At 33.1% G+C, this 265725-nt stretch overlaps 40 protein-coding genes and 2 long non-coding RNA genes across 76 annotated transcripts; 21 read left to right on the forward strand and 21 right to left on the reverse strand.

The window, feature by feature from the left end:
* The first annotated feature begins 1116 nt into the window (after positions 1-1116).
* LOC103493962 (protein NUCLEAR FUSION DEFECTIVE 4) lies at positions 1117-4103 on the forward strand. The gene is made up of 2 exons (XM_008454944.3): positions 1117-1772; positions 2700-4103. Exons 1-2 carry the CDS (start codon positions 1305-1307, stop codon positions 3861-3863), a joined length of 1632 nt encoding a protein of 543 aa, XP_008453166.1. The 5' UTR covers positions 1117-1304; the 3' UTR covers positions 3864-4103.
* Positions 4104-4306: 203 nt separating this feature from the next.
* Positions 4307-8413, forward strand: LOC103493961 (protein NUCLEAR FUSION DEFECTIVE 4-like). 4 transcript variants are annotated; one of them, XR_538544.3, is made up of 3 exons: positions 4307-5133; positions 5720-6914; positions 7844-8413. XR_538544.3 is itself a non-coding variant. In XM_008454943.3 (2 exons), exons 1-2 carry the CDS (start codon positions 4666-4668, stop codon positions 6845-6847), a joined length of 1596 nt encoding a protein of 531 aa, XP_008453165.1. In that variant the 5' UTR covers positions 4307-4665; the 3' UTR covers positions 6848-8413. The 4 variants fall into 4 exon arrangements, 1 of the variants encoding a protein (XP_008453165.1); XR_538545.3 differs by having other exon boundaries at positions 7865-8413; XR_538546.3 differs by having other exon boundaries at positions 7873-8413.
* Positions 8414-9520: 1107 nt separating this feature from the next.
* Positions 9521-18612, forward strand: LOC103493960 (DDT domain-containing protein DDR4). Of its 2 annotated transcripts, none has more exons than XM_008454942.3 (12): positions 9521-10604; positions 10694-10804; positions 12524-12610; positions 12720-12757; positions 12830-12911; positions 13737-13843; positions 13965-14121; positions 15420-15512; positions 15625-15748; positions 16991-17033; positions 17163-17354; positions 17437-18612. In XM_008454942.3, the coding sequence occupies exons 1-12, from the start codon at positions 10191-10193 to the stop codon at positions 18176-18178; spliced, it is 2190 nt and encodes a 729-aa protein (XP_008453164.1). In that variant the 5' UTR covers positions 9521-10190; the 3' UTR covers positions 18179-18612. The 2 variants fall into 2 exon arrangements, with proteins under 2 accessions (XP_008453164.1, XP_008453163.1); XM_008454941.3 differs by having other exon boundaries at positions 9528-10604; positions 17431-18612.
* Positions 18613-19805: 1193 nt separating this feature from the next.
* Positions 19806-21399, forward strand: LOC103493959 (transcription factor MYB35-like). Its single transcript, XM_008454940.2, has 3 exons — positions 19806-20037; positions 20133-20262; positions 20406-21399. The coding sequence occupies exons 1-3, from the start codon at positions 19905-19907 to the stop codon at positions 21250-21252; spliced, it is 1110 nt and encodes a 369-aa protein (XP_008453162.1). The 5' UTR covers positions 19806-19904; the 3' UTR covers positions 21253-21399.
* Positions 21400-22038: 639 nt separating this feature from the next.
* LOC103493958 (uncharacterized) lies at positions 22039-25013 on the forward strand. The gene is made up of 4 exons (XM_008454939.3): positions 22039-22804; positions 23341-23454; positions 23562-23849; positions 24463-25013. The coding sequence occupies exons 1-4, from the start codon at positions 22235-22237 to the stop codon at positions 24661-24663; spliced, it is 1173 nt and encodes a 390-aa protein (XP_008453161.1). The 5' UTR covers positions 22039-22234; the 3' UTR covers positions 24664-25013.
* Positions 25014-25346: 333 nt separating this feature from the next.
* Positions 25347-26459, forward strand: LOC103493957 (uncharacterized). The gene is made up of 2 exons (XM_008454938.3): positions 25347-26172; positions 26247-26459. The coding sequence occupies exons 1-2, from the start codon at positions 25588-25590 to the stop codon at positions 26400-26402; spliced, it is 741 nt and encodes a 246-aa protein (XP_008453160.1). The 5' UTR covers positions 25347-25587; the 3' UTR covers positions 26403-26459.
* A 4436-nt stretch (positions 26460-30895) lies between these two features.
* Positions 30896-34741, forward strand: LOC103493956 (transcription factor bHLH79). The gene is made up of 6 exons (XM_008454936.2): positions 30896-31683; positions 32077-32274; positions 32450-32515; positions 33427-33495; positions 33583-33660; positions 34327-34741. The coding sequence occupies exons 1-6, from the start codon at positions 31393-31395 to the stop codon at positions 34453-34455; spliced, it is 831 nt and encodes a 276-aa protein (XP_008453158.1). The 5' UTR covers positions 30896-31392; the 3' UTR covers positions 34456-34741.
* Positions 34742-36050: 1309 nt separating this feature from the next.
* LOC103494323 (germin-like protein subfamily T member 1) lies at positions 36051-36716 on the reverse strand. Its single transcript, XM_008455452.3, has one exon. It carries the CDS (start codon positions 36714-36716, stop codon positions 36051-36053), a length of 666 nt encoding a protein of 221 aa, XP_008453674.2.
* A 2318-nt stretch (positions 36717-39034) lies between these two features.
* Positions 39035-40655, reverse strand: LOC103493955 (germin-like protein subfamily T member 2). The gene has a single exon (XM_008454935.3). The coding sequence runs from the start codon at positions 39829-39831 to the stop codon at positions 39166-39168; it is 666 nt and encodes a 221-aa protein (XP_008453157.1). The 5' UTR covers positions 39832-40655; the 3' UTR covers positions 39035-39165.
* A 223-nt stretch (positions 40656-40878) lies between these two features.
* Positions 40879-43898, reverse strand: LOC103493953 (5-formyltetrahydrofolate cyclo-ligase, mitochondrial). Of its 3 annotated transcripts, XM_008454933.3 has the most exons (8): positions 43284-43898; positions 43009-43149; positions 42412-42567; positions 42121-42162; positions 41975-42020; positions 41664-41734; positions 41430-41556; positions 40879-41342 (listed from the first exon to the last, which is right to left on the reverse strand). In XM_008454933.3, the coding sequence occupies exons 1-8, from the start codon at positions 43699-43701 to the stop codon at positions 41330-41332; spliced, it is 1014 nt and encodes a 337-aa protein (XP_008453155.1). In that variant the 5' UTR covers positions 43702-43898; the 3' UTR covers positions 40879-41329. The 3 variants fall into 3 exon arrangements, 2 of the variants coding, with proteins under 2 accessions (XP_008453155.1, XP_008453156.1); XR_538542.3 differs by lacking the exon at positions 40879-41342 and having other exon boundaries at positions 41478-41556; positions 41947-42020; positions 43284-43807; XM_008454934.3 differs by lacking the exons at positions 40879-41342; positions 41430-41556; positions 41664-41734 and adding an exon at positions 41749-41817 and having other exon boundaries at positions 41947-42020; positions 43284-43807.
* A 2155-nt stretch (positions 43899-46053) lies between these two features.
* Positions 46054-59975, forward strand: LOC103493952 (transportin MOS14). Its single transcript, XM_008454932.3, has 27 exons — positions 46054-46362; positions 47532-47609; positions 47767-47829; positions 49066-49113; positions 49201-49347; positions 49997-50128; positions 50245-50285; positions 52405-52496; positions 53060-53187; positions 53818-53893; positions 53994-54114; positions 54225-54324; positions 54669-54750; positions 55034-55116; positions 55605-55724; positions 56063-56114; positions 56367-56522; positions 56999-57122; positions 57217-57298; positions 57373-57461; positions 57544-57618; positions 57703-57757; positions 58188-58307; positions 58396-58488; positions 58578-58723; positions 58895-59072; positions 59209-59975. The coding sequence occupies exons 1-27, from the start codon at positions 46240-46242 to the stop codon at positions 59485-59487; spliced, it is 2883 nt and encodes a 960-aa protein (XP_008453154.2). The 5' UTR covers positions 46054-46239; the 3' UTR covers positions 59488-59975.
* A 1497-nt stretch (positions 59976-61472) lies between these two features.
* On the forward strand, positions 61473-64575 carry LOC103493951 (serine/threonine-protein kinase AtPK2/AtPK19-like). The gene is made up of 6 exons (XM_008454931.2): positions 61473-62870; positions 63003-63085; positions 63184-63304; positions 63400-63573; positions 63814-63921; positions 64006-64575. The coding sequence occupies exons 1-6, from the start codon at positions 62202-62204 to the stop codon at positions 64291-64293; spliced, it is 1443 nt and encodes a 480-aa protein (XP_008453153.1). The 5' UTR covers positions 61473-62201; the 3' UTR covers positions 64294-64575.
* Positions 64576-66250: 1675 nt separating this feature from the next.
* LOC103493950 (transcription factor MYB1R1) lies at positions 66251-68441 on the reverse strand. The gene is made up of 3 exons (XM_008454930.3): positions 67945-68441; positions 67505-67713; positions 66251-67092 (listed from the first exon to the last, which is right to left on the reverse strand). The coding sequence occupies exons 1-3, from the start codon at positions 68243-68245 to the stop codon at positions 66682-66684; spliced, it is 921 nt and encodes a 306-aa protein (XP_008453152.2). The 5' UTR covers positions 68246-68441; the 3' UTR covers positions 66251-66681.
* Positions 68442-76840: 8399 nt separating this feature from the next.
* LOC103493948 (uncharacterized) lies at positions 76841-87128 on the forward strand. Of its 12 annotated transcripts, none has more exons than XR_538541.3 (8): positions 76841-76993; positions 77140-77318; positions 77798-78932; positions 79257-79379; positions 80998-81053; positions 81325-81473; positions 82437-82500; positions 86984-87128. It is a non-coding gene; the product is annotated as an uncharacterized LOC103493948 (long non-coding RNA). The 12 variants fall into 12 exon arrangements; XR_007818859.1 differs by lacking the exon at positions 86984-87128 and adding an exon at positions 86013-86805 and having other exon boundaries at positions 82415-82500; XR_007818858.1 differs by lacking the exon at positions 86984-87128 and adding an exon at positions 86013-86805.
* On the reverse strand, positions 85347-89014 carry LOC103493949 (TORTIFOLIA1-like protein 3). Its single transcript, XM_008454929.3, has 5 exons — positions 87883-89014; positions 87688-87796; positions 87006-87574; positions 85938-86382; positions 85347-85810 (listed from the first exon to the last, which is right to left on the reverse strand). Exons 1-4 carry the CDS (start codon positions 88672-88674, stop codon positions 85963-85965), a joined length of 1890 nt encoding a protein of 629 aa, XP_008453151.2. The 5' UTR covers positions 88675-89014; the 3' UTR covers positions 85347-85810; positions 85938-85962.
* A 13097-nt stretch (positions 89015-102111) lies between these two features.
* Positions 102112-103927, forward strand: LOC103493947 (uncharacterized). Its single transcript, XM_008454927.3, has 3 exons — positions 102112-102366; positions 102540-102603; positions 102714-103927. Exons 1-3 carry the CDS (start codon positions 102286-102288, stop codon positions 103616-103618), a joined length of 1050 nt encoding a protein of 349 aa, XP_008453149.1. The 5' UTR covers positions 102112-102285; the 3' UTR covers positions 103619-103927.
* Positions 103928-105385: 1458 nt separating this feature from the next.
* Positions 105386-109098, reverse strand: LOC103493946 (protein EDS1L-like). The gene is made up of 3 exons (XM_008454926.3): positions 108485-109098; positions 106613-107380; positions 105386-106252 (listed from the first exon to the last, which is right to left on the reverse strand). The coding sequence occupies exons 1-3, from the start codon at positions 108800-108802 to the stop codon at positions 105512-105514; spliced, it is 1827 nt and encodes a 608-aa protein (XP_008453148.2). The 5' UTR covers positions 108803-109098; the 3' UTR covers positions 105386-105511.
* A 644-nt stretch (positions 109099-109742) lies between these two features.
* LOC103493945 (type III polyketide synthase B) lies at positions 109743-111338 on the reverse strand. The gene is made up of 3 exons (XM_008454925.3): positions 111146-111338; positions 110571-110982; positions 109743-110491 (listed from the first exon to the last, which is right to left on the reverse strand). The coding sequence occupies exons 1-3, from the start codon at positions 111336-111338 to the stop codon at positions 109909-109911; spliced, it is 1188 nt and encodes a 395-aa protein (XP_008453147.2). The 3' UTR covers positions 109743-109908.
* On the forward strand, positions 109966-111103 carry LOC127148139 (uncharacterized). Its single transcript, XR_007818861.1, has 2 exons — positions 109966-110114; positions 110311-111103. It is a non-coding gene; the product is annotated as an uncharacterized LOC127148139 (long non-coding RNA).
* Positions 111339-112278: 940 nt separating the features above from the next.
* Positions 112279-114042, reverse strand: LOC103493944 (two-component response regulator ARR5-like). Its single transcript, XM_008454924.2, has 5 exons — positions 113603-114042; positions 113432-113511; positions 113249-113326; positions 112883-112953; positions 112279-112789 (listed from the first exon to the last, which is right to left on the reverse strand). Exons 1-5 carry the CDS (start codon positions 113769-113771, stop codon positions 112501-112503), a joined length of 687 nt encoding a protein of 228 aa, XP_008453146.2. The 5' UTR covers positions 113772-114042; the 3' UTR covers positions 112279-112500.
* A 2439-nt stretch (positions 114043-116481) lies between these two features.
* LOC103493942 (E2F transcription factor-like E2FE) lies at positions 116482-124332 on the forward strand. Of its 5 annotated transcripts, none has more exons than XM_051081103.1 (11): positions 119964-120250; positions 120341-120408; positions 120496-120548; positions 120636-120713; positions 120786-120839; positions 120944-121040; positions 121174-121241; positions 121333-121405; positions 121500-121561; positions 121682-122084; positions 124001-124332. In XM_051081103.1, exons 1-11 carry the CDS (start codon positions 120162-120164, stop codon positions 124024-124026), a joined length of 1071 nt encoding a protein of 356 aa, XP_050937060.1. In that variant the 5' UTR covers positions 119964-120161; the 3' UTR covers positions 124027-124332. The 5 variants fall into 5 exon arrangements, with proteins under 5 accessions (XP_008453140.2, XP_050937060.1, XP_050937058.1 ...); XM_051081101.1 differs by lacking the exon at positions 124001-124332 and adding an exon at positions 122184-122623; XM_051081102.1 differs by lacking the exon at positions 124001-124332 and adding an exon at positions 122359-122623.
* On the reverse strand, positions 122549-126268 carry LOC103493943 (uncharacterized). Its single transcript, XM_008454923.3, has 16 exons — positions 126081-126268; positions 125760-125892; positions 125422-125519; positions 125220-125320; positions 125042-125120; positions 124886-124946; positions 124718-124764; positions 124514-124606; positions 124326-124416; positions 124065-124116; positions 123810-123926; positions 123574-123721; positions 123317-123409; positions 123168-123236; positions 122996-123038; positions 122549-122852 (listed from the first exon to the last, which is right to left on the reverse strand). Exons 2-16 carry the CDS (start codon positions 125815-125817, stop codon positions 122752-122754), a joined length of 1251 nt encoding a protein of 416 aa, XP_008453145.2. The 5' UTR covers positions 125818-125892; positions 126081-126268; the 3' UTR covers positions 122549-122751.
* A 1527-nt stretch (positions 126269-127795) lies between these two features.
* On the reverse strand, positions 127796-132681 carry LOC103493941 (betaine aldehyde dehydrogenase 1, chloroplastic). The gene is given in 15 exon segments (NM_001297483.1): positions 127796-128163; positions 128629-128735; positions 128828-128888; positions 128957-129108; positions 129197-129274; positions 129594-129707; positions 129959-130035; positions 130159-130225; positions 130321-130386; positions 130469-130592; positions 130675-130767; positions 131399-131547; positions 131629-131709; positions 132242-132384; positions 132529-132681. Coding segments are annotated over 15 exon segments (1512 nt in total). The 5' UTR covers positions 132638-132681; the 3' UTR covers positions 127796-128072.
* Positions 132682-136474: 3793 nt separating this feature from the next.
* LOC103493940 (uncharacterized) lies at positions 136475-137072 on the reverse strand. Its single transcript, XM_008454912.3, has one exon. The coding sequence runs from the start codon at positions 136938-136940 to the stop codon at positions 136680-136682; it is 261 nt and encodes an 86-aa protein (XP_008453134.1). The 5' UTR covers positions 136941-137072; the 3' UTR covers positions 136475-136679.
* Positions 137073-139753: 2681 nt separating this feature from the next.
* On the reverse strand, positions 139754-148566 carry LOC103493939 (alpha-N-acetylglucosaminidase-like). The gene is made up of 19 exons (XM_051081104.1): positions 148158-148566; positions 147855-147931; positions 147417-147628; positions 147132-147253; positions 146533-146618; positions 146176-146270; positions 145826-145907; positions 144956-145062; positions 144819-144849; positions 144460-144577; positions 144165-144212; positions 143793-143903; positions 142948-143049; positions 142212-142310; positions 141214-141324; positions 140808-141034; positions 140450-140687; positions 140301-140379; positions 139754-140192 (listed from the first exon to the last, which is right to left on the reverse strand). Exons 1-19 carry the CDS (start codon positions 148380-148382, stop codon positions 139936-139938), a joined length of 2427 nt encoding a protein of 808 aa, XP_050937061.1. The 5' UTR covers positions 148383-148566; the 3' UTR covers positions 139754-139935.
* Positions 148567-150048: 1482 nt separating this feature from the next.
* LOC103493938 (U-box domain-containing protein 38) lies at positions 150049-152130 on the reverse strand. Its single transcript, XM_008454910.3, has one exon. It carries the CDS (start codon positions 151807-151809, stop codon positions 150196-150198), a length of 1614 nt encoding a protein of 537 aa, XP_008453132.2. The 5' UTR covers positions 151810-152130; the 3' UTR covers positions 150049-150195.
* Positions 152131-156692: 4562 nt separating this feature from the next.
* LOC103493936 (peroxidase 41-like) lies at positions 156693-158071 on the reverse strand. Its single transcript, XM_008454909.3, has one exon. It carries the CDS (start codon positions 157778-157780, stop codon positions 156797-156799), a length of 984 nt encoding a protein of 327 aa, XP_008453131.2. The 5' UTR covers positions 157781-158071; the 3' UTR covers positions 156693-156796.
* A 558-nt stretch (positions 158072-158629) lies between these two features.
* Positions 158630-164981, forward strand: LOC103493935 (alpha-mannosidase I MNS5). Its single transcript, XM_008454907.3, has 15 exons — positions 158630-158951; positions 160012-160054; positions 160135-160200; positions 160282-160343; positions 160421-160520; positions 160688-160870; positions 161462-161510; positions 161594-161773; positions 162039-162159; positions 162399-162480; positions 162558-162643; positions 162816-162916; positions 163317-163458; positions 163553-163703; positions 164331-164981. Exons 1-15 carry the CDS (start codon positions 158821-158823, stop codon positions 164559-164561), a joined length of 1728 nt encoding a protein of 575 aa, XP_008453129.2. The 5' UTR covers positions 158630-158820; the 3' UTR covers positions 164562-164981.
* A 2168-nt stretch (positions 164982-167149) lies between these two features.
* On the forward strand, positions 167150-173252 carry LOC103493934 (calmodulin-binding protein 60 A). Of its 4 annotated transcripts, none has more exons than XM_008454903.3 (7): positions 167150-167770; positions 168902-168968; positions 170353-170405; positions 170566-171062; positions 171723-171883; positions 171972-172178; positions 172273-173252. In XM_008454903.3, exons 1-7 carry the CDS (start codon positions 167601-167603, stop codon positions 172903-172905), a joined length of 1788 nt encoding a protein of 595 aa, XP_008453125.2. In that variant the 5' UTR covers positions 167150-167600; the 3' UTR covers positions 172906-173252. The 4 variants fall into 4 exon arrangements, with proteins under 4 accessions (XP_008453125.2, XP_008453127.2, XP_008453126.2 ...); XM_008454905.3 differs by having other exon boundaries at positions 171972-172141; XM_008454904.3 differs by having other exon boundaries at positions 171723-171859.
* Positions 173253-173774: 522 nt separating this feature from the next.
* Positions 173775-176799, reverse strand: LOC103493933 (uncharacterized protein At5g50100, chloroplastic). 2 transcript variants are annotated; one of them, XM_008454902.3, is made up of 8 exons: positions 176561-176799; positions 176084-176223; positions 175835-175942; positions 175365-175421; positions 174976-175041; positions 174799-174859; positions 174411-174457; positions 173775-174144 (listed from the first exon to the last, which is right to left on the reverse strand). In XM_008454902.3, exons 1-8 carry the CDS (start codon positions 176712-176714, stop codon positions 174106-174108), a joined length of 672 nt encoding a protein of 223 aa, XP_008453124.2. In that variant the 5' UTR covers positions 176715-176799; the 3' UTR covers positions 173775-174105. The 2 variants fall into 2 exon arrangements, with proteins under 2 accessions (XP_008453124.2, XP_050937062.1); XM_051081105.1 differs by lacking the exon at positions 175365-175421 and having other exon boundaries at positions 176561-176776.
* An 835-nt stretch (positions 176800-177634) lies between these two features.
* LOC103493932 (succinate dehydrogenase subunit 7B, mitochondrial-like) lies at positions 177635-182106 on the forward strand. Its single transcript, XM_008454901.3, has 4 exons — positions 177635-177801; positions 177873-177938; positions 178526-178628; positions 181729-182106. The coding sequence occupies exons 1-4, from the start codon at positions 177745-177747 to the stop codon at positions 181806-181808; spliced, it is 306 nt and encodes a 101-aa protein (XP_008453123.1). The 5' UTR covers positions 177635-177744; the 3' UTR covers positions 181809-182106.
* Positions 182107-183715: 1609 nt separating this feature from the next.
* Positions 183716-186706, forward strand: LOC103493931 (LIM domain-containing protein WLIM1-like). Its single transcript, XM_008454899.3, has 5 exons — positions 183716-184206; positions 185199-185295; positions 185375-185415; positions 185543-185632; positions 186269-186706. The coding sequence occupies exons 1-5, from the start codon at positions 184066-184068 to the stop codon at positions 186458-186460; spliced, it is 561 nt and encodes a 186-aa protein (XP_008453121.1). The 5' UTR covers positions 183716-184065; the 3' UTR covers positions 186461-186706.
* Positions 186707-191673: 4967 nt separating this feature from the next.
* LOC103493930 (uncharacterized) lies at positions 191674-193758 on the reverse strand. Of its 2 annotated transcripts, XM_051081106.1 has the most exons (4): positions 193075-193272; positions 192608-192911; positions 192319-192467; positions 191674-192188 (listed from the first exon to the last, which is right to left on the reverse strand). In XM_051081106.1, exons 2-4 carry the CDS (start codon positions 192897-192899, stop codon positions 192072-192074), a joined length of 558 nt encoding a protein of 185 aa, XP_050937063.1. In that variant the 5' UTR covers positions 192900-192911; positions 193075-193272; the 3' UTR covers positions 191674-192071. The 2 variants fall into 2 exon arrangements, with proteins under 2 accessions (XP_050937063.1, XP_008453120.1); XM_008454898.3 differs by having other exon boundaries at positions 192608-193758.
* A 7303-nt stretch (positions 193759-201061) lies between these two features.
* LOC103493928 (nucleobase-ascorbate transporter 6) lies at positions 201062-206847 on the reverse strand. 5 transcript variants are annotated; one of them, XM_051081107.1, is made up of 15 exons: positions 206657-206847; positions 205887-206063; positions 205218-205315; positions 204926-205102; positions 204596-204696; positions 204119-204194; positions 203909-203968; positions 203573-203757; positions 203290-203386; positions 202969-203055; positions 202255-202313; positions 202069-202160; positions 201890-201967; positions 201640-201800; positions 201062-201543 (listed from the first exon to the last, which is right to left on the reverse strand). In XM_051081107.1, the coding sequence occupies exons 2-15, from the start codon at positions 205987-205989 to the stop codon at positions 201325-201327; spliced, it is 1593 nt and encodes a 530-aa protein (XP_050937064.1). In that variant the 5' UTR covers positions 205990-206063; positions 206657-206847; the 3' UTR covers positions 201062-201324. The 5 variants fall into 5 exon arrangements, with proteins under 5 accessions (XP_050937064.1, XP_008453117.1, XP_008453115.1 ...); XM_008454895.3 differs by having other exon boundaries at positions 206661-206843; XM_008454893.3 differs by having other exon boundaries at positions 206402-206687.
* An 8931-nt stretch (positions 206848-215778) lies between these two features.
* On the forward strand, positions 215779-219199 carry LOC103493926 (uncharacterized). 2 transcript variants are annotated; one of them, XM_008454891.3, is made up of 4 exons: positions 215779-216132; positions 216798-216976; positions 218520-218677; positions 218834-219199. In XM_008454891.3, exons 2-4 carry the CDS (start codon positions 216811-216813, stop codon positions 218939-218941), a joined length of 432 nt encoding a protein of 143 aa, XP_008453113.1. In that variant the 5' UTR covers positions 215779-216132; positions 216798-216810; the 3' UTR covers positions 218942-219199. The 2 variants fall into 2 exon arrangements, with proteins under 2 accessions (XP_008453113.1, XP_050937067.1); XM_051081110.1 differs by having other exon boundaries at positions 215964-216132; positions 216781-216976.
* Positions 219200-220150: 951 nt separating this feature from the next.
* LOC103493927 (uncharacterized) lies at positions 220151-227136 on the forward strand. 3 transcript variants are annotated; one of them, XM_051081108.1, is made up of 6 exons: positions 220183-220417; positions 220558-220759; positions 221735-222106; positions 222200-225730; positions 225809-226571; positions 226778-227136. In XM_051081108.1, the coding sequence occupies exons 2-5, from the start codon at positions 220628-220630 to the stop codon at positions 226541-226543; spliced, it is 4770 nt and encodes a 1589-aa protein (XP_050937065.1). In that variant the 5' UTR covers positions 220183-220417; positions 220558-220627; the 3' UTR covers positions 226544-226571; positions 226778-227136. The 3 variants fall into 3 exon arrangements, with proteins under 3 accessions (XP_008453114.2, XP_050937065.1, XP_050937066.1); XM_008454892.3 differs by having other exon boundaries at positions 220151-220417; positions 222200-226571; XM_051081109.1 differs by lacking the exon at positions 220183-220417 and adding an exon at positions 221011-221079 and having other exon boundaries at positions 220612-220759; positions 222200-226571.
* A 699-nt stretch (positions 227137-227835) lies between these two features.
* LOC103493925 (rac-like GTP-binding protein ARAC8) lies at positions 227836-231054 on the reverse strand. Its single transcript, XM_017045905.2, has 9 exons — positions 230983-231054; positions 230498-230591; positions 230032-230119; positions 229799-229908; positions 229619-229682; positions 228630-228694; positions 228469-228534; positions 228169-228263; positions 227836-228087 (listed from the first exon to the last, which is right to left on the reverse strand). The coding sequence occupies exons 1-9, from the start codon at positions 231000-231002 to the stop codon at positions 228048-228050; spliced, it is 642 nt and encodes a 213-aa protein (XP_016901394.2). The 5' UTR covers positions 231003-231054; the 3' UTR covers positions 227836-228047.
* Positions 231055-234544: 3490 nt separating this feature from the next.
* LOC103493924 (uncharacterized) lies at positions 234545-236516 on the reverse strand. Its single transcript, XM_051081111.1, has one exon. The coding sequence runs from the start codon at positions 236137-236139 to the stop codon at positions 234790-234792; it is 1350 nt and encodes a 449-aa protein (XP_050937068.1). The 5' UTR covers positions 236140-236516; the 3' UTR covers positions 234545-234789.
* Positions 236517-237114: 598 nt separating this feature from the next.
* On the forward strand, positions 237115-241519 carry LOC103493923 (ubiquitin-conjugating enzyme E2 4-like). 2 transcript variants are annotated; one of them, XM_008454888.3, is made up of 7 exons: positions 237115-237617; positions 238745-238813; positions 239477-239556; positions 240160-240274; positions 240379-240431; positions 240689-240817; positions 241091-241519. In XM_008454888.3, the coding sequence occupies exons 2-7, from the start codon at positions 238770-238772 to the stop codon at positions 241231-241233; spliced, it is 564 nt and encodes a 187-aa protein (XP_008453110.1). In that variant the 5' UTR covers positions 237115-237617; positions 238745-238769; the 3' UTR covers positions 241234-241519. The 2 variants fall into 2 exon arrangements, with proteins under 2 accessions (XP_008453110.1, XP_050937069.1); XM_051081112.1 differs by having other exon boundaries at positions 237243-237617; positions 241139-241519.
* A 257-nt stretch (positions 241520-241776) lies between these two features.
* LOC103493922 (RNA-dependent RNA polymerase 2) lies at positions 241777-246846 on the forward strand. The gene is made up of 4 exons (XM_008454887.3): positions 241777-242589; positions 243002-244902; positions 245475-245625; positions 245722-246846. The coding sequence occupies exons 1-4, from the start codon at positions 242056-242058 to the stop codon at positions 246487-246489; spliced, it is 3354 nt and encodes a 1117-aa protein (XP_008453109.2). The 5' UTR covers positions 241777-242055; the 3' UTR covers positions 246490-246846.
* Positions 246847-246920: 74 nt separating this feature from the next.
* On the reverse strand, positions 246921-248273 carry LOC103493921 (uncharacterized). Its single transcript, XM_008454886.3, has one exon. The coding sequence runs from the start codon at positions 247865-247867 to the stop codon at positions 247340-247342; it is 528 nt and encodes a 175-aa protein (XP_008453108.2). The 5' UTR covers positions 247868-248273; the 3' UTR covers positions 246921-247339.
* Positions 248274-250319: 2046 nt separating this feature from the next.
* On the reverse strand, positions 250320-255081 carry LOC103493920 (probable alpha,alpha-trehalose-phosphate synthase [UDP-forming] 10). The gene is made up of 5 exons (XM_008454885.3): positions 254722-255081; positions 254531-254617; positions 251618-253709; positions 251240-251513; positions 250320-251134 (listed from the first exon to the last, which is right to left on the reverse strand). Exons 3-5 carry the CDS (start codon positions 253585-253587, stop codon positions 250811-250813), a joined length of 2568 nt encoding a protein of 855 aa, XP_008453107.2. The 5' UTR covers positions 253588-253709; positions 254531-254617; positions 254722-255081; the 3' UTR covers positions 250320-250810.
* Between the last annotated feature and the right edge of the window lie 10644 nt (positions 255082-265725).

The raw sequence follows: 265725 nt of genomic DNA on the forward strand, positions 1-265725 counted from the left end.
TCACATTTTTTTTTCCTCTCTTGCGGTCTTGCTCTCTCCCTACTGCACTTAATCTTACTCTACAAATCCAAATTAAAACGAGGAAGAGAAGACTCGTAAATCTAATAAAAAATGTAGACAAATGAAAAGGAGAAAAAAATTGAAAATCATTTTGTAAAATTAATGGATGATGATGTAATGCAAAGTTTTTTTTTTTTAAAAAAAAAAAAACTTAATTTTGAAAACGTGAATAAAAATACTTAAAAATGGGTCCTTTTAATATTGAGTTCAATTTAATGAAAAAAATTTATTTGCTATACATACATACATATATATATATATATACATATATATATATTTTGAAAATAACACTCCAAATCTTTCAATCGAATATTATTTGTGGCGTGTGTTATTAAGCTTGAGAAAGAAAAAAACACAATCCACTTGTGACCTCAAAAAAAATCTTCACAAACTTCTGTTTTCCTCCAATCTTAACGTAACAAATTCGCTGTCTAATGGACTAACGATTGAAATTAAGTTGTCCACCAACTCGTCTTCCCCATCAACCACACATTCTCTCTCTCAAATATCTTTCATTCATGTGGTTGATCTAATATTTTCTTTTTCTTTTTATTCACAAATCAAATAAAGTGTAATTTTTGAACTATTTTTAGAAAAATCGAGTGTAATAAGTTCTTATTTTTTAACAATTTTTGCCGTAAAGTGCAAATAGTTTGTATTTTTTTTTATTGTCCTTGAAATATCGGTAAATCAAATAATCTTTTAAAAAAATTATTATAAATAGTAAAACATGTGAAAATATTTACAAAATATAATATAAACTTAAAAAAAAAACTCTAAAAAACACTCAAACATCTGTGGTTCAAAGCTGATTTTCATAAAATTAAACAAATTTCAAACCAAATAATATAGATTAAAATAAAACAACAACATATTGAAAATAAATAAAAGATTGAGAAAATATTATATTTTATAATGCTTGAAAAGAAAATCCAATTAAAGAAGACTATGAAAGATGTAGATAACTTATTTAACTAACTAAGCTGAGTCAGACAATCCAAGAATAATGGATAAAATCAAATTCATCAACTTTTCCGAAAAAAGAATAAAACAAAAATTATTTATATTTTTTTATTTTTTTAAAAAAATAATAAAGAAAACAAAAACACTCAATCGGGAAATGCCAAATCTGGCCCACTCTGCCGAACCGATGCCATTACCTGTCCTCTTCTCCTTCAATACGGAATGATTCACATCCTTCTCCGACCAACAATCACGGCCAGAAAATTAAACCATCGTCGCCGATGGAAGCTTCTAACTTTATGCACAACAAATGGACTGCAACCGTCCTCGGAATTTGGATTCAATGCATCTGTGGCGCTTCCTACACCTTCAGCATCTATTCTTCCGCTCTCAAGTCCACCCAGTCCTACGATCAATCCACCCTCGACACCGTTTCCGTTTTCAAAGACATCGGCGCCAACGCCGGCATAATTTCCGGCTTTCTTTACTCCGCCGTCACTCCCCTTAACCCCCGTCGTGCCTTTGCCGGACCATGGATGGTCCACGCTGCGGGTGCGATTCAGTGGTTCCTTGGATATATTTTCATCTGGGCCGCTGTTTCTGGAGTGATCGATCGACCACCGGTGCCGGCGATGTGCTTCTTTATGTTTCTGGCTGCACATGCGCAAACGTTTTTTAATACGGCGAATGTGGTGACTGGTGTGCATAATTTTGCGAATTATAGTGGGACGATTGTGGGCATCATGAAGGTACCTACACAAACCCTTTATTGTTATTATGCAGATTGTTGGGACTATGGATTTTTCTGAACCCTGATTGTATTTTTCTGTGTGGGAGATTTGGTTATGGGGTACTATTTAGATCTATGTCCCTTGAGTGTTTAAGTGATGGAGATGAGCTTTGGTTAGATGGATTCATTCTTTACAAGAAATTTTATCTTGAAGCATAGAAATTGAAGAAGATGGTGGAACAACCAAACTAATTTGTCTTTCCTTATTGCTCTGTTCTTCTCTGCCATATTCTAATTTTGATCAAGAACGTGACCAAATCAAAACCCCAAGTAATTGTCTCACGGTGATCCTGGAAACAAGTGATCAAACATGTTATAGTTAGTTAAGTTGAACCAATAAACATAGTTGTTGTTAAAAATCAAATGGGTCTAGTTGATAAGGAAGTTGTTAGAATTAGTTTTGTGTACTAATTTCTAAACCCAGAAATTGATGGTGTTAAAGCTATATGGAAAAAGAAGATTAAATACTGTGCTGAACTATTTACTTTATAGGAGTCTAACGGTAACTTTCTTCTACTGATTCTCCTTTTTTCTGCGGAAAAGTGGGAATCAGTATCTGAATGGTTTCAAGGTTCTTATTTGACAAAGTGGGGCTCACTACTGCTTTCCTTTGGTGCAAAACTAAGTACATTTTTTTTTCTCACTTTAGCTTTTCTTATTTATTCTCCTATTGGAGGCTTTTCTTGTTGCAACTTTTTGGTTTTGGGTTTATTCTGTTATTTGTCTCGTCAATGGAATGTTTCTATTTAAAAAAAGGGTTTTATTTGACTACGCTGTAGTTGCCTTTGGTGAATCTAAGAGCAGATTCCAAAGATTTTCCCCAGATTTTGTGTCTTGAATGTGCTATTTGTGAGTTCATATCTTGTGTCTCCTTTTTCTTGGATAGGGATATCTTGGTCTCAGTGGAGCATTGCTAATCCAAGTATATAATACGACTTGCAATGCAGATCCAAGCAATTTTCTCCTCATGCTGGCGGTTTTGCCCACAGTTCTTTCCATCATGTTCATGTGGTTTGTTAGAATTGACAAAACAGAGTCAAAAAACGAGATGAAACATTTGAACTCATTGTCTGCACTTGCTGTGATAGTTGCTTTTTACCTCATGGTTGTCATCATCTTGAACAACGCTTTCTCCCTCTCCTCATGGACTCGTTACTTCACATTCTCCATACTCTTGATTCTCCTTGCTGCTCCGCTTGGAATTGCCATTAATGCTCAGAAGGAGGACTTTAGAGGGTCACCTCCATCGTTAATCACTGAAGAAAGTCACGTCGTTAACAAACCCGAGCCTATAGATGCAGAGGATTCTGTTGAATATCATGAGTTGCCCAGGGAAGAGGACCAGATAATGGTTGTTTCCAACTCTAGAGCCCCTCAACCCATGAATGTCTTGGAAGCTATACGAACTATAAATTTCTGGTTGTTGTTTCTAGCCATGGTGTGTGGAATGGGTTCTGGATTAGCCACAATAAACAACATGAGCCAACTTGGTCAGTCTCTTGGTTACACAGCAACAGAAACGAAGACATTTGTTTCCTTATGGAGTATATGGAACTTTCTTGGACGTTTTGGAGCTGGTTACACCTCAGATTTTCTTTTCCACACATACGGTTGGGCAAGGCCATTGTTAATGGCAATTACTCTACTTATAATGAGCGGAGGCCACATCGTGATCGCATCAGGTTTCTCTGGGAATCTGTACGTGGGTTCAATTCTTGTTGGCATATGCTACGGCTCACAATGGTCTTTGATGCCTACAATCACTTCAGAGATATTTGGGTTAGAGCATATGGGTACTATTTTCAACACCATAGCCATAGCCAGCCCTTTGGGATCTTACATTTTTTCTGTTCGAGTTATCGGTTACATTTACGACCGAGAAGCTGCCGGAGAACATGGCGCCTGCTCTGGCACACACTGTTTTGTGGTATCGTTTCTTGTTATGGCCATCGTGGCTTTCTTGGGATTTCTTGTTGCTGCTGCACTCTTCTTTCGAACCCGGAGATTTTATCGACTGGCTCTGCAAAGAAGAGTGGAATGTCTTAGTTAAAGGTGTAAGAGAGAATTAGGATAAGTATGATGATTGCTTTTATAAAATCATGGAAGGATTTTGATCAGTGTAAAGAAATTTGTTGTCTTGCTTTGTCGAAGTTTTATACTCTTAAACACCATATCAGAGTGAGATGGAGTTATATTTGTAAACTTTGTATTGTATCATAGCTGATCGAGAGAACGTATCATTTTTGGCACAAATGTTTCATTTTTTTGTTAATAAAAACTATGTTGGATAGTTTCGAAGTTCGTAGTTATCTTGGTAATGAAATGAGTACAATATGATCCACTCATGAATTAAAAAATTTTAATTGATAAAGTTATAAATAATATCTAATATTTTTTTCAAGTTGATAAGTTCAAATTTTAGTTTTATTTTTAAACGAAATCTCAAATCGAATAATGTCTACAATTTGATAACATATAGATTTGGAGTATATATCACTTTTTTCATTACTTAAAGAAAGAATATCTTAAAACAATTGGGTAAAAACATAAACAGAAGAGACAATATGATTCGACACTTCTCTTTGATTCCACCACCGCTTGAAATGACGATTCACCGTTCCGTTTGGCATAATAATTCGCGGGAAATCGCGATAGACCCCGCATTGGATCGAATCGGAAAATTCCCAATCGATTGGGACAATTATCCTCCGGCAAGTTTACCATTAGTAGATACTGAAGACAAGCGTCAGCAAGATCGAAGATGATCCATGCAGAATTTGAGAGAGGATCTATAAGCTTCACACGACGAACCGAGAGAGGGAAGAGGAAGAGGGCAAATCGAGTTTAATTCAATGGAATTGGAATCAGATACTTCCGGCTTAAACAACAAATGGGTATCAACAGTCGCTAGCGTATGGATTCAATGCACCAGTGGATCTCTTTACACTTTCTCCATCTACTCCCAAACCCTCAAATCAACTCAGGGATACGATCAATCCACTTTGGATATTGTTTCTGTTTTTAAAGACATCGGTGTCAATTGTGGTGTCCTTGCGGGATTTCTCTACTACTTTGCCACCACCCATGGTGGTCGTCCTGGTCCGTGGATTGTTCACTTCGCCGGTGCGATTCAGTGCTTCTTGGGGTACTTTTTTATCTGGGCTGCCGTTTATGGGGTCTTCCATCGGCCGCCGGTTCCCGTTATGTGCCTTTTCATGTTGGTGGCTGCTCATGCTCAGAGCTTCTTCAACACGGCTAACGTTGTCACTGGGGTTCGAAATTTCCCCCGTTATAGTGGGACGATTGTTGGAATCATGAAGGTAAATCTTCCTGTGTTTGAAATTCGATCAACATGATTATGGGTTTCGATAAATGTGGACACGACTTGGTTTATGTATCTTGAATATGTAATTAGGGCGTTCAGCCCTGGTTTATTGAGTTCATTTAGTCTAAAAATCATCCTGAAGAAGTTCAATTGTTGCGGAGTAGCGCTGGGAATGGAAATTTAGAACCATGTTTTCTCAAGAAAAATATTATTGGTTGTGACCAGATCACAGCTTCTCCCCTTTATACCGTTCACATGTATTCCATTCTCTCGAGGTCAGAGGTTCAATACTACAAAAATTTAGAACCATTACTTTGAACACGTGTAGTTGGTTGCTAGTTTGTTGACCTTCACTTCTTTCATTAAACCTCCCAAGAAGAAGAGGTGTATCATTGAGGTGACGTTCACAATATTTTCTAGCGAATGTTTTTTTTTTTTTTTCTCCTCTTATTCTTTTGACATATTGCATTCTCACATTTGAGAGAGTTTATAACTGGCATGGTATTTGATTATTGGGGATCTCAATCGATACTGGTTTGGATTTTATTTTGAACACTCAATATTGTTCATTTTGACGCCAGGGGTTTCTTGGTTTGAGTGGAGCAATATTGATTCAAATATACGAGACAATATTTAATGGACAACCTACTTCGTTTCTTCTAATGCTGGCGCTGCTACCAACCCTTAATTCCTTATTGTGTATGTGGTTCGTGAGAATTCACCATGTTGATGATGGAATTGAAAAAGAGCATCTGAATACCTTATCCATAATTACTCTGGTCATTGCTACTTACCTTATGATCAAGATAGTTCTAGAGCATATTTTCACCTTCCAATTCCCTCTACATGTCGCTACATTTATTCTACTTTTGATGTTGCTTGCATCTCCTCTATATATTGCAATTAGAGCCCAACAGAGAGAGTCCAGAAGGACTTTGCACCCTTCTTTCGCAGAGAGTGACCAGCTGATTGGTCGTCACAATCGAGAGACTTTGGATTTTGACCATGAACGGGGAAGGGAATCTGAAGAAAGCCTGACTCTCATTCAAGCTTTATACACAATAGACTTTTGGATATTGTTTTTTGCAACTGCTTGTGGCATGGGAACAGGGTTAGCTACAGTGAATAATATGAGTCAGATAGGGTTATCTCTCGGTTACACAAGCTCGGAGATAAACACTTTGGTTTCCTTGTGGAGCATTTGGAATTTTTTTGGTCGTTTTGGAGCTGGGTATGTGTCGGATTATTATCTGCATGCCAAAGGATGGGCTAGGCCATTGTTCATGTTCATCACTCTAACGACCATGAGCATTGGACATGTAGTGATTGCCTCGGGCCTGCCTGGTGCTCTCTTTGCTGGTTCAATAGTAGTGGGTGTTTGTTATGGGTCTCAGTGGTCACTAATGCCAACAATTACTTCTGAAATATTTGGTGTTCTACACATGGGTACTATATTCAATGCCATAACAGTAGCAAGCCCTGTTGGATCTTATTTATTTTCAGTAAGAGTTGTTGGGTATATATATGACAAGGAAGCATCAAGTGAAGGAGATGCTTGTATTGGAACTTACTGCTTCATGTTGTCATTTTTTATTATGGCTTTTGCCACTCTCTTGGGCTCTTTCGCAGCCCTTGGCTTATTTTTCTGGAGAAGAAGTTTCTACGATCAAGTTGTTATCAGAAGGCTGCAGCACCCATCAAATGGATAAAAAATAAATACCGCAATGGTATATACAAAGGGAATTTTGGAGGTTTTTCCTGGTTGCTGCTAATAAGGTAATTGCTTGATGTACCATCATTTTTCCTTTCTTAGATTGTTGTAGGTCGATTTATTATGTTGGGACTTTGGAGGAAAAACAATATCATGCGTTAGCATACCTGCAGAGGTAGGCATATGTGCACAATCATCTATACTTAAGTGTTTACTACAAATAAGAACACAAATTATTTAACATTCTTAGGGAAGAAATGATCGAATTAGAGTTCCCTTGTGGTGTGATTTGTCTGGCTGGTGATGAAACCGTTATTATATTAAATCTCATTGACAGTAGAAAATGAGAATAACAGGAATGTGAAGGTTCAAGAATTGAGCAAGTAATTTTACCTTGAAATCTGTTGTGAATTTTATCTTTTAATCCACTAATGGACGTGCAATTTTATTTGCCGGGGAAAATGATGGATTCGTTAAACTATACTTACAGGCAAGTTTTTGCTATTGGGGCTCACATTTGACCACACCGTCGACACTTCAATGGGTCCCATTTAAGGCAGCTTCATTCGGGAATGTGCCTAGTTATACATTACTCACCCATTAGTTCTTCGAAAACCTCGTGATATTTTTTGTCTATTGTTTTATACGTTAATAACCCCCATTAGTTTCTTCTTCCTCGTGTTAATTCCTTTTCCACTTTCATTTTGTCAGCGAGTGTCATTCTTTTTTCTTCATTATGTTCGTTTCTTTAGCAACTTTATATATAAGAAAGTTTACAGTCGGTCTTGTTTATATGCTTAAAAGCTACCTGTTGGAGAATATTATTTGACATTTTGTAGTATATTTTGCATTACATAAGCATAACCTGGCTTTCTGTGTGCTTTGCACCTTAAAAACGTGTTGTATAGAATAATGTTTTCTTGAATGTAATTCTTTTAACATTACCCAAGCAAGAACCGTTTAAACCAATTATGTTTCCACTTTTTGGATGAAGTCATTGTAGTTGAATCTCCAGTTTTTTAGGTCGGCATCCATCCAAGCTCGTAGGACTCATATGCATGCAACATATGTCGTGAAGCAAGAATCAGCCAGAATGGAGGACTCTTACATGGTTCTGTCAATAAAGCCTCTAGTTCACTTGATTGAGAACAGAGTTCAGGGTTGGCCAAGTGCAGGAGAAAGGAGTTTCATACTTTCAAAGCACGAACTAAAATGTAAACAGGGTATTCTTCTGGGATTCTTGCCAAAATTTGGAGCCATCCAGCTCGGACTCACTTTGCTTCTGTAGTTGGAAGTCCTTTACCATTACCATTTATTCATTGAGTTGTAAAGAAGTAAATAATCTATTAAGCTATGTCTGTAGTAGTAATCTGAGGAGGAAAGAATCTCTGCTGATCTTGTTTGCTGCTCGAGTCATTTACTGTCATGTAAATAGTTGGCTATTATATTGCCTGGTAGTGTGAAGAATTTGTCATCAGAAAAGCGTGTTTATAATGTGTAGGAATATGAATACACTAGGTGATGGGTAAATAAAGCAACAATTTACAAAAGTTGCACAATCAAATTCCATTTGATTTCTAGCGACAAGTTACATTATGATCATACATTATCCTTAAACAGACGAATGAAAAGAGTGAATGATTGACTGCCACAATAACTCTGAGCCACAAAAAAAGAAATAAAAAAGGGGAAAAAGAGAATAATTGTAAAAGAGCTGCTACCAACAGATGCGAAGATGTAAAAAAGTGAGAAACTTTGATTATATTCAATTGTTCAAGCCAAACTTCATAGGCATGGATTGATTGAATTGAAGCCAACGACAATTGATCCTAAAAATGGCTTTTCATTCACTTTGTAATTTAAGTTGCAATTCTATCCAGATTCTCAAACTTAAAATAACAATAAATATTAGACTCTTATATATTTTTTAGGATTCAATTTTAGTATTCACGTGAGTTTGAATATTCGGATTTCACAATTGAAAGTTTGAGAGAATTACAACTATCACAGTAGATTTTACGATTTGCTCAACTTATATTGGAACAAAGAAATAGAGGATAATCATATTTACATAACTTGATTTAAACTCATGGTTATGATGAGTTTTAAAAGCTCATCACAAGTTGGGATGCTTGGCTTCATCACTCTTGGGTGACGAAACTCAAATGAAAAAATTGTTTGATGACATACCTTTTAGAGAAGCTCCTATATTCAAGCAAATATAATTCTAGCATAGAAGGAAAGATTCTTCAAAGCAGATGCATATTAACTTGATCTTCCTTGAGTAAATCCAGATCCCATTTAGTTGTTTAATAAACTAGAGCCAAAATTTAGCAGAAAGTTGACTCATTTAGATCAGCTAATTTTTTGCTTAGAAGTGTTTATTAAGCACCTGGGCTCCTTAATTAGCAGTGTTAAGTCAACTTAATACTTCAAAAGAGAAAAAAAACCACAAAAGTATAAGGTAAATATAGAAAAACCCAATGATATATTGACCATTGAAATTGCTAATGATATTCAGTAATATCGAAGGGAAGAATAAAAAGGGTTTCTATTATTTATTTTTTTTAAAAGGGGAAAAATGAAAAGAAAAGCCAAAGACTTTAACTTTGTTGGATGAACAAGTTTCATGGGGTGAAGAAAGGACATTCAAACAGTAACCCACCAAAGGAATCATAAGACCCAAGGGGTGGGGAAGAGAAAAACCCTAAAATTATCTTATTTCCCCCTTTTCTTTTAGGTCCTTACAACAAACATAAATTGTTGGGTGAACATAAAAATTCAATCTTTATGTTAAATTTTATGAGAGGGGATTTGTTAGAAACACTGATTATGGGAAAAGGAAAAGAAATTTACTGAAAGGTTAAAAAAGGAATGAATTCAAAGGCTCTGAATCCCATTTCCAGGTAGTGTGTCCTTTGGTTTTTGGCTTTGGCCCTTCCATTTTTCTTCTCTTCTCATCTTCCTCCATTTCTGTTTCCTCTTCTTTCTACTTTCTGTTTCTTTCTCTTGTTAAAATTTCCCCCAATTTCTAGTTTAGTATAAAGTTGGGGGGAAAAGGGTAAGGAAGAAGAAAATAAATACGTTTAGCATTAGAAATACAAAAACCTAAAAAACTCTTTCCTTTTTTCTTTCTTGAATGATGGTTTGGACCTTTGGTCCTCCATCTTCTTCTTCTTCTTCGTTTTTGCTTTCTGGGTTTCTTTGTTAACAAATAAAAACTAACCCTTTTTGTTTTTACTAATTCATTCCTCTTTCAAATGCAAATATACCCAACTGGGGATCTTTTACATGTAATCTTCTTGCTTTAACTTGCTTTGTTGTTCGTGATCTCGTCGACTATGTCGCAAGATTCTTCTTCTTCTTCTCCTCCTCCGATCCCCTGTGACCGATCCTCCCCTGAGCCACTTTCCCACATCGAAAACCCCAACCCCAATACGGCCAACGACGACCTTATTGCTGAGAACGAGCCCACGACTACAACCACAACGACTAACAGTGAACAACCCACCACCAGAAGGAACCGACCCTCTCGGTCTTGTACTATTCGTGCTGCCGAGCGGCTCTTGGCTGCTCAGTCAGTGGTTGAGCGGAAGCCGAAGCCTAAAAAGGAGCAGCAAGAGGAGGAGTCGCCACAGCAGCAGCAATGCAGCAAGATCGTGACCCCTTTGGTTGAGGAGCCTTCGCCTTCCCAGTTGCCGCGTTGGAGCCTTCGGTCTAAGTGGGAACTGGCGTCTGTACTTAATTTCTTGCATGTAAGCTTTGGTGGGATTGTGTCTTCTTGTTTAAAATTTGCGTATTGCTGCGTTTGAGAGTTCGATTTTTTTTCTTTTGCGAGCTGCAGGTCTTTAGGCCACTACTGAATATTCATAATGAATTCACAGTTGAGGAGTTTGAGACCGCCTTGATTACACCCAACGACACTTTGAGTGACATACACATTCCATTACTAAAGGTTGGAACATGAATTTAAACTTCAAAGTTTTGCTGGGTCTATGATTTTGTGTTGGTTCTTTGATTGAGAAAAGCAATGGCCTTGTAGATAATGTGGTTCCATATCCACATTTTGTTAGTTGTTTTTAGCTTTGGGTGCTCATCGTTGTAGTTGAACTTACTTTTCAGTTGGCTCCACTCATTGTTATTTGAATCCTCTGTTTTAATCCGCCCATATCATCTTAAAGTTCTGATATTGTCTAACATCGGAAAAAAATCAGTAGTTCTGATAATTTGAGATTTGATGCGAGTTCTGAGTGACAGACACACTTAAGTGTTAGTTTCTCAAGTTATTTATTCTGGCTAAAGCACTACCATTTCAAGTGTCTATTTAAAAGAAGTTAACTGACTATATTCGTTTCTCATCTGAGTGGGACATTGAGTTTAGATTTGAAGATCAAGAAGTTGCATGGTTCTGTCATCAATAGTTAGTTATTCAATGGCACGTTCTCCTCTGCTAGAAAAATTATGCTTACTGCTTGAAAATGCTTCCCTTTCCTACTTTGAGTTGCTCTAAGAGCCTCTCCTCTTTAATTGGGCTTCTGTGTGAATTTTAAGTTTTCCAAGCATTGCAAAAAGGTTCATGCGCGTTGGTTGATTTTTTTTTTAACTAATCATGATGAAAGTTAGTCTTTTGCAAATGTAATTGTTTTTAGTTTGTGGGATGTTCTTAAGATTTTCACATTTTTCTTTTGGATGATCAATGTTTTGTTTTGATGATTTCGTATAAAAAAAAAATGTTTTGTTTGATTAAAACCAACTTTTAATTGTTATACATATACTGTCATTTCCTTCTATGTTAATGAATAGGGTTGTTTTGTAAAAAGTTCTCTTGTGCCTGCTAGATCTTTTAAACTTTCCAACTGTTGGGTGGCTATGTATTGTAGACGACCAGCCATCCCATTTTCTGTTGACAGCCTTCTGATGTCTTGGAGTACTAGAACTTCTCCAAGTTTTTGGTGATTGAAAAATTGGAGTATCAGATGGAAGCATTCATCTTTTATTTGTATATTTTTTTGTCTTATTGTTTTAAGGATTATCTTCCATGAATTGATAATGTAGTTTTTCCCTCCTTAAAATAATTAATGAAAGTAATTCCCCTGGGTGGTGAACAACGTCAATTTATAACTTGTTCGCAGTGGTTTTAATTTGAGAGGTTCTCTTCCCTTCTTGTTGGCTGCCAAAATGATATTTCAATTTTTAGCTTCCGTTCCTATAAAGTTTAGTAAGCTTTAGTCCAATGTTCAATTTCTAGGTTTTAGAAATGAACTTTAGTTGTTGAAGCAGAGTAGGGTTCATGTCCCATTAGCGTGCAGGCTTAAAACTGTTCTCTCAGATCATGTTTTCAAGTCCCCCATCATTCTTTACTAAGTGCCACGTTACTTCCATCTGAAAGTTTTACCTGTTCTATTTTTGCATTTTTCTTTTCTGTGGAAATCAACGGGAAACTTTATCCTTATACCAAGTTGCAACTGCACACCTCTCTTTTAACCTTGTTATGAAAACATCTAATGCAGATTTAAATATTTGCTAGTTCATTTGTATGTCCTTATATCTTCTCATTTTTTTCTCAATGAAAATTTGGTTATTCATTTAATGTTATATATTTAATGTTATATATTTAATGTTATATATTTAATGTAATAAGCTCCCTATAACTTTTGTTTTATGTGTTTTTCAGGCAATTCCTCCTATTACAAGAATGGCCCTTACTCGGGGTACGTGGGTGACTGTATTGTGCAGAAAATTGCGAGACTGGTGGCACTGGGTATCTACCCTATTTTTCATATCTAGCCCTAATTCCTGTCTCGTGGGTGTGGTAGGATCATGTATTTCCAGCTTCCAATCTAAAGGACAGTCCTTGGTTTTTTATGCAGGTTGCTGAAGGGGATTTGCCCATTGTTGCTTCACATGGGTGAGTACCTGCAGATTTCCTGTCCCATATTAAAAAAATCTCCTCATGTATCTAATCATTTTGAGTTTTCAGAGTTGAAATTGAAGTTTATAAAACTCTTGATCCTGGGATGCGAGTGGTCATCTTGAAAGCACTATGTGACATCCGAGTTGAGGTACTGTCTTCTTAATAAATACCATATATCCTGGTCAATATGCATTTGGCTTTGTGAAGTTGATAGTTTTTTACACAGTACGGCACCTTGAACTGAACAGCATTCTTTTTATTGGTTTAGAGTTATTTTATGTTGCGCTGGCATGAGGTTACATCCTACTGGAAACATGTTTGTTCCAGAGTGTGAGCTCTCTCGAGAACCTGTCAATGTTCTTTTCAATCCTTTCAGAGAAATTTTAGTAATGTAGCAGGATTCCTCGACTTCTCTAATAGATCAGGGCATCAAGGAACATCAAGTTTGAACGCACGCCGTTGCCCCTTCAAGTGATTAGGCTTAAGTATTGTTATTCTTTTTTTGCACTTTTGATTATTTGTCAGATATTGTTTGGTGACCCTACATCTCCTACCTCATAGCTTTGTACGCCATGTTGGGTGTTTATCCTATAGCCAGTTATTTTAGTATTGTTGAAGTTCGCCGATCAGGGAGTTCCTCCTCCATCCCTTTCACGACAAGGTTCGTTTTTTTTGGAGGGGGGAGGGGGCAATTGTGTGCAATATTTAGGGTAAAATAGAGCATTTAGAATGTTGGAAAGGGCCTAATGATGTTTGGTCCCCTGTTAGATTTCTTGTTTCACTCTAGGCTTCGATTCTGAAGTCTTTTTGTAATTACTCCATTGGGTCTATTTTGTATAGCTGAGAGCTTTCTTATTGTTGGACCATGCTTCTGTGGGCTTGGCTTTTTGTATGCCCCTGTAATTATTTATTTTTACTCAGTGAAAGCTGTGTTTAATAATAATAATAAAAAAAAAAAATTTGTTTGTTGCAGCAAGAAGATATCCGAAGCTACATTGAAAATTCACTAAAACATGGAGTTCAACTTTCAGCTTTTCGCAAAGAACGAATTGGTGGAGACTCCCATGGAACTTATTTCTGGTAATGTCGTTTTCTTTTAACCTGTTCATGTTGTGGCATTTTTTTCAAATGGTATAAAAGATCCTGACTTTTTAAATGTATTTATTTCCTGTACTGATCATGTGGGCAATTGTTATTGCAGGTATGAGGATGATCCCATAATTGGTCATCGTTTGTACCGTGAGATTAGGAAAGTTGAGTTAAAAAAAGCCAAGGCCAAAGGTTCACAGGTCCTTCCTTCTACAACATATCAGTGGGAAACAGTTGCAACCAATTTTGATGAATTTCAAGATGTATCGGTGAGTCGCTAAACTTTCATCCTTGCACATGCAACCCATGAAAAACATTTCAACCCCCTCCCTTCTCCCCAAGGTAAAAAAATTGTTAGTCTGTGGTTTCTGTCTTTTAACTGACTATTCTAAATTTGGGCGAAGTAGAATTTATTGGAGGTAAGGAGTTATAATGCAAGAATTTATTTATAGAAGATTCACCAAATTCAATCCAATTTGTTAAATTAAAGTGGGCAAGTACTTATTTGTTCTTCTTCAAATAATATTTAAATGTATCCTTGTCTACTGGTTTGCTTGCTTGCTTGATTCAACCGTGTGGTTATGAATAATCAAGAATGAGACTTTTATCACTTCATGCTAATTTGTTTTAATTCTTGCTCTTATTAAGATTACAACTTTATGTTGAAGAATCTGTTTTAATGCTTTAGCACTGGCTGAAAGAAAGCTCTAGTTTATAGGTTGGTTTTGTTATTTTTCCACCGTACAATTTTTTTTTTGGACTGTGGACCCTATGGGAAATGGATCACTGATAAAAAGGTCTGCAGAATTGGACAGTGATCTTTTGCCAATAGTAATCACTTTTATTTCCTTTTATAAAAAAAAACGTGTTTTCAAAGAACAGAATTGAAAACTTAGAAATTCTCCAGCAATTTCCTGTTTCTTTTGGTTACATTTAAGCTGTATGTTTGAATATTTTACATATACTAAGTCTTTGTCTAATAGTTAGTACTACTACTTCACTGTTACTTGGACTATTTATAAGGTCAAATTGATGATTAGTAGTATTTCAAGAAAAAGAAGCTTGGAATAATGTAATGACGAAAGGAGGGTAAAAAATTGTAAAACTATTACAGAATATGCCTGAACTTTTTTTAATTGAAAATCTACAAGTTGATGGTGTGCTTATCCATTACTAACTTGTGCTTTTCCCAATTTTTCACCCTCATTTATTTTTTTCTTAGAAAAAAGATCTTGTATATGGCTTTCCATTTTCTCTTGTTTCTCTCTTTTCATATGGCCCGAGTAATTTTGCAATTTTCTGTCCCCTGCTTCATAATGGATCTTTGAACTCTGTGATCCAATTCTCGCCGGGATTATTGATTTACCTTTTCTGCTCTCTTTTGTTGTAATCAAGGACATCCCCTCAAAGTACATAGTTTAATCTCTCTTGTTGCACCTTGATTGCACCATTGTACTTCCTATGAAAGGGCTCTCATTTTGTATCTTTTTGGATATTTTGTTCGTCAATGAAATCGCTTCTGATCCAAAAAAATTCCTTGTTAGAACTTCTTTCTATTATGCTGCAGGAAAAGCTCTTTACAAGTAAAAATCGAACAGAGGCTTCACTTGGGAAAAAGTTGAAGGTGGACATGCTTCCCGAGATTGAGAAGGTTCACAAGGTACTCATTTTTATCTTTATTGTCAGATCCCTGCTTAAGTGCTGCTCTTTAGGCCAATTATTGCATATGACGAACATCTTTGCTTAAGTGGTGCATTAACTTCTTTGAACAGAGAAAAGAAAGGTTGCTGAAAAAACAGCATAGACAAGCTCTTCTCTTGGATAGTTTTGCACTTGTAGATGGACTTGGTCCAGGACGCTCACTTCGTGATAGAAAGCCTGTCACTTATACATTTGGTATGCAGATATCAGTTTGGTCTTGTTCTTTTGGTTTCTTGAAGCTTTTATTTTTGTGTGAAGTTTTAACCATTTTAGTTGTGTTTTTTATTTTCAACTAAAAAAAATAAACTTGTGTGCATTGTCAACATTCAGTTTTAAAGAACTGAAGAAGCAATATCCAGTTTGATAACAGTTACCAAACGTTTGTTTTTCATTTCTTTGTCTTTTTTTTTTTTTTTTTTTTTGGGGGGGGGGGGGGGGGGGGTTATTGAGGAAGAATGTACAGCTATTGTTCTGGTAATGTCTGTCAAAAAGAGTGGTGAGGTGAAGAATCTATTCGTGAGAGATGATTTCATTGATAAATGAAATGGAGGATTAAAATTACAACAAGACTCCCAAAAGCCTCCATAATAATGGTCCACAATCGATAAGCAAACAAGCAATGCATAAAAAATGACACTGATTCTCTGCATCAGATTCACACATAACACACCACGAGGGCAAATTGATGCAAGGAACTCTTCTTTGAAGTCAAAATAAGATACTTTGTAGAGATCATGATTTTTTAATATGATTATGATCATGGATATGTTTTCTATAAACAAAAATGGAAAATAGGAGCAATCACATGAACTGATGTAGATAAGAATACCCCACACCTCGTCAAGGAATAACACACACAAGTCACTTTTTTTGTTTTTCCTGAGTTCATTGTTTTTTCAAGATTCATTCTCCATACTATTCAATACTGTTATCAGAAGGAACATTTTGGTTAGACAAACAAGCATTGTTGTCATCTGGATGGAGCCTTTTCAAATATCAGTTATATTTCCTGCATTTGTTACATATACAATGTAACATCTTGTAGCTGCTATCTACAGAAGGCTGTGTTATAAATGGCTTTCTTTGACATAAACCATTTTCTTTTACTAACATCTTGTCATTTGAATGCCTGGGATTACTTACTATGAGTGGCTTTTTATGTCAGAAACTACCATGAGTTCTTTATTGACCTGTAATTCTTACAAGTTTACTGCATATAATTTTCCAACTATCATCAACGTTAGCAGCATATCTACTTCTAAGAATCCATAAGTTTGAAACACCCCACCCCTTTTCATGTAATAATCCCATTATTATGTAACCATTTTTCTGAAGTAATTTCTGCCATCTTTCCTTGTGGGGAATGATCAACGTTGCTGATGCAATATCCCAGTATTATTTTGAACATTGTAATTGAATACTAAAATCATTTTGCAGATGATTATGATCGATCGATCAACGAGGCTATCAAAACAACCAAGTATGGATTTAATATCTAAATGATTATCTCTTTTTTATTATGATAGCATATCTTTTTTCTAGGCTATCTCTTCTTTACTATCTAGATGGTACCATTCGTTACATTACCTTATACCTACTATTATGTCAGGCGTAAGCCTCCATCTCCAGAACCTAATCATAGAAGAGAAACTGCTATAAAGCTTGAACCTTCTGCAAATGGAAAATGGAGTGGTCCATCATATCCACCTCAGAACTCCAATTTCAGTGCACTATCACCCAAGTCACCTGATTATGACGATGCCGATGAAGACGACCAACTGTCTGAACAGTTGGATCGCAGGTATAGAAAATGGGAACTATGTGTTTCTATTACCTTAATGTATTACCAGATTCTTATTTGTTGATTTAACATTTAGCAATAGACGAAGGCAAAGGCCACAGCGGTATTCAGAAAAGGATTATGTGGAAGCATTATCAGATAATGATGGAGATTTCGACAGTGATGATGATATAGTTGGTGAAGCTGTATATGATGAGGAATATCTACGAAAACGCAAGCAGAGGCGGAAAACGTCCAGCAGTTCTGAAGGAGATGAAGAGTATCACTATGAAGAAGAAAATGATGAAGAGGAGGAGGAAGAAGAAGAAGAATCCTTGAGCATTAGTGAAGATAGTGACCAACCACGAAAAGTAAAAAAATTACCAGGACGTACGCGAAGGGAGACGAAGTTGAGGTCTGTTGGTGAGATTCAGTCGGGTCTCAGACGTAGTAAAAGGGCTACTCGAAGCAGAATAAATTATGGACAGTACGATTTATCAGAATCTGAACCAGAGAATAATAAAGTTAAAAAGACTAATGCTGCATCTGATGAGCACACAGATGATGCTAGTGAGAATGGAGATTACTCAGTTGAAAGTCAAGGGTCTGACAATGAGGATGACGAAGAAGACGATGACCAAGAAATGAAAGTTGACCAACCTGATGAAGTTTACGCAGAGAATGTAGAGGAACAAAATCCTCCTGAAAAATCGGTTAGCCCAGATCAAGATGAAACCGACGGTACAAAAAAAACACGGTTTCTTGATCTGAATGAGCTTGCTCCCGGCTCTGGTTTTGACGATGCCCCAACTTCAGAATTGAAAGATGATACAGATGATTTCTAGTATCGTTTGTTTTGCTTGCTTAATAGCAATCACTATAATATTCTCTCGTCAAATCGGAATGTACGATAGTAAACTATAAATTTTGTGGTAAGCCTGCAGAAGATATTAGCATCGGAGTTCTTCCTCAGGCTAATTCGAACGAGCTGTGTCTTGGTGCAGTTACTGCAGCAAGGAGCAAAAGGATGATGATGAGTTGATAGATTAGGGAGTCCATTTTTTTTAGTAATGTCCACATTCAATGAAAACCCAACAATAGATGGAAGGGGAATTTGTTTGGTGTTTCTATAGTTTTACCCATCAGTGTACAATAACCTTTTTACTAATATTGTAACCGAAAGAGTTGGCTTTTAGATGTATAAGCTCTATCTATTATGATACTGACTTTAAATCTCCCCTCTCGATATAAATGGGTTGGATGGGTCTGTTTTAATTAACTTGCGGATATTGCTCTCTTTTGTAATGCAACCATCCTCCCTTAAATGATTAGCTCACTTTTATCGCTTCTACATTTGTCCTTCTAATGTTGCCTAAAATCCATTGCTGCCTAAACTTACCTATTTTATTTCAACAACTTGCTAGAAATAGGCTCGTTGGTCGAGAAAGGAGACAAAATATTATAGTGTATGAACAACGGTGATGATGTAAAGTTGGTGTTAAATAATTGAATTTTACTGATAATTGAAGTCTGCATATTTGATGAGAAACTCTAATTTTATTTTCTTTTTTGCTCTCTCTACTGTATCATCTTTATTTTAGACTAATGCATTTCAAACACAGACTTATTAATTTCAAGATTCAAAATTTAACTCAAATCTCTAAACATGCTTGATATAACCATTACATGAATGATAGATCAGTTGCCAAGTAAAGTTGAAACCAAGATGAAACCCTCGGCCTTCAGTGGGTTCAATCTTCTTCTATTTATGGACTACTATCCGTTCACATATTTCCTTCATGTTTGCCCTTATGATTTATTTTGTAATACGGAAAGTGCATGTCAAGTATGAGCAGTAGCTTTAGTAGAGCCAATTTCTTAGCAGTGCATTAAGAGTGATGAAGATGAAGACTCTTGGGAAAATTCTTCTATCAAACCCAGTTATGAACAAACTACGTATTAAAGTATCAGTACATTAGCCTGTAGTTCCACCTTTAGATCTAGTTTAATTATTCTTGCAACGGCTTGCTTCTGTGGTTGTAATTTTGAAAGGTTTTCAGTTTTAAACTGCAACAAATATAAGTTTTTGATTTAAAATAATCACTCTTTCAAACTTGTGATCATAAAAAAAGAGTAGTTCATTTCCTTTGACATGACTCACTATAATATATGGGCAATTAAAAGAATGCTTAACCGAATAACTCACCGGATTCAAACCTGACCGATATGTTGTTCTTGAAGCCAAACATGTGAATATGGTTGGGGAGGCCAGAAAGACACAGAAAGGTCATTATTTCTAATTTCCTCTTAGACTGTGTTAAGTTGATGTTACTTATCATGCTAATATAGTTTAATATGAGAAGGTCCATGCTTTTCTTGCTTCCACACTTATCATACCTTCTAAACCATATCATTTGCTCCTCCCATTCCCTTTAAGGACCGTTTTCAAAGAAGGTTTTCAAGTAAAACAAGGGTCATTTGCTCAATCCAAAGTGCACCCCTTGATTTCACCTTCTCATTAGCTTTTTTATCGTTCATTTCCTGACATATTTTGATACAGACAGATAAAATATGGTTAGAATTCCTTCCTGTGACAAGTTAAACCTCAAAAGAGATCTCTGGACTGCAGAGGAAGATGCTAAAATACTTGCATATGTGTCGAAACACGGGACGAGCAACTGGACTTCTGCTCCAAAGAAAGCAGGTTAAAACTTGAATATCTGACGATTTTGGTTGGTTTTTATACATAAAGCTATGTGGAAACTTGAACTTGAATGTTGTGTTTGAGATGCTTCACAGGATTAAGAAGATGTGGGAAGAGCTGTAGACTTAGATGGACCAATTACTTAAGGCCTGATCTTAAGCATCAAAACTTCACATCCCAAGAGGAGGAATTGATTATCAGGCTTCATGCAGCAATTGGTAGCAGGTACATTAAAATATGCAACATACCATTAAGAACTTGTTTCTTGGTTTTGTTTTTATGTTCATTGAGACGCTTCCGACTGACTCGGTTTTTGCTCCAAGACTAATGACTGTTCTCTTCGTTTTCTGTTGTTCTTATGAATGTAGATGGGCTATAATCGCTCAGCAACTTCCTGGAAGAACAGATAATGATGTGAAGAATTACTGGAACACGAAACTGCGAAGAAAGCTTTCCGAAATGGGAATTGATCCGGTTACTCACAAGCCATTCTCCCAAATATTAGCTGATTATGGAAACATTGGTGGCCTCCCTAGATCCACCAAGAGAATTGGATCTCTCAGTAGAGAATTGAAAACTTCCGCCTATATGAAACCAGAACACCACTCAAACTCTGCTCAAGGACTTGTAGATTTGTTGACGCCGTCGATGTTACTGCCAGAAACTGGACCTGTGATGGACCAGTCCATGAATGCCAATGTCCACCAAGTAAACAACAACCATCCTTTGAATCTTTTGGCTCAGCTGCAAGCAATGCAGCGGGTAACAGAAGCTTCACATTGCACTTTTAATGAACAAATTCAACCTCATTTCTATACTCAAAGCTATTTACCATCTTCATCATCATCATCTTCTTCCTCTACCACTACAGTTACTTGTAGAAATTCTTCCTCAACATTTAGTTGGCAGGATTTTCTTCTCGAAGATGCGTTTTTACCGTCCGAGCCTCAAGAACTCGAAAATGTAGGTGAGTTTTCTTTAAATCAAAATGGTTGTCAAACAGAAAACGGGATATCAAAAGAAGAGCTGAACAAAGAGAGATGTGATTATCAATACAATAGATTTGAAGCAACGCATTGCTTGGTTGGAAACAATGATATTGAAGCTTCATCATCATCTGCTGAAAACACATTCATAGAAACTTTGTTACATCAAGAGGACAAGATCATTTTATTTGACTTCCTTAATCTTTTAGAGGAACCACTTTACCAATAATTGTCAATTTCTATTTTTGTTTTTACCTTGATCCCTATGATGATCATATTCCAATCAGAAATCTAAAAAGAAAAAATGGAGTTGCTGCCTTTTATTTGAGTTACTTTTATTGTTATTATTATCTTAATAGATTGTATAGTTTCGTGAGTGAGGGTTCAATACGAAAGAATCTTCTAAGTTCTAACAACTTCTCAAATGACCGTTTATTTTAGTTTTAAGAGAAGAAAATTATAAGTAGATTTGACACAAATATGACCACCAACGAATTTAATATAGTTTTGTAAGTACACATAATTTGTTTTTCTTTTTTACCGCTCTCGATATAAAAGACTCAACTTGATTGTAAATGTACCATGAATTTAGTTTAATTACAAGTTTTTCAATGTGATCAATAAAATCGTTAAAAGCCAAAAAAAATTTTTACTTTGAAATATGTATGTAATAAATTCTAATCATTTGTTAGAATGCAAAGTTTTAACAAAATTTACTACTCTTAGTTTTTCTATTAAATAAATATTTTATTAAATTTTCTATTTTTAATAATTATTATGCAATTCTTTTATATTTAAAATTTAAATGATTAAGTATGTATTAAAAATCATTTCAAAATTTAGAGTAGAAATTCAATATTTTCAAAACTTAGGAACATAATTCAAATCTAACTCTAAGTTAAAAAAGCATTTCAAATATATATATATATATATATATATATATATATATATATATATATATATATATATATATATATATATATATATTTTCTTAAAAGATGGACAAAAGTAAAATATAAACCCAAACGATAATAACGGATCCTAAAACTTCAAAGAAAATTGCGGGTCGCTGCCCATAGGGATTCAGTTTCTTCTTTTCTTTTTCCTTTTATTTGTTTGTTTATTTTTATTCTTTTGGATAAAAGGGTTTTCTTTTTTTTTTTTTTTCACTTATTTATGACTTTTGTTTACTAAAGAAAATTCGTAAATTTATGAAATCGGAGGGAGGTCGTAAACGGGATCCGGCATCGAGCAGCAACAGAGCTCGAGAAGAAGAATCCATGGTGGCCATTTCCCTTTACAGAGGTAACCTCCACAGGGTCCCTGATATTCCTCGCCGATGGCTTATGCCCACCCACAATATCTCCATTAAAGATTTCAAATCCCTTCTTCACCGTCGTTCAAAAGCCCTCTCTCGCCTCCGCACCCCCACCTCTTCTTCTCCAGCCAAACTTTCTACTTCCCCTAACCCTAACCCTAACCCTAATACCAATTCTTTAATTAAATCGGATGGTGATGGACCTAGAAATAATGGGTCTGCGCCTGAGGTTCCATTGGAAACTCATAGGGTTAGTGTTGGTGGTGAAAGACCTTCTGCGCTTGTCAAGGAGAGGAAGAAGTCGGACATTGGTGATAATTGTATTGGAAAATCGGGTGATGGGTTTGATTCTTTTAATGGTCGGAAACCTTGTTTTGCTGAGCAGGGTTCTAATCCCGTGGAAAATGGTGGCGCGCATGCGAAAGATAAAAATCCTGCTGTTTTAGAAAACCCTAACACAGAGGTATGGGTTCTGACCAGCTCTGTCAATTTTCAATTCTTGTTTTTCATTTCATTTTGTATATGTTTGAAGTTTCGTCGATCTTGCTTGCATTCCAAATTGTTTCTTGGCGCGTCCTGAATTTTGCCGCGGTTGTGATGAAGTTTTCTTTTACTTGAAGAGTTAGTTTTATTACATCTACAACTGTCTGTCAATTGTACTAGGATGGAAAATAGAAAGATTGTTACTTTAACAAGGCTTTTAGACATTTGGGAATGTTTTGAGATCACTATTGCAAAATTGTATGCCGAGCTTGTAAATTTTGTCGAGCCTTCCTGTTGGTAGAAGAAAGATGAGATCAATGGAAGTGAAATAAAGAATGTGGTATGCTGAAAACGGGTTCTTGTTTTCTTTAACTGTGGTATTGAAGGAAGAGCTTTCGAGCTTGCTGTCAATATAGAATGTCTCAACACCAGCATCGCTGTTTTAAATTTGTTTTAATTTCTTTCTCTCCATTTCTTTCTTTTTACCTTTTTCATTAATGCGTGCTACTGTGTTAGGCAAACAAGGAGGAGGGTTTGTTAGAGGACAAGGAGGACAGGAAAAGGGAAGTTGAAGAGAAGTTAAAAGTTTTGAATGAAAAAAAACATAATCTTGTTCAAGTGTTAAAACAGGTATATTCCTGATCCTTCCACCTTACCTTGTCCTCTGCACTAAAATTCTCGTAACTACCTATGGGATTGATAAATCAACTAGGTCATTTTCTTGGTGTGGTTGACAGATCTTACATGTGGAAGAGGAATTAAAAAGGCGTAGTAGTGTGCAAGGAACGGCAATTCGCCCTTCTGCTCCTCTTCAAGTGGATGCCTCAGCTGATACAGGTTCAATGACCAGACAGCTTGCTTCTAGGGTAGGCTCAGAAGTGAATGCTAGTGGATATATTGAAGGGGGAGAAGCTGATGATCTTTTGAACCAGAATTTTCTTGCTCGTCAAATGCTTCGGAATAGCAGTATGTCACCTTCTTCAGAGTCCCCTCTTAGAAGGCCTGTTCACATCCAACCCAATATGGTAATTCATGTTGCTATGACTTATACGGATTTGATTATTGCTTTATATGAGTTCATGATCAATGCCCTTTTTATCTTGACTTTAAGTGGGCGATTTCGTGTCTGGATTTAGAGAATAATATGCTTTTTTGAGAGGTCAGGTGTGGAAGCTTGGTGTCAATCATTGGGCTTTTTAAAATTATAAACTTGGTCTTGTTCTTTTGGATTGGGGTCTTTCTTTATAGTTAGTATTTTTTCTTATGCCCTATGCTTTCTTTCATTTCTCTTCTTGAAACCATAGTTTCTTACCCAAAAAAATTATGAAAAATAAAAACCATTTTCATTACTTTATTAGTGATGTGATGAGTGATGAGTGATGAGTGATGAGTGATGCATCAATAACATTTTAAAGTGCCTTTAGAATGCATGAGTGAAAACTTGTCCAAGAAACTTCTTTTCACATTCCTATTTCTTACCAAAATTTCAAGTTTTTCACATTAACTATCGACTTTCAGAGTTCTTGGTACCATCTCTTCAAGTTTATTCCTGACGTGAAAATCAAGGATACGTTCATCTGTTTTTATCATTTTTTTCTTGTGAAGTGAGCGAGGCATAAAATAGCATTATATGTGCAGGGCTCACATCCATCCCGAACAAATCTTGGCATTACTGGGAGTCCATCATGTCTCCCTCCGGCTGCGCAATCAGGGCTTCCTCCAAACCTGCCTACTGTATCTGTATCCGGAACCAACTACGTTGCATCTTCACCTTCTCCTGCTGCATCTGGGGGCACTTCAGTTCTCAGAGATGCTCGGCAGCCTAGCCCATGGAATTAGAGATCATCTCTGTAATTTGCATTGATGAGTTCGTTTTGATTCTCCACTTCCTGGTTCAGCAGAGCAGAGTGAGTTCTAAGACTAGTTTCATGATGTATAGTTATACTCTTGTGAAAATTAGGTTTGATGATCTACCCAGCTGTAAGTCGGCCTTGTAACATCACCCGACTGATGGTTTTGTATTTTTGTTCAGTATATCACTTGTGCAAAATTGGAAAAAAGAATGATAAAAGAGTTGACTTTGTATACGTGAGGAATTTCAATGGGACTGGATGACCGTTAGTCTGAAACACAAATTACTCATCTTCAGTTTTAGAATGAAGCTTTAGCCATGTCTTGAACATTCTTCATACACACCTTGCCAAATGCATTGTTGTTTCCTGGTAAACCAGAGCTAGAAATTAATAAATATTGTTAGTAACTTCAAACATTGGCAAGGACTCTTTTATCGATCGATGACCTCATCTTCACTAAATAACAATTTTTGTCATATTCGAAATCACTTATATTTACGAAATTAATTTAATGATTGATTTCATACTTTTGGATATGATCACATAAACGTGATTATATGGTTTATCTTTCTTCGACTAATACTAACATGTAGTATTAAGATTAAGGTATTCTTATTTTTATGTCTATTGTCACACTGTTAAACTTTGACTTGGGTTTTTGGGTAGGATAGAAATTGATTTTTTTTTTTCAAATGTGATAAAATACAAACCATTAATCTTAAGAAAGAAAAAGAAAAACGAAAACAACAATAAATTCAGTGGTCAATTCAATAAAGGCCTGTGTCTGCAGAAGCAGCTTGCATGAGTAAAGATTAGATTGACCATCAACAGTTCCATATCTCACCCACTCAACTTATCCACCCCCACCACCACCTTCATCACTCCCCATAGCTCTCACTCCCACAAATCCATGGCTACTCATAATACAACTTCCTCATCCAAATCCATGGACCCCCACCTCAGAAACCAACCTCCCGACGCCGCCGTCGCCGTCGTCACTCCTGCCGTTGTCTCTCCCCACCCAACATCACCAAAACTAGATCCCCCAACCCCTTTGTCCGACTCAGACAACTTGTCAAAATCACACCCACCTTCCCCTGTCGGCCCCAGAACAGAGCAAAAGGTAGCCAAAAAACTCAATGAAACCCCTCAAGAACACACCACTACAGAGAAATTCAATGGTTCTGAAGAGAGATTTGAACATATGATCAACTGTATCACTGCCAAAGAAAGGGAAATGAAACAACTTCTAAAGGAACATGAACATGTCACTCGCAGACTCTCTATTTCTCTTTCTTCATCTCGTAGTGGAAGAAGAAGATCATTCTATGGCTCGCAGATTCAGTTAGGAGATGTGTTTGCTAAAAATGGAGCCAAAGTGGTTTCGGCTGATATGCCACCGTTTATGCAAATCCATGCCGTCGATTGCGCTAGAAAAGCACATGACAGTATGGAAAAGTTCACTTCCAAATCCCTTGCCCTGACTCTCAAGAAGGTACATACAAATCAATTAGTTCATTTTGGTATTTCTTGTTCAAAATGGTGAATTGGGTTGGCTGATTTTGGCAGGAATTTGATGGGGTTTACGGGCCGGCATGGCATTGTATTGTGGGGAAGAGTTTTGGGTCATTTGTAACACATTCAGTGGGTGGATTTCTGTATTTTTCCATGGCTCAGAAGCTTTACATTCTTCTCTTCAAAACTACTGTACAAAGAGCCAATTAGAAATAATACTGAATAACCACTCTGTTTCTTGTTCAAACAGGACAGAGCTCTCTCTAATCTCCATCTTTTCCTCTGTTTTGTGTTAATTTCGCCATTTTTGTTCATAATTAAGCTTACTGGTCTATAACTGAAGATGATAGCTATGGAGATAATGATGGGAGGTGGTAGCTGCGGTAAATACAGATTAAAACTAGAGATTCATTTAGGGATGATGATGATGATAACTACTCTGTTTTCTTCAAACAGAACAAAGCTCTCTGTTATCTCCATTTTCTTTTCATCTGTTAAGTTCTAATTTGACCATTGATGTTCATAACTGCGCTTAACTGATCAAGAACTGAAGGTAGTGGGTATAGCGATAATGGTGGGGAGTGATTTCTGCAGTAAATGCGGATTGAGAACTGAAGATTCATTTAGAGATTATGATAATGATTGGCAGAGGCGAAAGGCCCACATCATTAATTTTGGGGTTTGGATTTATATTCTCTTCTTCTATATTCGGACACAAGGATGTGCAGATGATAAGATTTTTATTTTATTTTTTTCTTTTTCGGTGAATTTGTTTGTTTATATCTTTATCTTCTTCATAAACGTGCTTGGAATTTGGAATTTGGAATTTGGAATTTGGAATTTTGTTTTTGAAGATAAAACACTTATTATCTTTTCTTATGTTGGTCAAACTACTTTGATTTTGAGTTTTTTCAGCATAATTAATATATATTCGTAACTTAACTTTCAAGTAAAAACATCATACATATATATATGTATGTGTGTGTGTTAATGATACTATAATTTCTTTGAAATTGGAGGTTTACAAACTCGTCATTCTTTGTCTATGAATGTTTTGTAAAAATACTAAATTTAATGAATTTAATTATTATAAATTTAAGAGAAATATATCAATTTGTTCGTAATCTAAATCGCTATTTTTGTAGAAATATGTCTATAAATGACTTTTAACTGTAAAAAGTAATATTTAGGAACTAAAAATGAATTGAGTATCAATAGAAATCATTAAAGATCGCACCAAAGTAGTAAGGAAACCACCAAATCATAATTGTAACATTCAAAAGTTGAAAGTCTAACGAGGCATATCTTTAAGAAAAAGGATCAAATCCAACCACAGTCAACAATTCTCAATTGTTTATTACACGAAAATAAACAAAAGAAAAGCTATATCTCAAATTTCAGCAACTACATCAAAAACTTAATTAACAATAACAACTGCCCAGAAAAAAAATGAAATGAGTATTTAAAATTTTGAAGCAAAAAGAAAATCAAAGCCCCATCATAATGATTTTAAGTGATTGGTTGGTAATATGAATCTATGAAAGATTCCAAATGAAATTGAGAAAGAAGAGAGGTGTGTGTGACCCTATAAAGGTGAGGAGTGTGGGAATAGTAAGTAATGAGTTTTCCTTTTTGACAGTTCCTATGGCTACACCTAACTTAGGGTACCCTCTAATTATTCACTGCCAATTCAAGGACTCTGACTCATCATCCCCTTACCTTTCTGCTCCTCTATTGTCACTACTCTCACTATTCCCCAAACCTAACCCCTTTTACAAATTACATCATACAATTCTTCAAATAATTAAAATTTAAAAAAAAAAAAAAACTTAAATGCATCACGACACCCTCTGTCTTTATACATTTCATCAAATTATTTAATCATGATCGACCTGTTATGGGATAGATTTTACTTTTCTTTTTCTTCAAAATATTTTGATATTTTATGTAAGTACCGAGAAGATATATATAAAGATAGGTGCACGTGATGCACCTGGGTGTTATCCATTCAAATATGATTTTCAAATCTTATCACTCTAACGATTGTAAGTACAACAATCAGGTTTAGTATTACACGTAATACAAGTGTTTACAAATTTAACAAAATTTATATGTATTTTTCAAAGTTTTATTAGTAATAAAGCCTATCAAATATAGCAAAAAAAACTTAAATTGCCGATAGAGAATCAATTGTAAATAGTTTTTTTTATCCGTAAGAATTTCTCTAATCGTTAACCATTAGATAACTATCGATTGCAATTGCTCCAAAAATACATAGATAAAGTCCTTTACTTCTCATCAAACTAAGCCTAATTGAGTAGTAATTGATATCACATTCCATTCTATATATATATACATATAAAAGATTTGTGTGTATATATAAGATTTGCTGCTTGTAATGTGGATTTTCAAAGGGATGGAAAAAGAATAAGTGAAATTGGGCTGGGCCTTTGAAGGATTAATTTAAAACTAATTGGGCCAAACTATGGGCTTGTGCCAAAATATTTAAATTGGGCCCAATACAATTGGAAATTAGGGTTTGGGAATATTGTGATATGAAAATAGAGTGACAAGTAAGTTGGATTGGGAAAGATCAGTAATGAATCAAAAGCTTACATTTTTTTTTTCTTTTTTGTTTATTATTATTATTATTATTATAACATCAAATTGGAAGTTTCTAAATAGAAAACAAGGGCAAAACCAACTTTCTGACTTTGGTCTAAATTTTAAAGTCTACTATTATCATATTTAGAATGACAATGATCTTTGCTTTTTTTAGCAACTTTACCTAAATTTGAACTTTTACACTTTTACTTAAAACCCCCCTTAAAGCCACTTTCAATATCACAAACACCTTCACTTTCATTACTATTTTCACAACCCTACCAAATAGTTCAATTTCAAGTTGATTATGACACTTGCCTATTTTCCATACATCAAACATCACTCTATAAATAATATTATTGATTATGAAGATATTTTCTTATAACTAAAGTTTGCATCAATAAACTTGTTTTCAGTAACTTTAAACATGATAAAAGTGATTTTACCTATTATAAGATTTCTCTCGAACATGATCTAGGGGTGCTAAGAAGTTTTTCTTGTTTAGAGAAATTACAAAAACCACCCTTGAATTATGGTGGGGTTGCAATCGTGCCTTCAAACTTTCAAGTCTAAAAAGTGGGTCCTCAAACATCTACACGTGTGTTAAAATTTGATCCTCAAACTTATAATAATTGTAGAAATTAAGAGTAGTTTAAGAATATAGACTACAACTATCACCATGCTTTAGAGGTGGTTTTTGTAGTTTATTTACTTTGTTCGAGATAATAAAGAAGTAGAAGAAATAAAAATGGCACATGATAAAAAGATCGGGAGAAAAGAGAGAAATTGGTCACTCTCAAGATGAAAAGAGAAGGCAAACTAGACTGGAAAAGGTAAGTGGGGCAAGAAACCAAGTAAGGAATGGTGAAAGGACCCTTTTTAGGGTATCAATTACTTCTCTATGGCTCAATATTCATTTTTGTGCTAACCAAGTTAGGCCTTGACAGTGCCCTTGGGCCTTAACTTTGCACCCTCCAATTTCATTTTCTCAACTACTAGAGGGAAGATAGGGTTAGGCCATTGATGGATAGATTTCGAGTTGAAAGCTATTACAACACGGATATAGGGAGGACAAAAGTTTTGTCCTTGCAATACTCACTTGAATAAGGTAGTGATCTCTAATCTAAGTCCAATACGAAAGTTAAGAAAGTTAAGAAAGTTTTGTCCTTCCTCTTGAATTTAAGAAAGTTAAATTACAAGTTTAGACAAACTTTTTGAAGTTATATATTGTTGAACAGTTTATTATTTTAAAAAAAATTGTATAAAATAATAAAGACTTGTTAAACATAAAATTGAAAATTTTTATAGACTCGATAACATTACCATTGAACTTTCGAACCTATCAAACAAAGTAAATGAAGAGTTTGAAACATAACCACTCAAATAGTTCATCTACTAGATTAACAGTTTTATCTAAAATAGTTTTGTTAAATTTTCTGAAATCCTTAATATTTATTAAAGATGTATGAATTATTGAGAATGAGATATTTATAGGCATGTTATATAGACGATTTAGTAAGTCTATATTTTGAATCAACAACTATTCATAACTTTTTTTTATTATTATTTGATTGATTCATTTGTTAGTAGTCTCTTCCTTTTAAATGTATCTAATAAACATGCTTTTTTTTTCCTTATTAACAACCATAAAGATTCACCACTTATAAGGTAATTAGGTTCATTGATATGTACACCTATCTATTTAGACTCAATATATTCATCATAAATTTAAATTAAATGTCAAAATGAAATAGATTAAGATATACGTAACAATATGCGTTTATATATACAAGATTCTGTGTAAACAAGAGTACAATGATCATATTCTAACTTATATGTTAATTCTACAGTGTCGATAGAACTAAAGTCTCACTCAATAATAGTTTATTTTTATTTTTAAAATTAAATTTATAAATACTATTCTTGTGGATTGTGATTAAGTTTTAATTAAAGTTTTGGTAGTGATCTATAATAGAAAATTAAATTATCAAATCATTCTTATCGTAATTTTCATCCAAAATTCTAACGAGGAGTTTCGAGTAAGAAGTCCAATTAATTATAAATTTCACCATATTATCAAGTCTAGATAGATATGAACTAGTAAAACTCATAAAGAATTAATAAAGTATAAAATAATGTTTTTTGAGAATAGTAAATGTGAAAGGAAGAAAGAAAGAAACATAAAGAGAGAGTGAGATGAAAGGATTGTCATCTAAAGTTTTTAGCCTCATAAAAGCTTCTATCTTTTTCACTCTTCAAGTCAAAAATTACAGGCAAGTGAGAGAAATGGAAGCTCATAGCACAGTGTGCGCCACTGCCTAAAAGATCACAGTATCTCTCTCCTTCTCGTCGCATAGCAAAGCAAAGGAATCCATTTCTCTCAGACCCCATCTCAAAACCCAATCCCTTCTCTTCCCTTCCCCAAAGCAGCTTCATAAATAACGTCTTCACTACCTACACTTTCACTCCAATTCTGAATCCCCATCTTCAAATTCATACCCCAAAACCTCTTCGATTCCTCTCTGCTAGTCCCACATTGACATCTGATTTTGATCCCTTGTGAATTACTGCTTCTGGGTCATTTGGGTCAGCGGAAATGGATCCTCCCCTTGTTAACGAATCCTCCTTTTCTGCTGCGAATCCTTCTGCTTACAGCTTGGCTTCGATTTGGCCTTTTGGAGGGGAGCAGGGTGGGAGTGTATTGGGGCTTCGAATGGCTAATTTGGCTCAGAATCTTGGTGGGTTTCGTGAGAGCTCCACGAATCGTGATGGGTCAATGGAAGAATCGACAGTGACGGAGCAGAGTGGCGGTGGGAGGAAGAGGAAGGATGTGAGCTCTGAAGATGAATCTTCGAGAATGGTTTCCACTAGTAGTGCTAATCAATTGGTTAGTTTTCTTGTTTTCTTCCTCATTTTTCCCTTTTGCTCTCAATTTGGCTACGTTGACCCACTTTTGGACAAAAATGATACCAGTCAAATTTGTATACTGTTAGTTCGGTGTTTCACTTTTAAAAGATGAAACTCTTTTTCTTCTTTTTTGAAGGGAGGAGCTCCCATTGAAGAGAAAACAGCTAATAATCTTTATATAACCATTATTGTTGTTCCAAGATTATCAAGAAACTTGACTTGCCCATTGATGTATGCAGTGATCATATATCTCGACACTGGCTAACTACATTTAAGCATGCTGTATTTAAAGTTTTCAATGAGTTTATAAATTATTGACTTACTAATCAAGGTAGTAATCGCCAATTTATTTTGTACGTTCCATTTCATACAGAGTAATTCAAATGATAAACGAATGAAAGTAGTGGAATCCAGAGATGAAAATGGTGGTATAAAAGCTGAAGTAGATCCTAACTCAGCAGATGGTAAGAAGCTGGCCGAGCAAAGCCCGAAACCCGAACCACCGAAAGATTACATCCATGTCAGAGCAAGAAGGGGCCAAGCTACTGATAGCCATAGTTTAGCAGAAAGAGTAATGTACTCCTCTCAGTTGTTTGGGCTTTGAATATCTCAATCATTTATCAGACAGTTCTTACCATTCTTTCTAATAGCTTCAAGTTACTGGAGGAGATTTGGAATGTTTATATATCCATTATCCCTTCCTCCCAAATTTTTGCCTGCTTGCCTTACTGTAGCCATATGTGCAGGCTAGAAGAGAGAAGATCAGTGAGAGAATGAAAATTTTGCAGGACCTGGTTCCAGGTTGTAACAAGGTACTCTTTATCTGTTACTTTGTGTGTAAGGCAAGTAGCCATTGGGAGAAAGTTTTAAAAACAACCCTGAACTGTAAGATTAGGTATAATTTAGATTTCTGGAAACAACCCTGAACTGTAAGAGTAGGTACAATTTAGATTTCTGACTTATAACTTGATCAATTTTAAGGCCAATCTACTGCAATGCAATCCCTGCCATTTCGAATGCTAAACACCTGGAAAGTTATTGGAGGAGCTTATGTGAGAAGAGAACCTCTCTCTCTCCTAAACGCTAAGTTTAGTTGATCTAAGATGTGAGGGGGAAGGGGTTGGTCAATTTTACTCCTAAACATGAGAGATGGTTGCAACACAGCCACTACCATTATATCCAATAAGCTTTTCTTTAAGTCCAGTACATTCTTCATTCTTTCTATGTCTGTAAAGTCAGAGAGAAAAACTGTGTAAAAAGAGGAGGAAGCAGCAAATTTGGGAGTGAAAGAGAAGGAAAGAAATGAGAACAGCAGCATGCGATGAAGTCACTGAGAAGAATAACTATAGAGAGGAAATTTTGAGAGTGGTTCAGTGGGAGTGGTCTAAAAAAATTAAGAGAAGAGCACTACAACAAAGTTCAATGTCTCTGAGCTTTCATTAATTGTAATTCTTACCCCAGGAAAAAGGCCAATGTTAATGGAAAAGCTGACGATGTTAGTGGGGCATGATACATCGTAACACAAACAATTAGTCATGTTTAAGGACAAGAGTGATCAAATTAGAAATCTGGAGATCAAATTGTCATTATTCTAGTGGTTCAGGGATGGATTTTCCTAAGAGTTGGGGGATGTTAATTTTGAGTTTGGTTGCAGTCGTATTGAAAATCAAGTTCAAATTATAATTTTTCTTGCATATGCATGTGTATTCTTCCTACCTGTTAGGTTATTGGAAAAGCACTTGTCCTTGATGAGATAATAAATTATATCCAATCACTGCAACGTCAGGTCGAGGTATATACTCTAATCCTGAGATTTTCCTTTTATTCGAAACTATTTCTTATTTAATCTGAGCTTTGTATATGCGGCTCAAATTTGTAGTTCCTCTCCATGAAACTTGAAGCTGTGAATTCCAGGATGAGCATAAGCCCTGGAATAGAAGGTTTTACTGTAAAAAATGTAAGTCTGATTTTCATTTCATGTATCAAGAGAAAAGCAATACTAAAAGAAGTCGGTTAGCCATTGCTGATTGGCCATCTTATCTAGATGAAAAGTATTTAATGTGGCATACCCCTTTCTAAAACTCTAATCTCAAAAAATCCTAGGAAACAGGTATATGCCCAGTTTTGATTGCTTCTTTTCACCACAACATCCACAAATTTAAACTTGGCTGGCTGTTTCTTTGTAGGCTTTATGTTTATAATTTTTTGCACCAAAGGTGTCTCGCTTGTGTGCATGACGGGCATATGATTTATTTGGTAATTAACGTAGTTGGCAACTTCGCCCTGGTTCCAACGGTATAGTTTCAAGTTGCTATCACCATCTTTAAACATTTATTTTAATAGTGGACCAATCCATAATCTTGAAGGTTTCATATCTTATTCTTAGTTAAATTGGCTTCACTCAAAAACTTCGTGATAAAGGAGGTTATAAGGATACCCAAATGTTGTAGAGTCAAATCGTCTTGTGAGATTAGTTGTGGGGAGCATAAGCTAGTCACTCAACTCCCCCCCGGCCTCTCTCCCTCTTCGGATGTTCTTACATGCTCCTAGAACAACTTTCATTTTGTAGAAATCTGTTGTGATATATTGAATTATTTCTTAACTCTCTTATCTGACATTTCAGATCGTTAATCAACCATATGATGCAGCTGGGATATTATATGGTTCACAAGCAGCAAGAGATTATACCCAAGGTGCACAACCTGAATGGTTGCATATGCAAATCGGTGGAGGTTTTGAAAGAACGTCTTAGATCTCAATAGGCTTCTTATAATCAAATGTCAAAATTGATTTGGCTTCCTCATTATTTAGTTCAGTAGATAGATTTTATATATATATATATATATATGTTTGATCATTTAGTATCAAATACTTGTATTATTCCCCTTAGGGACCATTCGATATAATTGGAACGATCAATTACTTGTATCATCTACAGAAATTGAACCTACTTCCAATTTGTAACTTACTGACTGATTAATCTGGACTGCAGTTGTACTCGGAGAAAGAACGTACTAAGCTTCCATTACTGCTCTTAATTCTGTTTACTGCCTAAATAGACTTGATGAATCCAAAGATATACTCTCTCTCTCTCTGATTATTTGATTCAACAGATTGTCTAGAAAATGTCTATAGTTTGTGCAGATTGATAAGCCAGAGGTGTTTGACACCTTGCACTTTCTTCCATTCTTTAGAACATGGTGTAAAATTAAAATTTGGAGGGAGATAATTGAATTTTTGAGATGCCAAATTTTGTTAGGGGATAATTTTGTTTTTCTTTCGTTTTAATGAAATTTTATACAAAAATCGAGTTTCTTCTTCTTCTTCTTCTTTTAATTAAGAATTTGCTTCGTAGCTCAATTCAAGTTTATTCAAGTTGATGGTCTTGATTCTTGATCACACTTCAATTGTATAGTTTCGCACTCCAATGTTATCTCTAAGGAATGATGAAATATACAATCGAAATGTTGCCTATATATCTCTAAAATAACCTCGAGATATTGTTTTTTGCTATTTTCTTTCCACTGTTCAGTTTTTTCAATATATTACTTCTCACAATTTTTAACTTTGGGATCAACCCAAAACTTTCATTTTCAAAGAAATTGAATTTGAAAACAAAAGGAATGTTCACATCATCTCACTCGGAAATTGAATTGACGTGAGTTTTGTTTTTGTACTATCTAATATTTAATATTTCTTTTGTGGCTTTTTCCAAATTTTTTTGCTCTCACATTGATATTTACACAAATATTTAGCATTTATATTGTATCTAAATCTTATCTTAGTCTAATTAAGTCACAACTAAAGTTTCATTAACTAACTAATAACAATTTTGATCCATTTTCATAAATATTATGATATTTACAAAAAATTAAGACTTCGATATTTTCGATCTTTCTTTACCATGTGATGCAAAAAAGAACTAACATAATACATACCATGCAAAAGAAAAATCTAAATACTTAATATATTTACCTGAAGTATATTAATTAAACACATGACTGTCTTGTAAGCAGTAAAGTAATTCATTCCCATTCAAGACCATGAATGTGATTATTGTGTAACGAAAACAAACCGATAATAAAATAAAGGGTTCGTTTGATAGTAATTTTAAATAGTTGAAATTATCGAAAAAAGAAACTTTCGATCATTCAAAATAACGATTCTGTGTATAATTTAACATTTCTAAAAGTGACTTTCATTCAACATATGTTGAATTTTGAGTTACTAAAACAATCATTCGAACATAAATAAATAATTTTAATCTTTTAAAATCACAGCCAAACATTATTTGAAAAGTAAATAATCCAAAGTTGAGTTACATAGTCCTTAACATGCATGCATGACCTAAAGAATAAAATCAGACTTGATGGTTTTGATAACATCTTCGTTGACGAGTAAAGCCTTCGACAGAATTACATTGGGAATCGGAGGATTCGAAGCGAACAAGTTCCCGGCGACGAGCACGCCTCCTGGCAACTGACTATTGAAACCTGCAAGCACAACTGCTTTCCTATGTCCGACATTATACTGAAAATGAACAAGTGCTCTAGGAATGATAAACACCTCCCCAACTTTCAAAACCTTATGATAATACACATTATCAACTGTCAAAAATCCAACAAGAACCCTCCCTTTAAGGACGATAACGATTTCGGAGGCTCGAGGATGCAAATGAGGAGGGTTCATTCCACCGGGAGCAAGATCGATACGGTTCATCGACAAACCGAGTGTATTAAGTCCAGGCAATTTAAGAACATTTCCTGGTGTAAGACCAAAACCAAATGGATTTTTTGTGTTGCCTTCTTTGCTTAAACCATCAAAGAAGAAATCCTCAACAGTAACTTTAGAAATTGGTTTACATGGGAATCCAGAAACAGAAACAGTTGCATTTAGATCAGCAACACAGAAGTCTTGTAACGGGTCGGGATCGGTCGAAATGGAAGGATAAGGAAGAAGGATAAAGATAATGAAGGAAATCAGAAGCATGGTGTTTGAAATTAGTTTAAACATGAAGATCAAGAGAAGTACTTTTGTACTGTTAAGGTGAGTGAAGAGTTGGTGGAGGGAAATAGTGAATTTGAGTTAAATATATAGTTGTGGGAAAATTTGGGTGCCGACTAAGAATCTTTTTTTTAAAGTAAAATCATGTGAATGGAAAAAGTTGTATGAATGGAGGATCATGATCTACCAATTGGCGAGACTTACTAAGTAAGACGTTACAAATAATAAAAAGCTAGCTAAGGACTAAGATTATTGACAAAGTCAAAAATACAAAAAGTTTGTGAAGACTAGGTTGGATATTGTTAATTAGTTTGGGGTACAAGAGTTTGTTTAGTTTTGATCTAACAAATTTGTGTTGGGTGCATTGTTGTTTTATGTTGGGTTTTTTTTGTTCTTTACTATGTACTTTCAATAAAATCATAGATGTAGGATTTTATATAGGTTTTGACACGTCATGTCTTATGTCAATGGTCAAAATAAAATCTTGTATTTAGGGTTTTTATAAAAATGATGTATTTGTCAACTTTTTTCGATCGTAAGTTTAAATTGACTTTCTGAGTGTTCATAAACGGTTTGAAAATCAAACCAAAGGCATCTTACATAACCAAATTAAATTGTATAGGTCGAGTAAGTAACTATAACAACTTTTATTTAAGATATAAAAATCCTAAAGGATTAACACTAACCATAATGGATGGAAGGAAGAAAGAACTAATAAAAATAAATTAAAAATTATATTAAACAAAAAGTTAGTTTCAAATAAATAAAATATTTATAAATATAATAAATTTGCACTTATTATCGAGAAACTACTATCTAATTTATGATAGGCTCAAATAAACTATGATATTTTATTATATATTTTTAAAAAATTTCAATTGTTTTACCATTATTAAAAAAAATCTTAAATAAAACAGAAGTTAAATGTAAGTTTTACTCATTTTTACTTATTAAATTCAGTAACCCTCGTCAATATACACGACTTCATGATCTTTTCTTTTGCACAGGATTAAGTCATTAACTAAAATTTTTGAGCTAAATGACTCGAACAGATAAGAGTTAAGAGCTTTGCGTATTAAAATTTAATCGATTAACATCAAATCTTAAATAACATATTATAGAAAGAGTCAAGTAAAGCTAAACCTAATATTAATTGGTACGGCCTTTCATTACAAAAGTTAAATATTATATTAAAATTTGACATCATCCCACCCGTGTCGTGCCATTTGTGTACTAAAAAGCAACAAAAGAAAGGACAAGGAAAAGAGTGAGTACTTTAAATAACAACAAGTTGCCGACTTTGATCCAATATTGTTAGCATAATCACAAATTTCAATAGTCCCAAAAAAAACACTTCCATATAAGGTAAGAGCTTAATGGAATAACCACTGCCCAATCTTGTTTACAAAGAAACATTCAAACTTTCAAAAGACATCACAGATGGAGAGCTGCAGGCAGCTTCTGCAGCCCCGTGTCGCCCAATCATCTGGTACCACGTGGCAAGTCGTTTTGCTTTTTCAACAAAGTTTTGAGTTTTCTCTTTGCACTTTTCCGTTTTGTCTTTTTTTTTTTTTTTTTTTTTTGCTTTTTTAAGAATCTTTTTTTATAACAAATTCCTCGACAATATCAACTTTTATTTTCTTTCTATATGAAAATTACGTTGCATGGCCAAAGGTTATCGTAATCAATTTCATTTTCTCTAATGATTTTTAATTTTATTTTCTTATCCACTTGGAGTCTAAAACCATCCATTTTCGCCCACTATAAAACCGATAATGTTAAATTTTATTGCATGGCTTAGAAGTTTAAATAACATCTGATTCTAGAGTTTAGGAGGTGCACATAAATAATCCAAGATAACATACAAATGAAAAAGATGAAAGTAGGATCAAGAAAGACTAAAAAAAATCAATAATCATCACCTAATACTAACAAAACGTGCATTATTTTTCATTTCTTTTTTGTTTTTGAGCAACTTTATGTTGACAATCTTCGCAGAAATATTTTAAGAAACATGTGAGTAGAAACAAAACTTGTTAGAAAGATGTATGGGAATGTTGAGACCATGGTTCAAATTTTTAAATCATGGACCTAGAATGTTACATAACATTCTTTTGTGAAATACGATCATGGAAATGAAGGGCCGAGATTTTGACACCTAATACGTTATTCCATTCTTGAGAGTATGATGTAAAAAAGAAGAATTATAATAATGGAATTAAATAAATAAATTGGTTTTGTTTGTTCATTTAATTTAACACATTATTCTATTATATTGACGTTTCACTGAACAACATAAATAAGTACAAGTATCAAGAACAAATGAATAATACGAAAACATTCTCACATGACTCTACCTTCCAATCTGTAAGGTTAGTTCATACATATTCAGGATTATGAATGAGATAATTGTGCAGAAAAGTATCAATATTCAATAAATTTGACAAACCGAGTGAAATTAAGCAAATCTGGACTTTATGCCGTTGATTACACTAGCATCGACTTGGAAGGTCTTGGTTAGAATTTTGACAGGGATGGGAGGATTTGAAGCGAACAAAGTTCGCGACACGACCACAGCCCCCGGCAACTGACTGTTGAAAGCTGTGATCAGAATTGCTTTCCCACGCCCAACATTATATTGGAAATGAACAAGTCCTCTGGGAACAATGAACATCTGTCCAACAGTCAAAACCTTAGAGTAGTACACATTACTTGTTGACACAAAACCAACAAGAACCTTCCCTTTAATAACGACGATACTTTCAGAGGCACGAGGATGCGAGTGAGGTGCGTTTATTCCTCCTGGAGCAAGGTCAACACGGTTCATGGATAGCCCAAGTGTATTGAGTCCAGGAAATGCAAGAACATTTCCTTGTGTGACCCCAAAACCAAAAGGATTGTCTGTGTTGCCTTCTTTGCTCAATCCATCAAAGAAGAAATCATCCGCAGTTACTTCTGAAACTGGCTTGCAAGGGAAGCCATTAAGGGAAACAGTAGCATTTAAATCACCAACACAGAAGTCCTGCAACGGGTCGGGGTCGGCTGACAAAGAAGGATAAGGAAGAAGCAACAATATAGTGAAGCAAACAAGCATGTTTAAAAGTGAGCTTCTCAAAGCAATCATGGTGACCAAGCAGTTTAGTCTCAGACAGATAGTTAAGCTCAAGCTTGCTAATGGAAGTAGTTAACAGCGTAACAGAACCCTCTTAAATACTTTTCATGGATCATTTGCCTTCTTCAAATATCTATTCTGAATCAACACATAAAAAGATAAATTATTATGATATGAACATACTAATCTGTTGAGGAGCCTTCCTATGCTGACCTTACAAATAATAAAAGCTTAAAACTAAGATTACAAAGTCTTAATCCAGAAAAATGGTGAGGGTTAGTTAGGTTTCAACAACGATAAAGCGAAATAAAGGCAAGTCTTTCATATATTTTTTTGGAGAAAGAAACTAAATCTTAAAGAAGTAGGTGGGGGAGGTTGATTCAGTCTCATATTCAAGAACCTTGAAGCATTGACTTGGTTAGATCCTAAATTTTTTGCTTCTCATTGTCCAATTTTCTCTCAAAAAATAAAGCAATTTTCTTCCCTTACCTTTTTTCTAATCCAAGTGCCCAACCACTCTTATTGAAATGAAGAGGTCATTAGTTAAACAATAGAGATTACAAAGAAGGAGTTGAATCTGTTAAGAAACGTCATAGGATGAGTCACCTAGGGGCCAGGTCAAGTTTTTAATTAGTAGTTGACAAATATCCGAACTTGCTGACATAATTACAAGTAGGCAATTGGATCACCAATTCGAAAAAATCGATGCTGTCATATTAGGTGGTAAAAGTTCCATATATTAATCATCCCAAATCATGAAAAACTTATAATCAAACATTCAAATAGAAAAAAAAACCTGTAACAAATAGTAAATACCGTAGAAAACGGGAGCTTTGAAATAATGTTTATTATCCGCAAACAAAATCCCTGGACTCCCTGCTTCTCTTGGATTACAAATATGATCCAACATCATCCAGAAAGTTCTTCCACAGAAATTATGGATTTAACTCTTTGAGCATCATATAGAAAAATGAATAGGAACTGATCGGCTGATAGTGAAGCACATTACTAACTCTAAAGCTAAGTCAACAACTTTAAAGTTAACACCAAAAATCCCCATTCTACTTCAAATGGCGGGATCTTACGAGAAAGTCCCCCTTTCATTTACGGAAAACAAGCCATAAATTTATTCTAGATGATGAAAATGTTTGCAGATTATCAACTGTTTGTTAGGAAACGACCAAAAGACTTTCCTCCATCAATATTACGCCACAAATTTCTCCATGCTGCCTAAAGCATGCTTATACAATTAACAAAGTTACACATTAAGAGTAGTACCGCATTTGGAAGCTACCTTTCCAATGGCTAAGAAGAAAGCGCAGAGGAACCATAACTTCCTTTGTGATGGCATATCTAAAGTAGGTGCCGCTTGAAAAGAGGGGGGAAGGCATACATAATTTAACAGCTTCAAGGTTTTTCAAGCTCCAGATTTTCAAGGATTTCATCAAAGAAGTTTTTGTTAAGAGATTGATCTGTGTCCAGTGTCATACTTTCTGATCTGTGTCCAGTGTCATACTTTCATTCTGCGAGGACATGACAAGTAGGAAGTAAGAAATCAAAGAAAAAGTTGGAATGACAAGCGGTTAGACTTCTCAGATTAAAGAAATTACATGTCCAATGCAGCTGAGCTGATGGGAATCACACCAGACGGTGATACAAGAGCATCGACTAAAACATCCTTTGGAGTGAGTGGTATAATTCCTTCATCCATTATCTGCACTGAGTAGGACAGTGCAACTGAAAATCATGCAAACCGAGTTAAGTGAAGTTGCAGGGAAACAAGGTGGAGTGAAAGAGAAACTAAGGTGAGTTTCTACTAGGAAAGAGCAAGCTTACACACATACCAAGGAGGGGCTGCTTCCAATTCTGTGCCTTTGCAAGTTCTTGGTAGTTCTTTAGGAAGGTATCATAATAACTGTTTTCATAACAATTATAGAAGAAGAATCATCTGAGAGTGTATGATGTATAAGATTCTACAGATTGACTGTGGGCCAAAATCTAAACAAACAAAGTAAAAACACATGGAGGGAAAGATTTCACAATCATGATTTGGTAGTCACTCTACTAGTTTCAACTTGCCCAATCAGGCCCAAATGTGTTTAAGTAATAACAGCAGCAGAAAGAAACCTCAGAAAGGCTAAATGCAAATCCATACCCTCCCCCTCGGCCAAGGCGTCTTCCTGATTTGTCAAATGCTAGTCCTGGCAGCAATCGTCATCAACATATTAAAAAGTAATTTGATGCTGGCTTCTAACCTATAAATAAACCCTAAACACCCAACAAATGGATATCATATCTCACCTGGTAAGAGAAATAAATCAATGGGGTCTTTTGTCTGCATAACTGCAAAACATAAATGTTAAAATATCAATGATGTTACATTCAAGATGGTAAGAGAAATTTTTGTTTTGTATTAGATGTGATGAGGATGCTAAGGATGTCAACCTAGTTCAGATATTTGGTTGCATCTCCTAATCTTAAGATTCTATGTTGTAAGTCTCTTTGTATTTTGAGCATTCTATGTTGTTAGTCTAATTTCATACCGTGAAATATTAGAAAATGAAGGGGCAAGAGGTGGGCTGGAGTAGTTACCATCTTCACGTTCATTTCCATCACTATCCACTGGAGCTGGTTCTAGGATGTTCATTGAATTTGCAATAAGATCATCCATACGTGAAATATTGAACATCCGCATGTGACTATTCTTGTCCTCCACACGCGGGACATAAATCTTCTTCGAATAACCATCTTTAGATAAAAAAAAAATGTCAACATTTACAAAGCTCAATCAAACAATACCATAACTAATAACTTCCCCGATTAAAACTGAGAATTATCTCAGTATCGCGATGCCAACATCAAATTCAAACAACGACTTAACCGTATCATGAACAACAATTCTACCAATATGTCCTCTGCATTCATATCCACTACGTCAAATAGTCTCCGTATTTGAAATTGAAACCATTTCCAACCGACGATTACATTCTTCTACACTAATAATTAAATTGATCTAAAGAATCTAATTGAGTCGGTAACTAATTGTGTTTCTTTTATTTGATCTAAAACTTCAAATATAAAATCTTTTGGGCTTTATTGGCATAATCTCGTGAATCTCGCCAAACAAATCCTTGAAACTTTATATCGACCGCATGCATTAGTAAGCGGCTAATAAGTTTAAGAACACACCTTTAGGAGGGTGTTGAAGAATCTCTGATAATAGTCTCGATGTATCAACTTCCCTTAACGCACTGCAACTCACATAAGCACATAATCTCTGAGTAGATTTAAACCACGGAGCTTCCAAGACAATACTCTGAATTACATTGTCTGAGAAACAAGTATAGAGCCCAATGAAAGATGGAAAATATAAAAATAGCATTCGTCGATTCAGAAGCATCTTAAAAAGATATCATATCAACTATTCCACTAATAATCAATTAATATACGTAAGCAACCGATACCTTCCTGGGATCGGAGAGAGGGGTCCATGGCTTTGAGGGCCTTTCGAACGCTGGATCGAAGAACCCGTTTCTGATCAAATATGTGTTTCAATTGGTCTTCATTTTCTGGCTTGATACTCTCGTTTGTCGCCATCTTTGGACACCCAGATGAGAAACGCGATAATGGCGGAAGGGATTGTTGAAAAGCTGAAGATTGGATGTGATTGAACAGTGAATTTGCTGCAATGGGCAACAATGGTTTATAGTTTCGGAGCATTGGGGCTTCGGAAATTGCCCACTTTCTGTGTTTTGGGCTCCGACCCAAGTGTACTCCGGCTGGACTTAGCTGGTTCGTCAACCTAGAACCAATGGTCGAATTTTGAAATCCATTTACCGGTAAATTTGTCCTGTTTCCTTGGAGGAGCTGATATTTAACCATCAAAAGCAAGATGCTCCAATCCCAAACAATTTGGTTCCTTTCAACAACAAAAAAGGGACAAGGACAGTTTGATTCCCGATTGAATTCTACAATTTGGATTTTTCGAATCGAGATACAGCGAGAGATTTAGACTGAAATGAATATGTGTTAAATGAATAGTGTAGCTTAAACTAAGGATTTATTTGAGTGTTTATAAAGTAAATCCAATTTTAAAGAACACTTTTGATAACCTTCATGAAAATGAAAATATTGCCCCTAAACCAGCTTTGTATATTTAATTTGGTGAAAGTTTACTTTGATTGAGTAACAATCTACTCCTACTAAAAAAGGAAAATAACAACTTATCTAAGTAGACAATAGTTGACCACTCTCGTCTCCCTTTACAACAAATTTTAATGCATATAGGAAAATCAAATTAGATATTCGATAAAAGAATCCTTTAGACAACTGTGTTAGTTTTATAAGAATATTTTTACACATACTTGACAATGCTGGGATAGTTATGTTTACTTTGTTGAAACACTCGCTTTAATCACATGTAATTTTATTGATTTTAAATGTGACGTTAATACCAATCAAGATTTATTTTGAATGATCATCAAGCACACGTGTTCATACTTATGGATTAAATGAATTTCATAATATTATGTTTTTCCCCGTGTTCCAAAGTTGAACAGTGGGATTGAACAAGAGGAGGAGACACAAGAGACTTGAAATAATAAAACCATCAAGAGAAAGAGGAATTACGAGAAAAAACCCAACTTTTGATATGTATTTCTAATTGTAAAACGATGTGTAATATCGAATAATACGTATATAAAGTTTTGGATGAAAAACTATTTCATACTCGTATACCTTATTTAGCAGAAAAGTAATAAATAAATAGGTTAAAAAAAAGACCCTTTATAAAACAAAGAGACTACAAAACAAGTTTTCTTAATTGAGGGAACGAGAATGAGCTCTAGCGAGGCGTTCTTCTCAAGTCTATGTCCCTCATTTGATAAGACCAAACTTTTATTCTCACATCAGCTTTTATCAAAATAAAGTGTCAACTTCTATTACACAACGACTTAGTTTTTATTATCAACAAATAAATTTAATATTCAATCACCTTATTAATCTACATAGTAAAATAGTTTGTTAAATTTTATTTTTCACCTTAATAACTACATTCAATGATAACCGTTTGATAATCATTTTGCTTTTGTTTTTATTTTTTGAAAATTAAGTCTATTTTATCTTTTATGTATTACGATGGGTTGCATATATTTTAAATACAAATCGTTGAATTACCAGACAAATTTTAAATTTCAACAATTTTGTAAAAACTAATTTTTTATGTTTTCAAGTTCCGGCGACCATTGATTTCTACATAATTAAAAAACAAAGAAAACTAGAGGTAAGGGTAGTCTACCTAATGAATTTGAAAACAAAAACAAAAACAACACCAAATATAATATGAATTATTACAATTTTGGAAATATCATCGAAGGGAGTAATTTGTCATGAGGAATTGTCACAAAATTTGATGAATCAATCTTGTTATTTTTTTAATCTACGAAGAACGTTTGAAGTAAGAAATTAGTTATTATAAATGAGCTATAATAGTAGGTGTATGCAGTGTAGGTATTTTAGTTTAAGAATAAAACACTAAACATTGCAACAAACAATAAAAAACGTTAAATGTCAAAATAGTAAAAACTGTAACGAATAGTAAATACGATAACAAATAAAAAGTTTTGAAACAATATTTCTTATAACTAGTCGAAGATTTTAAATAGTGTTTATTGTAACATAATGTTATTATAATTCTACATCAGACTCTGCTTGGTCCAAAACAACCCTTAAAAGATTTGAATGTATACATTTTTTTAAAAAATGAGGAGCATCCGAATATTCATTATATAATAAAGTATTAATAATACAATACTGTAGCGTGACGCATAAATCAATTAAAAGAAAAGGCAGCTCCATATGATATGATGCAAATATAATTATTTATGACTAGACAGCAACGCTAAAGATTATAATTGAGCTTTTCCTCACCCAAAATAATAAAAAGGATTATTATAATTGAGCTGGTGGTATTGGAGAGGAAAAAGATAAAATTTATTTATTTTAATAAAAAGTCGATTTATAATTTCTTTTTTTTTTTTCAAAAAATTCAAATTTTTTTCACAAAGAGATTTCAATATCAAACTTGGGAGACGGTGGGTCCCGACGCACGAATTCATCCAGTCAGCCGCCACGTGGCAGAGATCCTCTACGGAATTCGTTGTGTTACCTAATCGTGGAGCCATTGACCAAAGGTCAAACATTGGATCAAACGGCTGAGATTCTTCCTTCTACCCCGAGACTGATCGAAACGGTACCCAATCCCCATCCTCTCTCTCTCTTCAGTCGAGCTTCCACAGCGGGCGCCAAAAAAATTGAGAAAGAAGAAGCAGAAGAAGAGACAAACATAGAGAGAGGAGGGATTAAGAGGCAAAGTAATTGAAGAGCTCGAGCTTCGTCTTGGGATTGGTTTTCGAGTCAAACATGGAGCTTCAGAATACAGTGAAAGAAGCCCTAAACGCACTGTACCATCACCCGGATGATGCTTTTCGTATGCAGGCCGATCGATGGCTTCAAGACTTCCAGCGTACTCTTGATGCTTGGCAGGTATTGGTTTCAATCACCTCCTTGATTTTTGTTGCTTGATTGGAAGAGAGGAATTTATGATTTGCGAGTTTGATGATTGGTTAGTGTTCTTTTTTGTTTATATTTTGCTTAATTCCAATCAATAAGTAGAGTTTTTTAGAGTTTTAGTTACTGTACAATGCTTTATATGCGTCAAGGAGTGAGTCCTGTTTATGGGATTCTTCTTCTTTTTTTTTTTTTTTTTTTTTACCAATTTTTGCTAGTAATCATTCATTTCGGAAGTTCTCTTGCATTTATTTTTTCTGTTGAACTCCACTTGCCCATGGGATAACGTTGGAAGAAGTAGTAACTCCATCAGACTTAAGAATGGGATTTCCTCCCCTCCCACCTTGTCATTTGTTCTGTGAAAGTTTTTGTTTTTTTGGAGAAAGAACCAAATAATTTCACAGATTTTGATCGATTCTTGAATAGGGAATTATAAATCATTAAAAGAATAGGTTTCACACCTGACAATGGCAAAAAACTTGTAGAATGATTTCAGTGGTATGCCGTTGGGATGTTCTAGTTTCATTTTTTTTTCTTTTTTTCTGGTGCGATGCAACAAGTACAGTATTGCATTTACATTTTCCAAGCATCCAATTCACTTTAATGGCTCTGTCTAATAATGGAGGATATAGGTAGGAAAGACTTCAATTGCTGTTCGCTTTCAGTAAATTCACAACTGTTGCGTGGACCAGTTTCCAGGAATTACTTAGATTGGATTTGGATAGGTTCATATTTGGGTATGATTTCAAGTGTAGATCCACTAACATTTTCTAGTAAAGGATGTAGGCTGTAGCTTAATGACACGGTTTGCATTTTCTATTAAAATTGTTGAAGGAAATGTCAGTCGTGCTTGTAACCTGTGACAGTTGAAAGCAAAACATACATATGCTTCCATCGGTTTAATTGATATGGATCTTCGTTTTTGGATCCTCCAATATTTCAAACTTCTGTTAGCTGCCCTCCTCCTCAAATTTGATCTGGTTAGAATCAATATAACATTCATCTGAAGAGGCTTTGGTCCTTATACTGGAGCTCTGTCATGAATATATCCATAACTCATAAGTACTCTACTCACTGCCCTTTGCGGCAGCCTTATGAATATTATTACATCTTTATTTAGGAAAGTTAATGGTTTTTATTTTTAGGTTGCTGATAATTTGCTTCACGAACCCACCAGCAATTTGGAAACTTTGATCTTTTGCTCTCAAACACTTAGAAGCAAGGTAACCTTCTTTGATTTCTCATTGTTAATTACCGAATATTGGTTATTTGGATTTATCAATGTTTGAGTTCCTTAGTAATGTGATAAAGGTTGTTTAAATCAAATGTATGATTGTTGGATTGTTTTCTGAGTTTTAGTCCACTATTTATCTAATCCAGGTACAAAGAGATTTTGAAGAACTGCCTTCAGAAGCATTTAAGCCCCTGCGTGACTCATTGAATGTAAGAGTGCCGTATTATGTAGCTAAGCTCTTAATCAGCTTAATGATAGCTGTGAGAGATGCATGGTTCAATCTTCAATTTCATATTATTTTTCAACCTAGTTATGTGTGTTTGCTTTTTTCTGTTTCGAGGTGTGACTTCGCTTTCATTTTAGATACAAATTTTTTGAACTGTTGGTGGATATCTGATCATACATCTTTTGTAATTACACAAATTTACAATGGTACCAAAAAATTTTGACTTGCTCAAATTATTTTTAGCGGTGAACTTCCTTTCCTGTTACAAAACTGTTCTTTATAGTCTATCACTTAATCTGCAACTGATGAAACTTGCATAATGTTTGTTATACATGCTGCCACTTGATACAAATTTTAAAAAATCCCTAAATGATATGACCGCTTCTTACATTTAGATTAGAGTGCTTAGTAGTGATAAAGGGTCGAGGCTGTGCACCACTGATTTGGTTGGATGTTTCTCTTTTAAGTCTCACTTTACTATCTTGAAAGTACTTATTCTGGCATATATTTATGTTATTTGGAGGGCCAAGTGGCTTCAGATAGTTGGAAATTGAAATGTTGCACAAGAAAGTTTGTATCAGATATGTATACATGTAGAGAAAAATTCACTTATCATTACAATCTCAGTCTCAGACAGGTGTATGCAACTTGCAATCAAGGCAATGTTGTTCTTGATAACCTTTTTTTGTCACCAATCTGAGTTATATATTTATCATTTTCCCCTGGTTAATGAATGCATTTAGGTTCCACTGATTGGATGCAAGGATTTTGTATGATTAAATGGAGTTAGATCTTAAAAATCTCATTTTATTTCTTTTCAGTTTGCGATATGATAGGGGCTACCTTTTGCTGTAATGCTGTTGCTTCATAAACACCATCCTTCATGAGCAACCAAAAGTTTTTGCCTATTGGGCCTTAGGCTTCATTAGTAACTTTTAAGTTATGAGATGATTTGTTGTAAAAACCTCTAGCTTAATGACATTTATATCACCTTGTGGGAGATCTGTGTTGAAAAAAAAATGAAGTTTAGAATAAATATGACGTTTTGGAAAATCTGTGACATCATTATTTATGTGGTGTCTCTCTGAAGTGCTCTTGAAATTATTTGATGTGGATTTGGGAGGATGCCTTATAACTTTTTGAGTGTTTTGGGTGGTCGGTGTTGTTTAAAACATGTAATCTAACCTATTACATTGTGTTCTATTAATTTTACGTGCAGAATTTATTAAGAAAATTTCACAAAGGCCCACCTAAAGTTCGAACTCAGGTATTTTCTTTGAAAGTTCACAAGATTATTGAATGATTTTCCCTCTTATTGGAAGGATAGATTCAGGTTTAATTTTTGGTTTCATAGATTAGCATAGCAGTGGCTGCATTAGCAGTACATGTACCTGCTGATGATTGGGGAGAAGGTGGTATTGTAAATTGGCTCAGGAATGAGATGAACTCACATCCAGAGTACGTACCTGGATTTTTGGAGCTACTGACAGTTTTGCCTGAGGTATGACATGAACTTGTGATATCTTTTCTTTATATTTGGAAGAAATACTACTAAATCTTTTCCTCAAAACGATCAAAGTTGGAAATACATACTTTCTTCGTGAAAGTTGAATGGTACATTGACTGTGTTTCACCATGCTGGTTGAAAATGCATTTTCAATTTTTGTGGCTTGAAATTTTTACTGACATGTATTGAGACGTCCACTAAAGTGTATAACTTGTGATTTTGATGGATTATCAATCACATAATTATCCAACAGGGGCCAGCAATTACATGAATTATGAAAGCTAACTGAACAAAGTGCCTGAACCTTTCCTTGTATTAAATTTTCTACTAATGTCACGTTTGAGTAGCATAGGAGGCTATCAATTTTACAGAGTACGAGGAATTAAAACCTTAAATTATTATTGATCGGTGGTTTTAGATTTTTTGATTGCTATGACACAGATGGTTTCATATGGTAGAGCATCATTAGAAAACTTCCCCTAATAGGGCATTGTCTGGAGTATATAATATTCTTCTCTGCAGAAGCATTAACATGTTGAAGGGCTTCTAGGTATTTTTATGTGTGTATATCATAAGTCCAAAATGGTCAGTTGGTTTTTGTTTCATGGCATGTTTCCATGTTTCTTCGGCAACCATCAATCAGGAAGTATACAATTACAAGATCGCAGCTCGCCCGGATAGACGCCGTCAATTTGAAAAGGAACTCACCTCCCAAATGGAAGTTACCCTTAGCATCTTGACAGCTTGTTTGAGTATTGATGAGCTGAAGGAGCAGGTGGGCCTTTTTAATCATAAGAATTGTGTCCTGTATCTGAAGTTCGGTCATTATGTCTTCATACTCAAATAGAAGTTCCTCGTTTTTTATTTGCTTGGGTTTTATGGATGTTTCAGGTGCTCGAGGCATTTGCTTCTTGGCTTCGATTAAAGCATGGGTATGCCTGTTCTTCACGTCACTTTCTACACAATATATTAGATAGCACAAAAGATAAAGAAATGAAGTTCAGTTTTTAAATGTGTATATGATACTGATGTACACGTGGGTATAAAAATTTGAAGTAGATGTGGGTATATTTAGATCAGTTTCTTGTATCATAGAGAAGAGCGAACCACTTTGATTCTGGGATATTGTACATGGAGTCGGGTGAGGGATCTCGTTTCTTACTTGAATATTGATTACATAGCTTATGAAGTTCATGAAAAAAAAAGTTTGTATATCCACAAAATAATCTAGAATAATGTAGTTTTATTTTGAAACAGAATGAATAGGTAACTGGGAGTAAGTAGCTGAGTTGAATGTAGTGGTCTGGGCCTGGGAACATATATAGAAGAAGCAAAGCTCCATTCCTCAAGTGGTTATTGGAGATTGGAAGGAAATTCGTTGTACTAGATTCACATTTGAAGGGAATTCTTTGCAGCATGAAGTACAGTGGTCTCATGGTAAACCAGCCAGTGGTTGGTTCTCTAGGACAAAATTTAGAAGTAGCAGCCTAAAGGCCGCTGGAAATGAATAATGAGGCTTAGTGATTTTACAAAAGGAAACATCACTTTTAGAGTAGGTTCAAGCAATAGAGTTAATTTATGCAATGATTTTTGGCCACTAGACGCTCAATTATCCCTGAAATACTCAAATCTTTGAAGCTCCAAAGAAGCTTTGATTGAAACTGCTGGGATATTAATTACCTTTGATGCCTTGGCACACTTGGAGGAACTTGTCGGATCAGAATGGAAAGATTGGTTGTACGTCATGAATTTATTCGAGGGTGTTTATCTCATGGCCACTAGAATAGAAGATTTCGGCTCCATGCTAGCTTTGATATTTACCTTCCGCTGCAAATCTGTTTTTAGTCTTCTCTTTAGCGTGCCTTATATTCTACAACAGGATCTTGAGCTGTTCGGAGATGCTGGTATCCAAAGAAAATTAATGTGTTTTTTTTCCTTTGTTATTTAAAATTATACAATATCTCTTTATTGCCCTATTTGTGATCCTCAATGCTCCAAGCTAATGTAGTTAATGCGAGCATAGATCAATGGTAAGACACCAATTACTATTCCGAAGGTTGATGGGGTTTGATCTCCCACCCTATAATTGTTGAACTCAAAAATTCTCGAGACTAATGCAGTTGAAGCAATTTGTGGTTTATTTGGATTGAGTGAAGTTGAAGTACTATGATCTTTAGCTATTTCAGGGAAAACTTGGAAGGAGCGAAGGCAGGGGATGTTTGGGATCATGTGAAGTTTTTAGTTTCCGTGGTTGTCTTTTAGTGAATATTTTTCGTAATGTTTCCTTTGTTTATTATGGCTATAAAAGAGTCCTACCAAAAAAATAATAATAATAATAGTAATACTAATAATAACAAATTATGGCTGTAAAAAAGATGTCTGGTAATTTTCTTAGCTTCATGAGTTAGAGATGGTCATCCTAGTTCTCTGTTCCTCATTTCTTTTAATATTATTTTCTCTATTACGAACTCAGCTTTTCTTCTCTCTCTCTCTTTTGAGTACTATGGATGACGTCTAGGATGTGTTGGATGCATGTTGATTTGTTCTGTTGTCCTATATGAATTGGATTCTAACATGTAAACTTGAGAGAATCCCCTGTGCTTCTGATTGTGTTATTGTGTTTCCAGCACATGGTGCTAATCCTTTGCTTTTATCTTTGGCCTAAAAGGCAGACAAGACATTATGAATACTTTTGAATGGCCGATAGTTTATCTCTAAGTTGCATCTAATATTTAGTTTATTGCTTCAAATTGGAGCTTATTAAGGTCTTTTATAACTACTTCACTCTCACGATGAATGTCCTTTGCCTTCGGAACACATTCTTAACTTATTTGGCTTTGGTTTTGGAGGTGCCTTGTCCCTTACCACATCCCTTTGTATCGGCATTTTTCTTCTACTAAAACTTGTTTGTTCCAGTAAGAAATTAAAGATAGGAGTTTCCGTTTGTTATTATTGTTATTCAGATTTCAGAATCTGCTCCTTTGGTTTTAGTCAGGAAAGGAAGTTGAGCATTACGATTTAATGGCTTAGTGCGACTGCTTCTGGTTTCAGGATACCAGGAACTGTGCTTGCATCACATCCTTTAGTTCTCACAGCTCTAGCGAGTTTAAATTCTGAGCTTCTATCAGAGGCATCTGTAAACGGTATTGCTTTCGAACGTGCCCCAAGCTTTTAGTTGCTCGTTGTAGTAAACTTAAAGCTACATTATTACAACATCTAAATCTGTTTTTCTATTGCCTGAACTAATTCTGTTGTGAAAATCAAGTAGCCGATTATAATGTTTGCTGTCCCATACCCCTTCCATCACATTTTTAGATTGAGATATGCGTGTGATTTTATAAAAGATAAATAATTAGCAAGCTTGGTGTATTAGGAATGCTATCATTCTTTTATATCTTTTATTGCATTTCTAAAAATTTAATTGAATGAATAACATCCATATAAAAAGAAGTGTACACCTTTTGCAGTCAACTAGACTTATCTACTAATAGCACGTTTCCCTTGTGTTCACTGGTGTTATGATATTTTATTTATGTTTACATAATTAGTTTTGACCCTTTGCTTACATAACTTATGTTCTACATGTTCATCCTTTTGGAGTTCCAAACCCCCAGGGTACTTTTAAGATTTTTGCGTGTATTATTACTAATTTCTCTTTGGTTATTTGAAAATTATTACAAACTTTTCATTGGCTTTTTTTGTGCAGTTATATCTGAATTGATACACTATTCAGCAGCTGGAAGCTCAAGTGGTCTCCCAGTGCATATGCCTTTAATTCAAGTAATTGTCCCTCAAGTTATGAATTTGAAGGCACAACTTAGAGATTCTTCAAAGGTATTGCTACATCAGATTCTCCATCTTTAATTTCTCTAGTTTTATGTGATAGAGTGCTCAGTTTTCTGGTTTAGGAAAGCTAGATTGATGGTTGAGACCTTTTTCTTTATATGTATTTTTTAAATGAAACCAACAACTTTCATTGAGAAAAAAGAAACAAAAGAACACGAGGGCATGCAAAAAACCAATCCAAGGATGGAACACCCTCTATAAAAAAGGACTCTGACACCTATAGAATAGGTACAAAAAGCCTTTGAAATCGAAGCTCACAAAGAAACAGGGAAAGAAATGAGATACCAAATCTCATTAGGATCACTCTCCACATCTCTAGAGACCTACCTTTCTGCTAATCCCACAAAACAACACACCCGTGCAAATGGAAGAAAGCTTTGTATGTCATCTCTTCCTCATTGTTGGATAGTGTTGCACTTTCTTGCAGTATCATGATTTCTTAATTTTCTGTTGATAATGCTTTCCTCATTTCCTTATTTTGAAGTGTAACGTAGTAATCCTTTTGCATTTCTTCTCATGGGGGGTGGGGGGCGGGGTGTGGATCTACACGTGGAAAATTCAATGAAACAGTAATGCCCGAATGTTTTAGCTTAGTTTGTTTTTAATTTCTGCATTCAGGATGAAGAAGATGTGAAGGCCATTGCTCGGTTATTTGCTGACATGGGAGATTCATATGTTGAATTGATTGCTGCTGGTAATAGATTTTGTTACATAGTTGAGGTACATTGTTGTCTTCATCATATTGTTTTCTTAATTTGTTTTTTCCTCTCCTTGTGTTTTGGTCTACTTTCTAGGTTCTGATGAATCGATGTTAATAGTCCATGCTCTACTTGAAGTTACTTCACACCCTGAATACGATATTGCCTCCATGACCTTTAATTTTTGGCATAGCCTGCAGTTGAACTTGACAAAAAGGTTATTTATTCTGAGCCCTTTAGTATTTGATATGATTTTTTTAGACCACAAACATATCGACCGTATTTTGTTAAAAGCTAATTTTACTTACATTAGTTCTAATATTCCAGGGATGCTTATATTTCTTTTGGCAATGATGCTTCCATTGAAGCCGAGAGGAAAAGGAGGTTACAAATCTTTTGTCCAGTTTATGAATCACTTGTATCCTTGGTAAGTTTTCCACCTCCTAAACTTTTTCTCCCTCCCCCCTCTTTTTTAGGATATATTCCACTTCCTAGATTTTTGACTGAAATATGGTTAGTCTTAGTACTTATCCCGGTGCGATATCCTTCCCTTCATTGTAAGGGCCCCATTTGCTCATAATCGATTGATATTACTCAAATATTTTGCCATTGAAAAATTGCTGCTTGTATCTACTTTTTTCTACAGTATTTATTGTTAGCTAGAAATCTAGTATTTACAGATGTATATGCATGCTGGATTTATTAACTGAATTACGTAAATCTGCATACATGAATTTTGGCCTTAATTTTCTAGTAAAATTGTGTTCACAGGTAAGTTTCAGAGTTCAATATCCTAATGACTATCAAGACCTTTCTTACGAGGACCTCAAGGAATTCAAGCAGACTAGATATGGTAGTAACTTGCTTAGTTTGCCGAATATGATCAATCAAATATTACTAGTTGCTTTGTGATATGGTTTCTATTGTTAAGGTGTAGTTCTTTTTACAGATATTATAATTTATTGTGTAACAGTTGTTCCATCCTTCCAGGAAATCCTTTTTTATATATCTTTATAGAACCCTTATTTAATGTAGAATGCTAGACAATTCGGTTTTCCCAGTGCTCATTTAGTCATTTTCCATGTATAATTCTGTAAGGTGGTTACTGAACAAATAAATATTTGTATTATATCCAGCTGTTGCAGATGTCTTAATAGACGCAGCTTTGGTTTTAGGAGGTGATATGACTCTGAAAATTCTTTACGTGAGGCTTGTGGAGGTGTGTATTTCTTGCACTCTCTTTAATTGTTGTGCATCTTAATAGTTACTCACACAGCATGTAAAAGAATTCCCTGGATCTTTTTCCCGGATAGCAATCCTTTTTCTTCAAGTTACTTATTCGTTTATGTATGACTCAATTTTTTTCCTGGGCTGCATTTTGTAGTTGTATATATTCTAACTGAAATTAAGTTGTAAGGAGAAAAGAATTTGCAAACCACCATGGGTTGGGTTGGATTAGTGGTAAATAAAGAACCATTTAAATAAAAATGTCAGAGAAAATAGGTTTAAGTTAGGATGAAACATCTACCCAGGATTTGATATCTCATGAGTTTCATGTGCGAATGGTTGTATATTAGTTGTCCTACAATAACCGTACATCAATTAATTTTGTTTCTACTGCCTGTCATAGTGGATCAAGTGTTGCAACCATGATTTAAAGCCTTTGATTTATTGCATTTCGTTAATTCATTTTCAAATATCATGTAGGCTGTCACAAGCTGTGGAAACAGTGAACAGAGTGAATGGCGTCCAGCAGAGGCCGCTTTGTTTTGCATCCGAGCTATATCTGATTATGTTTCAGTTGGTGAGACTGAAATAATGCCACAGGTAAAAATATCTTCCAAGTTTGTCCCGTCTCTAATGACTGACAAGTTTTCTTAGGAAAATTTTCAAATCTTTGTTGTTTGTCCTCCAATTAGTTAAACAAGCCTACACAATTCTTTTCTTTCTTCTTTTTCCTTTTGAAGAGAAACTGAGTTTCATGAAAGAAATGGAAATGACCACCTCATTCTTGCCTATTTGGAGAATGTGATCTCCCTTTCTAGAAAGTTGTTTGTCGTTTAATTCTTGTTTCTCGCATGTTCTACATCTGCCTATTCTCTTATATTTTTTTTCTGTTGTCTCTAATTCTTGAGTTGCACTTGTCTTTTCCATTCTTCTCTCAGGTCATGGGTTTACTTCCAAAACTTCCCCAGCAAGCACAACTTCTTCAGACAGGTAACAAAGATGCAACATGTTGCTTATTGTGATGTAATGCTATTACAATATTCATGTTCAAATGGAGTTGTGTATTTAGTAGATGATCATCCACACACTTCTCTTGACTTCTTTTTCACGATCAAGTCCTACTAACACATATTGATATATCGACTGCTTTGCAATTCCGTGGTAGATATGTTTTTATAAGTAGACGTCCTGTGTCAAACTTGGTTTGTCTAAATAAATATTTGTGTCTTATTGGATCTTCAGTGTGCTACACTGTTGGAGCATACTCGAAGTGGCTTGATGCATCATCAAGTGGGCAATCGATACTACCTTCAGTAATTGATATCCTCATGAGTGGAATGGGCACATCCGAGGATTCTGCAGCTGCTGCAGCTCTGGCATTTAGACATATTTGCGCTGGTACAGAATCTCCTTTTAAAATTGCTTTCATTTAGTTATGTATTTTTTTGGATCAGGTAGACTTAGACTATTTATGTTTCATTTCAGTAATGTTAGTTAAACCAGCATATTTACTGGTGGCTGTCAAGATAACTCATGATTTAGTCTGCTGTACTTTCTTCAAGAAGAGCACAGTTAGATTGTGAATTTTGAGATCACATTTTTAGCAAGCGTCAACATCATGTGGTTTTAGAAGTACTATTTTATGTGGTTGCCACTCCCATATCCTTAGATACACCGGTAGAGTTTGAAGGTTGCCTTTTTGCGATGCACTGAATGGTTATTGGGTGACAGCCACTCTCGTTGGTTTCTTGTTTGTTTCGCTTTGATGAATACCTTCAACATAGCCCCAAAATAAAAGATAGAGCCCAAACTTTTACTATCTCGAGCTTTGGTATCATTATTCCACTTTACTAATTCATTTATATTACAAGTAGACTGCCGGAGAAAGCTTTGTGGATTTTTGGATGGTCTCTTCCATATATATAATATGACGGTCAATGGAGAAAGTAGTTTGAAGGTGACTGCTGAGGACTCGCTGCACCTAGTGGAAGCATTAAGGTACATGTTTGGATAATGTATTGAAAATGGTCGCTTGAACATAATTTTATGTTTGGATAAAGGTTGACTTCTCTATCTCTGTCTCTCTTTGCAGCATGGTTATCACCGAACTTGTGCCTGATCAAGCTAAAAGAGCTCTGGAGGCATTGTGCGTACCTGTTGTTGCTCCTCTGCAGGTTCGCTCTTTTTCCCTTTCAAACTATTCTCTCATCCTTCTGACAAATTCTAACAACTTTGTGTAAATAATCAGGAAATCGTCAATCAAGGCCCGGAAGTGTTGAATAAGAAGCCTTCTAATGAGTTAACAGTCCATATTGATCGGTTTGCCTATATATTCAGGTGTGATAAATGTCCAACCTTTCTCTCCGTTTCTTCTAATTCTCATGATATATTCTAAATCTATTAATGGAATCAACTTTAGATATGTAAATCACCCTGAAGCTGTTGCAGATGCAATACAGAGGCTTTGGCCAATTTTTAAAGCCATCTTCGATATGTAAGTATCTTTTAATTGCATTATCTGGGTATTGTGTTCTATGGAAAATTTATTGACTGGTTATGTTTTATACTTTGATTCTAGCCGTGCTTGGGACATGCGGACGATGGAATCTCTTTGCCGTGCGTGCAAATATGCTGTAGGTTTGCTGATCCTCTTTTTTGGTGATTCACTATTATATAATTATTTGTGGTTCAAAAACTCGGATGGAAAATAAACTATAAATGGATAACTTGATCTGACTGGGATTGTATTGACTTGACTTGGACTCCTCGAGTATAATTCTGATAATATTTGTCATGAATAAGTGTTCAGTTAGATGATTCATAATAAAGTATAGCTGTAAGATAGCTATCCCCAGATGAAATACTGAAATAGATCGAATGGTATGTTCTTATTTATCCCCTTCATCCTATGTAAACGACTTTGATCCATGTCTACATATTAAATGTATATCAATGTCGTATTTTGAGGCACTTATTGAGTGGAAATATTTATGATAATAGTGCTACATTTGTGCAAAAAAACAATTTATTCCGTTGAATATATTACTAGTTTACTTTCTGTAGGTGAGAACTTCCGGTAGATTTATGGGAATCACAATTGGAGCGATGTTGGAAGAAATTCAAGCTCTGTATAAGCAACACCATCAGCCTTGCTTTCTCTATTTGTCTAGTGAAGTTATAAAGGTTTGGGCCCATACATTTCACTTTGCTATGAAATTTTGATTATTGTGTTACGTTAACAGTTAAAATAAACTGCTGATCTTGCTTGCAGATTTTTGGTTCTGATCCGTCTTGCGCAAGTTATCTTCAAAGTTTGATTGAAGCATTATTCATGCATACGACCCGTCTTCTCACAAATATTCAGGTAGGGTGCAGGTAGTTTATAGATTTTATCTTCCTCAATTATATTGGTATTTAAACTGCTAATTGGTTGTCCCTGCTTTTGTTTGGAAGGAATTTACTGCTCGACCAGATATTGCCGATGATTGCTTTCTTTTGGCCTCGAGATGTATACGCTATTGCCCTCAATTATTTATTCCCTCTTCGGTATTTCCAGCACTAATAGATTGTGCAATGGTCGGAATCACAGTACAGCATAGGTATTATATACTTGTCTTTCAGCTCTTGTTCTCATGAAAATCCTCATTGTCAAGCCTTTTATCTAAAACTATGCTAATCATCTGTGATGTTGATATGTTTATTTGCATTATTCTGAATACATTTCTATAGTTGTGATATATACCAATTGACCGTTTTCTTTTTCTCTACAGGGAAGCCTCAAATTCAATATTGACATTCTTGGCTGATGTTTTTGATCTTGCAAATTCAAGCAAAAGTGAACAGTACATATCTAGAAGGGATGCAATTGTCATACCTCGAGGTCATGTTATCCTTCGAATTTTGGTTGCAGCCTTAACGGGGGCACTGCCAAGTTCTCGATTGGAGCCGGTATTCTTATTTTCATGTGGATAATATAGATGCTTAAATGTTAAATTTGCAAAAATATCTGTATCATTCACGGTTTAATTTGCCATTCTCCATTGTCTGCTAACAATCATATGATGATCCCATCCTGCTTTCACAGGTGACGTACACACTATTAGCGCTAACTCGAGCTTATAGAGTACAAGCATTAGAGTGGGCCAAGGAAAGTGTCTCATTGATTCCCTCAACCGCTGTTACGGAAAAAGAGCGGTCGAGATTCCTAAAAGCGATATCAGATGCAGCTTCAGGATGCGATATAAATGCGCTTGCTGTACCAATAGAAGAACTCTCAGACGTATGCCGACGAAACAGAAACGTTCAAGAGATAGTTCAAGGAGCATTGAGGCCGCTTGAACTTAATTTGTTGGCTGTATCATAGTGAGGAAAAATGGGGGAGGGTTTTAACAATGAGGAGGCCATTTTGCAAGGGCTTCGTCTTTGTTTCTGCCATATAGTAGTTGCATTTGAGGCGTAATGCCGGTTGGTTTTATTATTTTCTTCTTCTTCTTCTTCTTCTTCTTCTTCTTCTTCTTCTCTTTTACCCTTCTTTTTTCTTCATTTTCATTTGGTGTATCAATTACCAATCTCCAATTTTTAAGGAGAATGTTCATTTTTTATATCTTCTTTAAATGGGGGGTGGGGTGTAATGAGAAACTGGTGGTGGTCAATATGTTTTTATTGATGATGAGCTATGGGATGGTGGAGTGGTTTTCTTTTTCTTTTTCTTTTTTTTTTTTCTTCTTTATTTTCTTTTTTTCTCTTTCAATGTTGTCTTTTTGGATGTCATTTTTTTGGGGGGTGTAATTTGCTTGACACAGTTGTAATTTATTACAATGAAAGGAAAAGGAAACTTTGGTTCTACAAAAATATGGCAATGTCCTGTCCTGTTAGTACACTTTATTTTCTCTTAATTGTATCTTTGCATCGTTTCAATTTAACAAAGTTGTTTAATTCGTGTGTTTTTGTTCTCAGGGCATATTCTTTATTCCTTACTTTTGCACTTTTTGACTTGGTCGCTCTGTACCTAACGATAAACTATGAGAAATTAACCTTTCTAGACTACATTACTTTTGTTAATTTGAACTATTTTAAATCCTTTATATTGATTTTGAATGATCAAGATATGTATGATATATATTTGCTTGTATATATATATATGACTGTCGTTTTGCTAGTAATTTGAACAATGTATTTTAACTAATTTGAAGACATCTTAGGTACCATTTCGAAATCAGCCATTAATTTTAACTAATCTAATTTTGAACTAAATAAGATATTTAAGGCAAAAAAATCGCAAAAAAATCTGCAATCTATTATTAACCATTTTTAAATATAAGATAATAAATCAAAATATCTACTAAATACAACAAACTTTCTGATTAAATCAATAAGATCTGAAATTTATTATATATTTTCTAAATATTTTAGACATTTTTGTTGTATACAATAGTTTTCCATCTTTTATTTTAAGATTTTATGCATCAATTGTTTTTATTTAAAGCATTACAGCTCAATGTTGAGCCAATAATAATTACAATAACGTGTGCACACACACACATATATAAGATGGTGGCAAAATAGAAAAAGGGAAAGCAGAAACTTCCTACTGAGTGTCTCTGATGAAGCTTTGCGTTGGGTGGTAAAGGATACCGCAGCGTGTAGCCTTATTGAATTTCATTGCCTTTTTTTTTTCTTTTCGAGATAATTCATTGTTTTATTTATATATATTTGTTCCTATCTATCCAAATAATAATAATAATAATAATAATAAATTAGGAACTTTGTATTTTAGAATAAAGGTATAATATATCCTAAGCGAGAAATATCCATGGAAATCTTTTTATCTTTTTAGTGTTTAATTACTTTTCTTTTATGAAAAATTATAAAAAAAATAGAAATTTTTTTGATAAAGTATTTATATTCTATAAAAAATTAAGTGCAAATTTTTTTGTGTCACGAGACTAATAGTTTGTCAAGTTTTTTCATTTTCTAAAAAAATTTTTTTTTCGTATAATTGAATTCAATTTGATTTTCGAGTTTAGAATTCTATACTTTCCATTTTATTCCATTTTGATTCTATTCCTATCTATTTATTTTATTAAAAATAATCCTTCCATTAACCTATTTAAAAGCAATATAGATTTGTTTGACCACAAACACACATATATATATATACACAATTTGTTTATTTTTCATGTTTATTTAGTTTAGGTACTTTGATTAGTTCATAATCTTATTTGCAACATTTAATATAGAAATCAAATTTAATTATTTTCTTGTGAGAATTAGAATTAATTAAAAACTATTAAAGACATACAAGAAATTGTTAAACATAGCAAACTTGACAGCAAATAAAAAAAAAAAAAAAAAAAGTAGAATTTATAAATTGAATTGCATTACTAAAACGAGCCGCCACAACAATTCACTATTTGTCCCTTTCTCCCTCCCTTCCTCCCTCCATCATTTCCCATTAGCTTCATATTCTACCATTATTCTCCTCCACACGATTCCAACTCCTTGCCTTGCACGTGACTATTTCATGCAAATTCCAATTTTCTTCTTCTTTCTTTTTTTTTTAAAATAAAGGAGTTTTTGATTTGAAAATACCCAAAACTAGAAAGTAATTAGTGTTTGTTTACCGAGAAAATCAGAGAGAAAATTTAGAGCGAATTTTGGATATAAATTCTCAAAATTTTCTACCTCAATTCTTCAATTTCCTAAATTTTAATTGGTCAATAAATCTTCAATTTCCCTCTCTTCCTCTTCACTTTCAATTCCCTTCCGCTCTTTTTTTTTTTTTGTTTCTCTCCGATCCCACATTCGAATTCTCTTCCCCAATTCCAATCTCTTTTTCGATTTCTTAATCTTTTCTCTTTTCGAATTTCTTGTTTTTTTTCCCTCGTTTTCCTCCTCCACCCCATTTGATCTCATTCACTCTCGATCTCGATTTCGATTTCTTCCTCTTTTTTACGATGTGATTCTTACGTTCTCGGCCCGCCCAGAAGAAATTCACGGCTGGCTTTGATAATTTAGTAGTCAATCTTATTCTAAATTTCAACGGTTTCCTTCCTCGATTTGATTCTCGAATCAACAATGGTGTCCGCGTCGACTCAGAAGAACATGCACTCTCTTCTTGTAGCTAATCTCACGAAGCTAACGATTCCTTCATCATCTTCTTCTCCTTCTTCATCCGCCGCCGCCGTTCATGACTTTGATTTCAACGATGTATTTGGCCCTACAAATCCCTCCCCGTCATCTTTTCCCGGGGACCCACAACACCATGAACAACAACAACCAGTGGTTATTCATAACAGATCTCATTCATTTGTGGGTCCTTCTCCCCGGTTAACTCCTCCAGCTTCTCTTCCTTTTTTCCGAGAAGTCGATTCACAGAGCGAAGGGGAGGAGGAGGAAGAAGAAAATGACCTAGAAAACTCGACTCACGATGGAGCTCAAGAGGAGGACAAAAGGGTTGGTGAAACTGAAGATTGTGGTGGAGAAAATGTACAGGGGAAGATTGGAGTTGGGGATTTTGATATTCTTCGAGTTGTGGGAAAAGGAGCGTTTGGTAAGGTCTTTTTGGTGAGGAAGAAAGGGAATTGTAAAGGAAACGGTTCTGATAATGATGGGATTTATGCTATGAAAGTGATGAGAAAAGATACTATTATAAAGAAGAATCATGTGGACTATATGAAGGCTGAGAGAGATATTCTCACAAAAGTTGCTCATCCTTTCATTGTTCAGCTTCGCTACTCTTTCCAGGTACTAAAATTTTCTCCTCCTTCTGTTCTTTGATTGCTTGTATGAGACAGAAGACTTGTAAGTCATGTATGAATTTGCAAAGTAGTTTCTCTTGGTGTCATGTTTTGATAGGCTAAGTGTTTCTATTTGTAGACCAAATCAAAACTTTATTTGATTCTTGATTTCATAAATGGGGGACATCTCTTTTTCCATCTGTACAGGCAGGGGATCTTCAGGTACCCCTCCAACCTTAGTTAAAAAGTTTGTATTCTCTTACCAATCATGATATTATAGGAACTCCATTTGATCTGGATGATGGATTATTTTTAATTAGTGAGGATCAGGCAAGAGTCTATGCAGCTGAGATCGTATCGGCTGTTTCGCATCTTCACAATTGTGGCATTGTGCACCGTGATCTCAAGCCCGAGAACATTCTCATGGATGCTGATGGACATGTAATGTCAAGCTAATATCTTGTAGTGGCTTTCTACCTATCACGTATTAAGAAGAGTTTTCTTCGTGTGTTCCTGAATCTTTAATATCTATACAGGTAGTGCTTACTGATTTTGGACTGGCCAAGGAGATTGATGAATCAAGTCGGTCGAATTCGTTGTGTGGAACAACTGAATACATGGCTCCAGAAATCTTGCTTTCCAGAGGCCATAACAAAGATGCTGATTGGTGGAGCGTTGGAGTCCTCTTGTATGAAATGCTTAGTGGCCAGGTACATGAAATTCTGTCATTCCTTTCCTAAGAATGGATAAATTGTATTTGCAATTGCAAGAATTATAGGAAACCAAGCATCACTTGTGAAGTTTACAAACTGAGAATTCAGTGAAGGGGCTGGAGTCCAATGCTACATCTGTTGGTTGATTTTATCAATCTAATGCTTGTGTTCTTCATCCTAGTGGTCTGCCTATGGTTAACAGTTTCTTGTTCTTACTTTCTTTTCGACTATTTGCAGCCACCATTCACACACGCCAATAGAAAGAAGCTTCAAGAAAGAATAATCAAAGAGAAAGTGAAGCTTCCGCCATACCTGAGCACTGAAGCTCACTCTTTGCTCAGAGGGGTAAACTAAACTCCATTTTCATTTGTTGTCCTCTTTATTTCCACGACAATCATAAACAATAACAGGAATTGTTCTTCTTCACAGCTGCTACAAAAGGAGCCGTCTAAAAGATTAGGTAGTGGACCGAAGGGAGGGGATGACATAAAAAACCATAAATGGTTTCGACCTGTGAACTGGAAGAAATTGGAATGTAGGGAGCTGCAACCGAAATTCAAACCGGATGTCAGTGGAAATGACTGCACAGCAAATTTTGACCATTGTTGGACAGCAATGCCCCCGGACGACTCACCAGCTCCAACCCCAACAGATGGTGGACACTTCCAGGGATATAGCTATGTTGCTCCTAACCTTTGGCTTTCATCATCTGGATAGAATTGCTGATCATGGTGTTTTCACTATATAATGGTAAATGCAACTGTACATGAGTCCTATACTGCCACTGGATTATTGCTTGTTTCACAATTCAGTGACTTGCAATCGTTCATATACTGTCAAATGTTTGTGTTGATTCAATGTGACTTCTTCTAGACCTCCAAGTTCTCTCTGTCTCTCCTGTGATCAAAAGTACTGTTTTTTTTTTTTTTTTTTTAAACTTAATTTCTTTGCAAATACTCTTGTCAAGTGTTAATGAAAGTTGATTTACAATTTGGTTCATCATTATTGTTTTTCAATCCATCAAGTCGAGAACTTGCATTTGTTGCACCACATCACGTATATGTACTTGTCATCCATGTTTCTGAAAACAGGCTTCTACATGACATTACTCGAATCAATATGTTCTATAGGTTGTACCACCGTGGCTAGAATGCTATTACCTATGATTTTCAAACAATGACGATGTCTTTGCATGCCCTCACATCTGTTTGTATATTTTTCTAACATTTTCATTCTTTTTATCACAGTAATTCCATCCTGGGGGTAAATTATTGTGTTCTGGATAATGAAAAGTAGGTGACTTTTTGGGATAAAGTTGAAACTTTAGGCTAAATTGCAATTTTAATCTGTATGGTTTAGTTATTAGAATTTAAGTTATATGGTTTGATAAAATTCTTATAAAGAGTGCCTACCTAAGGGCTATTTATGGTGCTTTTGTCAAATTAAAGGGACTAATTTCTAATTTCTCTAAATTATAGGGATCATATTTACAATTTAACCAAAATTTTATTTAGATCAAATTAAAACCTACGCAAATTAATGTTTGAAATTATATACACAGATCCAATCACAAACGATGTTTCCATTTAAATGGAAACAAAAATGAAAAGATTATAATAAATGCAAATGGATTTTGTTCAACACAGAAAGATAAGATTCGAAACAATAAATTAATGGCAAAGGAAAAATAAACACATCACATTCACAGCTCATGTAGAGAATTTTTTTTTTTTTTTTTAAAAAAAAAAAACAAATAAGTAAATAGATTCCCTCTCAAGTAATGCTAACATTTTAATTTCATTTTCAAAATAGACTCAACACATAACATAAAATAAATAAATAAATAAAATGTCATGGAAGGTACAATTGAAAATTTTCAAAGATAACAAGATAAGATTTTAAAAGTACAGGAAGATAGACAATCGCACATGCAAAAAGAAGTATCAAAGCCTGTGGGGATATTTCATTTTATATTCAATACGGTTCTACTTCTAATTGATCTATAAGTTTTCATTATTCCAAAAATAATAATATCCACCAAACAAGCCTAATAACTGGAGTTTCTAGGTGCACAAATTGTGCATATAATGTCCCTAGAATATTTTCAATATTATACCTCTTTCACTAATTAAAAATTTGACCTCAATCTTCTTCTCCAATTTTCAAAATTAGTCAAATTATTTTACTATTGTCAAAATTAGACAAATTCAACCTAATTGTAAAAATGGTAACAATATTATCCAAGGGCTCATTTGCAAATAATAGTATATAGAAAAATACAAGAATGGTCAAAAAATAGTAAGATAGTATATAAAAAAGAATAAAGTGCAATGATAAATTAGTTTGTTTTTTATTATTTTTAGAAAATTCAAACCAGAAATTGTAGAGACCAATTTAGTTAAGGTCTAAAGTGCTCGAAATTCTTTCAACTTAATCCTCATTATAAGTTTATCAAACGTGCCAAAGTGGTAAATTTGTTTTCCGTTCTCTTCAAGTTTCACTTTTTAAGAGTTTTTTTATATTTATTTTTCTTTACATAAAGGCTCCCTCAACCAAGTTTGTATACCCCTAGTGATGGAATCTATTGCACAAATGTTCAGATTAAAAAAAAAAAGGCTATGGAAGATAAGAGGACGAGAACCTCAAACCACATATAAAATACAAGGCCCCAAAATACTAAACCATAACCATATTATTGGAGAGAAAGAAGATAGCGATGACTTAAAAACGACACGACAGAGAACAGAGACATCAGGATTCCTTTCAAAGGTTGACAAAAATTTAATGGTACATACACAAAAACAAGGGGGAATTTTGCCTCTTTTTCCCCCCCTCCCTTTTCTTTTCACAATATTGCAGCAACAACAACAACCACCCATTTTATCCAACTTGGATATTCTTTCCTTCAAACTAAATTCATTTCTAACACAGAGACAGAATAGTTTAGTCATTCATTATTTTCAGTCAGTACCCAGCTACCGACAACAACAGCAAATCATCAAGAAGAATCTAGATTTTACATAGATGCCATCAAAAAACATGATTGGATCAGATTCAGTCACCTAATAACTTCTGTCGTCTCTAATTGTTAATAACTTCCTTTCATTATGCAGCACTTATGATCCCATCACCATTATTGAAACTTGGGATGGATTGGAAAGTTGAATGTCTTGATGAAGTTTCTCTTTGGTCAGGTGTTAAGGAGAGGCGAAGGGATAAAGCTGCTGCTGATGATGATTCATGTCGTATTTGATTAGAGGAAAATATCGAATCCGAGAGGGCGAGCTTTAGTGATCCATCATTTTGTGTGTTTACTTCTCTAGGACCACAGTTTTCCATTAGATTCTTGGTCGGGGTGGCTAATGGTGTTGGCCCAAATGAAACTGGCAAAGTTTGTATTATTGGGATTGCCTTGTTTTTAGAAATTTCAGGTAAGGTTGATGGAGTAAAGGAATGGGATTGAGAGGGAATTTCTTTACGCTGCAAGGGTTCTTCAACCATTGGAGCAGCCGTGACCTAACAAAAGCAAAGAAAAAGAAATAAAAATCAGAGTTCATCTTGAAATTCAAACTTTTTGGGGTTGGTGAGAGACGGGTAAAGATTTTGAGATGCATAAGTCATGTCTTTTATTGGTCAATTAAAGAGCAGAAGCTAGAAATATGGAAATCATTTAAACAATTGGTCTTTTAAAGGTCAACGTCTGCCTAAGAAAATGCAATACTGAAATAGAAACTTAGATCCATCATATCATAGAGAGTTATTCATCATGGATTTCGCCAATCACAAACCTAATTAGTTGAGTCCTAATTGACAACAGGTTAAACTTGATCGTTCAAAAAGTAGGGATTAAGATCCCTATTCCCTAATCAGATTCAACAATCAAACAAATGGCATATAGTAACTGAATAGCAAAGTATTAGTGAGTTACCGTGTCCGTCGTGATATCGAAAAGACTAGATCTACGGCGACGGCGATTAAGATTGCTCCGGCGGAGAAAGTACTTCTGAGCATGGCTAGCGACCTGAGTTGGAGTGCGAGTCTTAACAAAGTTCCTAGAGATTCCTCTCCAATCCCCCTTTCCTACTTGTTGTAGTCCAATTAAAAACAGCTTGTGTTCTTCCTCAGTCCAAGGCACACCTATTTAATCAACACAAACACAGAAATTCAAAAGCCAAACTCTAGTTTCTTTTCGTACGTCCCGATCATAAAACGGAGCTACTCTACTAAATTAAATAGATCGAAAATTTGAATCTAAAGAAACCATGAGAATCCGGGGGACAAAAAAGAATCAGAAACTACAAGAAATTAAAACGAATCAATAAGAGAGACAGAAATCAAAGGCGATCGGAGATCCGATGCCGATCGAACCTCGCTTGCGTTCACGTTCGCGGTTCCCTCGGGCGTTGGGAACAGCATCGTCCGCAGAAGCATAACCAGCGGCAACATCGTCTTTGTTATTGACGGAAACAAGGTCGTTCTTATAATTGTCGTTTGCGATTACATCGGTGGCATCATGAGGTTGTTCATACTGAGACAGATTGTTCAAACTCACACTCTTCCTCATCGAATCCACCACCACTCTGACACCAAACAGCATGATCTCACCTGGACTGCCGCCACCGGTCTCGGCGGCGGCGGATTCGTTGACAGAAGAAGAGGTGCTCCGCATGATCAGGTGGAGACAAGGACGATGAAGGAGGCGGAAACGGCGACGGAGAAAGGGTTTTGGAAAAGCATACAAGTGGAGAAGGAAACGTGGCGGATATGGAAGAAAAAGGATATTTTAGAGAGAAGCATGTGTGTATATATAGAAGAAGGAGAACAAAAAGATGACACACCCGGCACGTGGAGGTCGGTGCAGACACGCCTCAGGATAAAACGTGGTAATTTTATTTTATTTTTCTTTATATACATATTTCTTGAGTAAATCAAGGTCAATTTTTTTCCCCTTAAGAAATTGTCGTAGATATAAAAAAAAAAAAAGAAATAAAATAAAATAAAAATTAAAACCATTAAAAATAATAATAATAACAAACTATAGAGAGTTTGAGATTTTGCTATAGTTTCAATTTTTTTTATTACATTCGAAAATGTCTCAATTTTATTCTATTTATATTTAAGATAATCTATTTACTTCTACTTTATTATTTTGAGTTTTTTCAAAATAATAATAATAACAAACTATTTACTATGAAAAAAAAATAACAAAAATAAGTAAATATTTTGTCTATTTTTCTATTTTTGTTATTTTCAAATTTATGTATTTTTCTTTTTCTATATATTTTTATTATTATATTTTTAACTTTAATTCGTTTTAGTTTTTTATTTTTAAACCCTAGATAATAGCAAAGAAAAAATTTTAAAATTTATAATTAAAGAGGCATTTTCAAATATAATATGATTTGAATCAAAATAAATATTTTTAAAATACAACACAATTTTTTATTTTATCAATAATAAATATTGAATCTATTAATACAGTAATAATCGTTGATAAAATATAAGAGTGTTAATCATTGATAAAATTTAAATTTTTTATATATTTTGTAAATATTTTAATTTATTTGATTACATTAGAAGATGTTGCTTTTTTTTTTAATATAATTGAATTATGTCAATAATATTTGTGGTTAAAAGGGAATAAAATGTAATGATTGGAGATGTAAGCTTGACCTATTAAAGTAGTCAATATATTATTATTTCCCAAAAAATTAACACCATTAGCAAGAATGATGGATGAGATTGAATATAATTCAAAAGGTATTAAGGTAACCCATACAAATGTTTAAAAAGATACTTTCAATTTTACAATGATGGTACACATTTGATCTTTTATCAATGTCTAACTTTTCCTATTTTGACTAAGGTTATACTTCATTTTTCTTGTTTAGGGGTAAAATGTCCATAGACTTCAAAAAAAAAAAAAAATAGTAAGTTCTTAATCCTTCGTGTTTATGTCAAGAATTCTTTAAAAATTAAATGTATATATAATAAAAACGTGACTGTTAATTTTGTATCTAATAGATCATTATAAAAAGAAAAATATCGAAAAGTTTGGTAGTAAATTCAGATTATGTTTTATGTTTTTCGTATGTAATGAGTTAAACAGACATGTATTTGACAGGCAATTCAGATCATATTTCTAAACGACTGTTTTATAATTTTGTAATATAATTGGTACAAATTTTGAAAAACAACTTTTTTTATGTTTTGATTGTATGCAAATTTTGAATTTGCATTTCGAAAAGTATAATTGTATTAAATACATATAAAAAATTTAGAAATACAATAAGTCAATGTTATAAACTGTATTAAGTTTTTAATATAATATGTATTATGTAATGTATTAATTGCAAAATAATAATTATATAAATTTTTAGGTTAAATTACAAACTTGGTCTCTATGATTTTAAAATGATATAATTTAGTCTCGATAGGTTATAACTATAATTTAGTCCATTTGGTTTGATAAAAATCATAGAAAATAGTCTTACTCGTAAGGACTATTTATGAAAGTTTTCAAGTCATAAAGGCTATATATGAGAATTTATCAAACTATATGCTCAACTCTAACTTACTCCAAATAATAGAGACTAAAATTACAATTTAACAAATTTTTTAAACATAAATCATATTCATAAATTAATGAAAATTTTTCGTAAATATAACAAAATCATAATCATTTTTTAAATATTACAGGTTTGTTATTCCATCGTGAATAGTCTTTCTTCTTTTTCTTTTTGCGTTCAAAATCTGATTTTTTTTCTCTATCCTCCTTCTCTTTTTTTTCCTGCAGTGCATAGTCTTTCTTATTTTTCCTTTTTTTTTATGTCATTTAGATTTGGGTAAAATCCGATTTCTTTCTGTCATTCTTCTTTGTCTTTTTTTTTTTCATCAACTCTCTTCTTTTCCTCCACTTCTTTCGTCGGTTAGATTTGGGTAACCAAACTAAAAGATTACAAAAAGAATCTTTAAAAAAATATTTTAAAAAAAATCGTTTAATCAAATATAAACGAGTACAAAAAAAATAAACCAAATAATCTTGAAAAAAATAAATCATCGTGTAAACAATCGTTTACGTTGAAAAAAATCCAATCGTGTACCAAATTTAAAAAAAATGGACGTGTAACCAAATTAAACTGAAAAAATAAATGGTTAATGTACCAAGCAATAGCCAAATCTAAATGATCAGGCGCACGTACATTTTTTGTACTTTCCATTGTGGACAAGTCTAAATATTTTATTGGTTTGTTATATTTTTTTCACATTAATTAATAATAGATTTTAGTGTTACTATTGTTTGATTTAAAATTTTAGAATTTTTGTTGCATTGTTCTAAGTTCTCCAATGGAATTTAGCAATTTTATTTCTTTACAACTTTTTTCTATGGGAAATATGAAAATGGTATGTTTAGAAAGAAAGAAAAACCAAAAGAAAAGGAAAAAATTTGACATCAGAAGATTTACCTTACGTATTTACAATATTATTATTGATGTTGCAGATAATACGTAAAAATTTACAAATAAACAAAAGATTGTTTTAATCATAGATAGATAGTTAATTGTCACGTTTATTAAATATATCGAGGAGTATTTTGGGACAAAGATAGAGTTGCAATGTCTGAATAGAGTGAATTTACTTATGACGAAAAGAGCTTTTTTTAGACTAAATAGTACAAGAAGTTAGTAAGATGAAATTGATACAGGAACTCTTTTAAGCGAAACATTCCTCGATGACTTTCAAGAGTTTGAACTATTTATGCAATTTTGTTAAATAATAATAGCCTAAATCTATTTTTGTGACTTTCAAGAATTTTAGCTATTTATACATTTATGTTTACCAATTTATAATGAAAATAGATTCAATTGTAATAATAGGTCTTAATTGCGAACATAAATTGATTAATTTTAATAACATTAACATTTTGCTAACGTAACTTGTCTTCTTATTTTTACTATCTATGATCAATCGACAATAATAAGTACATCGTTAACGATAACAATTGAATCGAGTATCATCCGCTGTCCGGTCATGTTGTGGATTTTAATTACATAGTTAGAAATGGACCTCACATCTCATTACATAACGGTAGAACATAAGTAATCATCATCAAACTAATCATAATAGAACTAACTTTTATATTACATGTCATTTATTATATACTCCTAGTGGAGTAAATGTTGCCTTTAACTTTTTTTAATCAATCGAATCAAATATAATTGACCCTTCCTCTTTTTCTAAGCTTCAATTATATATAAAAGAAAATTTTAACAAAAAAATTTCTACACCAAATGAATTCATCGAATTGATTTGACTTTCTCCATTTCAATCCCAACTTGCATCCGTATATAGAAATAAGTGACATTTGTCTTCCATACTAGAAAACATACATGTATACATATACATACACATATATGTGATGTATATGTACACTTATTGTAGTGGACTCTAATAATATAATATTTAGCGCTTCATTTGTAACAAGAAATAATTACATAAGAAAAATGTACCAATTGAAATTTTATTACTATATATATGGTTGGGACAAATTATTTCTGCATCTGTATACAGAAATAAGTGACATTTGTCTTCTCTACGAAAAAGTACACGTACACACAGTACACTTCTTGTAGTGGACTCTAATAATGCAATATTTAGTGCTTCATTGGTAACAAAAAGATTTTTTTTAAAAAAAAATATTCGAGGTAAATTTGTCTAAGGAAGAAAAATGTACCATTTTCAATTTTATTACTATATATGCTTCAGACAAATTACAAAGTTTTTGTCCATATTTATAATTATTTGGTTTATCAAACTTAACATATCTATAAATATTTTATGTCTCTAAATTTTCAATTTTGTAATTAGCAGACTACGACTAATTTTATATTTTCGAGAGTCTATATCACGTAAAATTCAATTTTCTCTGTAAAATAATTTATTTTACATATTCTCATACATGTCAACTTTTTTTTCTTTTTCTTATTATTGTATACACATATATACAACATATGTACACTTCTTGTAGTGGGCTCTAATAATGTAATATTCAGTGTTTCCTCGACAACAAAAGGAATTAAAGAAAAAAGATTCCGAATAAATTTGTCTTACAAAAGAAAAATGTACCATTTTAAATTTTATATCACTATTCATGGTCGAGACAAATTACAGAGTTTTTGTCCATATTTATAATTATTTGATTCATTAAACTTTAACGTATCTATAAATTCTCTCGGTCTCTAAATCTCTAAATTTTCAATTTTGTAATTAACAACTACGACTAATTTAATACTTTCGAGAATCTATATCGCGTAAAATCGAACTTTCTATTTACGAGATAATTTATTTTACATATTTTTATACATGTCAATTTTGTTATGAAGGTGTGGAGGGTGGGTTTGGTTTTGGCATATTCCATTTAAATCAAATGGAAGTGAAATTGAAGGGATCTTTATAGAAGAAAAAAGAAAAAACTTGGGTGGAGAAATTGTAGGGATTTGATATATGGCATTACATAATATAAATAATGGTGGTGTATGGTGGCCGTTGCTACGCCCTTCAATGTGCTCACATGTCACTCTCATTCTCTCTTTCTCAAACTTTACTTCTTTCTTTCTTTCTTTCTTTTTTCTTTTTACTTGTAGACAAAAAGTTTTAGATATCAACGTAAGAAGATAAATTTAATATTATATTTTACAAAATATTAAATGGAAGTACATTTTGAAAACAATCAAAATGTGTAGATTTAAATTTATTAGAATACATTGAATAAAGAAAAATGTGGGAGATTTTTAAGTTCAAAATTAGAGTTTATCGATTAGTAACTTTGCTATACTATATATATATATAGAGAGAGCGAGAGAGATAGATATATTTTAACGTTTAATGGATTTTGGAGTAAACTAGTCAAACATTTGAACCTACGAAAAAAGTATTTTACTAAACTTAATAGTTAAGGTAATTAACTTTATCAAAATACCATTGTTTTTTCATAAATTGGAATATTGGAGAATTCGAGCAACCATGATTGTATTATGCTAATAGAATTATGTCATTTATTCGCGAAAAATAAATATATTTATAAAATAAATATATTATTTATAGATCTTTTCATGTACATATATTATTTGTGTTATCTTCCCATCAATTTTTGTGGTCAATAAAAAATCTATTTATTCATTTTATATTTTTTACAGGTCAAACACAAACTTCAATACTTAAATTAAATTATTAGAATACGGGTACAAAAGTAATAAGAATTGTTTTGAAATATCATTATCTATCAATGGTAAACAACAGTAGATCACTATTTATGTCTATGTTTATTATAATAGATACTAGTCAATCTTTATCTATCATAGATAGATTGTAATATTCTGTTACTATTTCTTAAATAAAACACTAAACCGAAAGAAAAACCAAAATATTTATTGTTTCTTGATATAATATTTTAAAAATATAATGGAGGTTTGAATTTTGAACTAGTTTTAATTTCTCTTTTCTCTCAAATACATCGAGGATGCCATGTAGATCAACTCTACATGATTCTAGAGAAAAAAAAAATTAAAGAAATTTTGACTCAAAATAGTAACTAAATAATTTGTTTAGAAAATAAAATAAATACAAGCCAAATTTTCTCATACTTTAGTATGAAAAAGTTCAAAATTATAAAAACGGAGTTAGCTTATAAATGATAGAAAAGACACGACATATTTTCTTAGAAGCGGAAGATTCAAATTTCAGATCGTAAATTTTTCATATTACCGTATTTTATCAACGGTTATTTTCTGTTTTGTCAGTTACCATTTTATAGCTCATTTTTAACCAAATTATTAACTAAGGTTGTTTAATACACACAACTGAAAACTCAAAAAACATATAATAAAAGCAATAGGAACATTAACATTTGGTATCCCTTCACAAATCTCAAGGAGCTTTCTTTCAAAATAAAGAAATAAAAAACAAACTGAGAATAATAATAAATATGCATATAATGTCCTTATCTTATCTTTTACAGTTGGCAGAATATTTAATTCTTGACCTTCTATTATTTTAAATTCCAACTTTCAAAAAAATCGTACCACCTGAAAATTAATTTATTGCTTTTAATTTCATTCATATTTATAATTAATTAGGTTAGATCTATTAAAATAAAATTTAAAATTTGATAATCCGAAAAATTCTATGCTTTCGATCCAAATTAATAGGGATATTAAACTATACACTTGCTTAAGTTAAACTATGTTCAAATAAATAAAGATGTGATACGAATAATAATCTATATTGGTTTGTCGTATTTATCGTAAATAGACTGTGATTATATATATATATATTAAGAAATTTTATTATTTGAAATAACATTTTAACGATTTTTAATTGAAAAACATTAAATTTTGTTAGTTTATGGGTTTTGATGAATGTGTATGTTTGGTTATTGAGTTTTAAAAATAAATCTTTTTAGTCTCTGAGTTTATAAGAATAGACTTGTTTGATCATCGAGTTTTCAAAATGTGTCTTTTTAGTTAGTGATTTAAAAAAAAAAAGGTTAAAAAACACCTCAAATAATATTATACTTTTATTTTAAATAATTATTTGAAGAACGATAACTTCAAATTATATCGGAAACTTTTTTAATTTTAAATATTATATAATTATTTTCAAAAATTAAAACATAAAATACTTTTAGAATTTGATAAGACTGTTTTTAAAACTTATGACTAAAAAAATATACTCTACAAACTCGACGATTAAATTGATCTATTGTTATAAACTTGGAAACGAAAAATGTTATTTTTAGAACTTAGAAACCAAAACGAAAAGCACGTACTTTTTTTTTCATTAAGAAAAAGGCATGGTACGATCAAAAGGGAGTGGGAAAAGCTCAAGTGATATTTTTATAATATTGGGGTGTGATGTGTACTAGTAGTTGGTTGGATAATAAAATAAGAGGGAAGTTCTCTCGTGCATCATTTCATCCATTTAAATTATTTGTACTTTTTTTAGGATAACTATTTTATATTATTGAGTTTTTATACCTTTGATCGCGAGCGGTGAATTAGGGTTACTTGAAGAGTTAAAATGTAATAAAATTGTTAGAAATTTGAAGGGTGTGAAAGGTTGAAGGTGAAACAAAATATGAAATATTGAAACATCAAAATGGTAGAAAAATGATTATTGAACTGAAAACCGTCGAAATTGAATGAAAGTTTTGTATTACAAATAGCGATTCCAAAACAATGAAATCAAACATTAATTTTGTATTACATTAGGTTACAAATTAGTTATTATCATGATGGTCCACCAAACAGTCTCCCAGCATTATTGTTCATAAAATTGCAAAATTAGAAAACTAATATGTGATATAATACAAAATAGTTTATAAACATGAATTTGTAAAATTTTAAAATACAACAAAATAAAGGACACTTTTATCCATAACAAACCATCCAAAATATTTACGAATAATTTTAAATTTTTAGATTATATTGATGAAACATATCTGAACTTGATAGAATTTAAAATTTTGGTATATTTTATAGATACCTTACGACCTGTCAACATTATCATTACTTGTCTTAAATGTTTATTCGGTTCATTCATGTCCCTCTCCTAAACCCGTATAACAATTTTTCTAAAATAAAAAACAAATTTCGATTAACATAAAAAATCATATTATCAACTTTAAGTTAAGATGTTTGATTTCCGAGTGCATAAATCAAAATTCAATGCTTAAAAATATACTACCAAAATTTCGTGCTTTAACTTATATAAACACAATTTTCATCCATATCTTTTTTTTTTTTTTGAACATTTTTTGAAAAAAAAATTATAAAAATAAAACATTGGACAACATATTTATTCACTTCTTAAAAAAAAATAAAGTGTAATAAATTTTATCTTTTAGTAATTTTGTTATACGAAGTGTAAATAATTTATTAATTTTTGGAAAAACTTCTTACGAATCAAAAGTCTAAAGTTTTTAAAAATTATGGAAAGGTTTTTTTTCTCAAAAATTTGTTTTTCATTTTTATTTTCTTTAATTTTGATTCACAATGTTTTGGAAAACATGAAATTACCGGTTTTAGGGTTCCTGTGAGCACGTGCAGGTATCGCACGTGTTAGTGAGCTTTAACCGCATCCACGATCCAACGGCAACAGATGGAGGCAATCTCATGGCGCGCGCCCCGCGCCAAAAAGCAGAAAAGAGAGCGAATTACCGGTTTTAGGGTTCCCTTGAGCACGTGATTATGAGATCCGATAAGGGTAATATAGTAAAAGTACGAAAAGGAGAAGGATTTGATCCACTTCTCAAATTTTCATATTCGTCTTGTAATTATTCATCAGTTCTCATCTCATTTCAACTTCCGTCTGGTCTGAAAATTTTCCGGAAAGGTTTCGACAATGGGCGATTCCGGAGGTATTTATCCGTAAATCTTTTCAATTAAGAAGAACATTTTACATATTTCCTTCGCCTTTGATTCTTATTCACATATTCGGAATGTTTTTATCCCGTTTGTGCTTCTCATTTCCGAAGTTTAATCTTCCTGGTTAATGGATGTTTAGATATCGACGACATTGGAGAAGGCCTATGCGGATGTACACCGCGATTGCGGCCAAAGAATCAGCGGCGTATTAATGATTTCGAATATGAAAGGTTTTCGGTTTCGATTGGAGAGTTTTCACGAATCAGGATGAAGCACTTCGGATGCTTGTTAGACGCCTAACGAAGAATGAATAGTAAGGTAGAATGGTGGAATCTGTTGATTCTTTGATCTCGTCTAGTGTTTTGGACATATCTATTTTATTTTGTGATTTTTAGGGATCGTATTTGGTAATTGAAGCAAATATTTATATAAACCGTTATTGACTTCATTTTGTGGTGTTGATTTGGTGAAAATGTGGTTCGGAGTTTCTGTTTCTTTCATCTTCTACCCCGTGTATTTGTATAAAGGAGACTGTTTGTTTATCATCTGTCATCGTATGATCTTGTGATCCTCATGTTATAATCTAACACTTACATAGAATGATTTACTCACATTATGGCTGTGCAACCTTTTGTAATTTCAGTAGATTGCCATGCTACATTCTGAGCCAATGACAATATTGTCTTATAATTGAAATGATTCTAAATTTCTAGTTCAAACCTTTAGGTTTATCTTCAGCTAAGTTTTTCTTTGTGTGATCAACACAACCTTTGAGTTGTATTTTTCTGCAATTGCAGGTTAGAGAAACCGAGATGAATAACATTGGGCTCAAAATTGAAGCAAAATATGTAGTGAAGGTCAAGATATAGGGTAAGAGATGCGAGAAGATCAGGATAGATGTGATAAAGTAACGAACAGGAAATAAGAAACTAAATGAGAAAATTTAGCAAAAAATATGGCTACTAAGATATGTATGTCATTGCGGCCTCAGAACTCTCTTAGTCATGCTGTCATGGTGAGTCCACGGTTATGGTTCTCATCTGGAACGAACAGCTCGTGACCTGGGAAATGGACATGTCAGGCAAGTGCAAGCTTAAATGATGTACCAGTGATATTGATTTTTCCTTCATTAAAAGAAGCACAGAATTAAAACCTTTTAAAAGTGGCTATAGAATCTGTTTAGTGGAAAAGTCAGTTTTCTTGGAGGTTCCTTCCATGAAATACATAGCAGAAGAGATCAGAAGACCTAAGGGGTACGACCAAACATGTCTAAAATTGTGACATATTGAAAAGGATGAAGCAATACATACACCAGCTGCTAAGAAGAATTCTGACATATTGAAAAGATGCAATCAAAGGTAGCAGTATTAAATGTCAGTTTCCAGAAATGGAAAAAGTTACAAGAAAGAAAATGGTTCTCCAAACTCCAACCAGGAGACCATTGAGATACATCATGACCTGTTCATCATTGCTCTGGAATTCCATTTGTAGACAGCACTTAACTAATCGGAAACAATTTATCAATCACAAATGATTGTGTACTCTCAAAAACATTTTTCAAAGTTCTATCTGAAAAGGATGAGGTGTTTACAGCACATGCACAAATGCTGAAAGTGATATAGGAGTCTGGTGAAACCTTTTGGAATGTATGCATCTAACCATATCAACCAACAATGTTGTTGAGCCGTTAAAAGGTGGTTAACTAAGTTTGACAAGACTGCTTCTGATTTGAATGATGACTCCCACATGCAACTTATAAATATTTACGTTCTTAAGCCACAATTTGTAGAAAGCACAAGGACTTGCCAAATAACTCAGACTGTAATTCATCTTGTAATGAGATCATTCAAAGAGGAAGATGGGGAACAAAGGAATTGAAGCTTCGTGGTTGAATTCTCAAGATGTTGGCAAGCAGCACATTTTGTGCATGAGGTTGGTTATTTATCTTTTCTGAAAATTTATTGCGCCAATAGAATTTATTACTTCAAAGCTGTATCATGAATTATTAATATAATATGAAACTCTCTAGAAAGCTCTTGAATACTGTACAGCAAATAGTGGTCTTCCTCATAAGGTGCCGCACATGTAACGAATTGACCGTTCGTGAAGCTTTTCAACCTTACAGTCCAGATCATTTTGTTTTTACTATGAGTTTCTAGTCAAGTTATCTTAATACGTTTTCACACCAGAACCCTTTTGCTCATCAAATAATTGTGCTACATTCTGACATATTCCTCAATTTCTTCACATTGTCAGATTATCATGATCCGTCATCATATTGAGCAATCAATTAGCTGGATAAAGTCAGCAAGGTGAGGAGACTCCAAAGTTGGATTTTGCTGAATTAGAAACATGTAACATTTGGGAATCACGAAACATGTGAGTTCCACGTTCTATCTCTAGTGTTTGTGAATTTATAGTGGACCAGTGAATGCTCAAGGGTCTTTTAATCAATCGTGTTTAAATCTTGAAGTTAATTGTATTCAATAATTGTAGCTACGTCTAGCTGCTTCTCCCTTTTCCATCATTTGAATGGAGTTCTTTATTGCCCTTCCCAAGTTTTTGAATGTGCAAAAGAGACTGCCCTTCCAATCGCATTGCAAAAGTATCTGTCAAATGAGGATTGACATTTTCAAACATAATTTTGGATAGCTGATTTACTTTCTTTATATCTATCTTCCAATTTTGACCGTCCTGGCAGACTTCTCTTAGGGGATGTTGATAAGGTGGGAATGGCTACCCATCATATATGGTCTGCTGGAATGTGTTTTTTTCCAAAAATAAACTTAGCGTTTTTTTGTAAGTGGTTTGTGAAGCTCATCAATAACCAAATAAGTCATGACACCTAGTCATCTCATATTCCCTAGCTTGTACGGAAAAGAGAAAGGAACAAGAGAACGGAAGAAAGGTAGGAAGCAGTCGTTGCCCTTGGTGGAAAATCTCAAAAACTAAAAGCTTATTGGAACGCATTTCCTCTCAGTTTTGACAATTGCATTAACACATGTTTTTGGAAAAGGTAATAAGAGTTGTTAGTAGCAGACATTTAATGGAGAATTTCCTTCTGGTTCTGCTTAGCGCACTTTATGCTACATTACGTAGTTCTGGAAGAAGACTACTACATCCTAAAATTTTGACAGGAGGAATCTGAGTAAGTTGGAGATTAAGGAATTCTGCTGCCTTTTGGAGCTGTTGGTTAAAATATGCCCTAAGAAAGGAGGTGACATTAGAAGGTTATCTTTCATTATTTCGCTTTCCTCAAGATTAACAGCTACCATTTCCTTGCTACTCCAAAAACTAGCACTCTCAATTTGGAAAGTTGGGGAGTACTGAAAAATGTTTAAATTTTCTTTTGGGCTATGTTTATTGACTCTTGAAGAGCCAAAAATCAATGGAGAGATTACAAGGACGTTGTGCATTATGACATTACAACCAATTGATGCTTCTTTATGTAGGAAAGTAGGGGAAACGCAGAGCCATTTACTATTTTTTTTCCCCTCTAGTCAGAGAGCTCTTTGCCTATCTTTTGACTTCGCTTGGGCTTTTTCTTTCTCTGTTGAAGATAATTTGATACAGCTTCTGCGTGAAACCAAGTTAAAAGGAAATACAAAGATTATATGGAGGAATACTGTTAAAGCAATTACTTGGAGTTTATGGCTAGAAAGAAACTATTTGATTTACCATGATAGGGATAGATTCTATAGATTTGCAAAATTTCAATGCTCTTAGTATTCCTCTTCGCCTTGACCCTTCCAATTGTTCCTGTGACAAACTCCTCACATTTTGATTAACCCTTGCAATTATTTCAGACTAATTCCTTTCCGTATCTAAACTATTATCTATAATTTTCTCAACACTTTTCTTTAACGTCTCTCTGCTTTTTTCCTCCATCGAGTCCTTTATAGAATTAAAGACATAAACTCCCCACCATAGCTTTTTAGCTGTCAAAAGCGTAGTTTTCTTGTGTCAAAAAATTGGTAATGTTGTGGTTGTTTTATAGTTTCAGATTTGACACCTTTATGCAAGGAGAGGAAGATACGAGTGCAAGATTAACAGGTTAGATTTAGAGTGTGTATTTGACTATTCTTGTAAATTAATGAAAGTATTTTTAACTAATTTATAATAATAATTTTCATTTTCTTTTTTTTTTTTCTTTTTTTAATTACATCAAGTCCATTTGCAAGTACGAAAATTGTATTTTATAAACGAAAATATTGCATTTAAAAATGTTGCTTTCATGTGATAGAATAGAATCTTCTCATAAAACATTACAAAAGATGAAACTTAAGGAAGGTAATAATTTTTTATGAGTGGTCGAACTTTTCAGGCTAAAGTAAGCATCTTTTCCCCGTTTGACGGCAAAGTTAGTGGCAGACCACAAGGCCTTCAAAATATTGTCCGTAGAGCATGCCTCTGCAATGCCTTGTTATCTTTTATTTCATGGATCATTGCTGCTCTATTCATACACAAATGGTGGTAAGTAGTTTTTACCTTTAATCATGGCGTTATTGAACCCTTACTTTTTTACTTTTTCGCATTTCATTTTTAACCCTGACCGCCAATAGATGAGTTAGAGAAGGTTAAATTGTAAATTTAGTTTATATGTACGGACACAAATAGAATTTAGTCTACATAATTTGATAAAACATTTATAAGTAGTCCTTACGATGGAGATTATTTATGAAGTTTTATCACACCATAGAAGGGACACATCTTATACCAACGAGATAGAATATATAGGTGCCAATTGAGGATGAGGAGATTTGAACCGAAAATCTCTTTTTCGGTACACAAGTGTCAAATGAACTAAAGCTCTTGTTGGTAGATCTCTTACCTCTTGATCAAATACATATGGTTTAACTAATTAAACAATTTTGATCGAAAACTTTCTTTTAGTTGGTTGTACCTAATTTTTCGTTTTAAAAAAATTATTTATTGTTTTGTTTTATTTTTATTTGTTTGTTTGATTTTATTTTTCCTTAGAAACTAGAATAGTTAGCCATATTGAATTATAAGTGTAATGTGAAATTTTGATTGATCGGTAGATACTTTCTTAAATTGAATAATTCAACTTGAACATGAAGAAACAATATAATTTTCCCGAAATGTTATGGATCTGAAAATGCTGCTCATGTGGCTGAGCTGTAGGATATAAATTTGAGTGTTGTTTTTTTTTCTTTTTTTTTTTTTTTTAAAAAAAAAGCTGGAAATTGAAGCATTAGTTTCTTGTTTGGTTTGTTTCTTCAATATAAATTACTCATAACATACGTATCAACTAGAGGGGGTGGGGCCTTATCCCCATGCAACTGTCTTCCTTTTGTTTAATTCCTTTTCCTTTAAGAAAATATATTATATTGCTTATCATCATCATCATCAACCATTTTTTTTTTCTTTTTTAACTTTTCATAAATTGGGAGCATTGCGTATTATGATGAACAGCATCGTATGGTATACGAGAAAAGGAAAGAAACAAAATGATGATTGGAGCTGTGAGGAGAAATGGGTACGTTTATATCTCATGTTCCTTCACATCCTATTTCATTCATAGAATCTCTTGTTTAATACTTTTAGGTATCTTTTTTCCTTCTCTTTAAAAACAAATTTCCCCCTCATCTTACGTCCTCAGTCACTTCCTTTCCCCCAAAGTTAAAAGAACCCTCTTTTTAGTGGTACGGAAATTTCAATAACTAAATTGTAATTATACCCTCAAATTATCTTAAACATATAGAATTGTTAAAATTGACCCTCGAACTTATATAATTGTATAAATTGTATAAGCTTGAAGGTTTAATTTTTTTATCTGATTTCTACAAGTATCATAAGTTGTTGGGTTAAAATTATAAGTTTAATAGTTTAATTTTTACAATAGTAAATTTAAGGGTTCATTGTAACTACCACCATATTTTGAATGTATGTTTTGCAATTTTCCCTTGAAATTAAAACAGATTAAACCATTTCTGAAAGCTTCAAAACTTAACCCAGCCTATTTTTGCCCTGAACTTTTAATAGCACAATTAAATGTGGAAGATTCATACCAAAATCATTTTATTTGCTAATACATTTATATGTTATTGAGCTATATATATATATATATATATATATATAGGCTAATTGTAGAGAATTTTTATGTATTGGTGGGGGGAAATTAAACTACTGAACGAATGAGTCTCAAAGTATTCACGAATGTGAAAGAAAACATTTAAGAAGTGTCTGACAGCTTGATCTTTAGGCGAAAATGGTGGTAGTGCTGTACAGTAGATGAAAAGATGGAAGAGGAAAGGCCTCTTCCATTTCTTTTTAAAGTTGGTTTTTGAAGACGACGCTGAAATGGAGGCCGAAAAATGTGTGTCATTCCATTCATTGATGGATTTGGCATAATGGTTTTGTGGAAGAAAACCATCAATCTTTGTTACCAATTAATTGGGGGGGGTGTTTGGTTTCAAGTTGAGTTGGGCTTGGATAAAAAAAAAAAAAAAAAACTCTCCTATCATTTGGTTCAACAATAGATGAAGAGTTGTATCATTATATGCATGTTAACTCACATACTCACCTCCATCTCCACATTAATTCCCCCAACTATAATAATTATCATCTCAAACTCAATTAAACTCTTTCAGAATGCCTTTACTTGTTTTAGAATTACCATACCATATCTAGATTCTCCTACCATTCACCCATTTGTCACATTTCTTCTAAAAATGATAGTTTATTGTTTGTTGAGTTAAAAATTCAGAATTACCATACCATATCAATGTTGTGTACCTTTTAGTTTTGGCTCTTATATTTTTGAAATGTTATTTTACACATTTTTAACTTTAGTTCATTTTAGTGCTTTAATTTTTTTTTTTTTTAATTTCTAAAGTGAAGAGACAAAATGGTCTAATCAAAGTAAACTAAGTTTGAAAGTGTTGAAACAAAAATGAATGTTTTGAAAGTATAGGATAAATAACAAAAAAAGAAAATTAAAATAGAAAGATCAAATTAGTATTTAAACCTAAAAACATTTATAAAAGTAAAATTGTATTGTGCTCTGTAATTGATTTACACTTCCTCTTTTAAGTTGGAGATTTGTTCTATCTTTGTTATGTTTGTAAGTAAATATGAAACTCTTTTTAATACAAAAATGATATGAATTGTTACAAATACAAATGTAATTGATTCTATTTTCTACAAATTGTAATCTTCACTCACATCTGACGGTTGAGACTTGAGAGCATTACATGAAAATTGATGTTTACTTGGGGATCAAAATTTTGAGTGAATTCAAAATGGGAAAAGCGAAATTTTGGAAAGAAAGAAAGATCAAATTTTTTTTTTTTTTTGTATAAATTGTTTTAAATGATAAATTTGCTGAAAATATTTATAAATATAGTAAAATATTGTTAATTACTATGTAAATTTATGGTCACATATAAATCGTAATTATTTTGGTTCATTTTAAAAATTTAATAGTATTCTAATATTTAGATAAAGTGAAAATTGGGAAAGCCATAAAAAAATAAGAAATTATATTTTTAAATATAGTAAAATAAACTAAAATATTTATAAATTATTGCAAAAGTTTAAATTTTACTATCAATTTAAAATTTTGTTACATTTTATCAAATCTATCCAAGCTCTCGTAGAAAAATGAGAAAAATAAAAATCGAGAAAATCGATAGAAAAACTGTGGAGGGACAATATAATTGTTATCAAAAAAATTGAATCTCATGGACAAAATGCAAAATTAACACGAAAATTCAAATTCAATCTAAACCATAATTTTCTTTTAATCCTATAACCACTAACATTAGTGTGATGTGACACGTAGCAAGCATCAAAAAGCTCAAACTAAAATTTCATATTGTATTTAATATTCTCTCATCCATGACTCGAATAAAGATGCAATATAAAGATATAATAATAATAAAATAAGGATGCAATAGAAAAGTCGATTTCAGTTGTGCAGTGCCCTACATGTGAACCCTCTAAATGTTAGACCCATTTTTCTTTTTTACTAAGCATTGCACTTTGATACATTTTCTTTTAAGATAACACCTTTCTTTCTTTCTTTCTTTATTATATATAAGGAATTTTTTTAAATATAGAAAAAATTAACAAAATATTTAAACCCTACGAAACAAAAAGACAAAATTTATTACACTAACTAACTTTTTGTATGAAATGTAAATATTTTGTCAAATGTTTTATTTTTAATCATTTTTCTATATATAAACTAAGGAGATTTATAACCTTATTTATCAGTGGTATAAACTAATAAATAGACTAGTATCAGTTTACATTACCTACTGGCTACTATAAAGAAGAAGAAAAAAAAAAAAGAAGGCTAAAAATGATGAGAAAACATCATAATCATGAACCAACTATCTGTACTCTTTTCCACTTCAAGCAATAAGTTTCAACCAATCGAAAAGAACTCAACACCCCCAGTGAGTAAAATCGTAAGTGTAAAGTGGGAGTGAAAAAGGCCTTGTATTCTGATTCCTATTTACACATCATTAACCACCCTCTCTATATTAGAATATTTGGCATTTAATGTAGACTCCTATTGTTTCCAATTTCAATCACATTCCCAAAAAAGAAAATAATAATAATGAAGAGAAAAAAAATGCATTGCCTTGGCCACATCAATAGGGAAAAGAAAATTTTAACTCGACACCTCACTTAATTTTCAGATCACTTGGCTCTTGAACATAATAGAAAAATGCTATTAAATGCATTACCTTAGCCACATAAATCGTGGTAGTTGCTTTCTCAATCCCTCGCTTTAGATTCCCATTGGCAAAGGAATATGAAGAACCATAGCCTTAAGCCTATAACAAATCCCAGAAAAAGAGTAAAAATGTTTTGAAGTTTAGTAAATTACTTAGAGATCCGGCCATTTTGCACAAGAATTTAAGAGTGAAATAAAAAAGAGAGTGAATTAAGTTCAGAATTTACTCTTTAGTGCCTTTGATCAAATTGTTCAAGGAAGTGTTATATCTGAGGCAGCCCTGGATTCACTTTGTCTCACAGCCAATGGATTAACCATAAAGCCACCCCGTCGCTGGATGTGAAACCTATGATTCTCCAGATTCATTGATCCAACATCTACATTGGTTCCATGGCGATCGCCTGATCTGCTGCGGATTGGAGCCAATGGAGTTGCACGAATGGGAGTTGAGAACTTTGAGGTTGAGTGTCTGCTTTCTGCTCTCTTCCAGAACCTTGAGCTCAAAAAATCAGCTCCTGGTAGTAGGCAACAAGTGGTTGTGGGAGTATTACCATAAGACATCCTTCCACTTGATACAGCTAGATCATATGAGATCTCATCCAATGCCAGTTCGAGACCATGTACACGCGTCTCCAAGGATCGCATTCCGTTCTGGGAACTCCCAATGAAGTTCTAAAAATGGTAGATAAGGCAAAACACAAGTGAGATTGATAGCACTTAATAACTGTATTGCAATGAGTGGTCACTAGACTGCACATTGCAGAGAATCCCAATGTAATTCTGAAGTTGGACAGTAGTTTGTATTCGATGAGAAACGTACTTTTTGGGAGAAAACGATAGAGAAGTTATAAATGGCATGAACATGTGTATACTTCAAAAATCATATTCGAACAATGGATGGGATATCAAATTTGATCTTTAAGGAAGAAAACCATGTTAATTCCGTTGGGCTAAACATACTTTGGTAATGTACGATGAAGATTTCATTTTGTTCATACAATGTCCCTGGAATATTTCGTTTATGGATTCAATATTCTATGTGCTTGTCGTCTATTGTTCTATCTACATTGTACAAGTACTTATATATTTCCTGTATTCTAATGATTCCAATTTCCAAGGAACGATTTACTATAACGATGCATGAACGTTCATATTTCTCGGACAATTTATCATATCTAGAATGACAATGAGGAAAACTTATACAACTTAACTGAAGGCATGAATCAAGCATGAAGAAATGAAAATAAATTCAGGTTCAACATATTTCTTTCAGATTTAGGGATTCGGTTACCAACCTGGAGGATGTCCAGAAGACTGGATTGCTGCTTTTCAATTTGACTAAGCTGGTTACGGATCAAATGTAATTCTTCAGAGTCTTTGTGGTTCCTGTGCAGATCATCGGTTGCATTACTTGCTACAACAGTCGATTCAGGAAAATCCTCTGGACAAGGAACTACGCGAGATCCAGACCTGAATCCACCGAATTTAATAGTCTTATCGTCAGAAATTTTGTTGAAGAGTGCTCGTTTTGTTTCTGGTTTCGAAATCTTTGTTTTCTCACTGAACCTTCTATCCGGAATGTTTTCATCTCTTTCCTTCAGTTCTCCCGAGGGAGATTTCCTAACAGAGACTTCTACTTTCCAGTCCAGAGGTTTCTTACGCTCAGCCTTTTGGAGCATTGACAAACTTGCTTTCTTATCACCACCGCTCAAAGAGCTTCTCCTTCTCGCTGCCGTCGCAGGTGAGGCATCCGGCGGTGTAGACCTGTAAGCTGAGATAACGTTCTTCCTCGGGAGAGGAGCATCAAGACGAGCTGAAGAATTATTCTTAAATCCAGGTGGATAACGTCCATCACTTGCGATTTCTAAAACAGAATCAAGTACCGAAATGGAAGAAATTACAAGGCTGTAAACAATTTCACCAGACATGCAGGAAATTAGCTAAACATTTACTGAAGATAATGTCTAAGCATGTTACCTTTCGAGGAAGATTGGGAATAAGCAGGCGCAGATGCCTCATCCGAGAGATCAGGAATCTGTTTCCATGCCTCGAGCATCTGACTCATTACCTCGCGTACAGCCTTAACCTATATCACAGTGTTTCCAAAAACAAGATCAAATATCTGAATTCGATTCGATTATTGTATTTTTAAAGCCATTAAGAAACTGATACCTTATCGAATCGCCGACTCTCTATCGTTTTCAAGCAACCAGCCTTGAACTCTGCCAGAGCATCCCTCTCGACGACTGCTAGCTTACCTAACGCCTCCGCCGCAGATTTTCTCGCCGCCCAATCCTCACTGCTGAGGAATGCAACCAAGCACGGGACCAAATTTTTTAGAGCTCCATTACCTACAGCTCCGTCAACTCCAATAACACTCCCGATCAGCGTCAAGAGAGCCGGCTTCGCCTTGAAACTCTCACATTTCAAAAGCTTCTCAAACCTCGGCAAAAGCTTGCCGATCTTAACCGGATCCGGATCCGGTGCAGCATCGATAGCCGAAGCCAAGCACAAGGCCGCTCCGGCCTGTGAATTAGAATCCTGCTCCGTGAAAAGCGAATCAGTTAAAGGCTTCAAAAATGTCGAAAACGGCGGTTTCGTAACACCAGAAGCTAATGCTGCTACAGAGCTAACACAAGCGGATCGGACCGACGAATCAGGATCGCGGAACCGGCGTGTGATATTGGCAAGAATCTTCGATAGGTAAGGAGAGAGAGAATTTCCATGAATCTCTGAGACAACAGCAAAGAGGCGAATGCATTGTTTCCTAACCAGCGATTTATCCGAAGCATCAGTGGAGTATATACATGAAAGGAAAATCGGCAAGGTACTCCCGTCAAGATTCTGAGCAATGGACTCTAGCTCGGATGCAGCAAGAGAATAGGTATCTCGATCGGAAAGCTTTGTGAGGCACGAGAGAATACGAAGCTTCAGGCTCTGCGGCGTAGAGGCAGAGAGAGCCATGACGAGTGGAATTGTAGTCGGAAACAGAGTTAGACCTCAGGCGGCGGCGACAGATGTTGAAATTCCGGCAACATTGCCGGCGGGAAGTGGAACACAAAATGGCTACGGATTTTTCCCGCGGGGAGTTGGGGAAGAAGATGGGAGTCGCGAGGAAACCGGTTTATGCTTTTAAACTGTTGAGAACTGTGAAGAAGAAGATGCCGGTGATCACAATAAATTTTATATAATCTTTTTTTTTTTAGGACAAAATAAATTTATATATTTTTTTTTATTATAACCTAAATTTGGCATTAAATTAATCATAACTTATGCGTTGGTCCACAAATATATACATTTATTTCCCTCACACCCTTCTTCACTTTTTGTACTCCTAACAAATTAAATAAATACCTTATTCACCTTTTATTATCTACACATTAGAAAATTGTTCTAAATAAAATAACACACAAATTATTTACCAAATATATCCAATTTTCATATTGACAAACCTTGATAGACTCTTTATTAGGGAGGTATGTCGGAATCCATCATAGTTAATTTAGTAAAATGTCAAATCGACTTCGAGATCAATGAGTAAAAGTCGGTCGGTTTAGCATTTAAAAATACTTTTTAAAAATTCTGGATTTGAAATTTTTCACTGACCTACTTCGATTAGGTTGGTTGACTTAATTTTTCGGTCTATCAGACTTACCCTTACTCTCTATGTTTTTTTTTTCGGTGTATAATAAAATTTGAAATTTTTGTTATATTTTTAAAAAATATTTTGGTTCATTATGCTACATTTAAAAATACCATTTATTGTTTTATTTTATTTTATTTTTCTTTTATTATTAATTTTATTGGATAAAATAGTACATCTACTTTTTTCTTTTCTTTTCTTCCTTTCTTTCTTTCTTTGTTTGTGTGGTATTAAAAAAAGTTGTGTATGTATTTTATTTTGGTAGTTTTAACTTCCCCACTTGTGGTTTCTTTTCCCTTTTTAGTTAGTAAGAATTAAAAAATGTACATAAAAATAGCATCTAGGCATTTCATGTTTGATTTGTTGTCTACTTTTCTATTAAAAATAAAAAGTAGGGAAAATTAGAGTGTAATATTAGGGGTTTGAAATAATGCTCTATAGTTTCACTTAAATGGCATGTAAATAAATTGTAATAACGACTAAAGTTTTCTTTAATTCAAATATAATAAATAGTTTTCTAAATGGTTAGACTTTGGACTTTAGGAAAAATTTCGATTTAAATCATAGACTTTGGACTTTGCATCGATTTAAACTTAAACACCGATGATAATTTATATTAATTTAAACCATAAATTTTTTTGTTGCATCAATTAAAAGGATATTTTCAAAAATATAAAAAAGCGGTAAAATATAACAATCTCGAAAACGGAAAAGCCCATAGGCCCATTGTGTAAAATACAAAAAATGTCCCGTCAACCATGAATAATATATTTGCCGTCAACCACGGGTAATATATTTGCGGCCGTTTAGATTTTGTTATTGTTTGTTAAGCGATCTTTTAATATGGCTACAGTTTATTTTCTCAATTGTTACATTGTTTAAATTTGGTTACAAGATCGTTTAGATTAGACGATTTATTTTTTTTCTTCAAAATTTGCTACTTGTTTCTTTAAAGGATGATTTATTTTTTTTTTTACACATTTACGTTTGACTACTCCAATCCAAATGATTTTTTTTCAATATTTTTTATACACGATATTTTTTTTTACACAATATTGTTTACATTTGGCTACTCCAATCTAATGATTTTTTTCAAGATTCTTTATACATTATGTTTTATTTTTTGACATGATTGTTTACTTTTTTACACAGTTTATATTTGGCTACTTCAATTTTTTTTTCAAGATTTTTCATATATGGTATTTTAGATTTTGCTATTTTTTTTTATACACAGTCATTTTAATTTGGTTAAGCAAATGTAAGACAACGTAAAAAAATAGAAAAAGAAGAAATACGATAGAAAGAAATCGCAGAAACAAGAAAGACGATGAAAGAAATCGCACGATGAAGATGATTTCATCGCGATGAAGAGAAGAAAGATGGAAAGACAAACCTGGAATATTTAAAAAAATGACTAACTTGATGTCCTTTGTTACACGAACCGTAAATAATTTGGTATTTTGTTACATTTGCGAAAGTTTCACTTAATTAAAACCCTCAATTATGTTTTATTTGGGCACACTTATAAAAGTTAAGAGTTTAAATTGATACGTTTGTGAAAGTTCAGGTTTAAAATTAATATAACTTTATGGTTTATAGTTTAAATTAACATAATTATTACTTGTAATTACAAAGTTTTCATGTTTACTGCTATCATCATTATTACTACTTTATCTCAACGGTAACGAAAATGTTAAGGATGAAGGTAAAGGTAAAAGTAAAAGTAACAGATTCATAATTCTCAATTTCTCACTCAATAAAAGTAAATGGGTCTCACGTAATTTTCATTTTAAAATTTTTTTGTTCCTCAATTAGATTACATATTTGGAGGTGATTCCCAAAGTTCATTACAATTACAAAAAACAGGCAGAGTTCACACAAACTCTAGTTGATTGCGTTTTCAAATGAAAGGATATTACAAAAAGCCTCATTCGACGACTCTAAAAGCGAAGAGTGAGTGATATCTCTAAATAAGAGCTCTGACCTATATTAATTTAGAGATCAAGTTGTGATAGACTTAACAACACACTGGTTCGAGAAACTCCCAAACAAGTTTGCTAGAAAAACAAGACCAAACCAGAACACATATACATATATATATGAATCAACAAACAATCAACTAGATTTCACTTTCTACGTTACCATTGAGAATTACGTTTCAATTGGGATAAACATGGTCGTACATGTCAACCGAAATTCAATACCATGTTGATATCGATATTACTTTAGCTAACAATGCAACAAGCAAGGAGGTCAAAAAGGAGGAGGGAAAAAAAAAAAGAGGAAGAAAGAAGTAAATTTGGGATAAAGAGAACATCATGTGAAGGGGTACTGAAAAATCAATAAAGTGAAAAACTTTAATTGGTCATAATTTTAAAGATAACGTGTCACGTAATGATTGGGCTTTTGCATCACCTGCTGGCGAAGGCTAACCTACTTTTCATCATTATTTTAACCATTTTTCACTGTTTGCTTCTTCTTTAATCTTTCCCCGCAGTTTTCTTCTTCTTCTGCCTATTAAATTTTCTTCTTAAATAATTAAATAAATACTTAATTCAACCAAATCACTATTATTTTCTATTATTTATGTGAATTATTTCAAATACATTCAATCTCTCATTTATCATAACCTTATTATACGGTGAATAAAATAATATCTTTATCATTATTGTTTTTGTTTTTTATTGTTTGATGGAAATTTTGCAAGCATAATTAATTGAGACACCGCATGTTCTTTTTTGGAATTGTTTGTCAACTCGTTTTTTTTTTTTTTTTTTTTGACTTGGTCTTATTTATCTAGCAAATTTGTGTGTATTGGTAAACATGATAGACTGAAAAATCGAGCCGATCAACTAAATCGAAGTCGATCGGTCGAAAAACGAGAAGAATTGGTTTCGAAAAGTTTTGAATTGAAAATTAAAAAAATATATATATTTTTAAGTGTTCAACTAACCTAATCGGCTGACCAATCGACCCTTATGTTGAGGTTGGTTTGACACTTTACTAAACCGACTATGTTTGGTTTGGGGTCGGTTTTTTTTTAAAAAATCAACTCCAACTAACCGATAATCGCCCCTACTTGTGTGAGAGTTTCTTGAATCGATCTCCAAATTAGTATAGGTCAAAGTTCTTCTTTAGATATATCACTCACTCTTTTCCGTTGGAGTCCTCAAATGAGGTCTTTTGTAATGTCCTTACACTTGAAAAAATGTATTTTCAAAGTAAAGAGCAATCTTGAGAGTTGAGAATAAGCTGAAGTTACAACTACTTAGATAATTTTGTTCTCTTTTGTGAAGATTAAACAAAGAAACAATATTATCAACGTCTTAAATGAAAATAATGTGATAGCTAGACTAAAACATGTCGAATTTAAACATTATATTTGTAGCTTTTGTCATCGTAAAAATCTTAAGCATATAGTTTCTTTTAAATAATGTTTATGCAAGATGAAATATTACAATGAAAAAAAAAACATAAATAAGATATATATATATATATATATATATATATTAAAACAAATCATGTCAATACGTTAAAGCATGTTAATATATATTAAGTTAATTAATACGGGTGATTTGCAATTTAAGCTAAAATGAATTGAGTGGGAGCAAAATCAAGCCCTTTATGAATGAAACTTATAAAAGGTTGAAGAAATCATAACTCAATGTTTTAAGTAATGAATTGCTAATTACTAAAGTACCCTTTCCTACTTTTTTTATTTATTTTTTATTTTTTAGGTCATTTTCAAAGAACTAAAATATTTATAAAATATAACAAAATATCTCAATCTATCTACAATAGACCGCAAAAGATTAGATAGATTACTATTATCCATTTGTGTCACGATAAACATAGGTAATATTATTCTATCTTAGTCGTCTATCATAATTTATCACATATAAATTGTGATATTTTTAGGAGTTTTATTATTTAAGATAATTTTTTTCCGCTTAAATCTTACTCTTAATTTATTCCATCCCATCTTTCAATTCGGTTTCCCTTTCCCTATCATCCTTAAAAAGAAAAAGAAACTAATTAATTAATTAAAAAAGTAGAACAAAAAATTTCAATCTCTAATTATATCATTTCAACATCATAGGTTTTTTAGAATAATTGACCTTTTTTAGATGTTAATACGAAGGATTTGTTTTTAAAGTGATGGGTTAATAAAAGTATGTATACCTATCTTCATTTATTCTTTTACTTTCTTTTCTAAAAAAAACAATACACAATTATTTAATAGGTTCACTTTTCTTTTTTAACATTTTTTCTAAAACAGAAAGTATAAAATATGTTTTATTTGGAGGGTCGACATTGAAAATTATGTTTGGTATTCCAAAACCATAAAAATAAATAAATAAAAATTTCTCGTTGGGTAATTAATTTGACTTTTATATCTTTTTATTAATTTTGAAAATTAAATCTATTTACGTAACTTTGGCTTTTAAATTTATTATTTTGTTATTTGCGTTCTATCGATATCATCAAATCAAACCAAGTTTTGGAAAATAATACCTCGTTTGTTGATTGACCCATTGATTTTAATTTCTATTTGATAATGTTTTGATTTTCTATTTTTTATTTCAATTTCTCACCCTAATTTACAGGAATATATAAAAGAATTAAATTATTTACCAAATTTCAACACAAAAACACATGTTTTTAATTTTCAAATTTTAACTTTTTTTTTCCTTTCTAAAAATGGTAAATAAATTAGACTTCTACCCTAAATTTATATTTAAATATTTAGCTATTTAGAAGACACAAAATCGAAAATCATTATCGTAGTAGACAGAAAAGAAAAGAAAAGAAAAAAAAAACAATAATTGATTAAGAAAAAAACAATTAACTTTTTTTTTTTCTTTCTAAAATAAATGTTTGAATTTTGAGAAGTATTCCATAATTGATTAAGAAAATTGTAAATTTATAACTCAATCTCTTTTTCAAAGTTTAGATTGTCATTTAACAAAACCTTAAAATTTTTATCAACTAAACTTATAATTATTATACAATAAAAACACAAAACTCCTATATATATATATTTTTTATTTTAGAAAAAAAAAAGGCAAAATGGATTTGTTGTTAGGGAGGTGAGAAGAAGTGATGTAGTAGGTGAGAAAAATATTTGATTTGGTTTTCTCTCTACCTTTCTTGTTTGTGTAATATATATGTTTTAGTTGAAATGATTTTACACATAAAACCATGGGTGTGGTTGGTACCTTCAACCAATGGTTTCCTTTTCAATTCTGGTTCAACAATTTTCATCTCAAAAATCATATTCCTAAAATTAAAATGAATGAAAATAAATTACATTACAAATCAAGTCTATTACGAGCCACCCAACATCCTATGAGAATTAAGGATGTCCTCAATTTGAATAAAAACACATATAAACATATCAGTTTCTCCAAAAAAAGAATATGGGAATTTTAAAATTAAAAATAGAAAAGTGACTAATAATAATAATAATAATAATAATAATAATAATGGTTGGTAATAAGAATATTGAATTTAAGTTGAGGTGTCGCAACTCACAACACAATTTAATTAGGGAACCACACAACCCATAATGACCTCAAATTTTATTGACCCCTAATTCCATACCCTTATTTTATAGTCTTCTTTGTCGGTTGAATGCCAAAGAAAAGTTTGAATATCTTTTTCTTTTTCTTTTTTTTTTTTCTTTTTCGTTTTTTCCTAAATAGAAAAAAAAAACTTTTGTAGAAAAGAGAAGTGTAAATATTTTTGTTTTTTTATTTTTGATAATTTTTCTTTGTTTAATAAAAATTATATATAAATATTTTTTCCTCCGTTTCAACCTATTTGTTAATAATAACATTTTTAATAAAAAAAATTAGAAAATAAAGTAATTTTAAAATAGTTTTTATCTCATTTAAAACTAATTTGAAATATATCATTAATTACCTAAAATTAATTTAATAATTTTTAAAATATAACTCTCATATCATAGAAAAGGGTGACTTTAAATTTATGGAGAAGTAATTTTAAATTACTTTAATTTGAAAACTAAATATAACTTTAATTTTTTTTTTTATTGTTTTGTATATAAAGTATTTAGAAGATGACCATCAAAGTGAAAATATGACATGTCAAGTTCTTTTTTAACCTTTTCCTCGATAGATGTCGATGTGAGTTAATCCAAATTGATAACATTTAAGAAAAAAAAGATTTTATATACTTAAACCGATTCAAATCAACCAATGTACTCCTTCATAGTTGGGGTTGGTTTGCACCTTTACTAAACTGATCATAGTCGGTTCGATAGTAGTTTAACCGATCGATTAATGTTTACCCCTAATTTTAAATATTGATATATTAACTTTTTTTTATGTCTAATATAATAATTCACTAATCAGAGATATATATTTACCCATTATCATTATTATTATAGCCAATAATACAATCATAGAAAATATAGAACATAGATGATTCAATCATATAGATTATAATATAATTAAACTAATGAAATTGTTTAAAATGTGGGTAAGAGTTAAGAAGTCATAATCCAAAATCATGGTCAAATTGGGACAATGGCTTTTATTAGAGTGAATGTGAGAGTACATCCAACCAAGAAAATTGTAGCCCACCTTAATATATATTCCATATATATAGATCATATCTCTCTCTCTCTAAATCTATAGTACATTGAATTCATTATTTATCTTCCAAGGAAAGAGAGAATGTATATGCTTGTTTCTTAACATGTAGTGCGACATGTAACGTGTGGGATGGCAACAAATAATTTTCAATACTCATCGATCATACGTAACTATCGTACAAATTCTTCGAATGCCTCGTATTCCCATCTTTCCGTGGGCATTTTTCCTCGCCCTTCAACTGTCGTTTTTCGAACAAAGTATCGACAAACTTTTGTTCTGAATCTTAATTTTGATCTTGATCTTGATCTTTCCTAAATAATTCGACTTGTTGTGTGATTCTTGCTTTTAGACTTTCTTTATTATTGTAGCATATGTTCGATACTATATATACGTACTTGTATTTACTATGTAAACTAATTTCACTATGGTAGTACTTTCACTACAAGAATTTTGGTCTTTGTTAATACAAATGTATGGTAATTAGAAACTAAAATAAACGTCGACACAAAATCCAATCTAATATTTTCACTAGAACCACATTAACTCTTTGCTAACGTGTATATTGTCGTTAGCATAAGCGATGTTATGCCCACGCATTAAAAAAATGTCTGTAGAATATAGCTCTATCGACATTTTTTATTACGTGAACATAAAAAAACAATGTCAAAGACAAAAAAATTCTTGTAAAATATATTATTTGATGCTTAATTAAGTTAATGTGGAGACGAGATATGGTTACAAAGTACTTATAACGAGGTATAAATTTTTGTGTACCTCATCTCATCTTCAATCTAACAATTTTTTTTTTCTCGAGGGATGATGATCTCTTTTCCATCATTAGGATAGTACCACGTGATCTATTTTTTAAAAGTTAGGGTACAACATATAAGTTATAAGTTTCATTAAGTTATCAATCTCTCCTTTTTTAAGTCACCGGTGTTTAAAGTTTTGTTCCACATTGATGATGTATACTTTAAGAAAATTAGTTACACTTAAATCATGGATTACATTAATTATATCTTATAGATTGATCATTAAAATTTCAAGAGTATACTAAATTAAATATAACTCAAATTAAGTTTAGGGACATTTGCAAAAATAGAAAAAAAAAATTATGACAATAGAGCCAATATCATTACATTTTTCTAAATTACAAAGTAGTAAATTTAAAAGCGGATAACTCTCTAATAGTCTTCTAATAACCCTTTAATAGCATCCGATAGCTATTAGATATATTTAATTACTTGTAATATTTGTTATATTTGCAATATGAAAAAGAAATGATGTAATTTTCTTTAAATTTATACAATGATCATAAGTTGCATTACAATTCTAAGTAAGAAAGTACATAAGTTAGTTTAAAAAGCATTTCCTTAGTGGAATAATAGTTGAGATACAAATTTCGATAAATCAAAAGACACTAAGTAGATTGTGAATTTTAACATTCATTCCAACTCCAAGTATGATATATTTTTGTATTCCTCGTTTTGATGATGATATTTATCTATAATATAATTTTTATTCTGACTTAATTGTAAATTAGGCATCAAATTATCTCAATATTTGGCTAATTCTATTTCATATTTACCAAATTGAGATAAATATAGATATATTCAGACATTGGAAAATAATATGATAAGTAATGGGATTTTTGTGGAATTCTTTTCCCGAACTTTTTAGGCCCATCACGCCACGTGGAGGGCTCCACGTTTCAGCTTTCAGGTGTACAATTCTCCATCAAATTTCCCGTTTTAGTAATGTAAACTGCAGTATCTATAAAATGTAGAAAAATTTAGATGTCGATAGAAATTGATAAGTTTTCGTTACTAATACAAACATATCAGTATCTATCAACTTCTGTCATTGATAGAATCTATAATTTTATTGTATTTTAAAAATATTTTTTCAGATTTATCGTTTTATTTTGTTGTAGTTAGAAAATATGTTGTTAAATTTGTCACTTTGTTTTGCTATAGTTTGAAAACATTTTGTCTCTCTATATATATTTATTGTCAAAAATAGAAAAATGGACAAATATTTGCATTTCATATAAAAATCAAACGTAATAAATTTTAGTTTGAATTTTTTCTATGAAGTATAAATAGTTTGTTTTTTTTTTTAATTATTTTGTAGAAACCTCGCACACGTGTGTAAAAAAAAATTAAAGTGTTCGAAAGCTATTCAAAATGAACTTTTCAAAAAAAAATGTTTTTTTTTCCTTACATCAATCCAAACGGACCGTTAATCTCTACTATACAAACTATTTAGAAAAACCTTATCAAACCGTACCTGAAATAAATTCTCATTATAAATATTGTTGTCTTGAATTTTAACCTCATTTGAACTGTATGGTTCAATTTTTCTGGCTTATAGTTATACCAACTTTCTTTTAACATAAAATAAGTTCTTACATCAATTAATGTTAATTTCTTGTAAGGTGGCTGCAACAACTTTACCATTATTTAAATTATAATTCAATTTTTTAATCTGAGATTAAATATGTTTTTTTTGTAAATTACAATTATGTTTTCATTTAATCCATTATATTTAAAATTTATGTTTTCAAATTCTCTACTTAAGAAGATTCTAAATTTTTCAATTTTACGTCTAACACGTTATATGAATGCATATTTAAATAACATGAATATAAATAGACTTATAAGACACAAATGAAAATTTAAAGACTTATTGAAAATTAAAATTAAAATGTTAAATTTATTTTTTAGTATAACAATTTTACGATAAAGAGATTTGAAACTCCCACTTATACAAAGAAATATCATACCAATTAAGCTAAGTGTATTTTGACAATTCATTGACTTGTTAACAACAAAGTTGAAACTTCGTACATAATTTTTCAAGTAAAAAATGTGAAGTAACACGAGTATAGAAATTTAGACGCATACTTGTAAATAATTCGTAATGTTAGTCCCTTTTTTAACAAAAAAAAAAACTTGTACTTTATAGTCCATTTAATAACGTTTCAGTTTCTCGTTCCTTAATATAAATAATGATTTTAATTAATTTAAAATTCTATTGTCACAACAGGACATTTAAATAATATATATAGTTCGTCACGCAATACTTTAAATTGAATTGTTAACTTTCACCATTATTTAAAATATAGATTACAGTACAATAGAATTATAAATCGAAATCTCTAACCCTAAAGTACAATCTCATCTTTATCGAAATAGGCTTACGTTTGATAGTTATATGATATTTTAGATTGATCTTTGATAATTTTTCAAAAATGAAAATTATTTTCACCTTTAGTTTAGGTCGTAAGTACTTGAGTGAGTCAATCATAACACTATGCTTTTAGCTTTATTGAATTGAATCATATACTTTTATTTTTGCTTTTGTTTTTAAGGAGAAGTGAATGAATCACATACCCTAAAAAAGTAGAGAATAAATGGTGAAATGATACATCACAAAAAATTAAACAAAATTCGAATATCAATACATAAATTAAACTCGTAAGCATAATTCAACTAACATGAATTTATACAATCAATGCATGAGGTTTGACTGTTCTTAAAAAAAATTATAAACTGTTCTCAACTTGAATCGTTAGAGTATGTACAAAGAAGTGATTATATCATAGATATTTAATTTTTCACTCATGTTATTAACAAAAATGCACGTTCCTTACAAACAACTCATAAAATATCTCTAATCTCACCAACAAATAAACAAACTCACTACTAGTCATCGTGAATGTTTCAAAAGGTAAGAAAAACATAGTTTTAGAGCTTATTTTCAAATTGGTGATTACGAGGATCAAATTATTAACTTTTGAGAATAAAACAATAGTAAGAAATTTTCAAACCAGTGTAGTGTATATGGTTTTATAAACTTTAGTTTAATGATTATACAATAAAATTCTAACATTGTATATAACAATAATTATCAAGATCTTTGAACTATATAATTTTACAAGGACAATATGAAATTGTGTTTCTCAACCTTGACCTTCTTTTGGAACTTAATTTAGGTTTCTTGATTGGAAGAATCAACTACTTAATCACATTGAGAAGACCGATTCTAAAGATTCTACTTATAAGTACCATCTAATTAGTGTATTATCTTTTAATCTAATGGATCTAATAAAATAATACGGTCGAAAGAGAATTAGAAGTTTGAGATTTTGAGTTACAGAGACAAATAATTATGAAATCTATGGTAAGAATATCTCAACGATAATTTATCGTTAAAAAAACCTTTTATTTTTGTTGCTAAATTACTGTCATACCCTTTTCGTGTGGGACTAAAGAAATTTGATAAATTGGCCAAACCCAACCCAAATTTGCTTCCACCCAATCACTACCCTTTCTAAGGAATAATAAATATTCACTTATACGTTAATAAATATAGGCTACTCCAAAAAGAAAAAAAAATCATCAAAACTTTTACCTTTTTGAAAAATAGTAAAAAATATAAAAAAGGAATAAATTATTTACATTTTATGAAAAAGACTTTGTCCAGTATGTTTTTTTTTTTTTTTTTATAGGGTAAATAAGTTGTATTTAAAAATTATTTTAATTTTTTTAATATTTAAGAAGATAAAATAAAATGCAAAGAAGGAAATTTGCGGTCATAAGTTATTGCTGGAAATTTCCCCCAATATTAGATTCCATTTTCTGCAAGTAACAAAACCTAATTTTAGATTTTTTTAAAAAAACCCAATTCTCAAATTATTTTTTTTTAAATAATAATATAATTAAGGCATTTTCTTAAATTAATGTATTTTTTTATAAACTTACATTATACGTTTCAAATTACAATAATAGAATATGAAAAATGAAGGTTGGATTTGGTTTTTAGTTCAAATTTTTTTACTTTGGAAAGATTTTGTTTTTGACGTGATAAATTTGAGATTTTGAGAATTGTGTTTGATTGTAAATTTGAAAATGTTGAAAAGAATTATTATGTTTATTTTTATAAATAATTAATAGTGAAGTCATTTATTTGATTAAACTCTCTATGTGTTATTTTGAAATGTTGTGTTTTGTGTTCTCTAAATTAAAAAAATTTTGTTTTGAAAAATAAGTGTACCGAATACATATTTATAATTGGATAAATTTTAAATATATCAAAATAAACCAAAATATAGTAAAATTTTATAGTTATAACACACGATGTTAATTTTTTCTATCAGTCTCTATCATGGATGGATTTTAGAATTTTGCTATATTTTATAAATATTTTAGTTTATTTTTCTATATTTGAAAACAAACCTTTGTAACTTTATTTCTTTGAATAATTATAATGAGTAAGAATTCTATAAATAATGATTAAATATATAGCAATATTTAAAAAAAATTACAAATATAACATTAGTTATAGACTTTTATCTGGTTTATCACTTGCAACATAGTCTATCGATATAGTAAAATTTTAGAGTTATTACACACAATGTGAATTTTTTCTATCAGTATCTATTATTAATTGATTCAATATTTTACTATATTTACATTCTTTTGAAAATGTTACTATATATTTAACTATTTTGAATCTAATAACTATATTTATAACTATCATTTTATTTCAGGATAGTTTCAAATGTAGCAATTATATTCAAAATAATTAATTATTTAGCAACATTTTAAAAAAATTGCAAATATAGCAAAATATGTCAAAATCTATTGATGATAAGAGTCTATCAGTGATAGATCATGTAGCAAATGTTGGTTTATCACTCATAAGCCATAAAAGTTTATCAATAATAGAAGTCTATTATCGATAAATTTTGCTATATTTATAATTTTTTTAAAATATTGATACATACACAATAATTATTTTAAAAATTACTACCTATTATAATTACCCCACACGTATAAACGAAAATGGATCACGTTAACTACAAACAAACCTAACATCCCTCCCCCTCTTAATTTCCCTTAAAAGGGCCGAAGTTGTTGGGCTTTTTTCCGGCCGGCCCAAATAAATTGGAAGATTAAACGCATCGTTTGAATCGTCTCTTTGGGGAAGCACACGAAGGCAGGATGTTTCGCCCATTAATTTAAAGGCAATATGAAAGGGGGGGATGATAGTGGGTAAGAACGAAAATTTAGGGAAAGAGAGGGATATTTTGGTAAATTGGTTGGTATTTAAATGAAATCTCGGCCCTCTGTTTTTTTCCTAGTCTGTGGAAAAGAGCGAGCGAAGCAGAGGAGTTTCCGTTATCCATTCTCTTTCTCTCTCCCTTTCTCTCCCCCGAACCATTTTTTCTCTCTCCCGGAAAAAAATATCCACACAAATTAGGGTTTCTCATCGTTGTTCCTTCAATTCGATTTCAACTCTTCAATCATGGTTACTGATTCGATCGCCAATGCTTCAATTTCTTTAGCACCTAACGCTCGGGATTTGCCCCTACCCAAGAAGAAGAGGGTGAGGACTCTCTCTCTCTCTCTCTCTCTCTCTCTATCTTTGTTCGAACGTAAATCTTCTCATTTTTTTTTTCTTTTGATTTTAATGATGCAGAGTTTGTTTTTGTTGATTATTTATTATTATTTTTTGTTTCTTGTAACTTGTGGTGATTGTTTTTGTTTTGGGGGTTTCAGGTTAGGAATTCCAAATTGAAGCAATCCAAGCTTGACGTTCGTCGGGAACAATGGCTTTCTCGAGGTATAACCATTAATTATGTTTGAATTTGTTGTTTGATTGAAGATGTTTATGAAACGGGATTGATGCATGTGGGAATTTGTTTTTAATCGATTTGGGTTCACGAGTGATAGGTGCTGTAAAGAACAAAAAATGGAACGAGGAAGACAATCGGCTCGATTCGGTGGTTATTAAAACGAGGAAAGATGATAACCTTTCCTCTGAAAAAATAAATATGAGGGAAATAGGAGAAGAGAATGACAGATCGGTCCACCACCATAGCGATTATTCGGACTCGCCGTCTAATAGCCCCCCTAGTCTTGGCAGTAGTATATTGGGTGGAAATGATTCGGGTCCTCATTTTACTGGGAGTAGCAGTAGTAGTAGCTGCCGTAGCAGCTCTAGTGGCTGTCGCTCGGGGAGTATAACGGAGGAGGAGGAAGAAGAAGAAGGAGATGATGACTGCTTGGATGATTGGGAGGCTATTGCCGATGCCCTAGCCGCCACTGACAAGCAACGTGATCAATGTTCAGAGTCTTCCCCCAGAGGCAATGTTGTTTCTCAATTGGATTCTTGTGGAGACAGAAGAAACGAGTTGGGCGTAGGAGATGGTGACTCGAATGTTGAGCGTGGGAGAATAGTGCAGAGGGCTTCGATGAATTGCCGAGCATGGAGGCCTGATGATGCCTTTCGTCCTCAGAGTTTGCCCACGTTATCAAAACAGCTTAGTTTACCGAATACAGACCGGCGTTTTGGATGTGGAGGGGTCCCTTGGGCCTGTGGTGGTGTTCTTCCTGTCCCTACATCTTGTCCAATTTGCTTTGAAGACTTGGACCTTACAGACTCAAGTTTTTTACCTTGTTTCTGTGGATTTCGACTATGCCTTTTCTGTCATAAGAGGATTCTTGAAGAGGATGGGCGTTGTCCTGGCTGCAGAAAGCCATATGATCGTGATCCTGCCGACAATGAGACAAACATACTTGTTGGCAGCCCAACGTTACCATTGGCTCGTTCTTGTAGCATGATTTCAAGGTCTTAGGTAGTGTTCAGTTTCTGTGAGTTAATGTACGTCTGGTCTCACTTTTTTTTTCTTTTGTTCCTGCGTCTTGGGTATTATGATAGTCTTGGGCTCTGATTTTCATAGTAATAGAAGTGGCATTTGGGTGTTGAAGTATGGTTATGAGATTGAGAACCTTTAAACCAAACTGTTTCGTACATGAGTGTGGTTCTTATCTTATCGTACATTTGCCAATGTAGAGGACCTATTTCGTACTTAATATGTGAATAGACGAGGTGGTATAGAAATGAATACATGGAATAATGATACAACGTTTGTTTTTTCCACTTATTTATTTGTATTTGCATATATGCTGAAACTGTTCTACTTATCACGTTCCTCTGTTTGTCTGATTTCATGACTAACTGCTTCCGGGGTTCTACGGCATAAAATGAAATGTGGTAATACTTGCAATAAATTGTATGTTACATAAATATTTTTGCTTGTTTGTTTTGGGATGAGAAATCTGAAATCAGCCAAAGTAAAGCTCAATTTGTGTTGCTTTTTAGAGTTTAGACATCTCGGCTAATCAGGTTTTTAATGTTTGTGTGAAGCAGTATAGTTGACATTGAATGCAAAATACATGTAAATAACATTTTTCTCAAGAGTTAATAGAGAGCATGGTTTGATATTGAAGAATCTATAGTTTGATACATCCCAACACATCTTTGTCATTTAAAACGACTCTTTAATGTTCAATGATTGGAAACCCCTTATTTTATCTTTTTGGTTCTGACCTTTTTTAACTTTGCAGCCTCACCTTTGCCTTGATTCTTCTTATTGTAAGAGATTTCGTGTGTTTGTGTGTGGTGGGGGTGGGTGTTCCTTTTTATGATGCTTCTTATGCTTTAGAGATGGACGAGTGTCTCTCATATGTGTCTTTATATATGGCTTTTCAAATTGAATAAAACAGTTTTTAAAAAAATGTTTGTCTCCATGAAAGAGACAACAAAGATGATCTAAACTTGAAAGACAGTGATGTAGCCGGCAGTTTTCCTTGGATGTGTCAAAATGCGACCTTGATTTTGGTCAGGCCATTCGTCTGTACTTCACTGGCAGTGGCAGGGCAGGACACAGAAGACGAGTTTCTCATGGTTTATGTAATTAGTTGATCCTTCACAGGAATAACATTCACCATTTGAGCTACATCATGTATTCATTAGGCCATTGGTGATCTTCCTTCCTTTCGATGAGGTCCTATCATCTGTTTTGCTCATGATGAATTGAATAATGTGATTGCCGATTAACTGCAGCTATGGATTTCAATAATTCTGTGTGTTTTGGGCTTGCTCTCACATTTCTGTAATTACGAAGGATAGTCCTGTGGAATAGAGGTATTAAAAACTTCTATACTCTACTCATTTGCTACTGATATTGACGTAGTTGGTGCAAGTTATTTAGAAAATATTGATTGTTGATTGGTGGTCTCTATTGGTAAACGATTACAATTTCTGTAAATGAACAGATTGGAGATTGGATTCTTGGAGTTTGGATTGATTATCTTAGCTTGGATACCCTTTCTTTAGCTCTTAAAAGGTCATTCCAAACATGCTCAAATTTATGTCTGCTGTTTTAAATGGTTATTCTATTATATATCTGTCGTGCTTTTTTCTTAAGGTTTATCTCCATGAGTGAGGCCTCTGTCCGTTGGCAAAGGTGGTTGGCTGTTTCTGTCAGAGTTTACCAAGGTTAGTGCTTGTTGATTATCTTGTTGATAGCCTCGCCATTAGTATAAAATTGGCAACGAAATTGTTTCAGAATATGTTCGTTAAATTAGGACATTTTTTAAATAAGTTCTGATTATTCATACAAACAGAAGGGATGCTGTTGGAATGTGATTGTCTTATTCAAGTACAATGGTTTATTAATGTTGGACTACATCATGTTAGTAGAATCGTTGTCATTCACCATCCTCTCGATGTCATCCTTAATACAAGACTGTGATCTATGATGCTCAGGAAGTGTCTTCCACCACTCCATGAAGGTAGATTTCTTTAACAGCATATCATCTTCAATCTCGTTGACCCATCGCTTCATCTTCTTCTCCAGCTCTATAATTTCTCTTGAACATTCAGCGTACATTTTGGTTTTGGTTTCGATACGGATCTCCTCAACCTTTGCCCAAAGAGTTGATTCTTCACTGGGCTCTGACATTTTCTTATTATGCTCAAGCCATCTTTGTGTAAATCTGTAACGTTTCGGCCTTCCTTTTATCAGATAAGGACCAGTGTCGTCATTCTTTGAATGTCTATAGTAGTTAGCAATATCTAGAGGCTCAACAAGACGACGAAACCTGGTTCCGAGTTTTATCCATTCATCATCGCCCTCAAATTCCTCAGGGAGCTCGTATCTTTTGAGCATTTCTACAATCTCATCCCATATACCTGCTTGTTCAAGTCTCTTGATATTAGCTTGAAAGTCTTTTGGATCCTTCTGGAGTTTAAATGCATCGTAATATCCGAAACCATCAACCTTACAAACAGCTCTGTAATTTTCTTCTAGCCAATTCAATCGATCCTCGATATACTGTTTCTTTAGTTCCATCCTTTCTTTATTTCTCGTTTTCTGCTCTTCGTATGCGCCTGCTGCCCGAAGATTCAATAAAGCTCTTGTACTCTGTAAATTCACATTCGATAGTTAGAGTTCATTGTACCTCCATGTCACTTACCCTATCAACCTCAAACTACATGAAAAAAAGAGAGTACTCTAAAATTAAATAGCTTTAGGTAAGAAAAGGTCAAAGATGAACATCATCTCATAACCAAAATTTCTTCAAAAATCAAGTCCCGTTAGGGACACCTTATGCTTATGAAGCACAGATGCTTGAGCTAAGGCAAAGAGTTTGGTGCATTGTAATGGTGGGTGTATTTTATTGTATCTATATTTCATATCTGTATTTGTCTTCTTAGGTATAGGAGTAGAAGAATATAATATGAGAGATAAATATGGAGAGAGCAAGAAGATTAGAGAACTTACTAGGCCAAGTTCATCCAACGCTTCAGTTATTGGCGTGTTCCTGCCTGTTAAGGACAATGGCAGCTTAGCCAATTCATCGAGACGAATGGCATGCAGTTGCTCCAAGTTTTGCTGCATTTTAGATTCATAACCCCAATGGGCCTTTAAACTCTGTTGAGCAATGTAATCACATTCGCTCTCAGAGCTCAACTGACAAGCATAGAATAGTATTTGTAGAACAGCATCTGGGTTGCTCACCACGACCACTTTCTCACTCTCAGTGAAGAAAATGTATGTGCCAAAAGGGCTATAAGGACTCAATTTCACAAAGCTTTTCAATGTGTCTAGCAAAAGGTTAGTGTTTCCCATGAGACGACATGCAGCGTTGCTTACCACAGCCGATGCATTCCTCATCACCGTCATGAAGAATTCGGTAGCTACGTTTGGATTCATTGTTGACCCAAGTGATCTCGAGTTCAGGCAGTTGAGGATGGTTTGTAGTTGTGGTTGTAAGGATGGCAGAGGAGCAAGATGGATTCGTGGAACGATGTCGTATCTTGTGACGAAGTGCACAAAATGGGTGGACCATTTCTCCCTTTTGAGAGCATGGGAGAAAATGAAGTTACCAACAAGGGGAGATCCAAATGTGATACATGTAGGAGTGAAGTTGGTGTATGGGTTTGAGTCTGGGTTTCTTTGCTGTTCCAACAGCCAGATGGTTGCAAGAATGGCTATCGGACCTCCGGCTGAGTGGCCGGTAAACACCACAGACTTATTCACTCTTAGCACCTGAGAAACGAAATCCCTCGTTAGTTTAAGAGAAGTGATAGAGGGTTTTGTTGGAAGCCTGGATTTATTATAAGTGAATGACAATAATGAGAAATAATTGCACAAGGAAATAATGCAATTTCTAAATATGGAGTACGATACAGATACAGAATCATGTTTGGTAAAGTTATTTTGTCGAAATCATAGCATTGCAAGAATGTTGATGCAAAATTTTATTCAATTTTTGTTTTCATACCTTCAAATATCTAATTTTAGTCCTATATTTTTCAAGAAACTTATTTATTGTTGATTTTAAATAGAACTACTTGTTATTTATTCTCTTTTCAAAGGAGATTTTCAAATGGAAAATATAGTAAAATTTTAGATTTTATCAATAATAGACTACTAGTATATCAATGGACATTGATGAAAGTCTAAGTTTAATTTGTGTCTATATTTTGTAAATATTTATAAGTAGTTTTATTATTTATGATATATTTTTTTTTTACTCTAGATTTTGAAAATATATTTATATGTTATGTTTTCTCACGAGATTATTAATCAACCTAGAAAAAAAAAACTCTTTTATTGCAATTTACAATACTCGAATATTAATATGTACTCGACACCCCAAAACTTGACTATTCTTTTGTCCATATTATTTAAAATTTTGAACTCATAAACTTACCCCATCTAAATTTTAGTGAATCGATTATATTTTAGAAATAAAATCTCTTTAGAAATAAAATGTCATAAAAAGAGGTTAAACAATTTAAAATATTATATCGGAGAAACTTCGATTTATCTTCTTAAACTTTTAAAATTCTAAACTAACATTATGGACTGATTTGCCTTAGTGAATCAAATTAAGAGCATTTATTAAGTTTGCATTTGAAAATTACCATTACTCCAACTGAAATAAGAAAAAAAAAACTTTGGAAAATTATTAAATAAGAAAAATTGATACTGAAAATATATAATTAGATTAGCCAAAATTTCTTAAAGAAAGTAAACAAATAAAGAACTTAAGAAACCAAATGTGAATAACTAAATCAGTAGACACATAAAAAGTACCAAATTAGGGCGAAATTAGGGCGAAATTAGGGCAAATAACAGTAATGATACCTCCTTAAGCTTCCCGAAAATTCCCTGGAATCGGCGAAGAAATGCGGAATTGACGACGGCATAATCATCGACGCCGATGCTCCTGACGGACGGAAACAGCTGAGTATCGATTTTGGTTACTCCGAAAGACGAATCGGAAGCAGAGAACCAGGCTTCCGGTGACGAAGATCCGGCGAAGCTAATGATGGAGGAATCTCTAGTTTTATCAAGAAGAAATGGCTTCTCAGGATGCTTGTGAGCTTTAATGGCGGCAGACCAAGCGCTTGCGATGAGATCTTCCTTCAAATTAATGGCGCCTTCAAGCTTCAGGTGAGCCATTTTTCCTTAGCTCCGATTATGCTTCTCTGCTTTTGGCTCTGAGTCTTCGTCTTCGTCTTCTTAATTTATGATACGAAAGATAATATATTAAGGAATTGTTAATCACTGGCTGTCGTTTTTCCGCTTGGAAAAGTAGTTTTGGATTGGGCAGTGCTTTTCCAAGAAATTTAATATAAGTGGTCTGTCGAGGAATCAAAGTTTCAATATCTATGAACTTTCCAACTTTGTTTGTTTCTTTCACTTTCACATGTGAGAGTTTGGGAACTACTTGTCCTAAAATAATATTTCTTTTCTTATCCAATAAGTCTTTGTTTTCTTTTTTTCTTTCGCAAATATTTATACTATTAAAGTGTGAATATGAATTCTCGATCAATTCAAATAAACTTTGAACCTTTGTAAAACCTAATAGAGGGTTTAAGTTTATGCACTTGTAAAAGTATATAGTCTAAATTGACATAATTAATGATTTGAGGTTTGAATTGATACCACTTTCAAAGTTTAGAGTTTAGCTTAGGTAATAAATATTTCTCTTTTCTTTACATCTCGGTTTACTTTTTATTTGGTCCATATTTTCCAAAATATTAAATATCTAAGTCTTTTATTTTGAATTTGTTTTTTAATTTAATCCTTAGACTTCATGACCGTTGTTTTATTATGGTCTTTTTAAGTTTTAAATCTAATTTTTATTTAGTTTATAAGTTTCTGAATGTTTCCTTTGTTTTAGTTTGGTTAAAATTTAGTACTTATGTTTTTAAAATATTACAATTCTATTAATAAAATTTGACTTCATAAAATTGTATCATTAATTAATGACTAAAGATGTAATTTTTTGAAATTTATAAATCAAATGTAATGTGGACTTAAAACTTACGATAAGTGTAATTTTGTATTCTACCCTTTTCCAATACACTCATATAATATAGTGCTAAAATGAGCTTAATTAAGATGTTAATTTGAGGGTCTTATTAAAATTGTAGTATACAAAAAGTTGGGTGAATGAGATAACAACGTAGACCAAATCATTCCATTAAACATTTCTAAAAACTAACCTACAATAGAAATCGAAAATTTCATATTCATCATAAGCATCGGCTCTATAAGTTTTCTCATACGGCAAGATTTCTCGCCAGAATCCCTTCAAATGAAATCCCAGGTCCAAACGCCAGAATCAATCCCCATTCCTCAGTCTTCCTACCATCCATCTTCATTTTCAAGCTTTCTTCCATCATGTATTCCAGTACGTACACGATCGTGTTACTACTCGCATTTCCATAGTCCATCAGAGCTCGTCGGCTCGCTGTCAGCTTCTCAGGTAACAGTTCAAGCCTCTTCTCCAATCTGTTCAATATCGCTGGCCCACCTGGATGTACAGCCCAGAACATTTTGTTGTATTCTTTCTCATGCAACCCAAGTGTTTGAAGAAATGTCTCACAGAAACTTTCGATGTTATCTTCAATTATCTGGGGAAGTTCTCTTGTTATTGTGAAACTAATACCTTCCTCCGACAGCTTCCCATCGATAATGTTCTGAGTATCCGGAATGAATTTCTGGGTTGTCGTGTGGAGTTCAAAGAGTGGTCGTTCAATGCCCAAAAAAGGGTCTCTCCCAATTAGCATCGCCCCTGCACCATCCCCAAATAGTGCCACGCCTACGAGATCGTATGGACGATTTGCACTCGGTGGCTTGAAGCTGTAAAGAAATTGATGTTTATGTTTAAATTTCTGAGAACAAACACGTATGAGCTTTAGGAGGTGATTAAAAGTGTTACCCGATAATGGTGGTTTCAGAGGTGACAAGCAGGACTCGACTTCCTGGGTTGTTTTCAGCTAAGTCTTTAGCGACTCTAAGGCCTGCCACACCTCCCGAGCAACCCGTGAAGTAAAGCATGACTCGTTGGGTTTGAGGGCTGAGTCCAAGGCCCCTTGCTAGGAAGAGATCGCCACCAGGCAAGCGAGCTTCACTTGAAGAAACATAGACTAAGTGGGTAATGTCTAGAACTGACCTTCCCCAGTTGTTAATGGCAGCTTGTGAGGCTTCAATGGCCATTTCTGTCACAGCTTTGTTGCAAATCTCCAGTCTCTGCTTTATGGTCGGTTGACCTTCCTTTGCTAGCTCTGGGTACTTCTTCAAGATCTCTTCCGACATCACCACGTATCTAGTTTTTACTGTTGTTGTCTTGCCTGTGGATTTACATTAGACCATTAGAGGATGACAATAAATTCTTTTAAAACCATCTTAGAAGTTCCATTCAGTGTCCAAGTTCTTTCAGATCAATGAAGTACCAGATACTTTTTTGTTTTAGCCACCCAAAAAGAAGAAGAAAGAGCGAAAGATTAAAATTACATAGTCGAGTGAGTTTCTGCTTGAGGTCAATATCATCGCAGCTTGTGTCCTTGAAATAGCCGTCGACTAGGTAGTCTTGAAGAACAAGTTGAGGAGGGAATGCCTTCCCAAGAGCCAAAATTGTAGCTTTGCCAGGGTTAGTCTTTCCCTTGGGAGCTCCTTGTGCACCATTTCTGTTTTCCATCTCTTTCATTACTTTTCCAAAGAAACCTGGGAATCAATTGGTTCTTTGCAATTTTCCAGGACAACATAGCTATTTATAAAGTTGGATCACATGTTCATCAACTAGAATGGCAGTTTAAATGCTCAAACTCTCCACATTCATGTAGATTTTAGAATGAGTTAGTTGAGAAGTGGGGGATCCATGTAGAATGTGTGTATTAGTCAAGTAAAGATTTGGTTAAAGTGTTTAGTTAGTGCATTTGCAATCCATTTGAGTTGACAACACGTTCTAATGCATAATATCATGTGCAAGAGAGAGACAACCTCACTCACTACATCAACTTAGATATTATTTGACTTTGATACATCACATAATAGAGGAGATTTTGTTATATTTATAAAATGATGCTATAAACTTTTGTTGCCCTTAAAATAATTATTCAAATGTTTTTCAATAAGAGAAATCTCTCTATCAAGAGATTATAATATTACTCCAATTTCACTTTGAATGTGGCCCAAAAATATCATTGAATTTCAATATATATTCCATTAGTACTATCACAGTTTTCTTCCACTATCCATTTAAATTATTCTCATAAGACAAATTAATCAAATAATTAACAATTAGTTGTAACTGATTTCAAAATAACAACCTTATAGTTCCATCAATACTCCAACACACTTCTCAATAATCCATGTCAATTATTGGCATGATTGATTCCAAAATAACTTTCCAATCCCCCATAGTTGTATTACAATCTATATTATAAGTATTATGGACAAAAGATTAGGTACAAATAATAAATCGAAATATCAATAAGTTTCAATGAATTGTAAGTTCGTGACCCGATCTACCATGCAATCGTAAATATAACTCAATTGGTTTAAATATATATCTTCGTTCAAGAAAAGTTGGAATCTCGGTATGCCACAAGCAATAAGAAAACATAACTAAAGTGCAAACAAGAGTATTCAATAGAAGCCAAGTAGCTATGTAACTTGTCTATTATATTTTCATTGAAACTTCAATGTACTTTTTTTTTCTTACTTCTCTGAGATCTTTGAAACAGCAATGAACCAAAAAGAAAAAAAGAAATAGCAAATGGGAGATTTTGAGTTTCCAACAACACCAATCAACTTTTATACAAAAAGAACAAAGAGCTTTTACCACTTGAATTTCATCATCATGTGAATTAGTTGCCATTGAGGAACCTAGGTTTCTTTGAGGAACGTATGATCGGCGACGGTTGTAATGACGGTGGCGATCGTTGCTTAAATCCTTGGCATTGGTCGAAAGCTGTCATCGATGGCCCTAGAGAGGCCGGAGACAAGGGGTTGTGATCATGATCGGGATGGAGTTTCCTCTTAAGATCAATTTTCTTCCCTCCATTTTCTCCTTCCATAATGAAATCTTTCAATCGTTTCACATCAGACAATTTCACTGGCTTTACTATGAATTCTTCAGCCCCTTCCTTTAAACAACTATCAGAAAGATGAAACCCCAAATCTTCAGCTTAAAATTAACCATAAAAAAACAAGAACAAGAACAAGAGAGAAGGGAGAATTTATATATACCTGTCAATACGAGCCAAAATATTCTCTGATGACATTATCACAACAGGAATCTCCCTGAAAGCTGATGATTCCTGTTCATAACAATCCTCTTTCAGCCATTGATATAAAATAAAAAGTGCAGTATCTTCTCCAAAATCAAGAATCCCCGAATACATTAGTTTATATTTTCTCTCAATTTCATATAATGGTTTACTAACAGAGTTAAAACTTGTATTTTTTTGAACATGAGTAAAAAGTAGATAACAAACCTAGAAGTGAAAGAGTGTATATAGACTAAATTTTCAAAAACTAAGAACGAATCAGACTTGGATTTTTATTGAAAGAATCAAAAGTACAAAAAGCAAGCCAATCAACCAAGAAACCAACCTTGATCTTCTTGAGCAGTTCATATCCCGTCATTTCAGGCATGGAGTAATCTGTAATAATGAGATTCACCTTCAAGCCCTGCAAGCAAATAAATCAACACAAAACCCAACAACTGATCATCAATTCAAGATCAAACAACATTTCAATTTAAACAATCACTAAAATGAAGGGAAGTTTTCTTACACTACTAAACTGAACAGAATTAGTTTCCCCATCCAAACCCAAATACTGAAGAGCACTTCTCCCACTCTCAACAACAGTCACTGCAAAAGAAAAAACCCCAAATCCAATTCAAACAAACCCCATCCAAAATCAACCCACTAAACAAAAACAATCATCAACAATAATCTTTACCTTTACATGACGAGATCTTCAACAACCGCTCAATAACCTTCCGATCAACTAGACTATCATCAACAGCAAGAACATGAAGCTGAGTCGAACCCGAACTCCTCTGTTTCGACTCGTCGGAAACCCCTACAAGTCCGTTGTTGCGGCGGAAGAGATCAGGAACCGTCGCCATGGGAAGAAAAGAGAGAGAGAAGAGAAAAAAGGTTGGCGATGGAAGAAGAGGGAAAATGGGGACATCTTATAAGTGGGGAAAATGGGTTGGTTTAATTAATGGGGAGGAGTAAAAGCAGAGATTCTGAGGATCCAAAATTTTCAGTGAGATCGGAGAAGAGGGGGTTTGTTTGTTTATTGTGATTTGGGAGAGAGAATCGAAATCCCAGCGCAGATAAAGATTAGGGCCACTTGTCAATTGACGCCATGATAGGTCAAAACAAAAGAAAAAGAAACAGATTAAAGAACTGTGCAGATTGACCGTACGATCTATATATAAGTATTTGCCATTGTTTTGTTTTGGTGGCGCTGTGCCCACTGACTTTACAAACAGCCGCACACCGTTGACCATTACTATTCATTTCATTTCAACTTCCTTTTTCCCTTTTGCACCATTCCCAAAATCTTAATAAATCTAAAGTATAAAACGTTTATTTAAATCATTTTTGAATTTGTATTATTTATTATTTTTTTCAAAAACATTCATTAATATCAATATTTTTGTCAAATAAGAACACTAAACTAACGAATTATCGAAACCACTAGACATAGCAACGTTGATATTTAGAAGGTAAGCTTCAAATCACACACAAGGGATGTTGGTTCATTGTGTATTATAAGCCAAATTACATGAGCGAACGTGATTATGGTTATATTGTTTAAACGATAAGCCTAAAACAATGTATTATCGATAAAAGAAAAATCAATATTGTCAACAAAAGTTCCGACGTTTTAAACCTTTGTCTTTGTGTTTTGTTAGATGAAACACCCAAGAAACACTACTCCCTCAAGTACTCATAGTGGATGATAGCATTCACAAGCAAAAAAAAAAAAATATACATCTTTCCAACAAAGAAGGAGAGAAATGATTGAAAATGGTAAAACTGTTAAAAATACTTACAAATATAACAAAATATCATATTCTATCAACGATAGACATCGATAGACTAGACACGGATATATTGATAGACTATTAAAAACATTGATAGACATCTATAAACACTGGTAGAAGTCTATAGATATTTAACATTGATAGAATCTTAAAATTTGCTATATTTTGTAAATATTTTATTTCATTATGCTATTTGAAACGCCAAAAAATAAACAAACCTAGGAGGATTCCAAAACTGTAACCTTGTGAGTAATTTTATGTTACTCAATAAAAGTGTGACAAAAAAAAATATATTAGCAAAGTTTATTGAATTTAATTAGGTGTTCAAATTTGAATACATAGAGGAAGGAAAGAGTAGTATTTTTGTTTTTTTTTTTGAATCTTTTGTAAAAAGAGTTTTATTTACCTATATAACATTCATTGTAATAGGTTATGATTATTTCAATCTTTCTTTACAAGCTTGTTTTGTTGTCAAATTGATAGCAATGTCAACTTTCAACAATATAATTGGGCGTGCACTTGCATTCTTAAAAAGTTACACCCCAAGACAATAATTTAATACTACTTCATATCATTTTAATTAGTTTTTTCTCCGTCTTCTTTCTTCGTTTCCAAGGATAAACTCGAACATATATTTTGTACTCACTACTGGATTTAGTTAAAGTTAAGAACGCTTGAACTCTCCGTAACTTTATGCTCTTTGTATAAACTTAGATTTAAGTATCACTTTTTGTAGTTTTTTTACTATATATATAAAGTTTTTGTCAATTTTTTTTTAAATTTATATTCGCAAATTTACTATAATTTATTTAGATTTAGTAGAGAAAAAGTTCGAAAAAAAAAATAGTGAACTTTGAGAGTTTGTCCAGCGGTGCAACTTTTTAAAATGACTTATTTTCATAATTAAACATATGAAAAAATAAATCAAACATAGAATGACTTATACGATCATGATGATAAAAATGATTAAAATTCACGGGATTAAACTTTTAAATTATATTAAACTAAAATTAATTAATCTATTAAATATAAATTTAAAAAGTTTTGGTTAAAATACTTGGATGGATTGTGTTCGGTTCTAGTCTTTATACCTTTAATTATCAAACATTAGTTTATACACTCTTAATAAATGTTAAATTTAGTCACCGATCTCAAATCTAATAACATTTTTTATTGAAGTGTTTTTACTATAAGTTTTGATAATATACTCATAACTCACATTGTCCTCACGTAGTAATTATTATACTAAAATTCAATCAATGATGCGATTAGTCTTTACATCATTTTTCTGTTAGTCAATTAAGTGATAATTAACTTCATCGATCATTTAGAATCATTTCTCAAACATCAGAAATTAAAGTATTTGTTTTAAAACTTCAAAGACAAGATAATCATTAAGTTCAAACATCGGAAATCGAAAGTATATTTTACTCTTTTTTTATGAACAAATAGATCGAGAGGACAAATGTGTAATTGTGAAAAGAAAGATAAAAGAGAAATAGGATACTAAATAGAGGGTTGTTTTTAAATATCTGTAGGGAAAATTTTCGAAAATAAAATATTTAAGCTTCATACTGGAATAAATTTTGTAGTTTTATTCCATATAATGTAAATAGTTTATTAATTTTTTATTTTAAAAAACTTTCAATATAAAAATGAATCAAATTATTTAAAATTTTTATTTGTGTATGTTATTATTTATTTTTGATAAATTCTATATTTATAAATATTTTAAATTATTTTAAATTTTGAAATATTTTCACATAAATTAAAATGTAAATGAAGTTTGTATTTTCTGAGTAGACGAGAGAGAGAGGAAAGCGTAGGGCAAAAATGGCGGCAGCGAGAAAGGAAAGCCGCCCAATGGCCAATGACAGCAGCACAGAATCCGAAGAACGATTCATCGGCAGCAGAGCATAGCATTAGCAGGTGATTGTTGATTCTAATTTCTGAATCGAATCAAAAACAGAAAAAAAAAAAGTAAAAGAAAATTATCCATTTGCGTGATCCGTCAAATCCGATTTCATTTCTTCTGTGTTTGAAATTGAAATAAATTAGGAGATTTAGGGATTCGATATAATATATATATATATATTTCTGATGATGATGATCATCGATATCCAATCCAATTGACTGATATTATATACAGAATCCGATTTTATTGAATTAAACTGGAGGATCTGCTTTGCTTTGGAGTTTGTACTTTTGTTTGTGATTATTATTATCATTCCATTTTGAAGCATTTTTTTTCTTCTTCTTCACTTTCTTTTTGGGATTGCGTGTGAGAGAGAAAGATCTTCTTCCGATCTTAACCATCACTGATTTCTTCAATGTTCAATCTCTTTCCTTTTTGCCTTTTCCTTTTTCATCAATGGCGGATCAGTGTTATTTAGTACATCCCTTCAGATCTTTCCTTTTACATTCTTTTCCATCACTCATTAATTCTCACCCATTTTTATTTCAAATTAAATGTTAGCAAAAATTGTTTTAAATAGCAAAAAGAATTAAAAAAATATTTTAAATATAACCAAATTTTATCTACAAAAATTGCTGAGTTTACATTTTTTTTTTGCAATTTGTAATTTAGTCTATAAATTTTAGTTCTTTACAATTGTGTTTATTTTATAATCAAATTGTTAACACATCTTCGTAAAATTATTTTTTTTTTCTTTTAGAATTTAACTTGGTTTTTTCAAAACTTTGAAAGAAAGTAGTAGATTGATAAAAAAAAAAAAAATTAAAAGGGTCAAAAATGATAAAATCTTTGATAAAATATTTAATAAATGTGATCTTTTAGTGGCTTTATTGTAAATAGTTTATTAAATTTTTCTATTTTCAGAAAACCTAACAAATGAACCAAATATTTAATAAAGTTGAGTCGATAAATTTTATAGAAAATAGTTAAATAATAACATTAATTTCCAAAACAAAAATGAACCAAATTCAAAATTCACAGTGAATAATAAAGATAATCAATCTTCCCGATTCGAAAGTTGTAGTTTAGAGTATGATTTGTCTCGTTGGTTTAATCATACTAAATTAAAATTTAATCATTATACTCTTCTACCAGAGAAAGGTTTTGGCTGGCATAGCTAGATCGAAAGGAGAGATAATTTTTCCTAGTGGAATGAAGATTTTAGATCCATTTATTAAGGGCCGAAAAATACTGCTTTGCTCATGAGTTAGCAAATGAAACTTAGATTTCCATGGGTTGATTGGGTCTGTATCCATATTTCAACCTACTAATTCTCTATATACCCGGATATGGGTCTTCCAATTTTTTCAAACTCTCCTCAATTCATCTGGAGCCTTTCATTTATCAGACTCGGAGCCTAGCCTAGGCTTTTTTTTTTTTTTTTATAAAGGGTTAGATTTCTCAGTTGTGAAGACTTCTTCGATCGGAATCAGAAGGTTCCACTTCTTTTATTGCAGGAGAAGTCGTTGTTGTACAAAATGTCTATCTGACTTGAACTTTTGTCATATTTTCAAAATTTGTAAACCATCAAATAAATATTAAACTTTACTAAAGTATTAAATCTCTTTTAATATATCTTTTTAAATTATTTTTTCAGTACATGAATAGCTCACTATTTAATTTAATATTTTTAAAACAATATATATATATATATATATATATATATATATATATATATATATATATATATATATATATATATATAAAAAGGAAATCCAAAAGATTCATAAAATATATGCCAAATCTTAATAACTATATTTTTGTTACCTCATTCTCCACTTAATTATTAGAATGTTTTTCTTTTTCAAAACATATCTTTACATGTTTGAATATCTTAATAAAATTTTATATTATTCTTTTTTTTTAAATGAATCTCCCTACCAATAATATAATAATCCATTGGAAAAAATAAAGAGATATTTACCAATAAAATACTCATTTTGAAACATCTATTATTAATTTTTATAATTATCGGATCTCAACAAAAGCAGAAGAAACAAACAAGTATTAAAAATTTGTAAAAGTAGTCTACTAATTACCATTTTAATATCTTCAAAAGACGAAAAATAAAATAATAATTTTGTGAAATTTGAGAATCAATTAATCCATAGAAAAAGAAAACGCTCAATATAACTTCTTCGAAATATGAAACATTGTTATTAGAACAATATCATCAGAAAATACAAACTTTGTATACGAAAAAGAATTTGATTCTAACCAATCTATATTATCTCACTTAGTAGAACATACTATCTTCCTTATGAAACTTAAACATTGTTCATAAGATATAATTACGATCTATGCTTTGTGGAAATAATTTAAATTTAGATAAATTTATAATAAGGAATAAAAGTTTAGTGAGAGAAAAGAGTTAGTGCAAAAGTTGTTCTATAATACAATTTGAAAAAGGTAGTGTTTATCATTATTTTATAAATAATAAAAGAATCATAATTAAGTTTCAATTTATTATTGTATTTAAGAGAAGTTGTTAAAATATAAAAATGGACAAATTATTTACGCTCTATAGAAAAATAAAATTTTTTTGTCTTTTAAGTAGATTTTTCTATTTTATCTTTGAGTGGTTTTTTCTCGTGTAATTTTTTTCTATTTTTTTAAAAAAACCTCATATTTTAATTCACTAAGACATCACTTTAAAAGTTTGATTTTTTTTTCTTTTTGCAAAAAATATATATCTAAAACATTAGGAAATAAAGTAAAAAACCAACTCAAAATTCAATAGTGAAATGATAACATTATAAAACCTAAAAGATAAATTAAAATCAAACTAAAAAATTTAAAGTTTAATTCGGTAATCTATAATATTACAATGAATTACATCTTTCGTAAATACAACAATTGAATTCTTAGCCAAATTCTAAAAACAAAAAGTAACTTTGTTAAATCTATCTTTTGTAGTTTTAAAAATCAACTTTTTTTTTTTTAAAATTCAGTAGCACTTACGGACGTAATAAAAATAAAAAAAGCAAAATGATTACAAACGGTACAATAAAGAGCCATGAAGAAATATAACAAAACAATAAAAACATAGAACAGTTTGATAATCTTGAAAATGTCCACTGAATGTATAGAAATTTTGAACTTTATAAAAAATTGACAAAATATTTACATTTCATTTCAAGATGGAGTATTATAAAATTTGTATAGAAATAAAAAATGAATTATTTTTTACTTAAAAAAAATTTGAAAGTAAAATTACGGTCAAAGGACAAAACGGTCAAATGGCTAATAAAATTTGAAAAGAGAGAAAAAAGAAAAACGATAACGCGCCTGTTGTGTTGAACTTGAACTTGAACTTGAATCACGCTCCCTCCCTCCCTCCCTCTCTCAACGGTTCTTCAAATCTTCTGTTTAAATCTTCAAACCATTCCCTCCAATTCTCCATCTCCAACTCCATAAATCTCTTCCTTCTTTCTTTCTTTCTTCATTCTCCAATTCCATCTCCTTTCACATAACCAACCATACCTATGGCCGCCAATCTTCATCTTCCAGTACCTGACTCTTCTTCAAACGCTTACAGCCGGAAGCAGAAATCTCTCGGCCTCCTCTGCTCCAAGTTTCATCTCCCGCTCTCTCTCTCTCTCTCTTCCTTTTCATATTTTCTCTACTTATTCAAATTTATCTCATTATCTCTCTTCGTTTGTAGTTTTTTGAGACTGTATGATCGAGATGATATTCAGTTGATTAGCCTCGACAATGCCGCATCTCGGCTAGGTAGTGTCTGTTTTTCCTGAATGTTTTTTTTTTTAAATTCTCGTTAATCGAAAATTTGAAGGATTTTTTGTTACTGCAAATTTGTAGGTGTTGAAAGACGACGGATCTACGATATTGTTAACGTTTTAGAAAGCGTTGGTGTAAGGAATTTGTTGCTGTTCTTTGTTTGTTTGTTATTTTAGATGCATGATTCTGTTTTTAATTTAAAAATTTGCATTTGATTGTAGATTCTGTGTAGAAAAGCGAAGAATCAATATCGTTGGATAGGATATTCTGGCATTCCTAAAGCACTACGGCAACTTAAGGTTGATTCTTTTGTTAAAATTCATATTTAGTTTTTTTTTTCAAAAAATTAAGTGGTGTCATTTGTAATTTAGGAAGAAGATTCGAAGGGAAACAGCTCCGCTATAGATGCCAATGACCGTTCAAGTGTACGTCGAATTGTTACTAAAACTATATTTTTCTTTTGTTATATAAGAATTATGTTTTGTGTATCAGTTGATATGTTTTAGTCACAAATTATTTCGTGTATCAGTTGATAGATGATGAAGAAGAAACATGTTCAGATCTCACATCTGTGAGCCATGATTCAATCTCTGTCATATCTAAATCTTCAACGTCAGTGAGATGTGGTATACGGCAAAGTTTTTACTTCACTTAGATTAATTTATCATTTGAAACTGTGGATAATCACTTTTAGGGATCATCATGATGTTAATTTGGTTTTATTTTTGTTCTCAAATTTTCTTTTTCATGTGGCATCAGAGAATCGGAGGGAAAAATCTCTAGCACTATTAACGCAGAATTTCGTCAAGCTCTTTGTCTGCTCTAGCGTGAGTCATCAAGCAAGATGAGATATTTAATTCAGTGATTACGTTTGTTCTTATGTGAAAATCATCTTAAAGTTAGAAACTTTCTATTCAGGCCCATCTGATTTCACTTGACGAAGCTGCAAAATTACTGCTTGGTGATGGTCAAAATGTATCAATAATGAGAAGTATGAATCTTTGCTGGTGAGAATTTTGAAATATTTCTTACGTTTAACAGGATAGGTTGTGAGCTAATTTCTTATCACTCTTTCAACTTTTCAGGCAAAGTCAGACGCCTCTACGACATCGCGAATGTGTTGGCAGCACTTCATCTTATTGAAAAGGTAAAATGCATATGATATAGTTCAACCTGTTGGTTAAGTTTTTGATAACATCGAGCTTGCTAATCTATTTGTAAAAAAGTTGGATACATGTTTTATTATTTTGAATTCTACAAATGATAGACACAAACCGATGGTACTAGAAAGCCTGCGTTCAAGTGGCTAGGATGGAGAAGTTTAGTCGAAAATTGTCGTGCAGGCAAACTGATTCGATGTGATTCAAATAAAAGGAGCTTCGGAAGCGATATAACTAACAACAACTTGAAGAGAAACAGAATGCCATATTCATTTGATCTGAATAAGAGCCCTAATTCCCAGCAACAACGGCACGTGCAGCTTGAGGGTTGTGGGGTTGAAGTAACCGGGGGCGATTTAGAGAGGGATCTGAATTCTAAGAGCTTCAAATTTGGACCCTTTTCACCCAGTGTTAGAGTGGAAGCTAGAGCATCAAAAATTGAAGCAAAACAGAGTCGTAATAACTGGGTGAGCCTCGCCTCGACTTACTGTCCTCAGTATCAGAATCAAGGTATGTTCCATTCTAGTTTCTCTTTCAAGAACTCAAATTCACTAACTTTTGAAGATAAAAGTAATCATACAAGTAGTTTCCATTCACATGATTTTGCAGCTTTAAGAGAATTATTCTCCCATTACAAAGAAGCATGGAACTTATGGTACTCTGAAAAAAAAAACAAATCCCTGAAGCATAATTCTTGACAATCAAAATCTATTAAGTATAGCATTGGAGTCATCCTTTGGATGATTTTTTTTTCTTTCTTTCTTTTTTTTTTTTTTTTTTGTAGCTTGGGATCTCTTGTTAACCAACATCTATCAAGTATAGCATTCAAGTCGTTCTTTTGATGAACTGATTTTTGAAGCCATAGGGTGCTTATACGTTGGCTGTGCCAACTCCGATCTCCGGAGGCCATCGTCATGGTGTATTATACTACCATTGTAAGATAGTTGTGCTTACAAATGACTTGGAATAGCTAGTTTATCTACAAAAATATGTAGTTATTTTGTCTGTATTTTGCATAATTGAATCAAAGAAGTAACCAATTTTAAATAGATCTCAATTTACAGAAGTGGTCGTGGACTTTTGACGATTCCACGTCCGTTTTTTTTCTAGTACAACAAGGAGGGTAATATGAAACAAAAATGTACTGACTTTTTTTTTTTTAAAAGAAAAGTTTTTTTCATAGAATTATTTCCTCTTGAACACTCACATTAAGAGTCTTGTTTGGGAGAACAATGCTGTTTGTCACCACTACTTCATCCTCAACCGCGACTGCTTCACCTGGACAATAAAACCGATGTTTGTCATATTAGAACCGCAGCCGTGATGTACTGAAGCTTTGTGCGTATCTTGAGAGGGAAAGAAAAGCATATGTATCTTTTTTTAGAAGAAAATAAAAGGCAAGAACAGGTAAAGAGTAAGACCTAGAATCGTAATTCCCCGCTTTGCATTGTAATCTCCATCGGCCTAGAGGTAGCATAGAAGGTTGACAAAAATAATTAAAATGACTAACTTAAGTAATGTTGTTGATAAAAATTGGAACCAAAAAGAAAAAACATGAAGAAAAAAAGAAAAATGGCTCATTTTTTGACTTACCTGTACACGAGACCATCGACCAATTGACGATTTCCATCCAACAATTGCATGTATGACAACTGCATTATCCTGACAAACGAAAGAAAAAAATAATAACAAATAAACTTCAAGTCCGAGTCCGAATCTTCTGCATACCGATAAATCCATACCTTAATTTCAACATCATCAAGGATGATACAACTGATGAGCCTAGAACCAGCTCCTATTCGAGCATTAGCCGATATCGAGACATTTGGACCAATCTGTATAATGGCATAGAAGAGAAGCCAATATACAAGTTTAATTTGAATGAAAGTAGAAAAACAACGAGGGACTAAAATTAGAGTCATCAAAATTTGTAAGTCCTGTACAATAATCCTTTTGACTAGAAAATATCATATTTACAACTCGAGATTTGGAAAGTTACCTTGGCAGTTGGATGTACTTTAGCTGAAGGATGAATATAAACGTCACCAATGATGATAGCATTTTTCGTACCATCTCCACTTGCCAATAAGTTGGAGGAGGTGACCCGGAATTGAGCAAGATATAAGCCAGAGCATTTCAACGACATTCTGCAAAATTTTACACGGAAAGATGCGTATACATTTTTTAAACGGTTGCAAACGAAGCTTATAAGTTAAAATGAGTGCATATACTTACGCAGGCGTTTTGATCTGTTCCCAGTAGTCCATCGTTTCATACGTATATAACTGTTTCTTACCCGCAAAAGGTGATAGAATGTCTTGATCCAATCTTACATAGTCTTTAGGCAAGCTCCTGTTAGTCGAACTTTATGTTATTAGTAATTTTAGATATCGAGCAATCTGAAAAACACTGACTTTTATATGCAGCTTCGAAGTGTCTGCGCCAAATCTAAATACAAAATTTCAACATAAAGAGAAGGATCCATCCAACCTTGTTGTAGCAGACTGGAGGGCTTCAAAGCTAGACAATCGGCTTAAATTCGCTGCAAAATACATACAAGAGATAATTGAGAATGACAATAAACTATCTATAATCTGGTAATGCAGTTGAAAAAAGAGTTTTCTCCCCCTCTGAAAATCAAGCCAATAGTGGAAATTGCTTCAAATAAATTGACTTCATTATTGTATAACTACAGCAATTCGAAATCATCTCAATCATTATTTCAACTGCCTTCATGTGACTATTACTCACCTCTCTCTTTCCGCTGCGTCGAAACACCTTGAATTGCGGAAAATATTTCTGGTGTAAATATGTAAACGCCACAGTTAATGAGGTCACTGACCTGTTTCGGAAGATAAAAGCAGGGGAACACAATTGAAAATTGAATCAAAAGAGAAGTGGTGGTGCTAAATTTGAATGTTTTTTTATAGTTAACATACAAAAGTTTCGGGTTTTTCCGCATAGTGAAGTAGTTCGTTTGTTGTTGGATCCGCAACCAACTCTCCAAACTGGTGAGCTGCCTCAGCCGATACCTAAAACCAAAACAAGGATGAAGGCCAACATTGAAGAAGAACCAATAACCTGTAATCGGAGGCATTGAACTTTAAAGAATCCAGCTTAAGAGCTCAGGCGTGATTACTTACTCTGATTACGAGGATTGTTCCCATCCCTCCATAACTTTTGTGAGCATCTGTAGCACATCAATCTTATTAATGGTAAAGAACCTATTAAGGCAATCATTGCAACTGTTTCTTACATAAGAATCGAGTAAGGAACAAAAGATTGAATCAAAAGAAAAGGAGAACAGCTACCTAGCATTTGCTGGAGTGGAAAACTCGAGCAAACGTCACAATTCAGCAAGAAGATATGTGACTGAAAACAAGATTATAGAAACATTAGGAGATCTAAAAGGCATCGATGGATCAACTTAATAGACAAAATTGGAGAAGAAAAGGTGAGACGAAAACCGGACTGTCTTCCATGATCAGATCTCTGAAGTGAAAAAGTCCACCAGCAGAACCATGTGGCTTCTGTTCCTTCAAATATCTAATCACCACACACAATATCACAGCAATTCAACAACAAACACAATCAAAAATGAAAAATCAGCATAACTTATTGTAGACTTTGAAAGGAAGTGGCTACCTAATAGGAACTTTCAGTTCATTAGAAATGGAAGATAGATATAATGCAAATTCACGCTCCTCATAGAAACCAACAAGAAAAATCTGAGCCAGATTTGGAATCTGTAAAAAACAAAACAGTAACTACATCAGTTTGATAAACAGAGTATCAATTCAACGATCAAAATGACAGCTTATTCCATTAAGATTCCATGAACACGTACCCTTTTACAAGCTGAAATTGGGTGATGAACCATTGGTTGTCCAGCCAAAGGAAAAAGAGGCTTGGGAATATTCAATGACAGAGGTCGAAATCTAGTTCCTGTTCGTTACAAGAATATAATGAACAAAAACCCAAACAAAAATATGAACTAAATATTTCAAGAATCTGATTCTTGTCCTATGAACAACAGCTGAATTCTATGAACCCGACATAGAATCAGAGAAACAGAATCAAGTTTTGGTGGAAGAAGAAGCTAAAATGAAGTCAGATTTGAATATAGATGCATCAAACAAACTTCCCTCCAAAACAAAATGGGAAGAAATAAGAAATTTCTTATACCTTTAGTGGGACCGCCGACCATGATCACAGCTACAACCTTCTCCTCTGTGCTCCCCATCGTTAATCGAAGCAAACCCAGATCCCAAAACCCACTACTGAGCTAATCTCAAAATCAAGAATCCCTTGAAATAAACTGCGATTTCTCGATGTAAGAAAGAAAAATCAGAAATCTACACAAATGGGTAATTAATTTGGCGCGAAATATACACAACCCAGAAGTGGTATTAATGTATTGTGGACAAGATCTCTAAATTGAGAGAGAAACCCAATGAAAAGACCAACCAAAAAAATAAAGAACAACGATGCGAGACAAACAGTGACCTGATTCCAAAGAAGAAATACGAGATGTGAATTAATGCAGTTACTTTGCCAGTTTCTTACGATAACAAGGAAAAATCCAGCCTGAAAAATCAACTTTCCATCTCTCTCTTCCCCCTTTCTGAGGTGGAAGAAAGAGAGATTTATGGATACTCAGCCAGTGGGAACTAATGGCAGAATTAAGCAGTGAAATTGAATTGGCCTGTCCCATCACCAAGGATAATGTCGGCCCATACTTCAGTCAAAACCAATTTCACACTCAACTTTCTGAATTTGTCGGTTGAAGGTTCCAGGATGGTTCCTATGCATAAAAATTTTACCAACCCCATGATTATGTGATACCCCATCAAGAAAAAAAAAAGTGTAATGTTATAGAACAAATTTTCATACTGTAACGCATCTTTGGGCTTTCCTTTTTTGTTTTTTAGTATTTGGGTTGTCTTAATTTGTTGCATTAAGTGATTATTTTGTAAATGTTTTTGAACATATCTTGAAAAACGAATGATGGGATTAGAAAAGACATCATTTGTGTTTGGAAAGAGGGAATTTGAAGGAGAAAGATGAGACAGATTTGTGATTCTTTCTTGCTTTTACTGCAGTGATTTGTTAAACTGTCATTATCAAAGACACTAATTGTAATGTTGATTTATCTTTCATTGTTGTTTCTTTCAAAAGAATGAATAGTAGTAAAGGGTAAATTTCCTTTTTAAAGAAAAAGGGGCAGTTGAAATAAGCCCTCCGATTAGTGCATTTTTTTTTATTTCTAAGGGACGTTTAGTTTAGATGGGTTGGGTTGGTAAATATTATAGAATAAAGTAATTGGAGAAGTTAACGTTAATAACGAGATAATAAACTTCTTTAATTATTAATAAACCCAACCGTGAGTGAGTTTTTTTATCCATCCAATGCAATTTGGGGGTCAAACACCACTAAGAGTTATTCTTTTGTTTAGGAAAATTTCTTTCTCGAATATTCTTTCTTTTACGAGGAGGTGATAGAGTAACTAATTTTGATTGTTGGTTGTCTATTTCTCCTTCAAAAAGTAAAGAAGATTTAGTGCAAGACAAGAGATCAAACTCTTGGAAGGAAAAGTGACGTTGGTTTATTATTGAACGAAGATCAACGAAGAAGATAAATTATATGTTTGATTGAGCTTGAAGAAACTTAGAATTTAGTATCTACTCCGATCAAATCAGATATTTTTGAAGATTTATCAACTATATTAGTAGACTAAAATGTAACTTGATCAAATTTTTAATTTAATTCAGATTGTTGGGATGGTTGCTTATAATATACATTTCATATTATTTTGAGTTGGAAGAATCAGATTACCCATAAACAAGTTGCATGACAACATAGGAACCAGAGAGATCTCTTCCTTATTTTAAGTTCTGGTTATTCCTTTCATTATCATCTTTTATTTATTTATTATCATTCTCAAGAATCAGCCAAAATTCAATATTGTGTAAAACAGTTGTCAAAAGTTTCAAATTTTATCTTCATTTTAATTGTTCAATAGCATTTAAAATTGAATCAATTTTGTGTTCAATAGATTTATGAATTTTGGATCGGAAAAAAGTAGTCGAGATCAACTAAATTGACCCGTTACCGATGAGGTTTCTCATGGAATCCCATTTCGCCGATTAATATTAGAGAAGAAATCCATCTTCTTCCTCATAGCTTCAAAAGCCAAGATTGAGAATTATAGAAGAAGAGACTGAAAGAAAGTGCCTGAATTCATAGAAGCTCAGATTATATCATACAACAGTTCCTTTTTTCAGGCTACCAACTCCATTTTCTATCGACTCACAATCATAGTATCTAATGTTTTAAGTAAATTGAATTGAGTTCTTAAACACAAACTAACTGAACTAAACAGAGAACTCATAGGGTAGAACTACTTATGCAAGAATTTCTTCACCCAACTTTATTCTTCCGAGTAGACGTAAGTAGTAGAAGAGAAGTGCTTATTCTGAATCAGAGGAGTCGTTTCTTTTACAGTTTAGAAGGAGATTTGTACCATCCCCATGGTTCATCGGATATGTATTGAGTAACCTGCTTTACAGTCAGATAAGTATCGAGTCCCCTGTTGATTGAACAAAAAAAGATTAGAGAGTCAGTACATGTGCTGCTGATCCAAATGTTATCATTGTCAAAGAAAGTTGGGATACTGACCAATGAGTATGCATGAGTTGTTTGAAAAATCATGTTCAAAGCTATTTCAACATAAACCTATGTTTCTTAACTTCCCAAAAACGTGCTTCCTGGAATAGAATCTTCAATTTTTCGTTTTTTATGTAGGTTCAAACTCGTTTAAAATTAATAGGTTTGGAAAGTAAATGAAACAAGAATAAAGGTTAAATTCCCAAACAGCTAAATCCTTTTTTTTTTTTTTTTTTGTCTTAAAAGCTAAGTCAGACTAGGATTTAGACAAAAAGAACGGTTTGGGAATCCACCAAAAAAGCTTCTTAATTGTTCATCTTTTTAGGTATCTTTTAATTGACCTCGAGTAAAATTATCTAGCATTTTTTAATATAAAATGGCAATATACCATTCCCCTAGCTCTCGACCAAAGCCACTCCGTTTGACGCCTCCCCATGGGGCTTGAGTGAAGCATGGTTGCGAGCAATTAATCCACACAATTCCTGCCTGAAAAGCCTGTCCGGAAGAAATAAACACAAATTTATCAGAATTTCAGAGGTTTCTCGTTTGCATATGCCATATAGGTGCTTGATAATTCCAATCCTCACCTTGGCTACACGATCACACCTTTCTAAATCATTTGATATTACAGCAGCACCTAGGCCATATCTGTAAAAGATCAACTGAACGTCAGGAAACGGTTTCCTGCATAAACTAAGTGGGAGAATTTTACTTACATTGTATCGTTTGCTAATTCAATAGCTTCATCTTCAGAACTAAAAGTCTTCACACATAGAACAGGTCCAAAGACTTCTTCTTTCCATATTTGCATGGAGGTTGTAACATTAGTAATAATTGCTGGTTCAACGAAGTATCCCTTCTTTAGGTGCTAAACATAGTAGTGACAAATTTTAGTTAGTTCTAGATAAACAAAAAGAAAAGGAGTAAATTTGATAAGCAAAAAACTCAAGTGTTACCTTAGGGCGAACTCCACCATATAGAATCTTTGCACCTTCTTGCTCAGCAGTTGAGACAAACTTCAATACTTTCTCGTACTGAATTTTACACCAAAAATTAGCTAAAGAATCAAACAATAGCGTAAATATAATAATTTAAGCAGGTGTAAATTGCATGAGTTGATTCTTTAACTTATCCCTAGCCTTCCATGGGTTTACTTTAATAGAAAAGCACAATTTGTAGGCTATGAAATATATTAATATATGAGCATATATTCCTTGAAAAAAACAGTCCTTCCGTGTGTTCTGTCCTATTATTACCAAATGTCAATGTCCATAAACTGTGAGTGACGGTGAATTGTTGTTCTTTTCTTTGTCATACAGAACTCAAGAAATGTAGAAACATATCCCCCCTCACCTGAGAAGCACTAACAACAGGGCCAAGTCTGCAACCTTCTTCTAAAGGATCTGAAATCTTAATGTTCTTGCACCATTGCACGATCTTATCCAAGAATTCATCAGCAATGTTTTCCTGGAATAACAGATAGAACAAACAAATATAAAACTTGAAAAGAAAGGATAAAAATGCTTAGCTTATTAACTAAGTCAGAAATTTTTTCAACGAGATGGCCTTAAACACAATTATCCTATCCTGGGTTTGGACAAAATCGTCTGTTCCATTGAACCCAAAAGATACTACCAAAAATAAAATGTCTACATCCATGGGACAGTTAGGAGTAGAGAGTGATCGTATTTGATAGAAACATCTAGATTTCTACATACGTGTACAAGTAGACGGGATGTGGCACTGCAAATCTGACCATTTGTCCAAAAGCAACCAAATATTGTCCATTCGGCAGCTATAAATCATAAGAAAAGAGAAACAGTCAATAACATCAAAACCACAAACGGCACAGATCCAATGCAAAAGCTTCAAGGTAGGGCAATTTTTTAATCAACCATGATAAACTAAAGTTACGGACCCTTGTCAAGATCAACATCATCAAAAACAACAATCGGACTTTTTCCACCAAGTTCCATGGTAACAGGCTGCCAAAGAAAACAGGCGAGGAGAAAGTAAGTCAAATGGTAATCTAGAACTTCTACTAATCAAATGTAAAATGTTCACTGTGCTGAAATTCAACCTTGACAAGTTGGGCAGCTGATGCCATAATCTTGCTTCCAGTAGCACCACTCCCAGTAAATGCAATCTACCATCAAGTATTCTCTTTTTTAGTTGGACAACAATTTATCCTTAAGAATACAAGTAGATGCCAATAGAGATAGTGATACCTTGTCAACATGAGGATGAGATGCTAGAGGAGCACCAGCTTCAGCCCCGTATCCTGTCAGAACATTCAAAATTCCAGATGGAAGACCAACTTCTTTACATATTTCGGCCAGTTCCAAAGAGGTGCTGCCCAAAAAAAAGGTATTGTGTAACAACATTTTGAAAACAATCACAATAAATAAAGTTCATAAAATCCATAATCACTTACACAGATGCCAGTTCTGATGGCTTCAGAATTGCAGCACATCCAGCAGCCAAGGCAGGTGCAACTTTCCATGCACACATCAATAGAGGATAGTTCCTTCAATATAAAAGACAGACATCAGCGAAGTTTAGAGCTTATCAAAAATTAAGATAGAGCACCATGGTAAAGTCTGAGAAAAATGATAAAGGTAGACAGGGAGAACAAAAAAAGAGAGCAGAACCAGATATGACTTTGGAGGTTAATAACTAATAACATCCCAAAGCATGACTCTTGTCCAATTAAAGGTAAAATGAAAACTGTGAACCAGAGTTACTCAAGTTTGGGTAAACATATCTGCGATCAACAAGTATTGAACATCCTAGCATTTTGAGACTTGTTGGACCACATGTTGGACAATCTAACATTCAATCCTTGTTCTACATGTATCAAACACTTGTTGAACAAATATAACAATTAAACAAATACCTCAACAGGTTTACTTGTATTCGAAAAATCAATCCAAGTAATATATATTTAAGAAAAATCAAGAAAATTTTGCAACATTTTATATCCTAATGTTTAAGTTAATGAATCGACAGTTTCAAAGTTGAGAGACAGTAGTTGGCTATGATTTAAAAAATAATAACATTAAATAACAACTGTGTGGTATTCCACCAAAATTTGAGAAGCTATGCCAAGAAATAACCCCACTAAAAGAACAATCAAAGCAGTAGGAGGTAACAAGTACCAGGGAGTAATCAACCCAACAACTCCAATGGGTTCTTTTAGAACATAGCTCTTGAATGTATCCATGGGAAGAGAAACAGGAGCTTTTTGCTTTGCATCCAATCCTTCAGCAAGATCGGCATAGTAATCGAAGCACCCAGCAACATCATCCTGTACAATACCAACAAACATTGATGGTGATGAAAATGTTACATTCAATGCATACCTTTAACTTTTTACTAATTGTCATACCATGTCCCATGCAGCTTCTTCCAGAGGTTTTCCACAGTCTATTGATTCAAGCTTTGCCAATTCCGGTTTCCTCTCTGTTATCTATGAGAAAATAACAAACAGAGTTCAGGATGGATGACATTAATACATTCAAAACAATAATAATAATAATAATAACCCAGCTGCTTAGCATATCCAATGGGAGAAAAGAATTCCCTCAACATGATAGTAAAGTTGAATTTATATATGATATAACTTCCAAAGTCACTAAAACTTCTTGACTCTTACAATATAAATATGAATTTAAATAGAACTCGTGCAAGGTGAGTAATACCCATGTTGTAATAAGCTAGGGCAGTTCACTACGATAATGTAGCATTCCTAAGACGAGATATAGAGCTAAAAAACGATTCTATCCTAATATCTGATCTTTCAATGAACTATGGCGGGAAGATGCATGGCATCATATTTTTCATTTTTTATAGATTCGCATCAGAAACCAATTCATGGCTTCAATCCACTAAAATCGTACACAAATAACAAAAGCATCAAAGACCCTTAGCATCAGTTCAATAGGAAGACAGAGAGCAAATCACAATCAAATAAAAGTGAGACATCCATATAACCCACCGACCTTGGCAGCAATAGCACGCAAATACTTGGCACGAACAGCCCCCGAAGCAGAGGACCAATCTTTGCCTTTATTCCTCGCCAGCGCTTTTCTAGCAGCATCAACAGCTAACTCTACATCCTCAGCAGTAGCAGCAGGAATAGATCCTGAAGCATATTTGGTAAAGTAACACAAAAGTAAAACTTAACCCACTTATAAACCACCCATCCTCAAACAAAATTACTACTTTCCGATCATCAAAGCAAATTAATGAACAATCATAATTAGTACGAGAAGAGAGAAGAAGAGACCGATTGTTTCTTCAGTAGTGGGGTTGATGACGGGGATGCGTTTCTTGAGAACTGGTTCCCTCCACTCGCCGTCGATGAATAGCTGCCGGGTGGGAATGGAAATCGCCATTACTGAAGAGCTTTTGTCTTCTTCAAAGTAGTGAATGTTAGAAATCGCATCGGAAAATGAGATGATCGATTTAAATACTCAACTTCGCTAAAAATTCCGAACTATTTTTGCGGATTTCTTTTGTCCGTACTTTACTTTTCTTTTCTTTCGAGTTTCGTCGCTGAATTGACTATTTTACCCCCACACCAAAGTAATTGCAATCACATCCTTCAATTTTTCACATTTTGTAAAGCGTTAAAAAGTCAGATCACAACCTTGTCCTAATGGTAAGAATGGAACTCGATATTCAAACTCATATAAATACAATTACGTAAGTTTTAGATTCTATCAATAATAAATATTGATAAACATCGATATTGATAGAGTTCAAAATTTTACTATAACTTATAAATATTTTAATTTATTTTAGTATTTAGAAAAAAATGTTCAATGTAATTATTTGAATAATTGGAGAAGAAAACTAACTTACTCAAATCTTAATTGTTAAAAGAAAAATCCTAAAATCTTAATAAAATAAAAAGATGGAAAGGGGCCACTCTAAGATAAGAGATATTGGTCCAACAAAGAAATCTCTTACACCTCACATATTATACATTCTTTTATTATATAAAAACAACATGTTGAGATGGTTCACAATAACCAAAAAAAGATCCCCTAATCTTAATTTTTAAAAAATTATATTGCTCATTTAGATATTTTTCTTTTATATATATATATATATATATATATATAAATAAAGTTAAAACAATCAAACAAGGAAGGTATCCTTTTCTTTCTTAGAAGAGAAAATTCTAAAAAAAGATTGATTTAGATTAATTTTAAGGATATTTCTGAACATAGTAAAAAAGTTAAAATTATTTACAAATTATAGTAAAATCACTAAATTTTCTATAGAATTATTTTTACTATATTTTATAAATAGTTTCAATTTTTTTGCTATTTATGATAATTTTTCTTATCTACGATATGTCTTTATTTTTGATCTATTAAATTAGTGTTAATATTAACTATAATAAAATCAAATAGATTGTTTTCTTTTTTTTAGTTTTCTCAAAGATAAAATAATCGACAAACTATTTAAAACAAAACCACTAAAAATAAAATTAATTACACTTGATTTAATATTCTATCAAATATTTTATTTTTCTTTCGATGATCTTTTGATAGCCTCAAATAAAAAATATTATGACATTGAATGATATGTTAGCGGCACGTGGGAGTTGGGTCATTTGGATGACAACTCACCTCGTAGGGCCACCAACTTTAGCATCACAATTTTTGTGTACTTTTTTCTTTTTTAAGTAAATTGATGTTGAAAGGTAAATTGATTTTAGGGTTTTTTTAAGTAAATTGATGTTGAGGGTATTGTATGATATAATCGGGTGAGAGATTCAATCTTTCAGGAAGGGTTTTAACTATCGTTAAGAGATTTATTGTGATAAATAATATTTTTTTTCTTTAATTAGTTTGATTAAAAATGTGTAATTAGTTTTATACAATATACTACAAACTACGAAGTATTGGCTTTCTTTTATAAAGTTTAAAATCAATTAATTTAAGAAAACAATGCTTAAACTTTTATAAAGTTTCATTTTTACCTTTTTTATTTTTTCATCAAAGGGAAAGAATATTACTTCATCTCATTTTAAACTTTCACAGGTTAATGATTGAAGAATGAGAAAATTAGGTCATTTCTTTAGTTCAAATTCTCACAACAAAATCAGGCAGGATGAATATACATACTTTCTTTTTTTAGAAAAAGCAGAAGAAGAAGAAGAGGAGGAGGAGGAGGAAAAACAAAATTGACATAATTTCTTTTTTCTTTTTTCTTTTTCTTTTTTTTTTTCCAATAAGAAGGTGGAAAAGGGACATTTGAAGAGGTTGGATTGGATATGTGCACCAAAATTGGGCTTATCGGCCCACTCCACAACTGAGGGAGGATCCACTACCCTGTTTCGTATGATAATTAACGGATGGTTTGTAAATATGGGATAGTTGCAAATGTATCGATTATATTCAAAATAATTAAGTATATAGTAATATTTTAAAAAAATTGTAAATATAGTAAAATTTGTCAAAATCTATCAATGATAGGAGTTTATCACCGATAGACTATGTAGTGTTGGTCTATCACTGATAAACCATAAGAGTCTATCATCGATAGATTTTGCTATATTTGCAATTTTTTTAAAATGTTGTTACATAGTTAATAATTATTCTAACAATTGCTGTCCATTCTAATTACCCTGGGATAGTTGCAAATATAGCAATTATATTCAAAATAATAAAGTACATAACAACATTTTAAAAAAATTACAAATATAGAAAAATCGGTCAAAATCTATCCATGATAAGAGTATATCACTAATAAATCATAAGAGTCGATCAATGATAGAAGTCTATCACCGATAGATTTTTCTATATTTACAATTTTTTAAAAATATTGCTACATACTTAATAATTATTTTAAAAATTGCTACCCATTATAATTACCTTAAATATAACTATGAAAAACCGTAAAAGGATAGAATATTTTGACAAAAGAATCTAAAGCCTAAATTTTTTTTGTCTTTTAATTACTTTTTTTATATATAATATAAATAGTTTGTCAAAATTTTATACTTTTAAAAAAATTCTACAACAATTATATTAAAAAATATTTGTATATATAACGACATTTTAAAAATATTATAAATATATTAAAATCTATAAAAATTAATTAACGATGGAAGTTTATTATTGATGGATCATGTTTAAAATATTGGTCTATCATTAATAAACCATAAAAGTCAGGTCTATTATCACCAATAGATTTTGTTATATTTATATATACTTAATTATAAAAAAGAGGGTGATGGTGAGAGATCTGAAGAAAGTGATAGGATTCGTTTAAAGTTTGAGAAGTCCACGTTTTATTAAAGGAAAGAGTTATATGTTTTGGTATTTTCAAAAGAGAGACAACAGAGAGTTGAGAGAATGTATGGACACTTTGACAACAAAGTAAAACGTGAACATTACAACAAGTACTCCTTTCTGTTTACATACACACAAGTGTAAACACAACAGCCATAAAAGTAATTTGGTCACAACTACTTTATGTGTATGAGTTGAGAGAATGACACACACAAAAAATGCAAACAACAAATCAATGCTACCATGATGAATTTTCACTAATAAGTTCATCGGTACGTTAAAGATTCAACACTTATTAAACACACAAGTTGTAAAGGGTTGAAAAGATTGCATGTAAAGCGTTTACCCCCCCACCTAGATAGCCTATATAATATACATAAATATGTCATCTTTACATTAATATATATCAATAGATTTTATAACTCTTTTCATTTTGGTATCAATGGACTTTTGTATGAATATGAATTAGTTAATCAGTTCATTCAAACATTGGCTTATTATATTAGATAAGTCAATCTCATTTCCCACAAATGAAAAGTAAAGAAGAGAAAATTATTTTGAATACTTAATTATCCTTCTAAATTACATCCATTGTCACCTCAAACTTTCCATTTTCTAGTTTCTTCCTTCAAGATTTACATCTAAGATATACAATTGATTTTAAAAAATTGAAAACTATACTTTTTTCTTTTCTTTTTTTCATGAAATTTGTTCTTCATAATTAGTGAAAACTGCATCAAATAAATAGATTAAGCAAGTTAAAGGATCCAAACCGATATTGTTTTCCAAATTACATGGCGAGTATATCAATTTCTCTAAAAGAATTTGACCTAATTAATATGGTTCCGAAACTGAGAAGTAGAGAATTGAAGATCTAATCGAACAATCGAATCGAAAAGGAAATAATGCAAGACAAAATCAAAATCAAGAGAAAACAGAGATCAAATGAAATCATATTAACAAAAGAATAATAACAATCTATTGTGTACATATATATATATATATATGTGTGTGTGTGTGTGTGTATCTGTATAACCAAATAGAAAAAAGATACAGAGAACTCAAAGATATTAATCAAAACGAAAGCAGCTAGAGATCTACAGAGAGAAATTAAAAAGAATGAACAATTCTACTTCTTATGAGCAGTTTTATTATATTTATCTTTAATCCATTGAAAACCAAGGGAGGTTCCTTCTTTAACCTTTTTGACGCCATTAGAGGCCACAGCTTTGGTCTTCCCAAGCCCTTCCCCGACCTTCTGCTTATACTTGGCGGAACTATTTCCACCGCTGCCGCTGATCTTCTTCTTGTTATTTGTGACTACGTCGGCGGAGTCGTTGTAGTCCCACTGGTCGGCCCAATCGTAGGAGCTGTTGTTTCCTGCAGCCATGGATTTGGATTGAAGATGAAGAATAATCTGATGGAGGAAAGAGGAAATTAGAGAATCGGAAATGAAACGATGGAAATTTGAGAGAGGGAATGGGAATTTATTTATAGGGCGTGAGAAGAGAAGTGATTCAAAGCGAAAGCGAAAGCGAATAATGACGTGTGGATTGTGATCGAAAAGTCATACAAATATTATGTTCTTTTCCTTTAAGCTATTTGGACACGTAATGGGACCTCCCGCGAAGATTCTATTTAATTATTACAAATTATGTTGATGCTTATAAATTAATTAAAAAATAGAATATTTCAAAAAATATTTACGCTAAGAAATTGTTTTATAATAGTTTTGTTCTGTCCATATAATTTGTCTAATTTTTTTCTTTTTTTTTTTTTTTTTTTTTGAAAAACCTTCTACATATAATATTTTTTATTAATAATTTATAGATATTATAAAAAAAATATTAAAATTATTTACAAAGAGTTTATTTAAATTTTTACTATATTTTGTAATTAGGTTTTTTTAATATTATTGATAACAATTTTTTTATTAAACGACGCAACCATAGAAATGATTTTTCTCCACATAATGAAATTTAAAAATTTTGATACTTCAATTAACAACTTCAACTTGCTCTTATTCTATCCCTTTTCAATTTGTGTTTGTAGAACAAGATTTATCGGTGAATAGGTAGACCAAGAGTTAGAGAGCGAGTTCACGAGAGAAAGCAAGAGGACAACTTAGCATGAGGTCAATATGGAAGCACAATGGTTTTGTTTTAGTAATTTCGTTAAATTCGACCTAGGAAAAAGTAAGAAGATTAAATTTAAGATTTTTTTCAAAAGATAGAAACTAAAATTAAATAATCGAAAATACATGAACATAAAAATTCGAGAACAAAATTGTACTTTAAGCCATTATTGTATGTGTGCAAGTTTTTTTTTTTTTTTTTTTTGTGAATATCGATAAATTAAACTTGATTTTTTTTTTTTTATGGATGTATGAGTAGATATATCTTATGATTAATTTAAAAAGTAGTGTGGCTTTTGGCTTTGAGATTTGCAAAATCGAGTCATTTGTTCTAAAAATAGTATTAAATCTATGCGTTATTTAATTTTTGGCTTATTTTAGCTTTCTACCAAATTGATGGATTGGATAATCCTTAGCCTTATCTAATTCGTTATATTTTTCACCACCATGACCACGTGCCCAAATTTGTTAATATGTTAAGTGAGTTAATCTATCAAATTGTGTGTAAGTTAGTATAAACCGTCACAATTTCCTTTTAAAAATGTTCTACGTTTGAGGAAATAAAATAATCAAATGTATAGCAAACATTTTTATATGACATATGTCAAGGCATCTGCAAGTTACACACTCGTATTAGCAACATAGATAATTCCGATATTCAAATCGAAATTTGCTATGTCAGTAAATCTTTTTATATTATGTCAAATTGACTAAATATTTTTTTTTTTATCTTATGTCAAATGTTTTAAAAAAGAACATTTTCAAATATAAAAAATTAAACTAAAATATTTACAAAATATAATAAAATTTCAAATATTACTTATTTACATGAAAACAATATATATATGATCGATATAATTCAAATTTTACTATATTTTATAAATATATATATATATATATATATATTTTTATACTTATAGTATTTATAATAATTTTTATTTTTAATATTTTAACCAATTTCGTTATTAATCAACTTTAAAACACTGTGCTAAAATAATAATTTAACAAAAAAAAAAAAAAAAGTTAAAAGTGATATTTGTTGGTCCACGTTGGTATAAGATAATGGAGATTCAAGAAGGTTCGAAAGCATAAAGTCAATAACAACTAATGACGGCCAAACCTTTACCAAAGTATTGGTCACCGCCTACGCCAAATGAGTGTATTTGGGTATTTCTTGGAAACAAGGTGATGATCTTTTATCATACATTTTTATTTAATCTTTGTCAAATCAAGGCCTTGAACAAGGAACAAATTAAAGAATATTGAACAAAATTAAAATTATGCAAAAAGAAAACAACAGTTGGATGTTTAAATATATAATAGTAGTTATTAGTCAAGCAAGTAAAGGCCATAAAGCCACATTTTGGATGGACAAAGTTTGACTTTTCAACATTTAGAATTTTAATTTTGGTCTTCGTTTTCTCTCTCTCTTTTTTTTTTTAAAGGATGTTACATTCTATAATCTTCCATATTAGGGATAGTTGTAAATGTACCAATTATATTCAAAATAATTAAGTATATAGCAATATTTTTAAAAAAATTGCAAATATAGCAAAATTTGTCAAAACCTATCAATTATAGGAGTCTATTACCTATAGACCATGTAACAAATCTTGGTCTATCACTGATAAATCTTAGGAGTCTATCACCGATAGATTTTGTTATATTTGCAATTTTTTAAAATGTTGCTATATAGTTAATAATTATTCTAACAATTGCTATCCATTCTAATTACAAAAAAAAAAAAAAAAAACTATGCATTCAAAAGATTCCAGAATAAGATGGAAAACAAATAAAAAAAACATTTCACTTAGTTAGTTAGTTATTGAGAACCGTCTCTTTTTTATCAGTAGGTCGGCCAAAACCATATTTAAACAAAAAAGAAAAATATATATGGTGATATATTATTTTTTCTTTTTCATAAAGCTTATGAATAGTTTGTTTTCTTAAATATATAGAGATTGGATCATAATTAAATATATTTTGTTTAGTTCAACAAACACATGGTAGTGGAAATGACACAATAAGCTTAACATCCACAGAAAATGAACTCAACGATACTATTCAAAGGACAAAAAGAAATGGTTTTGCATTACCGGGAGATAAATTGTATTGTTGGCCATTTGTGTACAAGGAAATAATAAAACTAGTTTAAACATGGAATAGAAAACGAGAGAACCATTAAAATATGCAAAATAAACGTTATGAAAACATTCAAATCTTATAGTTACTAGCAGATAACTTGCCTGATTCATTGATCGGAGCTCTCAGGTATTTGCAAGTATTTGTTGTAGAGCCAGTGGGATGTGTGAAGTGCATCTCCATTGCTTTCCACAGGGTAAATCTTTCTGCTGCTTTGCCAATCATTTGTTAGTTTTATCCACTCTCTCCTCCAATTACTCAATGGAAATCTGTATCCATTCTCCGAACTTTCTTTCAAGAACTTGAAGTATATTGCAGCTCGAGGACCGTAGTAATCTCCCAAGAGTCCACTCCAGTACTTGTTTCCTGGGTCGAGATTAAATAAGTCAAATTTGAATGTACAATTGCCTAATCTCGATGATAAATGACAATCTATTGATATAGAGTTGAGTCCAGGTCCAGAGTTATCATTACCATAATCACGAAGCAAACTTGCTTCCTCCTCTGTGTTGTCAAACCACATGGTTATTTGAGTTCTTGCATTCCATTCATACTGTAATAGAAGATGAGTTAAAATTCGGATGATATTGGTATAATTTTCTCATAATTGGTAGAATGTGAACCTGTTTTTCCTCCTCTTCACTTTGGGCGAGTTGTTTGGCGCTTTGTAGCCAAGGTCCCAAAAGAAATCCTTCGTGACAAGCCAATAATGTGTCAATATCATTGACAAGTTCGAGGAATTCTTGGCTTAAGCTGGCCATTGTCTGTGCATCATATAACTGATATGCCTTGACAATTCTAAAGAACAGTTCATTTGAGTATTTGGCTAGAGCTTGCCTGGTCAAATCTACGAGGTCATACCTAAGAGTCGTAACAAATGCCAATTCAATAATCTAGACTTCAACAGAGGGAAAAGGACGATTTTTGATATCTCTATAGGTTTCAAGTAAGTGATAAGATATTTTAAATTCGTGAGTCCACCTGTAAGTGTTGCTACCAAAGAGTTGATCGCCACCAACAATGAAAAGCTTGAGTGCACTAATTACTTTAGAAGTAGGATACCAAAGATGAGGTCGATCAAACGTTGCATCTTGGAGGCCATCCATGCTTGAGTCCAAGATCCCATGTTGGTCGGACCCCTCAGGTAATACTAAGATTGACGATGGATCAACATCAGGAAATGCCACAATTACATCCCTGTTTTTGTCCTTTCCATAGTGACCAACATACGTTAGCATCTTTGAACACAATTCAGACTTTGCACGAGCAAGAAAGGAAATTAAACGAGCCATGACCATTCGAAAGCAACAAGACTGGGAACACTAGTCGTAGAATACCAAAAGAGAAGAAAAGGTTGAATGGACATTACAGTTTTTTTCGTACTTACATTGGCACCGTCAGTGCAGTTGTAGATGGTGTGATATAATATATCCCAGGCATCTTGTATTGAAGGGACTAAATGACCATAACGCCTTACTGAATACTGAGGAAGCCATTTCTGGAAATGAAAGGATGGTATTTTACAAATTCTGATTGATGAGAACAAAATTTTCTATAAACACAATTGCGCAAAATCTATCATGAAAATAAATTCTATTGGAGAAAATAAACTTTAAAATAGAAAGTGCTAGAGCTAAAATTCAGAAATCATGGGAAAAGTGTGCAGTATGTTGGCCAAAGGTAATGAACAAATCTGAAAATTGTTGAACTAGAAAAGAAAATTTCTATTGTTGAAGCTAACAATTATTTCATATTTGGGTAATGAATCAAATGAAAATTATATCTTAGCTATTTAATAAGAAAATTCCCTTAACTATTGACCTATGAACTTCGTCTGCATTAGTATGGTCGGTGGAGAAAAAACATATACTTACTGTTATAGTATAGCATACTTGAAGTTGCCTATATTTGGTTAATTGAGGAAGATTGCTTAATTCATGTAACTTTGCAAGTTAGTTGATCTATCTAAGAGCTCGAGTTTTTCTAATCTCCATATAGATCTCATATTTCTTCCATGCTTAGATATTTTACATAGAACTTGTCGTGATTGTTCTTAAATTCTATGAAATTCACTATGAAACATTTTCTAACATCTTTCGCATCTATCAGTTCCTTCTCATAATGCATTGCATGCAAGACATCAACAGAACTAATTGTGAAACCAACTTGGAAAATAAAACCACATTGGCATTAGCCAGGATGTGAACATATGCACGGCAGAAAAGAAATGATTTCACTATCCTTTTCATATGATGGGCCCTTCAGTAGATTCGATTAAATCTATGTAAAGTCACTTGTCAGCTTTCCGCACATGGAACATGAATACAACTGGCAATGAAGTAAATTGGTCATTATATTTTAAAAATAATTGTAAAACATTTGTACCTTGACATCAACTTTGTTGTGTTGAAAAGCCATTTCAGACATAAGATCGTACACAACAGGATTCTGTTCAATTCCTTCCATGGACATTCCTACACCGACCTTCAAATGAAAACACCGTTGACAAAGCTAAAAACGAATTTAAACATTGCAAAATAAATGATACACCTCAGGTATATGAGAAAAAAGAGAAGGTTAGAGGATCCACTATGATTAAGCCATTTGTCACTTCATTACATAATAAAAAAAATAAATGAATTGAGCAATACTAAATGCCAAAATAATCTTTCAAGCCGTCTTTTCAATAATGAAAAGAAAAAAGAGAATCAATTCATCTCTTCAAAATTACCTTAATACTCGTATATATACCTAGAGCTGAACTTATGGACGAGATAAAGAAAGCACCAAATTTACTTTTATAAAACCATTGGAGTATTTATCAAAATTAGTATACCATATATACCCACAGTTAGGTATTTATTTTGGAGATGATGACCGTGCTAAAGGGGTGTCAATCTAATTGAGACACCTAGGTGTGCCAACCGATCCCTAAATTCTACATTTTCTGTTCTGAGCAGTAGTATTGTGTTTTGAGTTTTGAGCGGTAGTCTCATTTTTATTAATAAAGAGACTTGTTTCCTTTTCAAATAAAAACTCAGTATACCCATAGGAATTCAATATGCTGCCAAAACATTATGACAACATCTAGACACCAAATAATAGTAGATGAAGAACTTACCATTGTCGAGTACTGACTACTACGAGCTTCAATTGGTCCAGATGCTATTGAATCTAAAATGCCATACATCTCCACATTTCCAGCAAAATTATGTAGCATGCACCTGTGAATAGCAATTCATATTATTGAAGCTAAAATTTACGAGCATTACAGATTCACTGAAATATAGCATATGGCTAATTAAAAAATAAACCAATCTAGTTTTAGCTTAAGGCAACAGAATTAACGAGATAAGCAGTTTTGTTAAAAAAAAAAAAGTTTCTTGAAACAGCTAAAGTCAGATAACTGCTGTTTTAACCTGAAAACTAAATGAAATGGGGTATCAAAATTGCCTTGGCAGAAACATCTTTCTTATAAAGTAAAAACACGAAGATAACATTGGATTGAAATTACATTGAAAAGAATATAATCTTAGTCAAAAAATTAGATAATGTAATGCTTAAGCAAGGAAACTTTAATCAATCAACAATAGGTTTGAGAATCTCTCTTCAAATTATTATTAACTTATAAAAATGGGCTTGCAAAAAGATATATAATATGCCATTCTCGACCCCACTGCTTTTAAATGGTTAGTTCTTAGATTGTCAATATAATCAACCTATGTATAGCAGCTAAAAAAAGGTTAATAGTCGGATAAAAAAGAACTTTAGACACTTGTGAATATCAAAAAGTACAAAAATAAAGAAAACTTAAAACTAATGAACTTTGAATATCGATTCTTGACCGATAATTATAACATTCTCATCATCGCTGATATGTTATGAAAAAAGCCTTCTGTAAGCCTAAATTTTGACCTATTAGATATGAACATTAAGATTAAGCAAAATAATGGAAATAGAGACTTTCCAGATGTAAGGAGTGCCATAAAATTGCTCAGAGGATATCCAGATTGGCTTCACTTCAGCATACAGATCGAGGACTACCAGCCTTCCCAGAGGGACAGAATGTAAAAGGGCCTGAAAAATGCTCACCAATTTCAACCAGAAGTGAAAGTAATGCCCAATGACAACCCTAAAGATTGAGTAGATAAAAGAAGGTACACCATACAACGAGCCCAAGTAAATGAATTAGCATTTACAAATAACACAATGGATCTGAGTCAAAGATTCCCTGATAAAATCCTTCATACATGAAATGATCTAATGACGATCGAAAGTAGGAAGATATATTCGTGTATGATTGCATGAGCAATTGGTGACATAAAGCATGATTATAACCTTCATTTGTTGAGGCCTCCAGAATGGATCATATGAAAACATCCACCCCTGTACATGAACAATTTCATTAGCAAGATCGAGAAAGAAGTTCACATTTCACCAAAACAGAACAAGAAGAGATGCAGTACACATTCACTAGAGTAATCCATATCATGTTCCACTTGCTTTTTGATACGACTTAGAAAACTTAGTGAATTGGGTCCCTTCAGGGTCATCCATTAAAATTGGAACTATACAGAGAATTAAGTGAATTGGCCTAACAGCCCCTTACATGGAAAAGCGAACCAACAATTACCTGCATTAGCCAGACAGCATTAGAATCTCCTGTCTGCATTCCTCCAAAAATAGCTGAACCTAATGAAGAGATGTATTCCACCTCATCAACAGGTGGAGTGTTCTCGTCAAAGGTATCACTGTAGGGTGAAAAGATATTCATGATGTCAAAAATTGATTGCGGATATTTCTCATGTTTGAAGAAAATACAATTTAAAGACTGTTGAAACCAATATTGCACCAATTTTTAAATGCTTGTTTCTCCCTAGCTTTTCTGCCATTATAATGTAACAAAGCTGACCATACACATCTTACTGTGAAAATTAAAAGAACAATGAACCACACACAATATAAAGTTTTTTGAGGAAACAAGCACCATACCAATTGTATACATGGGAAGTTTTTCCATATTCTGGCCAAAAAATGTAATTTCAGACTATTAGAATCATCAAGCATCATTTAAGAAAACGGCATGAAATATGTTCTCGTACATTTCATTAGCATAGGTCCAAAAATACCTTTCTGTTGTTGCTCAATAAATGCTTTACCAATCTCGACAAATAAAGGGTCCATGGCATCAAGAAGGTAAGTGCAGCACCATCTAGGGTCACTATGAACAGTAAACCTGCAGGACAATGGTGCCATAGAGACAATTGACATTGTCATTAGTTAAACTACTCTGCAAAAAATTCTTGAAGCTCAAGCATCATGACTTAAAGGATTACTGCAGCTTGTTGCTTCAAATAAAAAGTTGGAGGTTTTCTGGTCAGACTACTCTATGAAGAGATCATTTCATATTTTGGTAGTAAATTTCTAATGAATGGAACTCATGTTAGCTCCAATTTAATAACTTCTCTCTATATAACTTGTCTTACTAATTGCTCTCCATTGTTTCTCTTACTAGTCATGTTATATATACTTTCTCGCTCACCAATCAAACTAATTTCATTTTCTATCCCAATACTTTCTGGCATTAACCCTCTCGAGATCTTCCTCTGTATATAATTTTCTAGTTGACTCCATCTAAAAATAAAATTTCTAACTTCTCTCAATTCACATGCCTTTCTCCTATTTAGACATTCACTTCTACTACTCTCCCTGTGTATACAGTTTTCCACTAGATTCTCTTCATTTGCCTGCTTCCTTCCACTAATCCTTCGATCATTTTTTCTTTTCCATTTTAAATATTTTTCTTTAGGTAATGTTTTTATCCTAAAAATGTTTTTCTTTAGTCATTCGAATTACACTTTGTTTTAAAATAGTAAGCACATTTAGACAAATTTAAAAGAACATCTAAGAAAATGTCAAAACAATACAATAAAAACATTATTAACCATATCAAATATGAAATTTATATAAGATAAGACCATAAGGGAGTGTTGAGTTACCAATTTCCCAAGCGTGTTATTTTTGCTGATGGATATATTTGTTTGAAAGCAGCAGGAATATTACCCGAAAAGGCTGGCAAAACTGGAAAGGAGAAAAAAGAAAACCATGGTCCATAAATTGTTCCCAGAACAAGAGCTTTCTAGAACTTTGTCCAGTAAATAGGTTGTACGAACTATAGCAACATTACTGAAGCTTTAAAACAGCAATTCAAAAAGAAAGCCAGCATGAAAGTGAAAATATTTAAATGAAACAGAATCTCAAGTTTCCTACTGGGTCAAGTCCAAAGAATTATGAACTCTATTACACCATGAGGTACTACATAAATTTAATGACAGTTCTTAAAAAAAACCTGGAGTCATTCCCAGCTCAAACATTCTGCCAATAACCTTTTTCTGCAGAATAAGTTGTTGATCAAACCAACTGTGCGGCAGTGGCCCACCCCATCTGTGATAAGAGTGTTGATATTAAAAAGGCAATGATAAGAAATTACCAGTGAGTTTTTTTATTACTAGAAGTGAAATATAAGAGTCAAAAAACATGCCACATTTAAGCCATTCTCTACATATATCTGATTAAAGCAGGAAGATTATGTAGCTGACTCTGAAGATGATTGTATATTTATCATTCTTTCATTTTAGTCCCAGTGGAATAGAATATCCATCCAACAATGATCTAATTTCAACGCAGTTACAAAGCAACTACTCACTTGTGCAAATTTCCCATACGTGACCATGCAAGAAAAGCTGGACCTCCAAAGAAATCATCCAAATCTGAGTTGCTTATATTAAATTTCTGCAAATACAGTGTGGAATGAGATCAATCTATACTTTGAACCAAGTAAATTGTAATAGGATCTAGCCAAAAGAAATTACTAGAGATAGCTTTTTCGCTTTAGCCACTTTGTTGCATAAATTAAAATGTAGGAAACGAGCATGCCTATAACTTTTTTTTTTTTTTTAAGAAAAGGAAATGAAAGCTACCATAGCAATGATGAAGAAAGTACTGATCAAAAGAAGCCTTCTAATGTAAGGAAGAGTTGAGATAATGCCAGAAACGATTTCTAATAGAAGGAAGCAGCAGAGAGTAATATTATACTTGTATTCCTATACTGCAAATGATGTAGACTATTGCATCCATGGTCCCATGATGCACAATTATTAACATTGTTTCAATCATCAAAAATATTAAGATAAGTCAGAGATTATAGCATATGTAGGGTAAGATGACAATTCGCACTTGCTGAAAATTTCATTATGTTGAAGACAGTACGAATAACATAACACTTATAAATAGAGGAAAACATACCTGAAATACTTTTCGCCAAATAGCCTCCTGCCCAGTAAAGGCTAGAGGCATATTGATACCCTGAAGAGCCATCCAGTCTATTTCCTTTTCCCACCTTTTCCAGTCCCACCAGGCAAAAGAGTCTACCAGAAGCAAAGAAAGTGAAAATAGAAAAACATGTATCGAAACAGTGAAAAAAATAACTGTTATTGGAGGAACACCAAATATTGTAATTTGATTTCTGTTATGTAAATTGTGCATTGCAACAAGATGGATGTAATGAAAAATCCAAAAAGAAAACCTTACAGCTTGATGTAACTGCATTTTGATAGTAGTTCAAAGGAATAGGCCTCCGAATCACAACTTCGCCTGTTTGAATACGAGGTAACAGGCCTGCCTTAGGTACAGAAAACAGTTGTGAGCCACCTGTTTTATCCCAAGATATGTGTGCACCACACCAGTGCTTAAGATACCAGTGCAAGCCAGCTAAAACCTCCACTCCGGTGACCCCAGCGATTCTAAAAAAAGATTGGAAATCGTGTTCATGTTGAAAAGTAAGAGATTGATTTTAGTTTCAATATACAAAGAACTATGTGCAATAGGAATTCATATTTTTCGTGATGTGAACTCCCGATCCTACAATTATTAAATAACAAGAAGCAGCACAGTAGCTTAATCCAATTTTAAAGGCCAATTAGATCAAGGCGAACTGAATGAAAAGATTAGCAAATAGTTTCGACGTACAAAATCTCAGGATCCCCGGGTTTCCTGAACGCGCGATGGTTCCTGATCACAAAGCAAGATTCTCCACCACATTTGTCCTGAGAAAAATCAACATATAAGAAGGCCACGAGAAATATAAACATGTAAAACAGACACTAGAAGCAAACGAAACTTCAAGTACACAATAATTCTTTCATTTTCCTAAATGTCCGAGTGCCTTAGAAAACAAATTAAAATCTCTCTAACAAACTACTCTGTAGTCTATACTTCTTTCATCAGTCAAGTAGATAACACAGAAACTTGTAAAGAAAATCAGCCAAGTACCTTAGAGACAATCTGAAAGTCAAAGCTAGAGAGGTGAGAAGGAAGAAGCCGACGAAGAACTCCACGAGCCGCAGCAACTTGGACATATGCTGGCGCTCTCTCGCGATCCTGAACCTCAAGAAGCCGCGAAATGTATTCCACTCCGGTCGTCGACGACCGAGAAGTGGAGAAGGCGGCGAAAATTGTAACGAAGATAAGGAAAGTGGAAGAGAAAAAGGACGCCATAAGAAGAGGAACAGAGAAAAAAGAGAGATCAGAAGTGGAAGTAGAAAGTAGAAACGAAAATTTGTAGAGAAAATCGGCATGGTGGTGGATGACGTCGAGGAATCCAGCAATGGCAATTGGTTTTGAAAAGTTCCAGTGGCTACCAGACAATGGCAGTGGCCGGCGGTGTCCCGACGAGAGTGGAAGAGCGCGCGAAAGCGAAACTGCAACTGATTAGTGTAATATAATATATATAAACAGGGATGTGGGGCCTCTTCATCCACATCGGACCTCCTCTTGACTAATTTACGGCCGTTGATCTTCATCATCGAAGAAAGAAATGTTTATTCTCAAATTAGAATTACTTAATTTTAATTTGTTTTTAGAATTTCAAACTTTAATCATTTTTAGGGTTTGGTTAAATAATCATTTATTAATTAATTTAAAGAAAAATTAAAACAAGATAACAAAGATTTTACTAATGATTTAAAAGACAAGCAAAAGTATTAAATTAAAATATAAATTACTTTTAAATTTTTGGTTTTTGGATTCGAAATTTATTAAGAATTTATTTCATAAATATGAAATTTCTTTTTTTTTTTTAAGGAGTAAGGATGAAATAAGTTTAATTTTCGAAAAAAAAAACAAAAAACGTATAAGTTTTAAAGTTTACTTATAAAATTTGACTCCTCCAAATAACTTTGTATGTATTATAATTTATTTTGTTTTTCATTTTATTTTGTTTACTTAAAAGGACAAAACATTTTTAAAAGTAAAACTTAATTTAAAATTGGATTTTTTAAAAAAGTTTCATAATTTACAGTATTTGGTGGCCCAAGCGTACCTCTGAGTTTAAGTTTCGATGTTCTTACTTATCTCGAATGCTTCTAAAAGCGAAAATTATAGGAACAAAACACGCTTAACTTTAGAATTTTTATGATTAAGTTATCAAAAAGAAATCTACATATTTTTTTGCACGGACGGTGACATTCAATTATTTTAAATTTTTTTAATTACATATCATATGTTCATGTTCTTAGGATCTCTCTTGATGAAATGTGATGTATGTTCGATTGTGTTTACCAACCAAGCTCGAGAAATTTAAAAAAAGTTGTCCAAAATTTTCTAAAAACTTTGTAATAGTAATATGGTATAGACAATCCATTATAAGTTGAATTCTCCTATGAGAAAAGAAACATAGGATGCATACCAATTTCGAACTCACACGAAATGGAGAAAGGGGAAAGGGATAAGACAAAGGAAGAAAACATCTCTATAAGATTCATGGAGTAGACAGTGGACAATATGTCCAATACTTCCATCTAAAAAGGGCAATTTAAAGTGGGCTTATTAATTATATCCATTTTATAATCTTATTTCTCAACCACTCATAAATTGAATACTAATTAATTTAAAACAAAAACCATTAACTTTGGAAAACAACATAAGTAACCATTACAATATCAATTGGGCAAAGTAGGAAAAAGCAAACCATCTTTTAAGATATCAAGTCTAACATTGTTTGATTATGTAAATGTTTCTAACGATAATTAAATTTCCACAAATACTAAGTTATCTCTACGAAGATTGTTAACTCGATGAACGTAGTTCATTGTCTAAACATATACTCTTTCTCGAAAGGTTTTCGTTCGAATCGAAGGGTGTGATCCTAAATGTTAGAGAAAAATTAAAAATAAATAGAATACATATTCTTCGAATCTAACTTGAAGGGTTTTTAGAGGGGAAAAAACCATTAATTACATTAGTTTACAAACAAGGGAACAAACCCAATAATCAAAACCCAAAAGAACACATCTAGAAGAAGGAATTGTTGTCAAAACGGCACCGTATTGGCCGAGCTGGGAAATCTTCCACCACCGATTGGGTACCGAGTGGAACTGAGTCCACCTCTCTCAAAACCCGACTCGCCGTCGGGATTGTCATCGTCATCGTCGTCTTCATCGAATCTCCCTCTCGTTCTCATTCTCTCCAATATCTTCTTTGCTTTCTCTCTCGCCCTCTCGCTTCCTCTCTCGACAATCTCCCTCAAAACCTCCATGGCTCCAGCTTCCTTCGCCAATCCTTTGAATCTCATGCTTCCGTAGCTCAGTGCGTACAATGCCGCAACGCAGTTCTCGCGAGTTGATTCGGAGTTCAGCTCTTTCTCCCTCAGCATTCCGACCAAAAGTTCGACGGCGTTGGCGTCTAGCATTGCGGACCTTCCCTCCTGGCACACGGCCATGTTACAGAGGATTAATAGCAGTCGATTCGTCGAGTTTCTTGATTTCACCATGGAAAGTAGAGTCGTTACGGCGCCGAGTTTGACAAGCTTCACTCGGTTGCTCTGAATCATTGTTAGGTTGTAGAGACACAGAGCTGAATCGTCTCGAGTTCGCTCGCTTTCCGATCGGAGTGCGTAAAGGAGTGGCGGTAGCGCGCCGAGAACTCCGATCGCCATCCGATTTTCATCCTCTAAAGCTAGGCTGAAGAGCGCTCCGGCGGCGTGTTCTTGAGCTTCGGAATGTCCTCCTTTAAGCACATCGATTAAGTCTGGAACCAATCCTGACCGGGCGATCTTTAATTTGTTCGGCTTTTCGAGGGAGAGATTTACAAGAGAGGCGACGGCGTTGATCTGCACTTTGGGGTATCTCGACTTTATCAACCGGTGGAGAGAGAAAAGAATCCGAGGCGTACAAAGGGAAACCCTAATATTCTCATCGGCTTTCGTGATTTTTCTTAGCGAAACAACGCCTTCTTCTTGCTGAAACACATCGGGACTCTCGAGCTTCGTTAAAAAATTCTTCTCATCTTCGGAAATCGATGAATTCGGGCCTAGGGTTTGGATGAGCGCTTCGTTTTCCACAGTTTCCGACGAAGAAGACGAAAACGAGTAGTAACACGCAGGTCGAGTCGTGAACGGTCCCGGGCTTCCCCCAACGACGACTGACTCCTCCGACGAGCTGGTGTAAAACCGTTCGGGACGGTGTCCATACTCCGTCGCAGCGTGCGAGAAATCCACTGGCGGCAAATCCGATACCCCCTCTAACAAATCCCTATCCGAGGAATCCCCAATCCCGCCTTGAGGTTTCTCCTTCTCCATCAATGCAGTAACAAGGCTTTCAACGGAGGTGTAATCAGGCGGTTGAAGATTCCGAGCACCGGACTTCTCACACCAATGAAGAATTGTCTTCTTCATAGCTAAATTAGGAATCACAGTAGTGAAATCCGGCTTAGAACCATCATCTAACACAGGGGAGAACCCTAAATTTCTACAAACCTGAGCAGAAACCCGCTCAAACGTCTGTCCAGAAGAAACGACAACAGGGTCCGCCATTAACGAACCAGAAACAGGACAAAGGAACTCTTTAGGAGGATCGTTGGATTGAAGCCTAGAATTACGACGATGGGGGAAGAGAAATTTCCACCGGGATTTGCCATTGCCACCCATACATACAGAAATGAACAAACTTGAGGAGGAAACCAATTGTACAGAGAATTGAGTGAAGAAAAAGAGAGAGAAGAAGGAGACAACGGAGAAGGGAGAGCTGAGCTGAGCTGAGGTGTGTGCTTTTAGGGCATTGTAGTGCTGTGGGTTTGGTTTGGTTTTTGTGGGTCTAATTTTTGGGTTGACTGGTCAACGACCAGGGAAATGGCTTTTTATTATTTTCAATTACAATTTTATTTTTCATGGTCTAAGAAACAGTCCTCCCACGGTGTCATATGTCAGAAAAATCAATTTCTTTTACTTAAATAAATTACTATAGAGTTATAATAATATTAAGGTTCAAATGTTTTTTTTAATATTATAATTTGGATTTTGTTAGATTGTCGTTTTTTTTTTCTTATAAAATGTTTAATAAATTTTAAAAGAAATTATTTTAAATAATAAATTTTCTAAAAATATTTAGAATTATAGTAAAATATTTTCTAACAAACTTCATAATATATTGACCTAAATGTTATTTTAACATAATAATAATAATGCAAACAAACTTTGTCATTTACTCCGTTCTTTTAAGTATTAAACTTCGAATTTTGAAATTGATCGTACAAATTGATGTCCGTTATAGTTATGCTCAAGAGAATGATAAAAAATAACAAATTGGATAAATTATTTACAAAATATAACAATTTTGAATCAGTGACAGTAATAAATAGTAGTAGAAGTTTATTCGTTTATACTATTGATAAATCTAAAATTTTATTATATGTCGTAAATATTTTAGTTTATTTTTTATATTTAAAAATGTTCTTATTAGAATCTTATCCTAAAATAAATGTGGTGATATGATGCATTTTAGTTAGTAATATTCTAAACTTTGGTGTGTATGAGTAAATTTAGTGTTTATTTTCATCAAGAATTTCACATTTTTATTGTTAAAGACAAGTGGGTGAGTGTAATAGAAGTTCAATTTTTGTAAAATTGTATATAGTTGACTATGTGCTTCATTCAATGAGTCAAATTTGTGACCTTTTTATATTAATTTCAATCATTAAACCACCCAATATCTTACACAAATATATTGTGCTAGATTTCCATTTGTGTGAAATGAATATAACTCATCAATTAGAGTTTCAAATCTTTGTCCTTTCTTTTCTACTAAGAAAAATGACAACTATACATATTACGTAGAAAGACCATAAATATGTGACTATCATTTGTTTTAATTATTCAGTCCATCAGCTTGTAATATACGTCTTTTTGTTTGAAATAATCAAAGTCAGGCTTACGAATTTAGTCAACAGTGACACTAGCACAATCACGTAAAACACATACATGAGTAGAAGATATATCCAAAATATATTTATTGAAAATAGGGTAGTATACTGTTTTTACTCGTTTTGATTTGTTAATATTCATTCGATGTTCTAATTCAAATGTGTCAACTTGCACATATCATCACGAAACATCCAAACATATTGCATTCTTACCTTTTAAGTTTCCTCTAATTTAATTAGTCTTTATCTTTTTTAATAAAATTTTGAACTTAGTTCTTATAATAAGACTAAATAATTACAATAGTTCTTAAGAGATACTATGTGAATATGTGTTTCATAATTTATACTATGAAAATTGATTAAACCAAACTAATTTTATTTTTTAAAAGGGTTTTTTTTTTTAAAAAAACAAATTATTTACGTGAAAAATAAAAAATCAATAAAAATAAAATTTATTACACTTTATTTTTATAGGAATAATAAATATTTTATCATATTTTTACTTTTTATACCTTTTCTGTTTTTGACAAATTTATCCTAAAGATAATAAAATTGAATTAGATTAATATTTTGTGCTTTGTTCGGTCTTAGGTTTCTATCGGAAGTCCTAAATCTCCGACTCATGTCATTTCTCTCCAAAAGAATTAGACGATTATATATTTCGATGAATATGATTTGGGACGGAGAGAAATGATAAATAAATAGGGACCCACCAAAATATAGATTGTAGTGAGCAATTTATTCTTGTCCTCTAGAAATGGCACAAGCAATTCTATACTTTTTGGATTGGAAATTATAATGTTCCTCCATATACACAATTCCATAAGTCTTTCTCCCACATTTTATTTATATTTTATTTTTATTCATGATTATCTAGACTAATTTATACACATTTCAACTAATTTTAAGTGATAATCTATGTTTTTTTTTTACTTTTCTAAATTTATTTTCCACTTTCTTTTTGTTATTTTAAATTTGTAAGTGTTTAATTTTTTTCATCTTTAAAATATATTTTTAACACTTAAAAAGTCAATCTAAACTGATTATATTTTTAATCGGTCTTCTTTGACGTTCATTATCTGTGTTATATTCAACAATTGAATTAATGAATTTATAAAATTTTCACTATTATTACATTCTGTTCCGTAACATATTGAATATGTTCTTATATTTTGATTTTCTTTTAAAATCTTTTTTATCTTTAAACTTTTAAATTTGTTTAGAAATATATCTTAAAGCTTATAAATCAATCTTAAACATTAAATATAAATATAAATATAAAGATATATATATATATATATACACACACGTGTGTTATTATAAAATATAGAAATTGACGTGACAGCCGATGTGTAAAAATTAGAAGATGCTTCCTATATAAACACAAAAAATTAGATAGTTAATTTTAAGGTTTCGACAATGATTATCATTATTTCTCGATTTCTTCCACATAATCAATTTATACACGTTACGTAGGACATCGATCTATACAAATGAGGTCACACTTCCTTTCTTTTTTCTTATTTTAAACTAAAATCATTGAAGATTTTTTTAAAAAAAAGCTAGGTGAAAATTATTATTTTTTCAATGTTTACTAAATTGAAATGTATGTCACATGGGTTGTCATATATGTATTTTTTGCATTATATATATACACACACACATGTAAAGGCAAAAATGAGACAACTCACAAAGTGGCTGCAATCATTTTTACCACACAAGGATGAATGATTTATTGACTGGGCATACACACAAATAAATTCCTTCTTTTCTTTTTTTTTTTTTTTTTTGAGATAATATTTAATTTCAATTACATCTAATTATGATAGAAAATAGATTTTTTTTTTCTTAAAGTTATTTGTTATTAAAAGAAATGACAGAAATGGAATTTGATGGAGTTGGGAATTCATATTTCTCTTGTTTTTCATGTTGATGATTCTTTTTTACATCACATTTTCTATTCTATTAGAATTTGAATAGAGTATAGTTTATTGAATAATATAGTAATTATCATCCTACATTTAATTTTGATCTCAATCATTATTAATTTTACAAAAATAACGAAGGCATCGACAAATTAGCATATTTCAAATTTTGAACCATCATGTATATATATACACACATAAAAAGTAACAACAATAATATGTTTATTTCGATTATTTTCAAAACAAGTCAAGTTAAACCCTAACGAAATGTTTTGGATATGGAATGAGTTATTATAGTCATAGATTATTATATAGTTTAGTTATAATAGTTTGTGTTTGGTGTGTATATTATTTTAATTTGAGTTATAATAGTATGTGTAAATAGTAAACAACGTAGAAAATAGTAAAAACGGTAAATTAGGGGTTTTGAAATAGTATTAAATGTAGTTAGAGGTGATTATTATAATCTTACATATCTCTCATCCCGAACGGGTTTTATTTGATAACTATTTCTTTTTTTTTTTGGAAGAGAAATTGATTTATTATTTTGGTTAAATGCTTTATCTAAATGATTTTCCAAATTTGTTTTGATTTATATAATGGGATTTAGAAGAAATTGGGTGCTTTTGAGTGGTTGACCTAAAAGAGTTCCTAAACTTTATTCCATGGGGCTCACAACTTTACAACAATTCAATAACCACCTTTGTATCTCTTTTATTCATTATTAGTAGACACTTAGATCTACTATTCTTACCATTATTTATGTGTTTTAAATTTGAAGGCAGTTGAGTAAATAAAAGATATATATATATATATATATATATATATATATATATATATATATATATATACACAAATTTATGGTTAAATAGATCTTCGTTTTGTACTTAAAATAGTATGATATTATCTATTTTGATTATAAATTTTGACAATTTTTCTTTTGAAATTATAAAAAACGAATAAGGATCCGTTTGATAATGTATTGTTTTTTGTTTTTTTATTTATTGTTTCATGTTTTTTATTTTTTTAAGGATTAGAAACAAAACTTTGTTTGCTAACTATTTATGTTAAGCAACAACTTACTTGATAACTATTTTTAGTTTTTTTTGTTAGCTACCATATTTGACCATCGCTCCCACCCAACTCCCGTCGCCTCTATCTAAAACCACCAGTGCCCAAAGGAAAAACGCAGAAGAGATATAGCAAAATTAATATATAAATGAATGAAATAATAAGAACAAAATATGAAACAGTTATCAAACATATTGATTTATTAAAAAATAAAAACAATAAAAAAAAAATGTTATCAAGTTAGTTTAAATCAAAACTATCCATTTTTAAAGTTGTTTGGGACGGAGATTTCATTCTCTTATAATTATCAATTTCTCGTTTTTCTTATTAAAAAAGTTAAAAAAAAATAGAAAATAGAAATTTTGACAAAATATTTTCACTTCCTAACAATATCTATTTATTTAATTTTTAAAAGAAAAACGATCGTTATTAAATTGAAATATAAATAGGTGAGCTCATATTATAATTTTATACTCAAAAAATAAAAAAAGAAATCACCAAAATAATTATTCATGGAGAATAAAATTTCATTCCATCAATAAAATCTAACTCACATTTTTCCAATTCAATTTTACAAAAAAAAAAAAAGAGAGAATAGAAAAATCCTCCCGAAGTGTAATAAATTTTTGTTCTTTAAAATCACGGGGATAAAATAATTGTTTTATGATGTACCAAAACGACGCCGTTACAAATTGGAAAATTGTTTATTTTCTTTCTACTTCAAGTTTGAATTGAATTGAACACATCGCATTTCCTCCTCACTTCTCCTTTCCCACCGATTTTCACTTCACGAACACTCAACTTCTCCATGGCGCCACTAAAATCCTTGAAGAACAACGCTTGATTTCCGGCGTACTTCTCCACAAATTTCCTCGTCCTCGGATCCTTCACCAACGCATGTTCCGACGCCGATAATCCCATTCCTCTCAACAGATTCTTGAAGTACACATTGTCGAATTTCCCCGGCGTTACGGCGTCGCTGTATGCCGACATTCCTGGATTCTTCTCATATCCTTCACAACTCTTCTTCAAAGCCTCTGCGAACTTCGGATGAATCTCTGGATCTGTTGGTGTTGTTTTACTGAACTTGAAGATCCGGTCGCCGAACTCCTTGCAATTTGAGAAGCCGATTGTTCTTCCGCCGAATAACGCTACCATTTCTTGAATCGTGAATCCTTTCGCTGTGAATAGTTTGATCATCTCGTCAATTGTTTGATTCATCTTCGGAATGTTTCCTTCCACTTCGGAAGATTTCGATACCAAGCTATCTTTTCGCCCTAATTGAACATTGTACGACGGTCCGCCTGTAATCGCGATGAGATCGCGAGTCGCTTGTGCTAATACGTCGGAGCAAGAGACGACCCCCGGGCAGGAAAGCTCTAAAGCGACCTTCGATCGAGCGACGACATCGAATGCGTCTCCTGGAAGAGAGAGGTTGATTTCGGCATCGCGTTCGGCGTGGTTGAAGGCGTTTGAGGCAACGAGAATAGAGCCATCACAGCCTCCAACAAAACAATCATTGATGAAGAGACGCATGGTGGCGGCGGGGGTGGTTGGGCTAGTAACAAGCTTCTTAGAGACGGTTTCATGAACGATTTTAGCAAAATCGGGGCAAGTTTTCCGGTAATAATCAAGAGAAAGCTTGGATTCAACTAAGCAGGGGACGGCGAAGAGGAGAATTACGAGAAGGGAAGCGGAAGCCATTGCGGAAGAGGAAGGAGGTGGTGGAAAACCTGCTTCCTCTAAGGTTTGTGGGCTGTTTGATTAGAAGGAAGACAATGGCGGATTGGGGATGATGGAAATGGGAGCATGAAAAAGGGGGGGAAATGGAGGTGGAGTTGTGGATGGGAGAAGTTGTAGGAGATTGGTGGTAATGGCGGAAAATGGTGGTGGCCTCGAACTTCCATTGATGAATGAATCAAAGCAATTACTATGGATTATTTTGTGTAAAACGTGACAAGTGGTTGGACGGGAAAGCTTTATAGAATAGAAGTTCGACTATGTGTATATACCTTAATTAATTTAACTATGTTTGAAAAAGTGACAATGACTAGGAGATTATAGGTTTACATTATATTCAAAGTTAAAAACACTTGTAAACATATTTGATACATCAAACTTTTTTAAAAGGTTAGGAAGTTTAGTTTGACATAGTATAAATATACTAAAAAGAATATAAAGTTTGTGATCAATATTTATTGAAATATAATAATCTTTATTATACTTTATATTCTAATGGGATAAAACCACAATTGTATTATCTCTATATATATACATGAAATATAAAATACAAATTAAAGAAGCATATTCCTATAAATTAGAGAGTCAAATGAAAATGTACGAAAATTCAAACATTAGTTCTTCAGATAAATACATTAGATTATCTCAGTTTGAAAACGATCACTTTGTTTTAGTACAATTTATTGAGTTTATTTCAATATTGTTAATAGACTCACATTTATAAATAAATAAATAAAACAATACAATATATAATTATAAATTTTCTTATATATATATATATATATATATATGTTTAATTGGAAGATTTGTTTTTTCGCACTCCGTCTCTTTAAGGAAACTAATAACCAAATGATTCAATGATTCAATCCACAACAACAAAGTTTCTATGGGCGTCTTGATTTGAGCCAAGATTCGGTTCAGATCCCCAAGCGCCATTGATTCCATTCGATTCCATTCCTTTCTTCTTCCCGGAATTCTTATCCCCTCCATACACTACTTCATACATGTTGTCTCGCAGGTCTTTCCCATGGATTCTCCTACTCTTTATCATCTTATTCACTCTCTTCAATCCTTCCAGCTCCAGCAGCTACTGGACTTCCAAGAGAATGCGTATGAGGGAGAAAGCCCGCCGGATGTAAGACTCTTATCTACATAATCCTCATTGTCGCTTTTAGTTTAATTCCGGTAGTGTTGTTTTTCCTTTCGGTCAATTGGATTCGGTTCTGACTTCGGTATCATCGTTATGCGGATCGGTAGTGTCGAGCAACTCTAGTGTTTGGTGGGACATAGGAGATAATTTGTTCAATTCTTTGAAGATTATAACTATGAAGTGTGATTTTGTGCTTTCTGGAGAATTTTCGCTATGTGGATTCTCTGAGGCTGATCATTGTTATCTGTGTTTAGTCGTTTTTTTTTTCTGGAACATGGAGGCTGTAGAGTGATGATGCTGTGGGGAGGGGTAAAGGAAGCGAAATGAGCTTTTATGTCTTGTTTGAATTGTTGCTTGGATCAAGTGTTGGCTCTTCGAAATATCTAACGCAATAACATATGGAAGGTCTAATTGACGTTAAAGTATTTTCGATTACAATTTTGTATACCTTAGGATTTACTTATCTTAGTTCTCGAACAAATTGTTATATTGCAAGTTCTTTTTCTAGGAATTTTTTTTCCTTATGAATTACGACCATAATTTGTTTTGTGAATTCAAGCATAGATATACAAAATATGTCGATATGATTTTTTAATTTTTTTTTTTTTATTGAGGATACTTTAAGTTTAAATTATTTGTGATGCATTTATCGTTTAATTACCTGAAATATTTATTGACCCTCCCATTATCTATATTCTAGTCTGAAAATTCTTAGATTCAGTTTTGTTTTCAAAAGAGGATGTTACATAAGCCCGAGTTTTATCTACTTCTTATGTGGGAAAATAAGTCACAGTAATATGGGATCAAATAACTACGACATTGATCTTATTCAGCCTAGGTCTTCAGGGGAACTTCTTTTGAGTGACGTTAAGTGTATTATTTTGACTCTAGTTACTGTGTCGTAATCCTTATTATCGGTGAGTTGCATAATCTTATTTTAGTATGCAACATTGTTCTTGCATAGTTTTGTCATATTAACTTAGATGATCCACATTTACTAGCTCCCAAAGTGTCTAACAGTTGGCTTATTTTTGTATGCTTTTAGGTTCTACCATGCGTATGACAACTATATGACATATGCATTTCCAGTAAGTGCTCTTAGTTGCAGATTAGTGTGCTCTGAGTCTCTGATAATGTAGAAATCTATTGACTAGCCTATTTCTTTTAGAATGATGAGCTAAAACCTCTTACGAAGACCTTCACTAACTCCCTCAGTGAGCTGGGTAATCTTAAGGTAATAATTATGATGCTAATATAGCCGTAGAGTGGTTGATTGGTTGAGAATGCATTAACTGTATTATTCTTCCAATTTCAGCTGGAACACCTGCCGCAAAATTATACTGGATCTGCTCTTACACTAATCGAATCATTGTCTAGGTATGAATTGATATACTGCCTGAATTTATGGTCGTTTAGTTATTGGTTTCATAATGTGTGACCTTCTTCTTTTTCAGTCTTGTAATTTTAGGTAACAACACCGAATTTCAAAAGGCGGTGCTTTGGCTTTCTGAAAATTTGCATTTTGATGTTGATGCACGGATAAATCTATTTGAGGTATTCAAGTCCTTATATATCCCTAATTGCTAAAAAGATGAATTTGGTTGGTTGGTTGGCTGGCAAGTTGCATCTCTAGAGTTCCAATGCGTGTTGTCCTAAAAAAGAACTAAGCTGTTGTGTATGAAGTAGCAATACCTGCCTAACTCTTGACCACAATTTTGTAGTGCAACATAAGAGTTCTTGGAGGACTTATATCTGCCCACGTCCTTGCAACTGATTCCACAAATCGTTTGGCTAAACAAAGTTATAAAAATCAACTATTAGTTTTGGCTGAAGACTTAGGGAACCGCTTCCTACCTGCATTTAATACCCCCACTGGCTTGCCATATGCTTGGATTAACCTCAAGGTATTACCTATCATTTGCTTATGTCAAAGTTTTATAGATTAAAAATATTATGATATATCATACTCTTGCTATATGATCTTTATGAGGATTTTGCATTCACTGGCCTGTTTTCTTTTATCAAGCTAATCTTGTGGTTGTTGAGAAATTGAGATGTCTCTGATGCTTAATTATTAAGTTGTCTATGCTGTTTGCATATTGAACAATATTCTTGGTATGAGTTCCTAAATGATTACAAAAAGAATAAGCGAATCTTCGTAGGTGTTCTGAACACATTTTGCATTCAACAAGCCAGATCTTACTTTGCTTTATTCCTCATCATCTTCTTCTCTGAGGGTTTTTTTTTTCTTGGATAAGGGTGGGGTGGGGGTGTAAAATATTCTAGAATTGAGCTCAAACCTGGGCTATGTGAATGATATTCTTGATGCAGTTTATGCTCACTGTATGCATGGTACATAGGAGTTGCTTAGATAATTTCAGAAGTTTTCTTTTCAGTTTTAGAATATATGAATATGGTTTTTTGGGTCATGTTTCCCTTTCCTTCCTCTAAAGAGGAGTATATGACTCCGCGTCAATCCAAAATTCTGTGGGCAGCATGGAGTAATGGAGGATGAGACTACTGAAACAAGTACTTCGGGGTGTGGTGAGGTCTTATCTTTTATGGTTAAGATAAGTATACGTTGAAGATTTATGGTCTGAATTGAATCAACTTTTATCTGGATATAGGTTCTTTAATTCTTGAAATGGGAGCATTATCACGATTGACTGGTGACCCCAGGTTTGAATATGCTGCTTTGCGTGCTCTTCGTAAGTTGTGGAGCATGCGCAGTTCATTGAATTTACTTGGAACTACATTGGATGTGGAAACAGGTGAATGGATAGAGTTCTCTTCTGGAATTGGAGCTGGTATGTCACCTCTGTTGCTGAAATACAGATTCTTACACGTTTCGGTAGATATTAGATATCTTCATTATTACCTTTTTTTCTTCTTTAATAATTGCCACCCATTTCTTATAGGGTGCTTTGTACTCTTGTAATATTAACTCAACGCCCATCGGGAAGAAAACCTGTTTTATGGAATTGAGCTTGCTGGGTTAGAATTATACTTAATTATATATTGGAAGACAAAAAAACCGCAATTCTGATGTTAGATTCTTGTGGTTTCTTCTAGGGGTTGATTCATTCTATGAGTATCTATTGAAGGCTCATGTTCTTTTTGGAAAAGAAGAATTCTGGAGAATGTTTCACACTGCTTACCTTGCTGTGCAGAAATATTTCAGACATGGTCCATGGTAGTGCATTTTTAACTGTTTTTATATTCCAAAAAGAATTTAAACGCCAACTTTTTTTCTCCAAATAGATTTTTCAACAATGACAACTAAAACATTTGTTTAAAATGTTCTTTAAGAACAAAAATTTTATAAAGCATCCATACAGTCCCTATCCTCCGCTTAGTCCCTTTTGAAAGGGTAGTATACAAAAATATATTATTTTAAGTTGGGGGGCTATTTGAAATTATTTGGTAATGTAGGTATCATGAGGCCGATATGAGGACAGGGAGAGCAACCTATTGGCAGCTTACAAGCCTTCAAGCATTTTGGCCTGGCCTACAGGCTAGTTGCTATAACCCTATAAGTTTAGGAAATGTTAATTTACTCAAGTATAACTGTTTTTGACTCACTGTAAGTAGGTTCTTGTTGGGGATATTCCGGCAGCTAATTCATCACATCGTGAGTTCTTTTATGTATGGGAGAAGTATGGAGTGCTACCGGAAAGGTATACTGCTCCGAGATCTGTCTATTTAAACTATCCCATGATTTGACCAGAAGGCAGAATTTTTGTTATTCTATCTTATTTTCTTTTGTTTATTATCTTGTTTCTCTATTGGAGTTTGTGTATTTTCCATGAAAATGATTAATTCTGAACCGTGGGATTTAAAATTGTCCAGGTATTTACTTGACCGTCAAATGCTGCATCCTACAGAAAAGTATTATCCTCTCCGTCCAGAATTGGCAGAGTCAACTTTTTACTTATATCAAGCAACCAAAGGTTTTTTTTAAAAACTTCCTTGTTCTATATATATTGATTATTTCATTTCATGTTGACAAAAAGTTCGAAGCTCGGCTGTATTGTAGTATTTGTGGAATGCTATTTCCCTTATCTTTTCCAACAACTAGTTATAATTTATAAAGCGCAACTAAACCTAACACTTTAGGACATAAGATATTTCTTCGATTTATGGTGGCCAAACTACTTGTATTCTTTTTACATAGAGTTTCTCAGGGATCCACATTGCTTCTTGGAAAATTGATAGTTTGATTATTAAACATGAATTTTGTATTCATTCCGTATGGCTGTCTAATATGATCCTATAATGGTTTATCTCATTGTCTGCTTCTGGCAATCGTTCATCCTATTCGTCAATAAACTATTACATTTGGTCTTGTAGATCCCTGGTACTTTGAAGTGGGTGAATCAATCATGAAGTCTCTTATTTCACACACTAAAGTTGAAGGAGGATTTGCAAGTGTTAGAGATGTTACAACTATGCAGTTGGAAGATCATCAACATAGTTTTTTCCTCTCTGAAACGTATGATCTCTCTCTCTCTCTCTCTTTCCGATTCTGTTCTTTAGAAAACCAGCTTGTTCATCACACCAAAAATAACGTCTCCCTCTTTATATAGGTGCAAATATTTATATCTTTTATTTGACGACTCATTTTTGGTTGATCAAAATTACATTTTCACTACCGAGGGTCACCCTCTGCCAGTTTTAAGTTCTTGGCATGAACGACTTCCGGAGGTGTATGGCCTGACTAACGGGACATCTATCAAGGTACGTATTTCTCCCACTGCCTAGTCTTTACATTTACTTACCCTTCCATGACAGCTAGCCACTGTTTAAAATATGTCCAATTGAGTGGAAATATTTAATGAAGAACAGATTTGAAAGGAATATTTAAAATTTTTAGGCTCCGTTTGATAACTATTTGATTTTTGAAAACTGTAGCTTCTTGGGTACGATTTAATTTTCAAGGTTTTCATATTTCCAAGTTAGCTTTTGTATTCATACCTAACTTTTAAAAACAAAAATAAGTTTCTAACTACTTTTCTTAGTTTCTATTGGATTTTGAAAACGAACAAAACAAAAACAAAATTGGTAGAAGTATCGTTTATAAGCTTAGTTTTCAAAAACCAAAAACAAGTTTATCACACGAACTTACGTTTTATATATATGTGTGAATTTACTGCAAATTATTGAGGACAATATTGCCTCCTCCTTTGTTCTTGGCTATATTCTCGAGTTCACCGATCTTGAATTTACTAAAGCGTTTTGGCTTTATTTGCTTCTTGAGCTCACTTGTTCTTTTACACAAGTAGTACGATGCAATCTCCTATATCTTCATAGGCTGAAAAAATGTGAAATGAATTAGTGGGGATGAAGTGCATTTTATTTCTATAGGGTGAAAATTCATCAAGAAGGTTGAGTGCAATGTCTCTACAAGTCTGCCCAGCCACCTCACTGAACACAGCAGGAGATGGTGGCCAACAAATAGAGAGTGCTTGCCACATCCTTGATGCTCGAGCAGATCACAAGTGTTTCAGTGACGAAGAATGCGGAGTCGATTCAACTACTTGTAGAAGGCGATCGTGTAGCTCATCTGGCTATTGTGGTCAGTGGTTACACTTATAACTTAGATGGTAACGATCTTCAATAAAGTTCCACACTTGGTTTCTTTTCCACCAACCGACGAGGTCAAGCCTAAATGAACTTTGTAAGAAATTGCTTAGTCCATACGAGAATTCTTTTTCACCCACAAAAACGTAAAAACCATTCAATGTAGGTACTACAATGTAGATGTTATTCTCATAGTCGTTAGATACAGGATAGTCTAATATTATTCTTTTTCATTTCTTCTCTTAAAAGGTCCAATCTCAATTTTTTGAGCTGAAAAATTCGATTCTTGGAGGGAGTAGATGGACCATTGACTTGTATGGAAGGGACTTTTAGGTATCGTTTAGCTCTAATGTATAGTAAGGTAAAATGGACCATTATAACTCACCCACTATTTAGGCTTTTAACTCTTTATACTATTTCCTACTCTTCTTCTTCCGAGAGGCTAAAGTTTAGAAAAGTCTTTGGCTCCTTCTAACAGTTCGACATTATTTTCGGTCCCTTGGTGTCATGTCGTTCTTTCTTTTATTCTCTCTTTATTATTATTGTTGTTGTAATTATTACTTAAATTGTAGCCCTTGCTTGCATGATTGAAGTGGAACACATGGTTTTGTGAAGTGTGTTTTTGGGGCATGGCATGGCGCCATCCAATTTGGCCTTTTGAAGGCGGGGGGTAATTGCGTCATTCCAAATCCAAAACCGTGATGGTGATGTCTAATTGAAAGTACAAAGGAAGATTCGTGGAAATGAGTCTATCTATCAACTTGAGTTCATATTCACGCTTAGTTGATTATTATTATTATTATTTATTATGTTGCTCTCACCATTTTGACTAATGTTATTAGTAATATCTATTCAAATGCACAAAACTTAATATAATAATACATAAGATACATACCTTTCTTATTATATATAAAAGATAAAGAATAGATTACAAAAACCATTCCAACCCAAGAGTATGATAGTTGTAATTATCCTTTCAAACTTTAAATCGTAAAAATTAAGCTTTTCAATTTATACAATTATTTAAATTAGTCCATCGATTCCTCATCGAGGGTACTATTGAATGGTAAAGAATGAAGTGTGAGATTGAGCAATTCAACCTCTGAAGATGAAAAGCGATTCTTAGATAAGATTCTATGAACAAGTAAGTAAGAAGAACAAGGGATGAAATAGAAATAGATCGACCCCAGGAATTGTGCCCCCCGCCATCAGAAGGCACTCTTTCGGCCGATCTTTCTTCAGTTGCATTTATGGCTGCAGTTGGGGCTGTGGAAGTAGCTTAGTTTCGCCTGTGCTTTCTTTCCCTATCTCTCTATGGCCTCGGGCTGATTTATAGATTGACTGGGTTGAAGAACTTAGCGCATGAGCAATTCCATTTCAACCACTTCCACTGCCAAGAAAAAGAGAAGATTGCCACTGGGGCATCAACCCTTAGTACGCTTTCTTAGGAGTCCAGGATGATTCATAGCTCTGCTCTTCCTCTAGCTGAGACTTTAGTTATGCGGATATTTGACAATACAGGTTGTGGTTTTTATTGATTAGAAAAAATTTCAAAAGATAAAATAAAAATAAAGAAGTGGTGTTTGATTTTTTTAGCAAATATCAGTTTTTTTTTTTTTGCTTCCTAAAAAGTTATTAGTTTTTAAGAAGTTGAAGTGTTTCGTTATATATATTGAACAAAAAAAACTATATATATTAAACATAATTTTAAAAGTCTACTTTTGAAAGGTGTATAATTTATATACACGTACAGCACTCTTTAAAGTCTACTTCTGATAGGCTTAGTATGGAGTTGAATTCAAAGAAGTGGTACAATTTATTATTATTATTATTTTGAATATATACAGCAGAGGAATCAAACCCCTGTCTTCAAATTTGAAATTTATGTTAGTTGAAACATGTCACTAATTTTGAGATGTTAGCTGATTCAATTAGAACGGATATCAAATATGTAATATATGTGGCTAAATATAATTCAAACATATCCATATGCTGCTATAAAATACCACACATTCTAAATTTCGAACGATTTTAGTTTCTTTAGAAAAAACCAAAACCAAAACTTATCATTAAATCTCTAACTCTATACTACATTGTGTGCCACAAATATTAGAATAGGATAAAATAATATTGATTGATAGATAAAGCACCATAGGTGTTGAACAATGTGATAATTTTGTTCGTTTGCATGATTAAACACATGTGTTAAACATGTGTAGATGTTATAATTCAAAAATAAAATAAAATACAAACATTTAAAAAAGACCTAATTCTTAAAAAATATTTTTAAGTATAACAAATTATCATAATTTGAATCTACCGCGGTACATATATTAATCTAATATCGCAATCAAGTAAAATTTTGATATGATCGTAAATATTTTGGTTGATTTTGTTATATTAACACAAATTTTATGTAAGTTAGGACAAATTTGTAATTTAACCTAAAAGAAATTTGGTGGAGAATGACCCCACGAGAGGACATAACGGCAATATGGTAAATGTAAATTTGGTAAAGGAAAGCGATGGGGGGAGAAGGCGGAGGGCATGAAGACGTGTGAAGGTTATTCAAAAGTAGGGCCCATTTTGGCTGACGTCAGCCTTTATTTATTTTCCTCGACGCGGTTTGAAGGGCCATTTCGCCACCCACACGCTCTCGCTTTCTCTGACTGACACACCAATCTACTCTCCTTTCCCTCTTTGCTTTTCGCCTCAACGGAAATTTCTCCAACGATTCTCTTCTTCTTCACTTCTGGCTTACACTCTTCTTCTTCTTCTTCATCACGGCTGGACTCGGCCACAGCTTCAGCTTCTTCTTTTTCAGACCGACCCAGAGAGCTTTGAGGCAAAAAATGACGACTATGATTGAGTTTCAGGGCAAGGAGAGCTCCAATTTGGATGAAGGGTAGAAGGGAGCAGATGGGTTTCTTTTTTTTAGCTTCTTTTTCTTTTTGGGTCGATCGAAATTGATTTGTGGGATTGTGTGTATATAAATATATTTATATATTTCATTATCTGTGTATATCTTTTATTCCTTTCTTGCGGTTGCGCCGCATGTGGGTCTTTTTAGTTCATTGCAATCTTCGCCAATTCCATCGCATCTTCTTGTGTCTGTATGTCTTGTGGCCTCCTATGTTGTCGCAGAAAAGAAACCCAGATGATGGAGATGGTTCGGCGGATGGTGATAATCCCGATGATAAGCGTAGAAAGTTTTGTTTTATGAGGTACTACTACCACATGGTGCTTTTTTCTCTCTTTTACTTCTTTTTATGGGTTTTTGTTTCATTGATTTTTTGTGGGATTTTCTTGTATTAGTGGATATGGGAGGTTTCTACTTTATTATGTTTAATTTTTTCTTCCAATATGGATTTTTAGCTAGTTCTGTTAGCAATGGTAATTTATGTTTTGGATATGATTTCCATTTGCTGGAAGGTTAGAATTCGAAGTGGGAATGTGGGGCTTCGTCGGTTTAATTGAAGGTTAGGAGAATTGTTTGTATGTGTGCTGCTACATGAGTTGGTGAAAGAGCTAGATGACTCTTGTTTAAGTATTTTTTGGGTGGATTCTAGGGACTATGCTGAGGAGTGAAAAATGATGCATTTTATGGAGCATCATAATGAGTGTGAGTCTGAAGGGATAAGTATGTGCAATTGAGTTGGTTTGATATTTACCTGAAGAACAAAGTTGGCTTGAAGAAGCTATTAGGCACGATGTTGTGTGCTATATATATAGGAAATAAGGAGTAGGTTGGACTTCGCTGAGCTGAAGGCTCAGGTCTGGTGCCTCACCTTGAAAAGGTGAGACTCACAAAACAAAGCACATGCCTCTTGTGAAGTCCTCGCTCTGGGGTTTTTTCATTATTTTTAAGAAATGGTAATAATTAAGGTTTTTCCTTCTTTATTAACTAAAAAAAAATCAAATTTAGTAAAAGTCAAATTTAGAAAGTCTAAATGCAAAATTTCTTGTGTTTAGAGGTCCTTTCCATATTTTCTCATCATGCTTTCTCTCCTTAATGTAGTGACTTTTATATATAGTGTGCTTCACAAATAATGGCTTACACTTTTTTTGCACCTTGCACTTAAGCCCTAGAAGGCTATTATTGTATTGTGCTTTATTGCACCTTGAGCTTTAAAAAACACTAGTTACTAGATATGATGGATGAGGCGGCTAGGACTCTTCCAGTGTTGTTAATAATAAGTATGTCCCCAATAGATTTTGGAATCTCGAGACCTTGCAGCAACCAGTATATTCTTGTTGTGGTTCTTTGACTGCTATGTTGTTTTCTCTTCCTTTTTCCTTTTTCAATTTTTTTATTTAAAATTTCTATTGATGTTTTATTTTTCAATGATGTACAGTGTGGTTCGTGATGCCATATCATTGCAATCAATGCAACAGCTATTGGAGCCAGTCATTCGTAAAGTGGTAAGCATGAGCCCTCCAGGAAATATGTTAATAGCATTGTTTGTCAATGAAAATTGTTCCAAGCCTTTACCAAATTATTGAGGACCTTTTCCTATTTTTCTGGATATAAAGAAAGGATCGAATATAAGGTCCAGGAATCTTCTAATGAAGCGTCAAAGCCTTAAGCATAACATAAAAAGCTTGATTACTCTGGGAATGGATATCATAGGGATATGAAGACCATCTCTCTTTCTAGTTCTCATTGCTGGCCTATCCGGTCACTTTTTTCTCCAAGCAAAAATAACTTAATCCAAATAGACTTTTCAAATGCCACCAATTGATGTTTTCCAGCAGAGGAGTAGGTTTGTTTCTAGTACCATTGAGGTCGAATCCACCTATAAGGTTTACTGTGAAAATCTGGCCACCTTTTTGTCTATGTTTCTGTCTGTTCATACCATCTCTTATATGCAATAGTGGCAGTACGGGACGTGCATACGGAATTATTCTAGTTTACCCTTGTTGGAATATGAAAGTATTTGAAAGAATAAAGAATAGGACATCCTAAAAAAAAAAAAAAAAAGAAAATGGTCTACCAAACAAGTTTAGAAAGGAAGGTTACTTTCATAGTCTGAATACTTTTTTTTTGTGCAACAAACGTAAATAGTTTGGCTATTTTGGCTTTACTTATGATTGGTAGGGTTCTTATATCTTTTAACCATTAAAATTTAAAACCCTATGGAAGTTGAAATGAGGCAATGCTGAGGAAGCCTCGTAGTCAATTAATAATGAAAATTTAAGTAACAAAAAAAAGGGCTTCATATTTGCACACGATAAGTTACAACAGTGGCGATTTAAGACAGTCTTTTCATTTGCTTAAGAGATCACCACTATTCCTATGTTTCAAGCTGAAAGACCAAATAACTACATGAACTTGATGTAAGGGTTTCATCTTACTAAGAATCGAAGAAGATAAGCTTTATCATTGAGTGCTCTATTCTCTCATTTTTCTTGTCCTCTGAATGTCTATTGATTCTGTAACTTTTGTTAATATGATCAAAGAGAAAGAAGTTTCTACTTGCTTATTTCTTTCTTCAGGCCTAGGTTGTGGTTAGTTCTCCTACAGTTCTTGAACATTGAATACTTTTGTTATAAGGGTGGGGAAAAACTATTTGGATTGGCATGGTATAAATGGCTACTTCATGGGAAACTTGAAATGAAGACAAACATTTTATAGTTAATTAATGGGATAGGCAAATTGCATTTGCATCAACTCAACAGTTCTGATTTCTTACAGTATTTATTCGTTTTGATTCTATAAAAAAAAATAAAGAAAATTGATCAAAAAGTATATTTATGGTTTAATAGATGAATCAACGGTAAGCTTTGCTAATTGTGTGCTGGACAGGTGAGGGAGGAGGTTGAATTGGCACTAGGAAAGTACATTACCAATGTGCAAAGGTAATACTTTTTATGCTTTCATGTATATTTGCTGTCCCCACTTCTACAATTAGAAGTAGAGAAGAAGTGAAATTCGGTCATAAATTGTTAAAAACCTAAAAGATCTATGTATGGATGAGATATATTAGAGTGTTGATGAAATACATGCATTTATGTTAAGGAATGATGAGAATGACGCAAAAGAAATCTATTCTTCTGGGCCAAGATGCTTTCAATTGAAGTTCGTAACTGATATTTCTCTCCCGGTATTTACTGGATCACGCATTGAAGGAAGAGATAGTTCCAATTTGATGGTGGCTTTGGTTGACACCTTAACTGGGGAAGTTGTTGGCGCTGGGCCTCAATCCTCTGCCAAGGTGGAAATTGTAGTGCTTGAGGGTGATTTTGAGGGTGGAGGTGATAATTACACCGTAGAGGAGTTTAGGAATAACATTGTAAGAGAGAGGGAAGGAAAGAAACCACTTCTAACAGGAGAGACACTTGTGAGTCTGAAAGATGGGATTGGTTTGGTAGGTGAGATTTCTTTCACCGACAATTCAAGCTGGACTAGAAGCCGTCGGTTCAGGCTCGGTGCAAGAATTACAGACGACAATGATGGAACGAGAATACTTGAAGCAAAGACTGCATCATTTGTTGTCAGAGATCACCGTGGAGAATGTGAGTAATTAGGTTTATTATTTGAATTTACACATTGTTAAAGTGAAAGTAGTATGTCATTGCAAAATATTAAATTTGGTAGTGATTGCATCAAATTATTCTGGGTATAGTTCCTTTCTTATGAGGAGAATGGGAACACTGCTGTCAAACTTCAATACAGTTTTCTTTACTCCGTCATTTGTTCTCTAGATGTTCATCATGAAGTCTGCATAAAATCAAATTATGCATTATGACTTTTTCTTGGCCCAACGGCTTCAAAAGTTCTGTTTGGCTGTTATTTATCTTTTGTTGCTTATTGTATTGAATTAGGTTGTCAACTGAACTTATAAATTGCAAACTGGAGCTTGATATATGATATTGGCTATTTGGAAGCTTCTATCATGTGAAACTTGTGATACAATTAACCTATATATGTGTAATATCTCGTGGATGAGTGTTTTTGAAGAATTTAAAACAGTTTTAAATCTTGATAGAACACTTAACACTGTGACTTTGACCCCACTAAGGGATATGCTTCATTTAAATACAAAACACCGGAGTTCACTCTCAATGTATTATCTCCCATCCTTTGGTTTGTGAAGGCATGCATGCATACATACATATTGTATTTTTCTGGTCTGACATATTAGAAAAAGAATTGACATCTGCCATTTGGTTCAGTGTACAAGAAGCACCACCCTCCAACTCTGCAGGATGAAGTATGGAGATTGCAGAAAATTAGCAAGGATGGAGCCTATCATAAGCGCCTGAGCCAAGCAAAAATTGAGACGGTGCAAGATTTCCTAACTCATCTTTATGTACAACCTTCAAGGCTTCGCAATGTATATACCTTTTTCTTGTTTATATCTAAATATTGTGCAAATCATGACTTCTTATAGACTTTTTTATTTTTTTTGGTTTTATAACCAGATTCTTGGCCCTGGTATGTCTACCAAAATGTGGGAAGCTACAATTGAGCATGCACAGACATGTGTGCTCGATAAGAAGATTTATGTGTACAAACCTCATGATTTGGAACAGAAAAGCGGAGTGGTCTTTAATGTTGTAGGACGAGTGATGGGGCTACTTTCAGATTACCAGTACGTTCCCATAGATAAGCTATCTGAAAGTGAAAAGGCACTCATCTCCTGTCACCTCTAAGTATATATATTATTTTTCTAAGTTCCTTTACGTTTTTTCAGCTGATTTAGTACATTCATTCTGTACTCAGGCTGATGCTCACAACTTGGTTATCTCTGCATACAAACACTGGGAAGAAGTGGACTCCATTGATGATGAAACTACTCTTGTAGGTGGCTCTTCTCACCCACTTAGTTTTGTTTACACCCCGAGCTCACCCATGGAGGACCATTCTTATGGTAGCAAGTACTTGTCTTCTCCAAAATTTAGTGGCTTTGATTTCCCACCATCAAATGCCTATTCTTCAGACATAATTTCATCGATGGGTTCTACTGGGAATCCTTGCGGCTTGGACGATCATGCTTTGCAGGGTTTCGGTTCTATGGTTGTAAGATATGATCCGATGCCAAGTTCCCCAAATTTTGCCAACTCTTCTCTGATCTGCGATTCCGAGCCACTACACTCATCTTTCTTTGACGTGGATCATACGCAAGTTCTAGAGTCCGATGTGCAATGTAGCTCGATTTTAGAATCACGAGTGACAACAACTACTCTTCAAGGTGGCTCCTCATCGTGTGTTGCTCAAATGAGATGGGCTAAGGTATATGGTGCGCTAAAATGGTTCTTTTTGTTGAGATTGGTAATCAGGAGGAGAAACAAACATGGGTTCAAGAGATACAAAGGTGTACAGGGTCGTGGAAAGGAAAAATTGGACTATGGTTGAAACGTAAAAATAGCGTCAGGCTTAAAGTGTGTGCGTTTATAAAGAGATGCGAGAGAGGGGTGTTCTTGTGTGATATGGAAGGTCCTGTGGTTATGCTATGTCTCTGAGCCAGAAGATTTTTCTCTCTGATTCAAGTGTTTGTACATTGGTGTAGCAATTTTCGACACTATCAGAAAGTAGCTGGTCTCAGTTGATGTTTGATCAGAATGCCCATAATACTTATGTTTTGGTTCTTTACACGCCACTGTTTATACATTTCTGTACAAAACAAGCTCTCTTTCTGCCTCTTTTTAACATTGGGAATGGGAGGTTTTTATTAATAGTGCATATAATTTTCTTCTTAAGAAGTTGGCGTCTTGAGAACATTTTCTTTTCCTCCTGTGCAGTGCCCTATGGATTATTTATTTTATGTTTGGACACGAGGTTATGTTATGTGCTCAGTTATTCTTCCTTAAGTCTCCATTTAAAAATGGTTCATGAATTTCCTCGGCAGCTTCTGGTTTGGTGGCATATACAAGCTCTTTAAAATGTGCTTAGTTAGCAGCTGTTACCAAAGAAATGGAAAATGAAGCTTATGCATTCAAGAACACTAAGATTAACCCCTAACATAACTGAAACATAACTTTGATTACGATCTTTTATAGAAACAGCGTCCTTGAAGGCCTCTGCCACGACTACAAAAGTACATATTCATCATCTGTAAGTTTCTGTGTAACTTAGAAAATGCACTTCTGGAGGGACCACAGAATAGTAGAAGTTAAAAAGTATCAGAACCCCTCATAAATTCGGCAAAGATGTATTATATTTCGACAAAAAACATTTCATAACACAATGGAACCAACAAGATGGAATTGTAGATTTCATTAGCATTCTGTTAGAATAAGCACAGACAAATATATTTCATTAGGAGAAGTAACAGATTATTGAGTACAAGGAGCTGGGAAGAAGTGCCTCTGAATCTTACCAAAGTACATTATATTACAAATATTGTATTATCGATCCGAAGTCAAAGATTTATCTCCTACCCCAAGAAAGAAGAAAAAAAGGTATTGCTATAAGCCTAGTAGACATCCATTAATACAAGAATGCAAGAGAAGCTACTGGCCTTTAAATTAATGACGTTTCATAGCTCAAGTCGTTTTCCAACCCCTTTCTGATATTCAACTAGCCAAGCGAGAATCATCATCCCGTGTAGAAGGATTACCTCTTGCATGCATTGCTGTCATTACATATTTCATCCTGTCGAGAAAACAGAAAGTCCAACACGTATGTGTATATTCATAGATAGGCTTCTATATTTTGTAAAACACAAACTGAAAAGTCAGAAAAATGTGTCGAAATTACTATTGTACTTCTTTGTCAACTTAGAAGCCATGAGATAGCCCAAAAAAGAATTTTTAAATTCTTTCTTGTGGGAAACTCATTCTTGTAAGTTAAAGCTGGTGGATATATCTCGTGGTCGGGGAAAGGCAAAAAGATAGTTCATACCAAGCACATAAATTTACCTGGTTTTTCTTTCGTGCTGCCAGAATGTCTTCTAGAGGTGGCCTGCCTGATAATTGCAATGGAAAATATTTAGAGATCACAATCATCAAGAACCTTAAGACGTGAGTTTTGTTAATGGTAGGTACAAATTGATTTTTGAAGGCTGTAGACAGCATTTTGAATCAATCAATAAATGAATATTCATGGGGATACTTTCATTGCCGAGAATCCATTAACCATGCAGAACATTCTAAACACAAGAACGCAGGTTTGGATGTGTGAGACATGAAGCTATATGTAACACAAGACATACACATGGAGTTGCTTTTTACTTCTGTACATGGTCATCGAGGATCCCGTATAGACATAGTAACTATATGATCTAAAAATCACTTGCTCGTATTTCACCTGTCAACTGAAGACGATACCTCGCCCAGAGACCATATGCGGCATCAGCTAATCTTCCAACCTGTGGACAATAAGCTGCTCATTAGCATCGATGTGGAACTATTAAGAGAATAGTCTGTGGGATCACTTCTGACAAAACAAATGGATGAAAGATCAAATAAGCTTGAGAAGACTTACTGGTTCGTATTTTGTAATAGCATATACCCATCCAAGACCAACTTGTTCATAAAGTCTTCTAAAGGCCTGCAACAGAGGTAGGGTGAAAATAGACAAAGTATCTATTGAGATTATTGAGTAAACATGTTTCCTAAAGGTTGTTGGACATCTAATATTTGAGCAAGATCTGTAATAAATGATCAATAGCTGATAAATAATGAGTCTAAGGTTGACATAAGAAACAATACAGAAAAAAAGGACCCCAAAACAGAGAAAAAGCGTAATATTTGGAATAAACACCTTGAAAGTTTGAAACGATGTATGACCCAACAGCAAACCACATGATATAATCATAATTTTATAGCTGGACCTAAATTAGAACAACAAAAGGAACACAATAGGGCACATACTTCAACATCTCTGACCACAGTACCATCTGCAAGGATCGCATGAATTCTTCCCATAACCTATATGAAAATAGGAAGTGCATAACTTCAAAACTGTTGCTTGCAGGACAAGAATATAAAATCTCATATAATATGCATTTTACGTGAACTAGTAGTTTTCAACTTCTCAATAATAGTTGTTTGCTTTGGCTTTTAGTTCAATAGCGAGAACTAATTGTCATAGAGGGTTCCGTACAGACACTCTTATGCACTAGGGAGGTCTTTGAATTTCACAAATGCAGAGTGAAGAAGAGAAGAGTATAATGATGGGTCTACAATTCATGGGGTTAATACCATTCAAAATCCAGTAACGTTAGTATCAAGCATGATTCATCATCTTGTTAATTGTTGTCTCTCTACACCTCTTTCACAATTCGGATAATTAAGTACCTAATATTCAATCATACGGAAAAGAGAAATAATCAAAATCTTACGGTTTTGTAGTCAAGACCCTGATTTTCTTCTGGCGTGTAATCATCTGAACTAATGTCAACAAACGTGATTGTACCATACTGCTTATTCCTCTCTCTTAGCATATTAACCTATCAGTACCATGAATTCACATATAATTAGACAAAAATGGGACATCAAAGAACAATTTAAACACCCAAAATCGACTGAACCATCAAAGAGCCATTGTCAAAGGCTAAAATTTAAAAGTGAATGAGATATCTCAGTGCAACCTCACGCATACAGAGTGGGCAATCTCCATCATAGAGCATTTTGATCTTCCAACTTTGAGACGATCCTTCTCCATTCTCTTTATTTGAAGAAACAGGATCTACTATAGCTTCACTTATAGCACGAACTTGGTATTTCAATCCTGCATTGCATTGTTCATCAATCATCAAGGAAAACTAACAGCTTGTAGCGTGTCATTTTCCTAAAGTAGCTAATTTCATTCGATCAGACAAATCTTTTGCAAATACCCCTCTTAAACCCATTAACCATGATTCTCCATTAGGTTTAAGACGATGGGTTAATCCGCAAAATGCGCACACATGAACGTGGAATTAATCAAACCATTTCCCACTTTTCTAGCTCCAGCAACTCAAAAAAAAAAAAAAAAAAATCCATCTCAAAGATTACTTCAAGAACAAGAACATCATTCAAATGGAAAGAAAAAGTAAACGAGGACGAGAATGAAGAATGAATGTTACCGAGTTGATTGGTGGTTCGAAACGGGGAGAAGGGTCGAGTGCTATGGAGGCCGAGCTTGGGAAGGTGAGAAGATGAGATCAGTCGAATTGGACTGGTGATTGTTGTTGTAAATTTGGAGGCCATGGCAGTGGCAGCTGCTCCTCCAAACGCCATGTTCTAGCTTGTTGTTCCTCGTTTGTGGTTTGCATTTGAAGGCTTGACCAAAATGAAGGAATGATTCGTAAACTGCTTGCTTGCTTGCATGCTTAAACGCGTGGCTACCCATAATCCACTTCTCCTATTCTCTTCCACAAGATTAACCAAAATTCGCTCAACACTAATTTGCATCACCTTATAGGAAAAATACAAAAATTAATCCAAAGTTTTTTTTTTTTTTTTTTTTTTTTTTTTTTTTTTTTTATCTTTTGTTAAAACACAATTTTAGTCTTCAAATTTGTTCAATTTTAATTTTAAATAATCTTAATAGTTTTTAAGCAGAAAAAACAAAACATGTAATTATATTTTAAAAATTTATCTTGAAAATGCTAATAAAAAGCAAAAAATAATAATAATAAAACTATAATAAACTAACAATAAAGGATTAATTTTCAAATTTATTATAAATATAAAAACTAAAATTTTTAAATTTATAGTACAAAGATCAAAATAATATTTTCTAAAAGAAATTAAAATTATGTACAAATAAGAAAAAAATCGATGAATTCTCAATACGTAAATTCTTTGCTATATTTTGTAAATAGTTTCAAATTTTTATTATTTATTATAATTCACTTTATTATTATTATTTTTAGTTTAGAAAAATAAAAATAAAATTAAAAAAATTGTATAAAACATCACTACCATTTTTGTTTTGGTCTATCATGATAAATTTTTCTAAACTATTTTAATTTCAAAATTTTTGATCAAAAGACTTGTTATTCCACTAAAGTTAAAATAGTGAACATTTAAAACTATTTTGCAATTAAGAAGGATTAAAGTTTTTTTTTTTTCTAAAACTTACGACGTCGTTTTGCGATAAGAGTATTTTGGTACGGTCAGGTGATATTTTTTTTACTTTCAATTTTTCACATTCACCACTGACGACCACCTTGGAGGCCAAAGAGGTGAAAGGTTTTGGAAGCCCACTTCACTTTAAACTTCTCTCTTCTTCCTTCTCCCTTCTCCCATTTCCTACTCTTCCACAATGGCGTTTTTCCTCAACAAATCCACTCTTGCCTCTCATTTCCGATCTCAATCTCAGGTTCTTTCTCCTTCAATTCCTTCCTAAATTATCTCGTCATTCAATCTTTTCACCTTTTGGTTGATCCACAGGTGGATCCTTCCTCACTTTCTTCTCGCCGTGGATTTCACGTCGAACCAGGGACTCGTGAAAAGGCTGTAAGCATATCTAACTTCTTCTTCTTATTATTTTCCGTCTTTAATTTTTATTCTACCTGTTTATTGCATCGGTTTGGATAGTTAATTAATTCCTTGTTTACCTCTTACTAGCTCCATTAAGTTGATTGATATCTCGTATGATTCTTTATCTACTTATTTTCGCTTTATGTCAGTATAGATGGAATTTCTTTCCGAAGCTGTTTAGATCGAACTGCTTGAGCTTCTACATTTAGGTCCATGAAATTAACGGCCGCTGTTTTCTACATTAATCTGTTACGATGTTATGGCATGAAAGCTTCGTGAAATTTATTTATTTATTGGTTCTGAATATTAAAGGGTTGATTTGCATGCGTGTTCTCAAACTTTGCAACTATGAATTCCACACCGATACTTGGAAGTTGGAAGTATTTTAGAAAGTATTTATTCCTTCATTTCGCGAAGGATTTGGCTATACATGTGGATAGGTTAACATGTCTACCAAATTTTTGGTTCACCTCTTGTATTTTTTTGATGCAGTTTAGTTCTTGTGTAGATCATTGCAATGATTTATTGGTGCATTGAATTTTATTATGTTGAATGTCTGGCAGTTATTAGCTGAGGACCCTTGTCTTAGGCGGTTCAGATCACACAAGAAAGCCGTCTCTCGACTCAAAACTTTCGGAGATGTTTTGACAATTGTGGTTATTGCAGGTATTGGTCCTTTTTTTTCATTAAATAAAATATGTTTCTCTTTGGCCCGTGGGGTTCTTGCTCTGCTCTTTTTGCTATTATAGCTACATTGATGTGGATGGTGTGTGTGTGGATGAAATGTTTGGATGGTGTACGTTCTTATTGTGTTACAAGAATGTCAAGTCTTTACTCGTTCCTTAGAGGTGAAAATTAGCTCTAGGCATTTTGATCCGGTTTATTCTTAGTATTGTATTAGCTGAAAAGTATCTTAGGTTAACTCAGAAGGTAGAAATAATACCTACTGAAGTGGAAGAAAGGGGTAGCAGCTTGTATGGTGTGTTTTTAGTAGATTCGTTGGGTTTCAATGACTGCAAAAGAAGAAACTTGAGACTCAAATTCAGAACAAAATAGTGTTTAGTTAAATAAATGCCAATGTTTAAGTTGATCGAAATTTTGGATTTATCTTATAAGAACTTTTACTGATATGTGAATTTTGGAGATGATATTTCTTTTAGTACTAACAGTCATTCAAACTTGCCACTCTATTGACCAAACCAGGTACAGGTTTTCTTAATTTAGGATAGTGGTAACTGCCAGATTAATATTAGTTTCATTTACAGTTTAGTGGTCTCAACCTTGAGTTCTATCTAAGGATGTTATTAGGTGATACAGCTAGCTAATAACAGGTCGATTGAAAGTCTAAGTAGCTATTTTTCCTGTTTATTTAAGTATCATGGTAGACATTAGATCAAGTAGTAAATGCACATACAAGTTACTTATTTTCTTTGCAATTTTGATTCTCTTTACAAATTGTTTGTGTTGAATGATACTGACGTGTTTTAATAGCTAGTTAAAATTTCTATTTCCTTGACTTTTGGCTAGCCTGAAAGTACCTAGAAATCTTTAGTTTTTTATTACCTAAAAAGTAGAAGAGGAGGAATACAATAAAATTCTTCAAGATACTACATAACAAACAGGATAATAATCTAGTATGACTCTCCTTGAAGAGAACAGCAAAACAAAACACTCTTCCAGACATTGTTCATATGAGCTTTTCTGTCCTCAAAAGATTCTTCTCTTTCTTTCTTCTTAGCTCCCTTAATTCTCTACAAAAACAGGAATGATTATACTGAATATGATCTTGGTTGCCAGTGATGCCAATTGCCGCCATATAATTTGGGTCCTTAATAATTCTGCAGAAACCCAATCAAACAAAAGATTTTCGGCTACTTCCATTGAAGTGGTCAAGAGACCGGTTTCTAGAGGCCTGGTAATCTAGTTCTCCAATGAGCTTTAACCACCTTGAGGTTTCATGCGCGTGCTCGCTCACACTCCTATATATATGAAAATATGTCTGTCAAGCAGGTCATGAGTGTTGATTAATTTGCGAAGCAGTAAGAAAATGAAGACCACCTCTAAGCTGCACATCATATTCACCAACTTATTAGGCAACTCTGTGTTTCCATAGTTTGATTCAGCAATATTACATTAGTTGAACTTAATATTTGCTTCCAGCCTCCATATGCTAGAGCCTAGAGCCCTCATCTCCAAAAACATTCGTAAGGATGCCAATAATGCTCCCTATTATTCAGATTTCTCCAAAAATGACAATTCAAACTGGTAGAAAATGAACATTTTAAGTTTTAACGTTAAGTCCAGTGAAGCGTGTGAAATTTCCAGATGTGGGCAATATCTTGTTTGCCGTGCCTAAGTAACTGAGCTCATACACTAACATTTGATCTCCCCACAAACTTTATTTCCATGACTAGAATGTGAACAGTGAAGCTTTTCTCTCTCTCCAGTTTTGAGTGCCTCGCATTTACACTAGGTTGGTGTTAGGAACCAAGGTAGTTATGAGATGTCTTTGTATTGTAGGAACCAAGGTAGTTATGAGATGCCTTTGTAATGTAGGAACCAAGGTAGGAATGCAATGCTTTGTGTCCCACATTGGTTAGAATGGGATGACCAATATGGTATTTAAGTGGCTTGGCTCTCCCATCCTAATATTTGGCTTTTGGGATGTGGTTATCTGAGGTGCTTAAGTACCTAACAATAGTATCAGAGTCAGTTGTCGATGTTTCAGAGTGGAACTGGTGTAGGGTTCTGATTGGGAGTAGCCAAGTGAAGTACCACAAGAGTAGCCGTCGGGGTGTCGACTTTTCGAGGATGAGGTACTGTTAAGAACCAAGTTAGTTATGGGACGAACAATATGGTACTTAAGCGGCTTGGCTCTCTCACCCCTATTGTTGCCTTGGGGTGTGGTTCTCCAAGGTACTTAAGTACCTAACAGCTGCCTGATGTGTGAATTGGCATGGTGTCGAAACATCTTTGATTTTTTCTCTTTTCATGTTCTATGTTCTGAGCTCTCCTGGTCACTAGAAGTTTCTTTTTTTCTTCCTTATTTTAATTTCTGCAATGTTACCATTATCTTTGTTTTTATTTCAAGAAATAAAAACATTCATTATCAAAGGGATATACAAAAAGATGGGGGAAATGGGATATATCCACACACCAAGTATAGGAGGGTAAAATTTTCAATATAGGACGGTACTTCCAGTTTTTCCTGAAAATTTATTGGTCAGGTGGTTAAGTGGAAAAGCTTGGGAGTGAAAGCGTCAAGATCTGTTTTGTGGGTCACTTGTTTAGAAAGAAATGACATAAATTCTAACACAACATGCATAGCATTTTAAGAGATGGAGAAATTCTCTCGTCAAAGTCTTACAAATCATTTGTTAATTTATCCTCTTTCGTCAAAGGGACTCTTTTGTTCTTTTATCTACCCATGTTTGATGGTAGGAAGAATATCTCTCAAGGGATGTTTGGTCTACCAACTTATAACTAAATTCATCAACTTCATTAGTGTTCGCTATTGAAAATTTTACCCTCTTATACTAAAAAGAAAAGAAAAAGTGTTCGCAATTGAAGTTTCTATTGTATCTTCTCTTCTAGACTAAACAACTCTACGCTCTAAACATAGATTTCATAACTCCAATATATTAACTCTCGACTTACAACTCAATCCTTAGTATCTCTTCCATTCCTTTGAATGACATTTTTACATCTTTTACTTCCCCAACCCCAAAATAAATAAATTTTTGATCTCTATCATTATATTTTTCAGGATGTTGCTATGAAATCTATGTGAAAGCGACCATGCGACAAGAAGCTCGACAGGCAAAGACAGGTAGCGAAAGCACATGATGGAGTTTGTATCCATTGGCAATTAAAATGTCTGGCAAAGTCCTTAATGCTTGCATCTGTGTGCTAAATAAAGGTCGAGTTTTTTTTTTTTTTTTTCTTTTCCTTGTAGGGTTTTATATCATCAATAATTTCTTTTTGTACCCTTCATTTTGTAACATCTTAAGGGGATATCAGAGTACGTTTACATCATTTTGAACACATTCTATGAAGCTTCCATTGCCTGCTTCAAAGCTTGAAATAGAACTCGCATGGTCGGTGGGCGAATTTTGCTTCGCTCGTTGATTTGTTGGTTTCTTAAGTCTTTCTTTTTCGCCTCTTTATTACCCCGGGAAAAATATGGGATTTTTAATTTAGAGTAAGTGCGAGTTCATTTTTCTCTTTTTATGTTAGCTTAAAAGATTTTATTTGAATTTTCATTATTGCACTTTTTAAAATTTTATTAAATTCAATTCGGTTTAGATTGATGGATTTGATTTGGTTGATTTAATTTGGAGCGGAGATTCAAACATCCTTTTAATTTTGTCTACTCCCTTTTTAATTTAGTCATAACACTTATGATGATTTTCATCGTAAAATTACTATGAAACTACTTTATAAAAGGTCAGTTTTTCTTTTTTATGCGGTTGAAATTATTCGAGTAGGAGATGATTTAACTTGAAAACTTTATGATCCATTGATATTTAATCTCATATATTTGTCGAAAAAATTAAATTAATTAAATTGATCCATGATTTGTTTTAAAGAGTGAGGTTTAGATTCTAATAAAAAAAAAGGACAATTAAATTAGAAGTAACACCCACATGAAGAAAATTAAAAACAAATTAGAAATACAAGTAAGATTGGCTGGTGGTTATTATTGACATGATTATGATTTTTAAGCATAAATAATGCCCAATACCTAACTACTCTTAGCAACCTAGAAAGATGCTTCTTTCTTTATTTATTTATTTATGGTATTATTATTATTTAAAGGTATGTATATACCTAGTGGATTAGGTGATTTTCCATTTTTATAAAACCTTCTAAACAAAATAAAAAAAGGAATAATTCAAATTTAATGTAGTCTTATTCTTATTGTTGAGGACAACAAGGATGGTGGAGACTGGAGGTGGGACAAAAATTAATTCAATTGTTATTCCAAATCGGCGCCTAAAAAGGAGAATGAGAAAAGATATAAAGTTAAATTAAAAAGAGAAAGAAAAAAAAAATACCATTTAAAGTTTTCTATTTCCACTTTAAAATGTTGTTTAAAGAAGAAGAAAAAAAATAGTATATACTATAGAGTGTATTGTAAATGATAGGAAGAAAAAAGCTTAATTACCCAAACCTAAAGAGAATTATTTCTAAAAGGGTATGTTTGAAATGATCTAAATATAATTTTCTTTTAAAGTATTGAATTGAAAACCATCAAACATGAAAGTTTTTCCACTATTTTTATGTTGAAGAAGGATGGAAGAAGAGAGAGAGAGAGAGAGAGAGAGGAGATTAGATTTAAATTCAATAGACAAGATATTGAATTTGACACCTTGTATTTGCATAAAATAATTAGTTTGAAGACTTTGTGATATGTCAAATCATGAACTCAACAAATTAAAATGTGTATAGTCCTTGAAAGTTGTCATATATACTCTCTCAAATTCCTTGTATATGCATTTCTTATCTGTCACCACATTTGTTTACTCAAAAGCCATACAGTTTTTTATTCAAAAATTCTCATCTTCCATCATAACTTTCATTCATTTATACAAAATTCATTCAACAACTCATCTCTCCCCTTCTATAACCGAACTACTAAAAGTTTAACTCAATAATCAATATGATCAAAAAAAAAAAAACTTTGTAACTGAGAAACTTGGTTCTGTTACTTCCATTACAAGTGAAGAATAACATAACGTTTATTCTAATAAAAATTGCATTGAAGCCTAACATTAATCCACTGCTTGGGACATAAACTTCACTTTTTTGAGCAAATAAAAGAGATGACACGTGTAAAATGATGTAGTAAACGGCTGTTTTAGATGGGAAATTTATTGGTCAAGCTTTCAAAGTATGCCTGAGCTGTAATCTCTGACTCAGAGTTTTGGATTGACTAAGAGAGGAAATTTACTGAATTTTGAAATTGGAACAACACATAAAAAGGGCAAAGGAAAGATCTTCTGTTTCTTCTTTCCCTTCTCTTATTCTCAGTTTGATAGTTCAGTTCAGCTCTGTTTGTGTTTCTGTTCATAATATTTCTTCTTTGAATCCTTCAAATTTTATGAAGATGGCTTTCTTAGGGACAACCCAAAAGTGCAAAGCTTGTGACAAGACTGTTTATTTGGTTGATCAGCTTACTGCTGATAACAAAGTTTATCATAAGGCTTGTTTCAGATGCCACCATTGCAAGAGCACTCTAAAGGTATCTCTTTTTTTATTAATCTTCCTTCTTCTTCTTCATCTATAAACAGATATGTTTCATTCTTAATGGTTTCTCGTGTTAAGAAATCTACAATCGAAGGTAAACAGAAGAACGTAAAAAAAAACAAATAATCTATACCTGAACTGTTGCTACGTTGAGGAAGAGAGAGACTGAACGGTTTGTTATTAGAGAGAAAATATGGAGATATCAGATTCAAAGTGGAAAGTAGAGTTTGAGAGTTTATATAACGCACCTTCTAAACCAACGTTCTTTGAGTATTCAGAGTGTTAGATAAAAGATTCAAGACATTCTAGCATCTTGTATGCTTGTTGATTGAGATTGAAAGTGGGATGAACAAGAATACTCATTGATTTTTGATAATTTGTTCAATTCTGACCGGATAGACTTTTTGAATAGAATATATTGATGTATGCCTGCTCAAGATATCAAGATTCTATCCATGATACTCAGTGTCTCAAACTGATGTAAAATGATCCTATTTTCCATTTTATCTATGACTAATGAAAACCCCTTTGTTGGAATGCTTCAAGTATTGTAATTTTGGCTAAAATTTTCCTGGAGAGGATTTCATAATGATTTTAAATGGTTTCCATATCTCGTAAGGGTCAGATTTCTCGAGTCTGTAATTGTATTTTTCCCGATTTGAAGCTTATCCGACAAGGAATTTTGCTGACGAAGATTTTGAGTGTGTTAAGATCAAGTTTGTTGGTGCATTAGAACTCAAGACACAGTTGTACAACCTATAGAACTGTTTTTGTTCAAGTAAGGTCATGCTTCTCAGTGCATTAGGATCATAGTTCGTCTCTTGAGTTCAATAACACAAGGGACTTAACACAAGAGATTAGAGATTTGAATCTTCAACTAGTTGAACTATATTTAGGTTGACTTGGAATCTGTAACTTGAAACGTTACCACCATCACCAGTATCGACTATTATTATTAATTTCATTTTTATTTTCCTGTTGCTCCAGTTGTTCAATTACTCCTCCTTTGAGGGTGTATTGTATTGCAAACCTCACTTTGATCAGTTGTTCAAGATGACTGGAAGCTTAGAAAAAAGTTTTGAAGGTAATTGGCTGTTTGTTCAATCATTTGCAATGGCTTCTGCTTGTTCAGTCTATAAATTATTCTTCTTTCTTCTCTTTAGGTACTCCAAGAACTGTTAGAACAGACAGATCTACCAATCAGGTTTTTTTTTTCTTTGCTTGATTCGTTTTTCCAAGTTTATCTGTTGAAATCAATACTTATGATCTGGTATCTAACTACTTGATATTGTTATTAACACGTGAAAGTTAAATTTGATTTATATTTGAAGGTCCAAACCAACAGCAAATTGTCAAGTTTATTTGCTGGAACTCAAGATAAATGTGTTACTTGCAAGAAAACTGTTTATCCAATTGAGAAGGTAAATGTTCATTATGCAGTTTAAATGTCTATAAGTTTTTACTTGCTTCCAATGCTTATGTTATGAATCAGTGCAAGGAATTTCCATATAGCTAAATTCAACTTGGAACAATATGATACATTTGGAAATTACAAATTGGTAAGGTTGGTTGAATGTTGGCTTAGAATAGCTTTCTTTTCGTCCGTTTGTGTATTGCATGCGAGAGAAAGAGGAGTGTGATCCTGATAGACCCCCACAAAGAAAAATAAGAAGGTTTCGATTATTCGTCGAAAGTATACAAATACAAGGACTCCATCAATACATTTACTTCAAACTCTCCCAAACTATTCTACTTTTCACCTTTTTCACTCTCTTTCCATTGTTAGTCAAACTAATGAAGAAGTATTTGATCCTATCAAGTATCAAGATCCTATAAACATATATTTGTCTCCTCAATCTAAGACACTGTAATCTCTCAATTTCCTTTCCGAGATTTGGTGTATTGTGCTCATCAAGTTGCTAAAACAAGTTTTGAGTCTTTTTAAACTTTTGACCTTTTGATCGATGACGTAATGCTTGAATCAGCAAGGCACTAATCAAATTGCACTAAAACTAGTTTGCTAAATTGAAAACTTGCTGTTGTCTTTCTTCCTTCAGGTGGCAGTTGACAGTAAATCATACCACAGAGCTTGCTTCAGGTGCTCACATGGAGGATGTGTGATTAGCCCATCGAACTACATAGCGCATGAACATCGACTCTACTGCAGGCATCATCACAACCAACTCTTCAAACAGAAGGGGAATTTCAGCCAACTTGACAAGCATGAAGAGATTAAAGTAAGTGACTAAGAACACACCAGTTGAGAACAACTCTCTGTCGATTGCAACTGTTATATCGTGCACGAGGAGCTGATAAAGTTACAATTTTCTTCACTACTTACGGATTTGGTTTGCTATTCTATGAAATGTACTATAACAGCAATTTGAGCTTCAATAAATTTTTTGAGTGTGAGCTTAAAACCTTATATAAGAACTAGCAGAAAGAGATGTATTGTTATTCTATTCAATTGATCAGACCATAAGCTGTTTTCATCATTTCATTAATGAGTTGTTTTCTTTCCTTTTTGTCATATGTGAAGGAACTGTTTTGTTTCAAATAATTATTATTTTCTTTAATATTGGTCGACCAAACATTAAATCACATTCAAAGTTGTAGAAAGAAGTACAAATTCTTGTGTCAGAACGGCCATGAAAGAAAGCTATTGGTCCTTTCTTTCTGATCTTAGGCAATCTTGAAATTTGGATCTAGATGGGAAGAGAACAAGATCTACTAAATTATGAGAGGTATCTCAATTATTATTCTTATCCAACAGCTGGAGTCAGTGAATGAGATTCAATGACTCACCAATGATATGCCTCATAACCTGTGGAACATGAAGTTATTAATATTTATTCTTCTGCTCCAATCCTCCAAGTCAAAAAAAAAAAAAAAAAAAAAGAGGGAAATTCCACTTATAATGAACTATTTAGGTGAAGTTAACGATTTCACACAAGTTAACATAATGTTATAATACCCTAAACAACAACGATTGGTAACCCAGCTCAATGTAATATAACATACCTGTTGATGTTGGAATGTCTTGAATCTGTTATCCAGCACTACAAACAACCATGTATGAGAGGACTCACCCGATTAGGGGAGCAACGTCCTTGAAACCTAGTTAAAATCCGTATTCAATATGTTTTATTATTTGTGGTTATATACAATGATGACTCTAGGGTTTAGAGATGTACACAACATAAGCTCTCTAACTTTAGTGTCGCTATTCTGTATTTTGTAACATTCTTACTAATAATATTGTTTTCTCTTTGCCACGTGAACGTAAATAACACGCCGTTAGTGTATCACATAATATTTATGTGTTGATTCTCTTTTGTTTTTCTTAATGTTTTTCGTATCTTTGGTGGTTTCGTAACACTTTATACAGGAGTAGTATGACTCTGCCCATCGAAAAGGAACTTCATTAAAGAAAGAGTCAAGCTATTAGAACAAGGTATTTATCAGTTAGATTCCCTCTACAGTAAGTCACGAATAGCTAACTCTTAGTCAAGGTCACCTCAAACTAACTTACTTAAAGCTACCCTTACGAAAGAGCTCTCCTCCATTTCCTTCTAAGGCTTCTCTCAAACAAGAATGAGAAAGCAAAGAAGACTTATGACCCCCTAAGAGCAATATGAACTCTTGAACACTCACGTGTGAAACAACAATTAAGCAAACACACCTTTCAGCTTAGTCTAGATGACCATAGGCTACAAACTTCAATACAAACATTTTTGCCTTTAAATAAACAGTCAACCATACTGTTGTAACAGAGAGAAGTAAAAATTTATGTGATTTGTGTAATGAAACTGACAAGCAAAATGCAATAAAAACAGCTTGGCATAACAATGGATATCAATTATTGTTGTTATCAATTAGTTAGTAGTGTTATGTAGAGAGGATATGAATACAATCAATTGATAGGTGAGAAAACTAGTGGTCGTGATTCATTGAGTATGAAAGGTGTTTTTGTTTTTGTTTTGTTTCATTGATGTGCTTTTCATTGAAAAAAGAAAAAAAGAAGAAGTTTTAAGAAATGAGGTCTCTGATATGACAGAGAAGGTCATAAAACCAAAGAAAAAAATGTTAGAAAAAAGTGAAAATTGAAAAGTATGCATATGAAGAGGGTAATTAAACTGTTAAGTTGGATTTCACAATTTTTAAACAAACATTTGAATTCATAGGCCAAAGTATGAACATAACTAAAGATAAGTCGAAATGTACTCCATCTCTTTAGGTTTGCTCAAATATCCATAACCCATATTATGACAAAAACAAAGAATAAGAACTAAAAGAGTTGATAACGGTTAATTGAGGAAGAAACAATTTGATTATTACGAAAAGAACCTAATACGGAGGTAATGTTTATAGGAAGAGTTAGATAACATATTCAAGACACCTCAACATCCCACTTGTTAACTATGGATTCTCCCTTTTACATAAATCGAATAAACAAAAACGAAAGGGTTATCAAATAAAGCGTACTCCTTCCTTTTTAGCTATGAAAACTTACTTTTGAAAATATTAGTATGCTCTTACTTACAACTTCACTTTAATTAATATGATGATTTAGAATCAAAGATAAAGGTTAAGGTTAAAGTCTCCACCTACTAAGTGGTGATGATCTTGTGTTTGTTTCTATAATAATAAAAAAGCAATCTCATAAGTGGAGCAATAACTTAACAAAATCTAAAAAGAAAACAAAAGTTATGAATCTTCTGCTTTTTTCTCCTATGGTCTGTAATTGCTCTGCCCTTCTTTAAGCCCAATATATATATATATATAACTTTATGTAATGATGTCTTTGGGTATTGAAGAAGATTCCTCTTATTTTAAAGTTTTAAGTTAATGATTGCATCAAAGGTCAAAAAATATGCCCAAAAATGATGACAGGGTTATATTTTTTGGGCTTTAAGTGTGTTTAGTGGTGATCCATACATCCATCCATCCATCCATCCATCACAGATAGCCTTCAATTATATTATTTCACTATAGCTATGCACGAGTGCACTGTCACATTCCACTATATCTTACTCCTTCCTTTTGTCCTAAGGTTTGATTGTGTGCATGCATGGCAACTGTCTCTTTCTTCTCAATCCTTTCACCTTTTCTAATTATATATCCCTCCTCGAAATGCTTTTGATTTTGTTATCTGACACTTCGAATGATCTAATATTGATATTATTTGGTTTATGAAATATATATCCTTTAGGATTTTGAGAGGTATATTGTATAAACTCTATTAACGTTATTTGAATTTGTAATTTGATGTTTTTTTTTAATATTGATCAATTGTATTCATGAATGTAGCTAACATACTTTTAGTAGGACTACGTAAATTTTTATACTGATTTCCTATTGTTTATTGTTTTCTATTTATCTTTGAGAAGACTATCATACAAGGGTTTCCAACTAATATCTCTTTTTAACATATCTCTACCGAACACAATAGATTTTGGGATGTTGTAAAGTCAATGTTGAAATGCCTTAAATCTATGATCTGATATGATCAAGGATTTAGAGAAGCGTGTTATATATTATATAATTAACTCTCTAGTTCGAAGGCACTACTGCTATGCATTCTAAGTTATTATTTAATAATAAATTGTTGACTTTCAACTACCCGTTGATGTATCAATTACTTTTAAGTTTTTTTTTTCTTTATTCGTCAATTTTGTAACAACGAATAATATCTCAAAATATATATATATATATATATATATATATATATATATATATGAGCTAGCAATGTTGAAATTCTTTTTTACATGGTACAAAGTGTGTCATTTTCCAACCTAAGTATGAAATCCATGAAAAGGTCCTTCCAAAGTATTGTTAGGGATTGGTAAAGGAATATACAAACTTGATGTAAGGCTAAATTATTAAAGTATTATTGGAAATTAAAGAGTAGAAAAGATTCTAAATTGATATGTCATCAAAATAGACACAACAAAAGAGTAAAAATATTTTGATCAATTTCATCGGTATGCTAATAGCACACAAACTAAAGACATTATAAATCATTCGTATAATCGATTTTTCACTCGTCTATTTTTTTTATTTAAATTTGTTGATAATCATTCATCTATTTTTCTTATTCAAATTTGTTGATAATCACTATCAATTTTGGACAAGATGAGATGGTCATCTGATTGGATATTTTTAGTATAAAAAATCCACATTTAATAATGCTTCAATTAATGCTATCAAAATCAAGATGATAATGATTAAAACAATTTAACTTTTTGTTACCATTAATATGTAATTTTACAATTCTATTTCCATTAAGTATATAACTTAACTCTCAATATAATTTCTTACAATTGAGCATATAAATCCAAAATTAAAAATACCAATAGTTTCATACTTTTTAAAATCCAAATATTTTCAAACTTATGTCACTAAATAAATCATTTTAATAATTTTTATTGACAAAAGACCCTATTAGAAAAAAATAAATATATTAAATTCACATTGTACTTCTTCCATAGTTGGTAAAAATAAAAAATAAAATAAAGTCCATGCTTGCAAAGAAATCAACCAAAATGATACTATGTATTGATCAAAGAGGATATAAATATAACAACAATCGTTAGATCTATAGGTCAAATCCTTTAAAATTATAAATTTATTAATATTTGAGCTTCTTAAAATTAAAAGTTGAGAAATTCATACAACATTTATATGTAATAGTTTAGTTTAATTAAACATGAGAACGAGTTGACCATGATTCAATCGATATAGATATGAACTTTAAATTAAGAACTTAGAAGTCATATATAATGGTGTAGGAATTAAGTGGCAATCCATCACATCCCAACTAGCCTTTCAATTATGCATATTCACTGTAGCTATGCATGAGGCCAATGTCACATTGCACTATACATTTGTCATTCTGTCTTAGGTTTTTTTTTTCTTTTGCCTTTTCTACTTTCTAATAATTATATCTTAACTTTCATTTTTACAAAGAAAAAACTTTATACTGTTCTTGGTCTATGAACGGCTCCAAGAGTTAACTAGTTACCAACAAATAGTTACAAAAATATAGGTAAACAGAAGGTAATTTCAAGAAAAATTAACCCATTTGGTAATTTTGAATCATAATCAAAGAATGGGACAAAATCATTAATCTATTTGATTAGTTCCAAGAAAAGATGTTAGAAAAGACTTAATACCGTACAATGCTTAGCTAAACTCGAGATGACAGTGATGCAAATCCACATCAACTCAACTGTGCTCCTCATGAGTTGTAAGCATTAAAGCAAGTGGGAAGTTGCTTTTTTGAGTTCAACCTCGACTTAATAGAGAATCCAACCATCAAACCTTTAGAAAAAAATGAGATTATAATTCATTATTCTCATTTTCACAAAGGTGTAAAACAGAAGCAACAGTAAATCAGAAGAATTTGTCAGTTCTGCAAACAGATAATCAGAATGGTAATAAGAAGAAGAAGAAGAAGAAGAAACAAACTGAGCTATCTTTTTTTTTTTTTTGCTCAAGTCTCATTTCATTAGTGAAAAAAACTGTGAATTTACAAAGATGTTTGAAGAATCTCAACTGGTTTCCACTATATACCCACCCTGCTAGAACTTATGCACACAGTTTTTGGTTCTCTTTTTCTCCCCAAGATTGAAGAAAAAAGTTTTAAACAACTCTTTTACAGCCACCATCCTAATATCATTATCAGTAATGTGTTGGTGAAGAATTCTTCTTGAATTAAAAGGCTCATTTGGCCTATCTCTCCTTTTTTGCTTTTTTTGTGTTTTTTTTTTTTCCTCTTAGGAGAAGCTTAAAGAGCCTTAGGACAATCTGTGCCACCCTGTCTCTCAATAGCATGTGGGAAATAGGAAACATAAATGATTAGCTTCCAGCTTCTGAGATGCTATGCAATGAAGGTTGCCATGTTCTTGATCTGGCTGTGGCCGAGGTTGTCGACGTACTTGTCCTAGGTCGGTTGTTTTTCTCATGTTTGTTCGCCTGGAAAAAAAATTGTGCAATTCATTTAGAAAGAATTGTGTTTTTAACTCAACTCAAAATAGAGACAACTTTTGTTGTAAAAACATCCTTCAAAATTAAAAATTCCTCTTGATGTTTGTTAAAAATTCACCTGAATTTGATCTTCCGATACAGATCTTCCAGCTGCTGCATCTGAACTTCTGGTTGTACGTTCTTTCCTCCTGTCTGGCTTATCAGCTGCTTCTAACTGACTTTGTTTAACTTTTGCTTGTTTCTTTGCTGATAAACCTTTCATGACCTCTGAAAACCACAAAGCAAAGAAGCCACTAATTCAAGTTAATCCTAAACAGCTTAAGAGTAAAGAGATATTCCAAGAGTTTTAAAAGTTGGATATGACAAAACAAGCAGAAACAAGAGGAAGAAAGATAGATAAAACTAACCTTGAGTAGTGATGAGTCTGTAAACTTGGCCAAGAACAAGCATGTCAGCTGGGCGAAGAAGCTTGATTCGAGTTAAACGAACCGAATTACTACTGGTTTCATTGCTTGTTTGATTGCTGTTATTACTTTCATTTGGTGTAAACATGGTAGTAGAGATGAGAAGAGCAACATAGTGACCAGGATTCATCTTCATAATCTCTCTAGCAGTTACAGGCCAATACAATTTGTCTTCTTTCCCACTCGGGTGTTGTATCACAAGTGTTGCTGCATCAATGGCTTGACAATTTCCCATCTCTAGTTCTCTCTGAAATTGTGGGAGATATGAGGATAATGAGCAAAGCAAGAAGGGAGGGGCTGTGAAGAGAGAACCAATCTTTTTTATAGCCACTTAAGAAACACTCATTCACCAGCAGCCTTAAATTCTTATCTGTTTAATAGATCATTGAGGGTAAAAAAAAGCTACTCACTCAGGTGATAAAGAAGGGCAAGATTGTCCAACAAGTTATGAGGTGGTGAGCTATGATTGGGTGGGTAGAGGAACAGAGGATCTGGTGCCAAAGGTGAAAATACAGCTTCAAGTCTTGATATACACATTACATGATGAATACATTCTCTCTCATCACTTCTCTTTTTTCTTTCTCTTTACCTCCCAATAGTTTCTCTTTTCATTTGGCCATTTTTTATACCCCCCCCCCCCCCCCCATCTCACACATCAATTCAAATCGAGACCACCACTTTGTAAATGAAAAAGAATATATGAATATTAATAAATGAAATGGGGATGTATACATTTTGAATGTCATGCTCTCAAAGTTATGATTCCACAGGACCACAAAAGAAGACAAATTTTTCCTTCAGAAAATGTCAAATATTTCCCACAACACCAAAAAGAAAAATAAACTTCAATCTTCTACTTCTAGTGGTTCTCCTTGGATTACATAACTGAGAGTAGTTTTCAAGTAGCCCACAAGAAAACAGACCAGAATTGGAGGTAAAAAAAAAAAAAAAATCTTGTGGGTACCTCCCAAATCCAACCCATTAATCCCCATCTCCTTCACTATATACAGACAATGAGAATTTTCTTTCAAAAAAGGGTAAAAATAAAATCTTAATAAAGCAATTAGAGATAAAGTTCATCAATTCCATAGCTTCAAGAATGAAACAAAACATCCACAAGGTTGAAAAAAAACAAAAAAGAAAATACCCCTTAGTAACAGTATAATGAGTGGTGTCCCATCAAAGGGTGTTCATCTATTACTTTTTTGGTTATGTATTACATTACAAACTCTTTCTATTCATTACAAACAATTCCCCCTTTCAAAAAGGAAATTTACCCTTTTTCTTAAAGGTTCCATCAAACTCAGCCTTACTAACCAAAAAGCTTCTTCTTCTTCTTCTTCTTCTTCTTCTTCTGGGTATTTTCTACTGATTAAAATGGTTTTATTATACATTAAAATCGTACTTAACAAACAACAACAAACCCCATTGTTGGGTTTGTTTAATGGATCAAGAAAAAAATGAAACCCTAATATTATAATCTATGGAAGAGCATAAAAAAGCTTACCGATAAGAATGGTCAAGTGTAAAAAGATGAATTGAAAATGGAACACGTTTGTGTATAATTCTTGGTGGGCATTTGGCAATATCATTGAGATTGTAAGATATGACAGAAAAAGTTGTCATGCTCTTGATTTTGAAAAAAAAAATAAAAAATAAAAATTTGTGTGTTGTTCAAGTGGTAGGAAGCCTATTGTCAGTTTTTGTCTCTCTTTTTTATATTGCTATCCTTTTCAATTTTCTTGATTGAATTTTCTTTATTCTAATATTAGTTTGATGAGAATCCAACCAAGATATATATATATTTATGGAATTATATGTTTTTGTTATTCATTTTTAAAATTTGACTTTGGTTTTAGCTTATATCAAATTAGAAAACGATACAATTTTTCGAATGAGATTTACTTTTAGTCGTAAAGTTTCAAAATTTACACTTTTTATCTCAATTTTAATGAAATACTTAATTTCAATCCTCAACGTAAATGCATGTTAATTAATTTAAATAATTAGAAAGTAAACTTTTAAATTTAATTTTAATAGTGATTAAAAATAACAAAATTGAAAATTAGTATTTAGAGAAAAAAATGAAATTAAAGTTACAAATCTCGAACTTATGAAATCTACGGACTAAATTGAAACTAAACTCAAAATTTAAAAACTAAATATGTAATATTAAAGATAATTTGTTGATTAAAGCCAAAATAGCATAACAACTCAACAAACATCAAATATATACTATCGAACTCGTAGGTCCAATCTTCCCTCTTAATAATCGCTTTTCAAAAGAAAAAATTATTCAATATTTATTATTGATAATGTGGTAATGATAAAAGGTAAGATGTAAGTAGGAGTAATGATAAGTGTCATTGAACCGTTGGACAAACATATATGTATAACAAAATTTTAAATTTTATCGATGTTTAATATCTAATAAGACAATGACAGACATTTGATAACACTAATAAAAGCCTATTAGCGTCTACTATTGATAGAATCTAAAATTTTACTATACATATGTGTATATATATATATATATATATAAAATTTATAGGGACATTTTTAAATATAGTGAAATAAATCTAAATAATAGATATCGATAAACTTCTATTACTGTCTATCAATATGACTGATAGAAGCATATCAGTGTCTACCAAATCTGAAATTTTGCTATATTTTATGAAATTTGTCATTTGTGACCGTTAAGTTAAGTGGGAGAGAAATGGAAGAAAAAGGAGTAGTGGAAAGAATTATAGCAATGTAGGAAACTTTTTACTATAAATATGATGTTAAAAGAGAAAATAGAGACATGATCCTTAAAATGAGAAAAATAAATTGCTTTTATGGAAAGAATAACTAACAATCACATGCTTCATAATTTTTATTTGAAATCACTTCTTCACATGCTCAGATGTACCCTTTTATTCAAATATTGAATGAATCATTAAGATAATTTATTTTTTTATATATATCACTTAATAAATGAGTTTGCATCCATGCTTTTAGATTTTCTAATGATCTATGATTATAAGAAAAGTACTCATCTTTTCTACTCAATTAGAGTAAATAAATACATTATTATTATAATGTAATGTATATCATATCATATGTTCAAAAGCAACTTTGGTCAGTATTCAAATGAGTGATGGTCAAATTTTGTTGACCAATTCTTTTTTATTATTATTATTATTATTATTATTTCTTTTTTTTTTTTTTTGGGGAAGAGCTATTTTGGTATATTATTAAATATATAACTCGAGTTTAAAACGAGTATGGTTGAGTTTGTGTCAAATTTTGTACTGTCGACGTTGAAGTTAGAGATTTCTATCTTTCTATCTTACATATTGTCAAGGATGATAATAATAGATAACTCAATTTAAACTAATTTTCAAATTAAAATTAGGATAAGTAAGAACTTGTTTAATTTGATAATTATGATTTTTTTTTTTTTAGTTTTCTACTTTTTGGAAATTTTCTATAATAATTTTTATCTTTTGATTTTTTAAATAAAAAACGATTTATCTTTTTTAGGAAAATTGTCAAAAATATAGTGTTCGATAAAATATTTACACTTTGTATAAAAATCAAATATAATAAATTTGTTTTGTGGAGTGTAAAAAGTTTTGTCAATTTTTTCTATTTTTGAAAAAGAAAACCTATTTTTTTAATTTACAAAACTTGGTTTGATTTTTAAAAGCCTTATTATAAAGCTAATAACAAAATATATAGACTTATTGCGGAGAAGTAATATTTAATATAAACTTAATTTTAAAAATTTAAGATATTGTTTGATAACTATTCGGTTTCTTGTTTTTTATTTTTAAAATTAAACTTATAAGCACTTCTTCTACCTTTAGATTTCTCGTGTTTCTTGTTTTTGGTTTTTGAAAATCAAACCAAATTTCAAACACTAAAAAAGATAATTTTTTATAAACTTATTTTTATTTTTGAAATGTACCTAAGTTAAATACAAATCTTCTCCAACATAAGCTCAGTTCAACTTTCACCTGTTTGTACTCGAAGACAAGAGATCCCGAGTTCAAATTCCTCTACTTCTGTAAGATACTAAAATATATATATATATATATATATATATATATACTTTTTAACTATCAGAATCTAGAAACAAAAACGAAATACTTACCGCAAAGAATGTTGTTAAAGATTATAAGAGTGGAAACAAATTTGATTAGGAGCATCAATGTTTTTGCCCTAAATACTTTATATTTTATTTTGTTAAAAACTTAGAATATCAAGAAATTTTGGTTGGTCAAAGTCCAAGAAAAAGGTATGGAAAAAGGAGCCATGTGAGGGTTAGGTATTGCAAAAGGAAGGGCTAAAAATGACCAAACCAATACCAAAAAGTAAAGAGAATTTTGAATGCAATAATTTTAATTAATATTACAACAAATATCTTATACCCTTTTTTCTCTTATGACATATAAACAATAAGAAATTAAAAAAAAAAAAAATCAACTTTTCCTTGATTCAAGAATTGAAATTTAGTGGGTACCCATTTTTCTTCTTCTTCTTCTTCCTCCTCCTTTTCATGAATTTATTAGGTTGTTGCACCATTTATACATTAGCTTTATGTACCTCCTCCCAAAGATTTCTCCCATTTCAAAAATTAAAATACTATTTTAGTCCAACGTTTTGACGTTTGTATAATTTCAGTCTATATTGTTAATATATCGCTGACAACTAGTTTGTTATTGACAATAAAACTACTCAAAATATTATCGCAGTCTATCATCATAGACGCTGTTAAAAACCAATAGATTGTTCGAATACATGAACTAAAATTAAATAAATTTTTTATTTGGACGAAAGGGTAAAAAAGAATCTATCTTTAGATAAGTTTACAACTAATTTTGATGGGACCTTTGGGGAAAGAAAAATTGACCAATCTGTCAAAACCAAAAGCTCTGAATTTTGTGGAACTTTGTTAGGGCTTTACCTCTGCCTCTTGTTTCTTCCTTCTTATCTTTTTTATAAAATGAGCATCTTTGGCTTTGGAACTATGCTATGCATATAGTTTTGTCCATTTTTATCCTTGAGTTACTAAAGTACCACAAATTTAACAGAAAGAAAAGAAATGAAAAACTATAAGCTTATGATATTGATTTGTATAGCAGAAGAAAAGCTTAAGTTTTGAGATAACATGAGATAGTATTACAAGTTAGTAGCTTGAATATTTGGGTGTGTTCAACGGTACAACAAACAATAAATTAGATGACGAGTATATGAATGTATTTCTTTCTACTCGTAAGCAAAGAGATAGGAAAAAGAGAAACTACGTAGAGACTATACAGTTCGTTGCAACTGCAAGTTAATTATAATTGAGATTACAAATGGTCCTCACGCTTACACTTCAAGGAGTCCAATAATGGCTACTTGACTTCCAAGTAGTTTGATCTGATAGCTTAGATAACAACGCCTTGCACAAAAAAGACATTTAAAGAAGTTGAGGTGCACTCACTAATGTCGTTCCTCACTTCCTAAACACTAGCTTAGGTTACGATAAAATGAAATAAACCCCTGAATTTTTTATACCTAAAAATAAAAGTATTCAAGGGAACTAAGTCACGAGTCAACTAGTTTTTCAACACACGTGATCTAGCTAAAACTAGGTGTTTAAAGAAAACTTCAATGTGACATTGTCTTGACATCTTATTCCCTACAAAAATTAGCATCAAATAGGTCTTTGGATGCACTTCTAGCTTGAGGTAACGACGTTGTACCACTGAGACGTGTTACACACTTAGCATCTCACTATTACAAATGAGACAGTGAGATTTTGTTCTTAATTTACGTCAATGTCATGACATTGGTTCCTACAACATCCCGACGTCATCCATGCCATCTTGACTTTGCATGAGTTTTTGCTCCATAATCTTACTATCAAACGTTGACATACTATTAAATAAATTAACTTGAAACGAGTTCAAAAGTACAGTTGAATAGATTAAGACGCATAAGATCCAGAAGTTAATGATATACAAATGCAAAATTCCAACTTTAGGCTTTACTTAGTCTAAGACCTCCCTAATATCCCATGAACCAAATACCTAGAGAAACCAAAAAAAAAAAAAAAAAAAAGTGGAATATTTAGGGTTTGGTGTATTTTGTTATTAGGCCCTGTTTTCATTGATATTGACCAATTTGACCTTATCCTTTTGCATACATTTCAAAATCCAAATGGAAGAATTGAAGGATACCCAAGTAATTTGATACTAAGAAAAGAATGAATTTTGATGTTAACTCTTCAATTCTTATCTTGAAAGAAATGTTAGTTTGATCTCAAATGAGTCACCCACTCACCCATATGCTTAAAGTTGATTTATTCTGTTGTTTAGCCTTTTATAGTAATCATGGAAGAGAATGTTCTTATCACATTATTTGCCAATAATGCCTTCTTCTTCCACAAGAAATTTTCTTTTCTTTTCTTTTCTTTTCTTTAAAGAAAGCATCTTTTTTTAACTAAGCTCCATGTAAATGGGATTCACTCAAAAAAGAACGTCAAATTTGAGTTTTGGACGACAACGATTGATAACTTAATTTATGATCGTATTTATGTCATTTACGGTTTTAATATTATAGGGTTTAGAAGTTGTCTAACTTTACTATTGTCTTGAATCTGGATTTTGATTTTTTTTTTTTTCTGTTTCGATTTTCTATTGTTTATGCTTTTTGTTTTCTTTATTTGTCGGTTTAAAACTTTCACCTTCATATGCATATCCAATTTAATATAATTCCTATTCTTTCTTTGCCTTAAGATTTGATTGTGACTGACTCACAAGTAGAGGGAATCTTTTTAGTTAGAAGGAATTATTGACTTATCATAGATAACAAATCTATTATTAGACCTCTAATTTGGTTAATTGAATTTAGAAAAAAATAACATTATATATTCAATCAAAATTATCAAGTATGATTGAAAAGATGATTAATTCATTAATTCAATAGTTAAAAGGAAAAGTAAAGGGTAGATATATCATTTAGATTTAGTTTCGTTCCAATTCTTTTGGAATGTCTAGAACCTATAATATGACACTAAAAATGATCAACCATAGGGTTTTTTCAAATCATAAATGTAAGTTATATTCGTAATTATCTTATTTACATTATTTAGATTTTTTTTGTCTAGGAATATTACATGATATAAACTCTCTAATTTTAGAGGTGACTTTGTAATTTGCAATCTGACATTTTCTCTCTAATAATAGAATTGCTATCCATCTGTTTGTGGATATAGCAGTTAACACGTTGTTAAATCACGTAAATCTTTGTGTCGATTTTTATTGTTTGTAATAAAAAATTTGGCAAATGGTCTAAAAGTACAAAAAAATTAATTATCAAAAATTTTCTGAGTAGAATCATATCCAAGGTGCTGCGAAAGGTTTTCAACCATAGAAGTAAGAAAGATTTTAGATTTATTTATAAAGAAAGTTTGACAATCACTAAAAGGAATTAAAATTAATAATATGGGAATCAAAATGAATATTTTAAAAGTACAAAAACCAAAACGAATCAGGTGTGAAAGTTCATAAACTAAAGTATAGTATTCAAACCGATGAATTATCAGTAGAATGACTTTTGATCTAAATCTAAACCCATTTTTTTTTATTTCTTCGAAGGGAAGAATCCTACTCAAGTACCAAATAACTTTATGCCAAATTTCAGTGCAAAGAGAGACCAAACATGAATTCTATATAAGGTTTGAAGCCTAAGTGCTACTCAATTACAATTTTGATTATGTGGATTTAAAGTTCATTGAGAAAAACAAATGAAGGCTCCAAAGTGATGAAAAATGTATGAATATTCTCTTGTGACACTTCACTTTCATATAATTGTCCCTTGTGTAGGGTAGGTCAATGTGGCCTTGAATATTAGAGTGGTTGACTTGTCAAAATGGTATTTCTTTTCAAACTTGAATTGCCCTCTCACCTAAAATTTTAAATGAAATGCCTTAAATTTTTAGATGGTTCCTTTGTCTGGTCACCTTCAATATTAACCACTAGAGCCTAAAACACTTCCCTCTTCTTTTTTTTCTTTCTGTTGGCCATTAGAGAATGACACACATGCCTTAGTCTCCTCAACGAGTTATTGCATTTTACTATTCTTCTTATCAACACATCACAAACTCCCTTCATCCTTCCCATTTATAGATGATTTGACCTTTTTTACATGATGTTATCACAATTTACATCAACCCCTTTAGCCAGTTTGATGGTTTGTTCGCTTATATATCAACCAATTAGCCTCTTTTTGTGATCGTTGCTTCGCGTTCTCAGGAACAAACAGCCTTACACCAATGTCAGCTAATGTTTTTTTTGTTGTAGGTATTGAGGTGAAGCATATATGAGAGAATATGAATAGTTAGGGGAAGAAGAGTGAAGATTATGAAGGGGGAAAAAATAGAAGGGACGTTTGTTTTTCATAGACACATCGAAATCCACCTCTTCGTTGGATATACAAAAGAGAAGCAATTAAATGAAGTTATTAATTAAGGTGATCCTATAGAGGAAAGAAGAAGATACAGATGTTACTGGCAATAAATTAAAAAAGATAATGACTCTATCTTCTCGTTTTAATTTCCACAGACCCATTTGAATGAAGAAGCAGCAGCAGCAGCAGCAGCATTTAACAGAAGATCTCACAAATCACACAGATGGGAAATATTTGTTCAAGTTGAAAGGCAGAGAGTAGAACTCTTCACTCCTCGTATCGCCCTTAAACGATCGGAACTTGTCCCACCAGTGTTTGCCTCGGTCTTTCCTGATGGCACCATCCTTTTTATGCATCGTGTTATCGAGAAAATATGCAACGATTCCAGCAACGAATGGCTCGGAAGAGAATGGAACGTTGACCATGTCGTTGAACTACAGAGTAGCAACAGAAGAGGGAAGAATGTCATCAGAATTTAACAAGGAGTGGAGTAGAGGTCATTATAAGAAATCAAGGGATCCCCTTCTTACCCATCTTGCTCTTGTGTGGACTGGACCAAAGCCATTAATGGCTGTGTACTCGTTGAAGTATTGTGGTATAGAGAGTCCCAGGAAGATGGAGAAGCCTAATACGAACTTTGTTCTGAAGCTGTTGAGGTTACAGAATTGGAGGTAGCTTAAACCTCCCATGCCTGTAAACAAAACGCATCGTTTACCAACCAAAATGACTTAAATATTGCATTTCTGACTATCAACCGGTTTATCAAAGACGGATTCTTACCCACATAAGCAAAGAAAAGACAGTACAGAGCGGCAACAATGGGGGCTGGAATGGATGCGAAGACTGCTCCAAATTTCCCTACAAGTTCACAGACAATAAGAATATATCGACGGTGGTTGTCACCAACTTCTAACTTGAGATCAGACTGAAGAGTGCACTAAAATCTATCAGAAACTTACCAAGAATTGAGAAGAATATCATGAATCCAGCTGAAATCTGCACAACCCTTCTACTGCCAACTCGGGTCAACGCTAGGAGACCAGCATTTTCACTAAAATACAAAAGGCAGTAGAAAATCTTAAGGGCGAAACAACAACTTTTGTACTTGACCAAAGTATATTGCTCAAGGCAGCAAAAACTCTTACACAGACACCGAGGATCCATTCACAGTTCCAAACAGCCCAGAAAGCAGAATTCCAACTCCCTGGGGTCAAAAACAATTGGTTTGATAAGTTGAAGGGGTGAGAAACAACACTTACTAGTCATATAGAAAGCATAAAGCTATTTATTACAAAACAAACCAGCTACATATATATGTCATAACAAGAACCGGGCACGAAAAATTGCTCACAACAATGCTCGATAGTATCCCATCCACCTAGAAAAGCGTAAAAAGACCATTTTAAGAGCCTTCGATTATCCTGTTGTTTAAACACCTTTGTACAGAAATTTTGGCTTCACATGATCTAACTTTGAACTCACAGAATTCTTTCACCTTAAATATCCCCCATGGCCCCCAATGTCCAGCTTTCAAGCTTCCAAAGGGAAATCTTACTACTGTCTCCTAGAGCTAGTTTCGGGTGGGCAAAGCAGAGTAGGGCTCAATACTTGGTTATTAAGAAAAAACAAGGTGCTGTATCAAGTGTGCTTCATGATAATGGTACATCAGTGTTTGTTTCTGCTAGCTATGTAAACTAGTAGCCAATTCAAACATTTTTGCTTGCAAATTTCTTATCATCCTCCTAAACCTTTTTCTTTCAGGTGGCCCAATCCTTAGGTCATATCAAACCGCAATAAAATAACTTAACAGATTAAATCTTCACATTTTCAATATTACACATAAGCTAATTTTACATTACCTGCCAGCCAACACCACGACTTAGAATAGAGGGTGGCAGCTGAGTTGCGCTTGCATATCTGGACGTAGCAATAAACGCACCGGAGGACTGTATTTGACATGGAGCAAGGGAGGAAAAGGAGATCATGTTAAGGAATGAATTGAACTGAGTTGAACCATACAAATGTTTTGTCAATTATATCAAGCTACTTTTCGAAGGCATAGTTTATTTGAGAAGGCCAGAAAACCAGGCAATTGCAAAGGAAGAAGGTGAAGAAATCAGGAATTGGATGAATTCATGTCAGTTACAGACAACCATTGAATCAAGAAGAAGAAAACAAACCTCTACTAAAGCAACAAATGATGCCATCATCATGGCAAAAGCTTCACCGGCATCAAAAGAAGGTGCTCCCCATTGAAATGGATATGGAAGTCTTATCCTGTAAATGTAAATTCCATGTTAAGAATATTGTTGAACCAGGGAGCAAAACCCAATGCAATAATGGAGTGGCAAGGCAAGATATTCCAAGCAATTAGAAATACGATATCAAAAAATTCTAACAACATCCAAAGCTAGGATTGTAACTTTATGTTCAACATATTGATCTTAGGAGGTCATAACTCACCATGGAGCATTGTCTATAAGCCCAGAGCGATCAGTACGGCAACTTAATTGTGTTTTAGGTGGTGAACCTTTGTAAGCCCCTCCTACTGTCAGTAGGTGAGCATAAATCCACACTATCACCACACAGAAAATGACTGCAAAACGATCAAATATGTGCTTTCCAGATTTGATGATGTGAGGCAAGTACTGCACAAGAAGTATACAAGATTAGAGCAAAAGAACATAGCTTCACAGGTACTGCATATTGCTACTAGAGAGGGAAGAAAAATAACGATCTTCCTTGTGAAAGAATTGGATTATAAAGAAAACACAGAATACACTTGCTTGAAAGAAATACCTGTGAAACAAAGACTAAAAGGATAAGCTCCGGCAGTCCAATTTCCACACATTTGGCAACCTAACATCCAAGATAAATGTCAGCCCCTTAATAGTGAAGAAGTATCCAAACACAGTAGGGATCTCTAACCCTTGCAATTAAACGTAATAACAATTACAATTTTTTAAAAATTTCACACAGATACACGGAGAAGAAGTGTGAGAGACTTACCCCAGGGAAACCCAACTCAAAAAGCCCAAAGCCAACTAGAGAAACCAAAGGGACGGCTGAAAGTGGACTCAGGAACCTGAAAAAGGAAAAGACAACCAAAGTGAAATTTGACTTGTAAAGTGGATAGGTCACTAAAAAATTAGAAGGGAAATTCATAATGTATCATTAAGATAAACTCCAAGGAACATGTAACATCAGTCAAACCATAGCCTATGAACTTCAAAAAAAATATTCTTCGAACTAAGTTCTTGAGCCTCAAACGTGCAAACTTAATGAATTGAGTATGTCATCCATGTCTCCCTTGCTTCAAACTAATTAACCAAAAAATATTATTCCAAGTCCATGGAATATTGTCCATATCCCAAGAAAGCACCTGTCAGGCAGCTATATAGTTGCAATTACCCAAAAAAAAATTCCCCATCTTCAAGTTGTTATTATATTATAAACACTGTCCTTCGTAATCTAGACTGGACCAACCTTGCAACATTACGCCACAGACCACTAAAGCCCAAGACAATCTGAAGGGTTGAAGCAACAATGAGAGCACCCTGGATAGCCCGCATTATCTTCTTGAATTTCTGAATGAGCCAGCAAAGCAATGTCAACATCCTCAAATGAAAAGCACGGCTAATGCTATTGAAGAAAACTCTCGTCAGTAAAAATTAGTCATTGACGGAACAAATGAGCATTTCTTGTAGCATGAATGCCACAGTATTTGATGTCCAGCATCAGGTATTAATATCAATTCATCAGATTGAGCTATAAACAATTGTGTTAGACTGCCCAGAAGGATTTAGTTCACATTACATCAATAGGATCAGCAGTATCAGAAAATCGACCAGCAAGGATGATTGAAATAGTGGTGGGTACAAAGGTATACGACCCTCCAATTACAGCTGGTAACCGAGTCCCAAAGAGTGATTGTAGCAAGGTGTTCAAACCAGCAACAAAGAGCAAGGTTTGGATAACCTTTGCCTTCTCCTCCTATAAGAATAATGAGCTACTGTCACATGGTTGTTAAAAAGCATCATTCAAAAGAAAAGCAAAAAACGATGTAGAGCAATAATTAAATAATACAAAAATTTCAGTTGGGCCTTACAAATCCACCACCCATCTGAGGAACAAGAGAAGAAGGAATCAGAACCGTCGTGCCTAACATCACCAGATAATGTTGGAAACCAAGAAGTATAGCTTCAGCTGCATTGTATCAATGAAAAGATTAATATTCAAATGGATGCTAAATAAAAATAAAATAATACAACAAGAATCCACGGAAAAGTGAAAGAAAAGAAGATTGAAACTAATCAATCTGTAAAGTGCAATAAACTACTAGATTGATGTGCCTAAACCAGATTCCAATTCTGTGTGAAGTAAAAGGAAAAGGGAAAAAAGAAGGAAACCATCAAGCCCAACATCACTATTTACGTAAAAGAGGCGAACAAAGGAATGGTTAGCTGCTTTATTCCCATGACAAAATTAGAAGATAATGCGATCAGAAGATCGGTCAGATTCGTCCACAAAGTAAATCAAATTTACTTTCCAAACAGCAGATTCTAACAAAATAAAGAGGAAAACCGGGAGAATCAAAATAAAATAGAAGTTTCTGGCAGCAATCAGTACACAGTGGTGATGAATCAAGATATTATAAGAACTAAAACAGCTAACCAGCGCAAAACTTACAAGATTCGGAAGAATCGAACTAATGTTCTGAAAATGGAACTCAATTTCGAAGGGGGAAGGAAAAAAATAAGCAAAAAGCAACACTCACGCCATGGAGGTGGACTAGTAATGCAGTAATAAACGTTGGGTAGCTGATCTTTCGGTGGATGAGCTTGAGGCTCCTCTACTTTCGGTGCTGCACCTCCCGCCATGACTCACTCCACAGCTTTCTCTGCTTTGAAACAACCCTTTTTCCTCTGCCCAAGAAACAAAAAAATTCCACAACCTGTACAACAAAACTCAAATCTAAGCACAACCCATCTCCTAAATCATCCAAAACAAAAACCCCAAATGATGAAAATGTAGTAATCTTAAACGATAGACACTAAAGTATGAGCAGAAGAAAGAAAACAGTCAAAAACATGAGGACCCAGAAGAGTAAAACACTCACATGCACCACCACACAAGAATACTAGGTGGAAAAACTATAGATGGGACTCCACACAATAAAATAAATAGCACAAAAACAACAGAAAGTAGACATGAGAAGGATAAAATAAAACGAGGAAAAAAAAACCCACATCAGTTCTAGTAATTTCCCAAAAACAAGATGAGTAAAAGTACCTTTTAACAAACCTTTCAGAAGCAAAATCAAGTGGAAAAAAAGCTTTAAAGTCAATACACCATTAACAGCACAGCTTAAAGTGTTTCACTGAAAAAAGTGACAAAGAAAGGGGGAAAAAAACCCAAAGCAGAGAGTATTCTGAAACAGCACCCAGCCAAAACTTAAGAGATAGGTATGGAGTGAAGAAGGAGGTATGAAAGATAGAATGATACGATACAAAAAAGAAAAAAGAAAAAAGAAAAAACTGCATATACACACTGGTTGGAGTAGCTGCAAAGTGGCTTTTTCCAGGTTCCCTCTTTATCAATCTTTATCAATAAACTTTTAATATTTTAAAATTCATTCCTCTTTCATTTTTACACAAAACCCATTTCTTCTTCTTCATTCCATTCTTAAACATGAAATTTAGTAAATTTTTTTATCCTAAAAACAGTCATTACTCCAACTGACTTCCTTCCGAGTTTCCATTTTAAAAAACAAACCAAATTTAATTAATCAATACGAAACTCCAAAACGACGTCGGTTAATAAAGTTGTCGAAACGGCAGCGTTTGCAGGATTAGGGTTTCGTGGAGAAGGAGAAAAAGAAGGGACTGGAGGTTGGAACGAGAAAAGACGAAAATGGGCTTGGGGAAGTAGGGTTAGGGGAAAATAATTGGAGGGGTAGTATGGGTAATTGAAGAGTGGGAATCACGTGCGAGCTGTGACAAGGGAATATCGGGCGCCCGAATCAACAAAAGCCAACGTTGAAAAGAAAGAACCGCCGACAAAATTCCCACATCCCTATTTCTTTCACACAATTTTATAATCAATTAATTAATTAAGTTGAATATACTCTTTTTTTTTTTCCTTTTTATCTTTCCATTTCAATTATATTAATTACTTAAACGAACGTGTGGTTCCGTCTCAAAGTTAATTGACAATAAAAATGGTGTTTTAAAGATTTTATAAGGAGTGCTTAATATAAATTCTCAGCATTTCAATTGATGGAGAATACAATGGAAGTGAACCCTTTTATATTTCAGTGGTCGATGAAATGGAATGTATATAATCACTTACGTTAAGGAAAAAAAAGTAAGGATGTGTAATAGAAAAACTAACACATTTATATGTTAATTAAATTATGCTCATTTTGATCGATTTCATGTGAATAAATGGCACGGTTTTTATTAATATGAATATGTTTGGTGGTAATTAGGTTTTTCTACATGGTTTGACTTTTTCTAAAACGTCAGTAGAAGGTAGATAACAAAGTAAAGCAAAAAAATGTAGAGGTGAAATGAGTATTTATGTGTTTAATTTTTATACCAAAGACAAAAGAACGTGAAACAAAATACTTGTCCAATAAAACATTAGGTCTCATATGGTAACCCTATTGTTTTTTTAAATTATGTCTATATACACTACTTGTAGTACCCCCAACTTTCTTTATTTGTTATCTATATATATAATATCAATGGCTTGAAAAACTAAACTAAAAAAATAGTTCTCAAAATGTACAAATTATTGTAAGAAATAAAGAGAAAGTAGGCTTTACTTTTAAAAAGAACAAACAAAAACTAAAGCGGTTACTCGATCAAATCTAAATAAATCACATTTTTTTTTATTATAAATCTAATTAAATAATCTTTTAAGGGAATTTACGTCTCTTTAAAATCGCATAACTAAATAAAAATCGAACATAATTTCTTTATTTCAACCTCAACTATCGTGCATTAACCTATTAATAAAGAAATGAGATATGGTATTAATAACTAACTAAAAAATCATAGATTCAATTCACAGGTATACGAATTTTCATAACATTCGAACATTATAAATTTAGATTGATTCTCCTGTAAAATTAGTTAAATAACACGTAAACTAACCTGAACACCAAAAATATAAACCACAAGAAAACAAAACTCTTTATTTCGACTTTTCATGAAGTATAAATATAATATTCAAATTAGTTAAGTCATGGGATGTACACATTGGCTAATACAATTGAAAAGAAAAAAAAAAAAAGATCCCTCTAGAAGCATAAAGTCGAATACTAATTAAATCCAAAGTACTTCTATAACCAATTGGCTTCTAGAGACATAAAAAAAAAAAAAAAAAAAATGGTTTATTTATACTTTATACTAAAATAAAAAAGATTTAAATTTAAAAGAATAATATATCTTATTGTAAATTGATGAAATGTAATGTTATGTTAGAAGAAATTGATTTTACATTACATTTTGAATTTACAACTGGCAGTGCCTAAGATTTTGGCTTTTTGTCCCCTCGCTTTTATTTAATGTTCATTTCTATTTTAAACGTTTGTTTAACGTGGTTTTGGCCGCACCCAATCTAAACTCCTTTCACCTAATTAATTACATTACTTTTTTTATTTGTTTAATTAATGTAATAATATTAGATAATTAGATAATTAAGAAAAGTGTGTTTGGTTTCCCAATGGTATGTCTCCACGAGATAAATACATCACCAAATCTTACATAATATTTTATGCTTAGTGTATACTTTAGTTTATTCCTAAATATTTAATTCACACTTTTCCAATAAGGTGGGTTTTCTTTCTTTTATCGCTTTGCTGCATTAGTGGATGTAGAAATTTTGTTTACGAAAGTTTTAAAAACGAAGTTTCGATTCGAATCTATAAGAGGTATTTGGAGTAACGAATGAGTTATTATAATTTGATTAGAATTGTTTATGTTTTGCGTGTAAACTTTTTTAGTTTGATAGGAAAATAGTAAATACGGTAGCAAATAATTAAAAAATGATAAATGTCAAATAATAAATACCATAGCAAATTGAGAATTTTGAAATAATATTTTATCGTATCTAATCGGAGACTTTTAAACAGTGTTTACTATAGCAATAAGTGATTATTATAGTCTTAGATAATTATAGTCCCAAACAACCTTGGGGATTAGAAGACTAATTTATCACCGAGTCAACTAGTGATATTGAACTTAATACGGTTGAGGAAGACTCGAGTTCCTTGAACCTATAATAAATTTGTTAGTGGACGAAAGTTTGAAGGAGTTAGAAGGCAGTACAGAGAATGCATGTCGAACAAGGAAAAAGTTGAAGTCTCGAACTACAAATCATATGGTCAATAAAACATATGTGACTATATATTTGATTACCATCAATAAGAAACATAAGGTTATCGATTACAATCTCTAATCTTCTGATCGACGATATAATATCATGATTAAGTGAAGGTATGCATAGTTTTTTATTTATAAGATTACAAATAGTATTATTAGAATTTAGAATATGATTTTCATATAATTGAATGTCTATTAAAGAATTCTTTATATGATATAAAAAAGACAACACAGTTGGACCAAAATTTTGCCTTCTAGTATATGAATTGTTATTTTCAAAGTGGTCAACATTATAAACCACAAATTGATAATTTATATATACACATCAAATTCTCTCTTGATTTTTATTTGCTTGGAAACCATAATTTTAAAATCAAATCAAAGGAAAGATCTGAATATAATAATTTGCCTTCATTTTTTTTAATCCCATTGGGATTTTTGTACCCTTAAAAAATTGAATTATTTTTGTTCTCCAAATTTTATATATATATATATATATATATATATATGTATGTATGTATGTATGTATGTATGTATATATATATGTATGTATGTATGTATGTATATATATATGTATGTATGTATATGTGTGTGTTAGAAAATGGTAATGTTTTGTGTTAATTTGTTGTTTTGTATTTTCCTTTTCTTTTTGAAAAAATGGAAATAAATGAAAAACATCTTAAATGAATTTTATGAAGCGAACTTTTAATAGATTTTGTTTTGTGTTAAACTACGTTTCATTAGAGAATTTTAATTTACATTTTAAAACTTTTCGTAATGAAAATAAATGAAAAAATTTCAAATTGATTTTGATGAATCGAACTTTTAATAGATTTTGTGTTAAAATGCGTTTCATTATAGAATTTTAATTTACATTTTAAGATTTTTCATTTGTATCAATTTAAATCAAGAACTTACTAATTATGTTGTTTAATTTTTCTAATTATTATGCTTTATTTAGGTAAAAATCGTATGAGATTTTTAATTTTATCGATGAAACTTTTATATTCTCGGAAACGAATAAATTTAAAATACCAATATTTGAAGAAGTTTATGTAAGTATAAGAAAAAAAAAATAGAAATGAAAAATATCATACAACTGTCAACCAATAAACAAATGAGGACGGCCAATCCCAACTAATGAAGCGAAGAGAAACGATATAAAAGAGCATAATTAATGATACTCAAATCAATTCAATCATTTACATGTTATGTAACAGAGAACAAACCTCCTAATGAGAACAAATAGTCGGATTCCCACTTAAAACACGAGAAGCCAAATTTAGTTCCCTCCATCATAGCTCGAGGTGGATTTTAATGTTTTAGTATTTAAGTTTAATAGAACAAAAAGAAGTAAGTTTGTTAGGTCATAAAGTTCACCACATTTATGAAGTAATTAACACCACTTTAATTGTATGTTACATATAAATAAATAAATAAAAGTATGTTTAATTACAATAATTAAAAAGAGAATTAACTGGCTAAGTGACACGTGTCACTTTTGGATTTGGCAGGGAGGAAAAGAAATAAAATAAAGACAAAAGCAGGACTAAGAAAAGTGATTCTAACAAATGTTCTTTAGGGTTTCAATGGAAACTTCCTCTTTTTTTTTTTTTTTTTTTTTTTTAAATTTATCCTTTTGCCATTTTTGATATTCCCATAAATTTTTGTTCCTTCTTCTTTTTTTCCTTTTAACTTATTGTTGTTATCGTTATTATTTTAAGGAATTCAATAATTTGATTTCGACACGTATATTTTTCAGATGTATTGTTTCGGTTTCATAAATTATAATAACGAGAGGATGAACTTTTAAATTTTGATTGTTTATGTTCTTTCTATATCAATGATATTTAATTATTCCAAAAACTATGAACAACAGTAATAACAAACAAAGAAAACTAAATTGTATAAAAAAACAAAAGATAAGAATGTTATTGTTCGGAATTTTAACGAACTAAGTCTTGGTTTTGGACTTTAAATTCTATGTTGTTGACAGCTTTTAAAGAGATACATACAAACTAAAGTATTACGTACCAATGTGGTGTATAATAAGTATATATATATATGCATATATATATATATACTTTTGAATATAATACTTATATGTTTAGATTTAAACATTCACTCATAACATGTACATAGTTTCTATCTACTAATAGTCGATGAACACGTTTATGGTTAAAATCGAAAATTAGAAGACAAATTAAATTAATAAACATCTTTCAAAGGAGAAAGATTTCAATTTTGATGATTAAAATTAGAGATGATGTCATTATTACAACAAAAAAAAAAAAAAAGAAGAAGAAGAAGAGACAAGTGAAAAAGAGAATCAAATTATTTGAGCCACTTGGCTCATGAGCTTGTGGTCAAAATGAAATCATAATCACTTCCAAATTTTATATAAAAGATAAGAAATTTTTCTAATAAAATTTAAATGATTGTTTTACACTAACAATTTCCCCTCCAATAACATTTCACTCATATTTGGTGTCACGTGTAGCTCGATTCATCTTTTAAGAGTTCCATTTAAATAATGAATTATCTTAAAATAATGAATAAAGAAACTTCAAAAAGAGTCATATTGTATATGAATCACGACAATCCCATTTCGGTTAATTTCACCGCTAATAGTACGTGCAAGTCAATTGAGTTATCTTCGTCATATTGTCCACTGTCATCTATCTTTTCCAGACGAACATTCAAACAACATATCACATGTTTTGTATATGTACTATACAAGTTGTACTAAACATATTCAAAGAGCGAGTCGATGTAATGATCACTTTAGTCAATGAAAATGGTCAAATATTATAAAGAGAATAAGTTTGAATTATGTACCTATGGTCTAATATTTAGATAAAAGAAAAGTAGAGGTGAAATAATTGATTTTCAAATAAGGACAACGAATAATACGGGTATATGTATCATTGTTATTTAAACTAAGGTAAAATAACACGTAAATCATCCAACGACTAACACAACATAGATCGACCCTTCTAGTAACGAAGACAAAATAGCAGGAGGAAATATCTCTTCTCGAGACTCTAATGACCTAAATTTCATATTTTTTTTACTTGAAAATGAATTTAGAATTTAATAAATTCATTCATGGGGGTGTAATTAATTTGTTGAAATAACCTAAGAGAATGAAGTAGCAAATAAGTTTTCAACTTCCACATGATCATTGTTTGAATTATGGGAGCTTGAAAATTAAATATTACTTAAGACAAATTGATTGGCTCTACAAACCACTTTTGTCAATATGTGTAAAAGCTTCCCTTTGAGAATATACACATCACCTCTTTCTTAATAAATACTTTACCTACTTAACTTTGTCCTTTTCTTTATTATTATTATTTGCCCTTTTCTTTTTGTGGGCCACTCCCAATTTCAATTTAATATTTGTAATTATTTCAAAATTGATTTTACTTTGTGGACTTTCAAATCAAAATCACATCTTAAATTATGGGTTTTGAGATTAGGATCAAGATTTGCAAAACTTTCATTAGTTTTGTAATTAGTGTCATCATAATGATGTAATTATCTTGTCTTTATGTCTATCTTAAAAGAGCATTGAGAATGATCAAAATTATTATCTAATTAGAAAAATATGTGGTAAAATAATAGTATTGTTTAGTTAATTAAAAACGAAAAGAAGATATATGCATAAGTGTTGCCATTTGGCCGGTTCTTTTCCTTGTCTTATTTTCATACGACGTTATTATAGCTATCTTTTGTGATGACTCGATAAATTATGTGTATTTTATCTTTCTACATCCCTTTCAAGAAATCATGCAAAGCACTGGATAATAAAAAAAGAAAAAAAAAACACAATTCTAGAATTTGAAGATGGAAATAAAATTGTATACTTTAACCAACTTAAGTCAGCATTAATTATAGAAATCGACTTAGATATAGAATTCCAATCCTTCTAGAGTTAATAGAACGTAACACTTATTTGTCCCATAATTAATTCAACCTAATCCATTTGAGTTAGAATTGAATGAATCTCGATCCAGAGAGGGATTAGGGTAGGTTTCTGTTTGAAAGAAAAAAAATCAAACCGACAAATATTGCAACAAATTCCAAAGGCTTGAAATTCACTGATGATAGTCAGTTCGATTGAAAAACTGTTTTCGATCAACCGAAGTAAACCCTAATCTTTATCTTTTCATCGTGAAATCAAATTAGAATTAAGAATGGGACCTTTAGAGAATAAATAAATGAAAAAGGGTGGAAGTGGAAGTAGCTTTCAAATTCATAGAAGGAGAAAGGGCACAAAGCCCAAAGCCAAAAATCCCACCTAAAGGAAAAGAAAAGGGACCATCCTACTTTTGCAAATTCTGTGCCTCTTTTTTAAGGCTCATTCTTTTCCACTTTTGCCCTTTTTTCTAATCCAAAAGTTCATTCCTTTGCCTTTCCCCTTACTTTAGTGTGATAAGGGATATACTCCCAAATATTTTTAGGGCTTTCAAGGAATCTAACTTTACCTTCAAATTCCATCCTTTTTCTTTAGTATCTACTCTTCAACCCCATGGATAAGTATGATATATTAAAAGATCGAGTTGATTGACAAACGCCAACTTATTTGAAGGCAGTTAGTCGGAGAAGATGAGAGACTCGATTGACATTGGTTTGGAAAAGATCCTAAACCGATGCTTTTAAAAAAATCGATTGAGTGATGGACGATTGATTTGGTGTTTACAACACTCTAAAAATATTTAAGCATGCTTGGTAACGAGTTTCGTTTCAAAATGAAGCTTTTTTTTTATTTTATTTTATTTATAACAATAATTTTTGTTTTTCTTTTAAGTATATAATAAGACTTGAATTTTCACTTCTTAGAGATGTTTTTTAGAATAATAAATAAAATCTTTGGTCTTTCGAATATATATATATATATTTATAAACCCTAAACCCTAAATAAGTTTTCACTTCTAAGTATATAAATATTTTTTACTTTTCAAAATCTTACATGGTATTTGAAAATATTGATAAAAAGTTGACAACAAACTAAGAGATGTAGAAGCGAAACAAGTGTTTATAAGCTTAATTTTGGAAATAAGAAAAGAAAAACTAAATGATTATCGAACACAACACTAACTATGTTTTCAAAACTATAACAATTTTTGTAAGAGGGTGAAATTCGTAAAAGCTCACCTCAAAGAGGAAAAGAAACCAATAAATCACCAACAAAGATGTCCAAAATCCAACTTGAAAAGTCGGAAGTCCAATTAGACCAGGCATCTTCCAAAATGGAATATCGTTAAAACCAACATATTTTGAAAAACTAGAAGCAACCGAATTAAAACTACTTTGGTCTTTCGACTTTATAAGAGTTTCAATCATACATCTTGTAAACTATAAAACTTCGAATTACGATTCAATCTAGCAATTGTTGTTGACAACATTAAAAAAATAAAACAAATAAAATATGACATATCTAAGAACAACATAACATGTGGTTTTAAGCGATGTAACAAAAAGCTGTTAAGATATTTGAGATCTTACCTTATACTTCATCAACACCAAAAACCAAATCAAAATCCAATAAAAAATGAATTTGACTGTACTACTTTCCGTCTTAAAGGTTCGATTCTTCATCCCTACAATTATTGTAAAGAAAACAAGAAAGCATGACCTATAACCGAACGACGTAACTAAAACTTTTCAAATCTCAGTTGTTTTGTTTATCACATTCTTGAAGAAAACTTTGGGAATGAATAAACAGAAGATGTTTATTTGAGAAGGAAAGCCGAACTCATATGAGAAGGGAAATGGGCCTAAATTATATGTGAAGGAAAGCCCACTAGCTATATTTGACCCTTATTAGCAACAACTAATTTACAAGTAAAGCCCATTGAGTTTTACCAAAAAGGCCCACACCAAACTCAATTTTGTGGGCCTCATGGATCTTGGTGGGGTTGGATATATTGAAAGATATATTAAGTTACATCAATTTTAATCATAAATTGATGATCAAACATGGATATGTGTTACAATGTTAATCCTAATTAATCATTTCTTTAAACACATACTTGTATTTATGAAATTGGCAAAAATCTAGAGGAAAATGATATATAAAGATGTATTTTTTATCGTTTAAATTTACGAGCTTTTACATATAATTATTAAATGTTGTTTGGCAACAATTTCATTTTCATTTTTTATTTTTGAAAATTAAATCAATTATTTCATCGTTTAATATAATGATTTGTATATTTTGTTGGGTACAATCGTTAAACTCTTAGTCAAATTTTTAAAACGAAAACAAATTTTTAAAATGCGACCTCGGGCTATATTTTCATAAATAGTTATGTTTTTTTTTTTGGAAAACTATTTTTGTGACAAATTTTAAATTTAAGTTAAGTTTAAGTTCCAAATTTCCAAATTTGAATTTTATGACAAATTTCAAATTTAGGTAAAATTGATTAATTTTCATAATAAAAAGCTGTCGGCGTCTCACCCTCAGGTCTCAAGTCCCTCACGCTTCGTCGTCGCCACTGCTTACTCGCTCGCCGCGGGAGCCCAGATCGTTGCCACTTGGCGGAGACAAGCCTTCTTCGAGCTTACCTGCTCCTTCTGTGTTCACTCCGTCGTTCAGTAGTACGACCACGACCTGCAGAATTAGAGGTGAGTGACCTAGATTTTCGTGTTGTTTTGGGGGCCGAAGTAGTTTTTATTTTTTTGTTCTTCAGCGTGTGTTACTGATGGTTAAGCCTCTGATGCTTTTTGGTTGATGATTAACCCCCTCTCCATTTTGTGATTACTGATTATGGACTTATTTGCTCTTCTCTACTAAGATTAGATACGCATTTTTTTTTTTTAATTTTATGCCAGATTCATCGTTGCATAACCGTGACTTTAGGACCTCTGTGTCGTTTATTGGAAATGGAACGATCTGAATTTGTATCGTTATTTTTCTTGTTCCATTTCGCTCATCTTTTTGGTGATTCTTTTAGTAGAAAAAATGAAGGTCGAATAATTGGTAAAATTATTTGCTCAGAAAGAGCAGGAGAGAATCATTGGAATGTGTGAGAGAACTGGTCCAGTAGGATATGTTGTTTTGTGGTTATTAGTTCTCTTGCTTTCTATGTGTCAATCTTAGATGTGGGTCATGATAATTGGTTGCATTGCATGCATGCCTTGTTACTTGTTAAATGAGAGGCGGCTTAAAAGCTAGTGTTGAGACTCTTGTTTTTGTCACTCTATTTCAAATCACCATCTTCAGATTATTTACTTTTGTTGTTTTTGAAAAGTATTTAGTCTCACAGTTTTTAGTCTTTCAATTCAAGCAGCATTGGTGCAGCCATGTTTTTGACACGAGTGTTTGGGAGAACATTTCTAGCTGCTGCTAGATCAGAAACTTCTTCTGCCACAGCTGCTGCTGCTGCTACAGCTAGGACGGGCTATAACCCGCTTGAGGAGTTTTTTGAGGCAGATAGAAGTCCAGATGATGGCAAACCTGTTGTATATGGTATACTCTTACATTGCCGTGGAACTTTTGGTCTTCTTTAACAACCCATAAATTTGTATATTGGTTCATTCATTTGGTAGAATTTCAAGGTACTGTTCTTCTTGGTACGCAAATTTATACCCCGTGTCTGGTCCGATGTAGTGAAATTTGAAACTTGAAGTCATGAAGGGTTCCCCAACTCATAAGAATGAATACAAATTGATTAGATACAGCCACTGCACTAAAAGAAAATACCCTCATTGTCAGGCATAGGGTCTGAATGCATCTTTTAAGATAACAAAGATTTGAATTGGTTAGAGTACTTAAATTGGTCACTGTGGAATATGGATTCTTCTGCTTCATTGATAAAATATCACAAATGTCACACGTTTTATATTTCTGAATTTCATATGACATAATAGGTGAAATGTGTAATTACCAATACATTAGTTTTAGACCTACGAAGTCTTAACTCTTTGGAGACCCCAAAGTGCTCCAGAAAAATATAGATTTAATTGTATTATAGTTTCACTAGTGTAGGTTGTTCCTTCTTTGTTTACTTTGATAACGTGGCTGTTTATAAAAGATACCTGAGCGGCTGCAAGGTGAAGATAGGAGCAAGGACATTAAATAGGTGTAGGCAGCCATAATTATGTCTGGTCTATCTTCTATACCTGTCAGTGCTTTCTTATTGCTGAAATTGTGTTATGTGTGCCATGTGATCAGTCCTTTAAAGTTTTATGTGCGCTTTTGGGCTTTTTAGAAATTGTTCTCTTTATCGCTGCACATGCGATACAAATTTTATGTTAATGTTTTAGCATGGTATCTATTCGTGCGGTGCGATTAATCTTTTTGAACAAATTTGGTTTGCTCGTTGTCAAGAGGCTATTTTGTTTAAGGATTTTAGATGCATATTTTCCTCATGTCAATACAGACTTGGTCTTTGCATAAAGTTGCTACTTCTTAGGAATAAAGAAGTCTCTTGAAAAATCCAAAATCAAAGTATGATCTATGATGTAATAGAAAATACTATGAGATTTGAACACTCTCTCTTGGTGGCCACCCACCTATACTATAAAGGATAGGAATATCCTTAAAATTGTTTGACTCTAACTTTATAGTCTTAGTCTCTTTGACAGTTGTGTGAGACCTAAATACTCATGGATGACCAAAGAATCTTCACAGTTAGGTGGCCACCCCATATGAGAGGATATTAGTATCCTAAGAATTTTGCAATATAGAATTCTGTAGGATGATTTCATGGACATACATATTGTTCTGGATGCTTGCAAATGCAAAAGTGCTCGTTTAGTTTGTTTTGCCATGATTGAAATTTATAGTAGCAGCCGTGGGCCAAAGGACAAAACTCATCTTTCTTGCAAAATGGAAGGAGAGAAAAGCCCCTTCGTTAGAAGTTAGAAAAATTCTTGTAGAATTTTATGGCTGAAGTTTTTCGCTTTGTTCAAAATACCTTGTTGAGATTCTCATTGTAATTATATACTGAAGTTTTTCGCTTTGTTCAAAATACCTTGTTGAGATTCTCATTGTAATTATATACTGTTAGGTCGAAGTTGGAAGGCTTCAGAACTACGGCTCAAATCTTGGGACGATCTTAATAAACTATGGTATGTCCTTTTGAAGGAGAAGAATATGTTGATGACACAGCGCCAGATGCTGAATGCACAAAATCTAAGGTTCCCTAATCCAGAACGCATTTCCAAGGTAGAAATAGAGACAGATCACGTGTTATTTTCAAATTGTAAATATAAGTTCAATTTGCTTTCTTTGTTATGTTGGATCTGTTTCCTTCTCCTCCTTCAGTTGTGTAATCTTAGTCCTGACAATGGCTCTCCTTTCACTACTTTTCTTGTAATTTAGGTAAGGAAGTCAATGTGTCGAATCAAGCATGTACTTACCGAGAGAGCCATCGACGAACCAGATCCTCGGAGATCTGCAGAGATGAAGAGGATGATAAATGCTCTGTGATAACCGCAAGTGTTTCAAAATCAGTCTAGTATGCCTTAGATCTTGTCATCTCAGAGACCAAAGGATAAAGAGTTAGCGAGATAATGCACGTCTAATGCAAAGTCATTTCAAATTCATTCTGTAATCGAAGATCTCGTCAGAACCCTAGAAACTGTTTTGATGATTTCTAATCTTGTTTTTATCTCTACACTAATCAAAAGTTTGAAGATTGTGTTTATTTGTGCCAAAATAAAAAGACATTGGCCAAGTTTATTCTTACACACGTGTGTATGTGTGTGGAACAAGTTGAAAATGAAAAAGTTGACAAAAAGAAAAAAAGAAGGAAAAAAAAAAAAGTGTTGGGAAAATGAAAGTATTGTCATGAATGTTAGGAGGACCATAAACACAAAGGTAGAATGTGTGTTGATGCTTTGGCTTTGATAATCCTATGCAGCTGCTCATTCCAACTCTATTCCCTACACAAGGGGGCAAACCCACATGATTGGATTAGACAATGTTGCTTTTTCCCCATTAACTTCTTAATCAAGATTGCTTACTCATGAGGAGAAAAAAACATAGGGCCCCTCCTTTACCTCCTCCCACTTTCGAGTACCGCCATGTGGCATGGTTTCATCGAGACACACCACGTGGCACAATCTCATTGGAAGGAAGGAAGTAAAAAAAGAGGAATGATTTCTATTGTATCACATTTAAAAATGGCAATGTGGGTTGGAATTGGAACAGTTGAAGACAACCTTAACCTCAAAAAGAAAAAGAAAAAAACGAAAATTTACAAGATGGATTTTGCTGACAGACAGAGGTCCAAGCGTCACCGGCTGGGTAACCTAATCACTCCCCGGAGGAAAAAAAAAATGCCCGAAACGGAAAGGAAAAAGTGGGACCCATTTAATGACGAAATGAAGCCATCTTGGATTGAATGTCAGACTCAAAGCCACCAAAATTTAAAAAGAAAATAAAAAACCCAGTTGAGTAATTAAAATGAAAAGTCAAAATTGAAGAAATAAAAATAAAAATAAAAAAATAAAAAAAAAAAAGAAAAGAAAAGAAAAAGAAAAAAGCATTTTGGGGCACGTTCTACAAAATCACTTGGGGCCATTGCATCACCGCCATGTTTATTTATCATTTACTAAGACCGAACGGCCCGATCTGCCCAAGAACTGCCCAAAACTGCCCGAAGGTCTCGGGTTGTATAGGGGAAGTACCAAGTACAACATTTCCTTTCTGCCGTCTGGCTCTTTCTTTCTCTCACAAAACTCCCCTTCTCCCCCCCCCCCCCCCAAAAAAAAAGAGAAAAACAAAACCTTCTTCTCTTCTGTGTGCGCGTTCGATTTTCTCACTCTAGATTCTCGCACTCTTCTCTCTCTTTCTCTATTTCTCTCTCTAGGTTTGAAAGGCGGCTCGAAAATCTTTTAATCATCTCTTTGCGTGTGGGTTGGATCTGGATTTTAATTCGATCACTCTTCAGTTTTAGATAAGGTAAACCCTAGAATTCGTGGTACGCCGGGGATGAGATTTTATGGATAAATCCCTTTCTTATCTTTATTGGGATTGTTTTTTTTATTATTGATTGATCTAGGGTTTTTTTTTTGAATTGGGTTTCCTCTGTCCAATTTTAGGGTTAGGATTGATGGTACTCGTTCGGCGTGAAGGTGGGATCGTGCCTGGAATTGGGGAAAATGCTAGGCTATGCATGGGCGTCGAGGTGAGGACTGGAAACGGATTCGGCACATGTGGACAGTCTCCACACCTGCTACTCAGATCCTAGAAGCAGATGGTTCTTCGTCATCGTCTTCGTCTGCACCTAATTCCTTTTGCAAGGTTCTGTTTTTTTTTTTTTTTTTTTCCCGTTTCGTTTTCTTCTGTTTGTTTGTTTTTTTTCTTTGCATAACGCTTCGTGGTTTTTTTAGACGAAATGGAAAGTTTGAAGATATTTTTTGTTGCGTCAATGTTGGAGGGGGAGGGGGAGGGGGAGTGAGGGAGGGAGGAATTGTTTTTAGTTCTTATGGAGGAATTTAGTGAATTGTCTCTAAAGCATTGGATGAGGTTTGGAATATTTGTTTTTATTGTAGGAATTTGGCTTTTCTTTATCCTGTTGAGGATCTTGGCATTGGATGAGCGGTCTGTAGGCTTCAGGAAAGGTCACATGTTCAGTACAGAAAACTATATGGCTTTTTTCTGCTTGGCATTACCAAATGCTATTGTAGATTCTTTGCCTGTTGGGGGATCAAGCGTTACGTCTTTTGTGACCAGCTAATTAAATATCTTTTATTTTTTCTCCTTCCCCGTCAACGGATATTTTTCTTTTGAGTCGTCTAGTCTCTTGGTGTGTTTGCCTCACCAGGGAAGGATGGTTACGAAACTCACTTCAGGTCCTCGGGGGGTTTCTTAATTACCTTGCTATTTTGAAATTGGATTTGTATATGGGGATTGAGTAAGAGATCTTATTGACTTGTTTGAATGAAGAAGCAATTCAGTGTGTCTAAACTAAATATTTCCATGAAAATATTGTTTGAACATACGTTTGTTGATATAAGTGAATTCATGTTTGTTGATGTATGGGTAACCTTATTTTTTGCTGTTTATTCCCATGGAGAAACATTTTAATTTTAAAAGGTGCAAGAATTTTTCCCCTCCTGGTTTTTTTCTTGGAGCTGTGAGAATACACCATGTGTTTTAATTATCGTGTAGCTTCTAATCTTGCTCATATTTGTTAGTTCCTTTTTTAATTTTCTTATTTTTATTGATAATCACTTATCTTTTGACAACTAACAGTCCTCTACTCTCTTTGAACAGGGTGGACGTAGGATTAGTGTTGGTGATTGTGCTCTTTTCAAACCCCCCCAAGATTCCCCTCCTTTTATTGGCATAATCCGGTGGTTGACGGCTGGTAAGGAGAATAAGTTGAAGTTAGGTGTAAATTGGCTTTATCGATCTTCTGAACTAAGGCTCGGCAAAGGCATCCTTTTGGAAGCTGCGCCAAACGAAGTCTTCTATTCCTTTCATAAGGATGAAATTCCTGCTGCATCTTTACTCCATCCGTGTAAAGTTGCATTCCTTCCAAAGGACGTTGAGCTTCCACCAGGGATTTCGTCATTTGTGTGTCGAAGAGTGTATGACATAACAAATAAGTGTTTATGGTGGCTAACTGATCAGGATTATATTAATGTAAGTTCTTGATGTTTTTTTCATTTCTCTCTCCTAAATACTGCTATCTTTGGCTAATCTTAGATCTTTGGCTAATCTTATTTGTTTTGTCAGGAACGTCAAGAAGAAGTAGATCAATTGTTATATAAGACAAGATTAGAAATGCATGCTTCAGTGCAACCTGGTGGCCGATCACCTAAGCCTACAAGTGGTCCAACATCAACATCTCAGTTAAAAGCTAATTCAGATAGTGTTCAAACCACTGCCTTTCCTTCTCACACAAAAGGCAAGAAAAGAGAAAGGAGTGACCAAGGATTAGAATCTGTCAAACGAGAACGTGTCATCAAAACTGATGAAGGGGATTCTGCTAACTGCAGATTGGAAAACATTTTGAAGTCGGAGATTGCAAAATTTGCTGAAAAAGGAGGCTTAGTTGATTCTGAAGCTGTCGAGAAATTGGTGCAGCTTATGTTGACGGATAGAAATGACAAAAAAATTGATTTGGCTGGCAGATCAGCACTTGCAGGTGTTATAGCTGCTACAGATAAGGTTGAGTGCCTTAGTCAGTTTGTGCATCTCAAGGGTTTACCTGTACTTGATGAATGGCTTCAAGAGGTTCACAAGGGAAAAATTGGCAGTGGTGGTAGCCCCAAGGATAGCGACAAATCAGTTGAGGAATTTCTCCTGGTTTTGCTTCGTGCCCTTGATAAACTGCCTGTAAATCTTCCTGCTTTACAAATGTGCAACATTGGAAAGTCTGTGAATCATTTACGCTCGCATAAGAATTTGGAAATTCAGAAGAAAGCAAGGAGCTTAGTGGACACATGGAAAAAACGTGTTGAAGCTGAAATGAACATTAATGATGCGAAGTCTGGTTCAAACCAAGCTGTTGCATGGAGTGCAAGAACTCGGCCATCTGACGTTTCTCATGGAGGGAGGAATCAAGATGCATCCTCTGAAGTGGCCATGAAGAGCTCGGTTTCTCAGTTTTCTACGTCCAAATCTGCTTCAGTTAAGCTTGCCCAGGATGATAGTGTTACAAGATCTGCATCTGCCTCTCCTGGTTCTATGAAACCAGTTTTATCACCTGCATCAGCAAGCATCAACTCGAAAGATGGTTCATCCAGAAATCTGGGTGTTTGTGGTACAACTGATCTTGTTCAAGCTATTGCCAGAGATGAAAAGAGTAGCAGTTCCAGTCAGTCCCACAACAATAGTCAGTCATGTTCTAGTGAACATGGTAAAAGTGGTGGTTTAGGGAAAGAGGATGCAAGAAGCTCTACTGCTGGTTCAATGAGTGTGAATAAGATCTCGGGTGGTGGATCTCGCCAGCGCAAGTCAGTTAATGGATTTCCTGGTCCTGTTCTCTCCGGGGGTCAACGAGATGTAGGGTCGGGTAAAAGTTCTTTGCATAGAAACACAGTTTTGGAGAGATCATCACAATCTGGAATGACCTTTGAAAAGGCATCTGATGGCCCTATTGGTGAGGGGAACAGTCCTAAATTGATAGTGAAGATCACCAATCGTGGTCGGAGTCCTGCACAGAGTGCTAGTGGAGGATCTTTTGAAGATCCTTCAACAATAAATAGCAGGGCTTCTTCTCCTCCACTATTGGAGAAACATGATCAACTTGATCACAGTAAGAGCGATACTTGTCAACCTAATATTACTGGGGATGTGAATGCAGAGTCCTGGCAGAATAGTGATGTAAAGGATACGGTGATTGGCGCTGATGGTGATGGTGGATCTCCTGCTGCTGTAAATGGTGAAGAGCGCTGTCGGGTTGGAGAAGATGCAACAATTTCAAAGGCTACTCCATCATCATTGGCGAATGATCATAAGAATGGAAAGTTAGATGAGGCTTCTTTCAGCTCCATAAATGCTTTAATTGAGAGCTGTATTAAATGCTCTGAATCGAGTATGCCTACCTCACTCACGGATAATGTTGGAATGAACTTACTCGCAAGTGTAGCAGCCGTTGAAATGTCGAAGTCTGATTTTGTTTTGCCTTCCGATACACAAGGAAATATCACTGCAACGGACCGTTCTTCTAGAGGTAGTGATTGTAAGATCAAAGCATCTTGTCATGAAGAGGATGCTAGAGATATAGATGGTACCGAGCAGGGTGTAATGACCAGTTCCTTTGGAGGTAAAAATGTGGAAGGAAGGTCTGCTACACAATCTGAAGAGAAACTGGTTGGAGACCTGAATGGTCATTCAAAATCTTCTGGTGTGAACTTGCAACAAACTACTGTGCCATTGGCAGATGGGTGTATGAAAATAAACAATCCTGGTGGTCCTGCCTCTCCTGCTAGTGTACCAGAGAAGGGCTTTGAGAGCAAGGGGGTTAAACCAGTTAAGGGCAGAAAGACAGCTGACGTAGTTGATGGAGATAGCAGCCCAGAATCAAAACCAAAACCGAGCAGTTCTTTTCCAGATGGCGGCGTGGTTGGTGATGGTATCTCGAATCGGGAAGTTGAAATGGATGTTCCTGGTGAGTCTTTGCATCGGCAGCAAGAAGTTGAGGGCAATACAAATAATAGACTGAATGGTATTAGTACAGCAGATCAAAGGTTATCTTCCAAGTTGAACAGTGATTCTGCTAAATTAAGGAATGACGGACTACTTCAGGCTTCAGGCTCTTCAAGTGATCTGGTTTCTGTAAATGCAAGTGGGATGAAGGGTGAGAAGGATGATGAAACCACAGCTGATGTCAAACTTGAAAAACATCAAAGTGATTTAGACCCTATGCCTTCTGAGCCCCGAGGTTTAGGTGTCTTGTCTTCAGCTACCAACCATGAGGATGAGCATGTGGAGGAGAATTCGGAGCCTAAAGAGAACACAGAGAGAAGTGGAGGGCAGACACATCATGGGCAGTCTATTATTTCTCCTGTTCACGAAATGGAGCAGCCTAAGGCGTCCAAGAGATCCAAATTAGCTGGTGTTGAAACAGAAGAGGCAGAGGAGTCTACATCCACTGCTGCAGATGCTGGTTCCATGTCTGCTGTGGGGGTGTCAGATATGGATGCTAAGGTGGAATTTGATTTGAATGAAGGCTTTAATGTAGATGATGGAAAATGCAGTGAGCCAAGCAGCTTCACACCTTCTGGTTGTTTGACCACTGTTCAGTTAATTAGTCCGTTGCCCCTTACTGTATCTAATGTGGCAAACAGCATTCCTGCTTCAATTACAGTTGCAGCTGCGGCGAAAGGAGGTTTCGTACCACCTGATGATCTATTGAGGAGCAAAGGGGAACTTGGTTGGAAAGGATCAGCAGCCACAAGTGCTTTTCGACCTGCTGAACCTAGAAAAGTTTTAGAAATGCCTCTAGGTCTTGCAACCACTCCACTTGCTGATGTTTCAGCCAGCAAAAATTCTCGACCCCCATTGGATATTGACTTGAATGTTCCCGATGAAAGGATTCTTGAGGACATGAATGCTCAGATGACTACTCAGGAGGTGGCTTCTAAGTCCGACCTGGGACATGGTATAGGCACCCCACAGGGACGTTGTTCTGGAGGACTAGATCTTGACTTGAACCGAGTTGATGATGCTCCTGATCCAAGCAACTTCTCCCTGAACAACTGTCGTAGAATTGAGGCTCCAATTAGTGTTAAATCATCTACTGTTCCTCTCAATGACAAGGTGAATTTTCGTAGGGACTTTGATTTAAATGGTCCTATTGTCGATGAGGCCACTACTGAACCATCGATATTTCCTCAGCATGCCAGAAGCAGTATGCCAGCCCAGCCATCAGTTTCTGGCCTTTGGATGAACAATGCAGAAATGGGAAATTTCCCATCATGGTTTCCTCCGGGGAATGCCTATTCAGCTGTTGCAATTCCATCAATTTTGCCTGATAGAGCAGAACAGTCATTTCCAGTTGTTGCAACAAATGGACCACCCAGGATTTTGGGACCCACAAGTGGTAGCAGTCCATATAGCCCTGATGTCTTTAGAGGGCCAGTATTATCATCTTCTCCGGCAGTGCCATTTCCTTCTGCAGCTTTTCAATATCCTGTCCTGTCTTTTGGAAATAGCTTTCCTCTACCTTCAGCCACGTTTTCAGGTAATGCAACAGCATACGTTGATTCATCATCCGGCAGCAGGCTTTGCTTCCCAGCAGTCCCTTCACAGTTTTTAGGTCCTCCTGGTACAGTTTCAACGCCGTATCCAAGACCTTATGTTGTCAGTCACTCAGATGGCGGCAACAATACTAGTTCTGATAGTAGTCGAAAGTGGGGAAGACAAGGTTTAGATCTAAATGCCGGTCCTGTAGTTCCAGACGTTGAAGGAAGAGAGGAATCATCATCCTTGGTACCAAGGCAACTATCTGTTGCCAGTTCGCAGGCCACAGCCGAAGAGCATATGAGGGTTTACCAGCCAGCAATTGGCATAATGAAAAGAAAGGAACCAGAAGGAGGATGGGATGGGTACAAACAGTCATCATGGTCGTAGGAAGATCCCTGTTGAATCCTGATAGCTGGTGAGTTCTTGTTTATGTCTGTCTTATGTCACTTATGACTTCAGGCTTCAACCTCCACCCTGTGTCTGAAAGACGTAGGGTGGGGGTGGGTATTTCCCATTTTTAACTTGAATATATATATATATATATATATATATATATACACATATTTGTATTTCAGGATTTGTCTTCTAATGTCAAAAATTGTTAATTACATGTTTTTTCAGTGGTTAGAGGGATTTGCATTGAGCTGACTTCCACTGGTTGTCATCTAACTTTGTGTGCTTTTCGGAGGAGGTGGTGAGTAGTATCTCATGTTCTTCATGGTCTCCAATCCCACACCTTTTCTCTGTATCAGTTGTAACTTTATTAGAAAAAAAAAATGAAAAAAAAAAGAATGTCTGGGGCCTTTCAAAGCTTCTTCTTGTCACTTGAATTTGTTCTGGGTGGCTGCAGATAATTTCTTCTTTGTAGATATTTAACTGTTGGGAAAGCATGCACTATCTGTTGCCCAGACACTTTGATAATTGGTGCCGATACAGGTGTTTTCCAGTGCATCAATTTAAATATACTGTTGAACTCAAAACCACCGCTCTTTCCATCCTTTTTGCTGCACAGCTATCTCTCACCACATATGAACCGGTGAATTGCTTTGCTTTGGTTTGCTTCGAGCATATTTATAAGTTTCATTTTTTCCCTTCAGGGTGAAAGCAGTGGGTGCAATTCTGATTCTGACTCATCATGCATCATTTCAATTCATTTAATTTCCCTTCCTCCCCTTTCTCTCTCTCTCTCTCTCTCTCTCTCTCTCTCTCTCTCTCTCGTTTCTACATTCTGTCTTTGCTAAATAATCAATGTGTTCCCTCATTTTCCCATGCCGGAAATAGCACTCTTTAATTTTACATGGAGTTTTTGTAGTACTTCTACTTCTCTCTTTACTTCTTTCCATCGTTTGGCCGAGTGGTTTACCTTTAACTAACGCTTGGGTTCATTTTGTTTTGTTTGACGTAGTTGTGAAATGTTCAGGCTCCCCAGGTGGTAGATTTTTGTTGGTTTTCTATTTCCAATTAATATTTTTCTTTCATTCTTTTTTAGGAAAAACTGTAAAGCATTATAATTCAACAACACATTTCCATGTTGAACTGTAAATTTCCCCCTTTTCCCACACTGACTTGAAGCCAACACAACACTTTTTTTCCTGATTATTTTCCTTTTGGAATAGTGTTGTTTGTTAACAATGAATGGAACATCTTTGAGTTATAATCCTACAAGTATGCCAAATGGAGAAAGAGAAACCATGAGTTTACGCCATTTCCTTCCCCCCAAATTAATTGTATACAAACAGAAGCACCAAAAACAACTATAAAACTGAATACAAATCAGACGTTGCAAAAAAGAAAACGAAAAACAGTTGGTAATATTACAAGCAAATTTTCTCCTAGTTTCGCTTCATTTTTCCCCCAAACAACCCTCTGTTGTTTTATTATAAAGCTGCTCTCAACTTTGCCTTGTAAGGTTTCTCCCACAGAACACATTTCTGCATACATAAAACCACCCAACCATAAGTTGATTGTGTGCATTCATTCAATTAATTAGAAGGTTCGATAAGAAAACTCACAAGAGACACCCACGGTGTAGTCGTTTCTTTTCTTTTTGTTTCTGTGGTGGCTTGATAACCACCTTAATTGCTGCATCAAAAACTGATTTCACATTCTGCAACGGAAATCAAACAATCAAACTGGATAAAGACTACTAGTGAGGAATTTGCATACTCGAACTAAGTTACATGAATGTGTATGTGTACAATTATGTTGGGAGATGAAACTTTCTATTAGCATTTTCTACGACTCATTACCACAATATTAACAAGAAGAATTTGCTATATGGAACGTAAAGAATGTTGTTGTGAATGAAGGACCTGCTGGGTTTTTGAGCTGCACTCGACGTAATATGTCGCACCTATCTGTTTACGGAGTTCCTCACCCTGATTTTATTGAACCATCAATACCATGAGTTAATATTCATCTTAATCGTGAGGCCTACTACTTTCACCTCCTTTTGAAAATGGAAGACAATCACCTGCGAAGTGGTTACGGGCACCAATCCAGGATGATCAGCTAAATAGAATTTGTCCTCTCGAAGATCTAACAAACGAGAATAATCACAAGTTAACTAAAATCTTAGCATCTGAACCATTTAGATCATAACAGAAAAATGGATGTTTGCATCAACTTATAGTAAAGTTGCTTTAGAACCGAGTTGGCTTCCCCATGCAAAGCGATTATTCAGGCTTTGGAAGAAGGGATTGTCAAAAGAGAAGAAACACATTGTCCAAACATTGATCTGGGGAGTTAGGCAACGTGGCCAAGCTGACTATTTGGGGTTCATTTGGAGAATGAGCCTGGTCTCTAAAGGAATCAGCCAGTCAGGTAAAAACAGGCCCCCCTTCGTAAAAGAGCAATTTTCCAAAAACCCGAGTACCTCTTCTCGTGCTTTGCTGCACCTATTTGTGTGTAGTTGTATTATTATTTGGCTTCCTGCAAACTTTTAACTCTTCTGCAAGTACATAATGCTGGTCCTCTCAATAATTTAAACAATGAAAGCACCTTTTCATAAATATATTGGTATCTGCCCCATCTCACGAACGAGCGAACGAAAGGACTTCATACATCCTAACACGAGTGCCTAAAGACAATAAAGTTTCTTCTCTAATTAAGTAGGCGTTCCAGGGCCTCAATCCGAACTCAGATCTATAACGCGACAAGGTCCCGCCCTTTGGAAACAGTACAAACAAAAACAACAGTGGTTTCTCTAGTTTAGGACTTCCCTGTTTGGAAGCATTCCTACTTTAGAAAATCTCTTTCCAACTCCCACCTTCTTTTCAACAAATTCAAAGGAAGAATAATAATAAAAAAAGGATTAGGGAGATGATATTTGCTTTGGTTACATCTATAATGTACTTCATCTTAACTGCTTAAATTAAGAAAAAAGGGGAAAATAATAATAAATTAGAAACAAATGCAACTAACATATCTTGAGTCAACAACAATCAGAAATAGATGGCCTACCCAATTTGGTGCCAACCAACACCACCGGGACTCCAGGTGCATAATGTTGAAGCTCCGGAATCCACTGACCAAGAACCAAACCATTAGAAATTACAAGTACCAGAACATGAAGATGATGGAGATTTCACACATTTATCACATCGACTTGTTAAAGAGAAAGAAAAGCTTATATTGATTCACCTTCTTAAGTACATTTTCGTAACTCGCTCGGCTAACTAACGAAAAAGCAAGGATGAAAACATCAGCTCCTCTGTAGCTTAATGGCCTTAATCTATTGTAATCTTCTTGACCTATATGACATTACAACCAAAATCCAAAACCAAGTTTTCATAGTCTAGAATTTCTATGAACAGTTAATAGTAATACATTCAACTTCAAGGTTGTTCTAAGGAAAAGAAGGGGTTATGTTATACCTGCTGTATCCCATAGGCCTAAATTGACAGTGGTGCCTTCAACCACAACATTTGCACTGAAGTTGTCAAACACAGTGGGTATATAATCCTGATAAACACAACTGATTATGTTTTCTGTTGAAAAAACACAAGCAATTTTGATAACAATACTAATGCTAAACAAAAAACCTCTCTCCAAGGAAGGAGAGGAAGCAAGAACCATTGTCAATTAGACTAAAATCTAAAGATTAGAATCACGTCTGTACAAGAAAATAAAAGAACCCTTCAAGAAAGGAAAGAGGGCAATTGGAATTTGGAACCAAAAATCATGAGATATATAGAAAGAAAAAACAAATCAATAGTAACAGAGAAGATCAGAAAATGGGACTACAGAACAAAAATAACACAGAAATGGTAAGAAACATTAATTAAAAAACGTTAAAATTGAGACACCCAAATGAATTTTTTGATTAAAAGAAGAACATACAGTGGGGAATTTATTACTGGTATAACATATGAGCATGCAGGTCTTCCCAACAGCTCCATCTCCAACCGTAACGCATTTGATGAACCTTGAAGCACTGGAAGCCATTGAACAAAAAAAAAAGCAAACAATATCCAGATGGGAAGAACAACCTCTTAGACTCTAAAACCGTTTAGAAAAAGGAAATTGCTACACACACAAAGAAAAATCAAACAAACAAAATGGGTTTTTCGTTTGGTGTTTATAGAATCGTTTATGGGTTTTGATTGTAGAAGAAAAGAGAGAAAAAGAGAGAGATGAGAGAAAAGAGAAAGAGGGTTGCAAGGCAAAGTATGGTAAATCACATGATTCTCACTAATTCACTCTTTCCTCTCCGCTCTCTTCTTTTCAGTTTTGGCTGTGAATTTGGGGGTTGGGATTTCATTGCGAGTTTATATCGCAATTCATATAATCACATCAGATCGTATCAGTTTTTCATTATTATTTACCTGTTTCTTTCCTTCCCCATTGTTTAGGTGTGAGAGTTTTTTCAGAAAAAAAAAAAGGAAGTTGTAATTTTTATATATTTCTTTGAATTATTTCCATCAAACAAGAAATGCCCTTTTGGTTTTCATTACCCAATCAAAAAAAAAATCTGCTTCCTACAATTCCACCCAAAAAGAAAAAAAAAAAAGAAAAAAAGAAAAACCCATTTCTTTATATCAAAACAGAATGCTTTTTAGCCATAAGAAAATGCCTTTCAAGGGAGAAATTTTGTGTATTTGATTTAATTTATGTGATAAAAATTGAATCTTTGTCTTCTTTTTCATTTTGTTTAACTTTTATGAATCTGAATTTGAATGTAAAATACAGTTGGGTGTTAAAATCTATTGTATAAATAGATAAAGTTCAAATCTTGAAATGTGACATTTTTATTTTCATTTTTTTTTAATTACACACAATACATTAATATTAAATTTGGCTCAAAAAGAAAGGAAAAAAAAAAGTTAAAGTGGATTGGTGGAAAAGTCTAAGGACCACAACACAAATTTTCAAAATTTCTAAAAGGACTTTAATTTTATTTTCTTTTTCTTTTTAGTCCTTTTTTCAAAAGAAGGAAAAGCTAGGGGCAATATGGTCCAAGTCAGCTCCAAATGTTAAGATAGTTTATTGATTTAGTTTTGACTTGAAAAAAAGTTCATTAATAGAGCTTTTAGTTATTACTAATTAACTCAATTTATTATTATTATTATTTTCTAATAGATCGTTATAGAGAATCAAACTATCAATTTTTAAAATGAAGCTAGTGTGGAAATGATGTCGTTTTTAAAAAATTTAATCTCTAACGAAACTCGAAATTTTGTTTCTTCTTTTTACTTTTTTTTAATTTATATCTCTATCTTTTTAAGAACAATAATAGTTCAAATCACATAAAACGTGTACTACCAACCTTAGAGTAGACGTTAGATTTCTCCCTTTCATATCCTAAAAAAAATCAAATATGTTTATAGCAATGTAAATAAAGTATTTTAGGAAAACCCTTTTTCAAGATTTAAATTCTAAAGAACAAAGCATAGTCTTTTTTTTTCCCCTTTATAGATGAATAATTTAGAGAGAAAACTAGAAGAAAAAAATTTATTTCACTTGGTAAAATCATAAATACAGAAAAAGAAAAGAATATGATATTCTTTCATCAAATAAAAATCAATCCATAATTTCTTTTCCTCAATTTAATTGACAAAAATAACAATTTGCTATAAAAAGGGTCAAATCCATGCATAAGTCATAACATTACATTATATTATATGGTACACTTCATAGGTAAATATATTAAATCCTCAATCATGTAATAAGTCAAATTACAACAAATAAAAATTTCTTTATATATATATATATATATAAATTAATTGAAGAAAGCATAGAAAAAAAAAAGAGAAAAAAGAAAAATAGGGATGTAAGCTATTTTGTATTATTAGTATTAAACTTTGAAGGCTAAAAAGAGAAGTCTAAGAAATTTTTTTTTGGAATTATTGAAGACTTTCGGTTGAAGGAATAAGTAAAGATTAAGTAAACATAATAACTACGACCAACCAAAATTAAAATGAGAAAAAGAAAAAGAAAAGAAAAAGAAGAAGAAGAGAAGAATACAAATTAATTCATTAATCAATTTATTTATTTTTAAGAAAACACTAAACCTTAAGGATTAATCATTATAAGTGTGGCACTTTGGATGAGTTGTGATGCCTAAGTTTTCATTTTTATTTTCATCTAATCATGATGAGGGGCAACACTAATATTGTAACCATTTTCATTCAAGAAATATATTTTATCACGGATATATATTGATATATTTCTTTTGTACTTATCGTCGGGATTCATAGAAACTGATAGAAGTCTAGCTATAGTGACATTGATAGAAATCTATCGATATCTATTATATATTTAAATTGTCAGTTTAGTAGTGTCAAACCGATCTCCACATTAATGAGTAAGGGTCGAGGTCGGTTTTGGAAAATTTCAAATCGAGAATTTCCAAAAAAATATTTTTAAGGGTTGGTTTGGTCGATCAGCTCAGTTTTTTGATCTATCATGATCACTCCTTACTATTATTGATAGAATCGAAAACTTTGCTATATTTTTGTAAATAATTTCAAGAGTTTCATCATTTAAAGTAATTTCTCTTGAAACAATCATTTTCATTGTTTTTTTAGTTCAACAATATAAGGACTAAAAAATGTACATATTTTATAAGCGTCGAGCTATTAGCTAATGTTTTATTATTTATGTTATTTATATTGTACGAAAAAATAAAAAAACAAACTATTTATGTGTTGAAGATAAATTATAGTTTATAAAAACAGAAGTTAAAAAGACACGTATAAAGAAGTGATTGTTGTGGTTATAGTCACTAAATATTTGATGTTAGGTAAAATTATAATAATTACAACTAATCAAAATCTAAATTATAAAAACTTAACCATTACTAAACAAATAAGTATGTGTATATATATATATATATATATATATATATATATATTGTTGAATATGGATGAATGAGTTTCGATTTAATTTTGGGTCGATATTTCGTTACGTTTCAAATTATTTTTAGTTTCTTAGAATATTTACATATCTACATATCTACATAGAAAGGAAGATACAAGACGGTTTAAGTTTTGAATATTTGCAATAGAAAGATATAGGTTTGTATATGAGTCGAAATACGTTTGTTATTTTAAATTATTCTATTAAGACGTATGATATGAAACCGATGCTTATTAATGTTAGAATGAGTTTAAAAATTGATCAATCCTTTTGGAGAAAGAATTGACATTTTTGTAAACATGATAACGAGACCACCACAATATGGTTGCAATTCAAAATTTATCATCTCTACTTACCACTAGTTTTTCGCTTTGTACCCATAGGCAATTGATCCAAGCATTTAAGTACTTGGTTGCACTCTTCTGAATGGTTAATGACCTCGGGATATTTAGTTTAGCAACTCGTAAAATGATGAGCTTGCAATGCAATCCAAAATCAATATTTGCATTGAACATTTTGGGCAATGATTTGTATTACATAATTCATTACTATTTTCATGTTTTACGATCCAATTTTTGTTTCATATTCGATTACTCAAACTTAATGTAAAGAAATCTATATATCATTTAAGTTATTGATTTGAGTTTATTTGGAATGGTGGTGTAACTATTTAACACTTTCGCTTTTGTAAGCACTTGAAAAGTATTCTATGAACACTCGATCGTTCTTGTTCTTGTGTATATGGACGGATCAAACCGAATGACTTCATGGGAGAAAAGATTAGTTGTTTGTTTACTATTGAAACTTGGGATCCATTCATTTTGTTTGGTTTATCAATACAATCTTAAAAGTAACTTTGAACAACTGTTGTAATGAATGAGCTGTTCCTTAACCACGAAGCTATTTAACAAACTCCATCAAAAGAAACTTCAAGGTTTGATTCTCCATAACAATGATGGGTGAAAGAGTATTTAAGTTCCTCAACCATAACAGTCTTATTCAACAATATAAATTCAAACTCAATAAACATAAAGCTACAAAGTTTTGCGTATCATTTCATTGAGATTTATCGTTTATTTGAGTCTTTTCAAAGCATTCTAAACAACTCTTTAAAGTTTAAAGACCAAATAGATATGAATAGTAAAATGGATCGGGTTTGGTCAGAAGAAAGCTTACTTTTGCATATAAAGCTATATGCCTCTCAAATTGACATTCTGAATGGATACTTTACGGTGTTGAGTTCCATCAGAATTCTGAAGGATGAGCAATGCTTATTATTGGGAAGAAACATCCTCTTGGAAGGAACTCAAAGAACTGATTAAGGATTCATAAACCTTGATTCCCCTTATGAACACAGAATCACTCAAGAACTCATTGTGATCATGCAGTAAGATTGGAGTGTTAATCATTGGAGAGAAACCAAGAACAGGAATCCTCATCTGTCTCATGAATCGAGCATCCGTAGTCGTAGCCAAGATTTCGGGCTTAGAAAGCTTCCCTCCGGCGTCGGAAATGGCTGCCTTAAAAACAGCCCACCATGGATTTGAATCATTTGTCATCGTCATTAATGGACTTCCTAAGTAATCTCTTAAGGGTCCTTTCTCAATTATCTGATAAGTCATGTTCCGCCATGCCGGAGCCCATTCCTCCGCTATTCTTCTTCTCATAGCATCTGGGTCGGCGGTCGGCGGTAATCTGAGATCAAACCCAGCCTCCGCTTCCGACGGTTGCATGTTCATCACAAATCCTGTGGGGGAAGGAATTCCGGCATTGACAAAAACAGGATTCACAGAGATGACTTCTGAATTAGCAGCTTCACCGGCTTTGACTATTTCAAATTGGCTCTCTCTGAATCTACTGATAATCTCCACGCTCTTCATCAAATTCTCCATTGCGCTGTTATCGTACATTCTAGATCCATGGCCAGGGGTTCCTTTAGCCTTGATTATCAACGACCATGGCGATCTATCGGCGTAAAAAACCCTAAACTCATCTCCCGGTGAAGCTTGTCCTTCATCCATCATAAACCCTACATTCAACTCCTTGAATTCCTTCGACTGAACGAACTTCGCAACTCCATCGGAACCCCCAATCTCCTCATCCGGTACATACGATATATGAACCGTACGGACAGGGACGAAATCCCGGTTTCTGAGATTCCGAATGGCTTCAATATACTGGATGGCGATACACTTGTCATCTTGAGAACCACGGGCGAAGATTTTACCATCGGAGGTTCGGACAGCAGAGAATGGAGGATGAAGCCACTTAGAAGGCTCGGCAGGGACAGAGTCCATGTGAGAGTTAAGTAAAACCGAAGGCAAAGAAGGGTTTGATCCATACCAAGTCACAAGAAGAAGAGGCTTACCTGGACCGAACTCGAGTACCTCCGTATGGAGACCGATTTCTTGTGCTTGAGATCTGAGGAAGGCGACGGCGGAGGCGTAATCGGGATCTGGATGTGCGGTTTTGATTCTAAGGTAGCGTTGAAAGCGAGAGACCGGAGAATCTTGATCGGATTCATCATCAACGTACTGCGAATGGCTGAAAGAGAGAGGAAATGAAAGGAGAAGAAGATAAAGAGTAACTGAAAAAAAGCGATGGTGAAGACGGAAGTTCGACATGGGCTGCGCCGGTCGTTGCGTGGTCAAGTAGTCCAAGTAAGTGGCAGAGCCGGTCGGAAAGATGGCCGCCGATCGAACCTGTGGTCGGAAGAAGAAAACAATCTTATTAGCATCGAATAAGAACAGAACACACCAATTTTGTTTTTTTATTTTTATACTTTAAATCTTAGCTAAATGATTATATAAAACTTTATACATTCTTTTAATAATACCCTAAATTAATTATATAAAACTTTGTGTATGTGTGTGTGTATATATATGTATTAGGTTTGTTCTTCCCTTTTCATCCTAATTCTAGATGCTTGATGATTCAATTTAGAAGCTTAAAAAGAGAAAAATGATATATAGAACACAAATTTGGATTTTGCAAGTAAATTGGATTCGTGTCAGCTTCTCGAATTGTATACTATCAAAGGATTTGTAATAAGGTTGTGAACGGTAAAGTTCGATATGTAGTAAGATGTTGATTAGATTTTGTTAATTCATTTCGAGTTGCGTTGATGTTGTGTAAAAATATTAAAAGTATCTTTAATTTTTGTCTTTTCCTTTCGAGAGTATCTATATTCTTCGATAACTTGTAGTATTACTTGTGTGTGATATTAATCACAATTTTCCTTATAGGTGTCATGCCATTTCAAGAATCTATTTTTTTTTTATCAAAATATTTTGATGAATTTTAACCATCCTAAATAGTTTTCAATTTTTTTTTTTTGTCAAACAAATAAAAAAAATGTGAATTTCAAAAAACTATTTATAAAATATGACTAATTGCATTTCAATTCTCAAACTTTTAGATATAAAAATTGAGCTTTCAAGCTTATAGAACTATTAATCAAACCCACAAACATACCACAGTGAGTTTAATAGTCAATTTTTAATCTTGGTACAAATTCTAAAAGCTTGAAAAGTTTTAAGAGCTACACTCGGTCCTTTTTTTGCAAATTAAAAAAAGAAGAAAAAAAGGTAAGTTTTTTATTCAAAATTGATCTAGAGTACACATGCAAATGCATAGAAAGATAGCAAAATGAATCATGGGCATGTAGCTTTATTCCATGAAAATTGAAATCATGGCTCATTGAGAACACATAATGGTGTCATAATGGGTAAAGTGAAGAAGACGGTGATGGATGGAAGCTTTGAACAGGACGGCCGTGGCAATACATGGATAGGAACAAGCAACAAGAAAATGGGAAACCCCCCATTTTCATTCTCAAGATCTTGATTCTCTTCTCTCATTCTAACGATAACCATAACCCCACAAACACAAACCTTTACCTTTGCCACGTAGCTGACTCCTTTTTCCAACATCTGCGTCTCATTTCCTCCTTCCCCCATTTCCCCATTCTTTGCTCTCTCCCTCTATATATTCTCTCTTCCCCTTTCCTTTCTTTCGTTCGGTTCACGGGACTCTCCATTACCCATTTGCTCAATTCAGTCACCGTCCTGTGAAACGGGCTAATTTCTTTGCTTCTTCTAAGGTATGTTTACATGATTTTCTCTGAATTTTTGGGTTTCATGTATCTTTATTCCATAGATCTTCATGTTTCTCCCTTTTGATCGTTGCTCAGGCTCTTGATTCTTCTCTTTATGTTGCTTAAATAGTGAGCGGTTCTTGTTTGATACTTCGATGAATATATGAAACTTATTGAAATGATAAGGAAAATGAGATCTTGCAAATTGGGTTTGTTAGTGGTGGATATAGCTTTCATATGGAGATTTTAGCTGTTTGGTGTGGATCGTGTTCATACCCACTAGACATTTCCTTATCTGATCATGTTCTGATCACCCACCATGCCTTTTGTATTTGATTTTATTAGTTTCTTATTAGGTAATTGAATTCAGATTCCAATTCTTTGTTCCTGATCATTGATAGTTGCATGCTTAGTATGGCTTGTTTTGTTTAGTGGTGAGTGATTATGAATCAGAACAACGTGGTTATTGTTGAGCAGTTTGTTGAATCTTTGTTTTCACATTTCTGGTGATTGATGTTTGAAGACATGAACTTCCGAGGCAAGCTTGTTTTCGATTAGAGATGCAATATCTGAACGATATCAGCTCATGGATACTCTCTACTATTTATTGTTAGTGATGCAATCAAATCAATATGAATGAAGACTTGCAAATCTTGAATATTTTCATTTATTATTCCTTCGATGTTCTTTCTAATTGGAAACTATCATTTTGGGTGTAGCTTGTTGAAATACATGAAATATGACAATCTGATAAAGAACTTTAAGCCTGTGTATCAACTTCCCAGGCCATAACGATGCTCGTCCTTTGTCAAAAGGGAAAATGATAAAAAAACATCATAGTAATGTAGATTCGAATTCAGATAAGTAGAACCTTGCACGTTTGTCTGTATTAGTGGTGTGGGATTCATTCGCTGCTAATGGTTAGGCATTCGCTTTGCCTAGTGTATTAGCTAGTTTCTTTAGTATTTTGAAATTTATTCGTAATCATTTCCATCCCCCTTAAAGTATTTCAATCTTTGGCCTATGTGGAAACTTGGTTGCAGCTGCCCCAAGTCTTTTTCACTTAATCGTTTCACATCTAAAAATTGTATGCATGAGAAGTATTAATGTTCAAGAATATGGGTCCGTTGCAGATTTTGGGAGCGCAGCTCATTCACGATGTCTTCTCCAAGCAAAAGAAGAGAAATGGATGTCATGAAATTGTAAGATAGTCACCCTTGTTATTTATCAAGATTTCATATTCTTGTGTCAGTCATTAGGTCTTGTGGATGTTCTATGTAGTCTTTATGGACGGCTGTTATGAGCCTTCCAACAACCAAGAAAATGTTATTTTGAAAATGAAAATGATCTAATAGTTAGAGCCTCAGAGGAAAGTAACATGCGTTAATAATGCCCACAGAGATCTTCTATTCCATGTTTATTTACAAAAAGAATATCAAAACTTTTTGTAACTTTTGATTTTTATGGAAATAGATGAGACACATATACTTCATCCTTATCACACCCTCAAGAGAGCAAGGAAAAAAGGATGCTTCTCATTTCAAGGCTCCTACATTTTAGTTACATGGCTAATTAATGTTCCAATGCTCTCAATGCTCTTTATCATTATATTACTTAACATTTTTGGTCGTTACTTTGTAAGCTGTGAACATACTTGGGGTTGTAATCATGGTTCAGCAAAAGTAGTGCATATCTTAGGCATGCCGGCTTAGAATTGGCCCAATATTTGGGTGGTTCTAGGTTTGATTTTGACTATTGTTCCCAATTAAACCTGCAAACCATTGTAATAATGTATGATGGTGGACATAAATTTCTTTCTGTTGTTTTATCTTGTGGTTCATTTGACATTGGCTTATGTTGTCCAGGATGATGAGTGACTACAATGTGGAGATGATAAATGATGGACTCAGTGAATTCAATGTGGAGTTCCATGGTCCCAAAGAAAGTATTGCTCGATTTTCACCTCTGTCCAATATGCATTTCATAGTCGTTGATGGAATAGCAATTATTCGTTTGTGGGTGTGTATGAGCATTATTGGATTGCAAATGAACAATTTAGCAAACTTGCCGGCAGTCTAAAGCCAATTCTTTTATCTTGTTTGGAGTCTCCTGAAAATTTATCCTTAAAGTGAGTTGTTTCTACTGCTTTCTTGTGTAATTTATGGACACTTGATGCTGTTTACTGTTTCACTTAACATTGGTGAGTAAGAGCTGCAGCCTGTTCCTAAAGAGTTTTAATCCATGAAGAAAACTGTGCTTTTGGCTGTTCAAAAGATTGTGAAAGTACTTCAGCATGTGGTTTAGTTACTATTCGGATTCCACTTAGCTCTAAAAGGTATAAAGTTTGGATCATAGATGACTTGAAACTCTAAATAGAAATGAACTTTTTGGTTTTATTCACAAGGAAATGTGAACTGGAAAATACATCTAGTTTGGCTGCATGTTTTCATTTCATGAACTATTTTCCACCACATTTGGGTCTTGAACTGCAACAAGTTAAGTATCTTTCAATATGTATTTTCTTAATCAAGTTTCATTATCCTTGCAGGCTTATATGAAGCCGGCGTTTGGAAAATCCGTGTCGAGCTACCTGATGCATATCCTTATAAGTCTCCTTCAATTGGTTTTGTGAACAAGATATTCCACCCAAATGTTGACGAACTGTAAGAATGTGTATTTTTCTTTTTTAAACCACCAAATGAAATGGACTGAATGAATGCTTCGCCTGTTCATAGCAAAGTATTTAACGTGCAACTTTTACTTGCAGATCGGGTTCTGTGTGCTTGGATGTGATTAATCAGTCTTGGAGTCCAATGTTTGGTAATAATCTCCCCACCCCCATCCACACTAAATACTAAATCTTTGTTAACATTGTACTAGCTTCCATGGCATTTTCTGCTCGAGTTCTGTGATAAGATGTTATTGCATAGGTTTTGATGTGTTTGGAAATATAATTTAACATCTGTGGGACCATATATTGTATTGAAAACTCTCGAAGTATAGGACTAAACACTTCACTAAATGTTTTGGGTTTGCATAAGTTGTTTATTTTTATCCCTTTCTCTTGGACTTTGCAGATCTCTTAAACGTTTTTGAGGTTTTTCTTCCCCAGCTTCTCCTTTATCCCAATCCTTCAGATCCCCTTAACGGTGACGCTGCATCGCTTATGATGAAGGACCCAAAGCAGTATGATGAAAAAGTTAAAGGTAAATATTTCTCGTTGATCAACTTCTCTAATTCTAACTTTCTCCATTCAATTTAGAATGAATTTTCCCTATGAAAACCACCAAAGTTGGAATCCAAATTCCCTATGTAAGTGGATACACTTCCTTGTAAACTTTGTCAACTACCATTTCTCCCAATCTAAATTACAAATGTTAGTCTGCTTCTTAATGTGTTAAGATGACACAGATTTTTGCCCTTTTTTTTTTTGTCTTAACAATCACTTTCTTAAATGATATCTCAACATCGGCACACAGAATACTGCGAACGGTATGCAAAGAAGGATAACAACATTAAATGCACAGGAGAAGATGAGAGTGAAGAGGATGAAATCAGCGATAACGAAAGCGGTTCAAGTGGCGGCGATGATGACGACATTGCTGGACATGCTGATCCCTAACTGGAAACGAGGAATTATTATATCATTTAGCAGCAGCAACTGAATTTACATGTTTGTTTTATTTTTTCTATATCGTTACTGGTTGGTATGAACATCATAATGGAAAAAAATTACCCAACAAAGTTTTAGATGATTCTTAGATTGTGATGGCAGTGTTTGTATTGGACGACTTGAAATGTACGAGCCGTCCAGTAGGGGGCATAAAGCAAGATGACAATATTTTATGAGTTAACGAAATAGATAACATCAAAATGAAATCGTCTCTCAATGATTGCCTAATTCATAACTCTCAGTGTCTGCTGTTTCTTCTGTTTGTTCGTCTGTGAAGTAACGATATGAGAAGAAGCTTCATGGCTAGTTTTTCTTCTATTTTAATACAATTTGTGAGGTTTTTGGTTTTGATTACAAGTTTTAAGATTTCCTTCTAGTATATATATGTATGTCACATGTACGGTTCAAATAATCTGTTTGAACTGAAATTGATATGTATTTAGAGATTCTAAACGATAGATACTGAAATTGTGCTAATAGGGCTATCAACTTTTAGATGTATGTCTACCATTGAGATTAGAAATACGGCTATAAGTTCAATTTATGATCAATTTCTATCAATTCTACAGGAGTTGAGGATATAATCGTAAATAACATATTCTTGCGATTTGTACATTGAATTAATTAAATTAGAAAAAAGAAAAGAAAAGAAAAGAACTTGAAGAGGGAAGAAAGCAATTGACTGACACTCCCCCGACTCCCTGCCTTCCTCCCAACTTCTAAGAATCTCTTCACTTCACTAAGCCTCATCGGCGGGAACATCTTCCGGTAATGGCTCAGCCGGAGAGATCCACTTTAAGGGTCTCAAACGTGCCGGAATCCGCCATAGCTCAAGACCTCTTGAACTTTCTTAACTCCAAATTAGGCCCTGACTCCGTTTTCGCCATCGAAATCTTCACCGAGCGAAAGAACTGGAAGTCGCGCGGCTCTGGTCGCGTACAGTTCACCACACTGGAGGCGAAAGCCAAAGCCATGGCCCTTTCTGTTCAAAACAACCTCGTCTTCGGCACCCAAAACCTTAGATTCTCTTTGATCAACGATGACATTGTCGTGAGGCCAGTACATGCCACAAACAGGACTGAGAATGGGGTTTTGCATGTGGGTTTTATGCTGAAAGAGGAACGAATGAGTGTTTTGGAATCTTGGGAGGGTGTGAAAGCTTGGATTATGCCGGAGAGGAGAAGGATTGAATTCTGGATATGGCATGAACAAGAATGTTATAAGCTCGAAGTTATGTTTGAGGAAATTTTGGAAACTACTGGGTATTGTTTGGGAGAAGAAAAATTAAATGCACTTCTTTTTAAGGTAAATTTCAACAACGCCTAAGCTGATCATTTGATTTCTATGCTCGTGTTTTAATTGTTCCATCTTTAGGGAGAGTAGGAATAGAGTGTTTCATCTGTGAATAATGTGGATAGGTACTCTGGTATGGTTCCATGTTTCACTTCGGGCTTCGGTTCTAAAGACTTCTTTGTAACATTGTACTTAGTTGGAAACCTTTCTCCAGTGAGGTTTTAATGAAAGCAATTGATTCCGTAGGAAAAAAATGTTTCTTCAAAAGGGATTTTGTCTATTGAATGAAGGAGAAGAGAGAAATAAGCGAGGAATGAGAAAAAATTTTGGGTGAAAGCTTATCATTCTAAACTAGCTAGCTATCTACTTAGTTATCGCCCTGAAATTATCTTATGGTAAATCAAATTGTTGTTTCCTCTTGCAGCTCAAATATGCGCCAAGAATATATAAAAAGATTTCTGGATCAAATATGGCTTCCAAATTCAGCAGTACTCGCTACCGTCTTTGCGTAGAAGATTATGACTATCTTTGGGTTCGAACAACAGAGTTTTCTCCTATGAGGTCAGTAGGTCAGTCAACTTCCTTTTGTTGGGAAGTTGAAGAAGATTTGCAGGCTTCAGATATTTTTTCCTATTTCCCATTTTACAAAGAAACCCAGAAAGATATTGTTTTAGAGGACGGCGAGGAATTTTGCTCTACCTCAGAGATTGTGCCTTTGATTAAATCTGGATTAGGTTCTAATCTAGCCTATGAGGTTGAATATCAGCTCAATTCTTTAGTTCATATGCAAAAAATTAGCCTTGCTGCAGCCAACCAGGATCTGATTGACTTCCTTTGCACTTTAGATATTGATACTGCTTTGAATGTACTGCAAAGGCTACACCAGCTGAAGTTCATTTGTTATGATCCCTTGTCGTTTCTAAAGACCCAATTACATGTTTTCAAAAGGAACTGCAAAAGTCTTCCTTTATCATCTCAGAAGAGGTTGTCGAATAATGTGATGAATTGTTATAGAGTCCTTGTCACTCCATCAAGAATTTATTGTTTGGGACCTGAGCTTGAAACTTCAAATTATGTTGTAAAAAATTTTTCATCATATGCTTCAGATTTTATGAGAGTTACTTTTGTTGAAGAGGACTGGAGTAAGCTTCCTGCAGGTGCTGTTACCACAAGTATACAGCGCGGCATACTCTCGAAACCTTATAGAACCAATATCTATCATCGAATAGTGACTATTCTTCGAGATGGAATTGTTATTGGAGCCAAAAGGTTTGAGTTCTTGGCGTTCTCAGCTAGTCAGCTCCGATCAAATTCTGTTTGGATGTTTGCTTCCAGTGACAATTTGAAAGCAGAAGAAATTAGACAGTGGATGGGATGCTTTGAAAAGATTCGTAGTATCTCCAAATGTGCAGCTAGGATGGGTCAATTGTTCAGTTCTTCCACTCAAACTCTTGTTGTTCCTACACAAGATGTTGAGATTATACCTGATATTGAAGTGAATTCTGATGGTATTGACTACTGCTTCTCGGATGGTATTGGAAAGATTTCACTTTCATTCGCAAGGCAAGTAGCCGATAAGTGTGGAGTGAATCACATCCCTTCAGCATTTCAAATTCGATACGGTGGATACAAAGGTGTCATTGCTGTTGATCGTAATTCCTTCCGTAAACTATCTTTGCGTGACAGCATGCTTAAATTTGAATCGAAGAACAAGATGCTCAACGTTACCAAGTGCTGTGACTCCATGCCCTGCTATTTAAATCGAGAGATTGTTACTCTTTTGTCAACTTTAGGAGTGAAGGACGAAAGTTTTGAGGCATTGCAGCAAGAACAACTACATCTTCTAAAGAGAATGCTGACTGATAAAGCTGTTGCTTTGAATGTCTTAGAAAATTTGCATGGGGCCGATTCTAATAACATTCTGGTGCAGATGTTAAACCACGGTTACGAGCCAAATATCGAGCCTTATCTCTCAATGATGCTTCAAGCACACTATTGGAATTTGTTTTCTGATTTAAGAAGCAGATGCAGAATATTTGTTCCAAAGGGTAGGATCCTCCTGGGCTGCTTGGATGAAACTGGTATTTTAAATTATGGTCAAGTGTATGCCTGCATAACCTTGACGAAATCAGAGCTTCAGAACAGGAATCAGAACTACTTCCATACGATAGATGAAACAAAATCTATACTGATCGGGAAGGTAGTTGTTACAAAAAATCCATGTCTTCACCCAGGAGATGTGAGGGTTCTTGAAGCTATTTTCCATGTAGAACTAGAGGAGAAGGGATTGGTGGACTGTCTTATATTTCCTCAGAAAGGACCAAGGTATGTTTCTGTAGACTGAAGTTGTTGTCTAGTTCATCTTGTGGATTAGCTCTATGGATATTGTCTTCTATCAGTATGATATGCGGGCAGTTATAAGTATAACTTGGAAACATCCTTTTCTTTAATAATGACCCGTCTCAATGCCATTTTTTATTAGGAATTTTAGTTCTTTAAGTTAGTTGTTCAGGAACCAACATACCTCAATGGTAATTGACATCTACTCCTTCCTTTAAGACCAGAGGTTCAATTAAAAAATATCTGTATGTTTATTTCTTGTAGTTAATAATTGCTTTTCTGAATGAATGTCTGGCTTGGTGCAAGTGTTAGAAATGTTTAATGCCTCTTTAAAGTTTGTTGTTTTGAATTGATTTTAAGTACTTGAGATTCCTTTTTCACTTGAAAAGACTTTTGTGTGTTAAGAAGTCAATCCAAGTGAACCCTTAACATATATCTAGGTAGGATCTAACTGGATGTTTTTCTAATAGTTTTGATATTTGAGAAGCCAGTACAGCTCTAAAGGTAAAACATTAGTCGGGGCTGGAATTTTACTCGATACTCGAATTTTTTTGCAGGCCACATACTAATGAATGTTCGGGCGGTGATCTTGATGGAGATTTATATTTCATAAGTTGGGATGAGAATCTGATTCCTCCCAAAACTGAAGCACCTATGGACTATACAGGACGAAGACCACGTATAATGGATCACGATGTAACACTAGAGGTATGTTTAATTATCAAATATTAAAATTATACCACTTTAAACTTAGAAAATGTGAACATTTGTCCTCTCGATCCGTTGGATCGTTGAAATTTGCAGGAAATTCAAAAGTTCTTTGTTGATTATATGATCAATGACACATTAGGTGCCATTTCTACTGCTCATTTAGTTCATGCTGACCGGGAACCGAAAAAAGCCCTAAGTGCGAAATGTTTAGAGCTGGCAGCACTGCATTCCATGGCAGTCGATTTTGCAAAAACCGGAGCACCAGCGGAGATGCCTCGAGTTTTGAAACCGAGGGAGTTCCCAGATTTCATGGAGAGATTTGATAAACCAATGTACATATCCAGTAATGTATTAGGTAAACTCTACAGGGCTGCTATTAAGTCCATTGAGCAAGAAAGGTCAAGACTAGTATGGTCGGAAGAGGCTGCTAGAGCAATTTACGATCACGATCTTGAAGTCGATGGCTTTGAAGCATTCCTTGAAATAGCTGAAACTTACAAAGAAATGTACATAGAAAAAATGAGCATTTTGATGAACTACTACAGTGCAGAGTATGAAGATGAGATATTAATGGGCGATCTTCGAAGTCGAGCATCTTATCTACAACGTGACAATCGCAAGTATGGTGATATGAAGGATCGGATTTTGCTTTCGGTAAAGAGCCTACGCAAGGAAGTCAAAGAATGGTTTGAGAATAGCTGCGACCCACACCAACGCAGGATGATGGCTTCTGCATGGTATCATGTAACTTATCATCCTTCTTACTTCAAAGAAGACATGTTCTACTTTAGCTTCCCATGGGCTGTATCTGATGTTTTACTCAACATAAAGGCAACGAACTCCAAAAGACATCAAGCATAAAAGGAACTGCTAGCTCTAGCTGTGCGTTGTTAGCCAAACATGTCATTTATTCCTTTACCTGACTAACCATAATCCATGTTACTCACTACCACATTTTCAAGCCTCTATCTTTCTGTGAAGGTTGAAATATGTTGAACCAAGTAACGATGGTCATGACTTTCTATTTTCTTGTTTATATTCCGGTGGGTGATTGAGTCAACTAACGTAGACCTTGCCTAGTTTCATCGAACAATTCACTTGACCTAAATGTAGCCGCTGTTTATGGAACTCCTGGTTTCTTTTAGGGATTTTCCCATTTACTTCCCATGGAAAAGATTGGGGAAAGACAGGCCACCCATATAAAGCAACTTTCTCTCAGTATTGTGCCTCCACAAAAACCCAATCTCATTGCAGAACAGTGAAAAGAAGAAAGAAAATTTTCAAGAAAAAAAGAAAGAAAAAGTGCTGATACTATTTTTCAATTCATACAAGGACAATACATATACAAACATTATATGACCTTTTTATTTTACCCCCATATAAAACAAAGCAAGTCCTCTAATCAATATTATTATACACTATTAGGATATAATTTAATATAAAAGAATATTCTTTTTTAAGAAAAAAAAACCCACTCTTATGGTATAGTACATTGATCCTGATGTGCCACCAATACCATTAGGAAGAAAGAGAAAGGAAAGTCCAAAATTAACTCAAACATGTATTTACTTTTGAGAATTAAAAAAGAAAACAAGAAAAATCTAACGGAGGAGGTGGCGGCGACGGCGATGGCGGCGGTGATGTCAGCCAGCCCAATGTGTGGACAATAACAGCACTAAACACGGCGTATTTTATTAAACACAGCGCACCTTTACGCGACGGCAGAAACATCCTTAGTTCCTCCAGTCTTCAACGGCGCCGGAATCGAAGCATAACGAGCAGAGAAGTTTCGATAACCATTGAAATCATCCATATCATCATCCAATTCACCAATCTGTCTCGAACCTTCATCGAAATTCATAGCGTAGCTCAAAGGATCATATTGAAATTTCCCAGCCCTAACCCCACTTCCACCACCACCACCACCACCACCACCACAACCACCACTACGATTCCGATTAAATCGACGAATAAAAGTCTTCCATCTCGGTCCAGCAACAATCTCCGACCACTCACGGAGCTTCAAAATAACCTTAACCCCTCTCGCCCACCACCGTCCCTCGCTATGAACTTGCGATGCCCTAATCCGCTCCCACCACGATGGTCCGACAGTGGCTACACGGCGAGATCCAAAGCACGATAGCCGAAAACAACCGCACCGGGCTGTCGGCAACAAAGAATTGGATTTATCAGCCTCACAACAAGGAGACTCTTCTTGATCTACATCGGTAAACGCCATTATCGGATTTCACTATGAGTTTTTCATTTCCAACTTTATACACCACAAAGCAAAACGAAACGGAAAACAAGCTATGACCTGTCTGACCGGCTACATCCGGTTGCCCAAACAGCATTTTCTAGCTATAATCCATCCAAAATTCCACCGGGAGTTACCGGTCATTTGAGTCTATCTAGTGACGTAAGACGTTCGAGCTGTTGTTTGGAGGGAAGCGCGGGTTATGATCCGCTGTTTCGGATTTACCGTAACGGTGGGACCCATCTCTCGCTGCGACCAATCAACCTTAATTAAGGTGGGTCCCACTGTTTGTTGTTTTCGACTCTGGTCAAATCCATTGTCCGTACACAGAAATTGAGATTTTGGATGGCCGACATGTCGTCGTTGGTAGCTTGGTTGAAACGATTTGACGTTTTATACTTACTAAATCGTTTTGGTTATATTGATTGATTTTATTTTACGGTATTTTTAAAAATATAACATAACGACAAAATATTTAAACTTTATATAATAATTTCGAAAACGGAAAAAGTTTATAATGAAAAATATAAAAGATGTTCTCTATCACATTGTTCAATCGCTAAACAATTTTTTCTAAGATTGTTTACGATTTATTTAGAAAATGTTAATGATTTTTTTTCCTTTTACATTTTAAAGTTACGGGAATTTTATTGAATTTATATTTTAAAATATAAACTTGAATGCTTTGGGTTTTTTAAATGAGTTTCAAGAATAAACTTTCACTTTAAAACCTTAAAGATAAAAGTATTAATCAAATGAGAAAAAGACACATTTAATATGTCGTGCCATGATCCTTTTAAAAAGAAATGTTACATCTTTGTTCTTTTTGAAAAAATGTTATTCATGTTCACTTCTTCTAGAAAAATGTTATAAAAAGAAGCTATGAGCAAAGATAATGAAATAGGAATTTCATCAATATTTTTCAAAAGTTAAAAGGTAAAATGTCAGAAGTTGAGTCCTCGGTTTATAATTATTTGATTTAAGAAGATATCTTTGATATTCAAATCAAGTTTTTAAAAATAAATTATCTTCGTTTTGAAATTAAGTTAAGAAATCAAATGTTTTCGTAAACAAATATAAAAAACGTTATATAAAAATGGTGAGAACATAATTATATTTTTCAAAATTCTAAAATCAAAATGTGTTAAATCTCAAAAACATTCTCAAACTCTCACTACCGTCATTACTAAATCTTTAAATTTAAAAAGGGTTTTAACCTAACACGATTTGAAACACTCGATCTCAATTCTAGAAGTGAAGTAACTTCTAAATTAACCTTCAAAGTAGTAATAAATTTTGAAGAAAGAAAGAAAAAAAGAGAGAAGATGATATTAATGGATTGAAAACAAAACAAAACAAAGGTGAGAAAGTTACTCAAAGCATAGAGAAAGCAAAGCATCACCAACTTTGAAGGCTCCACAGGGCAGGCCTTGTGTTGTGTTGAAGTTTTTAAACAAAAAACAAGAAGAAGAAAAAACACCTTCAACTAACAAATCATTACATTCTTATTATATAATTCAAACACATTATTTGTTTATTATCTTTGTTGTTTCTCTTTAATTTTTCATTCATTTATATCAAATGAATATCACAAAGATAATAATGCACTTCAATTATGAACCAAATTGGTGGTTGTTAGAGTGTGAATCCCACTTCCACAACCACTTTCATAAAACCAAAAACATTTTCTTACCTTCAAAGATACTTTTGATATTTAAGTTCACTTTAAATTACTCATATTATATGAAGAATGAATGAATTTTTTGATATTTAAGTTCACTTTAAATTACTCATATTATATGAAGAATGAATGAATTTTTCATACAAGGGTAGTATTAGATATTTTCTGCTGATGTGCATGCATTTTAGAGTTGGTGCTTTCAACGAATATGCATCAATTTGATTTTCAACTGAAGACAGAGAATATCAGAATTTATTTTGAGATTGATCTAGCTTCCATGATCCGATCGAGTAGTGTTTCAAACAAAAGGAGGAATAAAAATTCTTCAATCCAGGTTACAGATTCATTCAAATAAAAGACGACGTCCATACCTCATATGAAAACAATGGCCCTAGAAGTCGTAAGTGTATCGAGAAGAAGAAGATGATGATGTTCTGTAACAGAGACGCCTTGCCTCCTTTGCTAAAGGAATGGAAAAAGAGATGCAGAGACAGAGAGAAGGAATTAACTGAATTCGATATCCTAAGTGCTTCTAATAAGCACGTCGAAAATGGGCGACCATGGAGAGGGATCAAATGTCATTTAACAAAAGATCGACAAGAATTTCTTATATAGAGTTTGCTTGCATAAAGTTGGCTGGGAATTCTTCGGTCTAAACTATGAAATGAAAGTAAAAAGAAAGGTAAGCCTAAAAGAATAATGAATCATTAAATTGAAATAAAGAAAGCATTTGTAAGAACATGAACACCTTGGTAAAAAGAATGGTTATCCTGTAAGAACTAAACAAGTTCAATTGTACAAACCTATGTGGCTAATTGTAATTTGTATCTAAAACCTGTTCACTATATCTGTCAAAAAAAGAAAAATAAAAAGAACAAAAAGAACAAAAGAAACTAGAAACAAGAACAAAAAGAACAACTTATACCATTCCTAGGTTGCAATGGATCTTGTTCTGCGACTCTAGAATCCGGGAGAAGAGAAGAACGAAAGAAGTTATTTACACCCCACCAAACCAACTTGTTCTAGCCGCAATTATCTTCCTGAAGTCAATCCATTGGCAACAGAGACTGTGGGAAAAAGTCGGGTTATCGAGACAGATCCCGACTCGGTAAAGGTTCGTTCTCCAGGCTGATATTTTAAAAAAGTGAAGGATGGAATAAGGGCATCAACTGAAAGAAGCATTCCCATCATGAAAGCAAGCACTTGCTCAATCGAGTGCATAACGGTAGATTGGATCTTTTGCATCAAATATCATCCTCAAACAAAACACGAGTTTCAAAACTCGGCCTCAGTTTCCGGGTAGAAGGGGTGGCCAGGCTTTGAAGCAGGGTCAAAACATCAGTGGTATCATCTAAATAGTATTTGGCTTTGCTAGGCTTTTGCCCCACAGTACAGGCAAATATCTTTGGAGGGCTAGCAAGGGATGAGCTATAGCTTTTGCTCGATATGCTCTCGAACATGTCTTCGTCTGATCGATCATCTCCAATGCACAGCACAAAGTCAGGTGCTTTATTAGAACTGATCATTGTGGAAAGAACTCTTTCAGCTACTAGTCCTTTAGTCACACCCTGCAAACAATAACATAGTAGTAGTGATGAAGACAATCGCTCAGCCTCCATGAGAATCAAAACGACAAGTCGACGAAGAAGTGACAAGAAGTAGTTGGTACATACCTGAGGTTTAACTTCAACGATCTGCTGACCTCTTTTAACAACAACGGGTTCATTGGCAAGGACATTTTCAAGGTGGTCCAAAAGCTCCATGGCCTGACATGAACCGAAATAAGGGTCAGCATCTTGATGGTGCCATACCAATGCGCTGTCTTTGGTCTCTATGTATGAGCCATCTGTTGCCTCAGTGTATAGTTTCATCACAGGTTCTGCAATCCTTTTCCAATCGAAGTTTTCAGCTAATGAACTAACTTCCCAATCAGAGTCCTTCTTCCACCTACAAATCAATCAAGAATCCATGAGAATCGAACCTATTTGATTTGACAACACTGTAAGGATAATAAAGGTTGGGAAAGCAATGAGTAAGTTTAAGTTTGATACCTCAAGTAGTATCCATGTTCGGCAGCAATACCTAGATTCTTACACGAAGCAAACCATGCACCAAGAGAATCTTTCCCCCTGCCACTAACTATAAAAACGGTGTTCTTTGAATCCATGCAAAGGTTGTTGATGATAGAAATAACTTCAGGTGATGGAGACTTAACCAACGAAGTTTCCGAAACCACAGTCCCGTCGTAATCCAAAAATATTGCCCTCCTAGAGGCACTCCTATAGGCAGAGCCAATGTGCTCAATAGAAAGCTTCCTGAAACTTGGAGAAAGTGACAAGATTCTAAACCCTAAACCGAAACCAATGCCCCAGCAACGTTTACTGTAATGTTCTCGGCATGCCCGTTCCAAATCTTGCGAGAAACTGCGAGCCCAGTAAGCAACATCGTGAGAGCTAACATATCGGTAATGCTTTTCGTGCCTCAGTTGCTTCTCTAAAGCAGGCATGGAGACAGCTGCATAAAGTGCATCAGCTACAGCATCAAAATCCCAGGGATTTACCCTGACCGCACCACTTAGAGATGGTGAACAACCTATAAATTCCGATACCACAATTGTGCTGGTACGAGGTGAATCCGGGGAGACTTCCAAGACTTCATCCATTTTTGAAGTTCCCTGTCGACAAACAATGTACTCATAGGGAACTAAGTTCATACCATCCCTGAGAGCATTTACAATGCAGCACTCTGCTAATACATAATATGCAATCTTCTCGTGAGGAGAAATAGGATGATCAATCAAGATTACAGGTTCATATCCCGGAGAACCGAAAACCTTGTTAATCCTTTTGGTGATCTCATAAGTTTCCCGTTTCGCTTCCTGGACATCATTACCATTACTCCGTGCTGGATTTAGAATTTGCACGAGAATGACATTGCCCCTTAATTCTGGATGCTGGTTCAAGAGCTGTTCCATAGCTAATAGCTTCAGACCAATACCTTTAAATATGTCCATGTCATCAACACCAAGAATAAGTTTTTTTCCTTTGAGGTTTTCTTTGATTTCCTTGACCTTGATTGAAGTGTGTGGTTGATTTAATGCAGACTCAAGTCGACCCATATGAACTCCAACAGGCAAAATCTTGATGTATATTGTACGGCCAAAATACTCGAGCGTGAGATATCCACGTTTAGATTCATACTCTAAACCAAGTAGTCTACTACAACAAGATAGGAAGTGGCGAGCATAATCGAATGTATGGAAACCAATTAGGTCTGCATTAAGTAATGCTCTTAGAATCTCGTCTCTAACAGGGAGAGTTCGATAGATTTCTGATGAGGGAAACAGACTATGAAGGAAGAATCCAAGCTTAATTCGACTGTAGCGTTTTCTCAAAAAAGTAGGGAGAACCATAAGGTGGTAATCATGAATCCAGACATAATCTTCTTCTAAATTGATTACCTCCATCACTTTATCTGCAAACCTTTTGTTGGCTGAAAGGTACGCTTGCCAAAGATGTCGATCAAAGCGAGATCCATGATAAGGGGAAATCGGCATCATGTAATGAAAAAGTGGCCACAAATGTTGCTTGCAGAATCCATGATAGAATTGTTTCTGAAGGTACGTAGGAATGAAAGTCGGTGCACAGTTGAATTCCTCCAGCAATTTCTGAGAAACCTCATCTTGCTCTCGGATATCGACATCGACCTTTAACGATCCAACATATATAACATCTACATCAGGTGAGAATCCATCCTTCAGCTGAAGCAAAAGCGAATCCTCATCAAAACTGAAGCTCCATTTTCCAGAATCTGGATCCTTTTTAGAATGAAGAGGGAGAAAATTTGCCACGATAATTTTTCTCCCTCGGCATTTAGAGGAGGAAACTTCCGAATCTCTGTCCTTATCCGAAAATATTCCAGAAGCAGTCATCACCCGTGGTACCGTTCTCGGTGTAGGAGGAAAATCCAACATATCCGTAGATGATAACTCTAACAAACTTAAGCAAGAACTTGACAGCATGACAGTAAACAATCAGATCTTTCCCACTTTTCAATTATCAATCGATGATAAACGCGGAATAATGAAAAATTTACTGCTTTGACCTTTCCCACCGTACAACAGAAGAACAGATAACCAATAACCTGAAGAAAAATCAAAATGTAGGAAAAAATCAAACCTCTCTTTATCTCTTATAACATTAAGTTATTAATACAAACAAGTCTTCTATAACTACTCATAACCACAGCCAAGCAACTCTGAAGATTAGTTTATACAATGTCTTTCAAAGCTTTTAATAAATTGTTGAACCAAGAAACCAACAACTTAAGAACAACAAAGGTTGGTTTCAAATTCCAATATCTATATACACACACATATATACATATATTCTTTAAACAAGTCAACTAAACATAAGAGATTATGGTAATATCCACCTGATATATGAAAGACTAATCTTAAACTAACAGTAAGATTGATTCTTCAAAAGACGCAATTGCAGTGCAAGAAGATCTAGAGAAAAGAAATAAAAATAATAATAAAAAAAAATTGGTCGTTATCCGATCAACTTTTTAAAAATCTATACCATACCGACAAGATGAATTTAAAATTCAAACCCAAGATAAGGACAAATGTCAAATGGTTATGCACTTATCCTTATCTTTAAGTTACTGAAATCTTCACTCAACAAAAGTGTATAATAATTGCAATTTCACTTTTTTTCCATCACTTTTTATCTTAAACAATAAACAAATCCTTAATCTTGGATTTCCAGATCATTCATTCACAACCCAACCCAACCCACCACGACCCAAAACAACCCATCGGTTTGTTTCCTTGGAAAATAACAACAAAGAAGAAGAAAAAAAAAAAAAGAGAAATTCACAGCCTTTCACCAAGCTGAAGAACACAAAAACACCTTCGAAAACAAAAGAGATAACAAAACATAACAAACAAACAAAGATACCTGAAACGAGAACAGAGGAATCAAATCAAATCAGAACAGAAAACAGAACGCCTCTGTTTCAAATCATCTGGGAATGGTGCGATTATCCTGAAGATAAAACATAAACGTAAAAAACAAGTTAATACCCAGAAAAGAAAGGGGAAAAGGGTACTCATAAATAGTTTTAATAAAGGGAATGGAAGAACACAAACTTGAATCTAATTTGATAGTCTTTGAGAAGAAGCGGCATTACAGAGAGAAGGAAGGAATAAGGGGGAAGGCGGGTTTGGAAAGTGAAATTCATGAGAGGGTTAGGTTGGAAAGTAGGAGAAGATTTGAGAGAGATTTTGTGGGTAAGAAAAAGAAAAGGGGGGTTGGATTAAAAATGGAGAAATGGGAAATGGATAAAAGGGAATTTAATTAGAAAAATGGGACAAAGTTTTGTTTTTCTTTTTTTCAAAATATGTTTATTTGTTCAACGAAGGAAGGTGGGTTTAAAAGGATTAAGAATGAGACCCACAAAGTCAAAAAGGAGAGAGAAGGAAAGGAAGGAAGAAGAAGAAGAAGTAGTAGAAGAAGAAGAAGAAGGGACAGTTGGATTGCAACCAAGCTTGGTCGTACGTTATGGACTCTCCCTTCCCCCTTTCGTTATTTCCTTTTCATCTTACACCCTTCCTTTCTATTTTAATTACTCTTTTGCCCTTTTCTCTTTTCTTTCATTTTTCCATAATCTAAAATACTATTTATCTTTACATACGATCTTCAGTCTTATACTTATAATTTTGGATCATTGAAAAACTTACATCTAAAAAAGAAGTTTTTAGACCTTCCACCGACCTCTGTAAATGTTGAATGTTAGATCACTCAGTCTCGAGTTATTTTACTCACAATCATCACATTGTGAAGTCATTGTAACAATAACCCTTCTAGTGGCCTTCGACAACCAATTCATGCTACTCGCTCTCACTTGTCTTGATAATGATTATTATTGTCTATCTATGGTTATTAATTCGTTGCTTGCTTCAACAGTAAGTTAAAAGATGATGAAACCGTAACAAATAAATGGAATGTTATATACTAATTATACGAAACAAAAAGTTTATAGAGAATATGTGAGGATTTTTTAAATGGATATTTATCCAAATTTATATCTATGAGATAAGAAGTAAGTAAGTAAATAAATAAATAAAACAATATTGGATTAGGTTGATTAGGATTTGTTTCCATCAAGAGGAAGAAAAAATGTGTTTGTTCAAATCAAAGGGGGCAACAAGTTGGTGAGTTTTGTTTAGGTCTTTGTAACTTTAAAATTCAACATTTTTATTTAATAATTTAATTCAATTATTTTCAAAAACAATTCTACTCTAAAATTGTATTGATTCTCTATACAAAATTAAAATACTTTCAAACGTACGTAACAAAATGTCATTATCGATCATCGATCACTCGTTTAACCGTAATAGACACTAATAGCCATTTATTCATAAAGTCTAAACCATGACAAATGATAGTTTAATTTATTGAGATTATTAAATTTATAAAATTTTATAAATCTTAATAATCTTTTTAATTTAAATGAAATTTATGGTGAGTAATCATGTAAATAAATATATAAATTTCCATATCAACAATTTAGCTTTGAATTTACAAAATTAATATTGATAAGACTTATAATAATAATAATAATAAAAAACATAATGAATCGAGAAAATTTATGGCGTTTTTAAGCATATAATAAAATGAACCAAAATATCAACGATAAATACTGATAGACTTCTATCAATGTCTAATAATTTTTTTTTAAAATTTACACGACGAAATGACTTTTTGAAAATAAAATCACTTGAATTTACAAACAAATTGACCTAAATAATTTTAGAAATTAAGATGATTGAACTTTTGAAGTCATCTTATATTTTAAATACACATACTATAACTGCCACTTTAATTTGAAGAATAATGACATGAATCACATGATTTAAATTTCAAACATTATTTTCATGAAAAAGCAATATTTCCATTGTTATTTTAGTTTGAAATTAATGATAAGACTTAGGAAATCAATAAATCCTTAAATTGAAAAAGAAAACAAAATAATTTAATTTGAATGCTACTAATAATCAATATTTCATTTCATCCTTAAATTATCATTTTAGCATTTTCAATTAATAATAATAATAATTTTTATGAAATATACATATTTGGAGACTAAGTTTACAATTTATTAAAAATTAGCTAAAATTAAATAATAAATTTCAATGACATAATAATTCACTAAAATTTTATAGTTTGATACCTCAAATTTTAAATAATATATTTAGGTCTCTAAATTTTATATAAATGACAAATTTTATTTTTATTTTATTATTTTTTTCATCAACAATTATCTAACAATAATAATTTAAATCCATTAAGTCCAACATCAATCCAACCAAATCTTCAAACATTTATTTTAAATTAAATCAAACAACATATATATTTTCAAGAAAAAAAAAAAGAAAGTATTTAAAATTATGACTAAGATATGCTCTCTTTTAATATTAGTAATATAAATTTAAATTTTAGTCACTCCACTTCTAAATGAACAAAATCATAAATTTATTTATTTCAACACTTATTTGTTTTTATTTTTTCCAAGAGGTTTGTGCTATTTATTTATTACCATCCTCACTCTAAATAATTTTAAAAATATTAAAGCAATATTAGAGACTTAATGTATTTTTTTATTATTATTGTTTTCTTAGAAGAAAATTTTCCATTATTTTCGAGAGTTATTTAAAAAAAAAAGTCAAAAATATTTACATTCCATAAAACAATTTCGAAAACGAAAAAAGCTAACAGCCAATGATGAAAAATATCAAAAAATGTCTCCGTCAATAACGCGCATAATATATTAGTATACGATTATTTAGATTTGGTTATTTTTTGTACACGATCGTATAGATTTGGGTAAACGATGTTTTTTTCAACATCTTTTATATTTAGTATACGATTTCAAACAACCAAATAACAATTTGAAAAAAAAAAATAGATCTATTATATTTGATACACAATTTTGACAAATAACAGTTTGATAAAAAAACGATGGAAAGGAAAGAAAATCGTAGAAGAAGAATAGAATAAAGACGATGAAAAGAAACGACAAACCTAAAATATTTTTAAAAAATAAATATATTCATGATTTTTTTTCATTTTATTATACGAATTGTAGATATTTCGACGGTTCGCTATATTTTATAAAATTTTTCTTATTATTATTTTCGTCGTTGTTATTATTATTATTATTATTATTATTATTATTATTATTATTATTATTATTATTATTATTATTATTGTGGTTATTATTATTGTTTAAGAAGAAAAGTAGTCAAAAATGGTGTGAAAATGCGTTCACATTAAGAACGAAGCTGCCGGGGAAAAGGAGAAATCAATGAGATAGAAAAAGACCGAAGCAAACTCCCCTTTTAATTTTTCCAATAAAGTTTGAATTTTCCTTTTCCTTTTTTTTTTAATTAAATCAATTAATTTATTATTTTTATTTTTAAATAACTAAACAATATTATCTCTTTTTCTTTTTTCTTTTTTTAGAAAAAAAAAAATAATTTGATCCTATCCTTCAAATATTTTGACCTCTGTTTGTTTCCCAAGAAAAAAAAAATGGAACTATTTTATTCAACATTCAAACCAAAGACCTTACCTAATTTTAATCCTCTCTTTGCATAGACTAAGATTCTTCATTATTTCCACTTTTAATTTCTTTATTAATCTCAATATTTATCCTTTTCTTTTAAATAATTATTATCATCATCCTATTATTTAATTTTTAATATCATTTTATGTATGATTTGAAAATATATTTATTATAGACCTTTATTGGATAACATGTTGTTGATTGAGGAAATTTAAAAAAAATATATTTGCTAACTTATTGACTAGGTAAGTTGTTTAATGATAATTGAATAAATAGAATGTTTTTTTTTTGTTTTAAAATGAATAAATAAATTCAACATGCTTATCCAAGAAAAATGTTTGAATCCTATATTACATTATATTATATAGTTTTGATCATATGACTTGATCTATTATGGTTTGTGGAAATCTATGTTTTTTCTTTTTCTTTTTCTTGTTGGTTTATCTATTAAAAATTTATTGTATAAATAATGACATAGTTTTTGAATTTAACATTAATGAAAGATTATGTTTTGATAATTGTTTAGAATTTGTTTGATAACGATATTACAACTCTTTAATTAATAATCTATCGATGTTTTATTTTGTTTTGTTTACGAGTTTAAAGTTTAGAAACATTGTTTTTGTTTATTGATATGTTTATTTTCAAAAATCAAGTAAAAATTTTCAAAATTTTAAGAAAAATATGTCTTTTAGAATTTGTTAATATTTTTAAAGAAAATATCAAAAGTCGATTACTTGTTGAAAAGGTAAAATTGAGAGCTTTTTAACTTTTTATCAATGTTTTTAAATATATCAAAACGAATCAAAATATTTATAAACTTCGATAAAATCTTAAATTTTGTTATACATTGTGTAAATATTTTTTATAATTGTATAAATTACAATAAATTTGCTTAATATTTTTAAGGAGTTTTTCAAAAATATAAATTTTTGAAAAAATTATTTATACTTTACAGAATAAAACACATTTTTTCTACAAAATATTTATATTTTGTTAATTTTCTGTTTTTCACAAATTTTCAAAATTTTATTAGTTAAAAATAAAGAAATTATTTTTAAAAACTACCAAACTAATTGATTTTGAAAGCTTTTGACCTATTCCCAAATTTAACGTAATTAACTTATAGGTTAATTTTCACAAATGTAATAAAATAACAAACTATTTAGTGTAACAAAATCTATGAAATTAGTCATTTTTTAAATATTTTAGATTTGTACTTCCGTCTTTTCTTCTCCTTCTTGCTATAATTTTTTTTATCGTTTTTCTTCTTTTCCTTTTTTCTTTCCTGCAGAGATTTATTTTCATCATCTTTCTTCTTTTTCTATTTTTTTACATCGTTTAATCTCTCCATCACATTTTTCTTTTCCTCTTTTTTTTTTCATGTGATTTATTTCCATCGTCTTTCTTATTTTCCTTTTTTTTACGTCGTTTAAATTTGAGTATACAAAAAAAAACAGGAAAATCTAAAAGATCGTGTATAAAGAATCTTGAAAAAAATCATTTAGATTAAAGTAGTCAAATATAAACGATCATGCAAAAAAAAAGTAAACGATCGTGTAAAAAAAAAATGATCGTGTAGGCAAATCTAAAGTGTACTAAAGAATCTTGAAAAAATAAACAATCGTGTAAACAAATCTAATATAAATAAATAGTAAAAAGGTGGATCGTGTAACAAAATTAAACGCTATAATTGAAAAAATAAATTATAACAAAATCTAAACGATCATATACCAAACAATAGCCAAATATAAACGATCGTGTACCAAATATATTACGCGCGCGTAGTTGACGAGGAATTTTCAACAATGTGTCTTTGAGTTTTTTTTATTTTTGAAATTGTTCTATACAATGTAAATATTTCCGTTTTCTTATATATATTTTTTTTAAAGATCCCTAACTTATAACACAAATATAATATATTAATATATATATATATATATATATGTATTAGTTTTGAATGAATAAAAAGAGAATATTGGGAAGGGAAAAATTAGGTGGGAAGCGATGATAATGATAAGGAGGAGGTGAGCAAACAAAGGCATTACTCCACTTTCACATTAAGACCTAAGTTGTAATGAGGCCGACAATCGATGCACGCGGCTACTCGACCACGCGCATCCCCTTCCCTATTTACCAATCTATCCCTTCTCTCCCTTTTCCCCCTTTCCATTCTCCTTAAATACATATCCACCCCCTTTACTATTTATTTCTATTACCCTTCCTTTTTCTCTTTTCTTTTTTCACATCTTATCAATAACCTCACTTTTCCTCTTTATTATACAAATTTTGGTGTTCTTGTTGTTCATTTGTGGTTGGTTACCTAATTCAAAGCTAATCCCCTTCTCTCTTTTTCACATCCCAACATCAATTCCTATACACACAAAAATGGTGAACCTTTCTTAAGCTACTCCCTACTCCTACTACAGAGGATTACTATTCAATATTATCTATCAAACCAATTACTTTGAAACTACTGGCCAACAAAAGTTATTTGAATTTATTCCATAGCTACATATGAAGCGTTTAAAGGAGTAGTTTAATTTGTATACCTTTTAATGAAGAATGTAGGATCTCATTTCTCCATTTCTTCACCGTTTTCGGATTTCACAAGTTCTTATACTATATATTAGATAAATTAAATCTAAGCTAGCGTTACGTTTCATCTCAAAACTAATTAGTAACGAGGGAAGGGGAAGATTTTTAGTACTACGATAGTATGGAAATTTGTAAACTAATTGATAATGAAACGAATGGTTTATGTTATCTTTTAAATACATATAGTAGGCTAATTTTAAGGAGTATCATCTTAAGAACTAATTAGCATTTAGAGAAGTGATCTATGCATCTTGTGTTGTGATGAGTGTAAGTTCTCTTCATCTTTTTTCTTTAAAAAAAAAAATGAGACATTATTAGTATATTTGAAGAAAACAATTATTACACTTTATTTTGTTGTGTGTATCATGCATGTTGAAAATTAGTGATGGATATAATTGAAGGGTTATTAATGTCATTTCATTATATTTACCTATATGTATCACTCATGTTGATGTAAGGAATCTTTCACTTTTAAGATAAGTCAACAAGTCTTAGCTAGCAAAAGCACTCTTTTAATTCAAAGGGTATTCCTATCCGTTGGTTGGAACATGTAGGAAAGCACATGCAAAACTTGGTATCAACAATTTTTGGAATGACTTTAGATATACACCCACATATATATGTGTGTGAATAGGGTTTAGGGTTTATATATAAACCGACAATAATTGCTTGGAAATGAGTAAAAACGTAAGCTAATAGGGTTTTATGTTCCAAATGTTAGAGGTAATGCAATAATAAAAAATAATGTTTGACTCGATCGAAATTGAGAATAACATATGCTATCAACATTTGACATTTTAGCTTCTACTTTTTCACAAAACCCATGAAACGGCTTTTCATGGCGTTTTTCATGCAACCTCTTCTAATATAATAAGATGTGCGGTGAAGCCATCGATTTTTTGAGAAGAAAGGAAAAAAAAAATGTCATATCCAATTCGATATAATTTAAAATAAAAAGTTTCGATTTTTAAAAGTACATTAACTCCAAAATGTTTTTTTTTTTTTATTTTAGGTTGCGCATATTTTAACTTGTACTCATATATTACTTTCGAACTTTCAAAATATTATCTTTTATGAAAGTCGAAATGTAAAAAGGTTGAAAGAGGCTGATGTCGACATGTTACAAATACTTCTTTTTTACTACAACAACTTCTGATGAATCTTAAATTTAAATCTAGAAGAGATGACGGTTGTATATACGTAAAGTTTACTAGAGGCTCGAACTCTCGAGGTTGAATCTATACTAAATTCATAGGAGAGGGGCAAAGATGTAAATAAAAGGGAAAAGAGGGGTGGATTATGGGAAGAAGAAAGGAAAAGAAAGAGGGAAATGGATGAGGATAGAATGTAAAAAAAAGGCCAAGGGGACAATGATCTTCAATGCCTTTTTTCAACATCTCTCTCTCTTTGGAAATGTGAGATTATAATCTCGTACGTCTTTTTATTACACGCAAACCCATTTCCATTCAATTTTTTTATATCAGAAAAAATCACACACACACACAATTATCCTATTCTCTCTATCTTAAAAACAAAAAATGTCATCGCCATCCCACGTGGACCCACTCTCTCCTATCCACCTCATTCCCCACGTCATTTCCATTCCCTTTATCCCTCACTCGCCACCTCATCATCCGCCCTTCCCTTTACATTCTCCCATATCTCTCCCCTCCCTCTATATTATTTTACGTAAATAATTTGTCAAAACCAACTTAGCTCAGTAAAAGTCGACGAGAGTTAGAATTTTGAAAATTTAGAACATGATTGAAAAATAAGAGATTAAATATAGATAAAATTGCATTTAAGAAAATAATAAAAAATATAACATTTAAGAATATTTACGCTTAAATCAACTATAATAAATTTTGTTTTTCCATGATTTTATTGTATTACGAGAAAACCTCTTATCAAAAATAGCAAAATATTAATATTATTTACAAAATACAAAACTCTTTATAACTCATTTAAAAATTTTACTATATTCTGTAAATAATTTAATTTTTGTTCTGTAAGTCGTGAAATTCCTCTTTATTATATTAAAAACAATCAAATTTTGAATCTAGAAACATGTATATAAATGTTTTTTTTTTTTTGAAAAAGAAAAATTTGTCACAGAAAGAGAAAAGAATCGTTCTTTTTACACCGAGTCTTTTTGAATTAAAAGAGAAAAAATATTGATTTTTTATCGACCAATTTTTAAAATTAATATTTGATTTTCAATTCACGTCCCTTTTTTTTTTTCTCATTACCAATTTTCCACAACATTTTATCCACCACCACCACCACTATCATCATTATTATTAATTGCAAAGGATTCTTCAAAATTGGTAATTATGACATTTGTCTAATATATATATATATATAAGAAAAAAGAGCTTTAAGTCACGCTTAATTAGGGGATTTAATTACTCAAATCGTTACAAAATAGGATTGGAAATAATAGTACTTAATTTTTTTAAAAATTTTAATTTATTGAAAAAGAAAGCCCGATGGATGGGGCCGAAAATTAAATAGAAAAGCGTGAGGTGGAAATTATATTTCCAAGTGATTGGAAATATATATATTAAGAAAAGGAAATTGGGAAAATGAAGCACGTGAAATGTGGAGACCGTGTCATCCGGGAACGTTGTCGCGCGTGACTATCATGTGAAGAGGCATAGCGCGTGGGGGAGAGAAAACTTTAGTACCAAATTTGAATTAATTTTTTTAAATTAAATAAAAAAATTGACTTTGGAAATTAAAATTTTATTTTTATTATTATTAAAAAAGAAAAGAGAAGAAAAGAAAAGAAAAGAAAAGAAAGGAATTTTGGGAGTAAAATTAGGTATTCGGTCCTTATCCGTTAAAAGGAAATGAAAGGTAGGGCCCATTACTTTTTGATTTGATGGGATAATCGAATGTTCCTCTCTTATCCTTTCTTCCCATGACCTCCCCCCCCCCCCCCCCCATTATTATTATTTATAACGGTTATAAACAAGACTTATCGATAAAAATATCGATAAAATATTAAATTTGATACAAATAATTATGTACAAAAGAGAACACATAAGTTGAAACACGGGTTAGGATTCGAAATTCGTATCTCAATATTCTTCTGCGACTTGACAATATCATTCTTATTTGTTTTAAAGGTTTATTAGAGTGAAAATCGTCCTCACAAACAAACACGAGTTCTTTTAAGATATTTTGTCTCCTCTCTCTCATGCATTTTAGGAATATTTTTAGGAGACTTAAACTCATATGCATTCTAAAAATATTCTCAGAAGGTCACTCAATATAAATTTGTTCCGAGCTTGGAGTTTCTATGATTGTATGACTGAAAATATTCTTTTAAGTTGCCATTAACCTTATTTTCATGTCTTTAGGATTTTTCTCATTTAGATGTGATATCAAATCATTCATGTCCTTTTCTAAATTCAGAACGTTACATAAGTGGTTTTTTGGTCTAGATGTGCGACTAAGATGGATTAATTCACTTAATAGTGATTTATATTTTGAACAATTAAGTTTAGAATGTGAACAAGATGTGTTTATAGGGTTAGTTTTAATTAGCACATGGGTTGTAATTTGTTTGAAGTAAGAATAAAGAGAATTCCCCCATTATGCACACAATATGTGGTTGGTGATTGTGACATGAAAAGAAGAACTTTTTAAATTCCTTACGTGCAATTTTTGGAAACTCCTATTTGGGTTTTGATCAAATCCATTTTGTATTTCTTTTCTACTATATTTGAGATTGGTTTTATTTTATAAATTCGTATATATTTAGTTCCTTTATTTATTTCAAAAAAATCGACTTGTCACCTCAATTCAATTACAATTTGACCCTTTAGTTTGACTATTTGGAAAATTGAATATTAAACTTGATTGTATTTATCATATTTGAAGAGAGCTCATCAACTTTTTTGTGTTCGGGAGAAAACACGATAGATTTCTACACGTTAAATTTGCTTTTTTTTTTTTTAAAAAAAGTAGGCGTGTTGAATGAACCCTACCAAGTAATTACTCAACTTAAAGTATAAGGGATTGATTGAGTTAGAATCGAAATTAGGTTAGGATCGATGCAATTTAGACCTCGAGTCCAATAAAAATAATTTTTGATTTAACCCGAACACAATCGGCCCTACACACATGTATACATATATACGAGAGTGTTTCATAGTTTCAATTTTTCTCTTCCACGGTAGTGCGACTCCCAATTTAACGTCAAATTGAATTTAAGGAATCAAATAATTATAATAATCTTAAAAAGTATAATAAGTATGTTGATTAGTGATAGAGTTTTCCAATCGGAACCCCGTTACTTGTTTGCCCATCAAACCTTCAAACTTACACGATTAGAAGAATTGTAATGACCGTATAAATACGGGAATTCGAGTTTTTTTTTTCCACCTAAGAGTTTAATTTCTAGGATTTTTATAAGTTTAAAATTTTCAATTTTAACTATTTAATTTGTACAAATTTTACTAACTTGTGAATTTGTAACAAAGCATTGTAAAGACTACTGACTAACCAACAACAATATTGTTTACAATACTTCGAAAGTGGGCCAAAATAATTGGGCCGGCCCATAACCTAATTGCCAATTTGCAATAAATGGTTATAACTATTCCCTATTTTGAAAAGTGGCTCTAAAGAAAATTAACTCGAAAAATGACCAACGTGAATTTATAATGCTTTGCTTTCTCCATTTTACCCCTAAGAAAATTTCAAGCTAATGTCCCAAAATCTTAGAAAACAAATGTTCGGTACGAGGTTTTTTTTATTTGTTGTTCTAAGCGGTGTTTGGGCACTTGTAATATAATTGAAATGTAATATAATGTAATCCAAACTTTCGTTTTTGGATTGAGCATTTTGAGCTTGAATAGTAATATTAAACTCATTATGTTGTGATAATTTACGATTGAATCTTATTTTCCATTGTTTT

This window comes from Cucumis melo, chromosome 2 (assembly GCF_025177605.1).
Source record: "Cucumis melo cultivar AY chromosome 2, USDA_Cmelo_AY_1.0, whole genome shotgun sequence".
Lineage (NCBI taxonomy): Eukaryota > Viridiplantae > Streptophyta > Magnoliopsida > Cucurbitales > Cucurbitaceae > Cucumis > Cucumis melo.

Excerpts from the sequence above, each read along its gene's own strand:
- LOC103493950 (XM_008454930.3), bottom strand. The coding sequence starts at position 68,245 with ATGCGGAGCACCTCTTCTTCTGTCAACGAATCCGCCGCCGCCGAGACC. Across the intron at positions 67,714-67,944 it reads CGAACGTGAACGCAAGCGAG|GTGTGCCTTGGACTGAGGAA; the intron begins GTTCGATCGGCA and ends TTGATTAAATAG. Across the intron at positions 67,093-67,504 it reads TCGATATCACGACGGACACG|GTCACGGCTGCTCCAATGGT; the intron begins GTAACTCACTAA and ends TGCTTTTGTTAG.
- LOC103493932 (XM_008454901.3), top strand. The coding sequence starts at position 177,745 with ATGGCGTTTTTCCTCAACAAATCCACTCTTGCCTCTCATTTCCGATCT. Across the intron at positions 177,802-177,872 it reads ATTTCCGATCTCAATCTCAG|GTGGATCCTTCCTCACTTTC; the intron begins GTTCTTTCTCCT and ends GTTGATCCACAG. Across the intron at positions 178,629-181,728 it reads GACAATTGTGGTTATTGCAG|GATGTTGCTATGAAATCTAT; the intron begins GTATTGGTCCTT and ends TATATTTTTCAG.
- LOC103493959 (XM_008454940.2), top strand. The coding sequence starts at position 19,905 with ATGGTTAGAATTCCTTCCTGTGACAAGTTAAACCTCAAAAGAGATCTC. Across the intron at positions 20,038-20,132 it reads TTCTGCTCCAAAGAAAGCAG|GATTAAGAAGATGTGGGAAG; the intron begins GTTAAAACTTGA and ends GATGCTTCACAG. Across the intron at positions 20,263-20,405 it reads CATGCAGCAATTGGTAGCAG|ATGGGCTATAATCGCTCAGC; the intron begins GTACATTAAAAT and ends TTATGAATGTAG.
- LOC103493928 (XM_051081107.1), bottom strand. The coding sequence starts at position 205,989 with ATGGCGGGAGGTGCAGCACCGAAAGTAGAGGAGCCTCAAGCTCATCCA. Across the intron at positions 205,316-205,886 it reads TACTAGTCCACCTCCATGGC|CTGAAGCTATACTTCTTGGT; the intron begins GTGAGTGTTGCT and ends GATACAATGCAG. Across the intron at positions 202,161-202,254 it reads AATGGATCCTCGGTGTCTGT|TGAAAATGCTGGTCTCCTAG; the intron begins GTAAGAGTTTTT and ends TTTGTATTTTAG.
- LOC103493936 (XM_008454909.3), bottom strand. The coding sequence starts at position 157,780 with ATGGCTTCCGCTTCCCTTCTCGTAATTCTCCTCTTCGCCGTCCCCTGC.
- LOC103493958 (XM_008454939.3), top strand. The coding sequence starts at position 22,235 with ATGAAATCGGAGGGAGGTCGTAAACGGGATCCGGCATCGAGCAGCAAC. Across the intron at positions 22,805-23,340 it reads TAGAAAACCCTAACACAGAG|GCAAACAAGGAGGAGGGTTT; the intron begins GTATGGGTTCTG and ends CTACTGTGTTAG. Across the intron at positions 23,850-24,462 it reads TTCACATCCAACCCAATATG|GGCTCACATCCATCCCGAAC; the intron begins GTAATTCATGTT and ends TTATATGTGCAG.
- LOC103493930 (XM_008454898.3), bottom strand. The coding sequence starts at position 192,899 with ATGGGAAATTGTCAAGCCATTGATGCAGCAACACTTGTGATACAACAC. Across the intron at positions 192,468-192,607 it reads CAGACTCATCACTACTCAAG|AGGTCATGAAAGGTTTATCA; the intron begins GTTAGTTTTATC and ends TGTGGTTTTCAG. Across the intron at positions 192,189-192,318 it reads TATCGGAAGATCAAATTCAG|GCGAACAAACATGAGAAAAA; the intron begins GTGAATTTTTAA and ends TTTTTTTTCCAG.
- LOC103493945 (XM_008454925.3), bottom strand. The coding sequence starts at position 111,338 with ATGAAAGAGATGGAAAACAGAAATGGTGCACAAGGAGCTCCCAAGGGA. Across the intron at positions 110,983-111,145 it reads GCAGAAACTCACTCGACTAT|GCAAGACAACAACAGTAAAA; the intron begins GTAATTTTAATC and ends GTAAATCCACAG. Across the intron at positions 110,492-110,570 it reads TCTGAAACCACCATTATCGG|CTTCAAGCCACCGAGTGCAA; the intron begins GTAACACTTTTA and ends ATTTCTTTACAG.
- LOC103493934 (XM_008454903.3), top strand. The coding sequence starts at position 167,601 with ATGTGGGTCTTTTTAGTTCATTGCAATCTTCGCCAATTCCATCGCATC. Across the intron at positions 167,771-168,901 it reads AGAAAGTTTTGTTTTATGAG|TGTGGTTCGTGATGCCATAT; the intron begins GTACTACTACCA and ends AATGATGTACAG. Across the intron at positions 172,179-172,272 it reads AGCTATCTGAAAGTGAAAAG|GCTGATGCTCACAACTTGGT; the intron begins GCACTCATCTCC and ends TTCTGTACTCAG.
- LOC103493922 (XM_008454887.3), top strand. The coding sequence starts at position 242,056 with ATGGCTCAGCCGGAGAGATCCACTTTAAGGGTCTCAAACGTGCCGGAA. Across the intron at positions 242,590-243,001 it reads TAAATGCACTTCTTTTTAAG|CTCAAATATGCGCCAAGAAT; the intron begins GTAAATTTCAAC and ends TTCCTCTTGCAG. Across the intron at positions 244,903-245,474 it reads TTTCCTCAGAAAGGACCAAG|GCCACATACTAATGAATGTT; the intron begins GTATGTTTCTGT and ends ATTTTTTTGCAG.
- LOC103493921 (XM_008454886.3), bottom strand. The coding sequence starts at position 247,867 with ATGGCGTTTACCGATGTAGATCAAGAAGAGTCTCCTTGTTGTGAGGCT.
- LOC103494323 (XM_008455452.3), bottom strand. The coding sequence starts at position 36,716 with ATGTTTAAACTAATTTCAAACACCATGCTTCTGATTTCCTTCATTATC.
- LOC103493944 (XM_008454924.2), bottom strand. The coding sequence starts at position 113,771 with ATGGCGACGGTTCCTGATCTCTTCCGCCGCAACAACGGACTTGTAGGG. Across the intron at positions 113,512-113,602 it reads GAAGATCTCGTCATGTAAAG|TGACTGTTGTTGAGAGTGGG; the intron begins GTAAAGATTATT and ends TTTCTTTTGCAG. Across the intron at positions 113,327-113,431 it reads ATTCTGTTCAGTTTAGTAGT|GGCTTGAAGGTGAATCTCAT; the intron begins GTAAGAAAACTT and ends ATTTGCTTGCAG.
- LOC103493933 (XM_008454902.3), bottom strand. The coding sequence starts at position 176,714 with ATGGCGTTTGGAGGAGCAGCTGCCACTGCCATGGCCTCCAAATTTACA. Across the intron at positions 175,422-175,834 it reads AGGGTCTTGACTACAAAACC|GTTATGGGAAGAATTCATGC; the intron begins GTAAGATTTTGA and ends ATTTTCATATAG. Across the intron at positions 174,860-174,975 it reads CTATTACAAAATACGAACCA|GTTGGAAGATTAGCTGATGC; the intron begins GTAAGTCTTCTC and ends TATTGTCCACAG.
- LOC103493956 (XM_008454936.2), top strand. The coding sequence starts at position 31,393 with ATGGATCCTCCCCTTGTTAACGAATCCTCCTTTTCTGCTGCGAATCCT. Across the intron at positions 31,684-32,076 it reads CTAGTAGTGCTAATCAATTG|AGTAATTCAAATGATAAACG; the intron begins GTTAGTTTTCTT and ends CATTTCATACAG. Across the intron at positions 33,496-33,582 it reads CACTGCAACGTCAGGTCGAG|TTCCTCTCCATGAAACTTGA; the intron begins GTATATACTCTA and ends TCAAATTTGTAG.
- LOC103493957 (XM_008454938.3), top strand. The coding sequence starts at position 25,588 with ATGGCTACTCATAATACAACTTCCTCATCCAAATCCATGGACCCCCAC. Across the intron at positions 26,173-26,246 it reads TTGCCCTGACTCTCAAGAAG|GAATTTGATGGGGTTTACGG; the intron begins GTACATACAAAT and ends TGATTTTGGCAG.
- LOC103493926 (XM_008454891.3), top strand. The coding sequence starts at position 216,811 with ATGTTTTTGACACGAGTGTTTGGGAGAACATTTCTAGCTGCTGCTAGA. Across the intron at positions 216,977-218,519 it reads TGGCAAACCTGTTGTATATG|GTCGAAGTTGGAAGGCTTCA; the intron begins GTATACTCTTAC and ends ATATACTGTTAG. Across the intron at positions 218,678-218,833 it reads ATCCAGAACGCATTTCCAAG|GTAAGGAAGTCAATGTGTCG; the intron begins GTAGAAATAGAG and ends CTTGTAATTTAG.
- LOC103493938 (XM_008454910.3), bottom strand. The coding sequence starts at position 151,809 with ATGGGTGGCAATGGCAAATCCCGGTGGAAATTTCTCTTCCCCCATCGT.
- LOC103493955 (XM_008454935.3), bottom strand. The coding sequence starts at position 39,831 with ATGATTGCTTTGAGAAGCTCACTTTTAAACATGCTTGTTTGCTTCACT.
- LOC103493931 (XM_008454899.3), top strand. The coding sequence starts at position 184,066 with ATGAAGATGGCTTTCTTAGGGACAACCCAAAAGTGCAAAGCTTGTGAC. Across the intron at positions 184,207-185,198 it reads ATTGCAAGAGCACTCTAAAG|TTGTTCAATTACTCCTCCTT; the intron begins GTATCTCTTTTT and ends CTGTTGCTCCAG. Across the intron at positions 185,416-185,542 it reads CAGACAGATCTACCAATCAG|GTCCAAACCAACAGCAAATT; the intron begins GTTTTTTTTTTC and ends TTATATTTGAAG.
- LOC103493939 (XM_051081104.1), bottom strand. The coding sequence starts at position 148,382 with ATGGCGTCCTTTTTCTCTTCCACTTTCCTTATCTTCGTTACAATTTTC. Across the intron at positions 140,688-140,807 it reads TTTGGTAGCAACACTTACAG|GTATGACCTCGTAGATTTGA; the intron begins GTGGACTCACGA and ends TACGACTCTTAG. Across the intron at positions 140,380-140,449 it reads GTGAAGAGGAGGAAAAACAG|TATGAATGGAATGCAAGAAC; the intron begins GTTCACATTCTA and ends CTTCTATTACAG.
- LOC103493943 (XM_008454923.3), bottom strand. The coding sequence starts at position 125,817 with ATGGGGAGCACAGAGGAGAAGGTTGTAGCTGTGATCATGGTCGGCGGT. Across the intron at positions 124,417-124,513 it reads CGGAAAAACCCGAAACTTTT|GTCAGTGACCTCATTAACTG; the intron begins GTATGTTAACTA and ends CTTCCGAAACAG. Across the intron at positions 123,410-123,573 it reads AAGTACATCCAACTGCCAAG|ATTGGTCCAAATGTCTCGAT; the intron begins GTAACTTTCCAA and ends GCCATTATACAG.
- LOC103493952 (XM_008454932.3), top strand. The coding sequence starts at position 46,240 with ATGGAGCTTCAGAATACAGTGAAAGAAGCCCTAAACGCACTGTACCAT. Across the intron at positions 47,830-49,065 it reads CCCTGCGTGACTCATTGAAT|AATTTATTAAGAAAATTTCA; the intron begins GTAAGAGTGCCG and ends TTTTACGTGCAG. Across the intron at positions 49,348-49,996 it reads TACTGACAGTTTTGCCTGAG|GAAGTATACAATTACAAGAT; the intron begins GTATGACATGAA and ends ACCATCAATCAG.
- LOC103493960 (XM_008454941.3), top strand. The coding sequence starts at position 10,191 with ATGTCGCAAGATTCTTCTTCTTCTTCTCCTCCTCCGATCCCCTGTGAC. Across the intron at positions 10,605-10,693 it reads CTGTACTTAATTTCTTGCAT|GTCTTTAGGCCACTACTGAA; the intron begins GTAAGCTTTGGT and ends TGCGAGCTGCAG. Across the intron at positions 17,355-17,430 it reads TCTGAACAGTTGGATCGCAG|CAATAGACGAAGGCAAAGGC; the intron begins GTATAGAAAATG and ends TTTAACATTTAG.
- LOC103493962 (XM_008454944.3), top strand. The coding sequence starts at position 1,305 with ATGGAAGCTTCTAACTTTATGCACAACAAATGGACTGCAACCGTCCTC. Across the intron at positions 1,773-2,699 it reads CGATTGTGGGCATCATGAAG|GGATATCTTGGTCTCAGTGG; the intron begins GTACCTACACAA and ends TTTCTTGGATAG.
- LOC103493946 (XM_008454926.3), bottom strand. The coding sequence starts at position 108,802 with ATGGCTCACCTGAAGCTTGAAGGCGCCATTAATTTGAAGGAAGATCTC. Across the intron at positions 107,381-108,484 it reads TTTTCGGGAAGCTTAAGGAG|GTGCTAAGAGTGAATAAGTC; the intron begins GTATCATTACTG and ends TTCGTTTCTCAG. Across the intron at positions 106,253-106,612 it reads CGTTGGATGAACTTGGCCTA|AGTACAAGAGCTTTATTGAA; the intron begins GTAAGTTCTCTA and ends GTGAATTTACAG.
- LOC103493953 (XM_008454933.3), bottom strand. The coding sequence starts at position 43,701 with ATGGTTAAATATCAGCTCCTCCAAGGAAACAGGACAAATTTACCGGTA. Across the intron at positions 42,163-42,411 it reads TGGAAATGAACGTGAAGATG|TTATGCAGACAAAAGACCCC; the intron begins GTAACTACTCCA and ends TATGTTTTGCAG. Across the intron at positions 42,021-42,120 it reads TGATTTATTTCTCTTACCAG|GACTAGCATTTGACAAATCA; the intron begins GTGAGATATGAT and ends GATTGCTGCCAG.
- LOC103493951 (XM_008454931.2), top strand. The coding sequence starts at position 62,202 with ATGGTGTCCGCGTCGACTCAGAAGAACATGCACTCTCTTCTTGTAGCT. Across the intron at positions 63,574-63,813 it reads ATGAAATGCTTAGTGGCCAG|CCACCATTCACACACGCCAA; the intron begins GTACATGAAATT and ends GACTATTTGCAG. Across the intron at positions 63,922-64,005 it reads CTCACTCTTTGCTCAGAGGG|CTGCTACAAAAGGAGCCGTC; the intron begins GTAAACTAAACT and ends TCTTCTTCACAG.
- LOC103493924 (XM_051081111.1), bottom strand. The coding sequence starts at position 236,139 with ATGTCGAACTTCCGTCTTCACCATCGCTTTTTTTCAGTTACTCTTTAT.
- LOC103493923 (XM_008454888.3), top strand. The coding sequence starts at position 238,770 with ATGTCTTCTCCAAGCAAAAGAAGAGAAATGGATGTCATGAAATT. Across the intron at positions 238,814-239,476 it reads GAAATGGATGTCATGAAATT|GATGATGAGTGACTACAATG; the intron begins GTAAGATAGTCA and ends TATGTTGTCCAG. Across the intron at positions 240,275-240,378 it reads CACCCAAATGTTGACGAACT|ATCGGGTTCTGTGTGCTTGG; the intron begins GTAAGAATGTGT and ends TTTTACTTGCAG.
- LOC103493920 (XM_008454885.3), bottom strand. The coding sequence starts at position 253,587 with ATGCTGTCAAGTTCTTGCTTAAGTTTGTTAGAGTTATCATCTACGGAT. Across the intron at positions 251,514-251,617 it reads GAACATGGATACTACTTGAG|GTGGAAGAAGGACTCTGATT; the intron begins GTATCAAACTTA and ends ATTGATTTGTAG. Across the intron at positions 251,135-251,239 it reads TCGTTGAAGTTAAACCTCAG|GGTGTGACTAAAGGACTAGT; the intron begins GTATGTACCAAC and ends TATTGTTTGCAG.
- LOC103493925 (XM_017045905.2), bottom strand. The coding sequence starts at position 231,002 with ATGGGGAAGGAAAGAAACAG. Across the intron at positions 228,264-228,468 it reads GCAGCTCAAAAACCCAGCAG|AATGTGAAATCAGTTTTTGA; the intron begins GTCCTTCATTCA and ends TTTCCGTTGCAG. Across the intron at positions 228,088-228,168 it reads CTACACCGTGGGTGTCTCTT|AAATGTGTTCTGTGGGAGAA; the intron begins GTGAGTTTTCTT and ends TTATGTATGCAG.
- LOC103493961 (XM_008454943.3), top strand. The coding sequence starts at position 4,666 with ATGGAATTGGAATCAGATACTTCCGGCTTAAACAACAAATGGGTATCA. Across the intron at positions 5,134-5,719 it reads CGATTGTTGGAATCATGAAG|GGGTTTCTTGGTTTGAGTGG; the intron begins GTAAATCTTCCT and ends TTTTGACGCCAG.
- LOC103493949 (XM_008454929.3), bottom strand. The coding sequence starts at position 88,674 with ATGGCTCTCTCTGCCTCTACGCCGCAGAGCCTGAAGCTTCGTATTCTC. Across the intron at positions 87,797-87,882 it reads AGAGTCGGCGATTCGATAAG|GTTAAGGCTGTACGCGAGGT; the intron begins GTATCAGTTTCT and ends ACTGTGATATAG. Across the intron at positions 87,575-87,687 it reads TTCCCAATCTTCCTCGAAAG|AAATCGCAAGTGATGGACGT; the intron begins GTAACATGCTTA and ends ATTCTGTTTTAG.
- LOC103493940 (XM_008454912.3), bottom strand. The coding sequence starts at position 136,940 with ATGGCTGCAGGAAACAACAGCTCCTACGATTGGGCCGACCAGTGGGAC.
- LOC103493927 (XM_008454892.3), top strand. The coding sequence starts at position 220,628 with ATGCATGGGCGTCGAGGTGAGGACTGGAAACGGATTCGGCACATGTGG. Across the intron at positions 220,760-221,734 it reads CACCTAATTCCTTTTGCAAG|GGTGGACGTAGGATTAGTGT; the intron begins GTTCTGTTTTTT and ends CTCTTTGAACAG. Across the intron at positions 222,107-222,199 it reads CTGATCAGGATTATATTAAT|GAACGTCAAGAAGAAGTAGA; the intron begins GTAAGTTCTTGA and ends TTGTTTTGTCAG.
- LOC103493947 (XM_008454927.3), top strand. The coding sequence starts at position 102,286 with ATGGTTACTGATTCGATCGCCAATGCTTCAATTTCTTTAGCACCTAAC. Across the intron at positions 102,367-102,539 it reads CCCTACCCAAGAAGAAGAGG|GTTAGGAATTCCAAATTGAA; the intron begins GTGAGGACTCTC and ends TGGGGGTTTCAG. Across the intron at positions 102,604-102,713 it reads GGAACAATGGCTTTCTCGAG|GTGCTGTAAAGAACAAAAAA; the intron begins GTATAACCATTA and ends CACGAGTGATAG.
- LOC103493935 (XM_008454907.3), top strand. The coding sequence starts at position 158,821 with ATGTTGTCTCGCAGGTCTTTCCCATGGATTCTCCTACTCTTTATCATC. Across the intron at positions 162,481-162,557 it reads CATTTTGGCCTGGCCTACAG|GTTCTTGTTGGGGATATTCC; the intron begins GCTAGTTGCTAT and ends CACTGTAAGTAG. Across the intron at positions 163,459-163,552 it reads AGTTTTTTCCTCTCTGAAAC|GTGCAAATATTTATATCTTT; the intron begins GTATGATCTCTC and ends CTCTTTATATAG.
- LOC103493942 (XM_008454916.3), top strand. The coding sequence starts at position 120,162 with ATGGCCGCCAATCTTCATCTTCCAGTACCTGACTCTTCTTCAAACGCT. Across the intron at positions 120,549-120,635 it reads ACGTTTTAGAAAGCGTTGGT|ATTCTGTGTAGAAAAGCGAA; the intron begins GTAAGGAATTTG and ends ATTTGATTGTAG. Across the intron at positions 121,562-121,681 it reads CACTTCATCTTATTGAAAAG|ACACAAACCGATGGTACTAG; the intron begins GTAAAATGCATA and ends TACAAATGATAG.